The sequence below is a fragment of the Tauraco erythrolophus genome, chromosome 2 (genome assembly GCF_009769465.1).
Source record: "Tauraco erythrolophus isolate bTauEry1 chromosome 2, bTauEry1.pri, whole genome shotgun sequence".
Lineage (NCBI taxonomy): Eukaryota > Metazoa > Chordata > Aves > Musophagiformes > Musophagidae > Tauraco > Tauraco erythrolophus.
The window spans coordinates 81,534,746-81,823,103 of NC_141466.1; the positions used below are offsets into that span (position 1 = coordinate 81,534,746).

The 288,358-nt window shown below is 39.0% G+C and overlaps 1 protein-coding gene across 1 annotated transcript; it reads right to left on the reverse strand.

Annotated features, from left to right (window-relative positions):
- Nucleotides 1-3,074: 3,074 nt before the first annotated feature.
- PDE10A (phosphodiesterase 10A) lies at nucleotides 3,075-197,432 on the reverse strand. The gene is made up of 22 exons (XM_086626871.1): nucleotides 196,583-197,432; nucleotides 113,611-113,739; nucleotides 79,451-79,479; nucleotides 66,683-66,803; nucleotides 64,743-64,792; nucleotides 50,524-50,664; nucleotides 48,015-48,170; nucleotides 45,140-45,190; nucleotides 43,179-43,237; nucleotides 40,417-40,468; nucleotides 36,171-36,313; nucleotides 33,892-33,984; nucleotides 33,066-33,252; nucleotides 31,490-31,632; nucleotides 29,361-29,444; nucleotides 26,245-26,395; nucleotides 23,135-23,290; nucleotides 19,742-19,914; nucleotides 17,571-17,682; nucleotides 13,050-13,130; nucleotides 8,866-8,954; nucleotides 3,075-3,192 (listed from the first exon to the last, which is right to left on the reverse strand). The coding sequence occupies exons 1-22, from the start codon at nucleotides 197,430-197,432 to the stop codon at nucleotides 3,075-3,077; spliced, it is 3,168 nt and encodes a 1,055-aa protein (XP_086482997.1).
- Nucleotides 197,433-288,358: the final 90,926 nt, after the last annotated feature.

Consider the following 288,358-nt stretch of genomic DNA (forward strand, 5'->3'; position numbering starts at 1 on the left):
GAGTATAAAGTCTAGCGCTTTAGTAGAGAGATCTGTTAGTTTTTTTATACATTTCATTAACTTGGGCAAAATCAGTTTTAGCAGTATAAAAATGCAAGGAAGAATGGCTTTTGGCAGTTTCACTTAATGAGCCAGATGTCTCCGAGATTTAGACATCTTACTGCTCTATTTGTGAGTCCAAGTCCAGAATATTGAACAACTAAACCTCAACACGTACTTGAGCTATGAAATTCAAATGCAGCTTCAAAGTTTTAATTTTTGGTGGTTTTGACTTTGGAAGTGTGGGTGTAAGTTTGTTTCCACAAAAAATTTACACATCTGAATCTGAATGCCAAGACAGATTACATTATCTTAGAAAATACAGCCCATTGTGGCTATTTTTGTTGGTCTAAGTGCTGACAGAGAGTAAAATTTTGTCGTGACCTTTCTCCTTTTACTCACCAGGAAAACAAACAAAACCATAACTACCAGAACCAAAACTTTTAATTCTAATGGACATTATTCTATAGCAAATACATATTTTATGTGGTTTGGATAGTTCTATATTAGAAACAATACCTGATTGACTTGAGACATTAATAGAACAACTTATTGCCAATTTGGCATATTTGTTAGGGAAACATGTTTTGGATAAGTATTTATAAACTTGAAAACACAAAATATTATGTGATACTGCCAAATATTTTGAATGGTAAGTAACAGAACTAGTGAAGTTATCTTTACTGTCAATGATTAAAAGATGAATTAAAACCTCTCCATAACCCAGACAGAGTGTGATCAGAAATATTTTTGCAACGCTTGTAAGATCAGCATTCAAAAAGGGAAAACAAAAGCAAACATACTTAACCTATGAAGGTAAAACATTCCATCCAGTTGTTGGGGTATCTGAATTTCGGAGAGTATTACTCTAGTCACCACAAATTTGGATAATTTTTATGTAAATATCAGGAACCCTGGATTTTGTCTGAAGTACTTAGCGGATGAAAGGTTGCATCTACAAGATTTAGTTAGAACTGCTAAGTAGTAAAACAGAGAACACAGCATGAGATGCTATTCATTCTACTTTGCTGTAATTGTTTCCTGCCCTTTTTTTTTTAATTCCAAAATAGTTTTCTGTGGTTAACAATTAATTTCTGCACTTAGAATTGGCAAAGCAAACCGAAAAAAAATACCGTGCTGCTGCTAGGTAACCTGTACCATACAAATAAGATAACTTTATATTGAATTCTCAACCTCTGGGATATCTATGTATTGCAAAGGCTTAGGTGCATTTATATATTATGTGGTTATTTATCACATACTGTACACACGTACAGATACTGGTATGTGCTCGACCATAACAGAAGGCAAAACTCAAGAGTCCAAGTCATTTACATCAACCCACAACATGGCATGCTTATTAGAGCAATAGAGCTCAACAGACATGAGATGGAAAAAGAGAATCTGTGTTCTGTCTTTAAGTCACTACTATTACTTGTTGCAGTTACACAAATGGCCATGTTATCATGGAACCACTACAAGAGCGTGTTACCTGTGAAAATGTATATAATGCAGTATAGGCTGTATGTGAAAGGTATGCAAAGACTGTGTTTTCACCTACTGTGTGGATCAAGATGAAGATATTTTTTTCTTCATTATTTTTAAGAGAAAGATGAAGGCAAATTAAGTGTTGTTGAAACATACTCTGTGCAATTGCACTAAATTTAAGAGTGGCATTAAACGTAAGGTCTTAAAGTCTGTGCAGAAGTTTGCAAGGCTGAAGCCTAAGTCAGCACAGAACTGTAAACACAATATTTTAGAGTACTTTTCTTCAGTCAGCTATTCTTTCACTGAAAAAAAAAGCAGCTCTAAGCCTGGAAATTTTGCTGAACTAGGGGGAAAAAAGCTAACAGACAATAGGAGAAGTTTCCTAATTTCACTCATCTTGGGATGGGGGAAGACAGCAGTAGAAGACATGCAGTGTTACTGTGCAACACAAAAGCTGGTCAATACAAAAACATTTTTGATTTATTGTGATGGTACCACAATCCCTCTTACCAGACCTGACTTTTCTGACAAGGCTCCTGTTCCCAGCAGATAGCATATACTTCACGTATGTCTTTAATACCTTTTAAAGTACAACTCAGCAGGTAGAAATAAAAATGATGACTTAATTGTGTGCTAACCAAGGAAATCTTTGCTGTCACATTTAAATTTTAATCTGATACTTCTGTCACTATGGATACAAAAACTCCAACGTGAAACTGTCTCTTATATCGGAGATAAATATCCAGTACTTCCAGTGTTTTAAGGGAGGAGTTGTCTAGGTTTATAAATCATTCTGAAGAACAAAGCACCATCACTAGTTCTTTCAACGCTTGCCTTGTGAGTGACAGACAATTTGCATCATGATGCTTAACGAAGTACTTTAAACCTTTAACCTGAATGTTGGTTTTCCTTTAGTTTGCAGCAAAAGAATTCACTGTAACCTAAGCATGAATTATAGTCTCCAAGGATTCTGCTGGAGTTCAAACTGATTACAAGTAGATCACACATAAATCATTCACAATAGCAATGGGTATATTGTTCTATTTATAGCCAAGAACTCCCAAGTGACACTGGTGTTAAAGCCAGCCACAGTACGGTATAATAAAAGTACCATTGAAACCCTTACTAGAAAGATACAGTTTTGAAGTACCCCCTAAGATTCCCTCCCCCTCCCCCCCCGCCCCCCCCCCCCCCCCCGAAAGTTTTAAATTAAGGCCTCAGCAATGTAGCCCATGAGATAAGGCCAGTCTTTTGTATTCACAAGTCGTAAGTTCTCTTTTGATAGTTGATTCCAAAACATCTGGGTTGTCATTTTCCCTCTGTTCACATTGTGTCACTGGTGTAGGTCAGGAGATTGGCTGCCAGTCATTTAGCTGAGGTAACTCCATGGGTGTTACCTTCCTAAGCAGATCTGCTTCTTAGTTAGCATTTTGTAGCTTTTCTTTTTCCTTTTTTTTTTTTTTTTAAATAAAAATGAAACAAAACAAAAAAACACCCCCAAAACAAGAAGGGATGCTTTTCAGGTTAAAGCAATCTGTTGCTGCTGTTCAGTCATCAATCTTCACAGGAAGTGAATCTGAGGTCCCAGGAGCAAGGGACTGGGAAGGAATCCATATAGAGGCTTCCTCACCTCTTGTTACTTTTTCCCATTGGTTGAGATTGTCCCTGGAGATGTAAAAAAAGTGAAAGAGGTGAAGCACTGTTCATAAGTTTACTGGGATTTCTTCCTAACAATGCTGTCTGCTGTACTATACTTTGAAATCTAGCTTTATACTGTATATAAGCACTTGTATGTCATCAAGCTTTTATCATCTTTACATTATTTCATCCTTTACCTTCAGTAATTACCATTTTGTAATTCTGTGTGGTTCCTATATGTGTCGACTAGATATAAGCCTATGGCATACCTTCCCCAGACGAGTCCTGGAGCTAGAGGCTAGCACCTGCTTCCATTAATTTCTAGCCCTCATAGCTGCAGAGAAAACCCAGCTGCGACCCAACAGAGACATGTCTGCAGAGACTCTGAAACTGCAGTCTGGAGACAAATGGCCTTCGTCACTTCAGACTTCAGGGATTTTACCACAGCATACTTTGGCCGTTTTCAAAACCACCACAGAGATCAGGACTCTTGCCAGGAAACTTCCCTCTCTGGAAACCACAGAAGCACATGAAGCTTTCTGAAACTCCTGCACATGGGCTGCCTGACATTGTAGAAAACGTTGCATGCCAACATCATAGAACCAACTTTCAATTACTAATATGGTGATCATGTTATCAATCTACTACATTTAAAGAGTACTCTTTCCTCGAGACAGAATTTTTTTTTTTAATGTCTCACAGCCTGGCCAACCCTCAACTCCAAACTTTGGTTCACGAGCCATAAAATGAGGAGGAATTAAGCAAGCGGTAACGTTCTAATGATCTGAAGGGAGTACAGACCCATAATCTTATTTGCTGTACACTAGTACCACTCCAGTGACTTGAAAGTCTGTGTTGATGATATCTAATAGTGGACCATACTTGCAACCTATGGCCAAATCTAGCATTCAGTCTTCCAATAGAGAAAGAAAGAGATCAAGCTCAACTGTTTCAATTTCATACTCTCAGATACCCAGTTACTAAAACAACAGTTTAGATGTCTTCAGTAAACAAACAGGTTGGTAAAAGTACTAAGGTCTTACATGCTATGTGTCATATTATCGTATTACATTGGAATTTATGTGGCAGAGCTCTTCTGATTTTTATGTCACAGCTTTGCTGAAACAGTTGATCAAATAGCAAATAATGAGCTGAAAGCACAGAGAGCAGGTAAGAAGAGAAAATGCTACATTTTCTGGGGATGAGGGAAGGCAGGATCTGACGGAGTCTACCAAAGAAAGCTGGTGCTCTCCAGAGAACACCTACACCATGTTCTGCAGGCATATGGTAACCTGCTCTGCCAGTGCTCCAGGCCAACTGGAAGTCATGAAGCCAGCGTTAACATGGCACTGAATCCCAGCTAATACAATCATGGGCTAAGGATCAGAAAAACTGAACTGTCACTATTTCTAGGTTCCTTTCCTGAAAGTAGGAAAGTAATGAGGAGAATTGCAGCCAAAATTTTTTTTAAATTGTATCAGTTTCAGTAAGAATTGAGAGACCTGAAAACACATGGAAAATTGTTTAAAATTATTTGGTCTGAAACAAAGGAAAAAAATAAATCACCTCATCCTCAAAATAAATATACTATAATAGATTTGCCACTTCCATAGGCCTACTGAGTATGTTGGCTACAAAACACACTTAGGACTTATTCTGAACACTGTAACACAGGTGGCTGGTAGTTTTGATCCACACAGAACTACAAGAGAGTCTTTAAAAATGTGGAGTAAATTATTGGACACAAAAACCTTCCAGATTACCTGCTACCTTACCTCAAGGAAATTAGTGACTTACACCTTTTTCTTTTTTTTTTTTTCTTTAAAGATGTAGATAATGCAATTCATTTGCCTTTGTGCTCCCAATGAAGCCCTGGCTCCTAAGTGTCTGGAATAAATGTCCAGATGCTCTCAAAATAAAAACCTTGATGCTGACATGCTGCCTTGGCTGCTTCTGGTGCTATTAGTTGCAGCTGGTGCCTGCGTTCCAAACAACTCAAGGACGCAGCAGGTTAAACTCTGTGTTCCAAGAATGAGCACTGCTGGTGAAGGGGTGATATCGAAATCGGTTCAGTCAGCAGCTGAGGCAATACCAAACAGGAATGAGGCTGTATTCCTCTCATCACACAGAATAACAGGTACTCATTGAAAATAAAAGAAAAAAAGTGTAGTGCAAAATCAGCTATTTGAAACACTCTGGAATAACATAAACCCTGCAATAAAATACATTTTAGTAACTGAGGAGTTGAAGTTATATCTGTGTTCTTGGTTTCCTACTCTGCATCTCCCAGTCTGAACTCTCAACGCTTCTTCCTCAACCTCCTCAAACATAGCAGAGGGTAATTTCAAGGCTAAGCTAAAACTATCAAACTGCTCCTTAGAAGTTGTTATGACAGGGTGTGGATTTTCAGGAAGCTCTTTAGTCTTACAGAGATCCTAAACCCCATCCACACATCTATGCCTCAGTTCTGCATCAGTGCAATCTAAACTAAGGAATGCACAAGAGCAAGGTGGGAAGCTGTGTCTGTACAGAGCTGTGCCCAGACTGGAGACTGTGCCAGCGTAGCTTTCAGAAATGTCAGTATTATAAAAATAATTGGCATCCCAAACCAGACATAATTTCTGGAACAGAAAAAGTTCATATAATCTCTGTCAGCAGTCTGACTGCTTTTAGTTCAGACATCACACCTTTTGCAGAGAAACCCACGCTCGAAAAGATGTTCATGCTTGATCTTCAGAATAATAGAGAACCTTGATCTAGAACACATATGTATGTAGGTTCTTGATACTCTACAATTGAATTTTAAATCTCCTCAGCTGAGTACTGAAAGATGGACCATCAAGTATTACAAGTCACTTTTGCAAATAAGCCTTATTTGGATACCCACATGGCTAGAAATCAAAAGATATGGGTCTTCCCAGAGCTCTGCTCCTGAAAAAGATGCTACGCAGTCTTAAGCACTCAGCCTATCCTCTCTAGGGCTCAGTTCCCATTAAGTAAAACAACAACGCTAACTTCTTTCCAAAGGTACTGGCAGGCTTATGCAAATAGTTCTACAGAAAATACAATTCCATTTTTAAGACCTCCCATTTGATAGTGCTAGTAACAGAACTTTCCTGACATCCAGCACTGAGGTTATTTTATTAATCATAGAGACTCTGCAAAACATTTTCATGTTACAAGCATATAGACACTGATTTGGGGAGTACATCCAAATGTTTACAAATGAACAAAAATTTTCACATATATAAAGCAGTTTGACAGTATTTGTTAGCTTGAGTAGAAACAAGTAACTGGAAACACTTATGATAAGCATTACTGCATTTCTAATGGTGGATATGATAGTTGATGCTGTTTAGTCCACGTAAACAGTATAAAACTCTTTCTGACTGAAAACATGGTTAGGCAAAGCACAATCTGTGCTCCAGTTATATGGATCAAATAACCAACCAATTAGCTTTCAGTCATCGATACAGCAAAAGCAACATGCCTTCAAGCAAGGATTACAAAGAGAAAGAAGTTAGAAAACTTCCAGGATCTCAGACTACCTCTCAGTAAAGCAGTCGGATGACTCATGATCTTGTAAAGACTGAAAGGATTACAAGCAGTTCTGTAGTTTACTTCATGTTCTCTGATTTCACACTGAAAGCAACTCCTTTTTATTTGTCAGAGTACACATTATTCAACTATCTATAATCAAACTATCAACATGTATATATTAGGCCAACACAGCTCAGGGAGTACACATTCCTACCCCATACTGTAACTCTGAATTCCAAAACAGGATTTGGACTTTGATACCATTATGACAGTCACGCCATGGCATTTTGAAACTAGAGAAGAGTTTAATACTATATTGTAACTGATGGAACCACTAAAATAAGCGCTAATGAATACTTCCGCGTTACTCAATTTAGGATATCAAATTACTGCCTATTATTTACCAGGTGTTGTTACTTTCATAACTTCTAAGGACCAAAGACACTACTATAAAGATCACCTAGCCTGACGACCTGGAGAAGACAGGTCTTGGCAATTTCATCACAATAACTGTCGCTCAGACCTGTAACCCTTTTGCCTCTCTCTTTTAAAAAGTATTAACCTAGCTTTGGTTTAAGATCTCTAAATCTAAAAAACATGTTCACCGTATTCCTTGTTTGAACCTTTGGGCACATTCACGATATTTCTTGTTTGAATCTTTGGGCTTCAAGTAGTCTTTACCTGCTAAATTAATGAGCTTTGTCTAATCAGAAAACATACTATGGAGACAGTTACAGATTTTGATAAAGTCATTCTCTTAGATAAACTAATTTAATGTCAGATTTTTTAGTCTCTCACTACTAAGATCTCAAGATATTCTTTAAGCTCTTTCTTAATCTTCTCTTGTTTGCTAGTGCCTTTATCTACTCTTCTTAGAGCACAGACTCTAAACAGGATTCCAGCTGCAGTCTCATTAATGTAATAACTACTACTTAATATTCCTTCCATATCCATCTAAGAGTTGCACAGCCATGCCCAGCAGCAGGACCTGAGAGGCAGCTGACTACTAATCATAGCTCCTACATACTCACTGGTTTTTGTAAGATAGTCTGTTCCACTGGTACAGACCTACATATTCTTCTCATAGTTAAATGAAATAGTGTTTGGGAGCGAGTTAAATTATTTTGCTAACCCCTATGTTAAATTTCATGGTGTTTTGTATATGGTGGGCATCCTTTTGTTACTTCACACAGATCATTTAGTCCACAAGATCAGAAAAGTGACAGAGCAGGCAGATCTGTCATACAGGAAAAGAAAATGTTCAACGCAAGCTAGAATTTAAGAACCACAAGAGGAAAAAAAAAAAAAAAGATTATGAGATGTGCCAATAAAAGCATAGAAAAACAGGCCTCTTTTCCCTGGATGTAACCAAAGATTGCTGACATTTTATGAACCAACTCTTTTTCTTTAGAGAATATTTATTAACCTGAAACTGGAACATTTTCATGAAGCATACTGGTTCTGGCAGAACTTTTGTCAGGAAAGATTGCTAAGGCCCAGGATATAATTATTGGACAGAACTATCTACAAAGAGATCCATCATCATGCCAGGGTAGAAGCAGCCAATTGTTTAAGGAACCTTTTCTCTTGTCCAGAAGATCCCAAGCTACATTCCAACTGATTGATAGGACAAAGTTACATTTGCCTCTTCCACATCCCAATGGTACTACTACTTCCACTTCCCAGCATTGGTACTTATGCTCCCAATTGCTGAATGCTGAACATTCCAGGGATCTTTCTTTTCCTACTTTTTAATAAAAATGTTCTGACATGAAATAAAATCACATGTCAAACCTGCATTTTTTTAATGAAACAGAATTCTAGCCAATCTTAGTTGTGAGAACTGTGTTGAAGTAAAAAGGACACAGAGGGAAATTGCACTGAACCCACCTAGATAAGGATACATAAGCACTGAATTTGTTTCTCTCTAAATGCTTTTGGCATCAAACACATTTTAATCAGCTGTGTCTGTAGATCTGCATTGGATAGTCCCAGCCAGTAGTTATTGCCTCTAGGTTTCTGCATAGATTAATGCGAGATGCATATTCCTGTTTATTTGCATGTAGATTCTAAAATTAAAAGTCTGTATTTCCAGACAAACTTGCAAAGTGTTTCTTTAACCAAGCTACACACTATGCAGAAACTTGCACATTTACTCACCTGCATGCTCGGAGTAGTGGCCCAGTTGGAGGGAAGATCTGTGCAAGTGTGGTGTAACATGGGATGGCTACAGCATTGTAGAACCCAATCTGTAAAAAACAACAATGAAAAAAATAGTTAAATGTTGCCAAACCACAACACTGAAAGTTAACAGCCAACTAGCTCAAAGCTGTTGACTATTTCCTTAATTACTACTAATGTTAGTACTTCATACTTCTGCATCTCCTTTTAATACCTGAATACTTTAAAACGAAGCACTAACAGTGAAGTCTGGCAATTACAAATTGCTTACATGCCTCTCTTTTATGACTAATACAGCTGCTTCCGATAGGATTTTCTACAGGACCTTTTATTATTCATTTGATTCAATTGATTTGCTCAGGATCTGCCTGCCTTTTGGTGTCAGTAGTGTCAGGAAGTACGTGTAGATGGCAGAGCCGTTTCGGCAAAAATTATTCTTACGATGATTTTTTTTTTTTTTAAAAAAACAAGAAAGCTGTGCAGCATTGCCAAAATATGGTGAGATTCTAGATAGTTCCAATGTCCTCCAGAGTATGCATTCCATAGCTCAATTTACTTGAGATGTTAGGGGCTTTGCACCTTTGGAAAGTTCTAAAAGGTGTGCACTGTGATCAATAATTGGTTTGCAACTTCTTTTTCACGTATGCAGCTCAGTGATATATTTTTACCATTATCATATAAATGTGTTTAGAGAACATTAAATGAACACCTTTTTAATGGTATCTGATTTATACATAGGCTTAGAGGCCTATGACAGCTATCATGTCACAGCTGAATTGTCATGACATGCGGGAATTTTTAGAAAATGCTACTTACATATTAGCAAGGATGACAGGTAAATTCAGATCCATTATAACATCACTCATTTAGCCCAGGCTCTCATGATAGTTACAGTTGTGCACTATGATCCCTTTCTTTCGGCAGAGTTTTTAAATGCCTTTTAGTAAAATACTATGTATTGTACTGTGACCAAAGCATTTGATAATAAATCTATTTTTAACAGTCTAAATATTGGGCCTTATTCAGAAATCTAAGAGCAACTCCTGTCCTTGCCTCCATCAATATAGAGATTCTTCCCATTCTACTATGTAACCAAGTCCATTCTGTACTAGAAAAAGAACAAGATACATTTTCTGACCAGAAAACCCAATAGTCTGATTTGAAGTAAACATGATATAACCAATAGAAAGAAACTGCAGCTGGTGAGAAGGCAAGGCTGCACGCAGCCGTCATGTGTGCTCGTCAAGAAAAGTTTACTATTTTGCATAGTGCATTGTTTTCTTCTTGTGTGTTTTTTCTTGGGGTTTTTTTTTGTTTGTTTGTTTGTTTTTAAGGGACACTAATTTATTTCACTGGAAAATAGAAGATTACTCCATATCTATCAAAAAATTAACATGAGACCTTAGCTACAGTCACACTGTAGACCTTCTGGCTCAGTGAGAAGTGTGTTGCCATTGCAAAACATAAAAGATTGCAACGACACTAAGTTCAATTGCAATATATTCTGAACAACCTTCTCTTTGGAATCCCAGTATTTAGAATAAAATGTGTCCTTTAAAGTCCTGAAAGCTTTTAATGAAAATGCATATCAATCAAGGAGAAAAAACCCTAAAAGGCTAAATGGATTTAGATTTTCAGTAAAGCCAAGCTAATCAAAACCACTCCTTTGCAAGAGTTTTCATTTCTAACCAAACTCACACAAATCCCTTTTGTAAAAGGTTAAGATTATCTGAATAAATTATTCCAGATTGATTTCTACATTGCTGTGGCTAGACAGAAAGACTAGAGTTCACCCAGGTACGAGCAAACTACTGAAGTCACTGCAGGAAAGCCAATGTACGTACATTCTAAAGATGCACAAGCAAGAAGAACTAGAAAATATCTTTTGTTTCTGATAAATAGTTCCCATCTCTCCAACTGTGCATCTTAAATGTACTGCTAGCTTTAAGAGCTGGATTTTTAATGTTCTGACTGAAGTAAGTAAGAAATCACTCTTAACATTTTAATCCTTCCTGCATATGAGTAAACTTTTTATTTTCAACTTGAAAACTGTATTTCTGGGAAAAGCTTTGAATGGCTGAAGCACATGAACTGTTCCTTTTCTCTCCCTTCATTACTCAGGCTGGCTTGACTTGCTTATTCAAAGGGCTTTCTGGTCACTGCATAGGTTTGGCATTTCTATTTTCTTCACAGGTTCCAAAAGGAGAGGCAGAAAAGAAGTTGATGGGATCTTTTCTGAGTCAATAACAAATCCTCAGAGTAGGCTTCACAGTCGGAAGACACCAAACTCAAAGACTTTACATGAGTTGTGTTGCAAAGGGTGAAAAGCACGACAGAGACCAACTGATCCAGCCACCCAAGTGAGAGGAAGAGCTAAGTACAAGCTATTCTCAGCAAAGATGAATACTTGAGGCAAAAGTAGTTTTTTTTTTTTCAGAGATTACATCTTTATACAAATCTTCATTTCCTAAGCATCATTATCATTTAAACAAAGTATTAATGCTTTAATTAAAATCCACATAAAAATACTTATTAATGCTTTTTCTTAGAGCCCAAGGAAACAGATGTCAATGCGTTATTAAATTCTTCAGTCTCTACATAAATATAGGAGTGGTTACTTTCATAGAATTATATATATCCTAAATCACGCATTTTGCTGTAATATTGTTGTAAGATAGATACAGCAGCTACAACTGTACTACTGAAGTTCACTTTTAATGTCCTATTTTGCTTAATACTTTACTGTTATACTATTAAGAAGAATGAAACAGAGCACAAATTAAAAAAGAACCCGATGAAGACAGTACCTGGAACAATACTTACTGCATTTTAAAGAGGAAAAAAAAAATTGCTTATTTCTTGTACCTGCGCCTTCACCCCGTGAACAACTCTTTCACAAATGCCAAGATGACTACATACTATAATACTGTGTACTTTCAAGATGTTCAAAGATAACTAATATAGTGCATGGGAAAAACAAACTAAATGCAGAAAAATGTTTCTTCTCTTTTTAGGTTTATACTAACCACATAAATTTAGTAAATTAATTGCTAATTCCTTACTATAATTAGGGTAATAGTTTTTATGCTAAAATATGATAGAGCATATGGAGTAAAGTGTCAGAATATAAAAAATTCCATAGTCTTGCTTACCAATTAATTAATCTACAGTGATTTTGTGATACTTTTTCATTTCAAATTTATTTTAAATATTATTGTTCATTTCGGAGTTCATGAAATGCTTTGTGAGTGCTAACTACTAACAATTAGAGCGTCAGAGGCCACCGAAATAAAAAACCCCACCAATTTATACATATATATATATATATATGAATGGACAATGAACAGTGTAAATTTATTTTCCTTTGCTCAGATAATCAAAGGATAAGCTATCTTTTTCGTTTATCCAAAAAGTTAGTTCAAACACTTTTAATTTCCTCAAACTTATGTTTACAGAACACCAATTTTCCCTAAGAAAATAATAAAAAAATCCAGTCATTTCTGCAGAGAAAAATCAGTACACAAGGACTTTGAAAAATAGACAACTGAGACTCTTAGAAATACACCCTTTATTGCTTATCCTCAAGAAACTCTTCACGTTATTGTATTTCAGGTGGTGGTGGTTTGTTTGCTGCTTTTTTTTTTTTAGGAATGCCAAAAAGCAGTAGTTGTACTTAACCAAAAAACTAACAATGAAGTATTGTTCTAAATCACAAATATTTTGTAAACTCTTCTAAATTACAAATATTTTGTAATCTGAATCTGAATATTTTAACCAGGAACAAGTGATGGAGTTCATTTTGCATTCAGGATAAAACACAGAAACCTTTTAGCTAAGGGCTGAAGCAACCGTTTTCTAAGTTTAAAGAGTATTATTGACACTTCTCAAAATCGCAGGCGAATATGGTTTTAGCTAGAGTTATAAGTACAAAGAATGGAACAGGTGACAACAGCAAAGAGTATATTGTCATTTAAGCAAACATTTGAAAACAAGTTTTCCAATGCTACTTAAAAAAAATTAACCCTGTTTTGCATGCAGAACATAGAACTCAGCAGCCCACATACCCTAACGTCAAATGCAATATTCACTAATATATAAAGTGTTTTTTTCGTGCATGTTTTATTAACACTATAAACGTATCGTTTTACTGATAGAGTTCATACCTGACCCTGAGGGACTTCATCTTTCTTGTCTCTGTCCATCATAGGAATAGGTTGAATACCCGTTTTCTTCATTTCATCACCCTGGAGGAAAGCAAAGAGGAAGATTAGGAAAACAAAAATCAAAGCTATTGAGATCTGAATTAATTTCCATCTTCTATTATATGTCAATCTAAAAATTCAGAATTTAAAATAAGGGGTAGTACCACTTAAGGCAATCTCAGAAAATTGCCTAAGGATGGGCTCATTTTATACCTTCACCTAAATGATAATGTAAATAGCAGATCCTGAAAATGAAATTTTTTAGTCAACGTACACACATTTTGCTTGTTTCTAAGCACGTCTCCATAATATAAAGCAATTGGAAGAATAAAATTCTACTCTGTTCTACTCATAGTTAGTCTCATCTTTCAAAACATTACCTGTTTAAAGCACTATAATACAATGCCCAGTAGAACATAACTCACCCATCCAAGGAAAAGCTAAGTAAAATACATGAATTTACAATGTGCCCTCTTTGTCAACAATCCAATCTTTTTGATCATGTTGCTTTGAAGAAGCTGCCTGTCCAACAGCCTTCTTTTCTTTTCCCTCTACATTTGTAAGAGGAATACTGGGGAAGATGCAGTATATCCAAAGACCAGATACATGTAACATACAAGAGAAAACTGTCTCCTTATATTTCACTCATTACCAGTAGAGTAGCCAAAACACATTTCTGAGCACTATACTGGGTCTGAACACAATTACTCCTTAAAAATCCATAAGTAGATGTCTAGTTTCTGTAAAAAAACTGAAGTTTTCCAATAGTCTTATGCCTCGACTGCATTGTCAAAACATCATGGATGTTTAATTTTGAGGTTATAGAGGTATTTACAGCCGTAAATCCAAAGTCAATGTGATGATCTTCAAATATTTAACCTTATGTATTGGGTTTGCATGGCAAGGTTGTCATAGCCGAGGGACTACAGGGGTGACTTCTGTGAGAAGATGCCAGAAGCTTCCCTTATGACTGATAGAGCCAGTGCCAGCACTATGAGGGTGCAAACTACGGGGAAAGTTAACTCCATCCCAGCCAGACCCAATACACCTTAGTTAAGAAGAAAGTTTATGCAGGGTAATTGCTTATACAACATTTGCTTATCTGTGTCCTTTAATGTGAGATTCAGCTTACAGAGGTTTAGCTATCTGAAAGCTTGAGACATTCCCTAAATCTGTGTTCTATGTTTCTGCTACAGTTGGTGAAGACATCTCCACAAGACAACTTATTACACCTTTCTCATAAGATTTTATAAAGCTACATTTCAAGTGCCAATGTGCCCTTCCAAGGGAGGATTTTGGCACCTTTTCTCAAAACCAAGATTGCAGTACAATAAATTGATTCTGGTCTGAGCAGAGCATCTTTCTGACTGCCTTGCAACCACCTTGTATGTAGGAAAGATGGGGGCTTCTGGAAGTCAATTCCCTCTTGCATGTTTGGCCTCAATATTGTCTATTAACTATGATCCTGCTCAATTAACCAACAAGAGATGTAATCAGGAAGCTATTTTTGAATTGGTGTCCTTACTATTCTCTCATATCGCATATTTCTTGCTACAAGTAGTTAGAGAGGCTAGAATCATCAAAACTAGTCTCTGTTAGACATTTTACTGTTGAAAGGAAAAAGGAAAGACTTCCTTCCACAGCTGATAAAGATGCCTGTAACAATTCTGAGCACAGAAATTCAGTGGATTGTAATTTAGGAACTGTACGGAAAATTTGCTTTTATGTGCCTCCAGTAAATAATATTTAATTTTTTCCATTTGCTTGAAGTACTGCAATTGATTGATCCAGGACTGTCTGCAGCTACCACAGTCTCAGTGATAAGAACCTCAACACTAAACCATTTACCATCATATGATTTTAAGCTCTATGATTTACATAATATCAAGTGCCTGAGAAACACTTACAGTCAGAGCTTTGAGGAAGCTGTCCAGTCTCTGACTGATTATGTCAAAACTGAACAAAGCTCAGATTTATGTTCACCATGTCATCTTGAAAGAAAAAGGTATTACAGAAGCACAGAACGGTTTGGGTTGGAAGGGATGTCTTGGGATCATCCAATCCATCCCACACACCTATACCAGCAAGATCAGCTAGAGCAGGCAATCCAGGACTATGTCCAGTCAGGTTTTGAACACCTCCAATGGTGGAGACTTCACAACCCCTCTGGGTAACCTGTGCCACTGGTCAACCATCCTCACAGTAAAAAAGTATTACATTTAGATGTAATGCATGCACTAGAAATACAGGTGTTTTCTTGTGTTTAGTATGTGCAAAAACATATATGATACACTGTTGTAAAAAATATTGCTTTTATCCTGATAGTTATGATCATGATCAGAAAGCTAAAGTTGAAACTTTAAGCAAAGAAGTTTGCATCATACCTATAGTACGGCTATAAGTGGCTTATAAGTCTCTTAAAAAATACTGCAGAAAGGGTTTAACAACTGCCTAGTGTCTCATATCTCACAAAAAAAAAAGAAAATCACAACAGACATATCTTATACAAGCTTGTAATCCTTTATAACTGATCAGCAAATGAAGTATTTTGCCTGAGTTGTAGCACTGTGGGAAAGCTTCATGCTGAGCGATATCAAGGTAGATCTTAGCTGAAAACACCAGCCGTACTTGGCTTCATTCAATGAAAAAAGATCAGTGTGACATACCACAAAATTGCTGCAACCTCTTCTGCAGTTATTGTTTTAGTTAATGATTACACAAAGAAATATTATGAAAATGCTCTGCTTAAATCATTCAACATATTAAGATTATGGATTCAAGTAGTAATTAGAAGCAACATACTATCCTACTTTTAGAACTGTAACATAACTATTCAACCTAGTCAAATATACTTTTCTAGAGTTTATGTTTTCTCCCAATTAAGTAACAATTTCTGCAGTGAAACACAATCTAAACTTTCTATTGGTTTAGCTTTCCCAGGATTTTCTCTATATCTGTCTCCAGCTTTCCAATTTCCAGAAGCATTTAGACCTGTGGATGGATTTGTCAGCCACCCTGACTGGATCGCAACACATCCAACTTCAGCCATATATCAATTAACTTCTTCTTAAGAGGATTCAGTAAAACACCAATTAGAGAATTCAATTTCTGTCAATAACTTCTAATTTACATTTGCTCCATGAAGGAGCAATATAACAAGATCAACCTTTAATAACACATCCTTGGATTACAAAACAGTTTAAAGTCTGTGTAGGCTCAATTATGTCCATAATTCCATCTTTACTGTTGTTGAGTAGGAAAAATCAGTTTGATCCTTCCTTCTCCACTGAGTTCACAAGATTTGTTTTTAAACAGTCTTTTTATTTGTAAGCGAAAATGTTGAGTATGTAAATCAGTGAGACACATCAACGTTATATCTCCATTATATCGCTCGTAAGAACACTCACTTTCCAGTGCTGACATTTTACAAAGCGAGTACTGAACTAGGGCTTTGAGCTTATACAGTCTGCATTTTTCAAATATTTTATTGTAGTCTGAGCTGTTCATAATTAAGAGAATGAGAACATGTGAATAACACAATACACCCATAAGCCATGCATATCTTGAATTTCATAATGAACATGCAACAGTCAGGACAACACTACAGGCATGCTACATCAACTCTGTGGGCCTGATTTCCATTTTACACCTGTGTAAATCAAAAATAAGCCCACTGAATTCTGCAGACTTCCACAGGGCACATAACCAAAAAGAACAACATGTGCAATAGTAGTTCTGAAAATGCAGCCTATCTTCTAAAACTGCATAATTCAACTCAATGCAACACTCTCAGAATTTATTTCTTACCCCTAAAGTAGTCACTTCCAGTTTAAAAAGTAAATGATTGGAACATTGATTCCTCAGCTTAAGACTCGTGAGAGATTGCATCATTATTTCTGAACATGATTACATTAGCACACCTCAATACCTTGATTCAATTCTCAGTACATCTTATCTGTGGAGTAACTTTCAGTATATTAAAAACTCATCTCTCTCTGAGACCCAGGTGTTGAGCTGGTGCACAAAGAAGATTCAAATGATCGAATCAAAACAGTTTTAGGATTTGTCATATTTGCTTTAGCATTTACTGGACTCGTACTACAGCTTTATAAACGTGTTTCAAGGTAGCTGACCTGGAAGCTGGTTTCCTAGTTTGGATTTCTAGAATATAAATAGATCCTTCCCAAAAACACAGTTAGTGACTCAAAATACCTCACAGGTTTTCTTCTGTGTTGTGTTGCTTGATCACTTTATTTTAGGACATACTTTCTAAATTCATCTTCAACAGAAAGAACACTGTCTGAAAATTAGGAAGCTAACTCAGGTGTTCATACAGATTCAGAGTAAACAACAAAACACATACATGCACCAATGTCTTTAAAACAAGCATGCCAAGATATTGATTGAAAAATACTTATGGTTGTTTTTTTCTTCCTGGGTACTTCCATTTATAAAGAGACTAAACAAAAGAAACACACATACCTCAGCCCAGAACTCTGCATATATATCATTGGCCGTCAGTCTGGTAACGGGCCACAACTTTGTTACAGAACACAAATCACAAGCCGTCATCATCAGACCAATCACTCTATCTCTAAAATAAAATAGAATGAAATTGTGAAGTTAGTTAAAGAATTAATGATCACACTGCAAAGTTTCTACTTGCCCTTCCTCAGTCCAATTAGCAGTAAAGAATATATACTTCAAAACTTCTCCCACCTTGCTTGTTTCTCCCTCACCTATTTATGATCCATTGGTAAGGCATCAAACAAATCGTGTATTATATTCCCTGTAGAACTCCCTGAATTGTTTGCAACTAGAGTTCACTGACCACCCTCTGCACAATCACATTCATAGAAAACTACACAAGAATGTCTGCCTATTAAAACACTCACATGCCCCTCCCTAATTTTCTGAAAACACAGTACAAGACTATAAAAAGAAAGACGGCATATCCTGTTACTGCATTTCTCTCTGTTCTTTCAAGAGAGAGGAATATAAGATCCAAAAAGAGGAAAAACTAGTTCTGAGTCTATCTCAAAGTACACTGTCACTGCTTTGTTGAAATGAATTCCAACCCTGACAGAATAAGAATCCTACATGTAACTCTGTCCTATACACTGAAAAATCTGTTCACAGAATAACTGAACAGCATCTGTAAGGTTATAATCATTATTGGAATAAGGCACACACACAAAAAAAAAAAAATCTTATTTAAACAATTTTTTAGCACTCATCTACTACCCAAACCTATGGTTTATGAATTTAAGTTTTATAAAGAAAACTGGCAACTAATTAATGAATTTATAGGTTTTCCACCCAATGGAGAATTTAAGATGACACTTAAGGACACCTGCATCTTTGTTAATGATGCCTATGCCATAAAAAAAACCCACACAACTTGCTAACTTGTATGCCAAGTGATGGCAGTCATTAAAACTATACCAATAGACAAATACACCAGGGAAAATACATATATATACACACAATATAATCTATAGATAAATGACAAAGTGCAATTCCCCTGATTTAAGAAAGGGGATTCATCAGCCACGTAAGTGCCAAATTTAGTATTCCATTGCATGTACGGATACCAACTAGAAGTCTTGGATTCTCTAGCCACATTACAAACTGATGTCCTATCTTTAGGCAACGTGGCTTTGCACTGAAAATGCTCTGAAGGCAGGTAAGATAAAAAAAATAAATAAACAGAATAGAATATCAAATCACACACTAAATAGTTGTGTACTATTGAATATCCTATTTAAATTTTATAAACCCTAAATTCAAGATTTCAGGTAAATTTAATTCTGAGATTATCAGGACTATATTTTTGTCTTTTTAAGATGTCGAAGTTTATTCAGGTCTCCTAAGTTTCAGTTCCATACTGTGAAATAAGCTTCCTACAGTGTTGTAATAATTTATTCAAAACTACTGGCAAAAACCTGTAAAACTCCTCAGAAAGAAGACCCAAGTACCAAAGTTCCTTTGGAAAAGAAATCAGAATATGACTCAATGTTTTCCCATATTACATCTATAATTTTCCCCTGCATTAGATTAATGACAGGATCTACCTGTCATTAAAGAAGCTCTGAAGAGTTGCATAAGCACTTTAATAAAGCCTATTATGAGACACACCTCTCATCCAGGGTGTACTATCTTTTGCTCATATGGACAAAAAAAAGCCATATATTTATGAATATATGCACATGTTGTATATTTTTAAAACTTAGAGCTACCTTATTTCACAGCAGTTGAGATCTGACCAGAATTCTTTCCAAAAAAAAAAGGCATGTTGACAGAATAATAAAGCTATTGGCGTAAACATAAAACCAAGCAATTACTGCACTATACTTTTTCCCTCATCACCTAACTGCCTGTGCACTAACTTTGCTCTGCAGATCATCTGTCACTGAACTGTGCAGATGACGTCCAAAGGCAAAAACATGCAAATATAAACCCTTGGAAATTACTGTTATACACTTGGAATTTTACACAAAGCTGGTCGTAGAAATCTCATATGTAAGAAAATTTCTGTGTACACAGAAGAAATATTTTTTTTTAATTGGAATTCTTGGTTATCTTTTGCAAAAATACTGGTTTTCTTACTAGGACTAATGCCATAGTGAACTAATACTGTTTTGCTGCTTTACCTGTGTGCTTGGTTCTTAAGGTTTAATGCTCCTGTCTGATGCAGCTCTTCAAGCTGTTTTCTATTTCCAAAATACAGGGCTAGGTCTGTGGCAATGATGGCTTTCCGGATGATCTCAAGTACTTGTTCATATTCACTGGAGCTCAGATTGGAGAAGACATTGTGCCCTTCCAGCTATGAAAAAGTAAAAAACCAATAAAAAGCACAAGCTCTAATTCTGAGATAATTTCAGTCTTTACTTCACTAGACAGGTTACAACAATTTTACAGCCCAATGACAATTTTTGTCGCTAAGTCAAATGTTGACAGGCTGAAATTCCCATTTTTATATTTCCTTTGTGAAATCTATCATGAAACCTATGACTAAGCCACTGATTTGGTTTTGGGACTGCTCCTTCTGAAGCCTAAAGGTATTAATAGAGAAAAATGCTAACTTTTGTAGTGCTTATAAATCAGACCAGAAGACATAGCACTTCCAAACAGTATTAGCTTGGGAACTTGTGATTCAATCCTGGTCCAGAGTACTGCATTGTCAAGTTGGTAAACTGAGCGTTTGATTCAATCCAAAGTACAATTTTGATACTGCCTAACACATAATATGGATAAGGAAATATCCAAGGTTAAAGTACTAAAATAATTTTGCATTGTTCCAAATGAAATACACCTGAAATTGTTGCATTTACTGACACAATTTTCTCTATAAAGTTAATTACGGTATTTTAATGTATATGAAAACTTAGGGAAAAGCTCCTTTGTTCAACCTGAGTTTACTGACTCATAAAGACAATGGTTTCCACTATGGAGGCTCCGGCAACATGACACTGTCATCCCTTTTCAATTTGCTCTATGTATGATTGCGCATTTAACTGACAATATCCATGTACTGTGATCGCTCATGAAGCTATAGCACATTTTTGAAAAGCCAACACTATTCGCTGTCTCTAAGATTTGGAAACAACTTGTCAAAAGTCTTCCTACTGTTGAGAAGAAACAGAGAAAAATAAGAAAGAATGAGCCAGCCATGTCAAGGTGCGCACATTCACAAATAGAATATGTTATTAAAATATATCAAACGCAGATGTATTTTGACATTTAATTGGCATTTGGGCTGAAGCTCATAAAAAGTTTCCTTGACTTTTGTCAAGCATTTACATAATTTGTTCAAAATAAATCTTCTGTGGTACAAATAGCCTTGGTTTCTCTCACCATCTGGAACGTAAACATCATTTTCCAACATTTTCACTTGGACAAGTAGATTTATTGTGAATAATGAATAGAAAATACAACCTGTCTATGTCTCAATGCTCCTTTGACAGACTCCTCGGTCATAGAGCATGATATTTTTAAAAAGTTCAGAACATTTTAACTCATCATCAACACTTTGGGAGCACGAAATGACTACTACTTGTTCTCACAATTTAGGGGTTTGGGGAGCCTTTCCTCCCCAATCTTGCTGCCTAATCCACAAGAACAGGCTATTTGTCCTAATATTTAAATTATTCTAGATTCTATTCTTCAGACTTCAGAAGCTGCACTATCAGAAAAACCACTGTGACAGCTTCTGTTCATACTACTAGAAAAGAACTGATTCTGTTGAGTACTGACAGAAGTTGCCATTTCTGAACGCATCACTTAGGCTTTTGAGTAGTACATACAAAGTACAGCTCCTAAGATTTTATTCTTTCCCTGCTGAGCTAAAGGTAGTGAATAGAATCTTCTGTACTCCTGAGTATGGCATACACTAGAACTGCAGGTGGATGAGCAAAGCAGCTATAAAGTTTCAAACAGTGAAAAGTACTGCAGGATACTAACATAAAATTAAAACTCATTGAGATAAACCCTAAAGGGTTTGGTGGGTTGGCTGGCTTTTTTTTTTTGTAACAGTCCAGGAATTCAGTAAGGCTTTTTGACTCAAACAAAAACCAGCAAGTCCAAAAGGCTGCTCTAGTCTACCTTGGCTGCTAATCATCACCCACGGGCACTTGGGTAGCCAATGTCTGAATCTACTTCACAGCCCTGACCACCTATCTCCCTTTCCTCTCTCACACTGACGGCCAAGGCTGGAGGTAGCAGGGAAGCAATAAGGTTCCCTGCCTTCTTGGCAAATGGCACTTTGACCAGTTACAACATTTCTGCAGGAAAAATGCAAAATGTTTTTTGAAGAATGACTAATCTGCTTCACGTAGCCATAGTGGGACAGAGAAGTGTTAATCACTGAGGAACTTGCTCACTGTGCACAAACTCGCATGAAGAATGAATACTAAAAATCTAATGCCATACCACCACTGAAGGATTCAATTACACCCTCCTACATGGAGGATCATTCAGAGATAAAGCTTCCATTCTCTGATGAAATGTATATGATACCTAAAACCATTATCACAAGATGTGCTTCTGAACACAATACAGAATATGTATTTTTCCTAAAAGGTGATTAGGTATTTAAGAAAATAAATATCTTCCCCCTGAAAGACCAGAAAGAAAGAAAAGTTAACAACGAATTAGTGGCACAGTAGCATGGTAAGGCTGTGCATTGAGCGTGTGCATGGTAAACTAAAACCAGTGAGCACGAGTATGTTGTGGACTGGTAGTGGTTTCACAGGAGAGAGTTCTCACTCTTCTAATTGAGCATGAAAAAAATTGTCACTGATGAGAAAATGTTTGCATGCCAGTAGCGCACTTGAATTTCCCAAAATATGTCTGCATGCTTTCTTATAGTTTTCTATTCATTAAACATACAGACACATTACCTCATATTAGGAACTTTCTTTCATAGAATATTACCTTACTCAGGGTTTTTTATTTCAAAATGTTGAATAACGAAAAAGCACATGATAACATAATGAAACAAGTTTAAACTTTTCATGCATGCAAAATTAGCATTTCCTCCTTCATGCCACACATTTAATGTTCACACAATTTATTACAGCAGGTTTTCAAGCTTCTCATGAAAACTTTTGTCAGTACTTGAGTTTTTATTCACAATTTCAGGATGGTCGAAGACTTTGTTGAAGCACATTATGCCAGAAATATCTAAGTAAGTGAGAAACTGATTTTTCATTTTCAAAGTTCTATTCCATATGGTCATAGGAAAACCCTCATTGACCTAGAAGCTAAAAGCTTCAAAGGAAGGCCATAAGCAAAGACCTTCAAATACACAATATTTTTTATAACATCAAGATTTTGGGAAAGCTATGTTTTGCACTATTATTGAATGCTTGGGTTCCTAATCGTGGAAACCGGCTTGCTGTAATAAATCCTCCACTCTTCTAAATGAGCACTACAATCCAGAAATTGAAGTAAGCATGCTTCAGAAAATCTACTGGGTGATGATGTGACTCCTGTTTCCACCACTGGACTCTACTGCACAGAAGATACAATTTCAATAATCCTACCTGCAGGATAGACACAGTCTGCGAGAAGTGGTGCTGTTCCATTGTTGACGTGGAATAGAGTGCAGCTAAGGGGTGATCAAATTTCTGAAGATAGCTGTTGCTGTAACCTCTGTGATCCAGGTCATGACACAGGCATGCAACTAAAAGACCTTTTCGCTACCAAAAAAATGAGATAAATATGAAAAGTAAGATATATTTCCTGCCCCTAGATGTCACTCTCTTCCCAAAATACCGTAGAAGTTGAACTATGCTTACACTGTCTTCAAAAAGCACACTGAGAAACATTCTTAAAATTACGAGAAACACAAAAGTGAGGTCGTGCCAAATTAAAATTCTCAGTCCAGTTGTTATTCAAACCTTTTATATATTACGAATTTAAAAAACGTTGTTGCACAATCACCAACTACTGGAGGGATTCTGCTTCAGGAAGAAATTTGAGTTTTAAACAGATAGCCTGGTCATCCACTGAAACCTTACCATGTTTATTAAAAAAATAAAAAGTGTAGTTATTGAGGGAGAGGAAATATAGAAGATGCATGATCTCCTGGTTAAGGCAACACCAAAATCCAACGCTAAACCTGCCTCTGCAATACTCCTCAAAGATACTGACCAAGCTGCCTAAGTGAAACTTTTCCTAGGAAGTCACTATGTGAGCTACAAAAATGTTGGACAACAGCAATTGTGAATAATGTAATACGGTAACTGATTTTTTATTTAGTTAACTCATAATATTCTAAAGAAATTGAGTCTCTGAAATCTCTCTTTCAACACACAAAATACGTGAACACTTGCAAGAGTTGTTCACACAGCAGGTGTGTTTTGAAAATACAATCATAAATGTTTGTGAAACAGTCAGTGTCAGCATGGAGTATCACGAAAACGTCTTTATAGACTTAACAGCTCTGTCTTACAGTTGGTTTTGATGAGTGCACAGTAAACAAGGATATGGTTATAAAGTGAAGCAGAAAAAGAATACTGATTAACCACATATTAAGTTAGAAATATCCAACCTGTATAATGTACTGAGGCACATGATTCAGTGGAATAGTAGCAAATAATGATGTAACTAAAGATTTTATCACAAATATACCATATGCAGAACTAAGGTTGTAGCAACCCTAAATGTATTTCTGATTTTGAGACCTTCACGTATTTTAAATCCTTCACTTTTAATGATGTCTTTTCAATATTGCATCTGTGAAGTGCATTTTTAAAAAGCACATAATGAAACAGATGATGCAGCAGCACATGCCCACACAGATCCTCAGCAGAAGTGGAACCTTTAGGAATGAAATACACACCTATATTACTTGAAGTTGTGCAGTAACAGCTGTAGGAAGCTGGTATCCCCCTTTCACTACTATCAGGAGGGGCAAAACGTGTAACCAACAGACTTGAAAAACAGTCTCTGACAGCAAAAGAAAGATGAATCTCAGAATCCTTTGTGCTACACGTTAGATCTAGAGGGCATAAGCTTTTCTGTCCTTCCCCCACAAGTTTAATTCTCCTGTTGCATCCTTTACAACTTGTGGTTTTTCCAGTCTTACAATTCTCATCATTCTGTCCCTTGTACCTTTATCTAGCTTGTCCCAGTCTCCACATCCCAGGAAGATGTTCTTGTCTCAGTCCTTCAGGATTATGCAATGCCTAAACCCAGTGTTCTTGACCTTGTATCCACTGTCCCAAATTGGATCCCAACTCTTTGACCACAGTCGACTGCTGGATCTATTTGTCTCTAGATCAGAGTCCCCTTTACAGTATTTCATACTTCTCTTCTCACCTCTAAGTCTTTTGAGGTTCATGTCATCATCCCTCACCTGAGACCAGCCCATCCTAGTTCCCCAAACCTTCCTTTAGGAGTTTCACGGATTCTTGTTCAATTCATCTCCAGTCTCAAGAAAGAAGACTGCTAGAAATAGCTGGAACATAGACAGGGATAAGGCATTCAAACACATGAAGGCCGGCTGGAGTTTGGCAGGGAACAAAGACTGTTCCCATCTCTCAACAGCTGCCTCTTTTGCTCTCCTTATCTTTCTTACTCTGCATCTCCAAAAAGATAGAGCAAGAGAGTACTTGGTTAGTACTGAATGCTACCAGAGCTTTAAATATTCCCTGAGGCTGCAGTCAAGCCAGACAAATGCCACTTTCCTATTTCAGTGTCAATTTTCAAGTCCCTGCATTATAGCGGAATAAACTAGACCTTATAAAATGTAAGATCACCAAATTTTATTTTACTCTTATACACTGAACAAAAACTTGATTTCTCCTAGCGTGTTTCTTTAAAAAAGTCAAACAATTTTGGCTGAAATCTCCCCAAATGAATCAGCTTGAAGAAGTCATGGAGCTTGGAAAATTACAGCTCAAACAGCTAGTATTTGTTAATTCCCCCAGTCAGAAGTTTCAGGTACTCCCAGTTGCACCTACCATAATTCAGAAAAAAAAACAAGTGATGGTTCTTTGTAGAACCACCATCATCTTCGGTTCCTAACCATTCTAAGCCTTCCATTTTATTATTATAACTTTTCCAGTTAGTGATCTATTCAAAGTATTTTTTCCCTGATTTTTTTAAACATGATGCATTTATCTTTAAAATATGTACAAACATGCTAAGGAAAACTGTTGTATAATAAAAGTTAATCAGTGAATTAGCACATTTGAACAACTGTTTTCCTTCCATCCTTTCTACTCTTCTCATTTACTCATGTATGTCAACCATCTCTGCAACCCTTGTCCTCCTATTCAGGATCTCCCAGACCTCACAGGGTTCAAAATTCTGGGTGTTTCCCTCCTCTCAGCACAGATCCAGCAGTTAATTAAATAATTAAAGACTGTAGTTGTAAGTGGGCAGGGAGAACCTCAAAATGTGGACATGGACTTATACAAGTTTGCTACTGCTTCTTCAGTGGACAGACATGAAAATTGTGAAGGAAACCCTAGGATTAGGAACTCGGTTGATTCTCCTTCCTCAAACTTTCTACTCACACCCGTTTCTCTGCAGGGACCTTTATATACACTCTGCCCAAGCTGACAGCAAAACTCTAGCACAGAAAACATACTTGTACCATGGATGATACCTCTGAGGAGGTCTAGTTACTGACCATCTCGCCTACCTCTAGATCAGTAAAAAGCCCCTGGTTGTTCTGAAGTATGGCATACATGCAATGTGCAACGGTAACTGCATGCTTCCAGTTGTGGTAGGGCACACGGCGATAATTCTTCTTTACAGACATAGTAAATCGGCATAGCTTTTCAAGTTCAAAGCTAGAAAGAAAGAAATTTGGTCAGAGACAAGAAAGAAGAATGAGGGAAAAAAACAACAACAAAGGAGAAAAGATGCTCTTTGATTTACTCTTCTTGCTAGGATTGATTCTCACTGCGGATGACTCATTGATTATAAGAGTCATTCAAGTTTTGGCAAGGACAGAGGAGCATGGATACTTGATAATGCTCTTAGTTTAATCTGTAAAGTTCTGGAACATAAGTCAAGCTATCCAGCTCAGGCAACACAATTGCATAACCTTCCCTGCTCCCAGAAACTTGAAGTGTGGTCCAGAAACTTGAAGCGTGGTTTCTTTAAATCATTATCTGTGCAACCTGCCAGCTAGTGAAACTCTGCATCTAATGGACAATTTGAAAACATTGTTTGTGATCAAAACATAAAACGTCACAGAAGAAATAATCTTGTTTAAATTAAAATTTCGGTCAAATGCCAAATGCATAAGTTGTTTTGAATAAAAGAAGTTGAGGTGCCCTACATTGACATTGTGAAAAAAAGATTCTACTTTTTCCAAGATTAAGATTTTTTTCCAGTTTGGCCAAATGAAGATAAATTCCCATTTCACTGTTTCTGCATTTTTTACCAAACAATATTTTGTTAAGTAATTGCCAGTCAACCATGAAAATTCCCCAAATCTATAGCGTTTATGGGATTATTTTTTAAAGAATATTTTTATATATTTTTGCTATTAATACTATTAATATAGACAAGCAAAATGAATTTATGATCACGAGTATTTTCACTAAAGTAATAATAAAAAGCAGTAATAAAGTAATTGTTATGTTTGGCTTACATGCGCACCAAAAACACCTCTGAGAGACTTCATATTCTGTAGTACCAGAGCTCTGCACAATCTTTAATAGACTTTATCTGTCGATGTTCCTTTGAAAGGAAAGCTAAATACTTTTTGCTAACAGATGGGAAATTCAGGCACAGTCTAGGTATCAGGTAGAATTTTCTAAAGTACCTAATCCAAGCGGCCCGGGGTCAAAAGGGAATATTACACTTGAGCCCAGAACTGAACTGAAGATGCCAGAGTCCCAAGTTACTGACTTTTTCCCTCATAAACAGGTAAGCTTTTTTTTTTTTTTATTATTCTAATATTTTCCCTTGTTACTGTGGTTTGACCTTTAAGTTCCACGTTTTGATAATTTCTTCGGTATCTCAGGGAAGCGGTATTAATGTTCTAGTTTTGCAGTATATGTTGGCTGAGAAAACAAAGCTCAATGTCTCTGACCTATAAGTAAAAATGTAAATACATCTATTATATGGAGCCAATTAGATAGAAAAACATATTCCTATGGTTGTGTGCTAAGCAAGGTAGTAATTCTTCTTTGCCTTAGTCTGACATTAGTAAAAATGGAAGCATATTGCCTTTCAAAAAAAGTTTGGTTTTCTTTTTTATTTCCAGACAGTTAAGTCAGACAGCTCTAGAAAAATTGTTAGAACTACTGTTTAAAATAGTACGTAATAATTCAGAATATCACAATAGTCACTTCCATCTGCATCCAATATCAACTCAGTAGTTACTATGGGATCACAGAATCACAGAATGTTAGGGATTGGAAGGGACCCCAAAGGATCATCTAGTCCAATCCCCCTGCCTGAGGATACTACAGCTGTAGCCAAAGGGAAAATCATTATCAGTGATACCTCAATGTATTTTTTATATTTGATTAAAGCAGCAGAACATTTTTTCATGAGAGCAAAGAAAATGTAGTGAGTATCAGAGATTTTTCTTCAAAATCCTCCCTGGACAGAATAGTTATACAATATTTAAGTGTATACTTAAAGGCACAACCTTGCTCCTCAATATATTAAAAATAAAATCTTGGTCTTAAAATAGCTGTACTGTTTCAGTGGGTTTAGAAGTTTTGTTCTTTCAGAAATTAAATACAAGTCCAGTCTCAACAGCGCCCTTTTCAAATATTTTCCTCATTTTTTCTCATTTATTTAACTTTACACATGAAAGTTGAGACTCATTTGAAAAATGTCAAGTAGATATCAATTCTTTCTCATCAAAGTTACACCTTGAAAGAGACTGGGAGACAGTGAGGGAGAAGAAAAGAACTTAGCCGAAAATCTGAACCCCAGTCCTACATTCACAGCCATTCAGTCAGGAACAGAAACAAGTCAACCACTCTGAGCAGTAGAGAACTGTATTTAGACATAAGAAAGACCCTCAGGCTTGACTACGCTTTGAGGGCATGGAGATTCATCCAGTGACTAAGGAGAACTGGTGGTGTTTCACTAAGGTGAAACATTCATCAGCAAACATGTCCCAAATGTTGCTCATTTTTACAGGAAGATAGTTCCCCTTTCAATTGCCCATCTGTAGATTTTTTTTTTTCCATAATTTGGAGCAGCTCCTTTCTTTCAGCAATGGGACATATTAAGCCAAGAGACTACTGATCTTAGTAATAATAATGGACACTGAGAGAAAGGACAATAAATGAAATATTTCATTTGAAAATCATTCATTTGCATAATTAGTGCACAATGATGCCGATAACTGATTTGTTTAGCAATACAAGATCTAACCTTGGATTATTTTAATCATATACTGTATTAATTTCAGTAACTATATATTTGAAAAATCAGTATTCATGGACTTTCTCTCCTTTCGGACAAGAGTGCCTTTAATATCTTTACCATCTTCTACCTGAAAAACAGTCTCATCTCAGAACCAAACAATACTTCTATATATTGGAAGGACAGCTGTTTGGATGATATAACGAGTTCTTTTACCTGGCTGTTCCCAAATTTTATTAAGTGAAGACCAAGAAGCTGGGACAAGAAATCCAGCTTATTATAGCCCTGGACAGACCACATACAGTAAATAAACTCCAAAGAAAATAAGACGTTGAGTTAGGAAATAATGATCTCAAAAATTCCTACTAAATACACACATAAATAACAAATTAAATCAATAAATTATGTACTTCATACCAGGCTGTCCCACAGGACTGGTGAACCATGTAGACAAAAATGGCAGGCCAGACATCCTCATATGGACTGATATCAAAGTGGTATCTAAGAACAAAGTTCCAGCTTAGTAAGGACAAACATCTTTTCATTCTTACTAAAAGTAAGTGAAAATGACTAGGTAATGTATATCTGACAGCATGCACTTGTTTCTGAATATACACAGAAAACTGACTTTACAGGCTATATTTTCCAGCAATGTAAATTAGTATTTTTCTGCTAAGGTCAATGGAACTATGCTCATAGAACCATTTAGGTTAGAAAAGACTCTTAAGATCATTGAGTCCAACTGTTGGTCTTTGGTTGCCTTTGGCTTTGTTTAATTAATAGAAACATAAATCTTTATTTAAGAATCCATTGCTTAAGTAATGTACATAAATTTTATTTCTACAGGGATGATGAGAGCTTTACAGGCACTCCCAAAATATTTCAGACTTTCCTCCCAGGAACTGTAGACATGGTGTCTCTGATAATATATTTACTGTTTTTTTTTTTTTTCAATAATTCTGTCACGAATTCAGTGAGACTCTAATTTTGATAGAGAAAAAAAAAAAATCAGCTTTTACTGGCTAATAGAAACTAAGCCTGAACTTCAAAAAGCAAACATTTAATACTGCAGTTTTTATTTTTCATTAGCTGAGGACTTCTCCCCTCTCCTGATATCAACATTTAGACCTAATATAAGGGACCCGCTCAGCATAACTGTTTGTCCTTCGATTATTAACCCCTTTCCTTGTGCGTGCTGTGCTCCAAGTCTTCTACTTACTTTCCATTGAACCCAGCTAAATGTTTGCATGTACATGGCACACTGAACAGCGCAGCAGGCGCAAGAGAGCTGAAAGCAGCTGAATTGCTTGAAAAATGGTTAAATGTATTCAGATTGCTCAAACAAAAGCATGTTAATATAATTTAGAATGGAACGTGTCATCTTTGCAAGTAAAAGGCATTTTTTGCTGAGGAGGCGGGTTGTATAATATCATCTAACAAAGCACAAGAAATTGTATTGCAAAGAATAAGCTTTTATTAGGGTATAATCCTGAAAACTGCTAATACTCCGTCTTTCAAGCAAATCACTTCAGCACGTAATGAACTTTAACTATAAGCAGTCCCTGTTAAGTATATGCTTGCATGATTTGCTCGCTTACAGGTACAATGCTCACACACCTGACATAAGTGAGCAAGCTCTGGAGATTAGGTTTAAAAAGACAACTTAGATTTTGCGACTCAATATCATAGATTTTTGATTTTAGGCACCTAATCACTACAGTAGAAATTATTGTCCTAGACCAGAAGCAGTGACTAAAAAAGAGCAGGGACTGTCTGATAAAATACAGACAGAGGTATATCTTCAGCACACAGCAGACCCTTGAGAGCTGAAAGTAACTGAATTATGTCAAAGAAAGTCTAAGAGGCTAGATGGGTAGTCCTCTTCCAAATTTAGGGTGCAACTCTAAACTCTTGCACCTGGGATTCATAGCCCTGAATTATCTCCAGAAGTTTGGAGATCTGTACCCATTTTCCCCTCCTTCAAGAAACACGAGCATATGCACAAAACACACATACATCCCCCCCCAAAAAAAACACAAAAACCAAAGCCCACCCCGCTCTCAACTCAAAACCAAAACACACAGAACTCAAAAAATCCCAGGAACAAGCTGAATTTTTTATTCTAAAACATATACAGGGGAATAAGATCATGCATTTGGTCTTAACTACTGATGTTCCAGCTCAGCCTATTTTCTGGCTCTGAGTTGCTGGTGACTTGGGACTGTCAGAAAGAAAGTTCACCTCTACAATCCTTAGATATAAACCAATGCTTAATGTAACTCCTGTAGCTACACTCATGCTCGAGGAAAATGCTACCATTCTCAGTAGGTATCACTTTACATCTTTGATAGATAAATTTTGTTCACGGGTTAATAAGTATAATTAAGTATAAGAAAGCCAGAGACAAGCCCCTATGATTTTGGGATAGTTCAATAATAAAAGTGCTTCCTACAAAACTCTCCACTACACCTAGGGGAAAAAAAAAAAAAAATCTTTTTCACAGACTAATACAAGATGCAACTGTCTCTAATGAGAAAAATACTTACAGTTCAATTTCTTTATAAATATGTGGAGGCAGTGTACAGTGCATGAGGTTTTGCCACTCTTCTGCTGTACAAACACTGTGGTAGGAGAGCTTCTCCATCGTTACACGATAAATACACTCTGAATGGCGAATTCTGTGGTACATCTGAAAAAGGGAAGTCATTTGTTAGTTTGAAATTTTAATAAAGGAAAAAACATTTCTTTCCTGCATTCAAGCACTTATTCTTAAAATACACATCTGCAAAATTGTTAGTGCTTTTGTCTGCTCAAATTCACACATTAGAAAAGCAATAGATTATATGAAATCCATTATTTCTGGAAAACTGGGCCTTCTATCACATCACTCTGCATCTACTCAGTCAGGTAAACATCTAAGGCTCAGCTGATTTTTCACTGCGTCTGAACTCTCCCAAGAAAAAGAATCAAAGTCCAGGAGTTAGAAACAGAGTCCAGTCTCTTGCAATATGCTAATGGAAAGAAAACTGGTAACAGGGCATAACTCGTATTTTGTGCCACTGCGTGAATCCAGTTATTAATTGGTACAAATTACATGCAACCTATGCAAGTAAACAGTACATGAGATGTTTATCATATCTACATGACTATGCAGCAACTATGAAAAATAAGTACGGTTGAATATTGAGAGGTTCAGACAGCTATTGCAGACACGGCATGGCTCGTAAACAAGTGAGGACACAACAATTTTACTAGCAAAGAAAACCCTCTAGGGCAATATTTCCTGAATGGTAACATTCACCATCTAAAAAGACTGAACTCACACACAATTGAGTGATTGCATAGTCTCAAGTTTCATTTATACACAAGCCCTTCTGCTTGCCTTGAGTCATGTGGAAAAAGTTTAAGTAATTGTTAGTAAAATTTGCTGCCCCAGTATACTGACAGCATGATGCTGGTAGAAAGGCTTAATGTAAATCACCAGGCTTAACTGGCATTGCATTATATCTTACCTCCCATGAACATGACACATTTCTTCTGCATTGCATTTTTATTACGTTTATTGCATTTTTATACTTATTAGTAATGATCATTAGATTGATGACGCTTCCTACAGGAATAGTAATTTCTGTGATGATCAAGGGTTTGGAAACAAAAATAGCTATCCACTCTTATCTAGACACATGGGTAAATATGAGTATATAGCACAGCATATAAATGTATAAATTGATATCTTTGAATATTAAGCATGTGGAATCAAAAGAATACATAACATCTCCATTCCTCAATTAAATTTACAAAACATGCTATCTGAACTTATAGAAGTAAATAAGAATCATACTCTAACTGAAAAGAGAAGATAGATAGATATCATTTGCATTTCAGAGCTTTCTTTCAGTTTAGCTACTGAAATTGATGTAGCCAGAGAAAGCATCAAATGAATCCCTATTATGCTTTTAAAATAAAATTATTCAGCAAAGAATTAAATGATTCCTGTTTCCTGTTAATTCAATGAAACAGACTTATGAATCGCTTTAATAATCTGAAACATGAAAATTCTTAAACAGGATTCTAGTCTTCCCATTATAATCAACAGCTTACAAAACTTTAAATAAAACTTACATTAGCACAGTGTAAGGCTAAAGCACAAAAGACTGCAAACATTTTAAAGTTGTTCTCATCAGTTTTAGAGAAGGCACTTCCACTTATTTTGTTCACCATCTGCACAACACCTATTACACTTCCTCGGCTTACAATAGGCATGCACAGGATATTTCTGGTTGTGTAGCCTGTGTAGAGGTCTACTTCTCTGGAGAGTAAGTAAAGAGAAAGGAAAAAAGAAAAGAGTTAATGTTATTAATTAATATCTATTCCTTGATTCTCAGAAATGTTGATGTACAATATACTAAATAGTTTTAAAGTAAATGTAATTAGTACCTCCATGTAGTTCACCTCCAAAGCTCTCAAATATTTCCACCTACTGTGTTGTATTTAGAAAGAACATTTTAATCCTTTAATCTCCATTTCCAAGTTAAAGAATTAATACTTCTTCGAATATATAGTCAGCTTCTTCATAAAATTAAAGAATACATTCAAGTACTTAGGCATGCTATTTGCTAGTGAACTTTTTTTTGTCCCCTGAAACTAATCAGACTGCAGAGAGGCTAATAAAGAAAATCAGCAACAGTCTACCTAACTGGGCAAAGTTCCATAACAGGAAAAATAATTAAATTTTTCTCCATTATATTTATATTTGATAAAAATAATACTTTTTATTTACATCTTCAAAATATCTCCAATGGCTAAAGCATTTAAATAGATATCTATAGGCTGTCTCCTCATCAGAGGACCACAGCTCCATGAATGCATCCTAAAAGGGAATTTAATTTAGTAAATTTAAGTAAAAGATTTGGTGAGCGATCTTCCCCTCCCACGAATAACATCCTACCTGTTAAAGCGTGGATCTGCATAGGCATCAGGGATGTTAAGGACTTCTCCTGTTCTTGCCACTTGACCAGCTATTCCTTTTTCTATAGAAAATCTGCAGAAAAAATAGAAATAAAAAAATCTGTGTTAGCCACAATATGAGCTATCTGGAAAAACATTATTCCAGTGGAGTATGTCTTGGGCATGGTAATGGATATTTGTTCCCAACCAGCGTCATTTTGATGCTTTTAGGAGAAAAATCTTAAAGACAACAACTAGTAGTAAACAATGAAATAAAAACCCACATACTATTAGACACTTTCTGAAAATATTTTACATAACTACATAGCTTAATACAAAAGATGCCATAATATGACCGTTTTAGTGACAAAAATTAAAAGTCTTCAATAACCCTGGTGGTTATGTCTAACAAATATGACATTTGTATAGATCCTGAGGCTCGTGTTTACCTTTACAAGCTATTGATTTTATCATCACTTTTACATATTCATTGTTTTGTTAGACACATCATAGTCAATATGGAGCTTGTTTCTTCAGAGGAGGCAGGTGGATTTGGTAAAATAAACTTTGAAAAAAAAAGACCAGTGAAAATTTCAAAGCTAAACATTATATGCATTTTCCATGTACACTTCAGAATAAATAGCTTGTTTCATCTCATGACATGCAAACAATGTCATGGTATTAATTGCATCCCTTAATCACCACAAGAAAGTTAAACACAATGAATATATTCTAGAGTTGAATCAGAAAAATCTACAAGTCTGTCTTGCAATCAAATATTTTCAGTTCTTCAACATAAAACAGTTATGACACACAAGCACAAGAGAATTTGTGGAGAAAAATAAGTAGAAAGAATCACATGTGGAACACTTCCAAATCTAAATGGACTCCGGTAGTATCCTGTCCCAACCAAAGTCAGCGATAAAGCTCACAGGATTTCACCCTGCACACCTGACTTTAAGTTTCTTCTGCTGCTTCTTATCCGTACATCACACCAACTTAAGGCTCCTTCCTGACGACTGACTGACTCAGTGTCACTTTCTTACAGATATTTAAGCTGTGCTTCTCTTTCAGTATACAGCAGCTGTGAAATGGCTCACACCCTTCCACTCAGAGTCAACATTTCAATAATTTTCATACAGAAAAGACAGTAAGATATAAGGAAGAAAAACAATTATCAAGGAGTATGAAAGTGTATGCTAAAGCAGGACAACTTCTTTAATTTACACCACCTCCTTGCTTGTCAGTATGTAAATTGCACCAATTTTGACTTCTTCCATTCTCACTCACACAATGTAGAAAGTGGGAGTAAGTTTGTTTAAAGGAGTCTAAATGAACACATGAATCACATCTCATATTGGCCCAGAACTTTAAAAGTATAAGGAGAAAATGAAAAAAATTCTGAGAAAATCTATGCTGAGTATTTTGACAGAGTTTTAGTGCAGGATATTTAGTCATACATTTCTTTCTTTTTAAAAAGCTGCAGGTTTAAAACCTGAAAATCTCAATCTGTATCTACTAAGGATTAATAATTTTTGAAACAAAAAATTAAAATGTTATATATACTTTGTTGTTTTTCCTCTTACATTAATGTACAGATGTGTAAAAATAATGTACTTATGACATGAAGCAGAAATACACATCAATTTAAGGCAGAGAACCCTATGAATTCATTACAAGCCCATATACATTTTCAAATTTGCCACTTCAAGCATACTTCAGAATCACAATTATTTAAAAGTTTGAAAACACTCTAAATGCACATGAGAAAAAGTAAAACTAAATTACTGGACTTGAAATCTTCAAAACCAATGACCAGTCCATACTAGATTCTACATATGTCTAATCCATCCATTAAGGTACAAATCGTAACTTCCTTGCTTTGGATGTGCTTGAATTGCACAAATTTCAATTCCTCTTGGGAACCCTCTTGGGAAAAAAAGTCTCATACTGGCAGACTATGGATTAGGTGCACCTTTACCTGCACCTTTACCTACCTCAGAACACCTCTGTTTTTTTCCCAACATGATTTCCAAAAGGACCGCCTCCGGAAGACGGCATTTCCAGGAGTGACGTTATAGCTTCAGAGACGTTGTTTCGATGGCACTGCAATGTCATTCCCAGAAGTACTACCTTCTGGAGGCGGGTCCTGGTGGGAATGATATCACAGTATGACAAGTATTGTCAGGGTACCTGCAGATAGGCACAGAGACTGGGTAATAAAATGCCTGCACATCCGTAGTTATAATGAAACTGCATTCTTCTGCTAGCTATTCTTACCTTATTTCTTTGGTCTTCTTGAAGACAGGTTTCCCATCATTTTCTTCTCCGATATCAAAAAGGTCTGAATACAGCTCCTTATTTTTGTGGTCAACCTGGAAGAGTGCACACCTATCTGCATTCACCAGGTTTTTTGCATATATCTATAGACAAAAAAACAAAACCAGAGTTAACAGTCATGGTTTGACTATCTTCTGTCATTATCTGATAAAAACATAAGTCCCAAGAAGATAAAAGTTTTGAGAAATTATCCAGTACGGAAATCTGTTTGAAGGCGCATCCACCGTCATAGCAATCTTTTAGGATACAATTGAAAATGAAAGTGTGTCTTTCGCTCAATATTTTTTTTTGAATTAGAGTGTTCTTCACTTTGAGAAATGCAGGAATATCTTTAGAGTCTTGAATGTTTGCTAAAAGAAAAAAATGCTTTCCTATTACATTGTTTTTCAAGTACAAGGAATGCTTTTCAAAATGGTATCTTTCCTCCCTCTACGTTTAGATATTATTCACCTTTACTTGATTTTAAATAGAAAGGATATAGAGAGACTTAAGAACATTTTTGGCTTTTTGTCTTTATCTCCAATACAAATTGGTATTGAATATCCAGCAAAGACAGACATAACAGAGAGGCTAGTGTTTGCTTCTAAAAGAGTTAAATGTGCTTGTAATACATAACAATGAACAAATAGGGAAGATTAGAAGTGTCATTATGGATTGCCCTATGTAGTGGTATAGGAAATGGCTGTGCTCTCCTGATGCTAGGGACAGCTTTTGCACAAAAGCTGAGACTTAGTAGTTCTACATGAAGTAATCAAAGCCCACAAGGTACCACCCGTAGTCATGAAAGTAGCACAGTACAACAACAGACTTGCATGGTCTCTATCATATTTTGAACCAGCTAGTTTTCTCTTAGCAAAACTAACTATCAGCCAGCACTGATTGTCAGAACAGAATCTTGACCCAGGAACACAGCAGCTCTTTACTGAAATGTTTCTCAGACAATGGACTTTCTGCGGACAAGCAGAAAGAGTGAACCAGAGTCGAACAAGGATCACTGTGTTAACTTAAGATGCCACATAGTCAGGTTCAAGGAACTGCTCTAACCAAGTCAGAAGAAAGTATAGTAATTGCGTGGTAGAGCATGATCTGTGGTGGATCTCGCTCACCTTTAAAAATTTGTATACAATTGCTCTCTAGTCATTCAGCCACAGAAGGAGGCTGACTACATCTTGGTGTTCAATCCATGCAGGTGGCATGTCTTAAGAATTCTCAAGACTTCCATATGAATTAATTAATTTCCCTCCCCATTTCTCTCTCGTCTTTCAAAGAATGAAACCAAAAACCTAAAATATTTCATTCCATATTAGTGCAAATAGGCAAACGTTAGACCTTGGTAGAAAAAAACTATGAGATGATAAATCATTAGTTGGGAGACTAATTCTGTGTCATATGAGCTGTGTAATGAGAACTGTACAGAAATCATCTAGACCAACTCCACAAAACTTGGAGAGCCCTCCTGTACCAACAGAATCTGTGGCTGGAAAGATTCTATTGTTTTCTATATCATTTGCTCCAACAGAGCAGTAGAAAGTCAGGGAAGCTGCAAGCTAAGAGGTAACTTTTCTGAAATACTTCCCAATTAGAGCATTAAGATCTTGACCGCTCACACCATTCCTTTGCTCAAAACAGAGTGAATATAAAAAGGTGCCAAAAAGGACAGGGGGTCCAGTAAATGCTTCTCTACACCTACTCAGAAACTGCATCAGATTTCTTTACAAGATCTACAGCACAGCATTGATCTTATACAATTAAACTTTTGTGTTCTAATGCATATGACTCAAGAACTTACCTTGGTCACGACTCACGCTTTTCAAAAATAACTGCTTAAACACTACTAATTGAGAGAAATAGTTAATGTGATGAGAAAGTCTTACTTCTCTAAATCCCTAGCTCAAATCCAGACCAGTGGCTGAAGAGGAATTATCAGTACAAAAGGTATACTTTGCATTGTCAATAGAGAAGGCCAGGGACCACCTTTTGGGTACATTGCTTGTAAATGCTTAGGCATATTGGTAAGTAAATTTGCAAGGCAACTTGCATCTATATCCAAAAGAATCATTATACCACTAACACCACTGAAGGATTTTAATGAAAATAAAAATGAAAAGAATGTTAACATCTCTGTACTTTTTTCTTTATTATTACAGGAACAAATCAAACTTTAAGTGTAATCACGAAAGGGGAAGTAGCGAGGTGAAACTGAGTTCCACTCTTTTCTCACTGTGAGACACAAAATAAGCCACATAATGAAAAAATCACACTCCCGTAAAATGGCAATAAATGTGCAAACACGCAATTCAATTAATTGGCCCAAGAAACAGCCAACTGCTACAGCTTATAAAGGAAGCTGAGTATGGGAGACTAACATCTACACAGGTTAAAATGCAGACTCATGATGAAGTCAAGTGTTGGAAAAGAAGATGAAAGAGTAAGCGTATTTTACTGGCAGTTGTGTTTTCCACCAGATCTCTATTCATAGGGAAGAATATCAATATCTGTTCTCTGTGCCATATGTTATATTACACCAGTTCTTTTAAATGTTAAGCTATTTTTAAGCAGTTCATTTAAATTGGAAAAGTCAATGTTCAGAAATGTGTCCTATGTGCAGAATTCTTGACTGTGTACTAACTCAAACAAGACAAACACTGCAGAATATTTTCCATTACTAATTTGAGTTTCTAAATAAAACCACTCTAATATGGTTTTCATTCTAAGTTTGTTGTCTTTGAATAGTCTGGCTAAGAATATCACTTTGAAGACTGAAGCAAGTATTGTAGTACTGTTGGAGAGTAATTTTCTGAATACGCATATTGAAACAACAGTATCAAAGACTTGATTAAGATGTACATTCAGGAAAAATAACTGCAGTATGCAATGAATGCGTCTAAAGCAAAAAAGCATAATTCATACATGAAATACTCAAAATGTGCTATGAACAACCAGTCCATAGGTAGCTGTAAATACTATTCAGGAAACAATTCCCAATTCAAAAGTGATTCAGAAAATCATGATCTGTTTCTCAACTGTAGCTTAATTCATTGATTAGTTATTGAAATGGGCTTGGCTTTTGTTGGCTTGGTTTTTATAAAATAGTGACTGTCACCCTAGTTATGGGTGTAAATACTTTTGCAAAGCAAAAAGGATGTCATGTCTTGCACAGCTCGTTCAGCAACTGAAACAAATACTCTAGGAGTGATGCTTGACCTCTAGTCCTTCCTACATGCAATAACCTCTTCAAGAGTGTTTTGCAGCATGTAGCAAATCAAATTTAGGAAAAAGGAATCAATATAACAAGCTGAAATAAAAATAAAACCAGAAGCCTTTCTGTTACAATTTTCAAACCTTCTCTAAAACACAATAGTAACTATTTAGTTCAGAGACAGCCACGTTTCATTAGTTATGAAAGCTGTGAAACGACTTAGAATCATAGAATCATAGAATGGTTAGTGTTGGAAGGGACCTCAAAGATCCCCTAGTTCCAACCCCCCTGCCATGGGCAGGGAAACCCTCCACTACACCAGGCTGCCCAAAGCCTCATCCAACCTGGCCTTGAACACTGCCAGGGATGGGGCAGCCACAACTTCTCTGAGCAACCTGTTCCACTGCCTCACCACCCTCAATGTAAAAAATTTTTTCCTTAAATCTAATCTAAATCTCCCCTCCTTCAGTTTAAATCCATTGCCCCTTGTCCTATCACTACATGCCCTTGTAAAAAGTCCCTCTCCAGCTTTCCCGTAAGCCCCCTTTAGGTACTGGAAAGCTGCTATAAGATCACCCCGGAGCCTTCTCTTCTCCAGGCTGAACAGCCTCAACTCTCTCAGCCTGTCTCCATAGCAGAAGTGCTCCAGCCCTCGAATAATCTTCGTGGCCCTCCTCTGGACTCGTTCCAGTAGTTCCATGTCCTTCTTATGTTGGGTACTCCAGAGCTGAACACGGTATTCTAGGTGGGGTCTCACGAGAGCAGAGTAGAGGGGCAGAATCACTTCCCTCGACCTGCTGGCCACACTTCTTTCGATACAGCCTTGTTGCGACAATGAAAAATCAAGATGAACTTTCTTCCATATAGAGACGTTAATATTGTTCGTATTACATGCCATCATAAACAGCTCATATATTTCAATGAAAGGAGAATGAAGGACTTTAATAACTAGGGGTAATAAGCTCAGAAGTAAAAAAGACAACTTACCATTATGTGTTCAAGTAGAGAATCTATTGCAACTATATTATCAAAATACGTTCTGCAGAGAAAGAGAAGTCAGTAAATATTGGCATTTAGTCAAACACTTCTCAAATGGTTGTCATGAACTCGTTTCACTTCTGCTTAACAGTGGAGCTTGAATAGGTGAGGACAAACCTCTGCATCCTAAAAATCACTGACTGGCTTGCTATAGCACGAGGGAATTGAGAAATGGTCCTAGCTCTGTTCCTTTAAGTTACTATTCTACAATGACAGAATACTAGGATATTCTCTACAATATGTAGAATTTTCTCTGTAGGTACCAAACATTGCTTACCGTGGATTGAATAGGCCCCTGCTGAGCAACACCAAGAACATATCAAAATGCTTTGGCACCCTTTACACACTGAAAATTTTAAAAGGAGAAGTAAAAAGGAAAAGAAAAGAAAAGCAATCCAAAGGAATAAAAAAATAAAACAAATAAAATTATTCCACTACTGATAGATATTTTTTATATGCTTTCAAAATAGCTGTTTATGTTTATGCATAGAGGACTACGTACTGAGAACTAATGAAAACTATGTCTTATAGCTAAATTTGTGTCATATTATCCAACCCTTAACATTATTTAAAAGGCAACAATTTAAAACTCTTAATAAGACTTCTCTATGAACCCAGGTGTAGCATGTTGATGTTGCAGAAGACTGATCTTGTGACTTTAAAAAAAAAAAAGGTATCTCAGTTTCACAGTAAAGTGGTAACTGTCCAAGGACAGTCAAGAACATCGAAAGATAAAGGTCAAACTTATTAGTAAAAGAAGCCTAAATCTTCCACATGCCAGGTCTTAATAACCCTCGGATTACAATGTTCCCAGTAGACAGAAAGACATTGTCCCATGGCCTTGAACATATATACAGCTCAGTTCTGTCTGAGTCTAGTGGAAAGGAAATATATAATATGCTAGTCTTACATTGTCAGGGACATGAAGAGGTGAAGCACCGTATACTATGCCCTTTCTAAAATGTTACAGAACATGTCCCAGTGACATTGTATGCTAACAATTTCCTTACTGAATAGGAAACTCTCCTTCCATGTAAGAAAAGGTACAGACCATTTCTAAAAGGAAACTAATTATTTTCTTGCTAGTGCAAGTCTTTACCTACATGAAGTTCATAAAGTTGTTATTAAATGATATCCCAATTTTGCGGTGCAAAACATGGGGTTTCTTTTTTGTTAAAGCTGAACAATTCTAACAGTTGATAATGCTGGATGAGAGGTATTTTCTCATAGAAAATTTAATATATATTAAATATTTTCAGTTTTTATTGTAATTTTTATCCTAAAAATTTACAATAATTACAAAGTTCTTTAAAACAATTTCAGTACTATGTACCAAGAGTAAACTGTCAGTCTATGAATTTGAGTAGATTAATCCAGAGTTCTTTGGTAAACTGGCTCAGTACAGACGTTAGCAACACAAAAGTGCTCTGCAAAGGAACAATAATGGTGCAAGACACCGCAGCAAGCGGGTAGCTCTGGTAAGCAAGTGATGAGAGTGCTCTTTAGGAGACACAGTCTGAACCTAAGCTGAAATGAAAAGTCAAAAAAAAAAAAATCATCCCTTAGCGAAAAGGCTAGGAAAAACATCCGGATACAACCAACTTGCCCTCTTCGCAAGGGGTGGACTCCTCCCTGCGGTGTATCACTCCCCATTCCAGCCGGGTGGACATGGCTGCCTGCAAGCCTGAAGAATGGCAAAGGAATCTTGGGCGCCCTCTAATCTCATCAGTTCAAGAATTGTTCATCAAGACCCACAGAAGTGTTTGTAACAGCAAAAATCCAAGATATTTCATTTTTCCACAGCATCATCAGTCCTTTGTGATGCACTTGGAAATTCTTCAATCAACTAGTTTGATAAAACACTGTTAAGCACTCCAGACTGTGAATTACCAAAAGTATAATTCTGGTTTGTCCTTTAATTTATTGACTATCTCTACTATTTAAAGATGCTAATAGCAGAAACAAATAAAAAGGAATGAAGGAAGACCAGATCACCTGAGACACTAAATTGACATTGCAAGTCTAAGCCCAAGCTTTCATATCATACTGTTACTGTGTTTTAAATTTAATCTTGCATTTATCGCGACAAGAAATTAAAAGAAAACATACTATATGCACTTGCAGTCTTTGAAAATGAAAACAGAGCCTCCAGAAAATGCAGGGGAAGAACAATCATGTGGCAGCCCTAACTCTTCAAGGATATATTCTTGAAGTGCATTTACTTATGCATATAGTGGGGGGTATACCTACATGTCAAAAAAAACGGGGGAAAAGTTGAAGAAATGTAACTAATTTTTCATATAGTCCTTTCAACCCTTCTAAAATTGGCCATGAAAAGAGATGGCAAGCCTATTTGTCACTTCTCGAAAGAGGGCCACATTTAACTCTGACAGAAGAGGGGAAAAAATAAAAAAAAAAAAACAAAAAAAACCACACAAAAGACCAGAAGAGCAAACAAATTCTGTAAGGTATATTGGATTAATTGGATGTTACATTTTCTTCTGCACTATCCCCCCCCCCCCCAAAAAAAAAAGTTTAACGGGTATCCACATCATTTGTTCTTGTCCCTGTGTTGAAGTTTGCCCACCCTCCGAGGAGCGCCTTCGCACCTGCTTGTGAGCTACAGTGTAAAACACATGCAGATTGGAAAATCCATGTTAGAAAAGCTCATCAAAATAAATTGATGAGATTATAGTGCAAATTACACTTACTTCGATACATCAAGCAAGAAGTCATTCAGTTCAGTCTGCTTGGCGAGGCCCCGGCACACCTGGAAGCACAGATCACGTTATCACTTGCTCCAGAAGAACACTGAAGTCAGATGGAAACTGAAGTCATACAGTCTATCCATTTAATTTGTATGAAAAAAATACCACTACTAGTATATACACATGTTATAGCACTGTATATAACTAAGTTAGATTTGTGTGTAGGGCTTCAATCTTAGCTATTTAGCTGTTGAGTTTAAACTGTCAAATGCAAGTAACATCTTTCTTAAGACTCTGAAAAATGTTGGTTGTTACACTTGTTCGTGCTGCCTCAAAGGTTGCCACTGAAAATTGTTATGGAATCAATGACCATCTTATCCAGACTCTCAGGTCTTCTGAGAATATCAAATATTTTGTCTGCTTTCTTCCTTATCATACTTTTACCACCTTTTTCCAGATTGCAAAGCAACATGTAGACACAATTGAAGACTGCCATCAGGCAAGTTTAAATAAGCTAAGCAGCAGATGATATATGCTCAACTTTGGAAGAAATCAGTATGAATATGAACACAAAAATAGTATACATACTATATTGTAGAAGAAAAGTGTTTAGATGAAGCAAAGCTTTGAACTATATATATATTTGACCATTACATCACCTAATTGCATACTCTGTATCTAATGTACAATTGTACACCTGTGTATTACTAGAGTAAGTACTGAGGTCAAAATAAGAAAACAAGCCTCTACTGTTTGTACCCTTTACACAACGAAATATCACTCAGAACTAGTAACATCTTTCATCTGTGCAATGCGGATGTAAATAAATATGCAAAATATGACAAACTACATCCACAAGCCTTACTCCTGCATATAATTAGGTAACTAGGTACAACATCTCGATATACACTACTTCCTAAAGCCCAGCTATGAGTCTGATCGCCAGATCAAAACTCTCGCATTCTTCTCATGCAAAAACTTAGGAAGGGCAGGCCTTCTGCTTAGCGCAAGGGAGAGAAAAGAAAACTAACAATGAACAGACTTAAACTAAGCTTTCCATGTTTTGCTTTGTTAGGTGTAAAAGCCACTTCAGTTAAAGAGGGAGTCGTCCTTACAAAGTGAAGCTACAACTGCATGCAATTGCAATTCTACTAGCATACAATCGTCTACACCAGCTAATTCTCCCTAAACCTGCCAAGGTGAATGAACATCCAAAAGTCAACGACTTCTATCCCCAAGGTGGCAAATTAGATTCCAGAAAAGAGAAGCAGGAAGCTTTGTGCAAGTCTTCTGCCAAATGTATGAAAAACATCTTGAAATAAAGAAAGCCACAAACTTCCTCCTGCGAGTTGACAGAAGAAGCTGGTTTAGCATCTTCTGTGAGTTGACGCAATATGTCTAGTTTCAGTGCTACTATCTTCTATTAGCTGAAGTAACAAAACCTATTAGCAAAGCTGCTGGTGTTTGTTGGAGCAGCTTGCGCTGTGTGGAGCTTCATTAGGCACTTGACTAGGGACAGCATGAAGCATCCTTAGTGGGAGTAGTTACAGGACCATGAAGCATTTAGCAAGGATGGCTTAAAGTAAGCTCAGACACTTAATCTCAAACTGAACACCAAAGCAAGTGGAAAACAACCAGGTGGCCTAGCAGTTGCCTTCTTACAAGAAAAAAAATCTGCAAAGTTAATACAATTTTGCTTTAAAAATTATTTATCTACTTTGTTAAAGTTTCTGCTTCCTTTAGTAAAAATACTGTTTCTTATTTGGTCGACGATTGCAAGTGAGGAAAACTAGCTCAGTGAACACCAAAAATGTTAGCATACTTTTCCCAGGTTCAGGGAAGGGGCTTGAATCAATGTTTTAGGAGTGATCTCCACATAAATTTCATCATAATCCATGTTCCTACTAATCAAGCTCTGGCAGAAGAGTTACACAATGAAAAAATGAAACACCACCCACACTTACTTGTACTTGATGTATTGCTACCGAAGCCCATGCAAGATTCGCTGTGGCAACCTGAAACAAAAAAGAAGAAACTAACACTGGAGAAACTTTGAAAATTGCACATCAGTTAACATGCTTGTTTCCTCTATCTAGCAGCTAAGTAAATGGACTGAGCTGTTTTAGACAGGCAGTAACAATTTGTGGGAAGAGTTAGTTTGTGAAAATCTCAGTACACTTGTGAGTGTTTCAATTTCAGTAAGGTACACGCAGTCACAACAGAACAATCTTCATTTTGGGGATCAAAAAAATGCTTACCAATGCTCTTCAGAAGCAGTATTGGGAACCCATCAGCTCAGAAATACAACATCAAAACAAATATCCCATAAGCTGAGGGCTTTAAAAATTACACGATGTACACTCTTGAAAGGCATCTGCCATAGAAATAAAACATTTGTAACTCTTTCTGGGGCTGTGTCTCTTCAGCCACAGCTATTTCCAGCTGTAAACAGGCTGTTTCTTTTGCTACCAGTTTGGTGGCAGAATAACCAGACCTGATCCCTCAGCTCAAGACTAGTGTTTTAAGTACGACAGTTTCCAGGCAACATTTCAAACAAATGTAATGTAAACCGCAGTTAACTAAGATGTGCTACCATGCATAATCTCCTGTCCTTGAAACACAGGAGCTTTACAGGAACACAGAAGTACAAGAGGTCTGCTGCTGCATGCTCTCCTAAGGTACTTTTTTTATTTTTTATTTTTTATTTTTTTAAACAGAACACATTGTACACATTTTATGAAAACTGCTAATGATATCCAAAGGCTTTCTGAAACCTGAAACTGAAAAGAATGCTTTAGAACCCTCAGAAAGTGACCTTAAAATATTTTTAATTTACTTATAAAATACTTCTATTTAGCAGCCACTCTTTTCCAAGCAGAACATTCATGAACTTCAGCGCCAGTAGGTATTTCTCATAACATAACAGATTCATATTTGCACAGAACAATGCATGCCTGAGACCTATCTGAATTGTAGATTGATTAATGTAATAGGATAATTTTAAAAAACAAATACATTGTGTGTAAGCTGCAGAATTAATGAAGCCTGGTTTTGTATGAATGCCTGTTCTCTGTTCTGTGAGAGGGGACACTGGCATCACCATACTAATCCAGACCCCTACAATGACCTCTACTTACTGGTGAAAAACTACCAGGTGAGACACTGAGGCTGAAACAACATTGACTACCCAATTAGTATACATGCATGAGTATCACATGTATGCTAGGCTACTTAGTTTAATGTTTGATAAACAGAACATACAATTGACAAATATTGCTGGTTTTTTGCCTTCCTTGGGAGAGCTAGTTTTATTATCTCTTTTCTGCACATTTTCTATTCTTTTCATGAGAATAATTCCTGTTCAGCACAGCTAAACTGCTCCACGGTGCCTCTCATACCACTATATAATACAACAGACCTGTCTAGAACTGACCCTGTTTTGTCCTAACCTCTGTGTTCAGGTTCCCTTCCCTGGGGAAGGGCAGAAAGAAAGGAACAGTACATTCATCTTCATGTGAGAGCCGTCTTAATGTATAGATGGGACACAACAACAATCCTCACTCAGACAGGAGAAACTTCTAATGCCTTTAATACAGCAATAGACTTTGTGACATCTGCTTCATTTTCAAATTTGTTTGTACTTGGCTAACAACTCATAACTTTGTATTGACAAATGGACATGTATGGACAATGTAGCTACACAGGCCGTATATAAATACAGTAAATCATGCAGTGTAGAGAACAGTCATGGAAATGGGAGGATGGTTATGAACAGGAATATCTGGATAGGGAAGCATCAGAAGGAAAAAAAAGCAGAAGAGAGCTTTACAATTGGCACCTAAGTTAGCAGTTCATCCAGGTACCAGCATATCTACACGCAGTTTCTAAGGACGTCTAGGTCAGGAGACAAAGGACAATGAGCAAATCTTGATGACTCACAGAGATAAGTGAGGCTAGAGAGACAAAAGATGTCAGCTCCTAAAAGCTAAAGAAAGGCTGACCCAAAAAATCAGCACATGGTTGTCAACCTAGGACGAAACCAGGAGACATAAGGACTCAACAGCCGGTATCCCTTGTCCTCCCATTGCAAGGCATTCTGGAGAGACTACCTAGATATGCACATCTCTGTGCACGACTCTTGGAAATACCATCTGGACACACGCATCTTGGTGCTTGAGTGTGTGTGGATGTAAGAGTGTGAATGTAAATACATGAAATCTGTTGCTTCACTTTTGTTTTAAAATGAAATCACTTTTCCCTTGTGTGAGACCTCCCATTGAGACTTGCTATACTGTTGCTACAATGTTGCAATGTTATGTTTTACAATAAGGCTCATTCACTAGAGAAGCCACACCAAAAAAAGTCAATTAAAAAAAATAAAATTCTTTCCACACTGTAAAATAAAGCTTTACTGGAAAGTTAAAGTTGAGACTCACAATAACTCAGCAGCGTCCTTTTTATATGAAGTGATTTCTTTTTTTGATATTTGATTTCCACTTAAATTTTATTCGCTTGCTCTGCATTAACTTTTCCAACAACTCTGTGTTGAGTTTATAATCAGTAAAGAAATCTCAAACCTGTTTTTCCACAAAAGAACACAAGGTAAAATTCTTGATGTGTCTCTGTGCTTGCATATGGGAATTTTACCTCCTGTGACTGAAAATACAAATCACTACCTATGTCTTTCAATAAGTAACATTTGATGAAATGAACAAAACTCGAACCAAACTCAAGTACAAAAAAGGTAAAAAACATATAAGAGGAGTAAGATAAGAAAGTTGGGAGGGCTGAAGTGCTGACCATTGACAGAAAGTGGGAAAAGGCTGGGCAATAGCTCACCTCTTGGTGACTAAGGTGGAAGGCTTCTTTGCCCCAGTGACGGTAAAGCTCCAGGATACCAATCAGATCACCAATTGCAGTGACAATTGGCAAACACAGAACGGATTGGATACGAGTCCCTGATTCCAGTCCAGTACCTTTGGGAAATCGCTCATCCTAGAAAATGTAAACATAATCTGATAAAACGTAAACATCATAACATTAACATGAAAGATATAATGACATTTTCTTCCCTCATCCTGGCTGATCAAATCTGCAGGAAAACGATAACATTTAAAAACTCATATTTCTCAATATAATTTATACACAGTATTAAGACATCTACCAAAAAAAAAGCAATAAAAAAGTTTCAGCATTAATTTACATATACAGATAACCTTATTGAAGAAAAGTCAGAATTAGCTGTGATATTAGACTCAGCTTTGAGTTTCTTTTGTTTATAATACATTTTCTCTAATTTCACAGGTAGCAAAACCAGCACTTAATTGCGAAGGCCAGTCCAGATCAAGTAAAAACCCAAACAAACAACACTATCTCCTTCTCCGCCTCAAAAAAAAAAACCTGAAGCATTTGTAACCATGAAGTGGACTGCTCAGATTTCAGTGTTAACCAAGCAGACAGTGCTGTTTGCAAGTGAACAAAATTCAAAACCTGAGGCTAAGGCTTTAGGTTATACAGAGTTATAATCCTCAGTCAACTCCTAAGGAGGAAAATGTGTTTCTAAAACATTATCCATGAGAGTAAGAATCTTTCTCCCTCCCTTGCTTATGCAGCCTGAATAAATCAGAGTAAAAGTTACAGGATAACTTGTTATGTTAAAATAATAAATAAAATAATCCTACCAGCTGCTATAAAAGGCCCAACTTTATAACTTTTAATCTACATAGTTAATGTCCAAGGCTTTATAGCTTCAGTTCCCCATGTAGGAAAACTCACAAAGACCTGAGAAACCGCCTGGATGTTACAGTTAGTAAGGCAGAGACCCACTTCATTGCACATCAGTCCTTCAGTACTTGATTTGTACCAGATGTTCCCTGCAGGCTGTGCTTTGGCAAGACAGACACTCCTTCAAGGCTGATCAAAATCTCTCCTTTCTCAGAGAAAACAGCAAGTAATCTCTACCTTAATTACTAAGATGACAATCAATCTGAACACTGGGAACAAATGACAGACAAAAGAGAGTGGGAAGCACTTTGCAACACAAGTCTCCTGCTTTCACTTTTTAATTCTATCCTCCCTCAGAAAAGGGCTGGCAAGTCTATATGCAAGCGCTTCTCTTTCACTGTTGAGATGCTCCTAAACCCACAAGAAGGCAAACCATGCCACCAAAATGAATCTCTCTGTTCGAAACCAACAAAAAAGTTCAAAACTCATCCCCATCACCCACCCTCAATTTTATTATTAATGTAAAATCGAAACGTACAACCCTTGTATAGAAGATATCATGATCTTAATTGGAAACTACCAGTAACAATTTAAGCCCTATGTGTGATTGAAAAAAACTTAACAACATATAAAATCTTTACATTCCACGGTGTATAGAAAGCACTGACTGTTACTACAGGGAAGGCGGCTTCTGTCTTTTGTTTTTGTGGTTCTGTTTAAGTGTACTCACATTAGGCATTCAGTATGCTGTTTATAGTCTGGTTTGCCCAATAAAGGTCATACATTTTTTAACAAATGTTTTTTAAAATAGAGACAGCAATATCCAATTTTGGCCACAGTGTCCAAAGATTGTTAATATGGACAGAACTCAAAAGGACAGAAAACACTGAAGAGAGAAAAGAATTTCAACTTCCTTGGTGTTCTCATAACTAGCTGATCATAAAGTGTTCTCATAAAGTACAGTTCAAATACCAGTTTCATACAATTGCATAGATGCCACTAGAGGATGAAGTTTTTCAAAAAGTTAAAAAGGTCGGATATACAGAGTGCCAAGAATTATCAGCATATCATCTTTGGATTTTCTGAATCGTTTTACAAAGGCCTGAATTTTGATATCAGCTACATTAGTGTGACTTCCGTACAGGTCCACTGATATTATAAGTATTCTAGCTTTACATTTGTGTAAGCAGAAATCAAACTCCTGTCTAATAACCAGAATTCCGAATTACATTCTTGCCAGTGTGAACCCTGCATTATAAGTACACCAAACTGTGATTGACTATATAGAAATCTTTTTGTTTGGGATTAGCACACTAAGTATTTCAAGACCAGGAGGACAGGAGGATTTTTCTCTCCAAGTGACAATGGTATCATAACTTCCCTTATCTGACAACCAAATAAATGTTAAAAGACAAAAAAAGAAAAACAATATTTAAACTTAAAAATAAATGAGATATTCTGAAATTATTCTCTGAAGCTAATCCAAACTCAAATTTATTTTATTGGTAGCAAGACAGATGTAAATTCTATCATTATACATTCAGCTCAATAAACATTCCAGTATCAAAATATTAATTCAAAGCACATGCTGTAATCATCGCATTAAAAAGAGAAAGCTTTTTACCCCCAGAATATCTTCTACTAACAACGTTTTTCTGGATCTGGCTACATAAGCAGATACTGTAGTGCCGTGTGCAATGGGCCCTGCAGGAATGAGCCGTGGTTGTCCTTCTTTAGCTCCTGGTGGTGTAAATATACACAGACTCTAGTTAGAAGGAAAAAAAAAAAAAAAAGAAAAAAAAAGAATGCAATTAGAAAGCACGGTTACTTTTACAGGGTTACTGTGCTACCTATGCAGGATCGAATAAAGTAGACAATGTAGAGAAAAACAGCTTTTGACAATGAAAAGTAGTCGGATAAACTCTGCTTAACTATTTGGAAATCTTATGAAATCACCATCTAAAGTCACCATTCAGGCAGCAGATAACTCTTCTGCTGGTCAGTCATCGCTTATATCAGGGTTGGATTATGTTTACCTTGAACACACAATACACCCCAGAAAGACTCACAGCGGAAAACACTACCTTGTCAGAGAATGATTTTTTTTTCTTTCCCCCTAGGATGTGCTCATCTATTTCAATAGAAAATCTCAAAAAGTAGAGATAATCTTTAAATTTCTTGTTTATCTCATCCCAAGGAAAGGTAATTCCAAATTTATCCTAACACTTTATTTCCTGAAATCCAAGTGACTGCACTCATCCCCTGTACTAGAAGAAACACCCATCTTACTTGCTGTCTATCTAAAACTGCCTCATTTGTTGAAAAGTCATATATGACAATATTCACATCATGAAACTCATCCAGAAACACCTGATAATTGTTCTATAACAAAAATATTAAACAAGTTAACAAATTTGCAAACGGATTGCAAATACTAGTTCACAAAAGGAAAATTAAACACACATATAAAGGTTGAACCTGAAAACACTTCTATATGCCAAACACTCTTCAAATCTAAAATTTCATTCATTTTTGGATGAAAAATAAACTTTATGGAACAGTAGAGTGCTGGAAAACAATGTTCCTATCACAGCCTCTTTAAAATTTTCCTTTATTTTTCCCCTCAGGCAACCTGCAGAGAAGTAGTCTATTAGTGACAACTGATTTTAAAATAACAAAACAACCCTGTCTCCAATGCAATCAGCAGGAATAGTTTATTTTACATGCAAAAAGTTTCATCTTCTGTTTCATTTTTCTACCTTTGTCTCATTACATCCATCAATTTATATGTCTCCTAATGCTAAAGAATCCAAGAGACTAAAAATTTTAAAGCATTTATCACTGTCACACCCTATTCAGCATAACAGAGCTATTATCCTTTAAATGAATTTAGGCACATGAAGAACAAGTGACATGGTAAAGGTTACAAAAAGTGTTAGAACAGCAGGGATCAAATCTATATTTCTAAGACTTTAGCTTAATGTCCTAATCTCTTGAGCCATCCCTCCTTATACATTCTTAATATTAGTGCAACTAAAGCACCATCTCAGAGATCCACCTTCTGTCAGCAAATTGTGTTTTCTTATTTACTATAATCAATGATATAATTTATTTCACTGATAAATTTGTAAGACCAGGAGTAAATATAGAGAGCTCCTGTAGTAACTCTGCTGCTAAATAGCGATATGATTTTAAATTATTAAATTAAAGCATATGAACTAAGATGAAACATTTTAAGCAAAGATCCTTGCTAGTCAAATGGAGGTTTGTTAATTTACATCTATAATACCATAGACCGATCATAGTCTATCTCTCTGATAGATACACCACACAATGTATTATTTACATCCCTGGTAAGAATGGCCACATGTTGTGCTGCTCCTTTGTAGTGATTAGTTTTACTATCAGACTTCGCTTTCATTAGGACTGCTACGAGGGTCAACTACCCAAGATTCTACAGCATCAACGGTTATGATAAGTAATATTAATTACATCTAATCTGTCTCTACATTTATCCTTCCCAAAGGTTTCTGTAACAGCAGACAAAAGCAGGTGCACCGGTACTCCAGATTCCAGTAGCTCAGAATGCAGTGTTGCCTTGAAAGACTGAACAAAACTTAGTTTGTTCAAATAAGATTTCAGCTTAGGTTTAGCAGTAAGCATGGAGCTTCGCACTGGAATTGTTGTAGTAATAAATATAATTACTAGTACTTACATTATATTAATATTAATATAATAATATAAAGATCTTAAAATAATATGATATAATACATAACATATTATATATAATATAGTATATTAATATAATTTTGATGTAAATAATAAAAACTAATATATTAATATTACTACTAATTGTAGTAATAGCAAACAAAATATTATGCTGTTAAATGCATACTTAATTCTCCGCATAAAAAAAAAACACCATAAAATCTCAAAAAAATCTATTGTCCGGATTGATTAAAGAAATTAAGTGAAATCTAGGCACTATGAAATCAATGGCATTTCCCTTATTTTGCTCTCCTACACCTGTGAGGTCAGTATCACTATGGCACCTGAGTACCTCACAATCTCTAACTATGCATTATTACAACTCCCCTGTAAGTTGAGAGGTGACACTATCCTCATTTTACAGATGGAAACTATGATAAAAAATTTGTATTAATACTGTTATTTCAGCTGAGGCTCCAATTAGCATGGGAGTACGAACTTCATAGTTCACCATATAGCCTCCACAGAGTGCCTTGCACTATGGCTTAGAGCTAGAGCAAGCCAAATGGATCAAAAGACAAGGAAAAGTCAGGTGTGAAAGAAAGTAGATAGACTTCAGAGGTCGATAGTTACCAATTTAGGCCCTGTGAAACTGGGTAGATTACTAAACAGGGGCTGTCTTCTAGCACAGAATATTAAAGGTACAATCTGCATGTGAAAATTCAGCATCTACTGTCAGCTGTAGAAAATGATGACATGAGATGCATCCTCTCATAATTATCATTTCTTTTTTTCTGCAGACATGCAAGGCACATTACAAAACACAAAACAATTCCAAAAAGAACACACTGAAATATTCAGAAGCTAAGGAGATGCAATATAACGCACCATATGTAGGTAATCCTGCAGCAATGAAGGTACCTTAGCTGTAATGGATTAACAGCATTTTGGAAGGAGAAAGTTGGACTTTTTGCTAAGGAGAAGACAAATTGGCAAAGAAAAGCCCAGAACTCATAGCCAAAAGAAGAGTGAGGTCTGTCCAAGAAGAACCAGTAGTCCAACACTTAGAGCATTTAGTGAGTTCAAAACAAAAACACTCAAGATTTTGACAAAATGAATAACTATTTATCTTGCTCTTTAAGTAGAAAGTCAGGCAGTCTCAAAAAGTTCAGCAAGACAAGGAAGAGAGTTTTCCACCCAGTTATTTATTTGCTAATATTGTGATACAGATGAGAACAAAACTACCTTAAAAGAGAAAAGAACTGCCACATAGTGTTTCAGCTCTGACAAGTCATTTCGGCATATTTATTTCCTACATCTCATGCAGTTGGAAGGAAAGATATTTCTTCCATGGAGTAGCTCTACTGAACATGCACAGTATTTACTTCATTTTGATGTCTTGCATTATGGCAGAAGTGCACAAAATCTTGAAATTTTCTGCTTATTCTGATCTCAAACCTCAACCTTGTTCTTCAAACCCAGTTACTCTCAAAGCTTCTTTAAAGAACAGCCTTTAGCAGTGAAAGACATTGAAGAAGTCAGAACGTTTATTTTCCATATGAATTACAAGAATGTGCTACAAAAACCCAAACAAACCCAAACAACACACAACACAAAACCCAAACAACAAAAAACATTAAATCAGTTCATTGAATCTGCCAGAAGAAACTTGCTCTATTTACCAGAATAAAAAGCTCCACGTATTCTTAATTTCTTACAATCTAATAGATACAAATAATTCTTAAATAAAATCTTATTTTCTCTGTTGCTTGTCTTCATAAGCTTCAGTTTCATGTTTTTACATGCACTTAAATAGAACAAAAAATAATATTTTAAATAACAGATCCAAAAAAAAGTACTCTATGATCTGAAAAAGAAGTACATTATTTTAATCAGACTGAAGAAATCACAGTTCATGATTTATTTAAATTGGTCTTCTGATAGAATTTTTAAAAATAATAATCAAAAAAGCTAGGAAAAGATTTAGGATATAAAGGGTATAGAAATACTGAAATACATATCTTCACAAACGTTTGACCCGCTACACTATACGCTTATAGGAAAAAAAATTGCTACTTAAAAAGTACTTTTATAGCAGGAACAGTAACACTATAATGTGTTCAATACTGAAGGTGGTTGATATTGCAGAGTATTGCAAAACGTAGGAGATGAAAGACAATGTTTAAAGTCGGAATTACATAGTCTAAGTAGTGGAATCAGTCAACTTAAATTAACTGGACACTGGAGAGCAAAGCTGATCTCTCCAAAGATTAACACTTTCATTCACACCTTTCTTCTTACTTTTTCTTAAGACATATTTGGTTCTTTAGGCCAAGATAGCAATGCGTCATGCTTAGCAAAGTAACTGTGTGTGCTGGTTTTGGCTGGGATAGAGTTAATTTTCTTCACAGTAGCTGGAAACATTATTGATAACATAGGGATGTTTTTGTTATTGCTGAGCAGTGCTTACACAGAGTCAAGGGCTTTTCTGCTCCTCACCCCACCGCACCAGCGAGTAGGCTGGGGGTGCACAACAAGTTGGGAAGTGACACAGCTGGGACAGCTGACCACAGCTGACCAAAGGGATATTCCACACCATATGAAGTCATGCTCAGCAATAAAAAGCTGGGGCAAAAAGAAGGAAGGGGAGACATTCAGAATGATGGCATTTGTCTTCCCAAGCCATTGTTACACATGATGGAGCCCTGCTTTCCTGGAGATGGCTGAACACCTGTCTGCCCATGGGAACTAGTGAACAAATTCTTTTTTTTTGCTTTGCTTGCAGACATGGCTTTTACTTTACTTGTTAAACTCTCTGTATCTCAACCCATGAGTTTTCTTACTTCTACCTTGCCGATTGTCTCCCCCATCCCACTGGTCAGGAGTGAGCAAGTGGCTGTGTGGTGTTTAGTTGATGGCTGGGGTTAAACCACGACACTATGTTATTTAAATTACATGTACAAAACGTGCTTTTCCATGCTTGTCTCCTGCATAATGCCCATAACTAAATATAAAACAACACACAAATCTTTCCCTTCTCAGAAACAGCTTCTTAAAACAAAATACAAAAAAAAAAAAGACAAAATGAAATGGCCACTTTCACCAGAAAACAAGGAACTCACTTCTTCCACAGGCACATAATTTTCTCCAGAAAAGGTCTTCACTGGATCTTCAATGGCCAAAAGACTGTGTTGACACCATGAAGCGTTATTAGCAAAAGCTGCTTTCACCAGCACAGTCTTTCCTGTATCCTTGTACCAGTTTGGCTGCTAAACCCCTCTGTTGCTACCACCATGAAGTACTGCTGTGAATAGGCATCTCTATATTGGAAAAACCTTGTGGACATTATTTTACTTCCAGTGATAAAAAGAGTTTTGAAGAAGCAATCCCGTTCTGCTTCTTATGGGAAACTACAAACACCACTGCTGAAGGGGCGTGACAAAAAAAAACCTCTTTAAACTACCCAGAAGGTTCTAAATTTGTCACTGTTCCTCTTGACTCTGTACAGGCAGAAAAGTATGACTGCGCAAGGACAGACCTCCACCTAGACCTCAAAAAAACCCCTTTGATCTCCAAGACCGCAGAACAATTGATAATCTCATCCTGACCATGCAAGCCTATTAAAAAGAAAGGCAAATTTTCTCATAACCATATATAAGCTGTAATTATATCATAAGCTTCTACCATTACACATTGACTTTATAGATACACCAAATAAAGTTTCATGACTGTTGATAAACTCTACATATGATCGATTTAAATCTGAATTAGTTTAAAAATTTATTGCAAATTAAGGAAGGGGAAATTTCTCTAATTTTGTTAGGGTTTTGTTAACAAAGCTTTTGAATTCTAGAAGCCATCAATGGCAAGGTCAGCCAAACAAAATGCAGTAAGAACAGAAAATGCTGTGCTCTGCTCTACCATGGCATGTTACTGAAATAATCTCTGAGGCATCCCACAGACTCAGCTTTAAGGGAATCTCTTTAATTACCACTGTCCAAAACCACCAGGTTTTTCGCATCACCTATCCAGCTCACATTTCATGTTTTTCCTTTGCTTAATACTTATAAAATTAAAAGTACTGCAGTAATAATAAAATTTGGGGCTCACCTACTGTCTTCTAACCATGAATCACTCCAGCATTCCTTTAATTTGCAAATGCACATTCAAATCATCCTTCACCAGCTCAAAAGGTAATTAGAAAAGTTCCCATGCAGACATCAGAAATATTGTATACAGCTTCACGAGTAAACTAAGAAATGGATAGATTGGGCCCTTTCAAATTACTTGTATTTCTTTAGTGGGTTTGAATATTTTACTTCAAAAGCAGACTAACAGTTTGCACTTCTGATAACGACACTGAACAGTGATTAACAATCGAAATAAGGAATCAATAGATTTTCAACCACAGCTTAAACAACATACAGTCAATAAAAAAGGAAATATGAGAATATAAAGTCCCATAATTTCCCAAACACTACACTAACAACTCACAATGCAGAAAAAAGAAAAAGGTTGAGGAGACAGCAGGATGCCTGTGCACTGCTCACAGTAAGTTTTGCTGCTATAACCACTTGCAGTGAGAGAACGTAAGTCAGTATCAGAAACAGATAAACGTGAATAGCTCTTTACTGACATTGCGATGTCACCGTCTCTCTCCTGGCAAAAGTTAAGTAATGAAAGACATCTAGCGAAGACAGAGCATTAGATATCTCTACTGCCAATGAAGAAGAAGGTAATCAAGATGGGACAATCACTCTGGGTTTGATAAATGACCTAAAGAGCAAACATTGGCTTGGAGAGCAAATCCTTTGGAAGCTTCCAGGTTCATGCATTCTGGCATCCAGCAGCCCATGGGATCCTGCAATTCCCTATTTTGATCTGTTTTCCCTCCTTCCAGACACAGACAGAATCTCCTTACCAACATCAAATTCAACTACCCTATTGCCAATCTTTTTCCAACAGGTTCCATATGGTGATGGATTCTTTCTTTAAATGTAGTTAGGCAGGGAAACACTGAAGTCTGACACCAGAAACCTCCTATACCTTGTTGGAACCTCAGAGTACATGAGGTGCGTTCTTTCGTGTCTTCTGTGACACGAGAGGTTGTTCCAGCTCGGCCCAAAATCTTCAAAATGATTCCTTCCCTCCTAGTTTAATCTCTTAATTCACTTCGATAAAATCTCCAGCCAAAAAACTCCTATTAATTTTGACTGATGTTACAGCGTGGCTTGGAATTCACTAATGGCCTTATAATGACCACAGAGAGCAAGCAGTGCTTGAAAAAAACAAACTGAAACAAAACAGAGTCCGAAACAAACGACAACCATAACAAAGGTTCAACCACTGGTGAACACAGACAAACGTAACAAAATTCATCCCTTCATATTTCATGGGAGCTTTACGTATAGGCAACGTATTGTAATCTCTAATATCTTTTTAAAATACTAATATATTAACAAGTCTTCCAGTCTACAGGAATGCACAATGTTATACCCCATAATCAGTTCTTGAGGGATATCAACATGACAGCATTCTCAATTCACAGCTAAACACACCAAACCTGGCTTTCAGATACAAAGCAAAATTAGCATGTATCCAATAAGCCATAATACCATGGCTTTTGGTGCTCTTTTCTCGGTGTAATGTACACAGTCTGTTGAAACTATGAAGTAATTTATCCTGAACCTCTTTTACTGTGGCTGAAAAAAAAATCATTGCTCCTCTTTTGTAACAGCTAAGACATGCACATCTTGTCATGCTGTCATAACTTTGCCCCACGATTGGTTTTTCTAGTGAAAACCTAATGCTTGACAGGGGAAGCAGATGAAAATCCCAGTAAAAGACGAGGAGTAGCAGCTCAAGTCTCAACACAATACTATCAGCACCTTCTGACAGATATTCTTACAGGGATATGAAAGTACCTATAGTTTTCAGGTGCTTTCAGTCTTTGGCTCTTCTGATTAAGAGGTCAACTACGGCTGTAATTAATGCTATTTTTCTAGCAGCTGTTGGTGTGTAGCCCGTGGGAATCCAGCACAACACCAAATCCCAACCCATAAAGACTATAAAGCATTCAACTAACTATACAAAGTTTGTCAGGGCTGGATTTGAACTGCAAACATGTATTGCCTGCCATTTCACAAACTGCTCAGTTGTTTCTTCTTTTTTTATAATACTCTTTATAACTAAGGAAATACCAATCATAAACTGATTTTTCTAGAATTTCTTTGCAGAAAAGAGGTCTGGATAAGAATGAAATTTAGTGATTAGAATGAGAGTTAAAGTACACATGTGACAAGCATTCCATTAACAAACTGTTTTGATGGCAAGGGTGACTGGACCCTGATCTAGTTTCTTCCACAGCAAATTATGCTGAAAAAACTGGCCCTAAAAATGCTTAATAGGAAATCATTCAATGTTCAATAGACATTAAATTAAAGTCTTAATAATAAAGCATTGCTATATGACTTGATGCTTGGAAAAAAAAATAAAGAGAAATGGGAATTAAGCAAGTTGATATTAAGTGAGCTTAATGGGTTTTGCTGATCACATCCTTTTCTGCTCAATAACAGCAATAGATTTTTACTTTTGTTAAAGGACGTAACAACCTACATGTAAAACTACACAGTCTAATGATAAATTTGCAGATAGGTATAATGGCTGTGCCCTAAGATTAGTTTTTTTTCAGGAATAAAACTCATCATAATAAGCAATGATGACCAAAAACCCAAGTAAACAGAATTTATTTGGAAAGCATCCACAGGCAAAAACCTTGGATTTGTAAACTTGCTAAGTTGAAGTAGTAGCCCAATATTATCATGCTAAAATCTTAAAGAGCTATAGGCAATTATGTCCTGGGTTTAAACCTAAGTACAGCAACCCTACTATATGAAGCACACAGGGATAAATGAAGAAAAAACCCAGTAACTACTTCCATTGTTTATAAAAACTTATTTCTTTCTTGATAACTGACAGTGTACGTGACAGGAGATTTTATTTTTTAAACTACATAATATGTACAAATGTTGGATACTTGTGAAATGAAGACAATGTACTTCTGTGCTGTAAAAGAACTAGTAGTTGTGGGGTTTTTTTTAAAAATCTTTTCATCCTTCTGAACAGCGTCAATTTCTAACTGCACTTCATTCCTAGAAACTTTCCAGTTGATTTACACAACTGAAAAACACCACAAGAGGTACACCAGTTCATTGACACAGAAAACTAAGTTGACATACTCCTTTTCCATCCCTTCCATTTCAAGGCATGGCCAGCTAAGCATTTTTCTGAAAGATGTTTGTCCAGACAGTTCTCAAACATTTCCAGGGATGAGGATCCCTGAGCTTTCACAAGCAACACACTGTAGTGCCTCATTATAGCCACAACTGGGGAAGCTTTCCAGATGCCAATTCAAGCCCTACACACTGTAGGTATGGAGAAGCGATTACTCCCTTCCTCTCTGCCTTATCCAGACATATCTTCACCCCCCAACTTTCTTTCCTTTAGACAAAGCAATACCAGTTCTTTCGTTTCCTGACCATTCTCCCTGCTCTCTCCTGGAGTCACTTCAGCTCCTCCAATCTTTCTTAAAAATGTAGTGCTTAAACCAGACATATTATTCCACCTGAGACTTTAGTAGTGGACAGAGGAATGGGAAAATTACACAAAGGCTAGATTTCTGCTTCTGCTACATACAACAGTGTTGTTTTTTTTTTTTTCTACAGCAATGATATCGCTGACTCATGTTTACCTTCTAATACACTGCAAACCTCAGAATCTTTCTAAAAGTCATTGACTGCCCTACACAGAGAGCGGCAATCTATGGACAGCCCAGCACCTGTCCTCACTGAATCATTGTCCAGTTTCTGCAGACCATTTTCCCAAAATCATTTTGAATTCTAATCTGTCCCTACAAACACATCTGCAGTCCTTCCCAGTTTCATGTAATGTGCAAATTTAATAAGCCTATATTCTTTCTTCACCTATGCATTAATGAATATACTAAGTAAAATCAGATTCAGGATAAGTCCTTGAGGATTTGTGCAAAATACCCTCCCGTTCTGATAGTGAACCATATAGAACTAGTCTCTGTTTAGTTTTCTAACCAGTTCTAAATTCTACCTACAGTATATTCATCATAACGATATTCCACAAGTCCATTTACCTGACTATTAAATGAAACAGGACCAAATATTACTAAAATATATCTTGACATTTATTTACCTAATTTCTTTCAGTTTGATAATTTATTGACTCAAAGTTAAACTCAGACACTATAACTCATCAACAGCTTTCCCTCTCTGCTGAGTATCACTATTCACTGGCAAATAAGAAAGCAACAGATTTCTTCCACTTCATATATAAAAAGAATACATGATGTTAGAATTGATTCAAGAATAGAGACCAAAATTTCCTGAATTGACTTGCAACTAGAAGAGTTTCACCTGGAAACATGTTAAAAGACTCAAATGTCAGAGAAGATGTCTACACATTCAAAATAATGTACCTTAGCCTGGCACAAAAACCTGAGACAGTTAGCAAGCAGTAGATGTTTTTTCCTCAGTTCCTAGTAATTCAGATCACCCACTCCATAAATTCACTAGGTGGCACTGCAAGTCAAGCTGCAACAATTTCTGCACGACCAGAAATTCTAGAATAGCTTAGTAAGATACACCCTGAAGCACAGAGTTTGTGGCCGAACATAATTATTTCTTACAAGAAAGCTATTGGAAACTTCTATCTGAAGCAAGGATGATGTGTTTGTCAACACAATTTGCATTTTCAGAAACTAAGTAACACTCACAAGACCTAGTAAAAGCTACTTTAAAATAAAAGTGTATGCTTATTAAATTCGAAGTCATTCCATCTTTACGTAGGAATCATAATGTAATCATGAGGTGAATTACTCACACAAGTAAGGACTATAAACAAGAAGCATGTGAAGAACTAGATAATATAAGAACACATTCGAAAATTTGTAGCTGTTAAGTATTTTAGAAGTTTCGCCTTGTAAAGATGTGATTTTATGGGCTTAAATCCATGCCCAGCTAGCGTGGTACTTAGGCATGTTGATTTACACACACGCACACACCCCTAGTCCAATACGAGGATTTCAGTAAATCCTTTAATTGCATATAATCTTTAAACATGACTTAAAGTCATAACATGAGAAGTATGAACTACATATTCACCCTCATAAGGAACAAAACAGAAAACTGAAATAAAGTCCTTTGCTGGAGAGTTACATTCCTGTTTGATTTGGAAGTGTTTCTGGTCTCCAAAATATAGTATTTGCAAAATGGTTGTTATGTACCTTAAGAATAAATCACTTTATTTGCATAACTGCACTAACCTGAGGACAAAGATAATTTCTTAGACATGGAGAAAGTTCGAGAACCAGAGGCAGCATGGGTACAGGACTGTTCAGATCACTTGACCCTGATGAGGAAGCTATATTGCTTCTAGCACCTGAGTATTTTGCAATGCATTCTACCACGTGTATGGCACATGCGAAACCAGATTCTGATACACAGGGCAACTTTATGGGGAAGGAAGGAATTAGGCATGCAACTGACACATACCTGCTTGGGGGCAATCATTTGAAAAGCAGAATCATACTATTAGAAACCCCATAGCAAGGAGTGTGATGAGTGCTAGTGCCCCCAAACAATTTGAACAACTCAAAGGTCGCTAAAATAACCGAACTGGCCACACTCATTCTGGCACCAATTCTCAGTAGTGCTTGCATAAAGAAATGCACTGTAACCTGCAATTGGTGCAGCATTTTTCATTTCAAGCAAATTCATTCAAGTAAAGATCCTGAAGGCAGACCTGTCAGCCAGAAATTACCTTGTCCTTATGCTGTTATTCAACTCTAATACAAGTCAAGATATAGTTTTGTATACTTCAATAGAGAGAAAGAAAATAAGGCCATAAAAAAACTTTATATATGGACAGGTATTTTAACAAACTCACTTTTTTGCTGATAAAATCTAAAAGAATTTTCTCCTAAAACAAGGTCCTCCTTTAAAGGTCAGTGCATCTTCTATGTTTTGCAAAAAGAAAAAGACCAGGTAATCTGGAGCTTTCTTCACATTAAACAAATTTGTTTTCAGTTCTAATATAATTTTCATGTAAGAGATGTGCTGTCCGTATTAAAAATTGCACCAAAGATAGATGTACAATGAATTCTTGGTAACTCATGAAAAAAAAAAATTATAATTATAAGGCAATTCTCTCCATATTAAGAAATAACAGCAAAAAGTATGCAGCAATCATTTGCTGGTTTTCTTTTTATAAATATCTAGTTTCTGTAAAAGGAAGTTATCTTCCATCCTAATTGGAAACTTACTGTTTAATCTAGGCTAAAGGTAGTTAAGAAAATACCGTATTGCAAAACGTTTTTTAGCTGAGATTAACATGTGTCAAGATTCTCAAATTTAGATTTCTTTACACAAGTACAAGTACACCTATATATTTACAGCAGAAGCTGAAATGAAGCAGTGTTAATGCTTTTGCTTCACTTTTGATCCTAAATTCCCTTAGAGAATATAGTCAGAACACACATCACTAAACATTAAAAAACCATCTGGGAGAAAGTAGGTACCTACTCATTGGCAGGATTCCTCTGTTCTTACACAATCCCCTCCCAGTACCTAATTCTCAAAAAGACATATACACACTCCAGAACAGCTGTATTGAGGCACAAAATATTTCTTAGAAAGTGTGGTGGAAATAACTGTTACATCAGGTGTAGTTCTGAAACACAAGGCTGCTGACCAGATAAATACAAGCAGATTTATGTATATTTCTCAAGCTAACGAACAAGAAGCCAAATGCTAAAACAGAAAAAAAAAATAGTTTTGCTGAATTTGAGAAACTTAAGTCACAAACCAAGCATCAAAAAATTAAGCCACCAAAAAACAGAAGACATTCTTCAACCATTCTATGATTCTAAGCGGCCAAAGATATTCAGCAACTACTTCATCCAGGCTAATGATTGGGGGTTTTATCATTTTTGAAACTTAAGAATTTGCTCCTTTCTACCATTTATGCTATGCAGAATCTTTTTGTCTCCATTTAAAAAAGATATTTAATAAAAATAAATAAAAACACATTGCCAGTATTTGCTGGACAATAGTCTCACTTGGACACATCCTTCAAATGAAATATTCAAGAGACAAAGATATCCAAATTCACTTTCAATGACAATTTTCTACAAAAAGTAGGCTAATGCATTACCATTTAGTTACAAGACTACAAACATGAGTCTGGCCCAAAGCCCACTAATGTGAACGGAAAACCTCACACTAACTTCAAAGGACTTGGGATCAGTCCATATAATAACTACATGAAGAACATTCCATTTGGGGAGATGCAGCTACATAGCAGCGGTAAATAAAGTTAATGTCTGTTTTTAGTGGCTGGAACTTTTTTCAGGAAAGAGTTATACTAGGAAGCAAATAGATTCAATTGCCTAATAGGCTATTAAAAAAAAGAAAAGAAAAAAAAAAAAGAAAAAAGGAAAAACAGAAGTTCATAAAGTGCCCAGGCCCTCAAGGTATCAGAAGACTGGGAGGAACCTCATATTACTCCAGGGAACTACAGGCCAGTCAGTCTCACCTCGGTGCCTGGCAAGATCATGGAGAGATCCTCTTGGAAACTAAACAAAAATCTACATCTGAAATTTACATTATCTCACTATCAACTGGCAGCTGGCAGTTAAGAGAAGACCTGACAACATTTTTAAAAAAAATCAGAGAGATAACTAGATAAAAAGAATAGGCTATGCAGAGAGCAAATCCAAGCTAAGTTTTATTGTTTGTTAAAGACAATTAATAATGAGGCTAAATTGCAAATTAAATTGCTACAGTCAGAGAAACAACGGCATTACTGCCAAATCTTTAAATAAAATTAAAAGGCTAAGGATCTAAATGTAGGAAAGATTTTTTCATTACCACTATGTTCAATAAAATTATATTTTACAGAAATAAAGATAACATAAAGCTAATATTCAGCACTTAGGTAATATTTCCTGCTAAATGACATGCAAAATAAAATCAAAATATCATCATCAAATTGGAAAATGCACTTGTAACTGTACAGAAAAGCAGTGTCTTAATTCAGCATACTTACATTATTGCATTCTCCCAGGAAATATAGTGCAAATCCATCTGCTTTTGTAGCTGCCAAAGCAATAATAAAAGAAATAATTGTACTCGCAGGGGGAAATTGAACTTACACAAGATCTCTGAGGTGAAACCACAGATTCAATTCCACCTAGGACAAACATCTAAAATTCTAAAGAAGGTCTATTGCTGTGTCCCTTGAAACTTCCCAGACTCTACAAAGCTAGAAGTATGACATAATTCTAAAAGACAATTAGAAACAACCTATTTATACATCTTATTCTTATTGCAAGGCCTAATGTCTGTAAATTCAGATTAATTCATATGACAGCATAGAAGTAACGTAAGAACATGTATTTACAAGATAATCAGCCAGATAACATTATAATTTCCATGAGTATAATACATAACATTGATAAGCTGTATTTGTCCTTGCTTTAAGATAGAAAATTATGGGGAAATAAAACGTTGCAAACATTGCCACAAAAACGTGTTTCAAAACAAACTGTTTCTATTTGCTGCACCTGCCCCATATCAAAAACACTGACACACACCAGGAAGTTTATACTCGTCAGATTTCTGCCAGATTCAAATTGTTGTATGACAAAGGGTAAACTGAAGTTCCTTAAACTTTAAAAAGTTTCAAGTCAACCAACCCATCACAACTTACTGCTAAAATGAAAACTCCAAATCAGAGGAGGATATAGCAGTCAATGTTTTTTACTCCATTTTGTACAGACTTTGATACTTTGAGTGTAAGTCTGTCTGTCTTTCTAACTGTTAATAAACATTCTAACGAGTAAATGTACATATCTGATACCCATTTTTTATGAATGAACACAAGAATCCATTTAGTACATTTCAGGGGAGTGATTATACTTGTGTGTGATAAAATCAATTGGCTTTCTGCATTTCTTTGACAAAAAATCCCACTGTGTAGTTACTTGCTTATTGTCAACAGTGTAACACCAGTGAGAATTCAGGACATGGTAATTTGCATTCAGATTTTAAAGCCTTCAGCTGTAGTATGTAAGTGCATTAAGTTAGGAAGCAAATGAGCACTGTAAAGGAAATTTAAAAAAAAACAACAAGCTTATCTGCTTTGCAAAAGAAAAAAGATTGTAAAAGATAAGCAGACCCTATCTACTACAGCTTCTCACCTGCTGTGTATTAACAAAATCCAGTCTAATTTGCTGTGAGCCAGACATCAATAGCCAAATAATCACTTAAGCAAAATCAGTAAACAAGTGGTCCTTTTAAAACACCATGTATTTAAACCAGAACTATTACTCATCACTACAAAATGATAAAGTAGCAGGGACAGTAAAACCTTTTCTAAAGAGTTGACTGAAAGCTATACTGAACAAAGCTACTGATGCTTCCTGTTGAAGTTTGAGCAAATTCACTCTGGCTAAAAAGAAGCCAAATTACACTTATATTCTTACCGGGAATTTTTTTTGTTTTATTTTTTAACTTTTGATCATGGATAGTATTTTCTTACCACAAAAGCTATTTACATCAGATAGGGAAAAATGGCTAAACAACTGAATGTAATTTGAGATCACGCAAAAGATATGCCCTCTCTCAGTTAACACCTCAGTTGTGTTTTGAATGGAGTTCAAGTATGTATAGCTTGATAGCTTTTTTTTTTTTTTACTTTCAATATTGACATTGCAACACCATCGTAACTAGAACGGTCTATTCTTTGGTTCATTTAGCAGGGGACTCTAATTTTGCAATTGGATACACAACTGTCTCCAAAGATGAAATTCACTTAAGTGCAGTCAGGGACTCACTGAGGAACAAAAGGTGAAGTAAGTTCATACTGAGAAAACATCCAAATAAAACACTCTTACAATACCTGTCTTTATTAATTAAACCATGTAAGAAATATGCTGTGCACTGATGCAAAGTAACAGCTCAGAGACATCTGATTCTCCTTCTTACCTATTTTAATGATGCTGCTCAGTTCATACAGAAGTAGTTGGTTATCTCCTCCTGTATCCAGGCGCTGTTCTATGTAGCTGTTCAATTCGTACACTACACCTTGCATATTTGTATCCTGGTACTATGGAAGCAAAGACAAGAAGAACATTTTAGAATAATTCAGATGTATTTTGCAGGTTTTAAACATATAAATTCATTCACAGTAATACATTGAGATTTCAATGCCGAGTCAATCATGACTGTCCTAATCCAGCTGTCTGAAGAACTGGGTCGCTGCCAAGCAAGAGGCACAGGATACCACTCTATGCTCCATTAGATGTTTGTTCAAAGCATATCGAGTACACCACTGAGCAATTAGTAATCACCGAAACTTGGCCGTGGTCATATGACAATGTCTCCAGAAGAAACTGAGATGTGACAATTGCAAGGTGAGTAACCTTCCATTCCTTCCTTTTAAGCTCCTACTCCACCACGAAGGGAGGTAACTAGCTGCCTTTGCCAGCATCTTCCACTTAAATTCATGAACCAAATGACAGAGCCGTGCCAAGCACCAGAGGTTTGAGGTGGTAGCTCAAGGAGCTCAGCCTTTCAAATACAGCAGCAATTAACACCAACAGACTGAAGGACTGAAATCACAAGTCAAAACCATGCTAGCAACTGTGGCCTAATAGGCATTTGTTTCAACAGAAGACAGCAGACATAGCCAGAAAGAGATTACAAATCAGTTAGGATATTGAGATGGGAGTAATGGGGTCCTGGTTGCTGGTACGATGAGAGAGCATGACATGGCTAAAATCCCATAGGAAAGGAGATGCAGCCTCACTTCAGGGGCCCAGCTGCATTTGGTTATTCAATTCCCAAGTCCTGAAACCAAGTCCTGAAGAGCTGATAAAACTGGCAGTAAATGTACACGTGTAGCAGGACAGCATCACAAATAATAATTTCACAGAAAGCAATACTTGGCGGTAAGTAAAGATTCATTACCCTGCTTCAAAACTGGTATTGTGGTAACAAGTAATACGGTCAATTACTTATTTAACTCAGTGATGCAGTAAATTACGTTGCTTAAACTAAAAATGAAACTGGTGATATTTAGATGAATTAACGTTGCTTGAAAGACTAAGATTTATTCTCCTGCTCATTCATACTTTAGAGCCAAATGTAACATAGAACAGACTAATGTAAACAATACCATGGAAAATGTCACGAAAGTACAGAGTACCACTGTCTAGCCACCACTCCCATCCTTATGTGCACATACGTAACTCTGCTCCCCATCTCTCTAGATCTTCCCTGTCAGTAACTTTGGGTAAACATGTACATGTGACACTTACTGATAGATTAAGCACGTAACTTACCTAATATACTCCATTGTATAACTTTTATTCCCACTATTACTTTCATGCATTTCTGTGTACAACACACTATGTCATGAACACAGAGCATACGCACACATTTAGAATGCATTTGTCTTCTTCACCTCAAAAAAAACCCCACAAAACTCCAACAATAAAAAGTTAAGTGCTTGCTGGATAATAACAATTCCTGATTCCGTTAAATTAAGCAGATCTTAATCTTGACTTTAAAATGCCTTTAAAACATACAATCTTTGCCGTGACCCCTTCTTAACACATAGTATTGTACTAATCCATTGCTGCAGATGGACATATTAGAACACTGGAGACCTAGGGTGTCCAAAATGCTCTCCATGTATAGCAAACTTAACACTTAATAATTCTTTCTATAAATTTCATGTGATGATTATAAATTTTGACAGCGATGGAAGGTCACACTGCATACATGCATAAACTGCTGTAAGTCTTGAGTTTACAATACAGCATGCCATTATCATTATTAGCACCGTATGGCAGTTGGCAAGCTTCCACTGACTGTCCTCTGTTGTTTCCCACATTTACTACTATATGATTCTTCAAAGGGAGAAAATAGCAGCACAGTTTCATGTAAGTGGAATTTTTATACTTACAGTACAGCTATAAGTAGCCATATAACAGGAAAATGGTGAACAAGAGCGTGTATTAATCATTTGCGTTAACCCATATCTGAAAAGTATGCGCAGCCACGTATCCTGAAGTAGCAACAGCGAATCAAGTACACACACACAAAGCCTTTATCATGTGGAAAAATGCCTTCTCAGAACTTGGAAATGAGTACATATCTCTTCGCCTGTGATGCACAGTCAGGATTTAAATCAAATCTTCAAAGGTTAAAGCTAATACATTAAGAGAACACCATCATCAAAATGAGCCCACTGGCATAACAGTCATGGCAGAGTAACAGCTTTCCCCGTAATCAAGCAGCAGTTCTGCATGCATAGTAATTACATAATAAGCAATGTGCCCTTTATCCTCACCTCTGCAACATATGCTTGCAAACGTTTTGTAGGCAGGGCAAATCATTGCATGCATTCATGTTACTAAAAAGATGGTAGCTGCGTAATACGTACAGTTGTAATACAGTAGATTTCTACTACTGACAATCTGTGGATTGTCACAACTGGTCAGATGAATAGAATTTGTCCAAATTCACAACTAAGTAATTCTATGACTTAGATCAATCACCAGCAAAGAATTACTCTGTCATGCTGTAAAATGGTTTTATTTTTATTACAGTAGAGTGAAGGAGGTTTATTTATTTGGTTCTAGGCATTTTAGATTGGATAACCATAATTATGTTTGGTTGAAAAGCCACAGTATTCTTTATGAAAACATGTATTTAAACACTGAATAAGTCATCAGCAAACCTTGCACTATGCAATGCGAGTGCTACCACAGACCTGTGCATGTTTGCTGTAAATCCCACTTTAGGAATGTAATTCCTCAAAAAATTTCAATGCATTTGGTGGAAAAATAGTATTTATTTCTCATCAGATATAAAGCACTGTTTCTTAATTTGTTATGGTAGTTTAGTTTGCAATTTAAACATTGTTAATGCTCAACTCATTTTATTTAATTCATTCTTCCCATTGCTGATTTCCTTCTATTTAAGATTCAGTGTCTACAAGTATTTTGGCATATTGACTGTAAAATTCTGAGTTTCAGTGACATTACATTAAAATAATTCAAGTGGTCTAAAAACTGGTTTAGCACTATCATACCAGCATCATATTTCTAGTGGCTGCATACATTATAACTCTACAAAAAAGAACTAGCAATTAAGAAAGGAAATTCTGTTATAAATATTCATATTCAAATTAATAAATATGAAAGAAGGAATTTTTAAGGATTTATATAAAAATAGTTCTATGGTTATTTGTCTTAGGAATATTGTGGTGCAACAGAATACAGCAATCCATGACAAGTGATTTAAGAATAGTGCTGTGAATTAGATCTAAACAAAGAGACTGAAAATCACAAACATTTTATTCCATGAAAGGACATACTGAAATATCATAGAGTGAAATGAATTTTAAGTATTAATTCTGAACAATTAAGAGACAAAAAAAAATATAATTCAAGGACACAATTTAATATCTAAAGTAAACCTTATGTATGACAAACTGAAATTAAGATTAATTTCCATGTTTTCTTGCTTATAGGGTAGCTGTGCCAGGGTGGTTTATGGTGCTGCAGAAAAGAAAAAGCTCTTCTGCTGCAACAAAAAGCCTTCATTAATACAGGATGGGGTCAGTAAGTGCCAACATAATCCAGAAGTTGATCTGTTTTCTCTGTAACTTCTTAAAACGTCTTGTGAATAGCAATGAGAAGAGCAAGTTCCCACATAGTACTCCCTCACTACTACAAAGCTCTTTCTCCACAGCAACAATTGCCTGGTTCTACAACAGAAACATGTCCTTTTACAGACCTCATAATGTATGACATTATCACAGACGAGGAGGAGGAGTTAGAATAAGCAAACAGCCCGAATTCCACATAATGTGTGGAGAGACGGCCACACGTACTTCGGTGACGCAGAACTTCATTGGATGAGGACAGAAAAACAAACAAACAAACAAAAAAAAAAACAACCACCACCAAACTGTGAAAGCCACAAAACATGTGGGAAAGTGGCCACATCCAGAGAGATTCCTCTTGCTGTTGCTTATTTTTTATCTGTAATTTAGGCATCTGAGGTTGGTTTCAGAGCATGTCAGAGAGAACCACAAGACAGAGCTCTTTGCAGGCGGCCTCTAGCTGACCACAAGGCTCTGAGGGCCAGAGCAGGCTGGTCTTCTGGGAGGTGGCTCTAACGTCCTGCTTCCTTACAGGCTCAATGGGGAAGGGCAGCACAGGTGTTCTGCCCAGGAAACAGGAAAAGGTGGTGACCTGTCACATCAGTATGGCTTAAAAACTGACTTTTGGGAAAGCAGGGACCAATTCTCCTAGAAAGCATCAAGCATATTCTTAAAAATTTTCAAGGCTCCTTGCCCACCCTTTCAAGTATTATAAGACTGAAACGTAGAGAGGCCCTGGAAAAGCAGTATGGATCATCATGGGTGCCATCCCAGGCTTTGCCTAGTTTGTTTGCTATGCGAAAGGAGCTGGGAGGTGAGGGGCACTGCCTGCCTCTTACCATCGTACAGGCTGGCTGGACAGAGCATGTAGTGAGGACACCAGCAGTGCTGTGCGAGCTAATGGTATACAATTGTGTCCAGTGCCACCCTATCTATTTGCAAGGCACTCTAGAGGGGTCAGAGGGGCGAAAGCATGGGTAAGTGTAGGCTATTCTGTCCCAGGGCACTTGAAACTGAGGCCATAAATGTAATTTGAGACGTGTAATTGGGGAAAATAAAAAACACACACCAAAACCCAAAATCGACTGAACAAAAAAAACAGCCTCAAAAAGCTAAGGACAAAAATTATTTCTGAGATTAAAAAACAAACAAACAAAAAAAAAAAAAAAAAGAAAAAAGAAAAAAAGACAAAACCAGTTGTTCAGGTAAGAGGTAATTCCTCAACCAGGATTAGGATCTGTTGGGACAGAGGCTCTTGTAACGAGTCTTAGTCGTTGAAGGGTGCTAAATCACTAAGAATAAAGAATGTACATAGGCCAAGGAGATTGTATATAGGCACAGGATTTTAAAATAGCTATTCTCTCTTTGTATTCAGTATTTCAGATAATCACCTAATACTTCATCAACTCATCTAAATTAATCTGTCAATGACAGGATCAAGACTTGCAGACAGTGAATTCAAGAGATTCTGCACAGCACTTTATACAAAACAATGTCCTTCGGCAGGGACCGTATTTCACCACAAACACATAAATCATGAGAACTTAGACATGACAGCAACCTGTACTCAAACTTCTTCAGTCTTCTCTTTAGAATTGACAGCTACTCTCTTCTCTATGAAGCATACTACAGAACATAAGCAGCTACTAAACCCAAAGTGACCAACATCTCCTGATAAACTTCCAGCCAACACAAATTTTCTTTCCTATAGAACTACAGTCTTGGCAACAAGAGTCATCAGAGAATGAATTTAAAGATGAACTAAAAAAACCCTTTGAATAAAAAAAGTACAATTGTTTGCAGTCTTAACGGTTAGAACATCTGCTTGACACTTGATTGAGGTGCCAATCTAAACTATTTCATGCTAAGTATGCTCATACTGGACCAGAACTATTATAAGACTGGTTGTACATATTTAAGTTCTCAATGCCATCAATACTTGCTTTATAAAAAAGAATCCCCAACAGCAACACTTTTGTACTTCTTAAAAACAAGCATTTTAGTCACAAAAATAAACAAACAAACTAAATTGTTTGATGCCTTTTGTCAAAACTGATTAGCTTTCCTTCCTCTCAGGTAGCATTAAGAAAAAACCCAGATCAACAGTTACCACCCTGATTTAACAGACTTGCTCTACATAATTTTCTGATTTCTTCTATAACTTACCTTCTCAGAAGATCAATACTCAATTATTGTATTGTTTTTAAAGAAATACTATATTTCCTTTAAGAATTTTGCAACCATTACTTTATTTGCCCATGTAACAAGCAGATTTTTAAACTGAAGTATATTTTTGCCTCTTTTTTTTGTTTTGTTTTCTCCTCTCCTGAAGGAATGCCTAACTAGAGAAACATATCTGTGACCAAATCCAGGCCTTTGCAGGCAAAGGCAGACTTGAAAGAGACATCTTGTTTAAAAGTACCTAGAATATTCATCCCATGTGTCACTACACTTTACTGTAATGAGTATTCAGACATCTAATGCAGAAACAAAAAAGCCCAGACCTGTAAGTATCACAATAGTCACCTACTTTTTTAAATGCAAGAAATTATTGTATTTTAGTTATAGAAACATTACTGTGTTTCTGATGCCCAACGGGTATAAAGAAAGAAATGCTTGTTAAAAAAAAAAAAAAAAGCCGCCAAAATACTTAAGTAAACCAATCATCAAGTGGAAAAAGGACATATATTTTTATTCAGGTCACTTTTATGTGTATGTAAGGTTGTGTACGTTTGACACATATGCTTACGTGTATTGCTACCTTCTGCAGGCCACGTACTTTCACTGGCTGCAATGTTTCGCGTTGTTTAGCTGCACTGATGGCTAGTTCAAATCTTGCATAGAAATTGGTCTTTCTCATTTTTGGGCACAGACAACTAAGAGATAACTGTGTCCTAATAACAATGAAAACAAATCTAAACTGCACACGTGAAGAAACAAATATACGGATCTGGGCTTCATTCAGAAAAAAAAACCCACAACCAACAAACTCACAAAAAAAAACACTACAAAAGGGAGTAAAACTGCTTGCTTGCTTCAAGGTGGAAATGCTGAGCCAAAGAGCGTCAAATCCTCAGACTGAAAAATAAAAGTAGAGAGAATGTGGTAAGCAAGCTTACAGTGCATAGCTGGCTTTCAGAGCAGCAGTGAGCTTGGAGAGGAAGCTCAGAAAAATCTCTCTGCTCCAAAAAATCACAAGAGGTAACTGGGGTTGGCTGGAGTAACTAGTTTTGTTTAAAGTTGGACACTGGAAAGCAAGAAGCTATAAAGAGCAGGCTTAGCTGAAGTGATTAATTTTAATGCTTGTTCATAGCCTCAGAGAAAACTGCTTCTACACGCATTTGTCTGACGTCTATTCTTCTTGTTTTGACTGGAGAGGACATGGGTTAGAACTTGCTCAGTAAATAAAGTTTAACATTGCAGCACCATACACAGGTATTTATGAATTGTTTGTTCACACATCAAACACTGTTCATGACAAAGGCAAAGGAGGGAAAATATGAGATGACATTTGGCAGGACAGGCCTTATTACGTCAAAAGATGCAAACCAGCTCTCAACTCTGCACAGAAAGGGTTCACTAATTTTGAAGGCACACGTTTCCCAGCCTGTTTATGTAGCTGATTTTCAAGCCTTGCAGAGATGGTGAACACCTTCTCTAGGAGAAGCTTCTTGCAAAACAGCCCCGGCTCACTGGCATTCAATTCTAATATTTCCATCAGCTCCTCCCCTGTTATCAAACAGTAACACTGAAAAGTTGCTTCACTGGTAAGAGGAAAAATACATAACAAAAAGCAAAGGCTTGGCTTACCAAAAAAACCCACATTTTGATTATATGGCAGTAACCATATAAACTGTTATTAACTGCAAGGCTCATAAAACTGCACGAATATCTCAATTATATCACCTCTCCAGATTATATAATAAAACACCGTAATAAGGTTCATTTTAACTTGACAAGGCTGAATACTGCTCCTCTTTTTAAACAGCTTTTTATAAAATCACATTTCCTCCTAATACTTGACTTGCAAACACTCTAAAGACATCATGTACGAAATTAAAAATAAACTTCATCGTTTTCCTACCACTGTTGCTTATCACTACCACAGTACCCACAAGATTTTCTTTATAAAGAAATCAGCTTATACAAGCACCTTCTCGTGACAATGGGTGCAATGCCATTTGCATCACTTCTAAAGGCTGAATACATATGTTTGTTCTAGTTCCCCTAACTTTTTGATTAATTCACCACAGTCTTCAGTTCTAGGACTGTGTGAAAACATTTAAAGTCCATCTTTAATAAGGAAATACTGCAAAGAATGAGCTTGCTTTGCCAACGTGTCAAAAAAAGCCCAAATTTTTATTATCAGTTGCATGGTGAGGATTCATGCAATTACTGCAACTGTTTACTGAAAACACACTTGCTAATTCTGTAACTGTCAGTGACATACTGTGCTGGGTGCAAGCTGGTGCCAAGGCAGCTGCCAAAAGCTCTAAGTCCAAAAAGGGGAAAGGAGAGGATTAAAGTATTATTCCTGTTTCCAAGAATAAAGTACTGTAAATGAGCTAGTCACTTGCTAGATAATAATTTTCTGGTGTTTATATGGTAAACTTCTGCAAAGTGAATTGCTGTTGGCATCACTGGGGTTTACGAAGCAAAGGCACTTGCCAAAAGGCAGGTTCACTGGAAGTATTGTTTGAGTAAACATGGAATGGAAAGTCATTAGGCAAAACGAACAACAGCTAATTTCGCTGTGATCATATCAGGAACATTAAGTATTTCTGTTTAAACTTCAGAATCTGAGGTACAAAAGTGCACGCAGTGATCATGGGAAAGTTAGCGGCACGTAGAACAAAATCCTGGCTTTAGTTCCTGCAGGAATGGGGTTATTATTGCCAACTGAAAAGAATACATCTCTCCAATGCACATTGTTTTCACTAATACTGTCAAAGAAATATATCTTTAGTCTAGATATACATGAATACATAGGCACTTAGTGCTCACACTCACACTCCTCTATTTTCATTTCCTTTGTGGATAAAACAGTAAAAACAAAGTATAAAATTTAGCTTAAGTTTTCTTCATCAAAATAGTCCAATAGTTGGTTTTCTTTGTGAAATCCATCTGCCCAGAAAACCACTTCTGTAGCTAGGATAGATGGGATAAGCCAATACACATCTGCTCAATAAGTAAGCAGAAGAAACTTAGCATTTCCAAGGATGTTCCCAATACTACATCATGTCAAAAGAAGATTCTGTCCCCAGTTACATATATTTCATAAAGACTGGAATCTAGCATGCAGAAAAAAGTTCACAGGTTCACTGTTTGGTCACAGATGCTCATGAGATATTTTGTAACCAGAGTTGTTCTTATGCCAAAAGCAGTTTACAAGAATCAGGAAACCTTTTTTTTTTTTTTTTCCTTTCGTTTTCTTTTCTGTCTGCCCGTCGCTCCCGCCCCCCCCCACATCAGGCCAATCTAGGATATCTTCATACATCGCTTCTTAAACCAAAATAGTGATGAAATTGTCATTAGTACGCCAGAATTAAAGAGAATAAAGTTTGAAAAGCTTCTTTTCTATTCTACAAATCTCAAAATCTAAAGTATGTGGAAAATTTCTCCTACTCTCTCCTTGTTTCAAAAACATGCCATGTAAAGCTGATAGCCAAGATTGCTACTTTATTTTTTCTACTAAGCTGCTAAAAATGGCAAAATATTAAAAATGCAGTTCCTATACAACAGCATTTTTCAGAACTTCCTCAATTTTCAAAGTGTGAAACCACAATACAAACCCTTGAAAATACTGAAATTTCCTTCCAATAATTCAAGAAGTAAAAGATTTTTTTCAAAAATCTGGACACCATTCATCCCACTGCATTTTGCTGATAAAAAGAAAAAAAGGCAAACGAATGACAAGTTCAGTATTTAGAGCCCCTAGAACAATCCTATAACCTTGTATGATTCTAAAGAGAAAATGTAAGGCTTTTTGGGGGGAGAAGGGAGTTAAATAAATTTAACAAAAAATATCCTCCTCCAATTTAATTCTATTGTCCTGTGTAAGCACAACAGAAAAGGAGACTATTGAAGCAACTGATGTCACAGCATATAATTATGAATGTTTTAATGTTTTTAATCTGCCCAACATTAAAAGATAAAAAAAAAAAAAAAAAATCCAGTGAGGAAAGCCACATTTTTTCAGCATATATCTACCTTAGTTCCTAACTAATATAATATTTTAAATCAGTTGGTGATTTAATTCTACAATAAATTTCCTTTCACTAACCTTAATATTTGCTTCCCTACGATATAAGCTGCTTCTTGCAGACACTTTCAGGAATTAAAAATGTAACACTTAATGACTTTAAAACTCATAATTCTTTAGTCAGCATGAACATGTCTTTTTGTCTGAAAAACATTACTCACGTACAGATCTTTCCTAATTTAAATTCTAATTTATGTTCAGATTTTAATTAAACTGGCATCTGAGCTGCTGCTGAAGAAGGAGGATGTATTGTAATAGTCTACATTATTATTGTCCTGGTTTCGGCAGGGACAGAGTTAGTTGTTCTTTTTAGAAGCGAGAAGATTTAGTCTGGGATTTGTTATGAGAAGAATGTTGATAACACACTGATGTTTATAGTGGGTACTGAGATGTCAAGGACCTTTCAGGTTGCCGTGTTCTTGCCAGTGTGCAGGAGCACAACAGGCTGGGGGGGAGCATGGCTGGGGCAAAGGGTCCACAACTGCCCTTGTGATTTGTACTTAGACTTAGGATTGAGGGCCAAATTGGCCAATGGAGTATTCCATATCATGCAACGTCATGCCCAGAATATAGATGAGGGTAGATTGGGAAGTTTGGTATTCTCTCTTTCAGGGAATTATCTTCTGTGGGACTCTCTCAGTCTCTCTTGGTCTCTCGCTCATCCAGGATTGAGGTGTTGGGATTTAGCTGTTTCAGGAATTTTTTGCCAGGCCAGGCCAGGCATTTGTCACCGGGTGGTGAGCAATTACACTGTGCATCACTTGTTTTTATATATTAATATCATTATATATATTAACAGATTATTACTATTAATTTTATCACTATTACTTTTTTATTACTATTATTATTAAGTTGCTCTTATCTCAACCCATGAGTCCACTTCCCTTTTCCTCTTTAGTTCTCCCCTCGGGTGGGGGAGGGTGAGCGAGCGGCTGTGTGGTGTTTAGTTGCCAGCTGGGTTAAATCACATCAATTATATATGGTATTATTCAAAAATACTATTAACTAACAAACACATTAATTTGTAGTGTGGTGCACTACTGAGTGCCCTCAAGTATGTATGCTCAAAAAAAAAAAAAGTAGTATTATAAGACAATATGCACATCAAGTGATAGCTAGGAAAAATAAAAAAAAAGGAGAAAACGTTTACTTAAGATCCTTTGAAATATAATCTACACCTCACTGACTCCAGGACTTGAAGTGAGAGCCCACTCATCTTCAGGAAAAGAAGATCTTCTAAGTCATTGTATGACTTCAAGGGGCTGAGATGGCTGGGACCAGTTCGAGAGACAGACGGAGTGACTGACAGGGCAGACTTGGGGAGAGTGTTCAGGGTTCCAGAACTTGCTTTTTTTGCCTTAAATACCTCAAATGCGGTAACCTAGATATGTTTTGTAACTCCATTTTACAGAGTTTTAGGTCAAATCTCGATCTATTTACCAAATTAATGACAATTAAAAGGAACTTACTTTCTTCTACAGAAATAATTACAGCTTCTGGGATTCTTAGGCAGATCTTTGTTTATTTTGAAATCAAAACAATATATACAGATATACTAATAATAATCTTTGGTTGCACCGATAGCTATTTAGTCAACTGTCATAACTTTTGAATACTAAGAGGTGACCAAAAAACGTGTTATAAAAATAAATTACTAAAACATATTAATTTTCATCTAAATTCTCAACATCTTTATTCTTCCATAGCTCATCACATTTATGGAGAACTTTTGCTTGAATAAACTCATTTTAGACATCATTTAATTTCTTTTTCATAGTCTCATAAGAGGTGAACTTCAGTTCCCCCATATGCCAGCCCTCTGTTCTCAGGGTTACCAAACCAAGGTTTCCACTATCAGCCTGTTTCCACTCCTTCCATACCCTAGTATTTTCCAAAAGACTTCTACTGAAAGCAAGATCATTCGGTCAGCTTTTGCAGTTTTTCAGTCAGATTTATTTTTAATGTGTCTGACACTACTGTCATTCTCCTGGGAACATGAAATAGTTTATACAAGACACTCAAGAAGAGGAGCAAAACTGGACTATGATTCCACCTCAGAAGGCTCTAAGTGTCTCCCTCATCTTGTATGAAATAACATTTTGGGTGCTTCAGGCTGACAGGACACATCTGAGGGAAACAGATTGTTCTATACTGATTTCTCATCACTCCCAGCAAAGGCACTACTTTCTAACGGATCCTCCGAATCAGTCCTTAACCATGGACTGATATTCTGTCCGACACAGTGTCAATCGGATGTAAGGCTAGAGTCAGGAATTTATTACTGAGTGTGTTTTTTTAAGATTTTTACATTACATTTCATACAGTTCACTACAAAATATTTCAAATCAAATAATTTAGCTCATCTGTACTACAGCACATCTCAAAGAGAGTTATTGCATTAAGCATATTCCTTCTATTGTTTCCTCTTATTCTTGCCATCTCTCAAGGCAGTAACACTGATTAAATAGTCTGCTGGTATGCCTAAGCTCAAAGTCCCATGATTTTCCCGCTTTCTGTGAAGTATCTTTTTAAAACTGGATCATGAAAATAGCACTGTAGGAACTCTAAATTTGTTAATGCAAAATATCTTTTAATTTATTTACAGCAAATCAAGTTATCTTAATACTTATTTTCTTCATTAACTGTTCTCTAGTCAGTTAGTACAGCATAATTTTTTTTTTCCCTCTCTGGAGATCCACTATGTCCAGGGAACAGAGTCAAATCCTGATCAGAGACTGCACAAAAATAATCTCAAATGAACAGTGAGCCTCAGAGACTACACTTCATTTTAGAGGGTACAGAGAGTAGCACTTACCCTGCTGACTTCTTTAGGAGTCGGTTCATCTAAGAGGAAACAAAACAAACAATTAGGCACTCCAGGAAGTTTCTAGATTGAATGAAGTACAAGATACAGCACTTGGAACAATTTTTGCACCATTGTACGAAACTTCTACCACGGTTCAATAAAGTAATTGAAATATCCTGAGACTGGCATACATTTACAATCTTTTAAACTTCTAAATCTAAAAATGAATTAAAATCAGAATAAAATATTCAAGAATTCCGTGCTGACTTAATAAGAATACAAAATTTCCTGCATTTCATAAATCAATCCACAGGCCAGCAAAATCAGTAAGTCCTACATCATTCTCCTATGTTTATATTCCAATTCAGTAAGACAATTGTTAATATCGCACAATCTGAGAAGTTAATGTCCTTTTCTACCAAATATATGCCACCAACATCCTACATATACAAGAAAGTTAGTGAATAGACTTAGACTTTCTGTTCTGAAGATCAAATATACTATTCCTGTTGACTTCTTTGGATGTGAAAAAAAAACCCTTGTGACCATAAGACTACAACAATACCACTGATGTCATCTGGCATAACGCATTAAAAGCACATAGATTACAGGGTGGTTTTTATATATATATATGTATTTATATATCATAGAATCATAGAATGGTTAGGGTTGGAAGAGACCTTAAAGATCATCTAGTTCCAACCCCCCTGCCATGGGCAGGGAAATCCTCCACTACACCAGGTTGCCCAAAGCCTCGTTCAACCTGGTCTTGAACACTGCCAGGGATGGGACATCCACAACTTCTCTGGGCAACCTGTTCCAGTACCTCACCACTCTCAGAGTGAAAAATTTCTTTCTTATATCTAACCTAAATCTGCCCTCTTTCAGTTTAAATCCATTGCCCCTTATACATACACACACACATTATTATATAATATTATATTATATTAAGCAAAATACACACACATTATTATGTTTTGTCCTTTCAAATGCGAGCAGACTCTCATGCATTTTTTCATAATTTAAATACGTAAAAATAAACACAGTTACAATACCAGAGCACTAGCTACAACATTGAGTGGTATTTCTGAAAACAAAGGGAAAGCAGTTATACAGCAAGAACACATCTGCCACAGGAAATATTTCTAGCTTCCAGTTCAACCTCACCAAAAGCAGCTTAAATGCACCCTTATAAATCCCCAGTTGGCTAGCTGTTTCTGAAAACATGAAGGGAACTATTTGTAACCTTTTATTTGATACTAGGAATCAAATTAGTATGCTTTGGAAATTAGCTTTAAGTCAACAAATATATTTAATCTCACTTAAAAAGATGATATATTTCTTTTTGTCGCCCTTAGTTTACACATATTTTGATACATCTCTATCAAGTGGATTTTCAGATATCTCTGTCAGATACAGACATATTATCACCTAGGCTTTTAACAGCAAATACACTACATTTTCTCCAAAATCATCCTCAGCTGAAGGTGCCCTTAAGAAAGGAACATTTACAAATTCAATGTTATCACCGGCAAAGGCTCTTTATATCTTGCCATTTAAGATGAACTTTCAAACAATAAAACTAGGGGAAAAAAAATCAAGAAAATAGATTCAAGACCCAATTTCCAGTGAAAGAACTCAATAATCATACTGATTTCTCCTCAAAATTGAAATGATACCAAGCAAAATGATATATTTCATAATCATGAGTGAATATTAGTCTTCTCTTACCCTCAATTAAATGATATACCAGTAACATACACATGCAGAACATGGAGATAAACTTAGCTGAGCTATTTAAGGTAGCTCTGTTGTTTGCAATGCAATGCATGACATATACTCGGCAATTTTCAGTGATCATCGAATCTTCCTTGACTGGATGAATTCACATACCAGTCACAAGAATAGCCAAATTTACGACTCAAAATTCATCCCCTCTACTACCTATTTCTGACAGTGAGCAACAGAAGAAGTGAACGATAGAAAACCAAGTGATGACATGATGCCTTCCCTAGAGTACACACTCAGTTTTCAGAACCCAAGGAATCAGGTATTTCTTGAATCAGTGGTAATATTTTCCTGTTTAAAAGACTATGATGGGGTTTTCTTCCTCACACTTTTTTGGGGGTTAGGAGGGGTGTTAGATTTTGTTTGCATTTTAAAACCTGAGCCATCATTCTTCAGTATTCACAACATTCTCCGAGTTCCACGGTTCAAATATATGTTATGAGAAAAACTATCTCTATTTTATTTTGAATCTTGACATTATGAATTTCATTTGATGCCCTCTATTCACCTTATCTATGGAGCCTGTGATTCTACAGATCTCTCAAACTCCCTTCTCCACTTCACACCCCATCAAAACCTTTCCTCACTTGAGAGGCCTGGTCTGATCGACTGCTGGTGCCATGAAACCTCCCACTCATATATAATACCGTGCTTTAATATATATAACATGAGATTCACAAGTATCACTCCTGCCTTGTGGTTCATTGTTAATTCCTTTATTTATAATAAAGAAATAATTCTTTTATTAAGTAAGTCTATAAAGGTAACATATGAAGCCCCCATCCAGGTCTGGGTCTATTTTTCTGGTACACGACATGAAAATGGACAGATGGTCATTACATCAAAAAACTTTTGATTTCTTTCTGTGAGGAAATTAAGAGAAATACGCTAACAGATCAGGAAAAATAAAAAAAACACAACAAACAGCTATGGTATTCAATAAAGATAAGTTTTATGGAATAATTATTAGAGACCACTTTTTCAGAATTAAAAAAAAGATATAATGAATAGGCCATTTTTTCAGAAGAAAGATAAACAAAGTGTGAAGTTTGGTATAGAACGCCATACACAAGGTTTGCAATTCAGGGATTATAAACTGGTGGGGAAAAAAAGGAGGTATTTTCAGGGAAAGGAAGAAAGCGAAAGATGAGGGGAAGAAGGGAAAAAACAGCATCAAACATTCTGTTAATATATCTACATACAAGTTAAATTACTACATAATGAGCTAGAAAATAATTTTCCATATTAAAAGAAACAAAAGGCCTAAAAAGAGGCCTTTCCACTCCACCTCCTCCCCACCTCCATAGAGTAAGGGAAGAATGTGACCCCGTGAATCTGGACTGAATCAAATTCCTTTTCCGGAGGTGCAGTCTGTAAGGCCCAGGTACATGCCGAGTGATACGACTTCAGTGCTGGCACCGCTTTGCTGTAGTTTTATTCACAGCACAGAGTATATGAAAGTAACAGGGATCTGATGAAAAATACCCTCAATTTGCATACTCCTGTTTATTTAAACCCATGAATTCTGTTTGTTTAAAAGACAAACACACAGATCCCTTGTTTGTAAATCAAGTTCCATCACTGTAAAATACAAAGCTTTTAAAGAAACAGATTAACTATTAAAATAAAATCAGAGACATTAAGTATATCAATACACAGCAGCCTGCTATAGGGTTAAATCTCACAGAAAAATTTTGTGCTTGAATATAAAGGTCCCCATTTATTACGGCATATTGTGTGGGAAAACAGCCAGACAAGGGAAAATGCCTTATTAGTGTCCGCACCGAAGGAAATAAACACCCTGGGAGAAAGCAAGTGTTTGTGAAAGAGATCATACAAATGGTCCAGCCACTAGAAACTTTTCTGTCAGAGTTCACTTTTTCTTTAGACATCAAATCCAATCAACTATGACACATGAGTGTCACCCTCTCAATCCCGTTTGTTGGTAGTATTGCCGTTCACATCATTTAGGAGGATCATGTTAATTTTTTGTGATATGATGCCTGACATAATTATTAACAGAGTAGTACAAGGAACATGTATGATTTAGTTCTGGCACTCTGAACATGCCAATGTTTTTTTAACAGTTTTAAAAATAAAGTGATAAACTTCAGACAAGAAATTGCTATACATACACACACATAACACCGACTTGGCTGTACCACTCAGTCAAGGCTGTTGCAAGCTGTATTTTTAACACCCTGATTCTCAATGTCGCCTGATGCACAGTGGGGTCGGTAGTCAGCAGCAGTGCGATGGGAGCAGCTCAGAAGAGCACACAACCAGTGGAAGAGGTAATTTTGTCCTCTAGAAGCACCAGGCACACATCAGTAATCTAGCAGAACGCCCTGGTTTAGCTGATGCTGCAAGCACTGATACCACCACTGGAAAAACAGGAAAGTGTGGGGAATAGAACTAAATTCAAGGGCTTCCCCACCCCTATACAACAAATTTGCATACCAAAATCCTTGCACCAGCAATGATGTTCATCTCCCCGCAGTGAGCTGGCTCAGCCCCCTAAAGGCACAGAAAATGGTTCACTTTCTGAACTTTCAAAACCAGGTAACTATCCTAGACCACAAGAATAAAGTTACACTTGGTTTTATCTTGACAACTTTGCAAATGCTACTATTAAAAAAACTCTCTTCAGAGCTGGTGACCTGGAAGGAGGTATGGAAGAATGAGAAGAGTTCCATGATAAGACTTGGGTTTTAAGAACAAAATTACAACTTAACAGACTTTACTACCTCAGCTTTACTACTTCTACTATTCTAATGAACAACTGCACAGCACACTACAAATATGCATAATAATTGGTATGGTAATTAAAGACAACATCCATACTAAACCAAGAAAAGCAAGATAGGAAGAAGCAGAAAACAAGAAACCGAACAGACAGAAAACAAACTCCACAGAAGAATTGGCATTTGGCACAGTACAAATGAGGTCAGGTTTAGTTTGGTTTGGGATTCTCTTTTTTTGGAGGTGTGTGAAGGAGTGTTAAATTGTGTAATAGTTCATTTAACAGGAAAAATTCATATTTTATTTTGCACATCAAAAAAAATTCTGATTTCATACTTGTATTTCTATGCATGCTCTTTTTAAAAAAACAAAACAAACAACAAAAAAACAACAATGGTGACTGATCTTCGGACAATTCCAAGATGCTAAGCCAGAGTAATCACAAAGACAACTTTAATGCAAAACAAGATTTCAACATCTTGGATGTGATATTCTGATGCATATATCAAGGAAGCAATAATTCTAATACCTAGTTAGTTTTATCACAGGAGCTCGTTCGGAAAAACAATATTGCACTTTGTCCCTGGTCTCATAGTGTTCTTTGTTCTGTGTGGTTAAATACTACTGATGGTCCACCATTGTTGTTGATGACAGCAAACAAATGCTTAGGATTAATTCTGTTTATGAGATCCCAGATCACGGTACAGTCATATTTTCCCAAAGAATGTTTTCCCACACAGCAGATGTCAGATTAACCTAATAATTTTTCTTTTCAAAATCTGCTTTAGGCTCCTTTTGCTTCAGCTAATAAGACACAAGTTGTTTGGAATGCAATTAGACCACCATAAATAACTTTGCTCCTTTTTTTTCCCCTGAGAATTGTCATACACTCATATGTCAATAGAAATTCCACATCAATAAATGTAGATTGGTTAAAGACTAATCTCACCACCATGAAAGAAAGTTTACCAGGTTTAATTTATTTCTGTGGCAGAATGGCATCAGATTAGTTCGTCAGTCTACTTTAATTGCAATTTGCATCCTTACTTGAGAAACCTAAACGTTTGGAAGCTCATTGTTTTTTCCTATGGTCTTTGACCTCATGTAACTGACAATTTGGAGCAATTTTGCAAGACAACCTATTCCGGCCATAAAATTTCCAAAAGCAACCCTCTGAAAGTATCATTAGCCCTTGTGAGAACAGAAGGGCATATGAAGATCCAGATTTTGCTCTTGTTGCTGAAATTGCTTAGCAATACAAAACATACTGATAGAAGCTCCACACTTTCCCTACCAATGGACAAAAAATTCTCAACTGCATACTCGATGTGCCAATTTAAGCAGTGTATTTCCACAAAACCATGATCAAGAAAATTACTTTATAGCCAACATAGACTTACGTGCCCACTATTATTTAAATAGCAGGATGATGGATGTGCCTCTGAACTTGTGGAATGATATCTTGCCCACATCAGCTAAAAGTTTAACCAAATTCTGTAGAAGTCTCTCAACAAAACTCATGTTGGAACCTGGTCTCTGACCACCAGGAAGAAACTTAATAGGTTCCTGCAGTGAATGTACTTCACCAAGAAAGCCTACAATTGTGTTTTATGGTAATTAGCCTATGACTTCATATCCTATTCAATATTACTGCTGAAAGAAGAGAGTGTTAAACTGGTTAGCTCATCTATCTTATCAGTCAACGAGGTGCAATCATCATTGTTTATTACCGGAATACAGTCACTAGACAATGGGCTGAAGAGCATTTATAACAACTTAGAATTTTTTTAATACTTACCAGTTTACAGCTACACATTTTTGGCTATATCTACCACTTTTCTTGCCTGAACGTCAATTGTGTTTGGCATTCACTACATTAGCTGTTGTACGCAGCTTTCTTTAAAATTGCTTATAGGTCTTGCAAACACGTTTGGTGAAGGAAATCTCACATCCAGTAGTAATACAATTTCAGTGTCACTTACTGTTGTATCAAACTTGATTTTCTCCTGGTTTTTTTGGTCCTAGAATCCTGCTGGTTGCTGAGTATAAGGTATCCTCAAAGTTTACTGCAATTGATGTATTTCAGAAACAGAATTAACACTACTAAGCTGTTCTATCACTTCTGAAATAGAGCTGTTCTTTCACTTTTGAATGTGTTTCAAATACACTGCACAAAGGTTGAAGTTTTATTGTGTTCAGCAGGTGTTTTCAATGAGAAGGAAAAAATGACATTGCCATTGGCTCAAATACTACTCAGACATCTACCTTAAGCAATTCCATTGAAATCATTAGAACTGCTACAGCATGTGTTGGAAACCAGAAATGCTTTTATGTATTAAATGTCTCAGCATTCCCATTATGTATAGTGATCTAGGGCTGATGGAGAACATTAAAAGAGAACACTACTCAGAGCAGGTCCTGGAAAGCTCCAACAACCTCAGAAAGCCACACTGGATCTTGTCCATTGGAAGACATCTGAGTATTCTAAACTTGTATTATTATGCGCACTCTTTGGACCCTGCTGAGCCTCTTGGGTTTGGCTTGTTCGTTCTTAGTCCATGAATACTTGTTCCTGACTATTAAGCTGTCTGGAGGATTTTAAGGAAAGGTACTTCCTCCTCCTTCCCCAACACCTGTATACAGCTCTTCCTCCGCTTGTAGCCCTACAAGGCAAGGGAGAGGATCACAGAGCACACACAGCTCAGTGCCATGAAGTTCCCATCTCTGGCACAGAGAGAGGATTCAAAGATTTGTCAGCCCAAACAGGCCAAGAAATTTCAGCAGGTTTTCCACTTGTGGAGCAGGAAATACTTCATATGGCTCCATGACAGCAGAGAATATAATAATCTTACACTTGTTGGGAAAAATATAATTTTACACTTACGTTGCAGAAAAAAGCGTGTCAGATACCAACATTTTTACTACACTTTTTCCCTTTAATTCTTTCTATTTTGTTCTTATCCCTACACCTTCCACACACACCCCGCCCCCCCTCTATTTTCACCTCTTTTTGTTTAGAAACATACAAGATTTTCTTAGGGAAAAACTTGTCCATGTAATAGAAGTGTAAGCTAACACACTCTTATGAAGTTGTTTACAATTTTCAGAGTCCAGTGTCCATCTGCTATAGAGAATCTAAACATAGACCACGAAGCTTTGCAGCCCGCCTGATTTTCTTGTTGCTGTGGTCCCTGAACACATTGAAAACAAATGTCCTGTTACTGAACTTTGCAGTAAAATCCTTAACGTCTGCAGAAGAATCAAGACTGAGCAGTTTTCTTCTCTTTAGACCAGCTGACAAAAGAAACAAAAGAAAATGCCCCAGAGGAAAAGTTTGCTAACGTCAACAAGGGTGAGGGATCATTAGAGCTTGAGATGATAGGTTACCACATGGGAGGGTGTAGTGATCCAGTGTGAAACATATTTACGTCAGGGGAATCATTTCAATGCCTCTGAAGAAGCTCTACTGTAACTACAACATACGTACATTTGTATTAGAGATGTATTTTATTTATTTTACCCTGGAGAACGGAAACTGAGAAACTGACAAAATGTTCAAATTAATCTGGATAATACCGAAGAATAAAAAGTGACAGAATAAAATTTACAAATTAAGCCTTTTTGCTTTTAGGATATTCCAGCTGATTCGTTCGTAATCATAATCAAGCTCTCAGTGACTGTGTTGAGTGTTACAGAATAATGATGTGCAGATAATTCAGGATTTTGAAGTCTTTGAAAAATTATATGTTACACTAACATGATAAACAGGTTGAAACCAAGAGAAGATTAAACTATTTACTACTTATCAGTACCCCCACGAGTGAAACATAGAAAAAAAAAATAAATAACAAAAATAATTATTACTTCAGTGAGTGTAAAGGAACAGAATATGTACCTACAAAATTATAGATTGCTTTCTATGAAAGATAACGACAGCAACATCTGAATTTCTAAACTAGACAGTTTTACTATTAAAAGATTTATAATGACAGATACTTCTAATACACAGGAATTATACAAGGGAAAAAAAAAAAACACGACATCAACAAAATTTATCGTTTTCGCTGCAGTACAACCAATTAAAAAATCCAAGACATGTTGTGGAGTTCAGTATTCTTATACTGGCATTTCAACAAATGCAGAATTTTAATTCTCCCTAGTAGCAGGTACAGCATTAAAGATATTAGGTCAGAATTAGAAAAGTTTTCAGGCAGCAATACATGCATTAGGATTTCCAAAAATCTCTGAACAAGTCAGGTACCCTATTCCTTGAAACAAAAGGAAGTTAAATGCCCCAGCTATGAGCAGGCATGATGATTTACCGCAGCTCAAGTCAGAATGATAATTTACTAAGTTGTGGAGACTCAGCCACTTTTGACCCTATAGCATCATCTTAAGGCTCTGCGCTATGTAATGAATCTCTAATTTAATGCTTGAAATAATTGATGAAGGTTATTATATTGGAAAGTGAGCTTACTAAAAAGAAACATAGAAAATGTGACACATACCAGTTGTTCCTGGCTGAAAACAAGAATGTTTCAAATGAAACTCTGTTTATATACCTTCGATTGATCTTATGTAAACCTCGAGGACACTCTGTGACAGCCAACACCAAGACACTTCAGCACTGGAACACATGGCAAAGTCATGGCACCTAACAGTCCACACACATCAGGATTTATGGTCATTAAATACCTTGGCACATCAGCGTCCAGATTATGCAGTGCTTTTATGTACAGTGTTTCTCTAAGAGATTCTACAAAAATCAGCAGGCAGAACCCAGCTCCCAGTGGACTGATGATTTTCCCGTTTCTGAATGTACCTACCAGCACATCCCCGGGCTCCACTACACCAACTAATCTATTTCATACCAACTTTAAGTACAGAAACTCTGACACAGGCTTCAAACAGAGGACTGGCTGTACTATGAGGCACAAGCGGTTGCCACACCATAAGGATCTAGCTGACTGAAACATTCAACCATAGGCAAGGGAGGTAAATCACAGCACCTCTGCAGTTAGCAACACGAGAAAGACTTGGTGACAGAAAGCATCCAATTTTCAGAGGTTGCAAGGCAAACATGTCTCAGACACACATTCATACAGAGAACAAATTACACCGGCAGTTTCAGAAGGAATTCTCTGCTCTCAGCCCACCTGACAGACAGATATTGAGAAACAAGGGGAAAAAAAAAAAGTAGAAACATCCAAAAGAAAACTGCAACTACAGATGTATAAGATTAGACTGAATGAAGAACTGGGTACATTCATGCAAGACAAACTTACTTTCATGTGCTTTTTTTTATTTAACTCACAAAATCCAATGCAGATGGTAAATTAATTGAAATACTAATAAGAACTCAGGAAATACATAAAGAAATCAGCTGGGAAGCTAATAAACTATATCTAACACAGCAGTAACAGAGAGTGGAAGTATCACTTCTATCAGTGGAATAAAGGGAACCAGAGCCAACCATACCTCTTCACCATGGCTGAAGTTGCCACCTGCTGGGACAAGGAGCTATGTCTATCTCCCAAATTGTCAATCTAAGAGAACTACTAATGATCACACACTGAGAGCAGGCAACCAAGCGAGAAATCTATTCCTGCAAGTATGAAAAGGGTAATTCATAATCTAAGTCCCTTCTCCCCATGCCTTCAAAATAGTTTTGAAACAGTCATGATTGAGGAATCTCATATTTTGTCAGTTACAGCATCATTCTTCCCAACTTCCTTCATCAGGCCTGCCATATAGTTCTGTTGACTGTAACATGTGTTTCTTACATAAGCAAGCGCCACACAACTACCTGGAAGAGGAATTTGGGAAAAACCACCCCGTGACGCAACTGCTCCTTAGACGCCTTCTTTATATTCTGCATGTGCCCAGTTAAGGAATACTAGAACTGTGTCAGCTAATCCATTTTGGTCTCACATCCACATAGGCATACACATAAGGATATCTGATTTTTGCACAAGCAATAAATGGCCAGCGGCACTCGTTCAGTAGCTACTAGGGACTTGACCATTTCTAAACATTGGGCCACTTGTTTTGACATCTTATTGAAGGAGTGAGATTAAGTTACGAAACAGTACACCAAAGAGAACAGCCTAACAACTACATAATAAGCTGGTGGTTCACAAGACAAACATTAATGTAATTAAATAAAGCAAGACTGAAAGTGAAAAGAAAAGCCAAAGAAAAGAGCTTCAAAACAGAGTTTCAAAAGGCAGAGTTGCGAGGAGAGAGGAACAGAGATACCAGGATAAGCAAGAAGCATGGACAAAGATGTCAGATGCCACCAACTGTAATATACTGACCTCTCTAGGATTATTTTACTTTCTGTCATGTTATAAAACAAGCTCTACTAAAAAGAAAAGATAATACTGTTTATTACTGATCAAAACACCGAACTGCATCTAAAGAAAATCGTACATGTAATTCACAGAGCATGATTTGCACACAAACGTATCCTTTTGTTTGCAATATTGTTCACTGCCACTGTTAAAGAAAAAACTGGAAACTTAGGCTTTAAAAATACAGCCATCAACAAAAAAAAGCCATTGCTTCAATGTGCTTTGCCATTTTCCATCAAGTGAACAGATGGTATTATTAAAATTCTAGTAGAATGAAGTATTTATAAGTTCATTAGACTAACTATACAAAAAAAAAAAGACAGTAATATCACAAATAAACCTACAGGATTCAAAATAGCATAAAAGTACAAATAACGGTTCTAAACCCACATTTATGAGTTAGTATATAGAAACAATAATGCCAGATGAAACAAAAGCACACAAGAAATGCATGACAAGCTCTATAAAACAGTGATTTATTTTCCAGGGCCACTTCCAAGTTACTCCATGCATTCTGAGCCTGAATTCTATACAAGGGATTTCAAGTTAGTCTATAAGACAGCTGAGAGGGAAAAAGCCTGTTGGTTTTGCTACATTTACTTTTCTTTAAACTCACATGTAAAATTCATACTATGATACTATAAGTAACAATGAAATTACTCTGGAAATAATCCCCACAGACATTTCAATCTTACTTTCTGAGGTGATCCTAGAAAATAAACAAAATGTCAGCCAAATGTGTCTAGTGTACGTGTCAGTGCTTTTAAATGCGGTGCCAGATTGGCTTATTTGGTACCTGAGACGCTTTATCTGCTCTTCATTCACCATCTTGAATTATTAGCCTACATAGAATTCACTTAGGAATCGTATGATTTGTAATTGCTTGTCTTACTTCCTATTGTCTTTCTTCCAGCAACAGCAATGTCTCGACTCAGTAAAGTGGTGTCTGTTAGTATTCTAATTTACTTGAAAAGATGCAAATTCCTGTCACCTTCAAAATGTGACAAAATGGATTCACTATAATAAGAGAGAGCTAACACACTGAAAATTCAGCTTTCACTCCAAACTAATATATATCAGTTCCCATATGTGCTGATTTATTCAGATGACACCACCCTTCTCTGCAATTTTTATTAGTACAGTCTGTGTTTAGGTTAAACTCCCTTAAGCATCCTGTCCACTTTGAGCATATTTTATCCAGTCTAACACATCATTCCTTGCGAAGTCCTCACTTTGACACCTACATGGAAAAGGATTCAAAGAGGGACATATATTATTTCAAAATGTGTATTTTTTTCCAGATTTTAAAAAATTGCATGGCATTTCTTTTTTCTTTCGATGGATCTACTACCCAAACCTTGTCCAATATTTCGCTAATGTGCACCTATTACTTAGTGAACTACAACTGATGCAATCTCAGATTAGAACATTTGAAACTGTTTCTTCCGGAAGAGCCAAACCTATCTAAAGAGGAATTGCAAGGTGCAGGTCCACTCCAGCAGAAACAAATTTAAGCCTGAGCTGCCATTTGGGCACTCTCCCCACTGCCTTGGGGCAGTCTTCAGCTGCAGCAACTCAGTGAACAGCAGATATAATCTACAATTACATAAGCACAGTGACCAATGCAAGGGAAAGACTGGATATACACATCCAGGGATGGAAGCTGAGGGCAGGCAGTGTAGGCTTAGATCAACCACAGAGTTATTTCCTGAGAACCAAGAAGTTCTGGCTTGAGTGAATACTGCTCGAGCAGACAGGACTTATTGACATCTCAGTTTCTTAATGATTGGACTATTCAAGACTAGTTTGTGCTTACTAAAAGAGCCTCAGATTCTGAAGACTCTTGAGGAGGCACTGAAAGTTGTCTTTGCTAAGATGATTGTTAATTTGCTTTTGAGCATAACAAGTTCCTTCATACGTAATATTTTCATATTTAATTAAAAAAAGATGCAATTATGGCTACCTTCAGGCAGGAGACACAGATACATCCTCTAGTGAAACACTGCAGTTGCAGAGATGTCTAGATTTAATGGGTTCTTCCATTTAAAGAGTATGATGATGTACATCAAACATTGATTTCTATTTATTAGTTTCCTCTAGTACATTACTGGAAAGAATATGTTTTAGATATCTGTAGAGTATGCAGAGATAGGCTTCTGTAAGAATTCACACTATTATCTTCAAATCTCGAAGCAGTTTTAACATTCAAGACAAACACAGCTAAGTCATACCACTGTTGGTCCATCATACACCTGAATGATTTAGGACTGACTCTTTGGATGAGAAGATTCTAGGAACAGTCAAAGGAGGGAAAATATTAAGATTTAGAATTATTGTTAACTTCCTGGTTTTGAATTATTTAGTCAAATCTCAAGAAGAAAATAAGCATGGAGAGAAAATCACTTTGACAGCACAATGACAGATTCCCTGGCTTCGTTCTAAAAGATGCCCATGATTCCAGTTACCGATTTATGCTTCATTATTAGCTTTACCGCTTTTTTTTTTTCCCCATCACAACTCCAGGTATAGTAAAGGCATGCAAAACTACACTCTAATTTACTTTTGTTTGCTTGTCTATTGTAGTATGGCAACGGAATTAGATAAGGTATGCCTACAGTGTCAATGACAGAGTAAAAATGTGTCCATTTCCAAGAAAAATCTTAGCTAAAGACTACAATTTTTACAAAGACACTTTAGGAATGAAATGAGCCTATTATGTTTCAGTTTTGGCTTGGGAGAAACATGACCTACATGGCTAGAGAAAATTTATTCCTGTGAATATCTAATACAAAAGATTACAATAAAATAAAAAGCTATGGCTGAATGCTGTAAAGGGGTGGATGCACCCTACTGTGCAGTAGAAAATAATCACTGGCTTTCCCGTGGAAAGAGTTGGCAGTCAGCCATGTAGTGCAGACTGGGTTCTGTCCCCAAAGACACATTCACGTTGGCAACATATTGGAAGGTTGTTTAGAGTCTAAAGATTAAGAAGAATAATCTTTCTATTTAATCTATCACCTGGTCAATGCTAGTCATAACGATATAGTACATAATTTGATCCAAAGAAAACACAGCACAAGAAATACTCAAAATGAATGATTTTAATGACTGAATGCTGTGTTCTTCTACTAAACATCATTTTGTAATTATCAAAACAAGCAAAAAATGCTGATTAAATGCTTCAGTTCTGTTTTAAAATATTATCAGTCAGTAGACTTATTTTTCATTCTACATATCATTTAGCGATAGCGTCTCTTAATTTGACATATAAACGGATTTCCCACAACCTTAAGACAAGTATATAAATGCAGGCATTCTTTCAGAAACTCTAGGTTGTCTGTTTAAGTTAATAGCTAAGATTAATACAAATAGTACTTATTACTTGAATTACAACTTATTATATTCTAGAAATTATGTTTTCTTTAAGCCCAAAGAAACCCAGGCTCTGTAGCATCATACCTGATCCACCTACTAACAGCTAGAAATGAAAATCATCAAGAAAATGAACAAAAATAAATATTCCATATTTGTTGGAATGTATGAGGTGTTAATTAGTTGAAAGGGATGAGTCTCTCAACCTGCCATTATCAATATGTTATACAAGCTGCCACTCCTTTTTCTAGTCCAAGTCTATCTACTCCCCTTGTTTTGCTCCATTTCTTATCTATCCTATGCTACCTCAAAGGGCTCCTGTTTCAGTACATTAGAGAATCCTTCAAGAAATCACTAGATAAAACCGCATCATATTCCTATCTTTACTGGGAACACAGCCAAGGATGTTTACAAAAACTACAACTGGGGATAAGCAGGTAAACTGTTTTCTAAGCTTCTCCACTGACAGAGCAGTTCAGTTTGTCATGTATTATGACACAATGTCTTTGAAACACTAATCTTCAGAGCAGTAATTTTTCTAGTAATGCTAAACCTAGTAGTCAAAAATTTATAAGATTCCGAATCTGTACAAGGACTCAAAAAGGTGAGAATTTATAAACAAGCTAAGAGAGCTTTTCAGATACAAGTTAAAGGAGGAGTAAATGTTTAGGTACTGACAATTTCTTTAATACAACTACTCTTCACATACAATATCTCTGCAGCCGAAGTCACAGAGACTTCATCTTAAGATGTGTTTTAGGAGAAAAACAAGACGACCTTTATATCATCAACTCAAAGAAAAGCATCATTGTTTAGCATGTATTCTCCTGCAGCATTTCAGCTGGCCATAAGAAATTCTAGATATCTTTTCTCTGGAAAAAAAAGTACTTTCTGCTTTTGCACAAACCTAGGCTTTTCCAGTAGAATTCATGAAATGAACTGGAGCTATGTGATTTTTTTTTTTCCTGTCTACATGGATGCCACTATTTGGAACTCAATGTACACTTTGTGCAACCACTAAAAGGAAAATTTATGAAGATTAAAGATGTCAGATGGAAAAACATTTAATTAAATATGATCTCTCTTGCAACTAATCAGAGGTATTTTCGAAGCAGAGGTCAGACTGAGATAACAGGATTACTGGAAGGTCAGAACAGAAACCCAATACTGTTCTCCAGATTCTTAATCTGTCTCCTCGAAGAAACACAAGAGTTACCAAGCCAGTTTTCACCAATTCCTTCTTCAGGTTTGGATCCTGGACATGTTCTAAAAACATTTTCAAAAACCAAAGTGATATTCGATGCAAAAATCCCAGAAGAGGTCCTGGTAAGAATGAAGAAACATTTGCCCTTCCTTTACTGAAATCTCCTTGTAGAAATGTGAGCCCTTGTCACTTACCACAGCAATGGTTTTCCTTAACCTTTTGAGAAGTACAGATGAAGCCTCAAGGATATGAAAATAGTAATGACAGGAGTCCTTATTAAAGGTGTTTTTTTTTAAGAGGTGAAAGTAGAGTCAGTACTCACCAAAGCTTTATTAAATGAAGCTTGCTATCAGCCAGAAAGCCTCTGACTGCCGGGCTCTAAGACAAATCTCATCTATCTGCTGTACAAAAAAAGGCTTCAAACAAGCATCTCCATTTCTGTACTCTTTAAGAAAATTCATCTTCAGAAAGAGCACTGAAAGAAAGACAACCATGTCTGAGACATGGACATATCAAGAGAGGAAGAACCTTGAAACCAAGGGAAATCGGTCCATCACTATGACATATCAAAAGAAACAGACCTTGAAATGAAAGCCTACTAAAAAAAAATTTGTATCTCCCAATAATCTTAGAACTACAAAAATATATTAATATAGATATAAAAAAACCCACAAGCCTAGGGAGGTAGAGGAAATTATGGAACACCAGGCTTTAATCTGCCCATTTATCAAAAGGCAAATAAGGTACAAATACAAATAAGCTGATGCTGACCTAAGTAGGTGTTGATTTCAATGCCTAAAGAGATGGACTAAGTAGAGGAGAGCACTCTGAAAAAGCCAATCATTTCTTAACATTTTGTAGACAGAGAGCTTTCAAAAAACCAACTAAGAAATTCTGGAGCTGAGAAAACTTCCAGAGAAAATACTGTATTATTTGAAATTAGCTGTTACTGTATATTTTAAGATGCATCACAACAGTACAGAAAAACAAGTATAACAACTCAAGTACTAAGATACATTTATCCAGGATTTTATTCATGTTTGTTAAGAATGAAGAACAGCTGAATCAAATATCTTCTCTACCTTTAACTCCAAATTTACAAGAAGAAAAAAAGAAGAAAAAAGTTAAACTTCTAACCTGACATATATTCCTGAGGATTCTGTGTACATAACTTTGTTTTTTCCCTTGTTCCTATTTAAAAAAAAAACCAAACCTGCCTTTGTTAAAAATTGGAAAACTGCACAGTGAATTTGTTTCAGCGGACCCCAGAAGCAACTCTAGATTCCATCAGCAATTTTATAAACCTAGAAGTGCTCCAGAAGCATGTCCAGATAATTAGCTGATGGAGAGCTACGTAAACTAACAAATGACAAGTTCAGAATGATGACAAGTTCAGAATAACAAGTTATCCGCATCTGTGAACAGGAACATCATTGCCACTGTCACACTGCAAAGAAAACTTTCAAATCACCAACACCACCCAGAAAAAAAAGCACAGGTTTAGTGAGTTTCTTCCGAGCGTGTTTAAAAGCATCTTATTTATGTCCCTAAATCAAAGGGCCGATTTTGGCAATGCTTAAACAAAGCTGTCTGTGAGGAAACAGAGTGATGAGTAGTATGTACTCAAAAATTTGAGCTTATCCAGTCTCAAATCAAAAAGACTTATTCGTGAAATACAAAACTGCCATCATGGGCCAGTGGTCCATTCATCCGAAATCAGCTCTGAAGATGGTCAATAAAAGATGCTGGACTGGACCATGTCAGACAACAATTTTTCTGAGATTTCCTATGTTTTTCTGACTCTCTTACTCTCCAATACTGCTCTGCGCCACCTATTGTGAATGGAAACGACAAACATTTTGAAGAGTCTAAATTGTTTTCAGACCTGCTCGAACCATGTTGATTCATAATTTGATAATTATTATTAATCAGTGCAACCAAGAGTTTTTGATGGCAAAAATAAAGGAACTTGAGAAAAGACTTGTAATACCCTTTTCCTATATTATATGCTGCTAATTTCACTGTTCTTGGTGTATACAGTTGGCTGCTACAATAGGTACCTCAAACATTCAAATATATCAGAGATTTACTGTCACTGAGGACTACTAATAAGAAAAGCTTTTTGAGGAACACAAGCATGTTGGCAGAGGGGAGGATAGCAGTTATTGTTCTATAAAAATGTTCTTGGTCAGAGAACAGGTGGAAAAGGCAATCTGGTATTAGTGCATGCTTATAAAAACACTACCATCCGTAGAACTAAAATTTTGCTTAAGAAAAGTAACAAGTGCTAGTGAAAATTCAGATTTTTCTTAAAGCACATTTATATGATATGCCATAAAATATATACACGATGGGAAGCCAGCAGGTGTCACAATGACATGGCTTCCTAGATTATAAAATGCAAAAAGAGCACATTCCAGTAATTTAAAACTTCAAATGAAGTAATCTCCTCCTGTCCTAAAGAGGCATTCACTATGTGGGTCGTGACAACTCTGATTCAAAAAGATGGGTCGCTGTGTAGTTACTAGCTTTAAAAGTTGTTTTGATAAATCACAAGTGTTGTACAGTAAATCTAAAACTGCCCAGCAAGTCCGGAGGAATAAACATCTCTCTATCGCCATACAAATAACCTGATGCACTGCATGAAGATATTTCTGAGTGTTCACAATGAACCCACTTGAACTGAATTAGTATAATTGTAACAAGTATGTTGTCACTTCCCCACCCCAATCACCAAAACCTAATGCCAAGGTTCACCCAATTACTATAAATCCTTAAAAAAACCTCACACACATTCCTCCTCCCACATCTATTATTAAATTCTGTCTTAATAATTTCCTAACTCTCGTTCCTCATCAACACAATCATTTCTTTCCCTTTCAATTCCCATATCTATTTAATGACAAATGAAATTAAACTGTTGCGCTTTGAGGAGAAGACCAAGCACCCTGTAAAAGAGCTCCCCTTCTGTTAGCTAAGCTACCATGCTCACCACTCGCTCACTCCCGCTCTGTGGGGTGGAGAGGAGGAAAAACAAAATGTTACAAAAGGCTCGAGGGTCAAGACAGGAACAGAGAGGGATTACCCACCAACCGTGGCCCATGTAAAACAGACTCAGCTTGGGGACAAATCAATCTAATTCATTATCAGTTACTTCAGAGAGGATAACAGAAACAAAGCCACATCTTAAAAACCACCTTCCCCACCCCTCCCTTCACACTGGCTCTACCTCTTCCCCCAGTGGTGCAGGGGGGCGGGGAATGGGGGTTGCAGATGAGTTTGTCACAGGCTGTTTCAGCTGCTCTTTCCTCCTCAGGAGGAGGACTCCTTACACTCTTAACCTGCTCCAACATGGGGCCCCTCCTCACAGGAAAATAGTCTTCCAAGAACTTTTCCCATTTTTAAAAAGGAAAAAAAGAAGACCCAGGGAACTACAGGCCAGTCAGTCTCACCTCTGTGCCCTGCAAGATCATGGAGCAGATCCTCCTGGCGACTATGCTAAGGCACATAGAAAATAAGGAGGTGATTGGTGACAGCCAACATGGCTTCACTAAGGGCAAATCCTGCCTGACTAATCTGGTGGCCTTCTATGATGAGGTTACAGCATTGATGGATAGGGGAAGCGCCACTAACATCGTCTACCTGGACTTATCCAAGACATCTGATACTATCCCACACGACATCCTTGTCTCTAAACTGGAAAGACATGGTTTTGATGGACGGACCACGCGGTAGATAAGGAATTGGCTGAATGGTCGCACTCAAAGAGTTGTGGTCAATGGTTCAATGTCCAAGTGGAGGCCAGTGACAAGTGGTGTTCCTCAGGGGTCAGTACTGGAGCCAGTGCTATTTAACATCTTTGTTGGAGGCATGGACAGTGGGATCGAGTGCACCCTCAGCAAGTTTGCAGATAACACCAAACTGTGTGGTGTGGTTGACATGCTGGAGGGAAGGGATGTCATCCAGAGGGACTGTGACAGGCTGGAGAGGTGGGCCTGTGCGAACCTCATGAAGTTCAGTAAGGCCAACTGCAAGGTCCTGCACGTGGGTCGGAGCAATCCCAAGCATAAGTACTGGCTGGGCAGAGAATGGACTGAAAGCAGCCCTGAGGAGAAGGACTTGGGAGTGCTGGTGGATGAGAAGCTCAACATGAGCTGGCAATGTGTGCTGGCAGCCCAGAAAGCCAACCGTATCCTGGGCTGCACCAAAAGACAGTGGTCAGCAGGTTGAGGGAGGTGATTCTGCCCCTCTACTCTGCTCTCGTGAGACCCCACCTGGAATACTGCGTTCAGCTCTGGAGTCCCCAACATAAGAAGGACATGGAGCTGCTGGAGCGGGTCCAGAGGAGGGCCATGAAGATGGCTGCTATGAAGACAGGCTGAGAGAGTTGGGGTTGTTCAGCCTGGAGAAGAAAAGGCTCCGGGGTGATCTTGTTGCAGCCTTCCAGTACTTAAAGGGGGCCTACAGGAAAGCTGAAGAGGGACTTTTTACAAGGGCATTTAGTGATAGGAAAAGGGGAAATGGATTTAAACTGAAAGAGGGCAGATTTAGATTAGATATAAGGAAGAAATTTTTCACTCAGAAGGTGGTGAGGCGCTGGAACAGGTTGAGTTGCGCAGAGAAGTTGTAGCTGCCCCATCCCTGGAAGTGTTCAAGGCCAGGTTGGATGAGGCTTTGGGCAACCTGGTGTAGTGGAGGATTTCCCTGCCCATGGCAGGGGGGTTGGAACTAGATGATCTTTGAGGTCCCTTCCAACCTCAACCATTCTGTGATTCTCTGACATAAGTCCTTGCCGCAGGATGCAATCTTTACCCATCAGATTGCTCCAGTTTGGGCTTTTCCTGTGGAGTCACAGCTGCTTAGGGCACAGCCACTTGCTCCAGCATGGAGTCCCTTCCCATGGACTGCAGCTGCATCTCTACTCCACTGTCAGTCTCCAGCAGCGTGAGGTCCTTCCCCACGGAGACAATGCTCTATCAACTCCCTTGGGCGCAGGCATCTCTACTCCACTGTGGAGTCCTCTCCCAGGGGCTGTGGGTAGATCTCTGCTCCACCATTAACCTCCATGGGCTGCAGTGGGCCACTTGCCGTCTCACCACGGGCTGCAGGGGAATCTCAGCTCCGGCACACTTCCTCCTGCTCCATCTTCACTGACCTTGGTGTCTGCGTAGCCATTTCTCTCATATCTCAGTCGTCTCTCTGCTGCAGCCATGCTGGGCCAGATGAACCTTGGCAGTCCCAGCAGAAGGAACTCTGCTCAGCAGGCTCCCTGGGAACAGGACGCTTCGGAACTCTCGAAGCCATGCTGCCGTGGCAGTCTCCAGTCCAGTGGCAGTGGTCCAGTGCGGACAGCCACTCACCCAGGAGGCCAGGGTGGGGGAGGCCAGCTCCTCTCAGCCTCCCTCCTCTCTTCACTGCAGGTCCCACCTGGCTTAGGTTCCTTTTTCACCTTCTTAAGTATGGGATTCGCAGAGGCGCTGATTTGCTCAGCCCTGGCCAGAGGCACATCCAATCGGTTTTTGGAGCCAGTGAAGCTTCATGCATCTTCTTACAGGGGCTCTTCAGACCCTTCCCTACTACCAAAACCCCATCACATAAACCCAGCACATGCAGGACGGAAGAAATAACAAAATAATTTCACTCAGTACTGCAGCTAAGCAATATGAGTCTGGATAAGGTGCTGTCTCCAAAGGGTTTGAAAGACACCCTAGTGTTACAACTGAAAAGACCTCTTGCAGCTTATCAGAAAAGATCCATAAACAATGTGTTATAATATAAAAACATTAACAGATTTGAATACGCTGAAAAAGAAATTGTAAGACAACTTGACTCAACAATTCTAACAATGGATGGTATATAAATCCCAGAGAGGCAGCAGAAGTGTAATGATAGAGAAGAATGGCCTTACTCTGCTAAACTGGAAGTCCATCTACTCAAGTTCATTGTCTATGACAATAGCTAGTAACAGCTCATTATGGAAAAAATACGAAAAAACTATGCTATATGAAAAGGAGAGAGAGTACAGACTATGGATGCACAGAGTATACTTACTTCAGTATGTCCTCAGAGCAATCAGATGCTTATGAATTTTCTCAGCTGGAGGCTGCATCAGGATCATAGTATGTAACAGCTCTTGATGAAGTATTTCTTCCTTGGAATGTGTCTAATCACTTTTTGAACCCATTTACATTTTTAACAACTAAAATATCTTATGCTAATGAGTTCATAATTTAGGCATGGATTGTGTGAAAAGGGACGTCCTGTTGTTTCAAATCTGTAGCCAATTCATTTTGCAGGGTGCCCTTAAGTTCTTTTGTCATGAAAAAGGTATATCAGTCAACTGTCTTCACTGTGACGGTCATAATTACAAAACTTCTGCTACAGTTCAGGTATTTTGCAGAATGACAAATCCCCCTCTGGTAGCAGCATCATAAAAATAGTAACAACGTAAAGACAACAAGCAAGGCAGGCTTTATAAAGAGGTAATAGTATATCAGGAGTGGGGTTCTTTTTGTGGCTGAATTGAACTAGATGCACTAGCCAGTGCAAAAAATTCAGACCTTGCTAGCCTCACTCCACTACAACAACAAGCCTCCTAACAAAAGAGCACGATATCTATGGATACTGAATAAGCATCCTCAAATGTCACATATTTAGTTCAATAGACATAAATGTCTTCATGGAATTTATAAAGAACAGAAACTCAACATTACTGGTGAGAAAAGATTATTCTTTAAACAACTAATTCTTTTTTAGTTCTTTAGTCCTGATGCTTAAAGAAGACAAGTCCTTCAAATAAAATTTTTACCTGTTATTGATTCAACACTATTGACACTGGTTTTATAAACCATTATTATTTCCCCCCAAACCTTCTTACACTTGAGCTTTAAGTGTTCCACGGGGAAAAAAAAAAAAAGATTCACCCTTCTCAGACTCTGAGATTACAATCTAAAATCTCCTCCTGTTCCATAATCGATAGTCACTCATTTCACTCAAATTGTCTAACTGATTAAAATAATTAAGCATAATTAAACTCAGTGTGCTGTTATCCAAGTACATTCTCTATTGACAAAGTCAGGCTAAGTGTTTCCTCCAGTCCTCACATGCTGCTAGTCAAACAGTTCACTGCCTCCCTCGGCTGTGCTGATAGAACTGTTAGCTTGTCGCATATTGGAAAAACAAAAAGATCTATGTAAAAAAAATACTTCCTTTCTTGCTTGTTTTTCAGACTTTCAGAAATATAGATTATAGACTTCTACACATCTGGTCATCTTTGCTCTTCTGCATATCCTGAGAAGGTGACATCACCTGCACAGAGCATCCAAACTTCAATTGCGAATTTCCACAATGACTTAATGATGTTTCCCTGTTCGGTTGTATTTGGTCCAACTCTATCTGTTGCTAAGATCTAATGGCTGATTTTTCCACTATATTCCCAGCATTAGTCCTTGAGCTGCATTAGCTCATTCAGCCTAGGACTAAAGTAACAGAGGAAATATGGCTGAAGACTGGGCTTGAACATAACTAGCACCTAATTAACTGTTTACACCCACAGCATGGCTTGGACCTTGCCAGTTTGCACTTTGTCAAAACAACCTTTGGGCTCAGATGAGAGAACTAGCACCTGTCCAGGACCATTTCAGGAGGTAGTTTGGATGCAATGTCCTATTTGGGAGGGAGGGAAAAGTAGTTTAGCCTTATAGACATGACTTGTGTCATGCAACTTGGCCTCATAGGCAAAGATCAATCAAAACTGATTTTTATCTGATACTTTATTCTGCAATGACTAAGCTTTATGAGATTTTTTGAGCCTCTATACATCTGGTTTTAATTTTCAGTATGCCTGAAACTTTAACATCCTAGTATGTACCCATTTTTCCAGAGAGCTTATGAAAATAAAAATCCCTCTCAGACTACTGATGACCTCTGTAGTGAAAATTGTCTAGGTATTCCTATAGTTTACTTCCCAGCTTTTAGCAACTTAGTAATCTATAGAAGGATTTTTTCTCTAATACCTGTATCTTTGAATATCATTGAAGTAAGCTCATCCCAAAACTTTGTGGTTTTGGCTGGATTGTTTGGTTTTATTACCTGAAACTTGAATACAGGTTTTGAACGACATGATTTCCATCTATATGTTGAAAAACGTCTTCAAAATACTTGAGTAATATTTGTGACTTAAGTCTTCCTTCAACAAAACTCTATGGCAGCTAAACAGAGGCAGTAATGTTCATTTATATGCAATATACATCTCCCTCCTATAACATACTTAAACAAGTATCATTACCTGATGCAATAAATTAGGGAATGTACAGCAGTAAACCAATGAGAATGAATGCTTAGGCCTTCCTCTTGCTGAACGAAGTGGGAATGTAATTTAACATGAATTCATAAAACATGAAAAAAAAAAAAATAGTTCATTATAAGCCCAGTTGAAAGTTAATTGCCAGGATTTATTTCACTATGCATAGCACGAAGAAGTCATTTTTGGACAAAGCTACCTCTTCAAAGCACTTGACCTACCAATGACCACAAGAACAAATAAAGTTGAGTATCTATGACTCACTGTGAAATGCACGCTCTTTCAATCACCTACACTATCTCTGATAGACAAGCACATGACAACTAGTCTAAAACTCTATCTAATCATAGATACTTTGAAGGATAAAGGAAATGAATTACCATCATCATTAGCTAAATCACTATAGGATGTCACACTGAAAAATTGGTAGTGTTCATGAAGCCCATACTATGAATAGCCTGACGTCTGTACTTTACTTATCTGTCTTTACAATCTGAACTCAAAGTCTTAAGAAAACAAAGCTGTTTCAGAAGTAAACTTTCTGCTGAAAATCTTCACTAATAGCCAATATGAGGTTAAGACCCACAGAAACATAAAATCATCCATTTACAGAGTATGGCGTTATCGTTTATATCCAACTAGCCATCTCCACAGTAAAAGATGAATTCTCACTCATACTCAGGGCTTCCTGTGCTTCCTGGGAGATAAAAGAGATGGCTGAATTTTTACACGTATATTATAAATGGACAAGCTATCAAGATCTTTGCTGAATTGAGTTTTCACTACTGGCACACAGAACATCGATGAATAAATACGTTACTCATCGTTTGCGCGCATGTAGTGTAACAGACTATTAAACTGTATGATCACATACTGTCTTTTCACCAAAGATGCAAGTCTCATTATTTTATATTTTATCTTTTTATCTTTATTGGTCAAAGTTTGATTACAAGTGATGTCTAGCCAACATTTCCCAAGTTAATACCTTTATATTTGGGTTTAAAAGCTACTGTCCCATAAAAGTTAATGACTATTCCCTTGTTCTTATTTATTATTTTCTCAGTTTACATACCATGGGAATGTTCCTACTCCATTTTAATGCAGGTAACACAGGTTAGCTTACATTGTCATAAATAATCATTATTCAAAAGTGTTGGCTACTTGGGTATTCAGCCTCCATACATGTGATCAGAATGGAGCTTCTCCATCAATTAGCAAGAGGGTTTTTTGCTTTTAGTTGCTTGATTTTTACTCTAAAATGAAAGATGCTGTGTACAGGAGAGAAACAATCTGAAAACAAAGAGGAGCAGAGCAAGACATTAGGGAGTACTGTCTCGTGTAGGAGAGAAATGATTTTACATATAACACTAATGAACCCATTATTGCAATACCATCTCTCTTACACTGCCCACACTTTATAGAAGACATTGATAATCTGGAACGTTTCAGAATGTAAACTGATGAGAAACAATAAGAAAACTGTGAAACTTTTTTCTTAGTAAGATACTAAAAGAAGCTCCATGCCCTAATTTACTTGAAAGATTGAGAAATGACAAAAATCACAGTCTGCTTACTTTCTAACATAGCTAGAAGATACAGGCAGAAAATGATTCAGTGAAACAAGGCTCACAAAAAGGAGCAGCTGTATTTTTGAGTAGACAGAAAAAAAAATCTGTAAAAACTCTTAATTCAAGCCTAACAAAGATGCGATAATCATCAGTTTAAGTACATGTTGAGAATAATTGCTCTAGATATCATGTGATTAACATAATTAGTTCAAGAGGGAACTCGGACTAGGCAGTGATGTCTACTTCCTAAGGCAAAACATCTCATCATTAAAGGATTACTGTCTGCAAACCTCTGGCCAGCTAGATAATTCTAAATATGCAGGAAAGCTCCAGAAAAAAAAAAAAAAAAAAAGAAAAATCACCTCCTTCACCTGAATCACTCAAAAAGACATTTTTCAGACAATAAACTCTCACATACTTCAGCAAATTAGAAGAAAACAATCTAGAAACATATTCAACTAAGGTACTAGGATTAGTTTTGCAGTTATTTGGAGCTTGCTAGTGATAGTCATTCAAACCACAAGGAATAAAATCAGTAACTGATTGATAACTTCAACATCAAGACACATACTGAACAAACAACATCATCACCCCTCAAGAGCTCAGCATTGTCTACCAAGAGGCCACCACTAAATACTTCTGTACTATCATAGAATGGTTAGGGTTGGAAGGGACCTCAAAGATCATCTAGTTCCAACCCCCCTGCCATAGGCAGGGACACCTTCCACTACACCAGGTTGCCCAAAGCCTCATCCAACCTGGCCTTGAACACTTCCAGGGATGAGGCATCCACAACTTCTCTGGGCAACCTGTTCCAGTGCCTCACCACTCTCATGGTGAACAATTTCGTCCTTAGATGTAATTGAAATCTGCCCTCTTTCAGTTTAAAGCCATTGTCCCTTGTCTTATCACTATATACCCTTGTAAAAAGTCCCTTTCCAGCTTTCCTGTAGGCCCCCTTTAATACTGGAAAGCTGCAACAAGATCACTCCAGAGCCTTCTCTTCTTCAGGCTGAACAGCCCCAACTCTCTCAGTCTGTCTTCATAGCAGAGGTGCTCCAGCCCTCGGATCATCTTCGTGGCCCTCCTCTGGACCTGCTCCAGCAGCTCCATGTCCCTCTTATGTTGAGGGTCCCAGAGCTGAACGCAGTATTCCAGGTGGGGTCTCACGAGAGCAGAGTAGAGGGGCAGAATCACCTCCCTCAACCTGCTGGCCACGCTTCTTTTGATGCAGCCCAAGATACGGTTGGCTTTCTGGGCTGCCAGCACACATTGCCGGCTTATGTGGAGTTTCTCATCAACCAACACCCCCAAGTCCTTCTCCTCAGGGCTGCTCTCAGTCCATTCTCTGCCCAGCCAGTACTTATGCTTGGGATTGCCCCAACCGACATGCAAGAACCTTGCAGTTGGCCTTACTGAACTTCATGAGGTTTGCACAGGCCCACCTCTCCAGCCTGTCACAGTCCCTCTGGATGGCATCCCTTCCCTCCAGCACATCAACCACACCACACAGCTTGGTGTCGTCAGCAAGCTTGCTGTGGGTGCACTCGATCCCACTGTCCATGTTGCCTACAAAGATGTACATAAAACCAATTCCTGATCTATTTGACCCATATATCCTTTCCACTAACCATTTTTTCTGCCCAAAGGAACATCTTGACAACACAACAGATTGAAATTTTTCCACTAACTCCTCCTTAATATTTTCACAGCCTAAGTGAACCCACTTCCAAGCTGGCTCTCTTCTGATTAATTCAGGGAAAACAATAAAAAACACATTGAACTGGACACACAGGAAAGAAACAATTTCACCTTGGACAATTATACTGACTGTTTCAGGAAATTATGCAGTGAGAAAATAATTTTTAAAAGCAATGGCACAATACAACAATCTATCTCCCCAGAAATCAGCTCCAAAACTATTCTGTATCTGTGATGGATATATGTCATCTTCATCATCTGGACTAAAACGGCATTCCCATGAAGAGCTCTACCACAGCTCTGGGAAGTGCCATCACTTCACCTGTCTGCCTCTGATATACTGATACACTTACATAAACTTTCTAGACACATGAAAAATGGCAACCTGTAAACTACTCCATAAAAACGTCTAACGATCAGTTTTATCTCTGCGGAAGTACTAAACCAAATACATGCAGGAACAGGGTCTATGTCAAGTCAAGTCCCCACATATTATTGCCTCTTCTCTGAGAAAAACATTCATAGTGAAGACAACATTTATCAGCCTGGATATTATGCCAGAAAAGTAGCACCTGTCAGCATCGTAACAGTTACATAGGTTCAGACCAACAAGACTACCTAGTCCAACATCTTGTCTCCAACTGGCCATTAGCAGACACTAAGAGAAGAGTAAGAACAGGGCAAGTAACTATGCCGTTTGTACTGAGGAGAATGGGACTGAAGGATTTCAAGGCCAGGTTGGATGAGGCTTTGGGCAACCTGGTGTAGTGGAGGATTTCCCTGCCCATGGCAGGGGGGTTGGAACTAGATGATCTTTGAGGTCCCTTCCAACCCTAACCATTCTATGATTCTATGATTCATCTTTTCTGTCTCACTCCAAGAAAAAAATTCCAAGAAAGGTATCAAAACATGTAAATAGTGGGTTTGGTAATAAGAAGCACTAAGAGATGCAACTATGGTGTCAACAGTGAAAGTGAAGCATCACCTAAATCATTACCACATTCACTCCTGCTTTTTGGCAAGTACTTGTTGCCTCCTTGGATATCACAAATGCAAGCACAGCAGGGCTGCATCAGAATGATGTCTGCAGCATCAATGAAATATTAAGACAGCCTAATTATAAATCAAGAAGGTCGTTAACATGCTGCCATATCAGTTCCTCTTGCCTCGGTTGGGAACATGTCAGAATTGTAGCAAGCTGAGGAGTACCACAACTGCGATAGTCTCCAGTTTCTGAGTATCCTTCATCTACAGTACTACAATTACTACCCTACGCTATAGAACAGGTATTTCAGATTAGGTAGTGTGGAGATGGACAGTACTCAAAAATTAACAAATCAAGTATAGGCTGGTTTTGGTTTTGTTTTTGTTTTTAATTCTGGCAGCAAGCTGGCATAACTTTTGCATACAAACAGTCTTCCTGCTTACATTTGTCTTTCCATATATTCTATCTCTGCTTATGGAAATGCATGTCAGTCATCCTTTCACACATTTAACAACCTTAACCAAAATGCAAATAACATTCCTCTACACAGCATCATTTAAAACCAGGAATTAATTACCTATTTAAAAGAGCAAATAAAGGAAAAACTATGATCTATTGTAGAAATGTGTACTTCAATATTGCTTAACAATAAATACCCAACTACAGACTTGCTCCCTAAACAGAGCCAGGAACCAACATCTGTCCAAAACTCACTACCTTCTCTCTCACAGGACTGCAGCCAACTTTTAAGCACATGATGCTGATATTGTAGTATCTGAAACTGCAGCAGCAGAAGTAAACAATTTTCAGTCTATTTTAGATCACAGAACTGTTTTTTTCACATTTTAATGATGCAGCTTAGAACATTTTTTTCTTTTAATATTAGCCTTAAAGGACTAGTAAACAAATTCTCTCTCTAGATACAGTCTCAAATTCTGGGCATGATGAAGTCTTTTGCACAGATCCTATTTCTCCAATCTCTTCTCTAGGACAGAAAAAAAGAAGACTAAAAATTAAAAAAGACTTTTTATCTAAAGACCAGGCTTAAGCAAACTAGCTTAAGCACCATAACCATTTCAGTCACCAAAACCTTCAGCTCAGCATAGACTATAAAGTAGGAAAAATAAATGTGTTTAGGTAACCTTCACAGAACTCTATCCTTTCTATGTTCAATTAGCTCACTGAAAGCTATCATAGGTATTGCTAAAGCATATATATATACCCACACACAAACACACACAAAATCATATTGGGAAGATCTAAAAGAACATGTGGGTGAGGGATTTTATGCAGATGTCTTTCCTTGTGAAGTCTACTCAATTTCATGCCAAAAGGAAGCTACAGTGATTTTCCAAATGATTAGAATGAGTGTATCCAGAGATGACTGCTTCCAGTCCTCTGCCAAACAAAGCCATCCACTGCATCAAATATGATTTCCATCTTTGCCCACTTCTAGGGCATGTAGTAGGATGCAAGGTGAAAAGGGTGAAAAGCTAAATGGCTTAACTAAAAAAGGGACATAATCAAGGCTTAATTTGAATTCTGAACCCAGACACAGTTCTCATATTTGCTTCACAAGAAACAACAAAAGAATGAGACGCCATGAGAAAAATCATGCAATTAAATGACTAATGAAGAACTACATTTTATACTGCAGTCAGCCAGACTGCTTACAGTAATTACATAAAAGTAGCGATGAATACACTCTGATTTATTGTGTAATGGTAAATAAAAAAAGAAGAAAAAGTACTTTGAATGTTCACAAATGTCCTTCCACTCAAACAACCAAATACACTCATTTAATCATTTGCATCATATTAGCAACAGAGTATCAAATAGCACTTATTTAACACTGACAGGAAATTAATGGATACAGGAAAGCACAAGAAAAATCAACAGTCTATAAAAGAATACATGTAAAATTACTTAAAAAATAATTTCATGTTTCTGTTTAGACAATTCATGTAAGGAAATATCAGAAAATGTTAAATATTTTGGTCACATAAAATACATTCTCTTCTTGCTTGAATGTACAGCAGGTTACAGCACAGTATTACATTATAAAGTCTGTAAATTGAAATATTACTATTAGGATGGCAGTACCTTAGACTTACCCTAAGACAATCAATCCCAATGTTTTTCAAAGTCCAGGAAAAGTTATGTGATATCTTCTTGAGGATTATACATTCTAAATAAACCTTTCAGCAATATCACACTAACATTATATTAAGTAATGAATTTTCTAATTTCTTCACTTTGGGTTTGTTTTGTTTTTTTATTAAACAGGTCAATTATGAAATTTTGGATTCCTGTAAACACAGTAAGTCCACTGTACTTAACAGACAGTAACTTCTGACGGTGTATAATCACGGTCATATTGTGTACTGAATGTACTATTCTATATGCAATTTTCCATTTATTTTTTTATTGTATTTAGGAATTACTTAATAACAGCATCTATATGGTAGCAAAGCACCTTAAGTTCCCATTATATATAGCTTTACATGGTTTTGGCAAGTATTGCTGGAAGAAAATAATGTATAAAACTGTTGTTGATGTGTCCAGATTCAACAGCAATTAAGCATATGATCACGCACTTTGATGAACATGAGAGCCACCCCCTTAGGGAAGTGATAACTTTGCTCCCGCAGAGCAAGAGGTGATATAGACGGCTTTCCATATAGAAATTCTGTGTCAGTACAGTTTGTCCTTTCTTCTTATACATAAATGCCATTAAAAAATTAGGAAACACCTGTCAAATTCAGTATCAGCAGTGTAAAAGATAGGCATCAGGCTTATAATCAATGTGCTTTAGCCTATTATTGTTCTGGCACTGAAGCTTCAGATAATATAATTAAGGATGGAGTTTTAAATGTTTTTCTGAGAAATTTGTTGGGAGTTGAAGATCTATCCAGCAGAGCCTAAAACTTCCATAATCTTACAGCTCTTGCTGCAATCTGTTACTTTTACTTGAATGATATGGAAGATATCTTGTGAGTTCTGTGAGTATTATATCTAGAAAAGAAGAGATCTCCCTCAGGCAGATTAACTCTTAAAGTCCATCGAGAAAATCTCCTTCTATGAAGATGTAATTTTAATATACTGCGTTCAGCTCTGGGGTCCCCAACACAAGAAGGACATGGAGCTGCTGGAGTGGGTCCAGACGAGGGCCACGAAGATGATCCGAGGGCTGGAGCACCTCTCCTATGAAGACAGGCTGAGAGAGTTGGGGCTGTTCAGCCTGGAGAAGAGAAGGCTCCAGGGTGATCTTATTGCAGCCTTCCAGTACTTGAAGGGGGCCTACAGAAAAGCTGGAGAGGGACTTTTTACAAGGGTGTGTAGTGATAGGACAAGGGGCAATGGCTTGAAACTGAAAGAGGGCAGATTTAGATTAGATAGAAAGAAGAAATTTTTCACTCAGAGGGTGGTGAGGCACTGGAACAGGTTGAGTTGCACAGAGAAGTTGTAGATGCCCCATCCCTGGAAGTGTTCAAGGCCAGGTTGGATGACGCTTTGGGCAACCTGGTGTAGTGGAAGGTGTCCCTGCCCATGGCAGGGGGGTTGGAACTAGATGATCTTTGAGGTCCCTTCCAACCCTAACCATTCTATGATTCCAATGAATTTTTAAAGCAAGAACACGCATCTTATTGGTATAACTTAAACAGCACCTCAAGTAAGATTAAATATATGAGTAAAGGCACTTTTTACTGTGTCTACATGAAGATGTTTTTCTGATCTATAAACTTCATAAAACGTCCCATGAGGCTATAATGTATAAAGTACAGATCAGACCTCAGACTACAAGTAATAGGCTTAATCTGTAAACAAGTTTCTTCCATAGTTAATATGTAAACAACTTTGAAGAAGGGTTAAAATGAACTCCAGAATACCTATTCAGTTTCTTTATTAAAGACACTCTCTTCCTTGGTTAAATATTGCTTGCAAAAACCAATCAAAAATACTTTGCATGAGAAGCAGTCCAGTTTGCACTCCAGTTCATTCACAGTCCTGCCTAACTCAGCAATGATCTGGATATAAAAAAATTAAAACTCAAGTGTTAGCTTATTACAAATAGACTTGTTTAGAAATGCTGTGTGCAATAATACAAGGTCTGGGTGTGTTTTGAGCATGTATTTTATTGGTAGATAATAGTCAGGATACAAAAAGTTGCATTGAATACCCAAATATCACTGTGAACAGCATTCCCTCTCAGTGCTACCTCTGCAGGCTTTCTCCAATACACACACACAAAAAAATAAATAAAATTAAAATATTCTTATAATCCCAAGTAGATCACCATCAACCTGTCAAGAGCGACTTTCAATCTAACATTTACTGTGATAGACACAAGATCTATCCAGTACACACTGATGACACAACTCATGATATTTTAAGATGTAGTTATACCTTAAACACTTCAGTATTTACTGTTTATCTCCTCTTTTAATATTTTGTGTTTTAAAAACAATAAATCTAAAGCAACTAATTCAGTGAATCTCTGTCACAGATAAATTTTGGTTCATTTAAGTCCAAATCAGACATTTCAGTTTATGTTCATGCTAATGAAATTCAGACAAACTACCCTGGCTGCAGGCCCATTGACTTCTGGCTGAAGAGCACGCACAGCTGGATGCCTGTAGATCAGGCAGGACACAATTTCTGCATATAGGTTAATGACTGTTCTGCGTCACCAATGTATAAGAGTACAGACACTAAGCCAAAGGTCTCAAAACAGCATTTCGCCTGCCTGGCAACTTTCTAATAAAAACAAACCTTATTTTTCTGTCTGTATCACATTACATGATGTGAACATTCGTTATAGTAGACTACACTAAAGCAAGAGGGCCAGAGGAAAAATTATACCCCTATTGATGTAAGGTGACTACATATTCATTTTAAGTCACCACAGATCCATGCTGACAGCAAAAGAATCAGTTCCATCTTCTCCTCCTGTTTTCTCACTGCCCCCATTACTCGGGCAGTAGGATTTGTATGTACCTAAAGTGAACTAAGTAAATCATCTAGCAAGTTTCTTTCCTAAAAATGTTACATTCTGACAAATTAAGATATTTTGTTATCAGAGACATTTTATATGGCTAAAGCTTTTATCTTTCTAGAAGAAAATCACAGATAAAGCTAATCAGTTTCTGTTTCACTCAATAAACAAAATGCATTCAAATTATTCTTTTTGACTTGGCAAGTGTAGTTTTAAATCTGGTTCTGCTTATTCTCATTTAAAAATCCAACACTAATAAAGCCACATCTGCATAACTGCCTTTAGTGTAATAAATATGGACACCCTAAAGATCACTGTCTGTAAAAGGGAAGTAGCAGTGAAGGCAGAAAGACTCACTTGATGATAACAGCTGAATGCCAATGATAGCACAACTATTGTTTGACGTTTTTAATTCAAGAGTTTGAGGAGAGTTAGCCATAAAACAGAAGTTTTAAAGTTTAGGAAAACAATGGACAAATCACACTGTTGCAGCTATCCTGTTAAAACTTCACTAAGACAATGGTCAGCAGTTACTTTGCTTTTGTAGTTGGCTCAAAAAATTTTACGACGGCTTTCACAGAAATGTATTTTCAGGTCCCCTCCCAAAAAAAAGGGAAACTTTGAGCAACTGGTAATAAATTCCACTTAGCAATATAAGATTCTTGAAGCTGAAATGTTACCCTAAGCATTCATTCAATTTTAGCATCAACATCCTTGACTCAGACTATAAACTGTATTTCAAACAAGCAATGATTTCTTACAGTGATTTCAAGCACCTTAGAGAAAATTGTCCTTTTTGCAGGAACATAGTTATTTAAAATAACTAGTATTTGTTTATAGTAACATCAAAGTATTTTTTCCTCTTCTGTCTACATAAACCATTGTCGTGACTTATTCACTTAATTCATAACACTTTTTTTCTGATTGCACTTGTGGATTACAACAATAGCCATCCTGCAGTGCTGGCAGAAATGCCAAAAAGCTGAAAATATTAAAAAAAAAACCTGTTAACTTCTTTTGGCTTTCAAAAAATGGTGGAACTGAGACATAAAAATTACAACAGTCAAGTTTTGCCAAAGCTAGGTTTCCTTTTTAAATCTGAAAATAAGACCTGAGCTGTTCAAAGCTAAATATTAATCACAAGTAAAAAGGACTTACCTTCCTGTCTGTTATTTTTCCTTTTTAGCCATTTTTCCACAGTTTCCGCACTTACACTTTCTGACACAAACTCATCCAGTACCTGGGGGTGAAGAGAAAGATAGGCCTTCACTTTTTCATCTGTTAAACCTGAAAGAGAGAACATTAATTGATTACATTATTAGTATGAAATTCCTCATATGAAACAATACCTAGATGCCAGCAACAATCAATATTCTTTTAACACACTGAATGAATACATGCCTATTTAAATTGTCTCCTCCCACACAGAACAATATCCAGTCAAAAAAATGAGCTATCATATAGAAAACAGTAGAAGAAAAGCATATCCTTGCAAGATACTGTGTACTAGAAGTCCCTTACAGGAGTACACACAAACATTACCTGGGAGAAATGGCCAGGAAGAATTTATGACTATGATTATGACCCTAAAATTACTTATTTCCACGATATGCCAGATGATATATTGATAAAGAAACTAGGTGGAAGAAGACAGAAAAAAGTAAACTAGTATTTCTCATACAGCATCAAATTCAGCATTCTCACTGCAAGCAGCAGCAAAAGCAACAAAAACTATTATGCAATGCCAAAAATCAAGCACAATTTTTAAATACTGGAGTTACTTAAGTAACTTTAGAAATGTAAAGTGCTTTCACCTGCATGTTTCCAATGCCTTAGTAATTCATTTACCAAAACTAAAGCAATTGTAGATAAAAGTCCTTTACAATATCTGCAACAAATAGAAAACTCCAGTACACATTTCAGAAAAATAAGCAAAATTCAGAATCTCAGATGCCTGAAAAAATCATAAATAAATTTCAAATTCATAAAATTACAATCCGATCATACTCTTCACAAATCTCCCGAACAAAACCACTGGCCGCAGGGATGTGAATCCAAGTTAGCTGAGGCTTTCCAAGGTAGAGCAGGTAAGAAGCGCACCAGTCCCAAGGGACTGAACTCCAGGCAGCCACAAAGGGAGCATGCACCCCGAGTACAAAAGCCTTAATCAGATCTGAGGGGAAGAGGAGTAACAACTGCTACAATGGCTCTAAATAGGACTTCTCCTCTTGCGCTGTGTGTATTTAGAATGTAACTGCAAATTCTGCACAGAGAACAGCCTAGGTTCATAGAATCATAGAATGGTTAGAGTTGGAAGGGACCTCAAAGATCATCTAGTTCCAACCCCCCTGCCATGGGCAGGGAAATCCTCCACTACACCAGGTTGCCCAAAGCCTCATCCAACCTGGTCTTGAAAAGAAACTCCCCTTTGTACAACACTGACCTCTTTTGGAGAGTATTCGTGATACAAAATAAGATCCATTTTTCTATTTTATGCTTCATACTGCATCACAACACGCTGAAAAAAGCTATAGTGCAATTTAAATGCTATTTAATGACTGTAACCTTTAAGATGTCTTACAAAGGTATACTATGAAAGCCTTCAGGAATCAAAACCAGAACAAACCACACATGCCACTCTCCCCACACCAACTGCACCACATCAGCCCCCACCAGTCCAAACCTGGTTTAAAATACCCTTTCTCTTAATTCACATAGGCAGCAGTTCCTAGTGGACATCATAGCCTCAAATAACAACATTCCCACCTACAGACAAGAATCTCCAGATCTGGATAACTTGAATTAAGAGAGCTAAGTGAGCAATCTGATTTTCATTAGAAAAGAAGAAAAGGTTCTTCCTAAAGCAGTAAGAACAGGAGATGATCAGCAAGTGAGAGGAAAATAAAAAAACAAAACCCCACTACTTTAATTGTTTAACCTGAGGTGATAGTTTGTAAATTTAGATCATAAAGCATCTATGAAGAAGTAAATTTGCCACGCAAATAAAAAGATTTTTCAGTCAATACAGGTTTTGCCTCACATACTGAAAAAATTAAAATAATTAATATAATTTTGAAATTTGCTCAACTAAGAAAAACTTAATACCTTGAAAAAGCGTGTCTTTCTAATTTAATAGTAATAGAATTTGAAAAGAACACATGTGTTTGGAGAATAATTCATAAAGACTTCACCATTTTGAAGATTTACCAGAGTTAACCATAAGAAAATCATCAAAAGTTATCTGTCTTTTTAGTTCTAGATAAAAAATGGTCAATATAGGTTCATCACCTGCTACTTCCAGGTTGTCTTTAGACTGCAAACAAACACTTTTTCTTCTAACAATAAACTAGGAACTGAAAAGTTTGTAAAATTAGCAACTGAAATTTTGCAAGGGTTGATGCCTGTTTTCAGTGACAATAACCTTAACTTTCCTATGTGTGCAGTTTGAATTCCTTGACTTCAATGGAAATGCTTCCTTGACTCAAACCTTTATGGTTTCTTTTTTGTAATACACACATCAAAAATAGGTAAAACATTTCAAATAAGACTTCAGTCTACATGTCATGAGTTTAATATCTATTCCAGACATCCTGCAATTTCAGTAACCTGAGGGTGAAAACTCTGCTTTAACCTTATACGGAAAATTGATTCATGGAGCTGATATAAGAAATCCTACAACAGTCTTTAAATTACCCTCCTTTATTTCACTAAAGGCATCTGCACAGATGTGCTTTTTCAACGTCAGATTAGTGTATGGCAGCAAGCAGAACAGGATTTACAACTACATTTGGAGAGTTAAAAAGGAGTGACTTAAACCTATTTTCTACATAGATTAAAGCAGACTTCCTAATTGTTAGTCCACTGTGTCAAAAAATACATGCTACAGCCATACACCCAAAACCCACACTGAAAACCAGAAAGAGCATATTGTAACTTCAATATAACATTAAGAAAATGTAACATTAATAGAAAGTAGTAGCCTTTTAGAAGAAGCTTAAACGTTTTGTGGTTTATGTACATTAAGGCAAAAGAGTGTTATAAAGAAGTTTGAACATAAGAGCGTTTTACAGCTGCGCATAAACAATTATTTTATGGCATATATAAAGCCTTCGACATTGTGCAATGTACACAAGAATAAGATTTTTACATAAGAATATGCAGAGGTTCAATGATGGACACACTTGCTCCCTTGAACATTCACATGTTCTGGAATACTTCAAGTACATATATTTTTTATAAAATATAATCAATCTCTCTATTGAAGTGTTGTAATCTTTTAATTCTGAAATACGTAAAAAAAAATATTCAAGAATTCAGAGGTGTTGAATAATAACCATTGAATAAACAGGACAGAAATACTTACACATAAACTCAGGAACCAAAAGTTTATCACGTCAATCAGGTATCATTTACAGGATTAGAAACAAACAAAAAAAAAACTCAAGCCAATGTTGGTTATTAGTTTTTCTGTTAATAATGTATTGGTCTTAAGTATTTTGGGGAATAAGCTTTTCTACATCCATTCACATTAGAAATATTTCTCCACTACTTCTTTCTTCTCCCTTTACTACTATTGGACTCGTAGACTAGTAGAGAAAAGTAGCCTATGTCTACTACTTCCACAGGGCAATCTACACAACAGGGAGCTTCCCACCACCTCCTGATGTCAGGTCTTCTCTCATTCTTGCTCGTCAACACTTGTGTGGAACACAAGAGTGCCTAATAAAGGCAAAGGTAGTAGTGCACACATTCATAACTGTGTTGGTCTATACGCTTTCTCACAACTAGCCCAAACAAAAGCTCCCCTCACTTCTTTTCACGCATCCCCAGAAAGCACTGCCTCTTGTATCTGGAACTTATCTGTCCTTTGACAGAGCTGTGGCAGTTATGAAGAGGGACCATCACTCGGGAGGGTTGAACTCTGGCCAACAGCCCAGCATGCAGCTGGCCAGAAAGCGCAGAAAGACTGCAACAACCCTAATGCCTCTGGGAATTAAAGGAAGAATCTGGCATTTGGGTTGAATGTCCATTCATTCCATTTTGACATTGGAGTTTGCTTTCCTGATTCGTACATATATCCTGTTTAATTAAACACACACACCCCCCTCCCCAAACAATCTTTCTCTCTTGTATTCTTATTTTAAAATTATGAACCTGCATTTCAGTGCTGCTATCTTTCTGGCACAACTTGCTATTGCCATGTTTTATGTAGGCATTAACTATTTATTCTGGAATTGTAATTAAACAATGAAAATAGTAATAAAAAAGTCACGCAAAAGGACACACACATATCAGATAAGTGCTTCCTTTTTTTAATTTCCCTCTGAACAAACCGTAGGCAAAGAAACAGCTCAGGCTGCCCGCTGCTTGTGCTAGCTCAGCAGATCCTCACTTCCTGACCAGCACACCCATTTAGGTTCTCTTTGTAGATCTTGATTTGAAATGTCCTTTTGGCCATGCCATCTGCTTTCATAAGTTCATTCATACGCACGGAAAACATTAATCAAGGTTGGTTTGCTTTCATTTTTTCCATTCCTTGGCTACCCCTGTCTGAACAGTAAGTGGAAATACAACTTTTCAATAAACTCTAGGTTTTATGCAAGCATTTCACCTTCTTGTGCATCTCACTTATTGTAGCACAGGATGATATAAAACTGGCAAAGCTCCATAAAAAGCTGAGGGCAGAAGACAGCCTGTACCCCCAACACCACCTGAGAGGCAATTCCTTGATTGGCAAAAGGACTTTTTAATGCCAGAGGGAATGATCTTTCTGGCAGGACATTCATTCTGAGACGTTAGGAGTGGGAAGGATAAATCAAATGATAGAAAAGAAACAATTGTGCTTACTTATAGAATTTCTAGAAACTGATGCATTGGTGCACTCCATCTAATAAAAAATAGCTTTGTTTTTCCACTTTGCATATGCCTGAGGCTCGAGCTGTTCATCTAATTTGGCATAGCTCATGTCAGTCTATTAAAATTTTGGTTTTGTGGTTGGGGTTTGGTTTTTTTGGTGGTAGTGTTTGTGGCTTTTTTTTTCTCCCCCGCTTGGCTTTCAATGAAGTACATATAAGATTGTTTCGAAGTTGTTTTTTTCTTTCACAAACTATGAGAAATAGTTTCTTTTTCACTGAAATTAACAGCAGAAATATATATAGTTGAAGACAGAATTATGGGTGGATTTCTGACCTTTCTTATTTTAGTAAACAAACTATAGCAAATACGAATATTGCTACTAAGTATCACAGTCCAGTAAATTCAACATAAAGTAGAAAGTCAAACATTTATGATAGTCGGGTTCAACAAATAGTTATCTTTTCAGTGGTCCTATGATTAATATTTTTTAAAAAAGGGAAAAGAATTAAAATTCCACTAAGGAAAAAGAATAAAAAAAACCCAAAACTTTATCTGAAGATAAGTTAGAAAGCTTGGTAAGAAACCTAGTTAGTTAGAAAGAGGAATAGTTACATAGTTTCTTGTAGCAGTTCAGAATCTATGTTTCCTTTTTATTTAGTTCAACGGTGTCAGATCATTTGGGCTTCAAAAGCATAACTAGGACTTTTAGTATAAGTACTATCAAAATCAGCCAAAGCCAAACAAAAACAAAAACCTCAGCACCACCACCATCACCTTCCTATATACCTATATTTCTGTGTCTCATACAAAGCCAATGCGAGTATTGCAGGCTGCTTGATTTACTGATTGCTTGGCCTGCTCAAGCCTGGATTCCCCTTTTCATCTACCAGTAAAGCTTTAATTTCAACAACTCCAACATTTCATTAGTGATAACATCAGGTAGAACCCTAAAAGAGATCAACTGAATTCACAGAGCAATCTCACACTGTTCAGTTCAAGTAAACCAACAGCTTCATAGGTCAAAAAGAAAATCCATAGCACTAAAAAAAAATACTAATTAAGATAAGAGAAAATTAGGAAACACTCATTGCAGTTGGGCATGCTATGCAAGTAGATAATTTTACAGGTACTGGTACAAATCTTTTTCAAGAAGCCTCAAGTGGGTGAAAACAGATTCCAAATGAAACATGGATTTGAATGACAAATAAAGAATAAAGCATAAGGGCAGACACAGCCTATGGAATAGGAAGATTCATGAAATAAATGTGTTAACGTTCACTTTGTTGATTACTACAATCCTCATAATGTCTATGCTAGGGTTTAGGAGAGACAGAAAATGTAAACACTGTCACAGTCTTATATGCTGCTGTCTTCTTAAGATGTCAGCGAAATACTCTTTGGAAAGTAACTGGATAATAATACATTTTTTTTAGGGGGAAAAAAAAAAAGTTTAAGCCACTGTTACTACTATTTTAAGGGATAAACTGCTTTTTGACCAGATGTGACAAAGCATAACAAACTCAGCATCTTAGAAACTCACTTTACTGGTTTAAATTGTAATGGTACTGGCAGGGCAACATTGTAGGTTTGTCTGTACCAGTAAAATGAATACCTCTCGGGTTGTTCACTGACCTGAAACCAAGCGGCTTATAACTTCCTCCATCCTTACTATTAAGCTCTCCTGACCTCCGGTGATGAAGATGAGGGAAAACTGGAATGGGAATACATTGCCTCCTGGGAACTATCCCCAGTCTGACTCTCCTCCAGAGCAAAGCAGGGACCTGCCTGGGACATCATTAGCTGGCCTTGGCCAATGCACTGCCAAGAATCATTCTAACAATGTAACAGTATAGACAAAAGAAAAGCCAGTACATAAGAATGCTCCTTTGCACTGTTTGTCTACTATCCCAAATACAGCATAGCTGGATTCAAATATAAATTTAAAAATAAGACCTCCTTAAAACATCAATTATCAGTAATTACTTCTTGCCTTTGATCCAGTCTCAAACAGCCTTCCTTTTTTTTTTAAAAAAACCCACTATTAATAAAGCCAAAAATCACTTGAAAATTATTTTTCTGCTTTCAGCTTTTTATGCTGCCTGAAATATTTACAAGATTTCTTAGATATTAGATAACCTATGTAGTACTGAATCGATTAATGGCTTCACTCTCTGACTCTTAATCCATGTCATACTGCACTCTCCTCTGAGAGTAGCTTCACTGAGCTCAGTATAAAACAGAATTGACTGTGAATGAGCTGAAAGAATTGAAGCCTAGAGCTATGTTTAAAAATCTGCTCCATTTAGCAACATGAGTCAGTCACATCATTATCAATTCTTGCAATTTTTTCATTAGTGTTGTGGTATTTGGTGGGGTTTTTTTTCTAAAACCGCTAGCTTAATCAAATCTCATGATTAAGCAAGAATTTTAGTTTTCACCTAAAGTTTCTAGTTCCTAGGCTGGGGGGTGTGTGGGAAGGCAGGGGAGAACAGAGAAAAATTGATAAGCCAGCCTAACACTTATGGAGGCTCAGCATTTTATCCCAGAACAGCTACACTCTGAAAGACTGCAGTCATTGCTTCCCTCAAAACCCTTGCAACAATGTTTGATGCATATGACATAACTTTTGCCCAGCTGAACAGGGTCCAATGCTTTGAAAACACATTGTTAGAGTATACATTGGTCAATATAAGAAATGGATTTTGTGTATTGAGAGCTTTTATTAATAAAGATGAAAGGAAATAACTATAAATGTTCTAAATGTTGCATCTGCTAACGTTTAAAAGAATAATTTAAAATTTTTTTAAAGTAACAAAAAAAACCCACAAATTGGATTGTTTGGTTTAATAAACAGGTCTTCCCTGAAATTAGAAGGGCCATGGAGTCACAGCAATATGGCCAAAGTCACAATTTCTGCAGGTAAGTAACAATATATTGTGCCACATAAAAAAAAAACCTGCAAGCCAAGAATAAAAAAAAACCTAAAAATTCTTTTTTTAAAAAAAAAAACAAACACAAAAACAAACAAATCATGACAATAAACACTTTCCAGATAAGGTATTATCTGAAGCAGAAAACACCCTTATCTCAAATATGAGTGAAAAATGTATAATATTAAAATAAATCTTATCTGGAATATCAAAATGATGAAGAGACACATGCAACACTTCCTCAAAATCAGCACTTAAAAATAAATATCATACTTTTACAAAAAAAAAGAAGCCTTAAAAATATCTGAAAGTAATCCAGAAGAGCTAATTTGAACACAACTTTGTCTATGTTCTCTTTTATTTAAAGCACTCTTGCCCCATCTCTTTCTTACACAAAGATCACCTCTCTGTATCTTTCTACAGAACCTTATAAATGATATTTGCAGTTATTCTCAAAAGCATTCAAGGCATGTGTGTACATTGCTTCATTTGGATTAAGTATTAATCCCATTAAATCAATCCCTTCTTTGTTCAAAGCATCAGGATTCAAAACCACAGGCACAGTCAGTTTTGGAATATCCTTTTCAAGTCAGACTTTTTATCTTAATCCATTTAAGTATACAGGAATGTAACGAAACCAAGTGCCCCAACTCTGTGAGACCTGATGTTACTGGTCTGGCAGTAACTATTATCACTAACAAGAAGCAATCAGAACGGTCAAAGCCCTTATTCATTTCTCTTCTCTTGAAAAATTAATTCACAAACTCATCTGTGAGCTGCTTCATTCACCTTTTTTGCCCCTCCTCCTCCAACTCCCGCCTGCATTGCTAGAAGAAAAACAATACACAGCTCTGGCATTTGCAGTATTTGCAGCGAATAGCAAGAACGTGGTACACAAAAAGACTATGCTGTCACTTTCAGTACTTAAAAAGGGCATACCTTTGTTTCAGATATAATAAATTTTAACATTAAATATTTCACATCTTCATGTAAAGATGAATGCTTAATTACACCAGCCTCCAGTCACTGCCTAACACTGCAAGCTTTGTACACATTTAGATGACAGTTTCACCCACAGTCAAGTGCAGTCACTCGTGCAGCGGCTTCAGCAGCCAGCAGTACGTGACGCAACATTTCAGTCAGGACACCAGCAGCACTGCTTAAGTTTTAGAGAGAGAAAATGCAGATCAGCTTGGCCAAACAGAGCTGGAATGCATCATACAGAAAGAATATCACTAACCACTTCATCCTGTAATTCAAACCCCTAATTCCTGATGAAAAAGCCATGGAGGTACCTTTGCACTTGAACATGCCAGACAGTGAGCAACGTGCGGACATAAGCACCTTTAATTTCCACCAACTTCCACTGTGATTTTTCTGATATTATCATCATCTTGCAAGCTTTGAGTCCTAGACATCTACAGATGCTCAGCTGGCTACATCTCCCAAAATCTAGCTCTCAAGAACTGCACAGTACTGGCAGCTCTGAGCACTGCTTCAGCAATAAGTTAAAAAGCAAAAAGCCATGTAAGAGCATTGATGAAATCAGTATTCACTAGCTAGACTTAAAAGGCTTATGATCTTTCCATAGGAATTATACATATGCTTAACAGGGTGAATGTGTTCCTAATTTGAATAATAATTTTTCATACGGTATCAATACACACTTCAAATTGTCTGAATGACATAATCCTGCGCAGCACGTATAGCGTTACGCCGTAATACTGTCCATTATTTCATGTATGGGGCTTTTTAAAACTCTGTTACTTTCCTGGTTTGAGAGTAGCTTCTCTCCAGTTCTAATTAGCACATTGGAGTGACTCTGAGGGGTCTCTATCAAGCTTTATTGTCCTTCCAGGTGCATCATGGGAACAAATCTGGGAATTTAATTAACACTCTGCAAAAAGCTAACAAAAGGAAGACAAACATGCTTTAGGACTTGCAAATTGTAATCAAATTAATTTCAAGTCTTTGCTTGAGGAGAAAGCTATGTATTGTCTTAAGGGTACTGATAAAAATAATTATCTACATAAAAATAGCGCATCATATTGAAGTAAGTGAAAATATATTTGTAAACATACAAGGAACATTTCAGTATGACTTATAATTATTTGCTCTTTTTATTGTCTGATGCAACACACACAGCCAGGGTACCTTGTCTCCTGCCCAAAATATACTTGACCAGTAATACTCAACTTAATGGTGACAAGTACTAAAATACAGCTCATTCATAACTCATTACCAAAAAATGTCAAGTCACTCAGGACTTGCGCATACTTAATCTCTGGAAAGATTAAATGCAGCTGTAAGTTAAACAACTTAAAATCTAACAATTAAACAAGGTAATAATACCTTAACTCTTCCATTGAGTCCAGGTGTTGGGACCAAGTTCTTGATTTATGACTTCTCCAGTAATACCATCTGGCTGATGTAATGTCTTCCTCCCACCTGACACCTGATCCTGGAGTAGCTCCCTTTTTATGTAAACTTTCCTGGCTCAAAAGTAGCTCCATTGTCCTTATTCCCAAAGTTTTACTACTGATTTGTTTCTTCAAATGAACTCCCATGAATAAAAGTTCTCTAAATCCTTTACAATATACTTACAAATACAAACGTACAGTGCTGTTCACTAAAATGCTTCTTCACTTATTCCACAAACAAGATCCAGTATGATGAAACCTTCTTTGAAGGATACTACAAGGCCTGTGCCAAATCTCACTCTATTATTTCACTAAATGGGAAACAGAGAATGTTCTTCCTTCTGAAAGGAGCATCTCACTTCATTTTAACACTTACATTAGTAGATGTGTTAGGACAGTTTCCCAGGGCACAGGACTCTTCTTAAGTAACAAGTACACACAGTCAAATAACACGCTTCCTACCAACAGGACCAGACACCTGAGCATTCTCTGCTTTGGTAGTATCAGGACCATATCTGCAGCACCACAGGTCAGGATTTATCCCTCTTTTTTAATCTCCTCCAGTCTTAGGAGGCTTAAATTACAATCAACATCCTTTACAAAATGAGAGAGTACAAAACCCAGATAAATCTGTCACTAAAAAGCTCTATTAGGAAGAAACCTAGCAGGACTTCATCCAGAAAGGTTTAATCTGGTCCACAGGAAGCAAGCTCTTCAAAATTTTTCTAGACATCGTGGCTAAAATAAAACATATAGAAAAACTCGTGTCTATTTACGTCAGTTTAAATGACGTATTTCGCAGATTCTGTAGCTGTACTATGCAGAAGCCCGCTGAGCTGTTGAATGGAACACTTCAGAGAGGATGCAAGGAGCAGGGTGCTATTCTTACCTGATCTAAAACTCAGCCATGATATTTACAAGTTCATTTGTTTTAAGATAGACAGAAAGTACTGTCAAGATCCTGATCTATGGATTAACACAAAGAGAGTCATCTGCTAGCTGTACATTAAGCCTAATAAATTGAAGGCTTAACTGGTGGATATCTTTTTTTTAAAAAAAAAAAAAGACATCTGATTTTATATAAATGACTCCAGTTGTAGAAGAGTTTAGCACATTTTCCAGTTAATCTCTTCAGGTTACTAATGCATACTAAATTGGTGTACCTATTAAAAACAAACAAAAACAAACGTCAAAAAACCCCACACAACACAAACACAACCAAAACATACATTCTAATTCCAGCATCAACTTTTCATATTTCGGCTTCCAGCAATTACACTTTTTTAGTATTTTAACTATTAGCTTAAAAGAGTTTTCAGCATTAAAGATCATCTCTGTAAAGGTACCACTAGTCTGAATGAGTAACATCTATCCTCATTACAAAGTAGAATAGGCTCACTTTTCTAAGTTATAACACTGTATTCTTACAGCATTTCAACAGTTTCAAAGAGACTTAAATCGAACCATTCATATGCACTATCTTACAGCAGTTTCAGAAAAGTCTCTAACTCCAGAAGTCTCCAAAAAATCAGTTTGTGCAACAAGAGATTCTGGCTTTATCACTTGAACGTTAGAGCATACAACATAGGCTTCCCTCAACCCCACCAAAAGTGCTACAGCAGATGTTTTTAGCAATAAAGTTGAAAGACAAAAAGTTAGTACCACATAATTAGTCTTGGAAACTGGATTTTTATCTTGCCTTCATTATTACTATAAAATATAGATACAAGACACCTCTTTATACAAAATTAAACTTTGACTGACATTTAATATAAAAAAAAAAACCAAACTATTTAGTTCTTTTGTGGGGAAAGGAAAGCCTACCTTCAGAATAATTAAGCATTGAAAGTAAAGCACTGTCTCCATAAAACTGTCAGGAAAACGTTAGAAACTCCAATTTATATATAAAACACAACAAAGGAAGAAAATTCTTTTTCTGCCATCCCTTTTTTTCAGGTGTATAAATGAACAGAAAAAAAAAGATGATTTTTCAGAGGTGCTATCTCTGCTCCACTTTATGCTGATGGATGCAATGATATCTCAGTGTCAGTAAAACATGGCCTAGGAAAAGCAGTATAGTTTGAGATATTTAAATGAATACGCCGCTGAAAAGAGGTTTGAATTAATAATTAAATACTGTGTTACATACGCTTGTACATTACAGACAAGGACACATTGTGCAACCCTTACTTGTACTGGTGAACACTTATAGGAGTAGTCCTATTGACGTCAATGAGGCTACTTACGTGGGTAAGAGCTCACTAACATGTGAAGAATTGTGCAAGAAAGCCCCAAACACGTTTCGTTCCACACATTGTTTCAAGCTTTGTTCTTCAACCACAAGTTTTTCCCTAACAGTGTTATATTATTATTTCATTAATGTTACCATTCAGAAAAATATGTGAGAACACGTAACTTGTTCAGTGGTATCTGACATCGCCCAGTATTTCAACGAAATACCAAATCAGAGGCAAACAAGAATCACGGATTCACTGAGGCTGGCAGGCACCCCTAGGGATCGCCTAATGTACCCCCTGCTCAAGCAAGGTCAGCTACAGTGGGTTGCTCAGGGTCCTGTTCCATTGGCTTTCGAGTATTTCCACAGATGGAGAGTCCACACCCTCTCTGGGCAGCCTGTGCCAGTGTTCAATCACTCTCACAGTGGAAAAAGTGTTTTTTCTGTGTTCAGATGGAAATCCCATGTTTCATTTTGTGCCCATTGCCTTTGGACCTGTCGCCAGGCACTGCTGAGAAGAGCCCAGCTCCACCTATTTTATTTTCCCCTTCATCAGGTATTTATACACATGGATGAGATTCCCCCAAGTCGTATTTTCTCCAGGCTGAACAGTCCCAGTCTTAATCACTTTTAAGGCCCTTCGTTGGACTCACTCCAATATGTCCATGTGTCTCTTGTACCAAGGAGCCCAGAACTGGACCCAGAACCCCAGATGTGTCTCACCAGGGCTGGGTAGAGGGGCACGATCACCCCTCTTCACATGCTGGAAACTCTCTTCCTAATGCAGCCCAGGATGCTGCTGGTCGCCTTTGCTATGAGGGCACACTGCTTGTGCAGATTCAATAGAAAGGAATTACAGGGCCCAAAAATATAGGGATTTATACTTCCTAGCAGGTGAAATAAATGTAAATACCTTCTACTGACTTGGATGTTGGCACAACAGAATAAAACACAACATATGGAGTTGGCTGCTTTTCTACAAGCTTTCATTGGCGTGGCAACCATCTACTCACACAATCTCATCTGGCAAAACATCTTCCATCGATACTATTTTAGACAAGAATTCAAATAAGCTGTTTGTTACTATTTTAAAATTTTCTTTTTGGAAACTACAGTAAAACAAAGACGCAGTGTTTCAATCGGACCCTTAGTTTTTATTATAAAGCTTAAGCAAATGTCACAGAATTCAAGGCTAGTTGAAAAATTAAAAATGAGCAGCTGCGTCTTTTCCCTGTCCTCCTCCCCCTCATCATCTCCCCACCCTCTTTTGTTTGTTTTGGAGACAGTGTAGTTCACTAACACGTGTTCACCTCCAAAAAGCATCCTTAGAAGAAAAAGGGGGTGGGGAAAGAAGCAGCATTGGAAAGAGCAGAAGTGAAAAAGAAAACAGGAGAGATGGAAACTGAGAACTTGTGTTTGTACAGGACTTGGGAAACACCTTAAAAAAGACTTTTCAGTCTACATTGCCACATTCACAAATACATGTTCTGCATTGTGCCTTTGCATTTATATAAACTTTTTCACAGGCAAGGCTGATAAAGTACTCAATGAAAAAAAAAAAATCTGGTAGAATCCGTTCATCTTTCAGTGTAATTCAGCTTTGTAATAATTTGATTTTATCTAAAGCCTACTTGAACTTGGCAATTCGCTACTTTCAGAAAACACTTTAAAACTATTAAGAAGTCTATGTAAGACAGACACTCTAATACAGGAAATTAAGGGACATTTCCATAGGGCTGGTCATAAACTTTCACTTTAGTGTGTTACAGTCCTGAGAGCTGAGATTCTGATTTCTGTCCAGCATGCTGACCGACCAAAACTGTTCTCATGAGACTGTAATAGGTCCATCACAATACCATATAACAACAAAACAAAAATTCTAAAAACATACCTAAAAATCACATTGAGAGCACAAACAGACTGATATGCTGTCAAAACGAGCCAGTTAAAAGCTGTGTCATAAAATATCCAATAGGAGAAGTAAATAAAACAATTTCAAAAAAAAATCGGACAAAATAAAGAGACTTAACAAATACGTAGCTTTTGGCATTTTTAAACACTTTCAGATTCACTCCAGAAAAGCCTCCAAGACTGCAACTTCTGCAAGCTAGAGAATATAAATTTTAATACTATTCAATTTGACTGACAGTAACACGAAAGATCTAGAGAAAAACTCAGTGCACTAACTAAAAAGTGACTGTGTTGTACTGCAAGAAAAATGGCACCAGGAGGTCTCTCAAGGATATGGTATCAATGATAAAAAGCAGTCATAAATGACAGTGTATTACTGTTTCTCCTTTAGTACCACTGTCGCATTATTTTACAGAGTAATGGCTTAGTAATTTCATGAACAGCAGTTTTAGGGACTTCATAGTGCTGGTGCTTTGTTCACGTTATTTCATGAGCTAACAAACATACCTAACAATCAAACTCAGATGAATCCACTGGCATGTCTTTCCAGCAAACGAGTAATTCCGTAATGCTTATGTTCAAATGCCACTGACACACATACTGTAACTTCATCGCAAGATATCCAAGCATACTGAGGTCAGAAAACAAAATATTTTCATAAGTTGAGATACTTAGCATGATAGCAGCTGAGGAAATCTTAATCCGTATGCATTTTCAGTTGGGGGCTGGAGGGGAGCAGAGAGTAGTGAAAGGAATGAAGAAAGAGGTAAGCAAAGGGCTAATGAAAAATGCATCAACTCTAAGTTTTTAGGCACAGTTGCCTTCTCTTGTGATAGGCAGGCTCAAGAAATACCAGATACATTATCAGCAGGAAAGAGTTCCATCTGTGACCACTCTTTCATCACGGATAAATGGGCAGAATAAAGCTAGGAGAAAGCACAAAGAGAAGACAGAAGCAAACTTGAGGGGCACGAGGATGAACACAAGTCAGAAAGAGTACAAAGACTGTATTAAGTAGGTAAAGGAAGGAAGCTTCTCTGTGGGTAAGCACCACACAGAACTGGAATGAGGAATCAAACCAGTCCAAAATTCACCAGGGGGAGGAAAATAAACCAACGAAGTCAAAACCCAAAATGACGGCATTTGCCACAATCAAGTTTTCCTGTCTACCTGCATGAACCTTTATGCTGTAGCAAAGAGTGAGCAGTATGAGGGTGGGACTAAGCAGCCCAGGTGGAGGGAAAGCAGGATCTCTTCATACGCCAACATTGTTCATCTCCTTTGGTTTACAATGATTGTGAATTACAGCCTAAAATGTGGAAGAATGAAAGTATGACTACTAAGAGTCCACGTAGCTACACTTAACTTGCAAGTATATAACATACAGAAAAGATCAGCTAACGTGCTTTTTAGATACAATAAAAAAGTAACTCACACCACAACTCGTGTGATAGAGCATGAATCTATTGTTTAAAGACATTACAAAAAAATGCCAAAGATGACTAGATCTCTCCTATACACAGACTTGAGCTGTTCAGCCATTCTGGACAACAAAAACAAGCAGATGCAGTATAAAAAGGGTTTTCTGGTAACTTGTTCATTGTACAACACTGTCTTATCTATTGCACATTGTTTCCATATCAACATCTATAACAGCAAGCTATTTTATTCTATGTAGACTACTCTGTGAAGCTCCTCTGAACAATTGGTTTTTTGACAAAACTCCTTTTTCAAGGTCCCCTAACCTTGAAAGTCTGGTTTGAAGATACAATGTACGATCCCTCTTTTATAAACGTAAAAAATAAAAGTTTTTAAAAAACTGATGGAAACTGTGCAAGGAATTGCCTTAACAGCCTTGGAAACAAAACCTCTCCAGACACCTGCAACACAAGAACAAGATAATAAAAGAATCTCTACAATCACTTGATTTAAAAGGGTCATTTACAAGTGTGAGAGCATGGCTTGCAACTCCTGGTCGATGATTAGTATCTTTAAGCTCTTTTCAAAACTGCTGTTTTACCAAGGACAATCTAGACAGCCTAAGATTTGAATTGATGAAAGCTATTGTCCCTCTACCTCCCTATCTGCTTCCCTGGAAAGACAACTCCGTTAGTATGTTCTTTGTGAAATCTTAGGGCAGGGAGAGGTTGAATTTTATTTTCCAGAAGGTCTGCAGGCAAAGAGAAGCTTCTCTTTGATATAAATTTCTGAACTCTTCTGCTCATAGCTTTTCCTGTGATCACTTAAAACTCATCTAACAGCAGATTATCACGAAAAGGGATAGTGCTGCTTCATCTTCCACTCCCAACTGCATATACCTGATGCCTTTTTTGTACCTTTGCAAGTTTTTGAGCAATTGTGAAGTGAACTGCGTGGAAAATCCATCCTTCTGAAAACTGATGCAGATCTCTTCCCTGGGAGTGATGAGAGTAGTGAGGACATCCCACCTGATGGCATCCTATCTTTACATTACCTTAAATCAAACTTCACTTAGGGAAAAAAAAAAAAAGCTTTAAAGTGGTGTGATTCTCAGCAGGTTTCTGATGACCATAAGAGTTCTGACAGATAGCAAGATAATTCAATATAGATTTCTTATTTTATTTTGAAACTGCACAATAAAATTGTGTCTTCAGAGGTACTGAATCTGAATTTTTAGTACTGGACTCAGTGCCTCCTAATAGCTAAAGTTCCCATCTCCTCTCTGTCAAGGAAGGTATTGGTACTAGTATTTTCAGGATATAAAAAGTACTTATTAAAAATAACCAAGTGTAATCAATTAGTTTCTTAGAGGTAGTTGGAAAGTAGAATTTCCCAAGAAAGGTAAATATTCCAACATCCTGAAATCTGTTTTCATTTGTAATCAGTATTAAAAAAACAACTTTTAGCCATTTACAGAAGAATGAAAATCGGAGGCTTTTTTGTTTTATACAACAAAACAAACTGCTCCAGTCACATTGAAATCATATACTACTTAATACTTACATTATTTTATTTAGAATTCTGAAAAATGTAAACTGAATTATTAGCTCACAATGTTTCTAATAGAATAACATGCTTGTATTTTTATTTCAACAAAGCTGCATTTTCCAGAGCCTACAAGTGAGTGGTGAGAGCCTGTATCTCCATGCCACTCAAAATCCCTCTACTATGCCATAGGCAGACATGTGCTTGTTTCTTTAACTTCTCCTTACTAGAAGCACAGGAATGAGCTGAAGCTTACTAATTAATTAACTTAGAATCATAGAATGGTTAGGGTTGGAAGGGACCTCAAAGATCCCCTAGTTCCAACCCCGCTGCCATGGGCAGGGACACCCTCCACTACACCAGATTGCCCAAAACCTCATCGAACCTGGCCTTGAACACTTCCAGGGATGGGGCAGCCACAACTTCTCTAGGCAAACTGTTCCAGTGCCTCACCATCCTCAGAGTGAAGAATTTCTTTCTTACATCTAATCTAAATCTGCCCTCTTTCAGTTTAAAGCCATTACCCCTTGTCTTATCACTACATGCCCTTGAAAAAAGTCCCCAAAAAGCCAAAATCAAGCAGCGCTTTTCAATATACACAGGCTACCTAGTCAAGCTGAAGATGCCATCCAAGAGACACAGACACAATGGAGCCAAAACTGCCATTCAAGAACTGTTTTGTGCATAACCATCCCTTGCTGAGCACTGATGTATTATAAGCATGAACTTTTAAAATTTTAGTCCATCTCTTAGTAAAAACCATCATTTAAATATAAAAAGATTAAAACCCAGTTCATGTTTCCCTGTCCACTGAATGGTTTACTAGCAGAGTTATGTGTGGATTAGCATTTGCAACTTTTTTTCAGGAAAAGAATAGTGTAATGTCAAAAAAACTGCTGCCTATAAGAAGCACTCTTGCTGAAAATTAAGTCTCAAATATTAACCATGTGACACAGGAATAATGAGTAGTTTTACTGATGTAAAGAATAATTATCATGAATATCCAATTTAAAGAAAAATGTCGTTTTCCATATAGTCCAGTAGCTGCTAGGTAAAATTAGTTCTTCAATTTTGAAACTGAGTATAGAAATGGAAAAAACACAGCATAATTTTTTGTAACAGTTTTTTACTTTAAGAAAATTTGTAAATTTTATTTGCTGGAGCTCTCCAGTTAATGTCAAATCCATTTGCATTTTGATAAAGAGTATCAAACTTTATCAACCATAAAACATATAGCGGATACTTCCCAAACTTACAATTACCATGAAAAGAGAACGAAATGTCTGGGTTTTGGGGGGTTTAGGGAGGTGGTGAGGGTGTTTGGTTTTATTGGGTTTTTAGATGATAATACAAATTAAAATGCATTCTTTGGAAATCTATTGTATTCATCATCGTTTGCTTTATCCCAAATGTTCCTAAAACGTACATGTGGCACAAACTTTTACGGAGGTGGGGGGAGGAGGGACTTAGTTGAAATTATAAGCAATCCCCATAAGAAAATACCAAGTTTTAATTAAGCAAAGCTGTAAACTTCAGCCGTCAATGGGATATCCAGCTTCCCTCTCATGTGCTGTGGCATGTCTTAGAATTTAAAATATAAATTGTTTGACTAACAGCCAATATTACATTATTTCAAGTTATTATTTCAAGTATGACACAGCAACTTACTGAGTTTCTGTTTTGTGGTCATCTTCAGGGTTTTTTTTTAAAAAAAAAAAACATTAAAATCCTTGGCAAGAGATCGACTGCTAAGAGATTCCTTGAGATGTATCTAGAAATACATGTAAACAGGACAGGCATTTCTCCTGTTACCCGAACTGAGAAAACAATTTTCTTCTATAGTATTGAGAAAAAAACATGTTTGAGCTTTGCTTTCCTTCATGCCCAGGGCACGCACATATATTACATCTTCTGACCTATCTTAGTTTCCTCTAAATCAGAGAAAAACAACATGAAAAATCTCAGGGGACACTGTCTCCTACTCTTCTGCTTCTGTGACCAGAGGTTTGCAAAGGGATGCTTAAACATCTACGAGAGTGTGAAACTACGGATATGGTCAGCATATTGCTAACATAGGCCAACAGCAGCAATCAAAACTACCTCTTTATGGAACAGCCGAGTAGCAGGAACATGTGCAGAGAAGGTAAAACATGTAGTATTTTTACCCTCCATAGCCGAATCTATTCGAATCAACAACTCTCAAACCCCTGCAGCCTGCCTTAATCAGCATGCAGTGAGGAGCTCTAGTTGGAAGCAGGTGAAAGAGGGAGGTAAGCTTCTGAAACAGGTCACAGTCCTTCCAGATGCTGAGAAGTCACAGAGCCAGAAGCAGAGGAAGCAACAGTATTCCAGCACAGGGACCGCAGCACTCAGCTGGCAGCAGAAGGTACCCCTGGTCCTGGCTTGTTCTCCTAAAACTATTTCTGGTTCCCATAGAGTGACTTTTTACTGTACAGTACACGTAAAAGGTAACAATGTAGGGGTTTTTTGCTTTAAGTCTCCTAGAACAACTCACATCCATGCTGCACTTGCACACTTTTTTTTTTTTAATCGGGCCTCTATTTTAACGTGAAGCAGGAAACGCTACTAAACTGCCGTATCAGTTAAGAACCACACTTTCCACTTCCCTAAAAGAAATGCAATGCCCATGCTGGAAAGATGTTCTGCAGTTAGTCATAAACACTGCAAATCCCAAGATAAAATATTACTACTTTGTTCTCAGGACCTAGTGCTCCCCTCCACCATTCTCCCCACACACCCACTAAAAAGAGAAACTCAAACTTTTCACCGTAGGAGGCCACTATTTCAGAAAGTTACTGTACAAACACCTAGTATGTAACCATTCCACATACAAGCTTAGTACAACCATTCCCTTGATGAAGCTTTAATGAAATTGATAGAAATCTACCAAATCATTAACTTCCCCCTATTACTAAGGATACGTAGTTACGCTTGCCAAACTAACATAGCATTTAATAGTTTTATATATTTATCTGCTTATTCTATTATAAAAAATGCATAAAGCTTATTTCATTTGCACTACTAAGCAAAAATAGAATGGAATGTCGTAATGGAAACATTACAACTACGGTTATAATGTAGTACATATGCATGACATGTACCTGTTCGGTCATTAAAAAAAAAAAAGCCATAGAAATGGAAATATTGTGAGCTGATGTGTGATGATTGAATCATGGCAAGTGAAAGAACAAACAGAAATATGTTCACTCACATTAGCATAACAGAAGCTGTTATGGCAGATCGCAGCAACAAGTTAGTAGCTGTAGAGAGTCCCCATTTCAGAGAACTTTTGATTTGAGATGAGGTAGTAGGCACACACACAGCTCTTTGGGGATCATCAGGAAGCAACTAAACAGTTGAATTCAGTATACTAAAATCTGGCTCTGACTGTTCTGAATACAGAGAAACCTCAGCAAAATAGTGGCACTTTCATTGGAACATGAAAAGCAAAATTCTTCTTTCTGTCTAATCAGATAGAACAGCAAAGAAAAAGCATCAAAGATACACACTACTCTTATGTCGACTACAGCACTAATTCCACCCTGCTATTACATGTCTCATTTTCTTTTAAACAGCACCATGGAAAAAATGTGTTACTTAATGATAATTAAAATTACAGCGGCACCACATGCAGTCACGAAAATAAAAACCACGCATCAAGGCACCATGACATTGGCTGAAAGTTGTTTTCTACGTCAGAACAATGACACTGAAATTAAGAGAAGCGTCTTCTCTGTTTAATGACTGCCTTATTAGAAGCAGCATCTTCAAAATCTCCTCAGCTTTTCTTTGCAAAAAGTAGATTGCCTCTGAAGACAGAAAAAATGATGTTGCAGAGGTTTGTATACTCTTTAAAGTCACTCCTTTTTAAACATGAATCTTGTCATAAGCAATACAGTCTTTAATGCTTTGTTCCTCTGCATTTCCTACAATTTTATGTATCAAATGTAAAAAACACTGGGTAAATTTTGATTTTTTAGGGCCTACAGTCAATATCATCTTATTTCAAAATAAAGCATAGACCTCTCTTAAAAGAACTGAACTACAGCTTTTTTATATTTGCCTTTAAAAGTTTCTTTTCATTTAAATATCAATTCGATGTACTATAAACATTAATTAATTAAACCCGCAGACATTCAAGAATATAAATTTTATGATCATATAAAAGAAATGGAGAGGTTAAATTATTCCTGCACTTTGTTTTCCTGTAAGTTTGCAGGAGTTCAAATTACTCCGGCATGGGTGCAGGCACTATTTCATTATATGAAGTATACAGCTTTAAAAGCTTATAATTTTCCTGACATTTACAGATGAACTCAGGACAGTATTTTAGTCTTAATGTTATAGCTACACACTCATATCAAGTCAGCAATATTTCAACATCAGTATCTCTTACCAGAAATCTTATATATTATTCACAGCTCCTAAGACAACAATCTAACAGTATTTATACTCGTGTACACAATGACTTTGCTCTACATACCCTACATCAACATTTTCAAATGCAATTTGTGTCAGGTCCTTTTAATCATCTGAAGTACTGTCTGTCTTCCATATTCCCAAACAAACAGTTAGTACAGCTAAAATATTGGCTGCTTATAAGCACTCATCTCCATTAATTTAACAATATGCTGTTACTGACAACGGAAGGAAGAAATGTTTTTGCACGCAGTGACCAGATGGATTATAAAGTTTCAGAGTAGTCTGCCTCTAGCCAGAAAGAGCAGGTGCTGACTTTGTGTAGAAAAAGCCTCAACAAAATTCACTCCTTCAGTTCCAAGTGAAAAACACCTGTAATGGCGCTCAACACAGCAGACAGGAATTTTTATTCGTTGTTCTTACGTTGCTTTGCTGTCAAGTATACTAGTGGGATTGAGTTTAGGCTTCGACGACTCACTTATTCCAGTTAAGTCACTTAAAAAAAAAAATCGTATAAGACAACCATGTCTTTTGGTCATCTTCTTCTACCTTCCACATTGTTATACACACAGTAATCTATCCTGAGGGCTTAACACCAGTCAAACTATCAGCGTGGACATCAGTTCTCAGTAATAAACTGAGTTGCATGAAAATATGTATCTTACACATTAGAGGAATGTAGTTTTTTTAAATAGTGTGTAAGGGGCTTAATGTTTATGATCCTAGTATTTTCAGATCTTCATCTAAGTAACCTTATTTTTGGAAGTGCAAAGCCTTCCCATTAACTTTCACTTAAGTCAATAAGAGTTAACCATAATGTTGCCATGTCCTGAATGTGCAGTCCACTTTTCACTGTTACTCATCCAAAACCAATGTAATTGAAATATTCAGAGCCTAGTGATTTTCCAGATCACCTATAAACTCTGAGAGCAGTGACAACTTTTCACACTTTCCAGTTCACTCCAAAAAGTAGACATGTATTTAGCAAAATCAATGCAGTCTGAAATACAGCAGTGATTCTACGAATGCTTTTAAAATCATATTGTATTAGAGATACAGAACGAAACTTCTTTGTGTCTAAATTTTTGAATTAACTTATAAATAATATTGAATTTTATACCTGCAGAAGGTTATACATTCTCAACAAAAGATCCTTTTGGATGAGATAAAGGAATACAAATCAAAAACTTGACACTAAAGGGAAATCTTACTGTTTCCAGAAAGACCAAATTGTTCCCACAGATGTCACATCCACAGGAAAGTGTCCCGACACTTTCAGCAAACATAGCATAGTATGACAGTAACAGGGATTTAATTTGGAACTTGAAAGCAGTAAAGGTCAACAAGCCAAATTTGCAGATATTATAGCATCACATAAAGATGGCAGATGCTTTACCAAGCTTTTTAAACGAAGTATAGCCCTGTAGAAGCCTTGTCATTGTAGATGACAATCCTCCGACCTGCTTCGGTTCTTTTGCAAACCCTACTGCTTAGTGGAAAGAAAAACTGTACATACTTGGATAATTCAGACCAAGTTATAATAAAGTAGTGTAACAATATTCTGGCCTTCAAGTGATACAAGAAAAACTGTCAGTTTAAATTAATTTAAATCATGGGTGTCCAAAACTTTTCTTTTTGATGTGCAGGCAGTGCAAAACAACAGGTAAAGAGGCTCAAGGCAACAACTGTCCCATCACTGCTTCTCTCTAATGCACACATTGTATTCCTCCAGTCCATGAAGTCTGAGCAAAAAAACCAAGAGATTTCTAAAATCTCATAAGTCTTGCATTTTCCTATTCGCTGTCAAGATTCAGGGGAGAGTCTGAAAGGCTAAAATACAAGTCAGCTACCAATTATAGTCTTTGTTGTTTTTTTTTAAATTAGTGAAAACATAAAGCCAAAATCTTCATTTTCACTATTATGAAGTTTCTGGATTTAATTCCTTATGTTTATAGATTCAAAATTACAAAATAGAGATGATCAAAATACAAAAAAGGACTCAATTACGCATTAAACAGCACAGAAACATAAACTATGAGAGAAGTCAGATTCATCTGGGGCCCAACTTAAATGCCTTTATGCCAATGCGCGCAGCATGGGGAATAAGCAAGAGGAGTTAGAAGTGTATGCACACCTGTTGGAATATGATCTTACTGGCATCACGAAGACGTGGTGGGATGAATCCTATGACTGGAGCGTCAGAACAGAAGGGTACAGGCTCTTTAGGAAGGATAGGCAGGGGAGAAGAGGAGGAGGGGTTGCTCTCTATGTCAAGGACCAGCTGGAGTGCATGGAGCTGCACCTGGGGACGGATGAGGTCCCAACTGAGAGCTTATGGGTTAGGATTAAAGGGAGAGCAGGGACAGGGCACATAGTAGTTGGGGTCTGCTACAGACCACCTGACCAGGAGGATCGGGTGAATGAGGCCCTCTAAAGACAGATAGGAGCTGCCTCATGTTCACGAGCCCTGGTCCTCATGGGGGACTTCAACCACACCGATATCTGTTGGAAGGACAACACAGCAGGGCATAGGCAATCAAGGAGGTTCCTGGAATGCATGGATGATAACTTCCTTCTCCAAGTGGTAGAGGAACCAACGAGGAGAGGTGCTTTGCTGGACCTTGTTCTCACTAACAGTGAAGGGCTGGTGGGGAACGTGACGCTCAAGGACAGCCTTGGCTGAAATGATCATGAAATGGTGGAATTTAAGATTCTTAGGGAAGCAAGGAGGGTGCACAGCAAGCTCATTACCTTGGATTTCAGGAGAGCAGACTTCAGCCTCTTCAGGGATCTCCTCGCTAGAGTACAATGGGATGAAACCCTGGAGGGAAGAGGGGCCCAAGAAAGCTGGTTAATATTCAAGGATCACCACCTCCAAGCTCAGGAGCGGTGCATCCCAACAATGAGAAAGTCAGGTAGGAACACCAGGAGGTCTGCATGGATGAACAAGGAGCTCCTGGACCAACTCGGACACAAAAAGAAGGCCTATAGGGGCGGAAGCAAGGACAGGTAGCCTGGAAAGAATACAGAGCAATTGTCCGAGCAACCAGAGATCAGATTAGGAAAGCTAAAGCACTGATAGAGTTAAATCTGGCCAGAGATATCAAAGACAACAAGAAAAACTTCTATAGATATGTCAGTGACAAAAAGAGATCTAGGGAAAATGTAGGCCCTCTCCAGAAGGAAACGGGGGACCAGGCTACCCAGGATACGGAGAAAGCTGAGGTTCTCAACAACTTCTTTGCCTCAGTCTTCACTGGCAAGAGCTCCAGCTGCACTGCCCAAGTCACAGAAGGCAAAGGCAGGGACTGTGAGAATGAAGAACCACCCACTGTAGGAGAAGATCAGGTTTGAGACCATCTAAAGAACCTGAAGGTGGACAAGTCCATGGGACCTGATGAGGTGCATCCGCGGGTCCTGAGGGAGCTGGCAGATGAAGTTGCTAAGCCACTATCCATCATATTTCAGAAGTCGTGGCAATCTGGTGAAGTTCCCACTGACTGGAAAAGGGGAAACATAGCCCCCATCTTTAAAAAGGGGAAGAAAGAAGATCCAGGGAACTACAGGCCAGTCAGTCTCACCTCTGTGCCCTGCAAGATCATGGAGCAGATCCTCCTGGCGACTATGCTAAGGCACATAGAAAACAAGGAGGTGATTGGTGACAGCCAACATGGCTTCACTAAGGGCAAATCCTGCCTGACTAATCTGGTGGCCTTCTATGATGAGGTTACAGCATTGATGGACAAGGGAAGAGCAACTGACAACGTCTACCTGGACTTATCCAAAGCATTTGATACTGTCCCACACGACATCCTTGTCTCTAAACTGGAAAGACATGGTTTTGATGGATGGACCACTCGGTGGATAAGGAATTGGCTGGAGGGTCGCACTCAAAGAGTTGTGGTCAACGGTTCGATGTCCAAGTGGAGGCCAGTGACAAGTGGTGTTCCTCAGGGGTCAGTACTGGGGCCGGTGCTATTTAACATCTTTGTTGGAGACATGGACAGTGGGATTGAGTGCACCCTCAGCAAGTTTGCAGATGACACCAAGTTGTGTGGTGTTGTGGACACACTGGAGGGAAGGGATGCCATCCAGAGGGACCTTGACAGGCTGGAGAGGTGGGCCTGTGAGAACCTCATGAAGTTCAACAAGGCCAAGTGCAAGGTCCTGCATGTGGGTCGGGGCAATCCCAAGCACAAGTACAGGCTGGGCGGAGAATGGATCGAGAGCAGCCCTGAGGAAAAGGACTTGGGAGTGCTGGTGGATGAGAAGCTCAACATGAGCCGGCAATGTGCGCTGGCAGCCCAGAAAGCCAACCACATCCAGCGCTGCATCAAACGAAGCGTGGCCAGCAGGTCGAGGGAGGTGATTCTGCCCCTCTACTCTGCTCTCGTGAGACCCCACCTGGAACAATGCATTCAGCTCTGGAGTCCCCAACATAAGAAGGACATGGAGCTGCTGGAGCGGGTCCAGACGAGGGCCATGAAAATGATCTGAGGGCTGGAACACCTCTGCTATGAAGACAGGCTGAGAGTTGGGGCTGTTCAGCCTGGAGAAGAGAAGGCTCCGGGGTGATCTTGTTGCAGCTTTCCAGTACTTAAAGGGGGCCTACAGGAAAGCTGGAGAGGGACTTTTTACAAGGGCATGTAGTGATAGGACAAGGGGCAATGGATTTAAACTGAAAGAGGGTAGATTTAGATTAGATCTAAGGAAGAAATTTTTCACTATCCCCACTGCAGTACTTCTACCAGGCAATTTCTGATTTTACATATGTTGTATTTAGCATTTTTATCATACTCTATTTTGTTCATTGCAGATCACTACTCGTGTTAATCAGGATTTTTGAATGACAAACCTTCTTTGCAACTTCCCCCTTGTTTGGTGGCATCCACTGACTTTTGTATATGTACCCTTGTGCTTTGTACTCTCTTCCATGATAAATACGTAGCCCAAGAAAAAGTTTGCATGTACTGTCAAGTTCAAGAGCAAATCACTAATAATTATTCTTTGAGTAATGTTGTTCACTTGGTAAAGTAATTCCATTATAATAACATAAGTGAGAGTTCCCCATTTTACTTGTGATAACGCACAGAACAGCATTAAAGTTGAGACAAAATTCTGTAGGTTACCATAGTAGCAGCTGTCAAACTAGAAAGCAGAAAAGTCTGAAATGGTATGGGAGGAGAGAGGGAAGAGAAGAGAAGGGCACAAGAAGTGTTCAGTTTATCATGGGACCTCTGAGACAAAGAGGTCGAGAAGAATTTAATCAACTCCTACTGCTTAGGCTGCACCTGCTTCCAGAAATGTTCTTTGCCTGCTATGTTCCTACTGTGCAGTGTTAATACAGCTGTATAAAATGTTTGGTCATAACCTTTCTATAGTCATTACTTCAGCCTTAAGTGCTCACTTCATTTTTAACTTCCCTCCAGCTCTAATGGCTAAGCTTTTTCTAAGGCAGATCTTAGGGTTTGGTTCACATGAGCTATAACTCATTTTACATCTCATAATTTGTGATTTTTTAAGTAGTACATTTTTCCAGTTACTGTGCATAACGTAACTTTCATCCTCCTTCTTTCCTGTCATGCTGTATGTAATATATTAATATTGTAAAACATTTAGAGTACATTTCAAATATATTACTAAACCACCCAGCCACACAAACTTAAACTATTTTTTAAATAATTGAGTTATTCTAGAAGGAGTTTGATCAGTGAGATTCAGTATCTGGTTTAAAGTTGCTTTTACTCAGAAGAAAATTGTTCCATGAATTTTAAGTAACATAAGCGATACAAAAATCATTATAGCAAAAGCAAAAGTAGAGTACAGAGCCTAGTGCTTGCCTTAAAGACAATGAGATCACGCTGCTGACTATAAAGAAATCCATTTCAGCCTCCAAATTGCTAAAGGACCAAAATTATATAATTACTCACATTAAAACACAATTATCTTTTCACGTTATTACTAAAATGATGCTAACTGATAAAACAAGAATTTCAGTTATTTTGTATTTTATAAACATTAGTACTTCATGAGTATGAAGTATTTAGAGTCACATCACATCGGAAATTAATACTATGTATGATAGCTTCCCACTGAGGACTTGTGAGATGTTTTTGACTTCAAAATAATAACCTTAATTCTTTCCAAAATTATCTGGGGATAATCATTCTTGAATCCCTAGGGTGAAACATCATCCTGCCAAGTTGGTTGGTGAAATTTGCCCTCTGTTAATTAGAGAATCTATCTGTAATTCCTCTTGTAAAGTTTACGCAGAAGAAAAGATTTGCCAGAGAAAGGCTCTCTCTAAATGTTATAATTATGAAAAATATACAGGTATATGTAAAGTATTTAGATATCTTTTTACGTTATTTTTATTGTCCATACTTAACTCAATACTAGCCTTTTAAGTCACACTTCGTAATATATTCTTTTTAATAGGATTCTACAGTCAATACAGTTTCTAGAAACCAGAAGCAGCAGAGGACTAAGGGAAAGCCTCTCCCTTCTTTTCTATAAAGAGGATCCACAAGAAACTTTCCATAGACGACTTTGTCTTGAGAAATAAGTATACAACGACCAGATTGAGAAGGGGAAGACAGCCAAGAGAAAGTCTCCCATACAATCAGGAAATAATGCCCACTATTATGTGGGAGAGAGGAGAGGATATGGGAGAAAAATCACTGCATATTGATGAAATTTACTGCATAATTTACTTCTAAGTAACTAAAGAGAAGTTAGATTTTGAGGTACCAAAATTCGTGGTGGGATGGTGATTTCCATTCCAACAATCCAAATAAGGAACACTGAGTTTAGCACAGCTCTGCAATTGTGAAAGGCTGTTTTGCATCAGACCTCCACATATGGCATTTTAAACATACAGACACCCGCCCATCCCCTCCACTTCTCAGGTAATTTTTGATATATGGATTAAGTTCTACAGATGGATGACAAATAGAATATATAGCTTTATACACAAGGTAACCCAAAACTAGTCTATGTATTTTAGTGACTTCTGTGTAACACCTGTAAGATGACACATACACCATATACACTGCTGTTCTCTATCATCACTTAAAACGAGATGTTAAAGTGAGCATCAACCTCACACTTCACAACACACAGACATACCGTCTTTGGTTAAGATTTCACTAAAAGTAGAGCCCCAGCAGTTATTTGCAGCATTCCCTTAGACAGTGAAGCTTCCCAGAAAGCTTTGGATAAGGACTTGAATTTTTAGCCCATGCTAACCATGTTAGTGCCACTCTGCCACTGTTTCACTACGTGTGGCAACAGCACTTCAAGGCTACCTCTAGCAGCCTTAGAGGGGCTTCAACAACAGTAGCCACTGCAGTGGCTACCCAAGCCTTTGAGAGCTCTGATTGATTGGGTCATCTTGGAATGTTTGATTTAGATTTGGCTTCACAGCAGTGTAAAATAAATTGTTACTGTATATTCCCATGAATACATCTGCAAGTACATTGAAGTGTAAAAAAAATAAACATATGCATAAACCCCACAAATTACTTAATGTAGATTTTGAAACATTTATAGATAGATGAATGTATCTTTTTCAAACAAAGGGCTTATACAAATATACAAAAATAAGCATGTGATTAAGAAACATGTTCAGTTTCCTATCTGAAATACACTACAACACTTCAAGCTTTGAAAGCATGTAAGCCATCTTACTTCTAAAGGTTTTAATGTTCTGCAATATTCAGAAAAAAAGTTCTTTTGTTAGGAAAAAGTTAACAGAAAATACAATACTTTCAAAGCATGCACATTCTCAAAATCTGAAGTACTAAAACCTACAATTTAATACAGAAGGTCATACAATAAGAACTGTAAAGATGAAGAGAAACAATAAAAAAGGTGAAGGATCTCAGAAAGTACTGTTATTCAGTGTTTATTATGAAATCATTTTAACAGCTAACTCATTTTTTATCATAAATTTAGTCTTCAATTTGTGGGGTTTTTTTTTCTGCTCCGTGGCAAGATAGGTTCTTGAAAAGCATGTGTCATACAGCCTTAAACAGCATTGTAACTCGGGCTCGGCTATCGCGCTTTACAAACACGACACGCTGTATTGAGCGTCTGATGCTTCAAGTACAGTCAAATATACATCACGCATGATGAATTAAACACACTTTTTTGAGCGGACATCTATTCTTGCCAAACAATTCAGAAATAATACTAAATAGTTTAAACAGACAGAACTCTGGCGTGAATTCAACAAAAGCAGCAAGATGTTAAAAAAATATCTCAACAGAGCTGCCTTTTCCAGACAAAGAGTCTTTTTTTCCCCTCTTGGCACAGAGGTTTGGGACCACAGCCAAGGTGCTACTTATCAGCTGTTTGACATCAGGGGAGGACTGCGTGCGTCAGTGGACCCAGTAGGGACCCCTGGCTTATGGCAACGCACCATGTGGTTCTTATCTTATCAGTCTGCAGGGTCTGGCACTTCAACCGCCGCAGTGTGAAAAGAAAAGGAAAAAAAGAGGAAGGAAGGAAGGTGTGTATAACTGGGAGGGAAGAGGTCAAAGGAGGCTTGTGAGCCAGGCTGGACTGCAGAACAGACCCCAGATTATACTTTGGCCTACTGCACTGCGTACAGTTGCAGAAAATCCTAACGAAGATTTCTCCTGCTTTCCCCGTAAGCTCGTAGGAGAGAGAAACTACTTCTTCTCATTTAGTTTCAGAGAAGGCAGAACACAATGCACGTGTCGGGGTACAATGCTCCCTTTCACCTACGGCTGATAGAGAGGGCTGCCAAAGAAATGAGGAATGTGAGACACTCATGAAAAAGCTTATCAAGGTAAGCATGTCCTCCGGGAAGTCTCTGAACCGGTGCAGTTTCTTATTGCAAACAAGATTTAAACCGCCTGAATTATTTCTTCAAATGCGCAGCTTCAAGTAAGACTTATTACAGCAAATTATTCTCTGGGACAAACACGACTTATGATACAGTACAATTCCAAGCTTAAAATTTCATTGCACAAATGAACTTTTGTATATAGTACGTAGAAAAACATTCACCCAGGAAGGTAATCATCAAGTAAAACATCTGCTTTCCAAGGTTTATTCCAACTGAAAAATTTATATAATTACTCAGAAAAATACGATTTGTCTTACCCTACCCTTCCTACACAATGTGCATGAATCAGACAGTAAAAGTCACCTCCTTCAGATTAATTTCCTTAAATTAAGCACTATTCTACCTCTAAAGCTGCATCACAAGTTATAAATCACAAGAAAAGAAAAAAGTGAAGCTGTTAAAGTATCTGTAGAAATTAGTGGGTTTGTACCCCCGACCAATCTCTATAATTATTTCCAGGTATTTCCCTACAAAAACTTTTCATCCTACACTGCAGTGAGCCAGACTAACATTAGTGCAGAACAAAAGAGAACTGTTCAATGCTTGCACAGAGAGCTCCAAGAACGCCTCCTTGCTGAAGGGCTGGGACTGGGCAGCCTGTCATGGACCTCTGTTCACTCTAATGAAGGTTCTAGTTTTGTTACTTCAAAACACTGTTTTCGTAAACTGTATCATCAAAAATAGGGTTTGCTGCATACAACCATCCTGTGCTTCAAGTTTCATTTCTCGTGTTACATCAACTTTCTGAACCACGATAATGCTGTGTGGTCTGTGGGACAATCATTCATCTGAAGAGGCAAAACGCACTAATAGAAGTGAAGAATTAAATGAAAAAACATCCTAAGTCTTTGCCAACATTGCCAGTAGGAGAATAAAATCTGCACCGTGATTTTAGCGTATTTTGGGAAGTTTTCCAGTACAAGTACAAATTTCCTCTCCAAATATGACCTGACTATTTATTAAGTAAATACCAATAATGTATTCTTACATAAAAGAGAAAACAAAAATTTATGATCAAAGATCCTTACATTAAAACACTGTCTATGGAGTGAAATACTACATATGCACTGGTTTGCTATGAAAATCTACAAAATACAACATGATTTTTTTTTCTGATTCTGATTTTTATAATTCTTATTTATTTTTCTGTTTTCTCATTTGTTACATTTTTTTCTTGGTCAAAGATTTTGTTACTCTATCAAGTTTAGGAGACAGAGAAAAATAGAATCAGAAGCCTGAAGAGGAACATCACACTTAGACACTAATCTGCAGTAGACCTTTAACAATGGATTTCTGCACTTGGATGAAGTCACCACTGCGCTCATCTCCAAGGTCTGTGCATAGAGACTGGGATACAGAATCAGTGGCTTGCAGAGCATGCTGTCTCCCCTTGAGTTAAATGACAAACTTAGATGTTCTTGGCAGTGATCAAAGATCACTTCATGTGGGATCATGCGTCTTTGTGTCTCACATGACTTACAGAAGAAGGAACGTTTCTTATATCGTGTGATTTTTCAAGAAACAGTACTCTTGCTACTTCAATTAGAAAATATAATTCACAAATGAATTGTAAGTGTACTTACAGATCTATGACACACATACATAGACACTGGATGTGAGGCTTCATTAGTCAATAAAAAGACACACATGAAAAAATAATGTGCATCATCTTTGAAGAACGTATCTGTCGCATTATGTGGCTGCTTCAGTATGAAAAAGGGCCTACCTTGTCTCTGCATTTTGCAACTCCCCCTTTTCTGCCTCTTTTTTTTTTTTTTGAGCAAGGCAATCATCAAGATTCCAGTGCAAGTATGCAATACCACGTAATTTTATAAATCGATTTAAGTCCTAAACTTAAGTCATATACCAATGCTTTGTCAGCTGTTGTCAACACAAATAAAAAACTGAACAAGAATATGCAAAGAGTGTTATTTAAACTGTATTTAAATTCTTATTAATGAAAATGTTATCATGTCTACCAAAGATTTGATATCACAACTGGCACATTCTCACTCATCAAGCTTCCGTTGTTTGTAATGTGATAACTTACAGAGAAGGATGACCTCAGTTTCACTTCAGCTTCAGATTTTAACGTGCTATCAGAAACGAAGAAGTTGATTTAGGAATTCTGCTGTTCTTGTTTTGAAGTTTATTTTAAGTTTGTGTTAGATTTTTAGGGGATATGTTGGCTTTTGTTTTTTGCAGGGAGAAAGAAGAGAAAAGAAAATAAGGGGAGACTGGAAAGAAGAAGAAAAGGATAATAAAAAAACTGGAAATCAAGTTATTTACAGGGAAGAGGTTACAGTTCATGCTGTTCACATGACTAATCAAGTAGTTCCCCTCACTTCTATCCCATAATATGAAACAAGAACAGGTATGATGTTTTTTCCAGAGAGCCTAGTTTGGGACTGGAACTGTGGATCCACATTCTGAATCCACTGTGGAGGCAGTGCAGTCCTGCGGAGGAGGGCACCTTGGAAGTTCATTACTGTAGATAGATTGCTTTACAACTGAAGAAATGTACTTCTGCCAATCATAACTCCACCTTAGAGGAAGAAATTCTGCTGAGACATTGGTCTAAACACCAGAAAGAATAAAAAAAACTGGCCTTCTGTTTGAGAGTTTGACCTGCCAGAATCACACGGATTAGATTAGATTACTGGAGAGACACAGTACAGCTAGCAAGCCTGTTCAAACATGGTTAATTTTTCAACAGAACTACTTGTAACTGCAATCCTTGAAGAAGGATTACCAAACTTCACAAGGAGGTGGCAAGTCTGGATTAAAACCATTGATTTTTAAATTAAATAATTTCAAAATACTTGTCAAAAAGTAGCACCCAAGCTGGTGGAGAACGAACACTTACTTATTTTAAGGTACAAAACATTGTTTCATTTCTGATTTTAATATAGAAGGGTAAAAGACTTTACATTAATTTCTCTAAAATTTTAAACAGCCCAAAAATTAACAAGCATTATTTTATATTCTCCATTACTGAAACAGAACAAAAAATTATAGATGAGTAGCTCGGGCGTTCATTATTCCATTTATGTGACAAGCTACATAAGGAGGGCGGGAGTGGAGAGTATGTTATTTACTCAACTAGTGAATGTGTTATGCAACAAAGTCAAACTTCAAGCAGAAACAGAGGAACAGTTCTTTGGCAATCTAAGAATCTGAGAATCCGAGAATAAAAAAAAAATTAATTTCTTAATTCTTGCTTCTGACCATGAAACACTGCTTCACTCTATACACCTTATTTTTGTATCTGTAAAATGGATATAATTCTTTTCATTCAAACTTCACCTGTTCTCTTAGAGTAATATCCCAACACTTACATGCTATTTCTACTCATGTATTTAGCATACAATAGGATCTCTCACAGGCTTAAAGATAATCACATTTGTGGCCAGCAAAAAAAAAAAAAAGGACATCTGTTTGTACTCCACACAGGTTGAACATCCTGTCAAGCACAGCATGGCCTTGATCTTGACCATGTCTGCTAAAAATACTCTAATAAAAAACAAAACAAAACGAAAAAAATACAACACCACAACAAGCAACTTGTCATTGATCATTCTTTTATAAGCACTTGTATTGATTCCTTTACTTTCCATAACTGTTTTCTCCAGTTTTCAAACTGCTATGCAAACAGTGGATGGAATTAAGGCTCCCAACACCCATGTGAGATGGATCAAACGATCCCCAAACTTTCCTATCTCATTAAAAACCTCCATAAAACCTTAAAGCAACACTGCTTTTTTGACATTCTGATGTAATTCAGTTCAACAGTTTCATATATGTAAATAGGAAAGCATTAGGAAACCAAAATTACACAAAGAATGTAAGCCAGAAGGAAAAGAATTATGTGAGCTAAAATGGCCAAAACAAAAGATTAACACACCTCAGCTAATGAAGTACCATAAGAAAGTTAACAACCCCATACAGTACAAATCGTTATCTCATCCAAAGATAAGAAATGTCCACAGCTAGAAGAATGATTCAGCAAGGACTAAAGGAAAAAATTGCTTCCTTAACCATATCAAGTTTCTTAACATACTCCTTAGCATGAGGTCCCTCAAAAGATCATAGCATGAAAGATATGTATTTAAGCAAACACTATCTCAAAAACTCCTAGAATGTATCATAATATATTGAGAACAACGTAAGAAAACAAAGAAGAAACATGTGCTCTCTTTAAAAACTAATGTAGGTTTGGGGTTTTTTTTCTGGTTTTAACTCTTAAATTTTTACCCACGTATATCTTAGTCGGCTTTGGCAAGACAAACAGCTGTAGTGATATACAAAAAAAAATGAGAAAAGTCTTTGTGTATAGAAGGAATTTTGAGTCCATTACGATCAAGTTGTACTTGGTTTTAAACATCAATTATGTAAAAACATCTAAGAGATGGAATTACTGAATATTTCGCTCTTCTTGCATTCCAGCATGGAAAATACTACTGTGCTATTATTTTAACAAGTCTGACAGCATGAATGTCTGCAGAAAAATAAACTTTAAATAAAGCAACAAAAAATAAAGCCTTTTATGGTAACTCAGCAGTATCTATATAATCTTCATTGAACTAGAAAGACTGTCCCACAAGATATTAGTATGAGAAATTAAGCATATTATAAGGTACATATGAATGCAGTGAATCCTCTGTCTATCGCTATTTAGGCAAATGTTTATTCCTCCACAAAATTCAGTAAAAATACCTGGACAGGTTAGTTCAAGAAAACGCCATAGACATGTTCACAATTATGATCATTGTTTTCAGTTCTAACTAACACGAAATTACAGATTGTCTTAACACCCATTCCTGTTTTCTCACAGAGAAACACAGTTTATAAGGTTAAAAGCCCAAACTAAACATCTTGCTTCAAGACAATTTTAAAAAGACTGAAAGAGCACTCATACCAAAAAGGTTAGCTGTTAAGGCTTCTGGTAACTCATTTTTTCCGTCTTAACAAAATCTCTTCTAAAACAAACAATGCTGTCTTTACTTCACCACTGTCAAGTAACAGATAAAAGTGCCAGAACTACACATTGTATTACCTGATTTTATATTGCATATTCGAATCATACTTTTCTGGAAATTTAGACCCTGTGCACCTTAGAAAGTTTGGAAAAAAAATCAACTAGAATCTTGCTAGCAACTCAAGTGCTCCAGTAGAATATTTTCAGTTGTTTGTAGGCGCTCGCTCATACCATACGCTGCCAGCTAACATTCCCCTTCAGGGAAAACCTTCCCAGGACAAACAAAGCTGACACAGCACACTGTAGAACATGCTTACATCCTCTCAGGGAGTTACAGCAATTTGTAGTCGAACTCCACAAAGCTCTATTTCAACCTGTTAACTTTTCAATCTCATTTTTCCTTCATACGGAAAACACAATGACATACAGAAAACCATGAACTCTCAAAGAACAGTTTCTAGACATAAACATTCTCTATGCAGAGGGAGAATAACAAATACTTTGGCATTAGTAAATCAACCCTATTGATGGCATCAAGTAAGTCCCATTCTGCAGTACTATGGCTCTATCTGATTCTTAATAGTTTGCAATAGTTGGCTGATCTGGTACAGTTTGCATGCAATTTTTGTTTACAGGCTTTTGCCCAGAAGCCCCAGACTAACTACAGTGCATCAGCCAGAATCCTACTGGATGCCCACAGTGATAATACCATCATAATTTAAGATGACACTGAGCTGCTCACTTCGGGGCAAAGTGCAAAGTTAAAGTGTACTCCTTTACCTTTTTGAAACACACAGCAATTGTACCGTTCACAGTGATCTCTGGATTGCGGAGTTTAAGATTTATCCAGACCACTCATTTCTGCAAGGAGACTGCCTTGCCTCTTCATCACAGATACATGAATAAGCTCAGTGCTAGTACACTAGAGAGGGGTTTGGTTGGCTCATAAACCTGTCAGCAGACTTGCCAGTAAAATCTAACAGTTCTTTTCAGACTCCAACTTTTGACTGGGGAGGCACATGAGATGATGCTTACAGCATAAAATTTTTGCTCAGAAAACATTTTCTGTGCTGAAACCTAGCATTCAAAACCTGCAAACATGTCAGCATGTGTCCAATTTTAAGTATTACTGACTTCAGTAGGCATATTCACATATTTAAGAAATTTTAAGTGACTCCTACACACAAATGTCTACAGCAGCACTGAAATTGTGAAAGGGATCAAAATTGTTGTACAAAGATGATTTTTCAAGTTTTAAAATAAGAAATCTCACAAGCTTTCAAAAGTATTTTTAAAGTCCAAAACGCAAGAACTTCACCAAGTGAAATCTAACCACAGAACTATAATGTTGTAGTAATACTAGAGGTTGTTTGTTTTTAAAGTAGCCTTGCTCTTAGAGGAGAGCACCACTCGGGATTCCACCTGGCTTTGTTTTTTATAAGGCTGGCCCTTACTTCCAAATCAGCAAGGACAGATAATCCAAAGCGAGGCCAAGGGATGGCCATAGAGATTTTTCTTTGAAAGGCATGTGTCCCCTTGCACTGCAGTACTACCTCTCCGCTTCTCCAGTTAGACAATAAGGCCTTGTCTGCAAGAGGCTTTGAAAGGTGTCAGCCTTCTAGCCTCAGAAAAACAAACTAACCCTTCGCCTTTCAGACCTTAAAGTTCTGGTGGTTTCTCTTTGATTTGTGGGTTGTTTTTTTAAGCTGAGTGACAATTAGGTAGAAGTAATCAACACATTTGTCATGCATGTTTCAAGTAGCTACCCCAGGCTCAAGTGTCTGTGGTTTATCCAAAAGGATTCCAAGGCAAGCCACAAGTGTTTGTAGCTGGGAACAAACATTTGAAGAGAGTCCAGATGATCCTTTCAAATGTGTTGACAACCTTGAGAAAGTAGCATGTAATGAATCAAGTTGCAGGTCTGGTGAGGACAAACACAGAGAACCGTTCTCGGAGACAGACGCCAGTAATTGCTTGGGCCTCTCTGTAAGAACGGGCGAGACCCAAAGAGCCCCCAAAGGTTCACGTAGCCTTTTAATGGGTGCTTCCAGCAGGTCTCACCCTTGATTTCACATTTCACTTCAAAGCCACAGCGCTTTACACAGCAGAAAACATACTTGCTAAGAAATCCTAAACTGATCTAGGTGGGGGAAAAAAAAAAAAAGTTAGTCTTGCATCTACCAAAGGATTTTTTAACATGAAAGCTATTGATATTTTCATTTGAACAATGAGGAGGCAGTCGAGTTGAATTCAGGCCAAGTACTGCAACAGAAACGTTCAGTAATTCCATATAAATCAGTAGAAAGTACATGTACAAAATGACAACAGGTTTCAACTTCAAACACCCAGGATTTTACACAGGAGACAAACTGTAATTTTTAGGTTATTCCTTTTTGAATGGAACACAAAGAATAAAAATATTACTCAGATTGTGAAAATTATAGGACCTATATTTGATTCAAGTTAACATGTCTATGAAAGAGAGTAAAGCAAATCCATAAACTGATAAATGGTCTGCCATAAATCAGATGGATTTTTAACTCTTCAGACACTCAAACCCTAGCTAACTGCACACTTGGTACCATTTTGTCCTTTAGACGTTACGCCCGCTGCTTACTCTTGAACTAGATTCCATGTTTTCTCTTTCCTTCGCTGTACGTATTTTTTTTGTTCCCCCCATTTTCCCCTCCATCCTTAACAGATAGACCTCTATTATTACATATTATACGGGGCAAACCGAGCTTGAATACTTGGGAAACATGAAAAATTCTGACAACAGAGGAACCTGGTAAGGGGGGCGAAGGAAACATACAACTGAGTAGCTCCAGGTGAGGGTAGCCACCGTCTGGAGCGGACTCCAACATCACTATGAAGAGACAGACAATATTTCTGCAGTAACCGCTCATGTACATAGTATTGGTGCCTCATTGGGCTAAAGGGGCATCAAATGAAACACTCTAAAGATAACTGTTCATAAATACAGCTCAACCATGTATTATACAGGGTATTTTCTGTGCAATTCTAAAAACTCCAAAGATGACATATGACCCACTTGTTTCAGATTTATCTTTGCTGATCATCCTCATTACAACATGATTTAAGAAGCCACAAGAAAGCCATCTTTGAACCCTGCCTTGACTATTACATCAATACAACAGAGAACACACCAAATACAAGAACTTTCAGAGGCAAGTAGAATTAACTGATGTAGTACAAGCAAAGGCCAGGTTCTTAGAAGCAGCAAAAAAAGTGATGTACAGCTAACTTTTCACTTTAGACGAGCTGCACGCTCCTTGCTTTCCCAAGCCCAAAATGTTAACACAACTCATGTACTGCAAACACTGTCCTTTATTCAAAATAGCTCACTTTGAGCTTATGTAATGTAAGTAATAACTTTCAATTCCAAGTCTAGGCTGACCCCAGCCTCAGGCAAGGAATGAAAAACTGCTTGTTAAACATACATGTTTATTAAGTATTAAGCATAGTGCTTAACTACAGTCAAGATGCTTTTAGGCTCCTTTTTATCAACCTTCTCCTACACAAAAGTTGCCACTTGCAGACAAAAACAATATCACCTACAGCACATTAAAAGACAAAAATTATTCCTAAATAAATCTGTGTTTGATTTTATGTATTTTAATAATTAAGAGGAGACTCTTTTAGCATTAAAAATGTACATAAAGTTATACTTGGACCTAGTCTATGCTAGACACCAATTCCACTTCAGCTTGCATTCATAAAGTCTTATATTAATTAGTCCCATGAAACATTACTGATAATCCTTGAACAAAAATAATAAAAACAGTTTTTTGAAAATTAAAACTATCATTAGCATAAAACGGTAAATAAATATAATATCTAACTTACCATTTTGCGGATGTGCACTTCAGGAGTTATGTCTTTAGCAGGATAATTAAACAGCTTTAACAAATAAAAAGTTGGAGCCCACCTTGACAGCAGTGCTATTCAAGTGTCTGAAAAAAAATTACAGTGCTGCAAGATGACCACAGAAGCCACATTCTTAATATAGTCATGATTTCTTTCCCTCATTTTTTAATATAATACTTACAACCTCTAACTCCCATGTTCTCAATTTAGTGATACAGATTCATAGAATGGTTAGGGTTGGAAGGGACCTCAAAGATCATCCAGTTCCAACTCCCCTGTCACGGGCAGGGACATCCTCCACTACACCAGGTTGCTCAAAGCCTCATCCAACCCAGCCTTGAACACTGCCAGGGATGGGGCAGCCACAACTCCTCTGGGCAACCTGTTCCACTGCCTCACCACCCTCTGAGTGAAAAATTTCTTCTTTATATCTAGTGGACATCTGCCCTCTTTCAGGTTAAATCCATTGGCCCTTGTCTTATCACTATATATCCTTGTAAAAAGTCCCTCTCGAGCTTTCCTGTAGGCCCCCTTCAAGTACTGGAAGGCTGCAATAAGATCACCCCGGAGCCTTCTCTTCTCCAGACTGAACAGCCCCAACTCTCTCAGCCTGTCTTAATAGCAGAGGTGTTCCAGCCCTCAGATCATTTTCATGGCCCTCCTCTGGACTCACTCCAACAGCTCCATGTCCTTCTTGTGTTGGGGACTCCAGATCTGAATGCAGTATTCCAGGTGGGCTCTCATGAGAGCAGAGTAGAGGGGCAGAATCACCTCCCTCGACCTGCAGGTACATTTTTACCTTGACTACGATGTTCAGTCCCCAAATCCAGCAACAACTGTACTGCAGCTGAAAGGCATGAATACTGTATAGTCTTATAGAAATAACCAACACTAACTGCTTATCAAATTTCTCGCACAAAAATGACATTACAGTAGCATTCTTTTTTTAATACAGTATTAAAGTTCCTATTTTTTACAGAAAAGAAAAATTAAGATTAATAATACTTAGAATTTTAAAGTTCATGCAATTTTACAAAGAATGTACAGCGTGCATATAGAGCATAGCATGCATGTGCTGTATGGCACTATGGATTAGAAGGAAAGTGTTCTTTTGGAAAATACTGGCAATTTCTCTACAGAAAGCATTAGTACTCTTCAGCTGATGATCCTAAGCCTCCACACGTACATCAGTAGTACATAACAACTGCAGAGACAATCTGGGAAACTATACATTTTAAATCCTAAATACATTTTCTGCCCTGATCCATAGATCTAAATTGTTATGATTAAACACACAGTCCCATACAGAAACACAACTAGTCCACACTGCTTGGAAAGAATTGCTGACAGATTGCAAGAAATTGAGCATGAATCCTCTTTAAATAATGGTTTAAAAGATAAAACGAGATCTCAATTGAAGTTTCTGTTTATTAACGCAAAAAGAGAAATTATATTATAAAGAAACACATTAAAAACATTAAAATAACTTGTGCCATTATATATTGTCAATATTTGCATTCAGGTCTCTGGGTTCCAGTGTTTCCTCTGCTGTAACTGGCAGCATCAGTAGAACTTAAATCAGCAGAAGGAATGCAATTCCCCACAATTGAGGTGTGAGTGATGTCAGCAGTTGTTTAAAAAAAAAAAGTAACCCTTTGGGCTTTGCTCATGTAAGGAAAAAGCCTTTCAATTAACATTTAAAATTAAAAGCTGCAGCATTATTTAATTAAAATAATGTGGCTATTTGGCTCCACTCCTGCTATAGTTTGTTGTAAGTTCTCTCCTTCAAGTAGTCAGCGGCCTTATCCTTCTCATAGCATAAGGAAAAGGCACAAGCATTTAAAACACAATGAGATATAAACCTCACAATCAGCAGGAAGATCCCGTATTTTCAAAGTCATTTGGGAGGGCTGAAATTATTTTCAACTCATTAACTTGAAAGTAGATCCCAAATTGACAACTCTTAAGATTACTTGTGTCAGAAAAAGTCTTTTTCAGTTAGTCATAATTTTCACTGTTTCAGACAAGTTTATCTAAACATTTGCAGCCAGTGAAAGTATACTTGCCTTTTTTTTTTTTTTTGCGGGGAGAGGGAGGAGGAGGGAGACATAACGCAAACACACACACAAAAAAACCCAAACCAAAACAAAAAACCAATCAAACAAAAAACAACAAACTACCAATATTGCCAAACTTAACAGTCCCTCCAAGTACTCAAATAAACGATTAACAAATTTAATTTTAGTTTCAAGGCAGACCTGCATTCCTGAAAATCTGTTTGGCATTTCATCAAGTTGGAAGATTATTTAAAAAAAAAAAAAAAAAAAATCAGAATATGTTCATCTACTCTATTTTTTCCATAAGTAAGTCCTTAACTAATTTGTCAAATACGTGATAAAATTTTAGACCACGCTAGCGTAATGTTATCCTTTTTCAATGCCTGATCTTGAGATGTGAAACATGAAAACACTTATTTGTAAAACACAAGGTTATTGAAACATGTAAGCAGCAGACCCCCTAGCTACTCACTTTATACATTTAATAGTGCTTCAAAGTGAATCCTGCACATACATTAGCTTTCAAAGTTTGTATAGTAGTCAAATCAAAACCTGAAACACTTCAGCAGGTTATTTCCTTAGCAAGTAAAAGCTTCAACATTTGACTCAAAGTTTTGTTTTATAAAAAAAAAATAATAATTTTGAAAGTCAACATCATCATTCCTTGTCTCTCCTGTCCCTCAGAACATTGTATTAATGCAACTTCCCAAAATAACCATTCTCAGCTAGAAGAAAAGCCTGGGAATTGCTACCTTAAGAGCATGAAGTTTGAGAGGGCAACGAGCATTTAAACCAGGAACTTTGAGTGGAAACCATGATGAAGTCTTAATTATAACATTTTTGTTAATAAAAATAGATTTGCTCTAGAGAACATAATTCTGTTTCCACTTCTGACATCATTTTCCCATGAGATCTTGAGGAAGTTCTAAAGGCCAAACCACTCAGTAGGAACCAGCAATTCCAGATGTCATGTTCTGGTACCTACCGGAGACTTCTTCAGCCTGATTGTCAGAAGGGCTAGTTTATGTTCTACTTAGGTTCACTCTATGTTATGAAAGTGATTAAAAAATGCCCAGAATTTTCAGGAGAGACATTCTAGTACAGAAAAATGTAAAATTTGTGGCTATATTTCAGAATACGGGTCTAAATATCTCAATTTCCCACTTGTAAAATGTCCTTTGTGCTAAAAGACTACAGTAATGAGCTTGACCAGAAAAAATATGTGTATAACAAATCAAGAGACAGTTATGATCCTTACTGTCATTCACTTATTTTTAGAATTTTTTCTTGGAACTCTTTCACATGGAGGAGTGGCAGTTGAATACCGTGATTAATCTGTGGTGAATAATTCCATTAGTCAATCAACCAAGTAAGAATATAAAAGCAAAGCAGACTGAGTCTTGTTTTTGCAGTCAGAATGATCAAATAAGCTGTTACTGAGTCAGGATGCAAAAATCCCTATGATACTTAGAAGGTTAAAGTTTTAGAGTTAGCTGAATTATTTTATTGCCAGGAACTTGCTGCTTCTGTCTTTTTTTTTTTTTTAAAAAAAATCATTAGCCTTTTAAATCTAGAATATTTTGATAAGTAAGCAATGAGCAACTGCCACTATGTTACAGCAGATTACTTCTGTCAAAAAAGCTGCATGCTTGATTCAGAGTCCCTAGACACTACATAAAAACTTTTAAAATACATATTATTACCTTATTTAAGGTTATCTTCTCATATACTTTTTAAAAACTAACTAGACCCAAACGTTTGATAGATACGAATAACAATAATGAAAGACAGGAATTGGAACTGCCCAAATTCCTCAAACGTTAGGTTATTTAAGAACACTTAATATAAAAACGTTACTTTGCTTTTTTTTTTTTTTTTTTGCTTTTTTTAAACACATGAATACCAAAACCTGTTACTAATCTGCTAGTTTGCACACTTGGTAACTGAAAAGAAGCAACGTTTGTCTAATATGACACGTCTGTTATAAAGTCTTGAGATGAACATTTAACTGTTAAGTGATAATCAACTGGATTTATATTTTACTTAAATTTCTTTGGTCTAACCAATATTCCTCCAACGACAGGAGTTTCTATTTTCTTTAGTATTAACCTTAGCAGTACATATTGCTAATGGTTGCTACATACGTACCATAAAAGAGTAATATGAAAGCATCTATACCTATGTCAGCTTCAGTATGTAAACAATATTCCTTGTTCTTTCCCTACCCTTTGCTCAAATGCTGTAAGTAAATTGACAGTGTCACATCGTCACAATTTACAAGTGATCTTGCAATGAGCTGCCAATGAATGATCCAAGCATGGATTCGGAGTTAATTTTGGTGCTCTGGAGATGCAGGGTCTGCCTCTGTGGGGCTGCTATTAGATTATGGACTATTTTGGACAGTATTTTTGCCTGTGGTCATCTGTAATTAATTTCATGTTGCAATGCTGGGGGCGTGAATTGTGGCAGCAGTCCCTCAATGAACTGTTTGCATGGAAGTTTCACTGAACAGAGGCTGAAAATATGAAGGAAAATTAAATACCATAATACACAGTCACACGGGTGTTACTGTGCAATTATCAGCACCCACAGAAAGTGTCATGGGATCTCTGAAGCCCGTTTCAAGACAGTTTGTCAGTGTGCTCCAGAATTAAGTTGAGAATCCTCAGAAACGCGAGACAAGCTCTAGCTAGAAAGAAGCTCTAGTAAATCAGTCTTCCTCTCTAACAAGTACTGAATTAAGTATGCCAATTTAGTTTTCCCAGACATACATATCACTTAAGCTTTAAAGCAGTTATCTGTGGAAAGTCATTAAGATTCCCTCCAAAATATCACCAAAAGACTGAATCACAAAAAAAATCCAACAGGGAAAAGAAAACAAGGAAGTATTTTCATATGTACATCTAGTGCAGTGACGCCAGATAACCAAAGGAGCCTAATTACTTATAGTTATTCCTCTCAAATTGTAGATTCAACAGCACTAAATGCACTCCAAGTAAAACATAAGCTTACAAAGACCATGTACGAATACTCCTGTTAGTAAAGCTTAGGAAAACACTGTCTGACATTCTGTTTCTATGTAATAGCACTACTGTTTTTTTGTTACAAACTGCAGAATATGTAATGCTAAAATTCAAGAACTTGTACAGATGTGTCTGTTAGTGAAGAAAGCACCTCTAACCTTGCATGAGATTAGATATGCAGTAGTGCCCCTGGCAGTGGCAAACCGCCACTGAGCAAGAAATTTGATGTGTAATCTTAGTGGCAACGTCTAGAAGCATTTATACAGTTATCGCAGTATAACCAGAAAAACTAAAAACATATATGAAGGGCATCTGTTTTCTACATCCCCATCTATCCTCTATCTTTTACTTGGAAGTGATACAGGCCATTCTCTTCTTGTTGCTGGTTTGCCAATGCACGCTAGCTCATTTTTTCCTGTCACAGCTACATGATGCCCACTATCCTTTTAGGAGCCGTTAGGATATCTGTTGCTGTAGCAGTAGTAGTAGAACCATTACATTGATCATAGCAGTCAGATCACTTCTGATAGCTCAATAAAAAGGAATATGACCAGGGCTGAAAAAATAACATGAAACATAGAAGATAAACAGAATATTGCCCAAAAGCAGAAGGCTTAAAGATTAGACAAATTCTCCTGCTCAGCTTTCCAGCTCAACGGTATCCACAGTTCTTAACAGTAGGTGAAGCACACAGATGGGATATCTAGTCTCAAAGTTGTGTGCAGTCCTTGCAGTAGCGACTGGAATTATAGCTATACTGCAGGCAGGAATTAAATTATATTTTTTAGTATATTCTTCTAAAAAAAATTATTTTCTTGCTTGAAAATGTTCCCTCAAAAAAAAAAAAAATCAAACGACTTTAAGTAAACTTTCCCTTCTGCTTTTCCATGTGTACATGAAGGTGAGTAAATGAAAATATTACAAAACCTCAGGCATAACATTCGAAAGTATTGACATTTATTTTTCACCTGGCCTGTGAAATACCACCTTGTCTACACACTTTCCTACATCCATGTCATTTGCTTTCTCGTATATTTGATACTGTTGCTAGAAGTTTATGAAATATAGTATTAAAAATTAAAAACACCAGCAGCATTCATTTTTAACCAGAACACTATGTGCAACCAATAAATTGGTGAAAAAGAATGCTACGTGATCCCCTCAATTATCAGAGGGATTGGATTAGATCAGTTTTAAAATAGCAAGCTATGGGACTTATTTTCACAGCTGGGTTTGCCTTATATTCTATCATCTACCTCGAGAGTGCAGTAGAGTCCCCCAAGAGGCATCTCTATAAAGCATATAACGTTACTCTGGGAGCAAGACTTTCAAAAGGAAGGAAACTCCATGGATTGGACAAACTTGTGAGGAGGGGGGAGAAAATAAAATTAAAAAAAAAAAAAAAAAAAGAGGTTGCTTCCTTGCTTTAATACAAAAAGTACCAATTAATTCTACTATTCTACTCCTGAACAGCACACAATGAACAGTGAATTGTATTCAGAGGATTTATTTTACTGACAATTTTTTCTGCCTTTAGCCAAGAAGCAAAACTGGAATAAGGAATTTAAAATTTCTTAGTCAATATTTAAAGTTGTTGCCATTGTCAAGCTGATAATGCTAATTTGTTTTATTATTACTAACCTGCCAGACCCCAGCTGCTGTCTTAGTCAAAACCTGAGTTTTCCAATAACTAGGAACTGCAGCTGCTCAGAATGGGTCGCCAGGGATTTGAACCACCACAAACATTACTCATCTGGTCCTGCCCTGATCAGACTTCTTTGGCCAAAAGGCAGGGTCAGGCCTGCCTGAGATTTGAGACACAAAAATTAAAAGCTGCTTTTTTTTTTTTCCCCTAATCTTCAGAAAAATAATATTTCTCCATTCAGACTTTGAAAAATTATGCGTGATTCTCACCTAACGTGCATCCAATCTGGCAAGGTCTACTTTTTGTGGATACTCTACACTAATTAACTTATGAAAAAAAGATCATGAATTATGACTTAAGATATCCACTAAGTTACTACTCTCATCTATCATTGTCAGTGCCAAAAACTCAAGACCAAGAACGTGTTACGTATTTCAAATACCTTTACTTAAAACAATTGAGACCCATAAGTTTCCACGCTATGCATTTGCCAGCTGCATGTAACAGGTATAACCATAAACATTAGAAAATGCTGCATTTTGATGGGCAAACAGCCAAAGCGCTGCCTGATTTAAACATCCCAAGCTGAAATTGTTTTTGCTTAACAAATGCTGTCACATGAAGTACCTTAAACAGAGCCCCAGAACTTATGGGAAATTATTATTTCATGTTTAATGTTTCACTGATATTTATTGTTGGTTTTACTCTCATCTATTGGTTTCAGATGAGAATCCTCACAAAAAAAAAAAAAAAACCCACACAAATTTTCATTCCTCCAACTCTTATTAACTGTTTCCATTTGGATTATTGACATCACACATCCTAATTTCTTCCTCGCCTTTCAACAAGTTTCTCTCCAGAAACATAATCAAGCTGTCCTGCTCCCTGAGCCCTGTGGCCCTCTACTGCTTGACCTTCCTCCTCCACATTTTCTTTCCTGTTATTCTGGCTTCAACTCCAGAACACCACTCTTCTTGCATCTTTCCACCGTTTCTGCATTGTGCAGCATAGTAAACTCTCCTGCAAAGTAGAAACAATTGCTAATGAGCAACTACGAAATTCATTGAAAGGTTTTGGTTGCAAAGGACCTTAAAGATCATCTAGTTCCAACCCTCCCTGTTGTGGGCAGGAACACCTTGCACTACATCAGGTTAGTCAAAGCCTCATCCAACCTGGCCTTGAACATTTCCAGGGATGGGGCATCTACAGCTTCTCTGGGCAACCTGTTCCAGTGTTTCATTACTCTCATTGTAAAAAATTTCTTCCTTATATCTAATCGAAATCTCCCCTTTTCCAGTTTAAAGTTGTTGCCCCTTGTCCTATCACTACACATCCTTGTAAAAAGCCCCTCACCAGCTTTCTTGTAGGTCCCCTTTAGGTACTGGAAGGCTGCAATAAGATCATCCCGGAGCCTTCTCTTCTCCAGGCTGAACAGCCCCAATTCTCTCAGCCTGGCTTCATAGGAGAGGTGCTCCAGCCCTCAGATCATCTTCATGGCCCTCCTCTGGACTTGCTGAGTCAGCGTAGCTTGTTCAAACTCACTGAACACAGAAGCATTTTAACCACTGAGCCAGTATAAGTAGGCATTTTCCCTGTGGCTCTTGAGATACATGTACATGCACTCCAGTAGGGGCTGGAGATCACCCAACACTCAGAGCTCGTTTCCGGAGCAGGGAAGGGCTCCTCCCACAGACCAAGCACACTGAGCTGAGTTTTGCAGAGCACGAGCCGATTGTTCAAAAAATAAAGACACTTACATGCCAAGTCACACGAATGTTTCTTAACGAACGGACTAGGCCCTCAGTTCTCAGCAATTTCAACATTCAACAGCGCACTACTCTTTAATATTACTCTAAGCTCCTGCTCCCTTAGAGACCCAGGATAAAGTGAGCCACGCGCTGGGCAAAACAGTTCCAACCAGATCAGTCGGAGCCCTTTCCTCTTCAGCATTACCAGGCTTTTCACATTCAAAAGCTGCATGACTACAAGCTGATACTGTCCTTTGCATCTCCAAGATTTTCAGGTTTGACAGAAGAAATAACAAATTATGCATTAATCTCCACACAAAAGTAGACAATTGTCAGTGATGGAAGTGACAGGTCAGTCGAGTGAGTAGGCAAGCCACATCTTGTCCAGAGGCAGGGGAAAGAAAAGGGCGCAGGCACAGAAATCTCTTTTGGAGTGAAAAAGTTTGAAGGCTTCCCCTTTTGCTAAGTTTATTTGCCACACACATCTTTTTAAAGTTGAAGTGGAAAAATATGAACAAGTAAACCTTGAACAGCAAATTTTAAAGTACACCTTTCACTGACCTTGTAGAAATTGAAAGAGAAAAAAAATTATAAATTCCAAAGTCATTGAGTTGCCTCCTGCAAACAAGAACTGAATCCTCTTCAGGTAAAAAAAATAAAAAATAAAAAAAAATCTGTCAGTCACAAATGAATCAGTGAGGCATGTTTATTAGCAAAGGTTTCTCACTTTAAGTCCCACAGTCTCTACAAGCACTGCCAAAATTCTTAATCCTAGAAAAGCGGATAATTCATCTCATTCAGCTGACCAGCGCTACCTTTCTCCCCCAAAGGAGCTAACACCTTCCCTCTCCCCATAAAGCTAGCTAACCTCTCAAGGAGAGGCTGAGGCCATGAATGGAGTTACTCAGTAATAGCTCTTTTCTCCTCTCACACAAGACCGACCTTTCCATCCATCCAGATTTGGCTGGCTCTATGTTTTTTTTTCTTTTCCCTTTCACTAGCTTTCTTTCCATCACACTTCACTTGGCCCTGCTTTGTCTTTGTATCTTCCGGTGGTCTGCAAGTACCTGCCGAAACCTGTCATTGGTTGCAGTGCTTATAGTTTGAGATGTGTCCATCGACTGCTGCTAAAAGTTAACCACAACTGATGCTAATCTTTGGCTTCCTCATAGCTACCAAACTTTGGAACTTTTTAAAAAAATATTACTTTAAATGAAACAAGTTGCCCAGAGAGGTGGTAGATTCCCCATCTGTGGAAACGTTCAAGGTCAGATTGGAAGGGGCTGTCAGCAACCTGATGTAGCTGAAGCTGTCTCTGCTTATTGCAAGGGAGGTTGGACTAGATGACCTTTAAAGGTCCATTCCAACCTAAACTATTCTATCATTCTATGATCCTAAGTGAAACTATTTTTTTTAAATTCATAGAAGTAACTTCTGACCTAGAGAATAAATAATTTTAATAATTTAGAAAATTTTAATTATTTAATAATAATAATTTAAATAATTTAGAGAATTTTAAATTCATAGAAGTAACTTTTGACCTAGAGAAAGGCTTCTGGAAAGAAAATGCAGACAGCCAGCATACATTTATTTCAGCTAATAGGCTTTTGTCACCTCTTCTCATCAGTGGCAGGCAGATGCGTTAATTTTAAAGCCAACAAACCAACCAACCAAACTGCTGAAAGAATTTCAGATACAGCTATGCTTGCCGACTCAGGCAACAAATGCGTATAAAGCAAAAAAACAGTACTGAATTTAGACACATGAAATTTCCCCCCCCACCACCCATATTCCATCAATTTTCCCCTCAATAGGCCAGCCTTGCCCATTCGGTGCTGATCACAAGCCCCAGTTCCCAAGCATTTTTTCCTCATCCATTTCTTCTTCCTTTTCCTCTTTTTGTCATCCTGCCCATGGGTCCGGGTGTCACTTTTTGGTCGACTCTGACACATCGCTTTACATCACCCTGGTAGATCAGGGGTTGAGGACTTAAATCCTGCATGCCCTATCAGGGCTGGTGCCACACTCGAGTCACTTAGCTGGCAGCAAGGACAAAGGATGGGGTGGAGCAGCGAGCGCCCTGCCCCTCGCCTGTTGACAGGCAACACTGGCACATCGCACCACTGGCCTCCAACCCACCATCACTCTCTGGAAGATTTCGCTGTGGGTCTTAGCAAAGTGTCTGCAGCCTAAGTCTCACCCACACAGGACAGCCGAGCACCACCACCATCCCCGCAGTCCACCACAGATACTGGAAGGAGGAAAACCTGAAGCAAAGCACCACTAGCAGATTCCAGGGATATCCAAAGTGCTCTTTAAGCATGTCAACAGCCACTGCCAGAGGCACCCTGTGGGGTGCATATCCATGCTGCATCATGCCAGCACACTCTCCATACACCACAGGCTCAGAAGTTTGCTTCTGAAGTGAATGTCTCCATTTCCTCCACTCACTGCACCTTGGTTCCCATGACAGAGCGGTCTCAGAGCACATGCATGGAGGCTCCCCTGTGGCTGAGCTACACGGGAAGATGCACTCCAGAAACTCCAAGGGTATTATAACACACAGAACTGATGTAGAGCAAGGCTGAAGTAAACCGCACTAAAACACGTAGGATCAATGTTGAATCCTTAGCACAAACTGTTTTCCCCTATAAATCTACTTCTCATCACAGTACTTGCTCTCTTTTCCACAACTCCTTCCCTGCAACACACACCCCCTTCACTGCCCCATTTCTGCAGTTATCACTACGTACCATCCTGGAAAGGGTTTGATGCCCAGGCACTTTGTTGCATTACTTCTGAGCACTGTGATTCTCCTCCTTCACCAATATATTGGGAAACACTGCACATCACCAATAGGCTTTGCCTGAAAGAGTACTTTGTCTCTAACACAAAAAAGCACTGAAATAGTGTGGACAGCGAATTAAAATAAGACAGCAAAAGGACTTACCTCTCAAGTTAACAGAATTCCAATTCATTTGTTCACATGTTACACAAGTCCTCAGAGAGTCACATGCTAGGCACTCCTCTTGGTACACTGGGTCACACACCAGGGGAGGATAAGTGCATTTTTAACTAGTTACACCACAACACACTTGCATCTATGCCGCATCACAGCAATAGTCAGTCTGTTGCCCTGCAGAGCTTAGCACATCGCCTTTTCAGGCAGGAAGGCAGTGACGACATGTTGCCCTGCAACTTGAGATCAGGGATACAAATGCTACAACACTGGAGCGTAAAGCAGAGGCAAGAAGAAAGAATGAACTCCTCATTCGCCCCATTAGACTTATGCAAGTCTGGAAACATCCTATGCAAGTCAGAGCTGCTGCAGGAGCCTAGAGGAGAAAACACCCAGGCTCCACAGCATTCACACCTTCAGCCCAGTTCCTGTCTGACTGGCCAGATCAGCAGCCTCTCTGCTTTCGTCCCTTAGTAACTCCTGGGCTTATGAGCCAATTTCAACTATAACCAACACAGGACAACAGTTATCCAAGGATAACTACATTCCTGAAAGATTTATGGCAACTGGATAAACTGCCGTGCCCACGGTTAAAAAAAGCTTCAGATTTTCTCTTGTCTGGCCAGGGTTTAGTCAATCAGCACGCTGGCAGGCAGTCAACCCACACCATCAGTCATGTCACATGCTACATCATCTCCACGTGGCCATTAGGGAACATGGGAGGAAGAGGCCAAAAGCATTACATTGGGAAGAGATACCTCTAGAGATGTTAAGTTCAGAACCTCTAATTCAGCTCCATGTGAAACAACTTTAGTTCTGCATGATTTCCAAAAGGAATGAGCAAATTAGATAATCAACATATGTACAAACATGCACATGTACGTGAGAAAATATTAAGTTCTGTTCATTTGCAACTAAAAATATTCAGCTCTTTCAGGGATTTAATCTGTTTGAGATCACCATAAAATATCTGTATTAATGATCAGCCTGATAGAAAAAAGGATGTATCTGTGTCTCCACTAAGGAGAAAGGCTGCAGCATCGGCTAAATCCTTACAACATGCAAGAGTACCTACAGAGAGGGAGCAGTCACCAGACAAAACCAGAGGAAAAAAAAGCTTTATTAGTCCCACTGTTGAGTTGTATGGGACTACTTAATCACTTGTTCTTTCACTCAGGAGCTGACCAACCCTAACTTCACCTAGCCTGAGGCTAGCTTGACATGTTATGGCATATCACGATCTGGCATATGTCAGCATCTCTAGAGCACCCCTTCCTCTTCTCTCACTATTCGCTCTTCTCCCCACAAAGTCTTCTCTGTTGTTCTTAGGCACATCAACACACTCTCTCCTTGAGGAAATGTTTTGCCTTGCCCTCCCTTGAGCTGGCAAGCAGATCTCAGAAACGCCAGCAACAACTCTTTTAGCAGTAGTGTTGGCATATGCTGGCCTGAAGAATTTGTCAGACTGCCCTAAAATATCAAAGCACAAGGTCTCAGTGGTCCAACTGCTGTCTAGCTTTTTTTCTTTTCCTATTGATATTTGTCTTCACAAGGCTTAATGAACACAAGCAGGCATCATACCTAATTATTATTACTATAATTACTGCTAAATCATTAGGCAATTTATCAAAGTAAGAATAAAATCTAAAAGTTACTAAATTTTCCAAAATGGATGACTGGGATAACAGTGGCTGTCTTTATAGTTAAGACTGCCCAACACGGTTCTTTAAAATCATCACTTCATAAATCACAGATTTTAAATAAAAGTTTTCTGTGACTGGTTTTAATTCAGAGGAACTTCACACTGAACACAAAACCAGCAAAGAATTATTTCAGAAAATATTGATAGAAAATGTACAGTTTTGCCCTTATTCTGTAAACTCTACTCATTTGCACGTTTGCCTAATTCTAATGTCTCATGGGGTTAAAAATAGGAACAAGGATCACAACAAAAGTCAGAGTGATACATAGCTATGGATAAAGACTTCACCAAATACAGTTAAACAGTAACCAACAGATACTCTTAATTGACTATGCTCAGAACTTCAACACTTGTCCCAGAAACTTCTTGAAGTTCCAGCTGCATTAAGTATGTTCCCAAATTGTGGTTAGTCTCAGGAAAAACCTCCAGCTTCACAGAAATCACACTGAAATTGGTAGCTCTGCATTTTATAAGCATGTTATTTAGCCTCACAGCGTGGTAGAACATGATCTCTTTGAAACCCTCACTTTATAATGTTCTGCTTAGCTTCCCCTCACACTTGTTTAGGTTGAGGCTTCAATTCATGACCTTCATTAACAAACAATCCACATGTTGCTAGTTTAAGAAGCCCCATTTTGCAAGTCAGATATCTGAGTATTTGTTACAATAAAAATATAATTAAATTTTGCTGATTCTTCAGGTTTGTTTTGTTTGTTTAAAAAAGGGAAATTTAAGACATAACCACTATTTTGTGTCATCATTTCTCACTTGTGCAATGCCAGAATTCAGAAGTTAGAAAACACCAACTTTAGGCTCATCATTCAAACCTAACCCCGTTTTCCTGTGCCTATGTGGTTTTATCAGCATCATTAATTACAAGAGCATATACTGTGTTATCCTAAGGACTGCCTTAGTAGGCACACAAAGCATACATTTCTTGTGGAAAGAGGTGACTGTGCACACCTATTAATCTCTATGAAAGAGCAATCTCAACACCCACCATGCAACAGTTAAACAATGCAAGGCATGTCGAATTATTACTTCCTCTTGATTTATTTTAAGCTACGTTTAAAGAAAGAAAAATTAAGATTTCAACATAAGTGCAAATCAATCAGATATGTGCCACAAACGGTTCCTATATATTCCACTGACTTTTTTCATTACATGTAGCATTGGTGTTATATACAGCACTGTTAAATACGGCAGACCTCCCTTTGTCTGAAAGGTTTATAGCTGCATGCTTCCAAATTTCTACTGAAGGAAACACGATCCAAAAGTAAGCATCCCACCCAAGATGGAGCTTTCAGATCATCTTAGAAGGGTGTGCACCTGAGCTTTATACCCTTTCAGAAATAGGAAATACAAAAAGGATATAAATCACTAAAATATATAAATCAACAAGACTACATTACAAGTTAAATATCATTATACTCTAATGATTTATGTGTGTATTTATTACAGCATCATTTCTGCAAACTCCTTACAATAGTCAATCAAAATCAGCGTGTAAAAAACAGACAAGACCTGAAGCCAGACTAAATTAAGTATCTATCATTTTCAGGTAACCTAACCTCCCTCCTGACCCCTTCCCAAACCCCCAGCCCCTCAATTAAAAACAGTCTCATGGTGTGAAGAGGCTTAGATAATAACCTAACATTTCAGTGACTATTCCTTCTGTAACAGCTTACAGAGAAAGAACATCATTTATTTTGTGCATACATTTATTTTCATTAAAATGGTCAAGCGCAGCCTAGCAGTTCTATCTTCTGCAGTTGACAGCAAGAACTGCTTTGCCTTGAGAACCACTTAAGAATATTAAAAAAAAAAAAAAGAGCTCTAGAGAAACAGACATTAAATAAGATCAAACACACATACTTTATATGCTGGTGTGTACAAAATATAACACTGAAAAACCTGGATGAGAAAATTAAAGAACTCATGTCCAGCCAATCATTTCAACATAGTTAAAATCCTATTTGAGTTCTACCATAACTCTACAGAAATAAAAAAAAAGGCAATTCACAATAATTACAGCAATTATTACAACTGGGAAAACCATTCTCAGAAACAGATTCTTAAAGTGCTGTTTTTTTTCCAAAACACAAAATCCACATCTGTGAGGTAGGATTCAATGTATGTCTATAGTGCACAAATCTTACGAGTGACTGTAAAGTTAACAGAAACAGGTGGGTTGATGGTTCAGCTCGTCTCAAGAGGGCATGTAAAGTCAGTCACAAACTCTGTGTGCTTTATATCTGTTATGTGCACAAGTATGTTCACTCACAGTGTTGCGTCACATTCGTTGCTTCACACAAGTACACTCATGAACTCCACTCGGCGGTTTTCCAGCCACCAGCCTAGAACCTTGTGCAACAAACCACATCTGTGACAAATGCCATAACTGTATTTTTTAACATGCTCTCAATGTATGTAAGCAGCAGACAGAACTATAATAAAAACTATCAATGTGAGTAACATTACACAAAATAGCAATTAATAAAATCACCTTATTTACGGTTAAAGCATTGCTGCCAGCGTCCTCTGTATGAGCTACGTGACACTACTAAAACTAAAAGATGTCTAGCCCATTAGCTTATATTGTTGGATAACTTAGCTGAGACTGGTACAGGTGCAGTATTTATCACACAAGCGTTTGTACCATTTACTTCCTAAAGTGACTTCACATCAGAATCTCTAGATATCAAAAACAACTAATAAACCACTAATGTTGCCACAGCAGAACTGACTGCTTGGCTTAAAAGAATGAAAGAAAACAACAAAAACCCCAACACACACACTCACTCCCTAATGTTACGAGCATCAAACACTGAATAGAAATGCGATACTTCCCGAATGCTCTACTGAATTACTCCAAGAAAAAGTGAGATAACACCAAACTTTAGTATGTTTCTGTCAGTGCAGTGTTTGCACTAGAGATTATTATAGTGTTAGTAACAAAACCGAAAAATTGCAAGATGATGTGTTATCAGTCAATAAAATCCTTGCAAATAACTGTGACCATGGTTACAGAAAACATCAGCATTAGGAGAAGATGCTGCACCTGCTGAAGGTAAAACCAGTGATTTACTGAGAACAGAAAAAAGAGAAAAACAGTATTTAGGAGTAGAATCAACTACAACACATGCATGATTTTATTTTCTCTTATTTGGCATTCCAGCAAATGTAACAAAAAGGATTCTTATCAAAACATAAATCATTAAATCTTAGCAAGGTAGCTAGCACCATCCTATGAAGATCCCCTCATGTCAAGCAGAGAGAGGTAAGAACAGTCCCAGCACATCTGATCTGGAAGTAGCCATCAAGGAATTCATCCCAGCTCCTGGGAGTCAGGGAAAGCTTCACTATGAACTTCAGCAAGCATAAGGTACAGCTCATGCTCGTTATAATATTGGTTCTGTGCTTCATTGCTGAAACATGCACTTTCTTGACAGCAAATATAAATTCATGTTAGACTTACAAAGTTACACTAATCAATGGCATAAGATATCAAATCTGACTAGTCCTAACACAAATAGGAATCTAATTAAAATGGTATCAGCATAGCCCCCAGCAGAGCATGTGGTGTTCAGTTTTACTTATTTTTGCAAGCACGGATGTTCCTATGGCCTGTCAGTGACACTGTGCATTGCCAAATGGAGAGTCAAGTCTGAAGCTCGAAACTGGCCTTCTCCCTTTCTGCTTGGGAATACGAAAGCAGTAGCTCCTGGTACATGATCCAGCTACGTACCACTTCAACCACCACACTTGCTCTCCCAAAGGCTGCTTTAAGAACCAGACAAGCTTTGAAAGATTCTCATTTAGCTTACCTACCCAGAGACAACACTAAAACAAATGTGAGCAAATGCAATGTGAACCTTATTTATACAGGCAAAGGACAGTCTGAAGATTAACAGAAAAAATCTATTCAAAACCAAATCACACCACCGGAAACAGAGAAAAAGTCCACTGGAATTATTCTGTAAATGAGAAGCAGCAGCTAAGAGTCGGGATCGCACAGTTCATGAACACGTGTGTTCTTCAGACTTTTCTGATTAAGGTTATTTTATTTCTAAATAGGTTAGATAGCCAGAAAAGGGGGCACAAGTTTGTCCATTAGCCATCATAAGGCTAGGAAAAAATGCACTTGGCTAGATACAGGAGAACAAGAAAAAAAAAGAAAAAACAAGAAAACACCAACATTCACAAATTTTGTCAAGAAAACTCTCATTATATGGTTTAAATTTGGACTCTTCTATCAGATTCAATATTGATATAAATACGAAAAGAACACGCAACAAAGGATTAGTAGTTCACTCTACAAAATCAGTTATAAACCAGAAAGAACATTGAGTAGCACATCATTATTTAAGTGTGGGGAAGAATGTAATATTCCTCTCAACATTTCTGTTTTGAAAGTATATTGTTGGGGTTTTTTTTTACTTCCTGTTTCAGAGTCATGGCATTTCATAACCACACTTATTCGAACTTTCCACAACTATATCCAACACAGTGCATAACGCTGTTCTCTATGAAAGAAAAATCCTGATTTTCTTTGCAAGTAGGCTCCGTTCAGCAGGATCAAATTTATAACATTAATAAATCACAAAAACCCAAGATAGCATCTCAAAACAGTGTAATATATAAGCCTTAGATATGTTTTACAAACATATTAATCATGAACAGATTGAATAGGCCCATGGTAAAATGATCCTTCATCTACATCCATCTGATTTCTTTTCAATGGTTGATGAAATATTCTTAAAGCAATACTCTACAACGTTTCCACCATGCTTTGCCAAAGCTCTTCAGAAGTCATTTTTTAGACACTTAGATGCAAGCAAAACATCAGTCAATGCATAAGATACACCTTTGGTCCTCCCTTCTGCCACCACCATAAAAGATTCCTGTGGCACTGCTGAATTTTCAAAGCAGAGCTAGCTGCAGATCAGATCTGTACCTATATTAGCACATAGCACAGCCTGCCAGGAGTGGATTTCCAGACCAAAGGAGGTGATTACGACCCAGCATTCATACTTGTAATGGTTTGGTAAGTTTGACTTCAGACCAGATCTAATATGGTCTTATGCACCAAACCCACTTCATTAGGTAGAATGCTGTAGCTCACATCCCAGTTTTGTTTTGTCTGGAAAAAAACTAGTTAATGGATAGATGCTCTGTGGGACTGTTTTCTGATGTGAACCAGGAAACGATGAGAACAACTAGAACAGTCATCTCAAAAGCACACTTCTGACCTGAATGTACTAATGTAGACATGCTCCCAGTCACACTTTTCTCCGCTTACTGTTAAATCTTGATGTCAGCCAAGGAAGAACAGTCCAGCAGATGGAGGCTTCAGCAATGGGCAATCTAGTACGCTGCCACAATAAACCAGGCAGAACTGAGCCTCTAATAGAAGACTGTCAGGCATTCTTCATTACTTGACCATATACATCTGCCCCAAATCCCTGCCCTTCTCTCTGCTTGATCATACCCTTCCATAGGTCTAGTCTGAAAGTGCTTCCTCCATGGCCCAATCCTTACCCTTTCTCACTCAGCCCGCTGCCTGAAGCACTGTTCCTCAGCAACCTCCCGTTGACTCAGTTCTTTTTCTCCTTAAACTAGCTGTAAGAGACATTCAGGGTGACCTTTCCTCTAGGCTTCCTACCAATCTGCACAGTCATCTAAGTCTCACCCTTTCAAACCAAAACTGAAGCTCCAGAGGACCTGCGCACACAGCCCTGAACACAGCAATGAAAGAACAGCTGAAATAACAGATGAGGAAAAGAAGACAGCCTGTGGCAGCCTGGGAAGGAAACAAGTCTCAAGCTATCTGGACAATGAAAATCTTGCCTGAGTTTGACAGTCAGGGAATGGTATTACACTCGAGTCAGGAGACTGTCAGAAGGAAGACACTCAAAAAGTGATCTAACAAGTTACAAGGGGAGAGGGAAACTAACTCCAGAGCGTAAAGTTGCCTGGGACAGAATGAAAACAGATCTTGAAAAGTACTATGCACAATTGCACAATGCAGAAACATAGAAAAAGTGAGAAAATATATATAGGACAGATGCAGATAATTCATACGGCTAATTTTTTCATTAGAAAAAAATCTAAAATACAATTTTGCTATTCTTTAACAAAATGCTTCTGACTAACATGTCATAAAATCTTCAATTTAATGCTAAATAAACTTATTGCAGAGCTTGGGCTGGACGTTGAATGCAGCCAAGCCATTGCTTGGTAATAGGTAATATGCCATTTAATTGATCTACTTAATGCAAACTAACTATTAGTGCAATGTATGAAGAAAAGCATAATGTATGCATTTAAAAAAAAAACAGTGGAATGTAAAAATAAAATTAAGATACACTTTTTTTAATTCGAACATATACCTTATTTTTTTCATGTATGTTTTCATATTCATTCTTCTTGAAAAATGGAACTATTACTGTAAACTTCACTTCCAACAAACGGATTCGTGTAAAGAAGGAGGAAAGAAAAATATTTAATTTTATACAGCTGTTGGTTTTTGTTAGCTGAACCTACTAACCCCAACTTTTCACCTAGTGAAAGTGGCCTAATGTTTGCTATGGAACTATGAGCAGATACAGGTTTTCTTTTCAGGAGACCATTAGGTACTTCTGAAAGCAGGCAGTAGCAATTAGAAACTATTTTGCAGCACTAATTGTCTTTTGTTGTCGACAAAAACTGTAATAGTAAGAAACAGGAAAAGGCTTGAACTAGCTCAATTTAATAAGAAATACAAGAAAATGCAATAATAGTTTTCACAGCTGAAGATCTGTGTGAGGGTTCTAAGTCAGCTCTGTAAGAGCAAAGCACTGTAAGATGACCAGGAAACCAAAACATTCAGTGTTAAGTTTGAAAGGCAAAACAGAAAAAAACCACTTCTTTTTCCAATTAAAAAAAAAAAACATAAAAATCACAAAACACAAATCAAAAGTCATTGCTGCTCAAAATACACATATAAAATCCTTAAAGAAGTGAAGCACTTTCCCCACAGCATGGAAAGACCTCAAGGTTAAAAATTTAGGCTAGAAATTATGAGTTTGACCCACATCAATCTCCAGAGAGTTAAGCTTACAGAATCCCACACATCTACAAGACAGACCATGGCAACTGCGTTATGTGATTGACTGCCTGGTCACACAGTCAATCTGAGCACTGCTGCTTTATAACACTTAAGCACCCTGGTCTCAAAGACAGGATGCACATGTTGCTCTCTTCCCCTGTTTTCATTCCTTCCTCTCTCTCTTGAAACTTCAATACTTTCAGTAGCCAAAGATATTTTTATAACCTTTTTTGGCCCAATCTCTAAGACAAAAAATATTTAAGGGGATTTCCCTACTTTTGGGAAGACTCCTACCTACAATCAAAAAGAGAGATCACTCAGTTTCAAGCATCTGTTAAATCTAAGCAATCTGCTGTACAATATTTTATTTCTGCGTAAGAAATTCAGCTGGAATTTTCAGTGAAGCAAATCAGCTGCTCTGTCCCCACTACCCTTTTAAAAAAAATCTTGCCTACTTTCTCTTATATACCGTCGCCTTCTAAGTACAACAGGTAGGAGAAAAAGAAATAAAATAAAGCTGCTCCGGGCTGTAACGTGCCAAAAACATCATCATCTTCAAGACTGTCAACACAACAACTTTAAGTGAACCTCCAGAGCAATATAATAGTTTTAAGGAAGATTTTGCTATTCAGCATACTGCATGATCTTCCCTAAATCAGAAGTAAACCAATGTCCTAACCAGGGTGCCTGTGGGCTTGACAACACAGGCATTGGGAGTCCTACTCACAGTTCCTTATCAGAAATCAATGACACTTTCTACAGTCCCTATTTAGCGGAAATCAAGGTCTCTTCTACTACACCTGGAACAAAGATATAAAACATAAAATATACTAGTTAGTTGAAACTATATTAGTAGATACAACATAATCCTACAACCATGAGTTTGATTTATTGCCCCGCCCCTTGCTTCCTGTCCTCAAGACTGTCATCTGATGAAACGCAGAGATAATGGCATTCCAACAGCTAAAAGCTCATTTCGTGGTGTTTTAGGATCCATCTGAGAGAAAACCGTTCTGGTTTACTGCTTCCTCACACGTTTACTCTGTTTCATATTTTCCTTGAGTAAAAATGGGGGGACCTCATATAAACCCCAAACTTTTTGAAGGGCTAGAAAATAACATCACAATTCTGCAGTCAACTCAAGATTTGTCCAGCTGTTCTTGGATCTCCTATGTGACAATGCTCAGCTTGATCCTCCAAATCATCAAGGAATATTATTAAAGGTCTTCATACAATGATAAACAAGCATACTACTGAGCCACAGATGGTCAAAGACTGAAATAATCTTTCTAGTATTTAACTTCACCTTAAATGTCTTCTTACTCTTTAATCCAAAACTAAATAAAAAGGCAGTGAAAGCCTACAGGTCTAGTCTGCACCAGCACTGGTCCTTCTCAAAACAAAGGCTGCCAAACAACTAGGGTAAACGTAAACACACTTACACACTTAATGTCTATGGCTGCAATTCCCTAACACACTTCCAGGATACAAACCTAAGCCTGTGCTGTTCAGAAGTGCATTGAAGCGAACAACCATCCATTATTTTAAGCTAGACCTCTGCTTATAAAACCTTCACTTTCCAAAATCCTGTAACATTCTATTCTTCCCTGAAAGATGACTGTTTTTACTCAGCCCGGCAAAAGATTTGTCCATATATGGACAACCCTGAAGACAACAAGTGGCTCCTTTCCCAGTCTATTATCAAGCCAGGAAATTAGACTGCCCGAGGTACTGTGCCTTCCTTACTCGGTTCAGAGCGGAGAGGAAACATTCGTGAGTTCGTCAATCATTCAGTTTCACACGAAGGTGAACGGATGCTTTTCCTTTACAGCTTTAGCAGCAATCACCACCACCAATTATATAGAAGATTACAGTCCTCACCCGGCCCTGTGAGATAACGGAGTGCTAATGATGACAGTCGAAGTTACAGGGCAGACCAGCTGTGTTCCCTAGGGCTTGGCGGAGGGGAGGGCGGAAAAAAAAAAAAAAAAAAAAAAAAATCACACCTCGATAAATTCAGCAACACAAACAGTGGAAAAACAAAGAAAGCAAAATCCCTCGTCTGTATTTTAGTAAAGTCTCAGACATTTCCTTGACATTGCTAATATTGAAATCCAACTCTATATAAATCTTAAGAACCCTATTGTTATGAAACACTTTGCCTCCTGATAGCCAGGTGTCTGTAAAGCTCTTTTCCCTTTCCACGCTCAACTTGCAGTTGCAATCATTTTCCTTAGTAAGAAAATATGAAGAATTTATACTCTGCATGGCTCTGAAAAACAGATTCAGGGTCCAAAGAGGTTAAGGCTTCTTAAATGGCCACTAAATACCATCCTCCTTTCACACTATAAAAAACCCTGTAAAGAAACCCCTCTCAGAGTCGGCTCAGCTGCCTAGAAACTTAGTAGCAGGTCAGTCTTTGCCTTTTTAAGCTGCAACAAAGGAAATTATTAAGGAAGCATTAAAACCTAAGTGCACCATAAAAGGCATCTACCAGAAAACTGGCTTCTATTTGCAATAAAGAACATGCCTTATTTACACAATTAAAAAAAAAAAAAAAAAAAAAAAAAAAACCACCACAGTCCCTATAACCTCCTAACATATAGAGAAAAGGAACCTATCACAAGAAATATAACCAAAGGTTGAGATTTCAGCTCCTCAGACTGGCAGAATTCCTTTCAGAAACTTGAGTAGGTGGGACTGTACCTCCTCAATGGAAAAATATGAACTGATGTGTCATAATCTATTTTTGTTTTGTTGGGATTTTTTAAATCTTCCTCTTCTGCCAGAAAATTCTTATTGCCCCTTTCATTTCTTGATGTCCCAATTGTCTTTCCAGCTATGTTTATTTTCTGATTGGCAAGGAAACTATGAAATTCTATCTTGTTTCTTTTATATGCTTTCTTGCTCTCTTCCGTTTTCCTCCTATTAACACATCCTGCGCATGTTAATCTTTCAAAGTACACTTCGCAGTATAATCAAGCAGCCCTTTATGCTGCCAGCGTTAGTCAAGACAATAAATAGTTGTAAGACAGCTTCTTAAAACAGTTACAGAATTGTAACTACTAGATATCCATTCCTGGTATTTCTCAAAAATATTATGGGTATCTATAAAACCATCAGTCTCATTCATTTGACAACAGCCCTCCCCTGGTAAAGCTGTCAACACACAGGCAGAGTTTGGTCTTTCGGAGAAGAGTTTCTTCTGAAATGGACTTGTGATGGTATAAGAAACAAGCCAAAAAAAAAAAAAACAAACCCTCTTCCTAAAGATATACTGCAACTACTAAGAAGCTGTGGTAGCAATCAATTAACAAAACATACAAGGAGTTTTGGAAGGAGGAAAGGCCACTGAGAGCTCTCTCACCCTTTGAGCAGAGAGCCCTAATAGGAGAGGCAAAGCTATCATCTTGTCCCACCAGGAATCTCACCTCTGTATTTCAGGAGGATATGAACTGATCAGTTTATGTTTTCAAACATACTGTTACCAGCACTTGGTAGTACTCTTATTTTCTTCCCTAGCTTCCACCAGCTGCCCACCTTCTACATGAATAATACATGGAAATTTGACAAGGGTACAATACATTAGTAAAGAAAAAAATATTTACCATAAATCTAAATCTAAACCATGCATAACTTCAAATCAGCAAGGGGAGGAGCAGGTGACTAAGTGAAACTACAACAGCTCTAGCAGTTCAGTTTAACAACAGCATTTAAAAGCAGTATTTCCCTTCCTCCTTTTGACCATTAAATGGTAAACTAATTTACAGTCATATTTTGGACTCCAGTCTCTCAATCATAACCAACAGGACTGTTTCCTCACCACAGCCTCAGAAACAGTAGCTACCATTTCTTTTCACAAAGCCTGCCGGCTTTCAAAGATGTCACAAGCCCATCTGTTGAGTCAAAGAAGGAAAGTCTCTGTAACTCTTCAAAAAGAGTCAGGAAAATTAAGCTGAATTCAAATCAAATGTAGCAAGTGCCTGAGTATGAACTACTGCTGTGAGCTGACCTGGAAGGGTAAGGGGTCTTAAACATGCTGTAAATCAGACACAAATTTCCTGAAATACACCAGCTTCTTTCCACTTTCAAGAGAGAAAAACTTGGTTAAATATAATGAACTAAAACATACTGAGATGTCAAATATTCTGGTTTGGGCAGTTCCACTGTGCTTCCTTCAGAACCTGAAATTAACTTACTTAAATGAATTATCCTTATCCAAATCATTATCCTAGCAGCTTTTTAGTGTGTTTGTTAGGGAGCTTTGATAGTCTGCTTCCATTAAGTGTCCCAAAAAAAAAAAAAAAAAATGTTGACACTCTTTCAGCACTAAACATTGCACAACTTGCTGAAGGACAAGCAGGGAGTTGCCTGTCTGCAGCATCCCATCAGAAGAACCATCTCTATGTTCTAATATTCCAACTGCTACAGGATCGGCATTGTCCTTAGCTCATTTTTTATGCTTGCCACAAACACTGGGGGAATAAAATGTCTGTTTCAAGCCCAAAATGCAACTTATGATTCAGAAATACACCTCTAGTGTATTTTATGACTGGTGCCCCTTTGTTCAACAGCTATGTAATGTTTTGTTTTCTTAAAACTTCCATAAAAACATCACAATCCTTTCATAAGTAAAACATGAGTCGACATCCTCATACCCGCCAAGCTGCAGGCCAGCAGAGAAAAAGGCCCTATTTTTTATCATGAGGGAGGAGGTGACGGAAAGGTGTTTTCCATTTTCTGTCAGACATGCACATAAAGGAGAAATCAACAGCAGAGCTGTGTAGAAGTTTCATTAGAAAAACCCATCACCACTTGCAATTCCCTCCTTTCCCTTGATGTCCATTTTCTTTATAAACACAAAAAGCAGTTCATGCCCTTGAGCTTGTGCCAATGTATGATTTTACAGAAAGGCAATGTGAAAAACTCAGTGGTTCAATATGATTTAAATGACAAGAAAAAAAAAAAAGAGGATGATAGTTGTTTCAGCTGAGATTGCTGTGAAGTAGCAACTGAGTGCACCAACATTTGAAGAAAGACAACTTTCACGAGTTTAACATACCTTACTCATTAGTTCAGACCACCTGATAGCATCCTTTCCAGTCCATTTTCCTGAAATCTGAAGCTAAACCACTCTTCACTTAATTCACAAATGTGTTTAGAGACACATCACCTTATACCTTATGGGTATAAGCTTAGTCAGGTGAGATTCAGGTTGGATGTTAGGAAGTATTTCTTCTCTGAAAGGGTTGTCAGCCACTGGAATAGGCTGCCCAGGGAGATGGTTGAGTCCCCATCCCTGGATGTGTTTAAGAATAGGGTGGATGATCTACTTGGGGATATGGTTTAATGGGGATTAGGGATGGTTGGACTCGATGATCTCTAAGGTCTTTTCCAACCTAGAAATCTATGAATCTATGAACCTCACTTAAAAGAAAAAGTCTATTTGAAAAAAATCTATGTACCATTCTCTTCTGTGAATCCAACTCTTGTTTAGAGAGTTTTATTGGGATTTGAGTTGCAAATACATCTTTGGCCCGGAAAAATGAACAGCCACGACACTATCATAAACAGAAAAAATATCTTCAAGACAGACTTGTTTCATTTTACAAAATCATTTTTGCCTACTGTTTTTAAACCACTTGTAGAAGTCTTCTTCAGCAAGATTTATGCAGAGTTAGGCATATATAAGCATACCCGACCATTGAGTCTTCTGCCCTAGAACATAAAGAAAGAACAACTCTCTGTCTAGGTACCATTCCCTTCCTATCAGGGCTGCCACAAGGTTTAGCCAGTGGCTTACCAACTTCCTTGAGATCACGAGCTATAAAACAGTACAAGGAATTACCTATAACACAAATAATTACCATTATTTTTAAAAATACAGAGCCATCAGAGCACTGCTATGATCAAGAGAGAGGGGAACCTTTGCACATAGTCATTTTTGCTCCCATACCTGCATACATAAGTAATTGAAAGTACCTAAAAAGTTCTACAGAACAATATCACAACATCATCACGCAGGTCTGGCTGAATTCTGAAAACATCTCTGTGATAAAAGCGTCTGTACACAAGAGGGACTTTTTTGCTTTACACCTTTTTTTATTGGCTATATGCTTTCCTGCCCCCATACTACCATTGCCTTAAATACAGCAAAAATCAGCTAAAGTTACTAAGCACCAAACCTGTCCTCTGCTCCACTGCTATGATCCCCACTGAAATTAAGGATAAACAAGAATAACTAAAGGAAGACTCTTTCCTTTGGAGCATTCTTGAAGATCTTCTGGTCACAAATTCATCACATATAATTATTCATACTACATATTATCACTAAGGTAAAATTCTGTGTGTAATATTCTAACAACTGTAACCAGATAAAAACATTTGGACACGGCAAGCATTCAGACCAACCACTTGTATAACATGGAGCTCATGTTCTTCCATATAGTGCCATAATTGATATGGGCCAGCAGTGTGCCCAGGTGGCCAAAAAGGCCAATGGGATACTGGCGTGTATCAAGAATAGTGTAACCAGCAGGAATAGGGAAGTGATCCTGCCCCTGTACACGGCACTGGTGAGGCCGCACCTGGAATATTGTGTCCAGTTTTGGGCCCCTCGCTTTAAGAGAGATATTGAGCTCCTGGAGCGAGTCCAAAGAAGGGCGACTAAACTGGTCAAGGGGCTGGAAAATAAAACTTATGGGGAGTGGCTGAGGGAGTTGGGGCTGTTTAGCCTGGAGAAGAGGAGGCTGAGGGGAGACCTGATTACAGCCTACAAATACTTGAAAAGGGATGGTGGGGAGGTAGGGGAAGGGCTCTTTACATTAGTGATGGGTGATAGAACAAGAGGAAATGGGTATAAGCTTAGGGGAGGTTCAGGCTGGATGTTAGAAAGAATTTCTTCTCTGAAAGGGTTGTCAGCCACTGGAATAGGCTGCCCAGGGAGGTGGTTGAGTCCCCATCCCTGGATGTGTTTAAGAAAAGGGTGGATGAACTACTTAAGGATATGGTTTAATGGGAAATTAGGGACGGTTGGACTGGATGATCTCTAAGGTCTTTTCCAACCTAGAAATCTATGAAATCTATGAAATAACTTACTTGTTCTGAAGTCAACACAGACGAAGCCACGTCAAAAAATTAGCAAGACAGTCATCATTTTCCAGATGCCTAAACATAATATTCAAAAGTAGTCATTGAATACTTGAAATCTTTGAAAAAAATGCACAGCATTTGTGCAAGTGATGAAATGCAATGTGTTTCTACTTCAGATTAAATGAGGTCTTAGACAAAATAGTTAAAATAGTCTGTAATACAGCAAAGTGATTTGGTTACACATATACTGTTGCAGCAGCCAGGATCAAGGTGATACTGTTTTAATTTAATGCATTTTAGTTTCCATGACAGACAGAGAGGAAACAATGCATCTTCATCAGCAAATATATTCCTGACAGGAGTAATACACGTTAGATAAATATTTAATCTATTTGAAGAATTTATCTATCAAGTCCATCTAGCGTTACACATCTAGCCCCTCCTGCTGTATCAGTCATGTCAATTCCCTGTTTTAGCATAGTCTGCGGAGGAAAAGACTAGAAGTTTAGTTGAAATCAAGATTTGGCTGCGCCGTATTTCAAAATATTCTGTAAAATACTCTGAATAAAAACTTGCAACTCTGCTTTGAGAGACTGACGTCAGAAATCAGATTCATAAAGCATGAGCAACCCGTTACAACAAAAAGATGAAATGATAGGAGTAAACATCATGGTAACCAAAATCAATGACAAATCTTGCATTAAATGGAGCGAACTGCAATTTTGTTATGTTTCCAGGAAACGCAAATGCATTACATCAGTTGAGATGCACTTCCCATCACGATGACTCGATTGCAGAGTCCCTTGGTAAATTACACTTGAGAAGGAAGAAGCTACTGAAAATATAATTGACCTCTCCCCTAGAAGCTATGTATCTCTGCCTTGTGCATATAGCATTAGAAATTCCAGGAATCCAAAGAAATTTGAGCCATCATTAATAGAACCTTAGCACTAGTGAAAGAACTAACAAAGATGCTACAACAACAACAGACTGTCCCACATGACATCCTTGTCTCTAAATCAGAGAGACATAGATTTGACAGATGGACCACTCGGTGGATAGGAATTGGCTGGATGATCACGCTCAAAGAGTTGTGGTCAATGGCTCGATGTCCAAGTGGAGACCAGTGACGAGTGGTGATCCTCAGGGGTTAGTATTGGGGCCAGCAGTATTTAATATCTTTTTCAGCAACATGGACAGTGGGATTGAGTGCACCCTCAGCAGTTTTGCTGATGACATCAAGCTGTGTGGTGTAGTCAACACACTGGAGGGAAGGGATGCCATCCAGAGGGACGTTGACAGGCTGGAGAGGTGGGCCTGTGAGAACCTCAAGAAGTTCAACAAGGCCAAGTGTGAGGTCCTGCACGTGGGTCGGGGCAATCTCAAGCACAAGCACAGGCTGAGTGGAGGATGGACTGAGAGCAGCCCTGAGGTGGAGGACTTGGAGGTGTTGGTTGATGAAAAGCTCAACAAGAGTCAGCAATGTGCACTTGCAGCCCAGAAAGCCAATTGTATCCTGGGCTGTATCAAAAGAAACGTGGCCAGCAGGTCAAGGGAGGTGATTCTGCCCCTTTGCTCTTGCGAGACCCCACCTAGAGTACTGTGTCCAGCTCTGGGGCCCCTAACACAAAAAGGACATGGACCTGTTTGAGTGGGTCCAGAGGAGGGCCACAAAGATGATCCGAAGGCTGGGGCACCTCTCCTATGAAGACAGTCTGAGGGAGTTGGGGTTGTTCAGTCTAGATGCAAGAAGGGTCCGAGGAGACCTCCTAGCAGCTTTCCAGTACCTAAAGGGGGCCTACAAGAAAGAAGAGGGACCTTTTACAAGGGCGTGTAGTGATAGGACATGGCACAATAGATTTCAACTGAAAGAGGGGAGATTTCAATTAGATCTAAGGAAGAAATTCTTCCCTCTGAGGGTGGTGAGGCACTGGAACATGTTGCCCAGAGAAGCTGTGGAGGCCTCATCCCTGGAAACGTTCAAGGCCAGGTTAGAAGAGGCTTTGAGCAACCAGATTTAGTGGAAGGTGTCCCTGCCTGTGCCAAGGGGATTGTCTGGAACTAAACGATCTTTAAGGTTCCTTCCAACCCAGACCATTCTACGATTCTATGAAAAACCTAACAAATCTTTAGTAAGTCAAAAGAAACAAAGACATGCAATTGTCTTACTGGCTTTTCAGCTACAAAATTTGCCCTTACAAATACATTTTGACCTTATGACTAGTTGTAATCAAATTCAACCAAACAATACATGTATCAGACTAGCTCATGAAAACCAGCAACTAGAAAGACCAGAGACACGAACAAGTGGCTGCTAAAAGAGAACCAAAGTTCTGCTCACCTGATGAGATAGCAGAGGTTCCAGGGAGCACAAAGACTAGACAGAAAGAAATGGGAGGAGGAAGCAAAGAGAGAAGAAAAATCAGCAGGAACATCCAGACTCCAGATCTAATGCCCACTGAATTGCTTGGGGTTTAGAGGTTATTGGTCTTTGTCTTACTTAATTTCAATTGCACTCTCACAGCTGCAGAGTTGAGCAGATTCCCAGTGCTTCAGTGGAAAAACTACGCAAGCAAAGTAGCTGAAAATACAAAGACATATCAAATAGGAGAGCAGCACTTTGGGTGGTACCCAAATTATGCATTGCTCCAAAAAAAGAAAGCATTACGGCAGTAAGACAACAGTATTTATATAACAGTATTTTACCAAAGTAATTCATAAATACATAGCCGATTTTTTTTTTCAGGACGGCATTATTACCATACAGGTGTGAGATAGAAATAAACTGCTAAAACTAACTAAATAAATCCCCAGCCTGAATTCAAAAGGTTCGCTGATCTGTGCCTTAGCTGATAAGACTGAAGGACTAAACCTTCACATGTAGATTTTGACAGCCAAACGATATAAAAGGCATCAGTAAGAAAAAGACCACATATAACCTCCAGCAGTACAAGATAGGAAGTCACTGTTATCCATCCTTCTGCATTTAAATGACTGTGTGCGCTGAATAGCAACATAGGAAGGCATCAGTATTGATCAGCTAGACTGAAGATACATTACTTCACAGTCACTGTAGAGTTTTAAACGTGCTTATGCTCTCGTGAGACCCCACCTGGAATACTGCATTCAGATCTGGAGTCTCCAACACAAGAAGGACATGGAGCTGCTGGAGTGGGTCCAGACGAGGGCCACGAAGATGATCAGAGGGCTGGAGCACCTCTGCTATGATGACAGGCTGAGAGAGTTGGGACTGTTCAGTCTGGAGAAGAGAAGGCTCCGGGGTGATCTTATTGCAGCCTTCCAGTACTTGAAGGGGGCCTACAGGAAAGCTCGAGAGGGACTTTTTCCAAGGGCGTGTAGTGATAGGACAAGGGGCAATGGCTTCGAATTGAAAGAGGGCAGATTTAGATTAGATCTAAGGAAGAAATTTTTCACTCAGAGGGTGGTGAGGCACTGGAACAGGTTGCCCAGAGGAGTTGTGGCTGCCCCATCCCTGGCAGTGTTCAAGGCCAGGTTGGATGAGGCTTTGGGCAACCTGGTGTAGCGGAGGGTTTCCCTGCCCATGGCAGGGGAGTTGGAACTAGATGATCTTTGAGATCCCTTCCAACCCTAACCATTCTATGATTCTATTCTATGATTCTATCTATTTCTCCTTATTTTCACCCTTTACTGATACTCCTTCCAAAAAAGAGAGTAATTATTCTGAAGTTCAAGAGTTCTTAAGCAGTTTCACAAAGATTTCCCAACTGAAGCAGAGTTTGAGCTATGAAAACATCTACAAAAAACATCACATTACCAAATGGCCAGACCATACCTGTAAATACACTGAAGGAAGAAAATATGTTCTGAAATTCAGAGTATATGACAGCGTTGCTACAGTAGCTGAGTTCATATTAAAAGGTGAAGTAAAACAGCTGCAAACTCTAATGCTCAATATTGATAAATGAGGCAGAAAATATAAGTGCCCAGAAAACCATGAAATGCAAATACAGTCTAGAAGCATCTAAAGGATATCTTCTCTTCTGTCTTCTCTTTCATCTTTTCTCCCTCCAGTCTTACTGACGCTGGCGAGAAGTAATGTTGTCTGGCAGACGGATCCCCAGATTGGTGGCCAGGTCATGAAGTCTCATTGTGGCTCTGCCATTTTCCACTTAGTAGCCACTCATCTAATTCGAAATGGTTTCCCCAGCTGCTTGGAAAGATGAGAGAGATGCTCATGTTGTCTAAGTTTTAGACAACCTTTTGGTTTAGAAAATTTCCAGGTTTATTGTGAGAACTAGTCTGTGCTCACCCAGCACTTGGAGGGGGTCAGGGTGGTGGATATCATTATTTCAGGTTACCTCTAATCACCGACATACACTAAACTAGGGAATATTCTTGTACTTCTGCCTAATCCCTTTTGCATTCTTCAGTAATACACAAGTGACAAGAGTCTATTACTGCCCCATAGCACACACAAAAAAAATATTTCATGCAAGACCCATCAGTAGAAAAACCCATAAGACAACTAGCAATTCCATGCTCTGTGGAAGGTCTTGACTATAAAATTAGAAGGATTCAGGGTTTGCTAAGGAAAAAAAGAAGATACCAAATAACACTTCCTATCATCAACATTATGCACATTCTGGGCTGGGTAGAGTACTGGGCAAGCAAAGCAAAAGCCCTGTGGGGAAAAAAAAAAAAAAAAAAACAACAAACCAAAAAAGCATGCAAGTAGAGACTTTCATAAAGCTGACTTCCAAGATGGTAAAATCTATGTTACATAAATCATGCTATTTCTCCATCTCCAAAGGACACTTCCACCTTAAATAACAGGTTTTAAACATGAACTTCCAATTTATTTTCAGAAGTTTATCAACCTTTTAAGGCATGCATCTTGTCCCTTTTTAATCCTAATCTGTTTTAATTAAGAGCAGCTCCTCAGTCTAGATCACCATGGAGCCACACAAATGTGCTTGCACAAGGGAGGAGTACCCATGTATAGCAAAGAGTAGCCTTAAGGAGGAAGAATTAGGCCATTTCTCTGAACAGAAGGGTTAGTTTATCTGAACTTCAAGTGACCATGAAACTTCAGTGTAACTGTATCAAACACAGCCAAGCTGATCTAAAATGAGCTGTTGAAGAAAAGCATTATCCCCTCATCAGCTCCCAGCAACACGCTGACATGGCTTGTTTTCCCAACAGCACAGGTGATCCTCTGACTTCCACACTGAACTTATTTAGGAAGTTAACAAGCTGAAAACTTACCCTACACCAGAGAGAGTCAACAGAAACCTACCATCTCTGCTCCCTGAAACAGCTTGCTTTGAGGTCAGATGTGTTCCAGCATTAACAGACAGAAGGGGGGAGGAAGCAAGTAGGAGTAGCAGTTTATGCCCCCATTGCTCCTAACGGCCTCTTGCAACCTGCTTCCAGAGGTAACTAGCATATAAGTAGGACCCAAGATCACTTTTGCAGTTTATTCATCAATCACAGCAGCCTACAGCTCAATATATTAGCAGAAATTAACCTTTGCATGCACCATAGGCTAGGAACCGGACAATGTGCTTGTGCCTTTCTTCTGCTACCTCTGATGAGCTGGTAGTGACTTCAAGCAGAGAAGCATAGGTTAGGTATCTCAGCTGCCACTGGTAGACCTGCTAGCACTCACCTCCAAGAGGTCTAAACCTACCAAAATAGAATTAGTTTAAGCCAGTATAAAAGTCTTTATACAGACTTTCAAATTAGTTTGACAACTTGGTTTTAAGTTCCAAACTGGAGTTCAGCACAGGACATTTCTATATTTAAACAAAGCTTAAGTCACTTTCCACTTACCAACTTATCTTTTAGCAAAAGGATTACAATATTCCAATATTGCTTAATCAAACTGCATAACTGTTCTCCTGCTCTCTTTTCAATTTTGATATATATATAGCAGATTTCAACTTCCTTACCATTCCCCCCCTTCAGCTCCATAAACACCAAAAGAATTGTTGTCAAACAAGAAAAACAAAAACCTCCTTCTACAAGTGCTCGGAAAAAAGTGTTTCTTGGCACAGCAGAATGGCTAGTTGCTTTGATTCAAACTGAAGTTGTTAAAACAAGATGTTGCTAAGTGCTAAGAGAGTAGTTCAATGTATTCTTTTAAAAAGGTACACACAGCTGAATGAACAAAAACAAATAAAAAATTAGCCTTTCAGCCAAATCAGAAGGCAACAACTGCAACATCACCTTGTAAACAAGAATCAAGGCTTGTCATGGACAAAGAAGAGGTCACCATCAGCAAAGTGACCAGACATAGTGACGTTAGCCATACTCACAACATATCCATAGCTAGAGCCATCCAAGACGATTCATATTAAGAGACATAGAGAAGGGGCATGCTTCTACATCTAGCCAGATTTATGCTTTAATAAACTATCAGGAAAAACAGGAACAAGGTGGATATGTTATTGAATTACAAATAAAGCTTTTAAAAAAAAAAAAAAAAAACACAAAGAAAAAACACACAGGAAGAAACAGTAAAACTTTCAGAGTGACCGTAAAAGACCATTAAGACCAAAAGCTGGCATACACAAGAGAGTGTCAAATAGCAGTTGGCGGATCGGTGAAAATAACATTAAGCTACAAAAAGTGAAGAAATAACCTTTTAATTTATCTGTAAGTACTTTCATAAAGTACGTAAGATTCACCAGGCACTGTTTACGTTGTTACTACAAAGAAAAAAAAATTACAGTTAAGCAGAAAGAAAGCATTTGTGACATTAAAAAGAAAAATACCCCTCACGCTTAAAAAAAACCCATAATCTTACACTTCATTGAAATCTTACACTTCAGTGAGTAGATTTCTTCAAAATTTGATGATGTGCTGAGGGATATTTATATATCAAGTCTTTCATCTACCCTAAAAGAAACCTCTCAGAGTTTATAAATAGCTTTCCCTATAAGGATGAACATTTTCTTCTGCTGTAATTGCATTCCTTTGAGCAATAAAAATGTTAAACTTCTCTTACCATTCCAATCTTCTCCTTTTTCTATTTCTGATTTCTACCCCTTCAATATTACTGCCATAGATGGGTAAGCCTCATCATTGTTCGTTAACATGAGACGTGTGGTATCACCGCACACACTTCATTCATCCTTGTCAACTGCCAAACTTCCTATCTCCTCATTCCTACATGAACATTCATTTACGAATTTTAGCCACAACTTTTAAGAAGCCTTCCAAAGCAGCAAGTTGAGAAAATAAAGACAGGCAGGGTACGTGGCTGCAGAGTCAGGCAGCAAGCCATGTCCTCCAGCAATGGTCCCTTATTCACCGGATGCATCTTTCATTCAAAACCGTAGAACTTGTGGTTCATTCACTAGGAGAACTTGGCCTGTAGAAACAATGCCTGCCCTACTGCCACAAATGGCATAAAGATTCTCCTGCTGTTCATATGGCTTTGTCCCTATACAAGTAAATAAAGCAGCCCAGAGCCTGTTCTCTAGCCACAAAGTAAAGCAGCATGACACAGCTTTTGGAAACAGTTCCCCTTTGCCATCTCCCAATGCACAGGCAGGCAGTTCGGCATTGGTCTGAACTGGACCAAGGAGCACACTAAGGATTAAGCAGAACGCACAGCGCTAGAGCTTGAGCTCACATCCTCTGTGTGCTTAATTCAAAAGTATAAGCATTGCATATAGCTCTAACAAAGTCCAAAAAAGGCTTGAAAGAAACAGGCAATCTACAAGCACATTCCTACTCACAAACAGCCTGTGAAAATTCCTACAACACGCCAGATGATCCTGTTCTCTCTACCACCACAAGAGCCAAGTCAGAAGTTGTAAGGTGAATGCACTGTTCTATAAACACTGGAGACTGCAAGTCACCCATACTCCCTGACCTCTTGAAAGCACTTCTCAAAAGGACACCTCTAATCCCAAGATCCTCTTGTATTCATAATCAAGAACTGAGGGCCACAGAATTACATTTAAGACTCAAGATTCATGAAAAAGCAGCTTCTCGAGAGTAGTTGTCTCAGGAGTCTTTACTGGTGAAAACTGAATTCAGAAGAAACGGGACCAGTGAGACACATCCACACAAAAGTGATTTGCTCACAAGCATGAGACACAGGAGCCTGGCACAAGGAAACTCGAGCACACTGGCTGAGGCAGTGCCTGTTTTGAGAACAGATTAGTTCAGTTTCCTGTTACATCAAACAGTAACTTTCATCAGCCCTACGTCTGCTTAAAAAAAAAAAGAGCGAGAAAAAAATCTCTACTGACATCACACTTAGGGCTGGGCAGACAGTGGCAGATTAGGAAATACAATGACTCACTGCAAACAGAACACATAGCAAGAGTTTTCAAACTGCCATGCAAAATTTAGTCTTACCAAGAACTACATCAGAGGAAGAGTAACAGCAGCGTAGCGCCTTCACACAACCAAAGCAGTTGGGGAAAATAAGAACATTGCGAAAAGGACAAGTTAAGACACAGAGCCACTGCAAGAAGAAACAAAACCAACACAATTCAGCAATCAAGAAGGAAACATCAGCTAAAATAAGCTGATAGGTGGACAAGGAGGAAATGTTAAGCCGAAAATACAGATACAACTGAAAGAAAAAGAAAGCCACGCGAAGAAAGCACAGCCAATAGAGCTATGTTCCAAGAAAGAATTCACTCTGGAGAGGTTGTCAAGGTATCTGTATATGCATGAAAGAAAATCAAAACATAAACACAAAAAAAACAGTCTAAGTAAAAGAATGAGTTATCATAAACTTAACTGCTATGTGTTAGGGAAAAAAACCTTAGCACAATACTAAGGCATGTAACTTTTTTTAATAAGTCAAAGACTATTAGAAGACAGGATAGTAGCTTTACTCAGTTTAGAAGTAAATAAAATAAAACACTATGGAAGAAATACAATGGGGAAATAAAAATTAGGCAGTGAGGAAACCTACGAAAGAATAAACAGGATGCACACTTAGCCACCGTAATTCAGGCTGAACATCTTATTCTCTGAACCAGCAGAACACCCCAATACTGCAGAAATGCTACTAAAATATCTAGGGCAAAGAAAACAGCATCTTTCCTGCCAATTAGGAAATCTCCCCACAGGGCGAAGCAGAGTAAACAGTATTATTTAGGTGAACGTAGCAATGCTTGTCCACAGCTAGGAATATCTGCTATTTTGGGTATGTATGGATCAGAAGGAATAGAGAAGCGAAGTTTCTGTTCAAAGTTGTTAGAACTTCAGATGGAAAAATTTTCTTTCCTTTTAGTAATTATTTGTGGCTTGACATTAGGGGATTTCTTTTTGATGCAAGTGGAAGGATAAGAGGAAGGAAGAATGTTGGAATTATAAACAGTTGAATAAACTTTGTTAAGAGAAGTACAGCTCAGCTGCGCAAGAGTTGGTTGATAATACAGAAACAAGGAATCAGATCAATAAGTGCTAATGAAAGTATTAAGTCTTCACAGTTTCCAGATGGAAGCTGGATTAACTGGTCTCAGATGCTAACAATCTCTACTTTGGGTCCCAACATCAAAGAAGGTGAGATTACTACTGCTGCTTATACATTGAGGTTTTTTATTATTATTTTAATTAGGAACTAAAATGAGTATGAGTTCTCTAAACGCAGTGAGTAACATCCCAAAGCCTTCTCTTTTGGTATTCTTGAGCCAGAAGTACTTTAGGAAGCCTTCAAGAGATTCAGAGACCCCAATTCTAGTCCTATTGAGCCACAAGATTTGGCAACTCTTAATGATATGATACTTTATTGTTAAAAGTCTCACTCACCCAGACTAAAACTTGTTATCAATGTATTTTTCAAAATAATATGAAATTTAGAAACACAATATTATTTCTTCTTAATGCCACCTATGAGAAGGAGCTTAGGAGCTGGGAATTAAGAAAGCTTCCTGTGGTGATAAATCGCTGGGAAGAAAATATATCAAAAGAACTCAGAAATAAAGGAGTTCCTTGTAAATAAGTAAATGATACACTTTTTTTTTTTAACTAATTCATACTCTTGCCAAGTTTTTTTTCCCTAAAAAAGTAATTAGCATACTTCTAAGTTGAAATAAAGCATTCTCAGTGTGTACTAACAGTAAAGATGAATTCATCAATTTACCATAACAACTTAGAACTTGTTAACCAGATTGTCCTTCTCTTCCACAAAAACAAACACATTAGGAGCATTTTGGAATGTCCATTTGTTAATAAAGTCACAATTGTGAGTCTGTTACCTGTCTTTTGAACCATCTCATTCGAGTGTGCAACACACAAATACTTTGTCTGGCACAGCAGAAGCCAAAGTCCTCTACGAACATCGGGCAGGCTGGTTCCTCCCACACTAATTAAGACAGCTTGACAAGAAGTGATGGTGAAACCACAGAAACACACCACTTCCTCACAAGCTTTTAAAAAGTGGGCAAGCGGGGCGGAGGGGGGAAGCCCACCTCCCAGAATGGAAATTCTGTTTCCTCACCTTGAAACAAATCAGAAAGAAAAAATAGCATCACTTAATAGACGAGATCAAAGCCGAGGCTTGATTCAATTCAGTTGCCACGTTCAACCACACCAACTTGTCACATCCCACAAGCCAAGAGAGGCTGAGCTGTGAGAGAGAGCCTTCAGATGGCAAAGGGACGAAGTCCTGCGAGGAGCTGCCCATCAGTAGGTGGCACTCTTCAAACTCTGACAGCGGGAAGTGAAGTAGCAGCACCAGCGAGGGCACGTTACATAGAAAAGTCTGGATCTTTAGCAGAAATAGCAACAAGAAATATCGAACAATTTTAGTCATAACTGACACCCATGGGGAACGCAATGGCTTCATTTCAATAGTACACACAGCAATCTTGTATGTAATCTCAGAAATTCCTAAGAATTATAATTTTTGAGTGCTATGAATATTTTGGATGAACACTACTGTATACTAAAACCAGTATCTTAAGAAATTATCCATTATATATGCAGAATACTTTGAATGCAGCCTTGTAGCTAATTACATAGATGTAAGTCAAACTCACAAATGATGATTTTTTTATATTTTTGTTAACACAACATAGCATAAATATTTAGGTTTTGACACAGCTGTTCTTCAAAGCTGGATAGTAAATTTGTTACAATAAATTTTGGAATAATATACAAATTGTTATTTCTGTGATATTTACTGCTGGAGATGTGGCCCACGCATCAAAAGATTCAATTGTTTTTAGAGTTCAAATCAATACAAGGTATAACAAAAATGAAAACATTGCTCCATTAAACAGGTGTCAAATTTCTTCCTTCCTGTAAAGTGTTTATTCATTTAACAATAAAACAGGGTTTTTTGTATTTTATAAACAGAATGAAATCAACACACCTTACTGCTCATTTCATAAAACAGTAACGAAAGAGCAGATTTAGTAACAAAGTTCGAGTACAGGTACCTGCAATTGAAACAGCCAGCAGAGGGAGTATAAAAAAAAAACTCAAACAGTCCTTTTTATATTTTTTTTTACTTACTTATGATCTTAGCTTTCTTTTAAAATAAGAGAAGTGCCAAAAGTGCAAAAACTAGAATGTTGTAAAAAACACTGAATTTTAAAGTATTAAACAGAATGACTTGAAACTTTAAGTAGCATTAAAAAATTTATTTCGTATGAGCCTCACCAAACTGACATAGAATTTTAATCACCGACAAGGTTAAAATCGACCAACAAGCTGCATAAGCCATTTCCAAGTTATAAACACACACACACAGACTCTCATTCTTATTTTCTGAATCTAAAACTAAGTTCATGATTTGAGAATACTAAGAGAACGATAGGTATAATCTACTTGTATTATAATATTGCACAAAATCTTAAAACTGAAATAAAGGTACTGTTGTACTGATCTGTACAACAGAAGATTTAAAAGCAAGTAAGCAAGTATATGCCCTAGATCATTAGTGGATATGAGTGTTTATATGACTGTTGCAAAATCAAGTCACTAAATCACATATATGCTGAAATAACCAAAAGGAAAAAGGACACGAACAGGGTGACTGAAGCCGCCAGCCTTCTGTTAGAACCTTAAATGAGCTGCCACTCTCCTCACAGAAGTGACAAAAAAAGACCATCTCCCAACTCACCTACACTATCCTACCATGGATAACTATGCCTTTCCCAGTCCATCTTACATGATGAGCAAGCTTAAGTTGCTTACAAGTTCACAGTGAAGACATTACCTCCTTTCTCAAGGCCTAGGAGTGGTAGGTACCCCCAAGCTTTAGGCAAAAATAGGCAGCAGAGCTGAGGAGTCAAAGGGATAGAGGATTAGTTATTTCAAATGTAAACTGCATGCTTTGTAGACAACCATGTGTAAAAATACTTGATTCCAACAAACAAGCCCACCATCATTGTTACCCGCACGGTTTCCATTCCTTTTCCGTGCCATTCCTTGCTGTCTGCCCTACATATTTGTCTGTTGTCCCTCTAAATAGAATGGCAGTGCTTCAGACGAGGATAAGTGGTGTTCCTATACATTAATGCAAAACGTGGTATCATGAAACACCAGTCCTGATGGAAGCTGCTGAATGACATCACTTATCATCATAACTACGCAATGCTTTAGTGACAATTTTGCTTTTGATTAATGTGGAATCAGAATCCCTGGGGTGAAAACCAGAGACAATTCCGTTTTCTACATCAGCATCTAAATTTTAAGGATGATTTAATTGCAAAACCAAACCCTGTCCACTTTTACACATGGGATTCATTGCTGAAGATCAGCATTTGGCTTACAAAACCCTGATTGCAACAAATGAATACACAGACAAGAGAAAAAAAAAAAAAAAGAGTCAAGCCAAGATTAACTTTCCCATTAGCATAGGTAACAGGAATACTTTTAACTTTATTTAAATTCTAATTACTATTTTCTTCCACAACTACAGATCTTACTATATCTACTCTTTCTCAGAGTACTACTCAGTCGGAAAGTCTTAGCATTTGTCACATGAAGGTGCAGGATAAACTTGCTGCATCAGAAAGAAAAAAAAAACAAAAAAACAAACAGATAAAAGGTAACTATATAAAACATCAATACACTGATAATACTCTGACAAGCAGAAAGCCCCCATACTGTAAAATACTCATACCTGTGAGCACACTCAAGGGACACAGATGAAATATGCTACACATGTGCAGCTTGAGAGACCTTGTGTGTAGAAGGAACATGGGATATTTCCCTGAAGGTAAGACATTTCACAGAAACCTGAAATACCTGGCAGCTTGCAGTATCCAAATATGGTAGAAGTCCACTGGAGAATTGATCCAGGATGTTAGACACTAAAAGTTTCTCAAAACACTATGTTAGGCACCAAATTACACATTTTGAGCAGTTAAGAAAAACACCACACACCTCACGAAGTTCATATAAGCTTCTGCAGTCAAGTCCTTTACTAGGAATCTTAAAACCAAAAATAGCCAGATATGGCACAAACTGAGTATGGCAGAACCTAAAATTTTAATATCAAGAATCTTCTAACAAAACTCTGACTGGAGAGCATGCAAGTCAAAAGAGCTCAAAGGAGAAAGAAGAATACATCTCTAGCGATTTCATTGTTTTCCAGTCTTGAGGATTCTGTTAGGTCACTTTTAAATCTCCCTTTCAAAGAGTTCATCTCAGTTCTCATACCTATGTAACTCCTCAGTTTACCTGTAAAAATATTTAACTGGTTTATCTTTGAAATCAACAGTGTATTTATGTCTGTATGTATGTGTGTATATATACATATGACTTAGAATCTAAAATACAACTCAGGAAACAAAAGCTATGAGATGTAGCACATTATCTTCATTATTCTACATGACCTCATCCTCTTCAAAACAATAATAGCCTTCCGGCTGCACTGTAACCAGGACTGTGCACAGTACTCCAAACAGTTGGACAAGTGCTCTTTGCAGTAGCTGCACTGGAACTGAACAGTATCTTGTTTGACTTTCCTCCACTCCTTTTTCAGCCTGGTTTCCTAAGGAAATCGGACTTATACAATCACTCGGGGCGGGAGGGAAGTGTACACCTACGTATATACGCACGCACATGGATGTCTGTCCGTCTGACCTCACTAATACCTTTTGAGCCCATTGGCCAGTTTCAATCACATTCAAAGGAGGAGTAGAGATATCAGACATTTACGTTCTCGGAAGTTTCATGAGCGCAGGCTGCAGAGCATGGAAAAGTGTCTCCACAGAGAGAGAGGCTGCAAGTCGTCTTAGACGTCAGTAAACTCACAGGGGAAAGAACAGTTCTGCTCCTTTCCTGCCCGCGGGAAAATCTTCAGTCAGAGGTCACAATCAGTCAAAGACGACCGAGTTTCTTGTGTTCAAGTGTTCATAAAATAGCTTAAGTTGAACTCACTACTCCTTTTAAAATGGTGTTTTGAACAGAGCTGATGTTTTCCGTGTCATCTTTTTCTTGGTCTAGCATAGAAGAGAACTGCCCTACATGACACACATTCCCTGACTCAGTCCCCCGCTCCCAAGGCCACTTACTTTAAAATATCAGAATTGTATCACACGCATGACAGCATTCTACCTCTCTCAAACACAGAGAAAATAAAAACTGGAAGAGCTTAGGATTCCCTTCAGGCCTCAAAACTAAACAAGTATGTGTGTCTGTAACATAACCAACTATTAAATAAAGTTTCAAAAAGACAACACAGCAAATACATAGTTATCTTTATTCGCCTCTACCGTACAACAGAAAAAGTACTACCACACTTGCAGGCTATTGCACTGAAGACAGCTGACATTTGCAATAAGACAAATGAGGCTTCAGGTGACATCTCTATAGCTCTTCTCACATCCCCCCAAAATACATACATGCATGAACTATATACTATTCATCTGTATCCTAAAAGTCACCTAATAAAACTATACTAACAGAAGAAAATGCAAGTTTAGAGACACTTTAAGGCAGAAATTGATGATCTAAGAAATTACCACCAAAAAAAACCAACCCCAAAAAAAAAAAAAAAAAAAAACCACACCAACAAATAACCGGAGCTGATCGAAGTCACCTTAACCATCAAAACATTAGGCCAGCAAAAAAAAAGTTTCCCCCCCAGAAAAATAAATATATTTCAGCCCTGATACACGCTCCACTTGGAAATTCATTAAACCCATGACCAAACTGACCCGCAGCACGTTTCCCGGCGGGGCGCTGGAGCTGAGGGCTGGCGGGCGGGAGCGGGCAGCCCGACCCCGGGAGGTTTCAGCCCGCAGCCCCGGCCGCTCCGGGGACGCGCCGGCCCCGGCGGCGCCCACCCTGCGGGGCGCGGCGCGTCAGTGAAACGCCTCGGAGCGGGGAAGGCGGCGGCGGCGGCGGGCTCGGGGCGAGACAGGCGAGGGTGAGCTGGGCCGCGTCCCTGTGAACGGGGACGTTCTGCCATGCGAGACCCTCCTTCCCCCTCTCGCAACCCGCCCGAGCGGGCCCCGCTGCCGCCGGGCTCCCCCGCCCGGCGCGGGGAGGACGCTCGCCGAGCCCCGCACCGAGAGGCCGAGCGGCTGCTCCCGCCCCGCTCCCGACACGGGGCGAGCGCGGCCCCACGCCCTTCCCCCGCGCTGGGGCTCGGTGGGAGCCGGTGAGGGTTTCGCCGGCAGCGGAAGAGGCTCGCTGCGGAGCGCCTCAATGCCCCCTTTATTCCGCCCTCCCCGCCAGCCGGTCCCTATCCCCGCTACAGCTACAGCGCCAGCGCCCCCCGGCAAGGAGCACATGTTTCCTCTCCGGCTTCTCACCCGCCTTGCAACGAGCCAGGGGCAGGAGGCACCCCGTAGCACAGCCCGATCAAAGCCAGGGAATTTGCAGGCGTGTGGCAGATCTGACAGGGGACGCAGAAGCGACACATTTCGCCCTTTTCGGTCCTCCGCCGCCGCCGCTTTTCTGTCAACTGCCGGTACCGTAACGCTCCCTTATTGCTACTCCAGGTGAGTGGAAAGGAAAGTCTCCATTCCCCTGCGTATCGTTCCCGAGCAAATTAAGCATGCACCAAGCAAAAGGCTGACACACAGATAGGCTGACACAACTCTACGTTGCCTGACCCCGAAACGATGCCGAAATCCTCGAGGCGTTAGCAGCCAGCTGCCACAAAGAGCACTCAGTTACATCGAGCATCCCCTTTGTCCGTGCATCCTCCATACGCACCCGGCCGCTCCTCCATGCGTCCACGCACGCCCCACGTATACGGCCCCTTTGTGTCTTTGCCTCCCCCCCACTCACAAAGAAATGCCCTTCCGTCAAGGCATGCACCCAGCCTCGGGCACAGCCCTTCGCCTCCCCCCGAGACAGGCGCGATCCGGCGCCGGGCACAGCGCTCCGGTACCTACTTGTGCTCAAGAAACAGTCCGTAAACCTCCTAAAGCAGCTTGCAGAATTAGATCCATCTTCCATGTCTGGCCCTAGGAGCAGGGGAGACGAGAAGGAGAAGAAGGCGCCTCTCTGCCGCTGCTGCCGCCTAGGAGTCCTGCTCCCGCCGGGGCCGTCGCCTCCTCGGATCCCGTCGCCGCGGGCTGCTGCTGCTGCTGCTGCAGCACCGAGGGAATTGCAGGACCACGGGAGAGAGGCGGCTGGGGAGAGGAGGAGCCGGGAGCGGTGCTGCCGGGGGCCGCCGGCTGCGGAACGGAGCAGCAAGCTCTGGATGGAGGAAGAACAGAAGAGTCTCCTCCTGCCGCTGCCGCCTGGATGGGCGATCAAGTGAGCTGCTGCTGCTCCGCCAACATCTCTTCCTCCTCCTCCTCCTGCCGCTCTTGCTGCCTCTCCTCCTCCTTCCCTCCCTTGGAGACTTGTGAGGTTAAAGGAAGACGAGGAGGGGAAACGAGGAGGCGGCGGCAAGAAGTAAAAAGAAGATGGAGAAGCAGAGGAAAAGGAGGGGATTGGAGCGAGGAAAGGAGCCGCTGCCGCTCTGGGGACGATGCTGGCGGAGGCGGCGGAGGAGGCTGTCCCTGCAGCGCGGCTCCTGCTGCTGCTGGTGGTTGTTAGGAGGAGAGAGAGGGAGCCGCAGGCAGCCGAGCCGCCTCCAGGAGCAGGGGGAGGAGGAGGAGACCCGCCGCTGCCTCCACCTCCGCCGCTCTGGCCATGGGAGTGGAGCGGGCGGCTGCCGGAGCCGGGCTTTTCCCCGGGTGCTGCAGCCAGGGGGGCCGAGGGGCGGGATAAGATCCGCTTCTCCGGGTTGGACATGCTTCCGCTCTTCCCTCCCTTTCGCGGTAGTTTAAGGCAGGACGTCGAAAAGAGATACCGGAGTAAAGCGAAAGGGGAAGCAGAGAAAGGACGGAGCCAAACGAGGGGCAATCGCGGTTCGATCCTTCGTTCTCTCCAGCAACCCCCGGGCAGTATTTACTCTGCACCCCAGCTCCCCGCCCTCATAAAATCCTCACATTTCCGTTCCCCCTTTAGCCGGAGGGGGACAGGGCGCTACCGACCGCCAAGCGGTTCCGATCCCCTTTTAAAGTCCGCTTTTCCTCATGCTCCCACCTCGCATTCAAAGCAAGAAACCGGCAACAATCTTCGAGAAAGGCAAATATTGCCTCGTATGTGCGTGCGCGTCTGCAAAGAGGCAGATAAAATCACTGCAGTGCCGCTTCCAGTCCCAGCCCCGGCCGCCAGAAACCGCCCACTGGCGGAGCCAGCGCTTCCCAGGCTGCCTCCCTTCCTCTCATTACCGGGCGCGCACGCAGGAGCTACAGCACAGCGGTTACCTACGGGGAGCGCAGGGAGAGGCGCGAGAAAAAGATCCTCCCTATGCGGCCTCATTATTTTAAACAGATATTTCCAGCCACCGAGATCAAAAGGCAGACACCCCGCGGCGCCTGGGATGAAGATGCCAGAGAGCCGCCGCTCTGTTTCAGTCCGGGCATCAGACCCCCGTTCCTATACGGAGAAGCGCAGTCCCTCCCGATGCCCCGCATCACACGTGTTTGCTTCAGCCCCTCTACCCCCCCTAGCCCCCCGCCCCCGCAGTCTCTACTTGGCACACTTGCAGCCACCTGCCCCTCAGCCCCAGTCCTCCAAGGCGTCCGGCTCCCCGAGGGGCTACCTCAGCCCCTGGCCTCAGGTGCGGCGTGGCGCCGGGGCCACCACCGGCCTTGCTCCACACTCATACCACCAGCACCAGCGGAGCCCGGCGCGCCGCCACCCCGACTCCGCGGCGGGGTCCCCGGGCGGGCGCGGTCCGGTCCCGCCCCGCAGCCCGCCTCAGGCTGCCGCGCTCCCCTCGAAGGAGCGTACCGCCAGCGCCGCTCGGCCCACGCCTCGCCACCCCCGCCCCGCCAGCCTGGCCGCAGCCCGCCCGTCTCGGCGGCACGGCGCCTCGGCGGGCCGCGCTACGGCGTCCCTCGGCGAGGCGGCCGCCGGGGAAACGCCCGGCCAAGGGAAACCCGAGGGCGGGCTCGGAACGGAGCGGGGCTGAGGGCTGCGCTGGAAGCCCCCGTCCCACGTATTTCGTTTTCGCCCCGAACTCTCTCCGCCCCGGGCGCCAGCTGCCGCCGAGAGGCGGGCGGGGAGGTCGGAGTGTACCGGAGAGTACCTTGGGGACGGGTGGCCGGCATCTCCAGGTGCTCCACGCTTCCTTCGGGCCGGCCCGAGCGGGACGCAGCAGCTGGGGAGCCGTTGCCCCGCGCCGCCTGTCAGCTCAAGGGAACCCCCGGGCAGCGGGCAGCCCGCCGCCTCCCCCGCTCCCGGGACAGCCTCGCCCCTCGCCCCGCAGCGCTGTCAGCGCCGTTAACCGGCGAGGATCGTTCGCGACCCGGGCGGCTCGCGGAGCCTGCGGCGCCGCCGCCCTCGCCCCCGAGGCGGCGGCGCGCACCGGGGCGGCGGCCGCCCTGCTCTGCCCTGCCCTCCCCTCCCCTCCGCTCGCCCGGCGGGCGGCTGCCAGGCAGCGGGGCTCTCCTCGCCCTCGGAGGGGGCGCCGAAGCGCAGAGCCCGTTGCCCCAGCGCCGGGCCGGCAGCACCCGACTCCCTCCGGGACAGCCTCGGCGCCAACCGGCGGCGCGGGGGGCACGTCCCGGGGCTGCGCTGCGGGGCTGGTCCGGCCCCCGTCGCAGTGCCACCCCGCCTCGGCAGGACGTCCCGGCTGAGGCTGCCTCTTCTCGAATACCTGGACGGGGCGGAGGGAACCGCGCTCCTCACGCGGGCGGCCGGTTCCCCCGGCACTCCCGCCCGCCAGCGGGCGGACAAGCGGCCGCCGCGGCGGTGCCTGCCCGGCCGGGGCTGCCGCCGTACCTCTGGCGGCAGATTTTGTTGCGCTGCGGCGGGGACCGGCTCCGCGGCGGCGGGGACGAGCCGCACGGCAGCCCGGGCGCTGCCCTGCTCGGGGCGGGGGGCTGGGAGCAGGCACCGCGGAAACCGTTGCGGATATTGTCGGGAAAGACGTTTCTTTTGCTGTTGCCGGCGAGGCACCCGAAACGCGGGCGATTCGGTTCTCCTCCTCCTCCATCTTCCGGGAGACCAAACCTCCGCGTCGTCCGGTGTGGCTCCAGGTGCGGCGTTAGCGGGTCTGCCAGCGCAGGTGTCTGCGGGAATCCTCATCCAACTATCGCAATCTTCCTATTTCCGTTCGAAGTTAGGCTCTTTTCTTTCGAATTTCGACTCCTGCTTTGAAAATAATATAAACCTACGCTTTTGTTTTTTGTTTTAAATCGTTCGAGTGTTTTACATACATCACTTCAGGACTTCTTTGAATGCCGGAATAGACACTAGTCAAAGTCAGAGTCTTCATATATCGCCGTGAATCTGGAAGGCTGCAAAATAAGACGTTCCTCTAAAAATTTTAACCGTTTCAAATTAAAATGTGTTTTCAGCTAGTCGAGTGTTCTGTAACAGCGAGAAACAATCCACAGAGTTTGCAAAAGGTTTAAAATGCCAAAACAGATTAAAGACTCTTATTAAACAAACAAAAAACACGTAAAACAAAACAAATACTCAGAAAGGGCAGGTTTTACTAAACTGTTCTTATCTGCATGATTCTTAAAACCTGCTGTTGCTTAAAAATCCTGAACTAAAATACAGAAATCTGCATCTGCTTCTGTGATCCATTTTTTTTAGCCTATTTAACTCTATCAAAACAGTTTAATAACTCCTATTTCGTATATTTATTTGTGCGAGGTGCTTTTATTTCCTGAAGTCCAACCACTATTTACCTGCTTTACACAGAGAGCTTTTGTGTCATAACTGCTGCAGGATGACTAGAGATCCAGCAAATATTTAAATTCTCAGAGAAAAAGCTTAGCTAATAGAAACAAAACTTTAGCGAATTGTGTTTTGTTGTTGCAGCCTATTTGCTTAGCAATTAAGAACTTATTATTAGAAAACCTCTTTTACTAAAATGTTTAAATTGAAAGAGACAATCAAACTGAAATGACTGACAAAAAGCAAGAGCTATTCAACTGATAAAATGAAAGGTGTTCCTTTAGACAGATTAGTCCCAAATTGTTCTGTCAATATCAAGAGTAAATTACTGAAACTTTATATCGTCGATTTATAATTGTAGAAATCTTGTTTGACTATGCTAATCTATGCTAAATTCCTCAATTGTTGTTCATTCAAACTACAGTTGTTCAAATATCACTGCCTGAAACTGGATATCTGTGTATTTACACAAGGAATGTGAATCGTACATGTATAAATATGTATGTTACATTCAACAAACCGGGCAAAGTACATTTTGATTCCTGAGAAATCATCAGATACTCTAGACAAGCAGCTTTCAGGTTAAGGGTTATTTACAAGCTGTTAATTTGATTATTATTCATTATCCATTGACAATTCATACCTGATTGGTCACCTGCTTCTTGGCTGGGCAAGCAAAAGCAATTACAGAAGAAAAGTTAGATGACAGTGAAAATTAATTTTCAAGCTCTGTAACTATATATTTGTAAAATATACAGATTTGCAGACAAGGCAAATATGCTTGGTGGCCATTTCAATACCTGGGGACAAATCAGTGATGAGTCGCATTTGCTCCTTCCCCAATCTATCTGTCAACGTGGGCTTTCACTGCTCACTCAGCTCATGACAGCTTCCATTGCCACAGAGCAATGATGTCACCGATGCAACCATGGTACTAACCGTACACTCATCATTTACCAGAGAAGTCTCACCCACTCCAGTAGGAACTTTTGGTGTGAAACAGTGAGGTTTGCTACCTCATCCCAAAAAGGGCTTTAAAAAACTCCAAAACACAAAGAAATGCAAATTAAAATACTCTTAATGCATCCACTTGCATCAGGTGCAAGGGTTGTGGTATGCATGTGCTGTGTCAGTGCAATGATGGGCAAAAGTCTTTGGTTGTATTTGCACAGGTAAATGCAATTTCACAAGAGTTCAGGAGTCAGAGTGCCCACTGAAGCTATGAGGAGGTCCAGCATGCATCGTACTTACAGGAACAGGCCTGATTGAAAGCAGCTAATAAGCCTGTTTGGCAACAATCTGGCAATACTAATCAAAATACTTGAAGGAAAACATTGTGAGGAAAAAGTAAAATCAAGTTATAATAACAGTTGTTTGGCATTAAATATAGTTTAAAACCAAACACCTGTTCTTTCCCAATTCTGTCTGCTACATTTTAAGAAAGGCAGTGACTCATCTTTTATCTGGTCCCGCTCTTTTGCCTGGTAAGTCCTCTTATCTCACTCATCATCCTTATATCCTAAGAGTCCCCTTTGTGATGTACAATCAATTCCTTGGGAAAGAAAACAAAAAAAAAGAATAAGACAGGTTATGGGGAAAAGCAGTTCAGAAAAATGTAGGATGACAGAAGTAGAGGAGCTGACTAAACCAACCACCTGAATGCGGGTGAGGCAGGAGTAGCCACAATGAAATACAGGGAAGGCAACCTGCTGGAGTGGTGGGGCAGGGGAAGCAAGAAGATAAATGCAGCTAAAGCCCAAACTCTAGAGCTGAGTAAATATAGCCCCAAATTAAATCTCTTATGGAAAAGTCCTGTGCAAGTTAATAAAAATAATTACATTTTTTTCTAGTGATTTTCTGCTAAATGATCTTATAGAATATAGTAACTATTACCCAGCTACTGAACTGCTATCACAAATTAGAAACATATAGGAAAAGACACGGTTTTCTAAAGCTTTATTCTATAAACCTTTAGAGTGATTTATAGAAAACTCTTATTTCGTAAGAGATTGTTTTTACAAAGGATTATTCTCAAACACTGTACACATGCAAGGAGTAAATTTGTTTAAAGGGTTTGTCAGCCGTTTTCTTTAATTCCCAGTAACACTCATATGAGCCACCTCTTTTCCACAAGAATATTAACTGTGAGTATTGATAACATGCAAACGTGTGCTGGCAGCCATTTTGAAAGTGTTTTGGGGAATTACCTAGTCCAGATGCAGAAGAAATACTAAGAGATACAAAATGAACTGCAATTTGTTCAGTAAATCAAAACAACATGTTTTTTAAGAAATCCAGGTCTGTTCAGAGATAACTGATGGGCGGGGTGGGGAAGTAAATAAATATATTGTTTGCTTTCAGTGGTTTGTTCATCTCTGCTTATGTCACTTCACTTTCTGCTCTTCAAGGTGACAGCTGAGAGGTTATGTGGCTGGAACTATAAATAATAAAAGTTTCTCTAGAAGTGTATATTAAGTGATGTATAACAGCTGGTACATTAGTAAAGCTGCAAAGATCATGTCTTTTCCTGGTAAATTTTTCTTTTTAGAAATACATGAAACTATGCAAAATTATTATTTTTCAGAGGAAAACTGTAATTCTTTATGGAAAGAAGATACCTCATGTGCAAAAGTGAGACATTTTAATCTGTAAATTTTCAGGTAGACATAACGCTACAAATTACCTTGTAAGAAAAAGCAAAATAGTTTTAATTTTAAAAGGAAATGCCCGTGCACAAAGGGAACTATTTACATTTCACTTTCCTACCAATGTGCATGGGTTTGTTTCCTATAAAAGACTATGCGAGTAGCTAAAGGAAACCTCATGATGCCATCTACCATCTTGTGCTGTCTTGTGCAGCACTAAGATCAGATTTTTTTATTTATTTTTCTTTTATTTAAAGGGTGGTCAGAAAAGAAAACAGTTGTTTGGGCTTAAGTTACTTTTGCGAAAACAAAGAACCTGCCCCAGAAAAGACTGCCCTCTAAAGAAATTAAAACTCCATCAGTAGCTGTCTTTGCTGAGATGCTATATTATAAACCAAACGCACCATAAACACAGTAAGCTCTCTGATACAAAGACCATCTTTTGAATCATGTTCAGCACAACATGATCCTGGCTTGGGACCAGGGCCTCTTAGGTAGTAATGAAACACAAACAGCAAACGACGTAACAGTTGGCATGGCAGGCAACAGCACTGTTGTTACCTAATACTATCGGAATAGCCATTTTACTGCAGAAAAATAAATAGGGTTATGAGGATTTTTGTAATTTTATCTTTCTGTTTTCGCAATGAAATCTAGAGTTAATTTATGACAGGAACATTGTTATAATTTGCTATCTGGTAGAGACAAATATTTAACATGTTATTTCAATTCTGTGTTCAATTGGAACACGGAAATTCTAACATTTACATGAATTAAAGTTGCTTTATATGTAACAGATTTAAGAAAAATCCAAAAGAAAAAGTTAATACTGACTTATCTTTTGCTCTTTCACCATGAGTTGTGCACCTTGCTAGCATGTAGCACAGCCCATATAGTGCTACTGTCACAACAGGGATGCCAGCTTTCACACCATAACTCTCTTGCAACCCTCTTCTTCACTTTCCCAAATTTCCCAACCACTAAAAACAAGCAGACTTTTCCCTAACATAGTTTGCATAGTTCATGAGAAATCCTACTGCCCCATCACTGGCAAATTCTTTGATGGAACTAGTAATCTCAGCTCTGCATTTAAGTGTAAGGCTTTGTTCTAGCCTAAGCCTACAGCTGATTCTGCTTTGATATTAACCGCTGGTGCAAAAAGCAAATGAAAAGATTGACTCCAACCTTTAGAATTACCTATAAAGAAACCAAATTTATGTTGAATTCAAGCACTTCGTTTTGACTTCTAAGCATCCCTCAGAGGAAAACAAGTTTCTTTTTAGAACAATGCATCCTCCTTTTCACTTTAATTCCTCCTTTGTTTTACACTTTCTGACAAATCCCATTTCTCTCAGTTGCAGTAACTACTAAGTTACTTCCTGGGAAGAACAGGACTTTTACACCCATCTCATCTGTTAAAAAAAGTCAATCCTGAAACTGTGACGTTGATAGTGAAATGCAGTCATCAGCCTTCAGAATTAACACCCTGAGGACACAAAAAGAGCAAAGACATGTATACCTCTAGCAATCATGGGCTATATAACACGTTTTCTAAAACACTTGGTTTCAATCCATGCCCTGTTTCTATGTGGAAATATATCTTTGCAATCCCCAAATTTACAACATTTGACATTGAAATGAAAGCTTAAACTCTTCAAGTTTGTCATGCAGCCCACAGCTCTCCTGTGTGGACTCTCAGACTGATGCCACTGTAACATGCATTCATTCAATACCACAGACAACCTGGTAAAATTGAGAAAAGTTTATTATCCAAGTAACTTTTCTCTATCCCATCCTTACTTCAGACATCAACAAATTCAACCTAACTTATCTCCCTACAGCAGCACACATGCACACATGTACCTGATGTCTTTATATCCCACCCTAGGACATACTTGCTATCTTTTTCTTGCCTGTTTTTCACACTTCTCCCTCTCTTTTTTTATCTTTTTTTTCTTTCTATCCCTCTCTCTCTCACACTTACAGAGCCAGTATTTCTCTAGCTGCAAAATCAACATAATGGTACAGATTTTCTTTGAAAAATATAATATCGACATGTGAAATACACCATGGAGTATTAATACCATCATCCCTGAAGAAATACATCCCTGAAGAAATACTATCTGACACACAATCCTAGACCATTGCAGACAAGCTTATTTGATTCAATACAATTCTTTTCCTTCAGAAATAAGACACCACTGTCATGTACTTTTATTCATTCTCTTTTATCTGCCTGTCTACTTATTCTGCATTATCTCCCTTTGTCATCATCCAGCAGTCTCTGCTACTCCGACAGCTTTCTCTCCCTCGTGCATGATCCATCCATCCATCCATCCATCCATCCATCCATCCATCCATCCATCCTTCTCCCCAGTTCACCATTTCTCCCCACACTACTACATCTGCCACCTCCCAGCAAACATACTTCAAGCTGGCAGCATCTGCGCTGTCTCAGCTGCAACCAGCTCTTCACCTGCTTTCACTTCGGGGCTTCCAAGTCTTTCCCCAGAAGAAGCACCTCCTCTTGCCCCTCTGCTGGCTGGGTCCCATGGACAGGCCTGACCCTCACTGGGCGAGGGGGATTATTCTCGAGTCTTGGGTCTAAATAAAGGGCAGCTAGTAAAGCAGAGGAAGGGGAAGGACAGAGACTGCCTGTGCTGTAGCAGAAGTCTGGGGCTGCGTATGGAGGCTTGAGGACGGTAGAAGTGAAGCAGCATCAGCCTGGCTACAGAGACAGGGAGTCGCTCGTCTCTCCTGCTTGACATGGGCTCCCTGAATAAACAAGTAAAAGACTGAGTGCAGACCAAGGAGCTCAAGCAGAGCAAACAGGACACATCCTACCCCCAAGATAGTACAGAATCAGCAGCTACTCCAAAATAGCCCAGAAATAAAAGAAGCACAAATAATTTCTTTATGAGCTTTCCTCAGAAAGAAAGTTACATTACATTCTGTAGATATAACTGACAGGAGTCCTGTTCAGGCTAGCAAGCTTTGCATTCATGCTAGCCAGACAGGATGGGAATTTTAAAAGTATTGATTGCTTTATTATACAGAAAATAAATACAAAGCAGTATACTGCAAAATACTGCAATCACATTTGGAAAGAACAGATCTATCTAGCAGATGTTTGCAAACGGTTTATTTGAACTGATAGTTTCTTTTCTTTTTTTTCCTGTGATCTCCTGCACCTTTAGGGCAAAAGCAGAAGAGAAAGCACAGTGTAACCCACCTGAAGCAATCTCTATAGTGTCTTCAGCTCAGCTTTCTCTTGTTGGATACAGTCTGCAGAGCTGTAAACACTGCACCTGTGGGTCTGACTATTTTCAAGACAAGCAGCAAAGTGGCTCCCACTGAAACCCATAACTCAGAATCCCTACTTGGAGAAAGCTTCTGGCAAGCCTTCCAGTTTATAGATTCTACGCGCGGAAAAAGTACATCACACAGTAATCGCAACGCCCGAGTTACATCAGACTATCTCTACATCTGATCTGGCTCATACACACTCAGATATAATTATCTATCATTACTTTTTTTTTTTTTTTAAAGTACAGATTGACATCCAGACTAAACAAGCCATTAATGCAGGAGTAACTCTGGGTTTATTTCTGGAGAAAGGGTTCTTTTGTGAGACCGCAAACCTCCCATTTAACCTAAAGCTTTATGTGGGGTTTTTCACCCGTGGTTACGCTACCCTAAGTTGTGGTTTGACTGGATGTGGCTTCACTACATAAAATCTAAAGGATTTTATTAGAAAAGCAGAATTTTTTCTGCCAATAGCTTTTGTTGCCTGTCAGCCCTTGTCCTGCACACGGCTTATCACAATACAAACTCAAAATTTGAGACTGTTTTTCTCACCTACAACACTATCAGAGTTGAATTTCTAATTATTTCAGCCCTTGGAGCTCCAAAATTATAGGCTACCGCTAACACAGCTTTAATTGACCCATGGGACAAAGCCTTAAATGAGTGGGGAAAGGGAGCCACAGGAACCTTTGAAGGGGGAAGAAAACAAAACCGAGACAACTGGGCAGAATCTTGGCATGAGGGGAAGCCAGGCTCTGGCTGCAGGCACTGCCACATGGACCCCGTCACTCTCTTCCAGGTCAGTGGAGCTCTGAACCAGAGGCCTGCGAGGGATCCCCTGATCCATGACGTCAGTCCCTACTGTCGTAGACTGGTCACACATCCAAAAATCAGTTACACAGCTTCCAGTGCCCCAGTAAAAAGGTCATTCAGGATCTCACTCTTCCTCCTCCTAAACTGCAGCCAAAATAAATGTATGGCCATTTCTTTTGGACTAGGTCTTTCTTCTAGCTTTAAATATCTCCTCTGCCTTCTTGACCTTTGGTATTTAAAAGGAGTAGTAACATCTTCCTCAGACTTTGTTTTCCTTGACTAATCGAGGCACAATCTTTTAGTTCTTTCATGTAACAGTAACTCTGGTTTCCTGAGGGATGACCTTACAAGCCTCTTCCACTTGGAATTCTTCTTTCCTCAGTACAGGTGACTACAGTTGCAGACACTCTCTCACTAAAGTTTATTAGATGGCTTAAACACTTACCCATTCTTTCAAAGAAATTTTGCCTGATATACCACGGTTGCAATACTAGGGGGTGGTCACTGTCACCCACATCATTTTGTGATGAACACAGCCATGAGGACTTTCTTTCCTCTCGGTTGTGTCCAACTGTTGAGCTCAAAGAAATTCGTATTCGTCCCTAGGTGAATGATTTTGCACTTTGATGAAACACATTGCTACGTTTCATCTCTCTTCCAGTAATACAGAGTTCAGAGCTCTCTGAATCATCCCAAAATATGCTCCAGTTCCCCTCCGTGCAGACAATGGCCTTGCAAATTTTATAAACTCTGCTAACGCACCCTTGCTTGCACTCAGGGAAGAAAACAGGAAATCAGTTCAGTCCCCAAACAAATTTTTGCTACATTGAACTCTTAACTTTCCTTTTGCCAGGGGGATGATTGTCCTCCTTTTAGCTATAAGCACTTCACTTCAGTCACAGGTAGTCTACAGCACGTAGTGTTTTTGCAGACTCACAAATACTCAAATATTGCCTGACAGCTCTGCAAAACAGGGAAGTATTATTCATGAATGCTGCCTTACAGAGGAAGAAAGACAGAAGCTTAAACATTTTTCCCTAAATTTATGTAGAAAGTTTAAAACAGAGTTGTAAAAGAGTGCTGAAAGAATGACAGAAAAGTATCCTAGTCTCCCCTATATCCCTCTGTCCTGCCTGCAACATCACCTCCTGTTTTCTCATCCATTGCACATATGAGGAAGGATTCCAGGCTGGGGCTGGCTTCACGCAGAAGCAAAGTAAGCAGATCCCGAAAGCTGCATACTGCCAGAGGGCACCTGGCTGCCTGCTCTGCCCTTCCAGGAAGGCAAGCAGACAAGCTCTTTCAGCAGGGTAGCCACCCAAAGAGCACAGCTCCAGCCCTGCCTAAAAAGCCTCCTGCTGTCTCAGCCACCGAGGGTATGATCACACTGCATGGCTTGTCCTTAGTGCCTGCTGTCCCGCTTTTTTAAGGAAAACAAATTTGTTTTCTCCTTTGTTTTCCCTCTTCCCATAGCCATTCTTCTTTGTTATACGTGACACTAAACAGTTTTTAAAACAAACCCTCGCATTCAACAGAAGTGTAATTTTTCAAAACCGCACTCATTGCTGAGATCAAACTATCCCTCCTCGGCTGTGAACTATCAGCCCTCTATGCAAGCCCACTCTAGCAAACATGAAATTACAATGTACATAAATTACTTAATTTAATCTGAAAAGAAATTTAGCAGCAGTAATTGATCTGTTATTTGACAAAAAAAAAAAAAAGCAAACAAACCCTCTTGGTTTGCTTGTTTGTTTGCTCATAGTGAGATATTGAAAAGCCCCCACCTCCCCAGTTATACATACCTTCTTGTCAGTGAAAACTTGTTCTCTGTAATCAGATATCTGGCCTGGCCTAGGTGTAGAGTGAAGATTTTCACCTAGAGATTAGTGCATTGTCAATATTAACAGCTTTCTTGAGATTGCTGCATTACACTGCTAGGTGAAAATATTTGATCCATGTGACCCGTGTTGAAGCCTGGCACACAGTTTGAGATGCTTCTCAAGTTTTTCTTAGATATTTCCAATAGTTGGGTTTCAGGCAGCAATATGAACATAACTGACACAGTAGCAGCTGCTGCAGTTGCTCTGATCTGTACTCCTTTTTGGGACACGAATGACCTGACCACAGCAGGATTTATTACGGCTGCCACTTCTGTGTGCACTGTGTGTCAGATTAGGTTTTTCAAAAGACATTTTGAAATGGCTCTTGTTTTGAGTAACTACAACAAGTTAATTCACACCACTACTCTTCCATGAAAATCGGCATAGCTGTGTTTCAGGGAAGATATTTCTTTAAAGAAAAAGAGATCTCAGTGTAAGGCCCACATTACTTTCCTAACTCTCTATAGCACTTTAAGGATGTGCAAGGATAAACGTAGGAAGGAATGGAGAAGATCTAGAAATCTGATGTATGAAAGTACACAAAAGAGAAAGGAAAAACAGCTGTGTTATCAGATGGCAGATTAAAATTCAGAAGGGAGGGAAATGTAGAGAAAGGTAATGGAAAAGTAAGTAGAGCCAAGTGGAGTCACCATTTTGGACCTCTGGGGGAGCCCTGGGAAAAGATGCATCACCTTTATTTAAAAAAACAAAAAACAAAAACAAAAAACTTTCTTTTTTTGGCTGTTTAGTTAGCAGTTATTGTAAATCCTACCACATCCTTGCAGTAGATTCAGGCAATCAGAAATATGCTTGTCTAATGGACCCTCCATGTTCTTACTCTCTCACCCATAAAACAGTCTTCTTGATGAGAAGTTCAAGCTGAACAATGATAATTCGCTCATTTACCCACAAGAAATATTGTGTCCTCACTATGCCTGAAACGCTGTGCCCAATTCTTTTCTGCTTTGTGCCAGCATCAAGCTATGACCTTCAACGGACTGAGTTCTTTCTACCGCAATCAAAGAGAAGAGCCAGACCACATGTTCTTGGCCTTTCCTTCCAGCCCTTCCCTTGCCTGCCTGCCTTTGTCACTCTTTGTAATACTACTTCATTTCAAAACCTCCCCAGCTGTGGCTACCAGGGATGTGGCTGAGATGAAGTTCTCTCTCTTTTTAGGGCACAAAATGCTAGAAGTTCTCTAAGCTTTATGCTGTGGGTGAGTACTTGCTGCAGTTACCTGGGACAAGGAGTAGATCTGTTTCTCAATGAGCACCGGAAGTGGAGGGAAGTTTAGGAATCCCCATGCAGGTAACATCGTTCAAATTGTGTGAAATGAGCAGCAGCGAACAACTTCAAGCCCACCGCTCCAATTAGATGCATCTACCAGATGGAAAATCACTTAAAAAGCTAACAAAACTGTCATGTTTTGCTGATTCATCAGCATGTGCCTTCAAAGCATGTTTGAAAACAAAACAAAACACAACAAAGTCCTCAAAAAGCCAGGGAAAGCAGAATTACAACTGGGCTTTTCACACATGAGACCAAAACAAACTGCCCACATTTGTAGACTCAGTCTTCACTGGCTCTTTAGATGTAGGGTAAATTCTTCAAGCCCTGCATTAACTGCTGAATGAAAGGGATTTCTTCATTGTTCTTTACAATAAGTATATTTTAAAAGAAAATCAGGTAGGACAAAAGGAATAGATGCTATATGAAAGCCTGTTTGTACTTAATACACCAAAGAAATTGTTTAAGGTTCAATACTCCCTGTCTCCCTGTCTGATTAGGTAATTCACCATAAGCTACAACAGAGATAATTCTGACTTTGCAGATATCTTCAAAACTATTATATCCTGCTGTTTTGGAAATGCTTTGTTTACTTGAAAAAAAAAAAACAAACCAAAAACCCAAAGATTTTCTGAATTTCTTTAATTTTGGCATGATTTCTTGAATTGTACTTTCTATAAGAGCACAGTGGAATGGACTTTTTGACTCTATTGATACACATTATGATCATGGTTTTGTCAGAGGTTTGTATATTCAGGCACAAACATTGACCATCCTCAGCTGACAGGTCATTTCAGCCCACGTTTAATCCTTGGAACATTTTGTTCTGGTGTGTTTAAGGACTCTGTGAACACTGTGTTTGTACAAATGGCTATGCACACAGAACTAACTAAATAATTAATGTTAATACTGAGCTATACCTAAGCACTTGTGCATGGTGATGGTACCTGGTTGTTTTCAGGAACTTGAGGAGTCAGGGTAGTGCAGTGTAGTTAATAACTAAAAGGTTTTCCTTCTTTTCCAGAAATACTAAAACTATATAATGGTTTTAAAATATTTAGAATACGCAACATGTAACCATGCTGTTGGAATCATTGATAATTTAAAAATCAGGTGTTTATAGACAGCTAACAAGGTTAAGCTTGAAATTAGAAAAGAAGTTCATCTAAGTTTCAGAATTTAGGCTGGCAATTCAATGAATGAGGCTAGGAAAAATCGTCTCCTACAAGCAGTTCATTCCACAGGTGCCTTCACTGAGATTTCTTGCAGATTCTTCCAAAGTTTTGAAGAGCGGACACTCTCAAAGCAGGGCAGGACCACTAGACAGGCTTATCTCTGATGGCTTCTCCTATGCTTCTAGTAAACCTAACTTTAGTGGAAAAAAAGGAATAAAAAAAAATACTCTGAGGGAAGGAGGACACATGGTTTAACCAGAGCCATGAAGAACTTCACATGAAAAAGAAATCTGGCAGAACATAAGATGAATTAGGACTTCAGAATATAGCCCAACGAACAGACTGCATTCCCAAACAGTACCTGGCTGGAACAGTTGGTTTAACTTGTTCTGTGTGATATAACAGTACCTAAGAGTAGGAAGTGATCTAAAAATATTAGTGTTCATATGTTAGCAATAGTGTTTTTGCAAAACATTAAAATATTGTCAGAAAGTAGAGATTGAAGCATGCAGCATAAAAGTAGTGGTTGCCAAATGTCTCTGTCCCACATTGTTAGAAACTTTGAAACGTGCTTGTTCACAAATGCCTTCTGGACATCGATTTTCTGCCTCGCTGTCTCTCTCCTTCCCCCACTCCCAGTCATCAGTTTTCCTTTGCAGCTCCGTGAATCACAAAACTGAACGCACTCTGAATCACCCCAACACTCATCCAAAAGGTAATTCCCCAAGCAACAATTTGCTTGATGTGGTGATTGCAAACAACATGTACATGGCTGAGGCGCGAGGAGCTGCGTGTTACCACCAGGCAGTTTTGGCCACCAAGGCCAGCTGAGCTCAGCTGCGAAAAATACTCCACCTTTTAGAAAGTTCAGCTATTCCCTCCCACTCGATATTTTATCCCCTAAAACGAATCTATTAACAAAAAAAAAAAAGAGTAGAAGAAGAAGAAAGTTATTTTAAAGCTATCTAGAATAATAACATGTAAACGAGAGACTGATAGGGACACGTGGACATGCACACACAAAGATCCCCAAAATCTCTTGAAATTTTAGCTTTTTATGATCCCGTCTTCACATCCAAGAACCTGCACTTCATAGTCATGCTGGAAGACAGCGCTGTCTTCCTTGTTCATTCTCCCAGAGAGCATCCTGTCAGTACCCTGCTCTCTCCTCCTGTTCTCTGCTGATAGGATGACTGTTAAATTTTAGCTAGTCATCCAAACTGTCAACAGTTCCCACTGCTCCGCCATTTAACAAGGGGTTGCAATGATGAGGCAACAGTGACGACCGCAGTTGTGATGCTGTTTTCAATTTGTGCTGCCTACCCCTGATTCTTAATGCAGCCAGGCAGACATCACCTCTGCCAGGACGCAAGAGTTATTCCACAGCAACAGGTGGTGGAAGTTCCTCACATCTTACTTTTTATGTTGGAAATCTTTTAGGCATGTCTGCTCTCCGTTTCTGTAGGTGTGCGCATTACTGAGCTCATTTCTATCTCCTTGTCTTTCACGTCTTTGTACACGGAGCTTTATCGTCTCTTTTTTTCTGAGTTGTCCCCTTAACACGGGACATGTTTTTCATGTTTGAGTTCCTAGGAGCTGGTGCCTTGTTTCATTTTAACATCTTTCTGACTGTGCTTGAATCATGGCTGCAACACTAAGAAGCACAATGAAAGACTCTCCAGAAAGGGCTCGGATAAAATCCCACTCCCTGTACATCTAAACATTTTCATCCTATCTCTCCATGCACCCACTGCAACTCTGGAGCGAGACCATGGTCTTCAGGGGTGCCAAGTGGGCTCTGGCCCCAGAAGGAGTACCCAAACTCGCTTTGAGTGACAAGCTCTGCACCATCACCTGCGTTCAGCACCCAGGGGCTCCCTGTGCTCTCCCTTCCCCCACTTCCTAGCCTATGCCAAACTCCTTGCTTTCACTTTCCAGGGTCTCTTTACAAGCAAATCCCCTTCCCTGTCCTCTCCATTCTCCTCCTCTTACTGCCTCCATCTGCTCAGCCCATCCCTCCCCCATCTGCATTCACTGCCTCCCTCCAGCCCCTTTGTGTTCCCCCTACATGCCTGCTTACAAGCTCTTTTCATGCTGTCTCTGTGGCTGCATTTCTCTTCTTAAACCCCATCTGGCATGCATTCTCTCTCTCTTCCTCCCACCTTATATCCCTTCACAAAATTAAACAAGACTTAAACAGTGGCCTCTACCACATTCAAAAAAAAGAGCCTTTAAACTTATTCATGTAAATCTGGAAAACTCATTGGCATCAGTCATATGAATTAGTTTCTCCAATAATCAGGCCGGTCTCGCCTTCATTCGCTTTCTTCCTTCTTCCCTCTCACCGCCCTCCCTGTTGCCCTTCCCTCCTGTTTGTTCTCCTTTTAACTTGGGCTGGAAGCTTTTCAGGGTGTCTTTATCTTGATTGGAAAGTGCCATGCATGTTGATGAAAGAGAGGATTGAGCTGAACGGAACCAGAACACCCTGCTAATTCCAGACACTGCTGGAGATGCTACATCTGAGGTCTCTTAATAAACACCAACCAGAGAGGATGAGTTGAGAAATTGTAATCAGAGATTTGGCTTGTACCAAGGAGTTAATTCCTCAGGCGAAGTCTTTGATACAAGGAGTGTTTTGCCCTCTCAACTGAAGGCGACAGAATCCACCAAGAACTTCTCACTGTGTCACAGCACAGAGGAGCAACACACAGCATAACCCAGGCTCCCCAGTATCTCCAGACCTGCAGTGAGTTACTCTTTTTAAAACTCAGAATGATTGTATTTAAATGCTCTCCACATCATCGTCCCAGATCTGGCATTCCTCTCCCACAGACACCAGCCACTGAATTTCACTGCTAACTCAGAAGCAACAAGCATTCTGTTGCTCAAGTTTTGCAAGCAGGTAACCACATCTGTTTTCTCCATCTTTGAACTGGAGATAATGTGTATATACTCAAAAATGAGCTGTGAAAACTATTTTTTTTCCCTCCTAACATACAGGAGAGAGTAAAGATGAGATCACTTCATTATTTGTATAATGGTAGCACTCAAAAGGGCCTGTGGGGACCCAGGCTTTGTACAACCCCTACTCTGGTGAGTCTGTCACCCAAACCTTCCAAGGGTGTTCCCAATGAGGGCAATTAACGCTGCTGGGAAAAGTATTCTGGGCAAGCAGAGAGGGAAGGCGCAGAGGCCAGGGACAAGAACGAGAGGCAAGGATGGCTCCTGACCTGCTGTGAAGGAGGAAGGAACCAAGAGTCCTGTGACAGAGGCACAACTGATTCTCCTGCCTATTGCTTGAGCAGTTTCCGATGGTCACTTGAAACTACACAATTAATGCATAATGGGTTGCATCAACATAGTAGTCTAGCATCAAACACAAAAAGCAGCACGTGTTTGCATGTTGGCAGTGCCTTACTGAATTAGCATCTCCAGTAACAACAAAGGAAGAGCAAAGAGATACCAAAACAACTTCCTTTGCAGGATAGAGCATCAAAATCAGTGCAATGGTACAAAATGAGAGCGGAATGGTTATTTCAGGAGGCTTGTAATAGCAACAGCATTTCACCTTGAGGCTGACCAGACTAATAATTGAGTTATTAATGTCCTAAGACTCAATACAGCATTCCCTACCCCTTAACAAAAGGGGTGCCATTTCATTCTCAGCGAGATATTTCTGTCAAGAATAGCACAAACCTTTCTCTGTGCTCTGATGACTTTCTAGTTGCCTGTAGGGCATTAATGGTTGCAAATCATTTCCCCTCCCATAAAAGGAAGGGCAACCACACTTCACAAATACATCACCAGCATGAAAAATTATTAGCAAGCCTTATCAGTAGTGTCAGTAGAAGAAACTCAGGGCTGAACTGGCTTGCACACTTAACTCCGTTCATTTCTGAGAGTCTTTCCAGCCAGAGTGGAAGAAAAAAGGGCCATGACACTGCTTCTGTGCCTAAATGTCAGTCCAGGCCTGCCAGTCCCAAAGCTATCAGTGAGGAGCAGCTGGGTTTCCACAGCTGGGATGACTTCAGCATCTTGGTGGCATTCTTACAGGCCATAATTTCTATTACAAAGAGAAATCGCAACCTCCCATCTGAAAAGTAACTTTAACTTTTGAGAGATTGTTTATCACTAATCATTATCCTGAGACGAATCTCAAGACTCCTCCTTCCGGTCTACTAACTGGTTGTCAAGAAGAACTGACTTTTTTTGCATGGGAAAGTTTTATAAGAGGTTGTAACAAATCAAAGCATAGAATCATAGAATGGTTAGGGCTGGAAGGGACCTTCAAAGGTCATCTAGTCCAACCCCCCTGCAAGGAACAGGGATATCTCCAACTAGATCAGGTTGCTCAGGGCCTCGTCCAACCTGGCCTTGAACGTCTCCAGGGATGGCGCATCCACCACCTCTCTGGGCAACCTGTTCCAGTGTTCTACAACTCTCATGGTAAAAAATTTTTTCCTAATATCCAATCTGAATCTACCTCCCTCTACTTTAAAACCATTACCCCTTGTCCTATCACAACAGGCCCTCCTGAACAGCCTCTCCCCATCTTTCTTGTAGGCCCCCTTGAGGTACTGCAAGACCGCTATAAGGTCACCCCGGAGCCTCCTCTTCTCCAGGCTGAACAGCCCCAACTCTTTCAGCCTGTCCTCATAGGAAAGGTGCTCCAGCCCTCTTATCATCTTCGTGGCCCTCCTCTGGACCCTCTCCAACTGGTCCATGTCCTTCTTATGTTGGGGGCTCCAGAACTGGACGCAGTACTCCAGGTGAGGTCTCACGAGGGCAGAGTAGAGGGGAAGAATCTCCTCTCTCAACCTGCATCTCATTGCAGTTTAGCGCTAACATCCACGAAAGCTAATTTTCAAGGACTTGTAAAGTCTCATGCACCTTTTTAATAGTACTACAGAAATCTATAGTAGGAGCCAAACATTTCACCCCAAGTTTTTATCTCTGCTAGGCTAGCAGAACTCCAAGGACAGTCCTGACGTTTGACAGAGTAACGAGAATAGACTGCTCAGCGGTCACCATAAATTTCCTTAAAAAGTCACCAGAATTTGACTGCCTTTTTTTTCCCTTTTCACTAAGAGCAGCGTTGAGTTGTGTGGCTATGAAGTTGCAGTTGCCTGAATCTAGCTTTATATGGTTTTTTAGACTTCATTTAGACTATGTATTTACCAGTTTGCTTGTCAGGGCTTTGAAGCAGGGACAGCCTACTGTTCTGCGTTCAAGCAGTACGACAAACTAGCAGGACAGTTCTGAGTTACTCCAAGGCAACTCTGGAAAAAAAATAGCAAGTGATCAGTACATAGAGTAAGGACCTTAGAAGCACCATTTTTCAATTGACCTTTCTTCACTGCAGTTTAGGAGCAACCTCTATCCCTGAGATGCAAACAGCAGCATAGTGGTCTCCTCCCAGCATCTACAGTGCCATAGTCACAAGACCTTGGCACAAGCAATTTTCTGCCAAGGGAATGCTGAGGTAGAGAAAGACTTTGCTGAGCCTCCATGCACGTATACATAGTGTGCATGAATATCGGGGAGCAGGAGAGATTAATGAAAACCTGATTTAAAACACCTTATTGCTTCACAGTAACAGTCCAAAATGCTGCAGCCATAACACAATTTAAAGATGTGGTGGGTTTAGCCACTGCTGTGAAAGACTAAGTTTTATTTTGGTGCGTTTTAATAAGAGAGAAGGAAATGCCTCACATTGCTCAGCAATGATTCCTTTGGGCAATTAGGAACGACATCAACAGGCTAGAGGGAGGTTTGCCCAGAAAGTGAAGGGCGCGGGCCAGAAAGCAGCAACAGCAGACCCTTGGAGGTTTGAAAGCAACGTGAAGGATACCCAGAGGCAAGACCGGGAACATCTTAAATCAGGGAAAACAGCAGTAGCTGCATAAAGCCCATGCTGTTTTCTGTTTTCAGGTTTACAAAAGCTTCTGCAAATGAGTAAGCCATGTGAAAACGTTAAAAGGTTACAGATAAGACATGGAGTAAACTCAGCTGTATCTGTGTCACAACCAGCAATATGCTGCATTCCTAACTAGAAGATCCTGGATACGTTTTGGAAGGGACTCAAGCTGCCAGGCTCAGAGCCAACACAATCTGTGGGTGGGTGCTGGATGGTTGCCTTAAAAGCCTCTCCTTGCCAGCTAACCTATGGAGTAATAATGGCATCAGTTTTGGAGGGAGATTTCATAGTATTTAAAGGTAGAAAGAAGAGACCACAAGTTGATCTGTGACCTTCTGCTTATCACGGGCTGTTAAATTTCACTACTGCCTTTTCTATTGACAATAACAATTTTGGTTATAACAAAGCGATTCATTCATCGGTCAACCAAGGTATCTGCATGCCACAAGACTACAAGCAGAAAGGGAAGAAGGAGCTCAAATGCTTCCAACCACAGGTGTGGTACGACCACACATTCCTTGTAGGTGATCCACATACCTACCCTGAGAGAAAAATCAAGATGCTTCCCAGGTCTCAGCTGAGTGACCAGGAGAATAATTTTTTCCCCTGTCTGATCCAAATCTGATCAGCAGTTTCACATGAGGTATAAGACTATGAGACACTAGACAGGTATCCTAAAATGAGAACTCCCTCTACTATCTGCTCTGTTTGGTCTCTCATCTACAACTGTGACCTGTCTTTGAGTAGTCAAAAGAAGGTTAAAAACACCCCCCAGAATGCATTTTGCAAACTGTGCATTAGAGGGAAATATCCTTCCTAACTCCTGTGGGCAGCCAGCTGAAGCCCTGGAGCATGAGACTTTATTTTAACACCAGGATATCTTCCAGAAAGGAAATGGGGGAGGACAACAGGATGGAAAGATGAAATACAAAAATACAGAACTGTCTCAATTCCAAGTAAATCTGCCACCTTCCAACTCCAGTACCACACATGTGAAACTTACAGAATGGGCATTTTCAAAGCTCACACTCAGAGGTAAAATCATATTATACACTCACAATCTCTTCTTCTAGCCCTATCTAACCTTCTAAAAGCAGTAGCAGAAGGAATTTCAAAGAAAGAAGTTAAAAAAAGGTAGATTAAGCCCACTGAGATGATACTCGTACAAGAAACAAACATAAAAAAATCCTGAAAAATGAGAGCGCAAACTAGGCTTGTTCAGAGATAAAAAAGCAAGCTTTAATTTGAAAGTGTGGAAGGTTGAACCAGTTTATTCTGCTTGCGAGGAAATAAATATTAACAATGCTAACAGCATCTTCAAGTGAACTAAGGAGCGCAAGGAGCAGAAAAGTGGTCATGAACGAGGGGTAAGCAAGCACATTTTAGGGATAGAGAGAGATGAAGCACTATGTCTGCATGAGTTACCTAGAGATTAAAGATGAAAAACATGACTCATTCACTATTTGTAGAAGTATTTTCCAAGTATTTGGAAACAGACACCTTAGTTCCAGCATTTAGCAAATAAAGATTCTAGAAGATAGGCTGACATTATCTTCCTAAAAGACTAACACCTACGGGTTTTTTAAACCCTCTGAGATATTTATGAGTAGCCAGGGGGTGCACTTGGAATTGTGAAATTTAATTAGTGAGTCATTACAGAAGCGTAAATCAGGTCAAATTCATTTTTATGTATTAACTGTTGGTCTTGATTCAGGCGAGGAACCAACAGATCCGACCTAACAGATCTTCAGGGATATTTGCTTTTTAATCAGGTTCTGCGTGGACCAGATTGCCAAATAATCCACTTCATTCATTAACAGCAATTTTAAGAAAGGAGCCTGATTCTGTAGCTGGCATGTTAAAAAGTCCATTGACTATCACCATTGGGAAAACTTTCTATTTAGAGAACAGAAGCAAGGAGGCAGAGATCTAAATCTGGAGGGTTTGTACCCTGCCCTGGAGCTGGTGAGGAGCAGAGCCCAGACAGGGCTCTGTTCTCATCGTTCATTGACCATTTACATCAAATACAAGAACTTCACTGTCTCTTGCACGCTACTGTCCAGGCAAAACTCTCCTGGCACTTTCCAAAGGCGGCTGTTACACACAGACAACCGGAGCTGGGAAAGACTCAGCAATTTATCTCAAGTCACACAACAAGTGTCTGGATTTATGCAGGGGAAGCAGTCATGGTTTGGCCGCCGGGAATGATAAGAACAAACCATCAGTGGATTTCAAAGATGTGCTCACTTCTATCAAGGTCAAGCTGAGTACTGTCGCTAGCATCATTCCTACTACTGCAGTGACATAATTTCTTCCTCAAATCCCTCCTCTGTTTCTAGTTCCTTTTTATTGTGAAAAAAAAATCATGTGGTCTTGTTCTCAACATCAGAAATACTCACCTCTGTGCCCATATTCCCCATGCTTATCATTTTTTTTAGTTCCCTCTGCCAGTCAATCCCTGATCTGATGATTCTGGCAGGTTCTGCCTGCCGTTCTCTATTTAGAGCAGAACAGCATTAAAGAAGGCTAGCAGCTACTTGTTTGCAACAAGGAGAGCATGCTTTATAAACCCAAGTACTTACAAGAGTAAAATGGAAGTAGCATCCAATCACTTTGGGCTGTGGTTGTCTGGTGTCAAAAATGGAGAAAAAAGCAAGGGTTATTTCAGCTTTTCACATGTGTCTACTTGAAGCTTTTGCACTGAGTACAGCAACTCAGAATGAAATAACCGCTCTAAAAAAAAATCATTAATTGTTCAGTTTCTTCATTTAATGCAGCTAACAGTAGTAGCTATATGCTTATGCATTCTTCTTTTTTCTTTTTTACCATAAACAGAGACAGTAAAATTCCTCTTTGAATGTTTTATTGTTTTAAAGTCATGGTAATAATGCTTGAGCCACAGTCTAAAAACTAATCAATCAAGTTTTAAAGTCATGTTAAACTTGGTGAGCCAAAGGAAGCTGTCCAGAGCATAAGGCAGAGATACTGGGATATAAACTGAATGAAATTCTACAAAAAAAAAAAACAAAACCCCACCAACAAATCCTAGAAAACACTACTATTTTACACCAAGCTGTGAATAATTGAAGTTGACATCCTTAGCTGAACGGCAGCGAGTTTTTATGCAAAACCTGGAGGACAATATGGTGTGCACCAAGAAGATACCTGCTGGAAGCACAAAGGGAAAAAGCCTTCCTTGTGGCTTTACTGACTTTTGTCCAGTTCTCCCATGGAGCCTGGCCTATCCTGGTCTCTGGGATATTTCACGTGGCAGAGTTTCTGTGATCTTTCTTCCAGAGATGCTCTAGAAAATTTTACTTTCTGTTGATGGCTCATTTTACTCTCTGACTAGAAGACTGTGTTTGGCTTAGCAAGATTAAAAGGAAACGTTTGTAAGTTTTTAAACCTACTTTCAAGCCCTTCCCCTATTCCCTGAAAAATGAAGACTTGAAAATAGTTTGCTTCAGACTAGTTTTGTAAACCAAAGTTCTAAATTCAACTCAACAACTAAATGCTAAGCCCCAACTAAGCTGGCACTGTCTTTCCTTAAGTCTTTGTAATCACTGCTCTCAAAAGAATGAGAAAGTTATAAGCAATATTCTCAAGCTAGAAGATAGTTAAACACCCACACATTACTAAATCAACACCATTTAAAAGCAACTTCCGCAAAGAATCCCTAAGGTATTTGCATGTGCAATCAGTAGAAGATACCAGAATTATCTCAAAACTATTAAACAAATTACAACAAATCACTTGAGACCCCTGTGTTTAATAAAGAGCTGTGGGGAGACTGTGTTCTATGTTTTCAGTTCCTCTGAATATTTTTGTTGCAGTGAAATGAATTAAAGGATGCACATTTCAGCCTGTAGCAGACAATCACATTCAAAGATGATATTCCCAGTGAGACATGTAAAAGGTTCTTTAGGTTCCCTGAACTCTTCTTACGACTCATCCATACTGTCCTGTTACAGTGGTGGGGGAAGATATTACCCACTGGTTGACCCAGAGCTACCAAACACGCACTCGCAGGTGAAAGAGAAGTAGTAGTTTCAGTAAAGGCAATATATTTTGAGTTTGTAAAGCACAAAGGGTTATCTTGTCTCCATCAGCACATAGTAACTAAACAGTGAGCCAGAGCCCATAGTAACAACTTCCTATACTCCAGCAACACAGGCATGGACAGTAATGAGAACAGCCTTACATTGCAGACTTCTGTGCTTTCTAGGAGCTCTGAAGCCCAGATATGGTGGAGACAGGAGCAGCACATACGTAGCACCTTCTTCTGATTGCCAGCTCTAAGCTTAGGGGAGGAAGAATGTCTTCCAGTTTTATTCCCACATGTATTTATTTAGTTAGTACTTCAGTTTCCCCTGCATCATCATTAGGTGATTTCACCAACTTCATCAGGTAGAGAGATCATGTAGTTAAAAAGCGGCAAGTGGTTAAGTTTTTCAGAAGCAGTCCAGGTTAAAGTGGCTTAAAAGGCAGAGTACTGAGGAGAAGGTAGGTTTGACACCTGAGGCCTCAAACTGGATCCGGTCAATAGCTCTGCAAGAGACTTCCAGTATGATTTAATCCCTCTTTTGACACCCTTTACAACCAGGCTGATGGTACTTCTCAACCTTGTGAGGATGATGTCAGGACTAAGCCTCTAGTGCTAGAGATACTGAGATTTGGTGATGACGGGGAGCTTCAGCAACTTCCATAATGAGTAACAAGTGGCAGTACAGCACATGCACCTATTTCTTTACAGGTATGATAAAAAAAGCAAAACAAAACCCACAATTCCTTTGCATCAGCTCTGAATCTTAAATTATTGATTCTGGATTCCCACACTTTCAATATACAGAGTCTAAATAGGTTTCATTCAGTTTAGTGGTAATAAAAGTATAATCATTAAACACCAGCGGCAAATACTGTATCAGGGAATGAAAAAAATAAAATACCTCAGGAATCTCAGCTTGCTCATAACAATGCAAAAATACCCTTCTAGTCTGGAAACTTCTGGACTTTGTTTTCCCTCTCCATAATGAAATAAATTGCAAGTAACCTATTTTCTGCACTCTTAACCTTTAATGTTAGTTCCCCTTGGCTGCCAATACTTGGATTGCGGTCCTAGCAGTGTACCCCATTAAACCAGACAAATGATGATTTCACATCTCCTGCATTGAGAGGATCGTGAAGGCTGTGGGGTAACAGGGCAGTGCACCCCAGTGCTCATCACCTCCCTGCTTCCCAGCACATGACAGATGCAGCTGGCAGAGTGCCATCTCCCAGGTCCCTGTGGCGCTGGCCCATTCCGCCCCACTCCCCAAGACACCAGCGGCTCGCAAGGAGCCAGTACACGCTTAGTTCATCTCAGCTAGCTCTTCCACCCAGTGAGTCTCCTTTCACAGGCAACTTTTGCTTATTGTCTCGCTCAGCAGAATAGCTAGTTTGGGGAGGCTGGTTGGTATTGTTTCTTGAGACAAGTATTTCAGGTAATGCACTGCCACAGTTTCCAAACAGCTCAATAAAAGTGAGAATTTTTTATATAGGATGACTCGTTACCTCACAGGGCCACTCTATGGAGAAAAAGAAAAAGACAACACTGAACTTTGAAAGAGTTTTGAGTCCCAGACTTCCAGTTCAACAAGAAGAAAGTTAAATAGTGGCTGGTCCAATGTGTTTATTTAACTCGTAGTTACTGAATGTGCAGAAACATTTTAATGCTCCTGCCTTTCCAAATCCTCAACAAAACATCAGAACGTGCTTTAAAAACAGTCATTTTCTTCCACTTAAGAAAAACTCCAAACCAAAACCCCAAAGACAACAAACAAAACTGAACAGAACGCGGCTTGTGATGGCCCTCACTATCCAACGCCTGACACTCAGCGGAGAGGAGAGAGTCTCCACACTACAGCCCAGGGACCTCCATCCAAACTCCACTGCTGCCCAGCACCAACTGTTGAGAGAGCGCCCAGGGGGTACGGTACCGCACAGCCCATGTCAGGAAAAACAACACCACAGCTCTGGTAGTACAGTATTGTCACCGAGAGTTTTAGCCAGCATGGAGAAAAGCAGTATTGATCCTGCAGCTGTATCCAAAATACAGATACTCAAGAACTACGAAAAAAATTAACTGTATCCCAGCCAAAACCAGTTCAACACCCTAGGAGGCAGGGAGTGAAACACTGTCTTTATTTCAAGATGGAGGAAGCAAGCAAATCCCATGAACAAATTTTTATACGTCTTCCCTACCTACTGCTTCCCACCAACTATCAGGATGCCCAGCTGACTCTAGATGACAATGTATATTATAAACAAGAATCTTTGTGTAGCTCCTGATATTTGGGTAGGAGCTTCCTATACACATCCACAAACATCAATGGATGCCAGTCCTTCAGATAAAGCACCCTGGCACTAGAAATCAAATCCAGCACCTAATCAAGGGTTGGATTGGTCAAATACAGCATCAGTTGGTATCAAGCCATCACTATGGGAACAGGGCTGCATGGAGGAGTATGAAAACTCTCTCACTTTCTGTTCAGTGAAGATCATATTAAACTCACTTGCTACTTTTTATTTTATTTTTCCAGAAGGCTTTTCACTGCTTCTGCTCCAAACAACATTGAGTCTGCAGTTCAGGAAGGACAGGTAATTTCTTTACAACAGGACACAAAACTTAAGTACCAAGAAGCTATGTCATTTAAGAAATTAAAAGAGTGAGATGAAACTGAATTTCCTTTAGTGCTTGTCCATTACCATACTCAAGTCTACTTCATACTTATTTACGACCTAGTATGAGAATTACTGGTGAGCTATAGTTAATAATTCTGCCAACGAGTTAGCCTACCACGGAGGCAGCATGCTAATAGGTTTCACACCCTCATAAACCAGAATAATTTCCCAGCAAAATTGTTCAGAACAAAACCAATGACAAGCCTTGCTCACAAAATATTAATCTGTTTGCATATTGAGTTACTTTCCCAATATTACTTAAAATTCAGACAAAAAACTTAGAAACAAAAGAATTATGTGAGAAAGGAGACTATTATTTATAGTTTATTTACAGTTAAACGTGCAATTACTTTTTCCCCACTGATGGAACAAAATACAAATCAGCCGCAGGATCACCAGACCATCACATGGGTGAGCAGAGCTCACTGACAGAGGCTGCAGTAGTGTCAGACCAGAGGGAAACAGGCAAACTCAAGCCTATTCAATTCAGTAGGAAAGAAAGCAGATCGTAACCTGCGCAAGAGAGATTCCTGAATCATTAAACTGTGGTTCAAATAGGAAAAACACCCATGGCAACAGTAAACAGGAGTTTACAATTAAAAAGACCAATTGCTCACTGTGCAGGAACTGCTTTTTCATAAGAAAATACACAGAAATACAATGCCAATGATCTGCAGCTGCATGCAGTTCTGCAGACACTGCATATACAGCCATGTTACTCAGTCCTTCCTCCACAGACAGAACCAAAACATTTCACTTACGCTGTAGACCTTTGCTGCAGTTTTAGAGTCTAAAGGCTATATCATGGTTCGAAAACGTGCTTCAGTCTGCCCTGTAGGAAGTCAAGTTAGACAAGCACAGAAGCCTTTTGGCCTTCATCAGCTATGAATCACCTATATGTGATAGGAAGTTACTGTATTGTAGCCACAGGGAAGCATGACATGCACTTCGTACAACAAACTGGACTAATGGCCCACAAAGCGGTTGAAGTCATGTTCACCCTATATGCATACAGGGACCCATAAAGTCAACAGGAGTGATACATGCACTGAAAAGTGGACTTTTGCCTGAGAGCCACGCTGAATTAAGGCCTGGAGCCATAATATTGTAAAGAGCTTTTACATAGCCAACTTCCATGCATCATACAACAGCCAAAATGCACGTGCTTTCCACACACGGATTCGGCACATGTAGTTTATATTAAGACATGAATAGACTGCTGAATTTAGCAATTCCCTTTGTTCTCTTCTCTTCATATTTTTTCATATGACACCTTCCCATTTGGTCTCTAGATGCTAATCTTCCTTCGGAAACCTACACTTTGTTGCTCATTAGCCTTCTCCCCTCAACAATAAAAAGTAAGAGAAAAACTATAGTTTGTCTTCCATCCTGCTCTAGGAAGAACCTCACAGAAACTTCATAGATTCTGACAGAGTAGATCTTCTACAAGGGCTTCTAAAGAAAGTCAGAATTACAGGCAATCTTTAATTATAATTCACATACGTTCTTTTTTCGGGGTCCAATTTTATCTTCTAATAAAGGAAGACTCATGGAAAGCTGCATTTTCATTAGTAAATCTACTTTACCCCCCTCCTTGACCTGACCCAGGACTGATCCTGCACAACCTTAGCAGAGACAGGGTGGGAAAGGAAGGAACTGACTGTGCCATTTAGCATTGTATCATGTCAAGGTCTCCCTCCAAGGGCCCGTTCTAGTCAGGGAGGTTAAACTCTTCTCCCATCTCTGCTCCCACTAGTGGAAAATCTTTGCCTGATGGAACCCTCCTCGATGACCTGCCTTTCAATAAAACCAGGAAATTATCATGCATTGTGAAACAACAATCACCGTGCCTTCAGCATTGCTAACATAACCACCTAAACAATACACACTTGCTAATCCTCCACCTACAAGAGCATAATTTACTATGAACACAAGCATCATGAATCACAGACCAGGAATCCTAGTCTCAATTCTGCCCCACAGCAGCATCAGCCTTCCCCCACTCCCATTACCTTTTGCTCCTGCACACCATCATCCTTTTCTGCTACAACTAAACGCTGTAGCCAATATCTGCCACTGCCTGCGTTTTGTGTGGGGAAGGAGAAGGAGCTGGCGAAGGGAGTGCAGAAGGGCAAGCCTTCTCTCCGCTAATTAAGTGTGCAAAGTTTGCAGTAACGGTAAGGGATGGACATGTGGGTGGAAGGTATGCGCTGCCTTCGTTTTCCAGATTCTTCCTTTTCTTTGGTTTTGTGTCAGCAATGCTGCATGTACACCAGCTTTTGATTTTTGTGCTTTTGTGGCTTAGGGCCATCAGGGTTGCTATATACACACAAACATACAACATAGCTGTTTCACAACAAAGATTTTTGTGCATTAATGCTGCAGAGGGTTTGTCATCAAAAAGTGCTACTGAAGAGAAGAACACCAGTTCTAGCAACAGATTGATATAAAGAAGTGTTATGTAAAACACAAAGAAAAGAAAGAAAGAGAACATGAGGAGAAAGGGAATACCAAATTCTTTTGCAGATATTTATTAAACAAAAGGACTGCTCAGATGTACTTGTCCAAATTATTTTCTGATGTCATTTCATAGGCTTCAGAGGAAGAATGAGAATGAAAGTATCTGCTCTTGAAACGTACCATCTGTTCACCATACTCGTGTAGGTGGGCAGGTTACCTTTAAAACTATAGATTAGAAATTATAAAAAAAGATAAATCATTGGATGCAGTTTGCTCAAGATCAGCTTGTCTACATTAATCTCATCGTCTTATAAATGAGTCAATAGAAACAGGAAGGCTAATTTCTTGGAATTCCAAAAAATTCAGGCCTGATTCTAAAAAACTAAAAAGTTTAATTTAAATAATTCAGACTTCTGCCTGCAAAACCGGGCTGATCATCCAGATGAGTTAACTTTCTTGGGATGTCATTTATCGTAGTAGACAGAAGTGACCAGAACCACATGGGGGGGAAGTGAACTCAGTCTCAGATGCACCACCATAGATGTTACCTCTTCTTGTTTGCAGCTTCATGAGAAAAGGAACACTGGCCACATTTGATTCTGCTCATTTTTTCTTTCACCCAGTTTCCCTAGTCCTGAGAAACCTGATTGAGGCTCACTGAGGAGTATTCAGACAAACAGAAAGACATTTTAAGGACTGTCATTACAAATTTGTATTTGTTCAAGAGGGCTGTCTTCTAGACAGAAGACCACAGCAAACTTAACAACTAGGGCTACATAGTCTGAGATTTGGATCGCTTTTTATTTCGTTTCCACATTGCATGTGACAATGAAAGGTTGTGACATTCTAAGTGGTTCCAGACTCCGTCAGGCTGTCCACAATGAATTAAAAAACAATAAAATCCAGATGCTTTCTCAAGTAAACACTTCCTTTCTCAGCAAAGTGAACCAAATGCAAAGGATACTGCTGAAAGTCTTCTTCTAGGATGTTTATTTTATATAAAGGTATCCTATACTTCACTGGCACTTAAGTGTTCTCCTTCCAGCACAGCAAAGCCCCTGGCACTCTTTTCCTGTATTTCTGGTGTTGAAAGCCAAATTCTTGTGAAAATATCTCACTTACATGAATTATTTTAATTTGCTTGTAGATGTTTAATGAAGTCTACATGTAAAATAACACTGACAAGTTAAATTGGCTCCTGGAACACAGTTTGCAATGAGCCAGAGTAAAATAAAAATATTAGTTCTTTAAAAAAAAGGTAAATTCAACTTTCAAAGCACAGAATTTGTGTCTCAAAGAAGGAACATGAAATTGCTTACCAGTAAAATAAAAAAGTATCTACTTTTTATTAGCAAACTGAGAAGTGAAATAGCAAAAATTAATAAACCCACAGAAATTACAAAGTAAATTCATTGTGTTAAACTATTTGTTGTAATCTTCTAAAACACTTTTCATAACACAGGTAAGGACTTTAAAATTAAGTATAAATATTACCTCTAAGTGGAACTGTGTTATCAAGAAACACTTCAAAAATGAGATTCTGATTGCAATGCATTGCAATTTCCTTAGTAAAAATAAATCAAAACCAAAAGAGACACCTCTAGATCCTGGCCCGCAAAGGACAACAGTTTATCAAACCTGGGCATACCTGAAGAAGAATATAAGTACCTCAGAGCTGATGCCCTCAATATCTAGAACTATTCAAAGAAAGGTATCCCTATAGAAGCTACTTTTAGTCCTCTTTCCTTTCTGTCGTGAGGGAACTTCCATTTTCACCGCCCTTTCAGTGCTCCTGGGCTATAATGAAAAAAAAATAAATGATGCTCACTGTTAGCACGGCCAGTCTCTTTCCATTAAAGCCCAGCAGCATAGCAAACAGACACATCTAGCCTTTAGTAGCAACAACAGGGATCTGTTTGTCAGACGATAGTGGCTTCATTCCTCTTCACCGTACATATGGCTTTCTATAGATCCACTCCCGGCCCCCACTGAGCTTCAGCAGTGGCTTGGTGAAAGGCAAAAGCACTACAGCAAATTTATTCTAAAATACAGTTTTTGTGAGGACTCTACAAGGCATCGTTTGATCCAGAAGCAGCTCTGGGAGATTAAACAATTCAATACCTACTCATTCTCCAATATAAGGATGTATTTTCAAGCTTAAAGGATTGCCAGGAAGTTTTTTTGCTTTTTGAAATAGAATTTTCAGCTAATATATATCAATGTGCCTAAGGGGAAACCCCCATCACCACCACCACATCTTATCCCTAATCTTGTCATCTTGAAAACCAATGAGAGATTTCAATATAAAGTGACAAAAAGGATCCAACTGTATTTAATATAGAGCATGTACTCCAGTAACACTCAGGGTGCTCCTGGAAATGAAGCAGAGCTTTCCTTTTTATGGGACTTTTTTTCTCCCTTTGAAGAAAAAAAAAAAAAAAAAAGAAAAAGAACCCAAAAGTTTAAAGAAATACAGGAAAACATGAAAACCAGCAATAACAAACAAGTGAAACAAGGTAATCCTTGGCAATGACGGGAATTGTAGCCATTGCTCAATGCTTTAAGACATTAAAAGAGCTGAAAATATTTTTGTGTGCTAAAACCTGACATCGTAGCCTCACATTTTTTTCTGACACGGTTGCCCATTGCTCCCACTAATAGCTGACTGCTTCCTCATGCTCATCTCACTTCCTCTAGCTTTGGGTAGCACTGAGACAGGTTCTCTCCTCCCTTTCCTCTCTACAAGTCCACAGTAACTCCATGGAAACCTGTGAAAGGGTGCTGGACGTTTACTTCTCATGGAGGAAACAAGCTTCAGTCCCACCATGACTTGAGAGCAATGAGATTTTTGAAGTACTTCATTTTAGCTGTTAGATGCTCTCAGTTCTGAGAAAAGGGTTTTTCAGTCTTGCAAACTGTTGAAAACACAGCCTTTTAACTTATCACGTTATGATAAAGTGATTTGGAAAGCCTTAAAAAAAAATCCTTGAAAGGAAAAAGAGGGTGAAACATTCTTTAAAGACAGCTTAGATAGAAAGAATATAAATTTCTTCTGACCAGGCCACATCACAGAGGTTTACTTGATAAAAGCAACATGTTGATTTATTCCATTCCTTTCCCCTGCTGCCCAAGCTGTGAAATACAGGCAGATGATGCAATCCCTCTGAGAGAAGAGGAAAGGGGAGGGGGGGGGAGAAAGAAGAAAAAAGAAAAAAAAAAAAAAAAAAGCCAGCAAGCAGGCAAGAGACTATTTCACAGCGTGGCATATTGCTGCCATGTCCAAAGTTACGTAAGCTGTTCCTGAAGTGACTGCAGGCGCTCCCGAGTTCACCACACTGCAGGCAGGACTGGAAACAGGGTGTTCCAGACCCCTCTGGCCCTGGGGAGCTCAGAGCCCACCCCGGCAACGCTCCCCCCAGCCTTCAGCCCAAGTAGGAAAAGCATCCGAAACAGACAGACAATCTTAAAACCCAAACAAAGCTGTCATCACCATTTGTGTTTATTAAAAACAGAATCAAAACCAACACTAGTGATTTCTCCTAACTAAAGATTAGCAGAAAGCCTTTTGTTCTGATGTCTGAACTCATCAAACATGCTTACCCTTTCAAAACAAAAAGCAACAAAACAAAGGCAGAGGGAGGAATTATAGTCTCTTCTGAAATTCTTTATGCTCCTTACCAATTTCTGCATAATATGTTCTCAAGACTAAATCACTAAAATGTACATGAACTCTAGATAATTTTTTCTATTTATAAGTGAGATATTAATTAGACAGTGTTAATTTGCACATGAAATAACATAAAATCAGATTAACATAAAGTTAAAGCATTAGATGATTTGATAACAGGAGGGGTTCATTTTTTTCAGTGTAAGAATTTATTTTAATATAATTTACATATCTGTTATCTGCACATAGGTCAGATCAAATCCCCTGGAAAGGCTTGCTTTATTTCAATGTGACTTCGCATTAAACAATATCTAGAGTATTGCTAAATTCCCCCACTTCTCCCATTCTCATTTTTTTTCCACTTGAGTCTCATGATATTTAGCCTTTTAGACAAATTCACTAGGTTCCAGTTTGAAAGAAACAGCTTAGGACACTCATTTTTCATTTATATAAATTTAAATAAAAGTTACATTAGTTTTTTGATGATCAGGGATTTACTTAAAATATATAATAGTTGAACCCTCAGTTTCAAAGACCAGAAGATAAATCGAAAAAGAAAAATCAACCTCCATTTAAAAAAATCTCATTAAGTTCTCTATAGTATGAGAATAATCATGATCCAGATCATTCAGTTATTTCCAATTTCAGGATAAGTATATTAATTTTTAAACTACAGCATCTTCCTAGATTTCACCTTGCCGGTCACAGCCAACTAGTCAAGGGCAATTATACACAAGGGCAGTGCATGATGAAAAATCAAGCAGTGGTTATAACGGTATATACGCAGAAGAACAGTAATATCTAGATATCAATTATGCCTTCTCTCAGCTTTGTACACTCAGGGATCATCCCACTCGGTGGATATCTGATCTGCATTGAGCAATGGCTAGAGGCACAACACAGCAGCCTGCAGCAGGAAGCGAAGACGACCTTGGTCAGCTGAAATGGCAAAGGAAAACACGGTAGAGGGAGTGTAGTGCTCAGTGACATTCTTGCCTTAGAACTTCAGGCCAAAAGATCATGACAAAGCACATAGGTATGTCCTAGGTTGTCTGAAAATACAGTATAATGCCAGCCATGGACAAACACTTCTTTTTAGCATGCATCTTCTGGCAAAAAAGTCAGCCCAGATCTCTCAAAGGTCAAACCAGCAGAGGAGGTGACTCAGGAGGGCAATGATACGGATATTCAATTGTTCATTCAGTAACCACCGCCTGCTTCAGTCCATCCTGAGCTTCCCCATTGTAACCGCTTCTTCAAAATCTTTATAATGCATGGCAAGAAGCTTGCACAGATGAAACATCAGCTGAAGTAATCAGATATTTTTTTTCTAAATTTTTTAATTTTGCTGAACATCATACAAACACAGTGGGCTTCGGGTCTGCTCTCTGAACAGAGCTAATGGTGAACACCCATGCAGTCTGACCGGTAGGTCAGCCCAAATAAACCTATCTTGACGAACATTGTGTTATACTCTTTTCAAGTGGAATCAAATCAACAAACAAAGTAAATAATGGTTCCTCAAGAGAAAGCAAGGTAGTGACTGGACAAAGGGATTGTGAATGCTCTACCCATACTTGATTTGGGCTCTGTTCTCCATCCATAGTGCTGTTCAGACATGTCTAAACCTTTTTGGAAATAGTACAACCAGAATAACTAGATGAAACATAAAAGGGAGACCTGAAAGACTATGCCTACACTTCTGAAATACTTCTCAGATCTGGAAAGACCAGCCCTGCCAAATCCATCTCCAGACACTGGATAAACACTGTTAAGTCACTTGCCACCACCCTGTGATAGAAGCATTCATCATATCATCACTGCAGCAATTCCAAAAGTCTTTGGCACTGAAATGGCAGACAGAACCTTAACTGACCCTAGCCTGACCTCTGCTACCTCTGACAGCACTAGGAATGAATTGGCTTTTGGTTGGTGCACTGTCTGACTTGTGAGCTTGAAGGAGGAGTTTTGTTCCTCTGCAAAATCACAGGGCAGAGGGTACCGCACACCCAGCCCCAGCCCTCTGGCAGTAAGGAAGCTGGTAACACCAGCAAGGATGTCTGAAGATGAGACGATGGCTGCACTCTTGCTTACTTTCTTACTGGAGCATAACTAACCCCCTCCTTGTTACCTACACGTTTAAGCTAATTGGATCACAAAACAGTGAGCAAACGTCTCTGGGATGGGCCATATCTCGTCATTTGGAATGAACACTGTTACAAGCCTGAGAATTCCAGGGCCTCCCAACAGTCATGCCAAAGCCTATTTAAATATGTTGCACAAATCAAAACCTCGTGTTGTTCCCTGCCTTGGATACAGACCTTTCCATCTTGTCCATCCCATTAAGACCAATTCTGATTTAAGTGTCTCCGAAGACCAACTGCAACCCAGACACCAGAGGGTAGCTTCAGGTCAGAACACATTGCAGTCTCAGGGCAGTATCTGGGATCTCTACATCTTATCGGCTGATGTTCACTGCTGCCCTCAGGGACCTCTGTGTGTTCAGCAGGACTAGGTTTCTGGCTCTGGGATTGTTTAGAGACCTTTAAATAAGTTTATCAAGTTATTTAAATCATGTGTATGACATTTACATACAGACAAAAGCAGCCAAGAGGGCAGAACAGGCATTGAAGCTTTCTTGCAGAACCTCTCCTGCCCTTTATCTCCAGAAGACCAGCAGTATCGCAAATAAAGCTACCACCGATTGCACTGCTGCCACCAAGGTGCTGCTGATGAGCAAACAGAAACTTGGTCCCGAATGTCCTTCCTGTCCCCATCCCCTTACACCTCTCTAAAGTAGGAGATGTAGGATAGTTCCCACCTATTACAGGATACTGGCTGAGGCTGATAGGAAATGTTATTAAAAATAATAGCAATAGGAGGAAAAAAAAAAAGGAAATAAAAATCTAAGTCATCAAAACAAAAGAATTGCTGGATATTGTATGCCAAGCCATAGGAGAGAGACTTAAAGAACTTCAAGTCAGAATCACTTCTGCTGTCCATTTTCAGACCTACCACTCTCAAAAGGATACAACAGCACCGCAGAATATTTAAACTGAAATAAAAAGCATTAGAGGCCTGCAGAATATGGCCCATGCGTTTCTTCCTGTTTTATAGACACACAGTTTGAGATTCAACCTCAAGTCTTACTTAAATAAACAAATCAAAAAATATTTAACATTTTTATTTTGCAACAATAGCCTTAGAAAAATAAATAGATCAGTGGTGGTGAACACTGTGGCAATGAGATCCAGTCTCTCAACGTCTTCGAGACTGGAACACCCTTGGATAGACGGCGTTAGATGTGGACAAAGTCCCATTACTGCCATGATAGTCGCTGCTAGCAAAGTCCAAACCAACATGTCTCCATAGCTGAGAAAAATAGCTCAATGCCAAGGATTTACGTAACAGGTGTAAACACCAGAGAAAATACTCTGGCAAACGCACACACTCAGTCCAAAACCCATCACCAAGACAATAAAAACAAAGAAAAGAAATGGGGGGGGAATCCAGTAATTCTACAAACACGCTGACTACAGTGTTAAACAAATACGCCAAATTACTTTGCGAATTGCCAAGTGCTGTACTACTAGGTTTCCTCCTGCACAGTGTCAGTACAGCGACCACAGGTCTGGTTAGGATCACCACCGTGAAAAATAAAACTCGTGAGAAAGGCCACACCATTTCTTTGAACAATAAATTATCTTTAGCCTGGTTTGAACAGCATTAAAGTGTATACAGAACTCAACAGGGAAATTTCAGCCTCTCTCAAAAGTCAACGACAAAAATCTCATTTGTGTCAGCACGATCAGGTTTCAACCCCGACCTTATGTTGTGCTTGTTACAATGTTAAAAATAGTGATCTCGGATAAAGCAAGCAAAATGGCAACACTTGCATCAACAACACCAGAAACATCCTCAGCTTGGGAAAACTGTCCTTTAGAAACTGTAATATTTGTAAGGTCAAACCATGTTGTGCTCTTGTTCCCAACACTGATTTTGGACCCATCATTGCAGTTTTCTATGTTTCAGTGAACACAGCTGCAATAGGGGGACAAAACCACCCCCCCAAGCAACCTTTTTTTAAAGCTCATCTAAACAGAGTGGAGGGGAAAAGTTATATCCAGAGCTACAGTACGGTATCATGAAGTGTTGACATTGAGTTTAATATGACCAGCAAAACTTTTCCACTTCCACTGAATTCTTTTTCTTTCCTTTTGTTTTACAGCCTGCTGAAACAGTGATAGTCCACATCTGGTTAGTGTCTGGTTCAAGACAGACACCAAATAGAAAAGCCTGTGTTGGGATTAAAGAGGCAAGCATTCCCTGCACAGGGCAGAAGAGCCATTTAACGCTTTTCTGCACAGCAGCAGGGGCGGGGAAAAAGCGTGCTGTCATTTTGGGGACCTTTTCTTCTGCTTTCCGAACCCCAAACACTTAGTTCTAAATTTAGTTTTCTTGATCCTTCTTTTCTCTGAACAGAGTCTGTGTCTAATAAAAACAATTAAATACACAATAAAGATTCAGCTATTTCAAATGTTTCCAACAGCAACCGCATAACATGTATACAGGGAAATCATGAAACGAATTCTTCAGTGATAGCCTGATCGTACATAACAGCCCAAAAGACCTCTCGGTGTTCCTAACTAGACATGGTAAATCAAGCAGTAATGTGTACAGAGGGCACTGGCAAACAATGGAAATAACCATCATATAGGCATACTATTACGGAGAGACATCCAGCAAGGAAGTGATGAATACATTAATGGAAAAATAAGCAGAGATCAATGGAGGCTACAAATGAGGACGGAAACTACACTACCCACTAAAAATAGTGAGAAAAGCAGCATAAAGTTGTGTTTCTGAAATTTCCATATCTCCTACTTTATCAACAAATGCTTTTTAAGCATCGCTATGATCAGTTTACTTATTGCAACAATAGATGAGTAATTACTTAATGCTGTAATGGATTGCATTAAATCTCTTTGAAATGCGATGAGTCTAACAGCAATCCGGCATGTAGAAAAAGCATTAAAACTACAACATAATTAGTCTCGTTCTGGAAGAAGGTATCAGAAACAAAAGCAGCCTCCACCTTAAACATGGGCACAGATCACTCCATGAACACAGGCACATGCTATACACATGAAGGTAAAAAGATCTTTCAGTGACTATTGCTGTAAGAGGAGGATGCATGACCAAAAAGAACTGAGAGAAAAAAAAAACCAACCAACCAAACAAGCCAGAGTGAACCCCCACGGAGGCAGACAAGCAGAGGGAGCACAGCATGACTAAGCACTGGGCTCATGGACCCCACCCCCTCAAGAAGCATTTTGTTTTCCAAGTAAATAGCATCTATTTGGGGTTCTGTCCTTGTCTCTCTACCTCCCTTCACTATCCCCCCACTCCCAAACATAAACCGCCCACCCCCCAGGGCAGCAATTCCAGATTTTGCATATTCTTTGCTGACATGCAGGGCAGTGGCACAGATACACAACTCACACCATCATTTGCTTGTCCTTATTAGTACAGCTTGCCTTGCTATGAAATGTTGCTCAACTGTTTGAGTCAAATTATACTCTTTGGTAACTGCAGAAAAGATGCTCAGCAATGTGAAAATGACAATAAACTGAAAATGTCTCACAGCCATTATCTTAGTGATTTGTTAATGTCAGGGAGCAACCTTGGATGTCTGAAATGTAGGTCTCACATTAAAAAAAATAAAATGCAACTACATAATTCCTAATGTGCTTAGAAACAGAACTCATTATTTTGACACATCTGCTAAAACCATTTTCCTCTAGGATGTGATTACAGGTACTTGAGGAACAAACATGTGGCCTTAAGACAGAACACCTCTGAAACCTGCCTGCTGCTTCACAATGAACCGCATCGCACCGCATTCACAATTCTCCATTGTACCTGCTGACTGTGATCCTGTTAACGTCACCCTGCTCACAAAGAACTTAACAGACAATAAAATGAATTGCAAGAGCAAAAAATCCCATGATAAAGGAAGTGCATCTGTAAGAATATTAAATATTCTGCCCATGCGGATAAGAACTGGGTCAGAGTTTCTCCCAGAGATATACCTGTCAAAGCTACATTACAAATACACAGCTATAAAATGAATTAAGCAATCAAAAGAGACAAGATCTAAACTTTGTTATCCTTGTTTCATTCTACAATAGAGAGAAGAACGAAGGAAGAGATTGATGCTACTGAATAAGAGACACGTCATCTTCTCCCACATTATTCTTCATTATGACATACCACGAGCAGAGATTAAATAGAAGCCTAGATAAATTCAAATGATACAGCTATCAAATTTAGGTGTTGTTTCTAATAGGCTGTTCACAACAGTGTCTGGACTATTAAAAAGAGGTAACACAAAGACTGTAAAACAGATGAGAGAAGAGAGTCAAAGAAAATGAACTACTCTGAATCGCTTAACAGGATAACCACAGGGAAATGGGGATAGGAAGGAAGAGGCAACGCTAACATTGTGTTTGATTTTGTCTCCTCCCAGTTAGCAAAGCACATAGGGACCGACTCATCTCTCCTTTATATCAGCATAAATGACAAGGGACTCCACAGAAGACGAAGAAGTTACACCAATATAAGTGAAAGAATTTAAAGCAGCCTTAGATTACTCCAGATCATCCAAATTACGTTCATGCTGAAATGAAAGGGGCTTTTCTCCACAGAGGTGGAGAAAACTTAGCTTTATTGACACCCCATTCCAGCCATGATCCAGGAGGCCTCTGCACAATGAAGCAGGAGGAAAGCTGGGCTACCACCCTAGTGCCTTCCTTGAGAGCAAACCTACCCTCCAAGTACAAACTTTATCAGACATCTGGGAACCCATCAAAATACAGACCATGCCCGACCTTCCCCAAAGACACAAATCCACAGGGAAGCAGCCTTCATTATTGCCAGGGCTGCTGCCTCTGGATCCATGTGTCTTTTTAAAGGGGATGGTGTAGGAGCCTGTTCAGAGACACTGTTCTTCCTGTTGCAGTCACTCTTCACTATTGCTCCCAGTCACAGGCAGTAAAATAAGGGGATGCCTCTGAGATCCTGGATGCCAGCAAAAAATTAGCAACAGCCTCGTGTTTAACAGCAACCCTGCTTGTAACTACAGCATATGGCTCTTTCTCTGTGAAATGGGATCTCTTTAGGATAGGGATTATAAAGCATTGTGTTTGTTAAAGAACCACCACAGTAATAAAAATAATACCGTAATACAATCAAGTAGTAAAGCTAATAGTGCCTTCCATTCACAAATCTGAAGTTTAATGACTCAAACCTGGCAGCACCCTGGGAGACTTGAAAAAAGAGAGATTTTCCTAGCTTTTAGAAAAGGGCAAATGAACACACAGAGGCAGATTAAATAATGATCCCTTCAAAAGCAGGAGAAGAATCTGTGGCTGAGGTGGGGAAACTCCCAAATTTCAGGCCAATGGTAACATGTTTCTCTTCTCAATACTATCATTTTATCAAGGAGACTGTATTACTGGGCATCTCCACCTGTGCCACCCAGAAAAGTTATAGCAGCATAAAACACGAGACCTGAGTTGGGCAGGGATATTCCTTCACACATGCCAGTGTGACTCCTGGAGTAAAAAGACACTTCTTAATTTACTTTTGTCATTTGAAGACATATAATCTCTGTCAACGAGTCACTATTACACTGGAATAAAAGCATCTGTGCAAGGAATGATATTTCTAACCATCCTGATAAAATTATGCAAGTACGATTGACAAAATTTTCCTATGTGAACAAGCTCCTACCACCTCTGGTAATAAATCTAAGAAATTTACTAAACAGGAATTAAGTTTGTTTCCAGGAAAATTAACTTTTTTGCAGAACGGCCCGAGTGTCATATGTTTGTCATTGCTGTATTGCACTTCCCTGAAAAGTACATATTATATATACAGTGCTAAGAGCCACTGGCACAACAAAGTTTCACCTGCACTTGCTGTGAGCTGAAGGAAGTTAAAGTCATGGGGTATCTCGTTTGTCCTTGAGCTCCAATAACACTGCTGTCATGGAGCTGAGCTACTCCAGAGCAAAATGACGGGAACTCATTTCCAATACATTGTAGACACATACCCTGTCTACAATGCCAAGCTTCCGCTGTGGCTCCATTTAAACTCTCCTATTTATATGTATCGCACTATAACTTGAGGTGCTGTGAGTCCATCGCGAGTGGGGCCAACTGATGGGGAGCTTTTGTGCTTTCTGCATGGAGGAGGAAGACATGTTACGCACTGGGAGGACGTGCAACTACAGTCTCAATATGTGTCACTATGATGAGCCAAACTCAACAAAGACAAAGAAAAAAAGACTCTTCTGGAGATATTTCCAGCTGATGCATTTAGAGTTTCCCACGGCAGATCAAAAGCTCTGCATTTTACAGCATGAGAAGAGAAACAGCCAGGGGAGTTTCTGGGCTACCCTATGCCAGCCATGGGAGGTGGGGGGGACATTGGGGAGCTGGATTAGATGCCTCCTCCTTCTTGCCCAAATCCACGGCAGCCTCATTGGCAGTGAAGAAGGCCAGGAAGGATCTGCAGCTCCCTGCCGTCACAGGAGGCACACCACACCGCACTATGCCACACCACCACCGTCACCCCAAGACTCACCCCAAACGGCCCCGTGGCAGCTGCAGAGAAGCGCAACAGAACCACCCTCTCAGGGTGAAACCAACCCACAGTGCACAAAGATAACAGCAGCATAGGGTGCCCGTTTTGATCCTACTTGTTCATGTCCTGCAACTTCCCCACCAAATCTGGCCAGAGCCAGACACTATGGGGGAAGAGAGGAAGGCAAAAGTTCACAGCATTTGCAGCTCCTTTTTGCTTGTAAGTATCCTTTATGCATACTGGTAATATCAAATGTAGAGAACTGCACATGGACCCAACTATTACATTCACCTGAGCCATGGATTTGTAGGTTCGAGTCTCCTGCTGCTGGGCTAGAAACCACTTAAATCCCCCAATACCAAGAGACTCACTGATGATTTACAGTGAAAAGTAAAATCAGATCTGAGAGAAGAATCAATGTGAAGCATTGTAAGTACAAGAAATATATCTCAGCAGACGTGTGAAGCAGCCTGTTGTGCTTCATTACCAAGCGAGAAGAGGTTTGGTGGGGTCCCACAAGCAGGGGTCAGCTCACACACAGCTCAGCACAGCACCACACCTTCGTACTGTGCCTTGGGCCACCAAAGCATTTTACTCGCGGTCTTGGTGTTTCCCAGTCAGCAGGGAGGAAGCATGTGCTGCAGGGAAAGTGGAGTTACATCTTGCTTCCTTAGACCTGGAAGGCATAATGTGTGGGTCAATATGGGGCACAATGGGTTCTATTTCCCTGAAGCACCAGTGAAAGTACTGCATCTGTGAATAAATACCCTGTAGCAGTATTACCCCTTCTGCAGATACAGCCCTAAGGGAAGATGGCTAAGAGTCAGTCTTACCCCAAAAAATCAGATGGCTTCAGAGTTAGACAGCTGCCAAAGCCAGAGGGCCAGACCCAGTCTGCCTGCTCCTGCCCCATTGCACCTTCAGTCACCCTTACTCAGAGACAGCTCAGGAGCCACCAGCTGCCCCCTTGGTGACAGAGGAATTGATCTCAAGGGGCTGGAGCCTGTGCACAGTCGTGCACAAATCCCAGCACAGCCCACTGCATGGAAGGGGAATGCACAAAAGATCGGGAATTTGAGCTGCACAGGTTACCTGGCAGCTTGGTCTTCAGCAACTAGACCTGCCGTCCATTCCGGAAAACATGGAATGCTCAGGCAAGGACTAGGATTTCAGGACCCCTGGGACCAACAGTATCCCAAGGCAAGTGTCTCACCATTGCCTTCACCACCAAAGCTCAGTGAGTCAACACAGTGGGAGAACAATCAGGGGGAAGACAGAGCAAAGCTCACATCCAAATAGCTGTAACCATGGACTTTGAAACAAGAAGACCCTGATATATTAAAATGACTAAGAAAACACACCTGTGACCTCTAGCCTTCATGAAAGCAGAGATAAGTCATCACAGACTGTGCCGTTGACTACTAGTTACAGAGCTATGGCAGAAACTCATTAATGCAGCTAGAAATTTCTATTCTTAGTCTGAATTTGGATGCTCTTGTGCATATAGACCGTGGTTGAGAAAGTTAAATAAAATCCATTTCCTTATATAGTAAAAAGCTTTTAGGCTATAAGCATCCCATACTAGAAGGATTTTCAGCCTAAAAATTACATTATGATGACAATTCAGACATTAATTCTTTGTTTAAGCCCTGTGGATTACACAGTTCTTAAAACACAATTCTTTTAATAAAAATAATAATGAAAAATAAATCCATGTATATATGGAAAAGGATTATAGAAAAGTCTCTCTTTAGGATGCAGAAAAATAGTTGAACAGACTAGACTGAGAACTTACAGTATTTTATAGTTCGTGATGCATGTTTCCTTTACTTTTCTTTAAGATTGTCCTACAGAATATTGGGGACTTTGTCCCCTACTACTGTGCATGGCGTGGAAAAATCCACAGCCATAATTCTGTGTAAAGGTTCACCTTCCACAAAAAACTATTTTTTAAAAAACACAGCTACAATTAAAAACCAAAACCCGTCAACTTTCTAGAGATGCAGCTGAATGTGGAAGGTCATACTTTCTAAAACATCAGGAAACGCAGTTTCAGTAAGGCTCTTCTACAGGATGCACCTACTTAAGTTCAAGTGTCAGTAAACAAAGGGAACAAACATCCTAATTTATCTGCAGGCCGAAACCCCCACCATTACCCACAGACTAGTTAGTTAGGGCTCTTTTTCTCTTAACATTGATATAATTGACAAAGAGCATCTGTCTGACTGAGCAAAGGCTGACCTGGCAGGAATCTGAAGAAGTGCTCTTTCCTTCTATAACACCTTTATCCAAAGAGCAAAAGATCCTTCCAGAACTAAATTCCACAATCCCTGTTTTAAAGATGAAGAATTATAAAGACACTGAAAGGTTAAATAATTTGCTCACGTTTTTACACTGAATGAGGAGCAACCTGATTTGTTGGTCTCTCTTCTACCCAACCAGACTTGTAGGTTTATTCAGTAAGCAGGCAGGCTCTCACAGGTATTTATTCACTTGTGAGTGTACATCATAGAATCATAGAATCATAGAATGTTTAGGGCTGGAAGGGACCTTCAAAGGTCATCTAGTCCAAGCCCCCTGCAAGGAACAGGGATATCTCCAACTAGATCAGGTTGCTCAGGGCCTCATCCAACCTGGCCTTGAACGTCTCCAGGGATGGAGCATCCACCACCTCTCTGGGCAACCTCAATAATAGCTCAACAGCTCACACACACAAAAAAAATCAAACCACAAACGAGCACAGGACCAGCATCTCCATGCAGACAAATGCATCTTGCATTTAACTCTGAGCACAGGGAGGTCATTTTTAAACAGTTCTGCTACAGAGGCCCAATCCATACATACAGTTCCCAAGATAATCACGACCCAATGCATTCACAAACCTCGACAGCTCCACGCAGCCACCAACAGCACCTCTGATGCTAAACCACAGGGCCAGTTCTGTCGATGTCTTTGATGGCAAGAAAAAAAAGCTATGAAAATGGGACCTTTATATATCGTAGGGTAGCAACACGGGAAAGAACACTGGGATAATGTCTTCACACACCGGTACAGAAGGTAAGAGACAGTTTGCTTGATGAAGCCATGCTGGAGTGTGTGGAATTTACCTTTGCGTATGCACTTTTATACTGGGAGGCCACGGTCCACAACAGACACAGGGCACAGCCTTGTGTCCTGTTACAGACTAAGGTATTCTCTCCTAGCAATTCCATCACAGCAGTCACAAAAGATACAGGAGAATCCCTTGTTTGTGGGCTAGCCTAACCACCTTTGGATGGGAGGGAGCAATAACATGGCACCACACTCCATGATGACGTTTCCCAGTTGCCCCAGTTTATGCTGGTTTCCCTACATCAGGTATTCTTTGTGCCCAAGCGCAAGGGCGGAGAAGGCAATAAAGAGAAGTCATCGTGCACGCTTTACATCAGAGGAGACATAAAGTGGTATTCGGGCACTTCAGCCTAAAAACTCTTCCTAAAAGTTTTAAGAAGCTGTGAATTTGTAGAAGGAGAGAAAGAGCCCTGGAGGACAAAGCAGATGAGAGCACTGGAGGTGAAAGCACTGTTACATGCTAGTGCCTGCACACACGAGGGTGGGGAGAAATGGCCGGCAGGCACTGCAACAAACCCTCCACCTCTCCTTGGCAATAACACAGGCATCGTGTTTTATCACCGAATATAAAAGTAGCATGGAAGGCCCAGAAGTAATCCACAGAGCATTAAACCAACACTGGTCAGCAACACAAGATGCTGGACAATCCTGGGTTAGCTCACTCCTTCCTCATCAAGATGCGCAAAGGAGGCCTCGTTTTACTAGATATTTTATATTAAATCAAGAGAACAAAATTATTTCAGTATGAACATATAGAACAAAGGCAGAAGGTAAAGGATACATCCTCTTAAGATGGCCTGCACTTCTTAGAGGATGTCTACCAGTTGAAGAAAAGAAACTGGGAAGACCTGGATCTACCAGTCCTCTTGATGCACAAAGAATCAGAGAAAATCACATTAAAATTTCGTATGGATTCCTACAGACAAATTTCCTTAATAAATGCAAGTCATTCAGTCTGAGATTAAGAGAGACACAGACTAAGGAACCAGGACAAATTTTTTGGCAAAGGGATGTTGCTGGTGTACTCAGCTAAAATCAAGATCATCTTAAAAGGATGACAAGCACTCATTTATTTTGGTGTGGCAATCACCCAGGAACTCAGACCAGAGTAAAGGCAAACAGAATTCAGCCTCACAACCTTATGTAATGGTTGAGGAAGGCATGCGAGAACTTCAAAGGTAATGAGTTTTTTTAAAAAAGTATTTTTAATAATTTTAATTAAAAGAAATGAGTTAAAAATTAGGTGAGAGTTCGAATCCAACACTGCAGTCTTATCACAGCATATGTTAAATATATGATTAAAAAAAAATCCAGCTAGTCCACTATGTCTAATAGCAAGTGAAATTTTTAAACCGTCATTTCTGTAGACATCTGAATTGGTCACCGGAGGTGGTAAATAAGATGATTCGCCACAGATGCGAGGAACAGAATCCCGGAGCTGTGCAGAGAACAAACGAGAGCTCTGTTCGAGCCACAGCAGAGCCTTCTCTCCTCCCCATTCGAGGCCAAACGCACCCACAAACAGCTGCAATAAAGCCATCACATCAGTTACGGCCCTACCGCTGCTGGGGAACTGCACAAAGTTGCATTTACTTGTTAAAAATGATTGATTTTAGCTCCCCTCCATATCCACGCTCCGTGCAATTCCCCGGCACGCTGTACCACCTGCTGTAATTCTCCCAGGTTGGCTTTGGCATACCGTGACATACAAAAATCAATCAAAATTGCTCCACACGTCAGCACCCAAGGAAGAAGGGCCACATGTGCAACCTCACCATTTGTTCCGTACTTTTGCTGCCGGCCCAGCTAGCGTGGAGACAGTACGTTTCTCCCCTTTCCAACAATGTGATCTTATCGCAGGCAGCTGGCCCGCGCTCTGCACTTTCATTTTTATTGTGTGGGTTCTCTAACTCTGATGCAAATAGTCTGCTGAACATCCTCCCTCCACGGCATGTGGCTTTTTTTTTTTTTTCCCTCTTCAACGTCCTTCCACGCGGCGCGCTCCAGCGTCAGGCTGGCTCCGGCCAGCTCCTATTGTTCACATTGTTATTTTCATGTCAAGGGCGTGAGAGGAATATTATACTTTTTTTTTTTTTTTTTAACCAGAACAGCAATGTAAAGCCTAAGCCTTGAAAATACACTTGCCGTTTGCAGGAAAACAGCTACTGGGCTCACCACAAGGCCGAAGATGAGGGACAAGACCCATGTGGTTCAAAAAGGCGGATGCTCATATAAACTGAAGCAAGACCAAAGAAAGATGCCATTCGCAGAAGAGGATGAAGACACCAAAACTTTAATTTGCTCTGCGGTGGCCTACATAGAAGAGGAACTGCCACAGCAGATTAGATGAGCAGCCCACTGGGGCTGCCATGCCTATCTCTCTAAAAGCGCAAGAGAAACCATGCGTGTGACCAGGAGTGACAAACGGGAAGAGGAAAGCAGCTAACTAATTGTGCAGGGCTACACGTGAGTTGTACCACTACCTGCTGGTGGGCAATACCATCACTTATTTCTTCAGGTGCTACAACACAAACGTTGCGTTCTGCCGCGAAATCGCCAGTCTTTCAACGGTAAATCCAATCCACAGCGTTTATTTCACTTGCCTCCACCTCTTGCAACTGCAGGCTGCAGCAGGTGACGAGGTGTTGGGAAAGGAATTATATATCCTTTGATTAGTTCTGCATTTACTACACCAACTTCACAGTACAGAGTGTATCAACTTTTTCTTTTTTTGTCTTCATTCAACAGGAAAAACAGGAGGAAATGAACATGTTTCACTATTCCTTCATAGGTGGTTGGTTTTTTTTAAATATTTTTAGATACTGGTCTCCCTCACAGTTCAGAAAGCCTCAGGCTTATCTCCTGTAATCCTTCTTTAAAATCTCTTATACACTGATCCTGCTCCTCCTGTGACCGCTTTTATCACATCTTTTCCAATTGCTCCCACTGAAGGAGATGGCAACATTTCATATGGTATTCCAGCCTGCCCTCAATTCTATGTCACATAAGTTTATACCTTCTCATTGAATTTTAATCCCCTCTTTAATACAACTGAGTGTCCTAGCAACCCCAGTGGTTATTGGGGTTTCCCCAAGCACCCCCTCACCAGGTTAGCCACAAGAAGCCTGGAGCATTTGGAAGGAGAAAGTCCATGAGAATCCATGGGAACCTCTGAACCTTTGTGGGGTTTTCAGCTAATACGAAATCTCTCCTACTTCTCCCTGTACCTTTAGTGTCCTTCACCCTCCTCCTCCTCTCCCCATTTGCACTGATGTTTGCAACCCTTCAGGTGCTCTTCATCCTTTACACTCATGTTTTGACCTGAAGCCCAAGGGAAGTCTTCCCACTGATTTCAGAGGGCCTCAGGACAGTTCCCAATGTACCTTCCACTCCCTCCTCTAAATCCTTCAAATCCCTACAATGGTCTTGGTTCAAGTAAGAACTTCTAAACACAAGTCTCCTCTTAACTCTGCTCTGCTCTGAGTTGTTGCCAGTCATCATTTGTTTATTCTGTAGCTTCAAAGCATGCCCCTTGTTTGTCATAGTAGATACCTATACTTCTAAATCTTACCTCATCGGTTCAGCATAAATGCTCCTTGCCTCTGAATTTGCTTTCAAAATTTCTTACAAAGGACTACACCAAAAAGATCTTAAAAAATTGAGGCACTTGGCCAGAAATTTGTTCTCCAGGACCTTACACTGGCCTTTTTTCTCTCAGTTATGCTTTGAAGTGCCTCGGCAAGCAGTTGATAACAGGCACTACAACAACAACTTCCTCTTGCCACAAACAGCTAGTCACAACTTGGTAAAATACTAAAGTTATTCATAAAGCTGCCTAGTTCTTTACAGAAACCAACAACTCTACTTATTACATACACACTTGGGATGTTGTCCTCCATCTGAAGAAGCATGCTGAGACTCCTCTGGGCTTCACCAGGATTGGGGTGAAGTCCAAACCTCATTATTTTTGTGATTCCACACTATTTATTCCAAAAGCCTTAGATGTATACCGGTAATTTATTAAACTTCATGTTCTCAAGAGGCTTTACATCTTTCTCCTTAGATACTTAAGTCTCTGTTAAAGAGACACAGATAGGTTAAATTTGTATTTACAAAAGTTGGCTTTCCTCTCTCTGTACCAAGCAGCTACTGATACAGTACTTAGAGCTTTGACTCATATTGAGCAACCCCAGGTTTTGATCATGCTCTTCTGAAAAGAATTCCTAGTAAGATTCCAGCATGTCACTACTGATGGTCATAGGAGGCCGTACTACTGACCTTAACGTTTCTCAGCTGTGTTGGCAACACATGGAGTTGTCTAGTTAGACTAGGCAACACATAGAGTAGTCTAGTTAGACTACTCATCCCCTTCTAAAAGAGACACCTGTTGCATGTTCTTCCCCAAACACGTCTAGCAAACCTTCCTCTTCCACTCATGTTGTGTATATCCCCACACAGGTTCTCCTAGATGGCAGCCTACAGGACTACAGCAATGGTACGGGGGCTGGCGTGAGGCAATAGAAGCTCTGACAGGGTACAGTGGGTGGATGGGTTCCAGCTCTGCTCATGGTGGCCACCTGAGACAGAGAAATGATCAGCGTTTGTCTCATGCAGTTGTTCAGTCCCTCCAGGTGAGAGGGAAGGGAATGGTGGGTACCCCCTCACTAGCACAGGGTAGGGAAGGTAGGTTTGCCATAGCTGTGGGGTGTCAGATGTGAAGACAAGGACTGCTCCTTCCTCAGAGGAGTTACCCACCATCAGCGTGCATCCACTGCCATTACTACAGTCATGTCTCACAGGGAAGTGTCCCTGCACACCCTGTCCTCTCAGCCTGCATAGAGCATGTGGAAACGATGCCATTTGCCCCCAGAAGCGCACGGGAGACAACACATGTGCAGAGGTGCATACAGGAGTACAACATAGAGCTACCAATGTTCTCTCCTAAAACCTTCCCTTGTGCTGGGGAGAGAGTGACCCAGAGACTGACTGTAGGAGAGGAGCAGCAGGTCTTGCCAAAGTGCTTTGCTACTGGCCTGCTATTCTTACTAAAAATAACACCAGAAACATTATGAGGGAAAATGAATTCCCCCAGAACTTGAAGAATTTATCTGATGTGAGAAGAGATCAGGTCATCCACCTCAAGTTAGTGTGTGCTACACGGCCTTTGAGTGAGATGTACTGAGACAGCTAAGGAAGCACCTCACTTTAAACGAAGGCTATAACCACATACAGTTTGCTCTGCTTATAGTCATCAGTCCTCCAAATGCTAGTACCTTTGTCTTGGGCTTTGATTAATAAATCACTGCTTTATTTTATGGGCTTTGATTAATAAACCATTGCTTTATTTTACTGCTAGGTCTGCCTGACACTGTGGAACAAGATGAATTAAGACAGAAAAATTATAAGGGAAGAGGACAGCTATGACGCAGAAATGATGCGCACACCAGAAATATGCTGAAGACCTGCAAGGCAGGAAGATGAAAGGGAAGGGGGAGCAGGATGCCTGCCCATTGTTGTAATAACACAAATCTCATATAGCTTGTCCCTCCTCTCCACTCTTCCAAAGCAGCTGCTAGGGTGAGGGCACAGAGCTCTCAAGGAACATCTCCACACTCCTTCCTTCATCTCACTTGCCACAGCACTGGCAGAGGCAGGCCAGGACATCAGTTCACTTCCAAACCTCAAAGAGAGGTAGACATATTTTGGTAGGCATTAAAACCAGCTGTCCTTCATGCATCTGGTCTAGGTGACACATTTCTCCAATGTAAGGATGTCAGGGACACCAGCTCTGTCCCATACCCTGAGCCTGGCACACATGCACAGAGAAGGTGCAGGACTCTACTCCATTCTAGTAAACTTTGCTGTTCCTTTCAGCCTTATTCTCTGTTGTGCTCACAAAATTCAGTTATAGCCAGTATCAAAGTGTTAGTAATTATTTAATAGTAATTAACCAGGCTAGCAATGGGTACAGGTCCTCAAAGGCCTCTTTTTGGACATTGACATCACTGATGAAGAGTTATTTCTCAATAAAGCTGGAGCTAATCTTTCCCACAGTTTAAGTCATCCCTCCGAGTTTTGATCATGCAATTGATCCAACTGAGGAAAAAAGGATAACAAAACAGGAAAAGGTCTGAAAGGAATTAAAAAAAAAAAAAAGCAGAGCACTGTATTCCATTTTCAAAAGTGTTATTAAACACACTTTGGATTTGTCAGCTCTCTGAAATAGCTTGGTCTAAAAATTTCACATTCTTTTTATTCCTGCTGAGGAATGGTGCCCTTGACTAGTCTCTTGTGTATTTCTTTTTTTTTGGTGAAGATTACATGAAGAATTAGAAAAATTTATGAACTACTCAAAGAACACAATCATTTACTCACAAGCAGTACAAATGACACATGCAATCAACCCAATACATTCACTACAGACTTACCCCCGTCTAGCTGATTTCTAGGAGGCCTAACTGGCAAGGGCTCTCTAAAGAGCTAAAAAGAGAGAAGACTAAGGATGGAGCGGGGAGCACCGTCACATGCTTTGGAGGCAATCACACTATTTCCTAGCAGGGCTGGGTTTCTGAACCCTAAAACAGACATAAGAGGTGAGAATGTCAAGGAAAATGAGTAAGTGTGGACCTGATCTGGTAGATAAGGAAGATCCCATAGGAAGCCAACAAGGTCCGTGCTGGGGATCTGTAATTTCTCTCTGTCCCCCCAGGTAACTCAATGCTACTAGAGGCATGGTCATGCCTCTCCTTAATTTTCTCCTTCTTTGATGCAGAAGATGACATTTCTTAGACTTACTTTCTTGACCTCTGCATTTCATTAGCTGCAAGACTTCAAAGCAGCTTTTCTGCCAAATATAGACTTGATTTGGAAGGGTTAAGTTCTCCTGTAACAGATGCTGATATAATTCTTTAAAATCTTATTCAATCCTTAACTGCTGGCAACAAAGACTATTTGCAGCACACAGGGATGCCGGGAATACCCTTCTGCCTCAGTGTTGCCAGCAAGGAAAAACACTGGTCAGCAATAATCATTTTTCTGTGGCACACTTTCCACACACTGCTTTGGCTAACGCCACCAGGCACAGTAACACTGACGAGAGGGGTACACAGAGTGCCTGTCAGAAAGCTACCTCTCCCTAAGCTAACTATAAAAATAGCAAAGCTGTGGCCAGAATAAACAACTCCAGACACTCCAGCCCCATAAAGCTGAGGGCTCAAGAAGGCATCTAAGCAAATTGCTTAGTCTCACCTTTCACAAACCAGCTGCTAAGAGGGAGATGTGGGAGTGGAGGAAGGAGGGCGAAGAAACGAGAGGAGGTATAACTAGGTATGCAGACCACATGGTCAGGGCTATCCAGGAGTACCTGTTGGGCAGCCCTGCCCAACACACCAGACCTGTTGCTCAGATCATACCAGGCTCAGCAAGCCTGCTTGTGCCATCAGGAGAAGCAAGGGGATCCCAGCTGCCATCCCCAGCTAGCAGGGGAACATCCAGGACAGACAGAGCAAGCGTACCACAGCACCAGTGCCCATCCAAGGCAGCTTCCCGGCAAACATCCCCGTCTTCAGTGCCCCTATTACTCACAAGGGCAACTGACCACTAAAGACTGTACCATTCTCATCTTCCTGCACATTTTTTTAGCTGAAATAAGACATCTTGCTCAACTAGCATCAGAAGATGTAGGATGTGGTGAATATGACCATATAGCCTCAACACAGCATGAAGCAGTAGGTGAAATAGAAACAAAAAATAACACTTTACAAAAACCATTTTCTGGCAGCATTCATCCCCTACAAAATTTATCTCATTTCCTGAGAGACTTGGGCATAAACAGGAGCCACCTCCTTTCTGTCATCACCATTATCCTTCAGTCCCTATGCCATGTTCCCCCTCACTCCCTTTCAGAGCGAACTAATGTCTTGCCCCCAGGAGGGATACTCCGTATACTTGGAGCCTTTGGAAAATCTCATTAATCACCTTCCTTTCCCCAGCACCATTCTTTGTCCTCTTACATGCTTTTTCTTGCCTCCTTCCTTGATTATAATCCTCATGGCCTTCACATTCCCCTTCTACAGCTCACCAAAGAGCGCTCTTGCTCTGTGTGAAGGCCTCCTGTATCCCATTACCGACCACAGGAACCTCCTAATCCCTTGTACTCAGTTTTGAGATCATACAGGTGAAATGCAGATTGAAGCCTCCCAAGGCATCAGACTAAACGTATCCTCTGACTTTCAGATAACCTTCCACTGAGCAGCACTGTAAGTGCAGAAGCACTTTTTCATAGTAATAAAAATAATGTTCTTTTCATTGCGCTGAAAACATGGAAGATTTCCAGAAGCAAGTCAGGCAGTCAGCCTCCCCTCTACGCCCACTCCCGCAGGCGTGCGTAGGGAAGAAGTTCACTTTCTGACATGGAAGCCTGTCATTCCTCCAACCCCTCTCTCTTCTCTGATGCCCACATAGATGCTTTTATACTTTTTTTTCTGGATACGTTGCCTCCTTTGAAGCTTGACTGAACCTCCCATCCTGATCACAGGCCTCTATATTCAAGCCATAACCCAAGAAGTAAAAAGAGCATCTTTTTATAAGGCCACGGTAAAGTACTAGGCTCTGCCTCAGTGAAAGAACAGACTGGTCAGCCTCTCCACAGCATCATAAATTCATTTTAGGTGATAAAATTATTCATTCAGTCTTTACTACCTCCTCTGACGAAGACTGTGTTGGCCAATTATTTCAAGGAATGCCACATTACAAATGGGAATTCATTCACTGAATTGTTTTATAGGCCAGCGTACATCAATTTTGCATAGGCTATTTTGGTTTTAGAGCTAATTTCTAATCCTAACTCACATCACAGATACATATCTCTGCTTGGATTAATTAAGATCTTGGAGAAAACCTTCTGCTCCATTACCCTCTGTTACTGATTTATAAAAGAGGCCATGAAGCAATGCTCTTAATGATAATGAGGGGGATATTTTATTCCTTAATGCCATTCCTGGTTCCTATGCCTAAAACACAGAGAGAAGAAATGTGGACATTTCAGGGGATGAAAAGAATATCTTTGCTAGCCACGTGGCGTTCTTCAGTTGCAGATGCAACCCTTCAGCAGATGACCTATTTTTCTCTCCGTAATGAGCATTTTGGTCAGTGATTCCTCAGTCTTTAAAACAGTAACTGAAATGAGAAGAGACCACTGTCACTCAACACTAAGGGGACAGACCACCAGAGCAGGAACTCATTTATACTGCTAATGACATGATACAGCTCTACAGGACCAGTAGCAGTAAGGGTCAAAGGAAGACGAAGTTTTCTTTGAGCAAAATGAAGGCGTGCACTACCAGATGGAGCCAGGAAGACTGTGCAAGCCCTGTGGGTAAGGACAAGAGGCGTGTGGGAAAGCACCAGGGAAAGACTCCAGGCCAAGTGAGTCCTCCTGCAGGGACTAACCAGGCTGCTCAGCTTCCTCGGCTGAGAGAAATCATTCAGGCTGATTTTACACAACTAAAGTAAAAACGCCCACATCAGCTGAGACTCCCTGACCAGAAAAATTCAACAAGGTGGGTAGTGTAACATTCAGGATTTCCCCCTACAAAGCCTCTCCACTGTTTTACAGGACAGAAATCCAGCTCCTGGCAGGAGAATACACCAGAGGAAAGGCGGAAAAGCTGAGTTACAGCATCAGGACTGGATTGTTGAAGCAGCCAAAACAGCCAAGGTCCTGGCTCTCAGGACTTTTCCTTCAACTTTATTTGAACTGTAACCCCAAACAATCCCATTCCCACTGCAAATTCCACATAAACAGGAAGCAGCAGCAAAACTGATAAAAAATGACAGCTTCACAGTGCCATGGAGGGGAATCCCAGGATGTTCCTCTCACAGGCGGTCACAGCTCTGCAAACGCCGGAGAGCAGCAGACCTTGGGAGAACAGCCCATATTTCCAGGGGATGAGTCCTTGGTAAACAGAGACACCTTTTCCCCCAGTGTGCCCTTCATTGCCTGCTTCGCTGCACCTCCCAGCATCTGCCCACAGCTATTTTCACTTAGAAAATTAGGCTATCAAAAAAGGTTATCTTCATTTTTAAATGGTTTACTTAATCTTATCCAACCTCAATTTAAACTATGTTATTTTTGCAAAGTTGAGCCACACTGGCAAACCAAAAGTGTTTGTCTTTTATTTATCTACAACATCACCACACACAAAATACACTGTCAAGAGCAGACCTGCTGCTTTCCAAAAGCACCAGGGAGTCAGTCGGGTAGCCCACAGAACCCCCTGGAGGATTTACCCAAGGCTAGCGTCTGTAGCATGCAGGCTTATCTGTCTCTGTGTTTTATACTAATAGGGCAGAAATATAAACCAGAAGTTAAGTTACTTCCCTTATGTCACACACACAAAAAAATAAGAGAACAGAGAAGCCCTGACTCCTTCAGAACCTGTGACACCAAAGAGGTGAAAGGGCCGTGTAGATGGGTGTCTGCAACGCTAGACGTATAGGAACCATATCCCACTTGCCAGTTTATACAAGTCCGCCTAAAAAGGATGTGTATCTCAGATTGCAAACTGATATTTGCCATTTCTGAGAGATTTTTAACAGGAGATAATGTACCATGACTCAGTTAGTGCCTTTGTTTTCAGATCCAGGAATAAGAGTTTTAGATTTTTGGATTAAATACTTTTGGGATACGGTGAAAATTATTCTGCTCTACAACATTTTTTCCCTACTTTTTATTTCTTTATATTAGCTTAGTTTTGGTAAAACATACCAAGAGAGACACAAGCTGAAGCACGCAACATTTACATTAGTAACTATAGAATCAAATAATCATAGAATCATCGAACAGTTAGGGTTGGAAGGGACCTCAAAGATCATCTAGTTCCAACCCCCCTGCCATGGACAGGGAAACCCTCCACTACACCAGGGTGCTCAAAGACTCATCTAACCTGGCTTGAACACTTCCAGGGATGGGGCAGCCACCACATCTCTGGGCAACCTGTTCCAGTGCTTCACCACCCTCAATGCAAAGAATCTCCTCCTTAGATCTAATAGAAATCCACCTTCTTTCAATTTAAAGCCACTGCCCCTTGTAAAAGTCCCTCTCCAGCTTTCCTGTAGGCTCCCTTTAAGTACTGGAAGGCTTATAAGATCACCCCGGAGAGCCTTCTCTTCTCCAGGCTGAACAGCCTCAACTCTCTCAGCCTGTCTTCACAGCAGAGGTGCTCCAGCCCTCAGATCATCTTTGTGGCCCTCCTCTGGACTCGCTCCAGCAGTTCCATGTCCTTCTTGTGTCGGGAATTCCAGAGCTGAATGCAGTATTCCAGGTGGGGTCTCATAAGAGCAGAGTAGAAGGGCAGAATCACCTCCCTCGACCTGCTGGCCACACTTCTTTTGATGCAGCCCAGGATGCAGTTGGCTTTCTGGGCTGCAAGCGCACATTGCCGGCTCATGTTGAGCTTCTCATCAACCAACACTCCCCAAGTCCTTTTCCTCAGGGCTGCCCTCACTCCATTCTCTGCCCAGCCTCTATAGAACTATAGAACAAGAGAGCTAGAATCCATGCTTTCTAGCACTTCTCCATCAAAAACTCCTTGAGCCATTGACGTGAAGGGGAATTTTACTCTTGCTGAAGCCCTAAACTATCTGAATTCCTCAAAGGACAGGGAGAGTCGCTCTGTCTCATAGCATGAGGAAGATGTATATATTAACCAGTAATTTAATAAGCAAATTATTTTGCAATTAAGATGGATTTTGCAGGTACAAGTAGAATCAGATAAATTTGGTCTGATTGGGTCAAAACATATTTTACGGAGTACTACCGAGAGGCCAGATTTCCTTCCCAGCAGTGCCGAGATGCAGCACCCTGCTGATTCAGTAGATGTTCAGAGGCGGACGGGACTTTCCGCTGCTCCCTGAGGCATGGCTAATGAGAACACCACTGTGCTACAGAGCTGCCGAAAGATGATGGCCTTTACTCTATCGGACTGTTTCATTGATGCTGATGGCTGTGACTTCTGCAGTTGAGTAAAGACAATGAAGATGGACTCTGTATTTGTACAACACTGCTGGCATTCATTTGCCCCACACGCACTGTTATTTCTTACCTACCCCACATCCCTGCATTTTAGCCAGAACCTCTCAGTTCCCAATAGCCATGTCTTTCCATCTGATCCTAGGAGCAGTCACTTGTAAGAGAGCTGTCAGGTAACCAGGAATCTCACAGCAACAAGTACTTCCAGGAACTACCTGCAAATAAAAATGCATGCACACGCAAACAGATAGATGGTGGTTCACTTCACACCCCTGGGACTCTATACAGTCCATATGAAGCACCACGTAGCAAACACAGAACTACTTGTTCTGTGCATTGAAATCCTCTCCAAGCTCATGGGGGATACCTGGGCAATGTGAGGCGAGAGTAGAGCTGGTTCTGCGTCAGTGCCTCAAGCCCTTCCAGGACCAGAAAGGCAAGGGCAGAATAACACATTGGAGAAACCACTGCAAGCGATCAGTCAGAGCAGCTCAGTGACAAATCTCCTATGAACCAAAAGCCAAATTAGCCCCCACCCTGGCTACAGATTTACAGAGACCTAAGGACTGCCCAGCTCCTTGGGCGTGTGAAACCCAGCGAACCTAAAGAACCACATCCACCTCTTCCAGATTCACTATAATGATGATAATTTCTCACATATACTCTGACAAGATGGCTCAAAAAGCCATGCAGCAGAACAACCAGAGCTGAAAACACTCTTCCTGAGATTATTACCATATTGCAGGCAATCAGCTTTGCTTCCATTATATTCCTGCACAGACACTCTGAAATTTTTTTGTTTTGTTATTTTAATAGAAGTGTAAGTGCTCTATTTTCCATTAATTTCTTTACAGACGTATTTTCCAGCTGCTTCTGATTATCACCTCCTCATTCAGATCTTTCTTCCCAAAGACAAGATTATAACAAAAATGTCATTTACTGTCCCCATGTTTACAGCATTTCTAAAGCTGACAGTTTGTTCTTCAGGATTGATGGGGGGTTGAGGGGGGTAGGGAAGTTATTTGTTCCTTTTAAAATGAAAACAGGCAGGCTTGAGGAATCGAGAGAATGAAATCTCATAGGGCACAAGCACTCTTTAAAAAAATTCCACAGAAGCAGTTTAATAACACTAAAGGTTGATTCACATAAGAAATGATGCATCAAATGCATATAATTTTTACTTTTACATCAAGAGCTCAGTCTACATGCATGTCCTCATGCACAGTCAAAGCCTGCAATGCAAATAAGGCTGAGTCAGACTGCAAAAAGGCTGTTTCATTCCCTAACTTGAAACATATGTTAAGAGCGTGCTCTCTCCACAAATTTAAGCAAAAAATTATGAGTACCTTGATTTAGATACCAACGTTTATTCTGACAACAAATTCCTTGAAGAAGATACCTCCATTTGTATCTTTCCAGCCTGTGCTCTAAGAGGCTGCATCCCGATAAAGAGAAAATGCATAGTCTAAATTCTGAGGCCAAAAGTTTCACAGTATTTAGTAATTATAGATGCCCCCTCTGAGATGCTTTGCATATGCTAAAGTTATAGAAGATGAGAGCTCAGCATTTTCTAAACGTCAAGCTCTCTCCAAATTCAGATGTAATAGCTTAGGCACCTAGTTCTATATTTGGGCACGTTCAAGTTTAAATACTGACAGTTCCAGCATATAGCAATAATTCTTACTCTTTCCCGAGATGCAGATTCCTATAGTCAATATACTTAGTCACTTAAATGTAAGCAGCTTGATTTCTTAGGTATTTATTGGCTTCTCTTTCAGTTGCATTTGCTCACCACCTCTGAAAACCATACTATTTTTACTTAGGAGTTCTAACACAGAATTAAGTGTAGCTTGATATTTAACAATCCTAACAGCTGCTACTAGCCAAAGGTCTCAATACTTTGCAGCAGTAATGAAGTACCACAATCCTTTCATAGATGAGAAAACTTAAGTGAGAGAGACATCTTATTCCAGTGAAGACGGTCTGAAAAAAACAAACAAACAAACAAAAATAGTACAGCTTTAAGTGGGAAATGTGCAAAGACTGCAGTATTAAAAGCTTCTACAAAGGCAACACATCAGAGATCCTTCAATAGCCAAACATGTCACTGAAGTCAGGCAAGAAACTAGTCAGATACTTAACAGATGCAAGGCTTGCTTAGAAGACTAAAGCAAGTTACAATTTCATAGCATGAGATCTGATCATTGTCATCTAAAAGCAAAATAGCAAACATTAAACAATTAACCTTCTGACAAACAGTCCAAACGGAATTTCCTCAATAGCAAACTTGTGGACCAAGAAGTGGTGCCACAAGTGGACTTGTGGACCACTTAGGCGGCTCGTTCGAGAAATTTAATCCTTTGACACTACTGATAATACCCATCCCCTAAGTGGCTGAACGTTAGCAAGTCCTATGTACCACCAAGGACTCTGATTTAAGAATCTAAGGATAAATGTGGGACTGGGAATTCCCTCAAGTGGGCATCTTCCACCTTCAAACAAGAACCCCTGAGGTAGCCATGATTCAGAGAACAATTTTCCCTTGCTGCATATAAAATAGCAGTCAAAGCAATATCTGCCTCAGATCTCAGTTAAAGCTATACTGAAACAGCTAAACACCAGTTCATTTAGGTAGATTGCTGATATGCCTTCTGGTTTCTACACTTCGAGTTGAATGTGAAGATGCACTTTTCCCAATTTCTCTCCTGTTTCATCTTGTGCATAAAGGCATTGCTGGGCATCACGCCACAGCAGTTGTACCTTCCTTCTTTTCACGCACGAAGGTTCTGTTTACAAATGTTGATAAAAATGTTTTTGACAAGAAGTATAAACTGCAATATCAAATGAACAGGAGTCTGTCATCCTGATGAAAATGCCACCCTGATGAAAATTTACAAACCATAAAAGTAACTAACAGAACTTGGCCAGAGAGTCAAGACTTCAAAACATGGCTTCAATAACAGCTCCATAAGAAGTTGTTTGCTTTGGTTGGGGTCTTTAGAAAAGAAAATGATTAATTTGAAAGCAGCATGTTTTATGTAGTTGTCTACAGTTTTCTGCTGCTTTTTGTTCTGTTGCTGGTTTGTATTATAAAAATGATTAGTCAGAAAAAAGCTGTACTTTCAAGGCAAAAGAAGATGCCAAGTGCCTGTGGACTACATAGGATGGGGAAATACTGTTTTACTCATAACTCTACGCAGTGAGAGATTAACAGAAGGTTCTTGTTTCTGCTAACCTTATTTCCTGCAGCATCACCATGCCAATGCAGGGAGCCCTCCATCTTCATGGGCTCCACATGGCTCAGAACAGGAGTAATTTTCTGCAGTAGTGGGGCCACCTCCCCACATACAACAACAAATTCCATTGTTAATGGGCCTATTTAAATCTAGACTAACTCTAGGGACCTCAGCAGACTTACTCAAGATTTGTGTTAACAAATAGGAAAACGGGATCTCTTACTCTACACAGGTAAACAATTTATTAGAGAGAATGCATCACATCAGACACAATCCTTTAATTGCATTTTTTCCACACAGGTCTCCACCCGTCACCGTAAATCTAGCCTTGACATCTAACTGAATATTTCTGCCCAGGAACCCAGGTAGGCAGGTTGGTTGCTCGTTGGCTGGCAACCCCACTGCTGTGTTTAAAGGTCTTTATAAATTAACGTCAATGCTTCACGTAATTGTTTTTTCAACCTGGTCAGGTTTCTGTGCACTCTAATTGTTCTATAGCAATGTGGTAAACACTTCCTGCAGACAATTTGTTAGGAAGTTTGGATTTTATATAACCCAGGAAATGAAGTCACCAGACCTGTGGGCTGCTTGTAATGATTCAGTCCCCTGGTTCCTGCAACAAGCAGGCACTTCAGACACAAAAATCCAGAGGCAATGATAAACTAGTGGAAAGAAAAACGGTGTGTTTTCCCCATTCACTCTATTCGTATTCAGAAATTCTGACAGTTGCAAAGAACCTCCACAGACTTCCAGCCATTTATTTTTATACTTGGTGCCAAAATTATAAACTAATTCTGATCCCTCTCCTCCTCTTGTCTTCATTGCTTTGGAGAACAGAACAGGACACAACGCACAAGAGGAGACTGAAGTTTCTGTCTGTACCTTTTCACTAAAGCAGCACCTCTTTTTGTCTTTACTTCACATTTGTATTTGTTACAAAATACACGTGTCCACTTCTATTAACTTCCCTGCTTTTGCATCACCAATCACTTCATCAATGCTCTGGAAAAATGCTATATGGCTATGGCGAGTGCAACATTCCTCGAAACGGCCTAAGGGCTCTGAAAAGTTCATAGCTTTCTAGTTAAAAATTGACTTGGATTTAAGTATCTTTGGAGCTTTCTGCAGGTTTTATTTGTCCCAGAAAGACTTTGAGGAAATTCAGGGAAGCGTAAGATGCTCTCTGACTTAGAACATTATTTGCATTTTACCTGAATAACTGTTTCTTGGGAAAAGGGATAATAAGATCAAATTAAAGTGCACTGATACTACTGGAACTTGAAGAAAGTGGTGGACTGCTGGGATACTGCAAAGAAGTGCTTTCTTAATGCACACCAAAATAATTCCACATGATTTGCCAAGCACTGTCACATTTTGACCCTCAGTTACGGCACTGTCCCTGTACAAGTGCTCACAACTGGATTTATACTTTTGTGCCTATTCCATGCCTTCTACTTCATCTAACATTAAAATTACCCTTTTATAAGTTTGTTTCATATAGCAGAAATATTAGTTCTTGAGGTAATCCTCTTTCTTGAAAGATTTTTTCGCCTGTCTTTATGAACTGTAGAAAGTTGTTTCCTTTGCTGTGAGTCGATCTCCTGAGCCATGCTATTCTGTGGCCATGGGAGCTCGTCTAGCCTTCGCCACCATGCAGCTGTGGTGCGTGACCTCCACACAGTCTTTCCCCAAAGTCCTCTAACTACGTAAGAGGAACCAAAATATTAGTAAGCAGAACAACGTTTCCTCCCAATGGTCACAACAAATGCCATTGCAATGAAGAAGGAAAAGGAGAGACAAAAGATGAAATGTAAAAACATTAAAGGAATTCCACATTGCAAACAAAGGAATAATCCTCGACTGCCTAATATCCTGGAAAATATTCCCCATTTAATAAAATAAAAGTTTGAATCAGGAAACCTGTTTAATCCATATATGTTCAAGTGGTAAAATCAAACCACAACATCGTTTGCTTCTAAATCAACTGGCTTTAGGGACAGTTACTGGAACCTGAGGACTTCCGCACGTCTCAGCTTTCTACAAATGGAGTAGCGATTGCTCTGCAAACCACTGTTGGTTCTTTAGCAAAGCAATTTAAACACTGTATGACCTTCATTGCTGATGCCAGTGGGCACGCTTAGGTATCTCCTCCCTGATCCATCCGACACATAGGCAGAGGATTGAAGTGGTACAGTTCCTACCATCCTATTACTGTAGTAACGCCCTTCTCCCAGAAATATACCACAACTGCAAATCCAGGTCTGCTGCTGGCATGCACAGTTTAACAGAGTGCTACGTTATCCTCACACTGCTGCAAACACCATCAGGGCTTAGCGCAAGCCAACGTTTGCCTGTGAACTCTGACTCTGAATTCAGCAAAATGTAGCCTGTCCCATATCTGGCAGGTTTCTTTTCTGGCAGAAAAATCTGAGTTGGAGAGGAGAAGGAGGAGAAATCTGAATGATCACACCAGGGCTAAACAACCAGAACGGTAGCAAGCAGCTGAGAAGAGATAAAGGAAGGTCTGAGTCACCCTTGGTGCACTGGAATCCTGACCGGTCAGATCACGCTTTACGCTCAACCCATTTCAACATTGTATATGATGGGAACGGGTAGAAGACAATTAATTTTTTGAGTTCCTTGGAAAATGTCAGTAAAAGCAAAGAGCAGAAAAAACAGGTGGGCATAGCATGTGTGGAGATAGAAAACAGGTAGTGAGAGATACAACACCAAGTCTCGGGAGAATAAGGAAAACAAGAGAATTTTGGCTCCCCCATTACAGAACATAATCGTCCACCATTAGATGCCATTTAGATGTGCTTACTCTTCTTTGATTAAATGCACATAGCCTCTTTTATTGTCTTTGATGTTTCAAAGCTATTAGCCATACTGCAGAATTTACTTTATTTCGTTCAGTTTGCTTTCACTGAGGTTCTGTGCTTCAGAGGTCACTTGATCCTGAAGCCAATAATAAAATTCCTCTTCAAAAGAGGAGTGGAAACAAAATTAGAAATAAAAAAATTCATAAAAATCCTTCTGGAGAGCATCCTGCTGACAGCCTGTCCCACTGAATTTGATAGGAACACCCCTGGAAATTAAGCAAGCCTGGTTCATCCTTCCGTTACCCTCAATGCTGACATTTATTAATTCCCAAGCATAACAACAATTCTGTTGCATGTTTTTACATATTATGCATGCACTCACGCTGCTAAGTTCTTCACAGTTGGAAAATAGATTCAGAGCTTCAAACGGGTAAGAGAGGCAACAGTCGTAAGTAAATCCCAAGGGAGAAATAAAAGGACTTAATAGCAGGCTATTATTAAACTCTATTTGATATATTAAAAAATCACAAGGAAGCCTGTCAAAAAAATTACCATGATCAAATAAATTACAAGGCAAAGCTGCCAGTCATGTCTTGCGAACTGGTACGGCAGAGACACGACGGGAAATAAAATACCCAGAGCCCAGCACAAAATCAGGCTTGCACTGTCAAACACACGCCTTCCCTGCTCATGGCCCCCCTGCCTCCGCCCAGCCTGCACCGACCGGACCTCGGCACCTTGTCCTGCACTCCCAGCCGGCCACGCAGAGGCTGAGGGTGCTGCACAGGCTCAGCATTGGGGCTGGGAGCCCCACTCCCACCTCATTCCACCTCCTCCCCAGCGAAACCGCTCTTCTCCTCAGCTCCTCGTTATCTCCTGCCTACGCACCCGCTGTACTCACATGTACTTTGCCACTTTGCAAAGTGCTCCTGGGATTACTTAGGTACCGCACCAACCCGAAGTTGCTCCGTGTTACAGCGTCAAAATCCTGGCTTCGTAAAACTCAACCTCAGCAGAGAACTGCCAGAGAGATTAACTTCAAAATGTTCCCTTTCAAGTGCACAGTGCCAAAACTCTGCACAGTATATCACAACCAGTGCTTCTTCGACGAAAAAGCCATCCCTCCTTCAAGAAGTTTGCCCATTGAAGCACCTAAGGGGCAGGCAGGGAGGAAGCCAAGGCTGGACATGCAGCCTCTTCTCTCCTTGTGCCCAGTCGTGACAGTACCACCCAGGTGTGGCTGTATAACCCAAGGTTCTCTTTCTGCCATCCTCCATATGTGCATTTCCCAGGGAGAAGTGACTCCGAGTTTAAAGCAGTAGCAGTATTATAGCCTAATGATATAACAGTATAGCAGGGCAAGGCTTGGAGGAAGAACCAATACTTTTGGTTTCCAGGTCAACTGACAAAGCTGGAGAAAAGAGAAAAGCATCTGGACATTTGAGGCCTTTTCCGGATTTTAGGAAGTTAAAGTGGAATTTGACAGTTAAGATAGATTATTTTTTAGCTCCAGTTTGTAATATCAGTGTAATCTCAGGTAATTTTTTCCCCTTCATTACATTTACTAGACCTTTTGTTTGCTTGATCATTTCCCAAGTTGCAAGTAGCAAGCTGAGCATCTGAAACCCTGAAAAATCCTAGTCAAGAAAAAGCAGCCAGAAGTCTGGGTGGCTCCAGGGTCCATGTGTGCTTCCCCACCTTGGTGTCCAGGCACACTTCTTAACTTACTCCATTTAAATAAAAGTTTAGAAAGCAAAAACATTTCTCTGCTTACATTTGCAGATGCTTCTTGCTGTCCCCCAAAAAAGCACTGCTTCAATTTAAGGGACATCAAGAGCTTCTGTTTGAGGAAGAAAAAAAGAGACAACCAAACTGTTTAAAATCTTGATAACCTCTAACCTAGCTGTCAAATCTAGTATGCTTTAGAGAGAAAGCCCACTGACGTCAACAGAACTACTCACATGAATAATTACAGCTTGATTTGGCCTTAAGGCTTTAGATGTATTTAAGCCATTTAGATCAATTCTAGGATTGCTTTTGAAGTTTCAATCATTTAAAACAAGAAGCAGACCAGAGGTGGCCACAGAGGGAGCATGGAGGAGACAGCAGAATTGCCACCACTTTGTTCACTGTGGAACGCAGTTCGTGGCAGTCCAGGTGCACTGACACCAGCTAAGGCTTTCTGAACACACCCCAAAAAGCCCTTGTCCCAAGGCAAAAAGTCAGACAAATCAAACTCTACCCCACGTCTTTGGTCCACGCTCATTCTGCAAACGCCCCTAACCATTTATTTCAAAGCAAACAGAAAGTGTTTGGCCACCAAGCATAATTCAGAAGGCTCTCAGAAGCACCAGCTCTAGGTAGGCTGCTGGCAGAAACCCTGTGGCAGTAAGAAGTTGTGCTATCAGGGCTGCAAGGCATGAAGGCCCTCGCTGCTGCAGATACAGTAACTTCCCACTGTGACGACAGCTTCTACAGAAAGCAGTCATCTTCCCCCAAGGAAATTAAAGAGATTTAAAATAATAATAATAAAATAAGACACCCTTGCCCCTGATGGCTGGTGACCTGATTTTTGGGAGAAAGATGGCGTAATACATCCAGTATGTGAATCACAATCCTGCACAAATCGGGTGCTCAATTTCAGCAGTCCCACCGGCATCAATATACTTAAGAAATTGATCAAATCCAGGCCAAACTGTTAGATGAGGTTCAACTTCTAGCTTGCACTATACATAAAAGGGAACATTTGCACCTTGAGCTTTAACAGCAGAGGGGTTGAACACAGATCTGTTTTGAAGAGCAGGTTTTGTTACCCTCACTGCATTCATTTGTATGAGCTGTCACCAACATTTATTCTTGCTTGTCACCTACAATCCTCAGGACAACTACTGTAATCCTTTAAACAACTAGCTCACTGCCAGTGAGCTACACTGCCAATATTACACAGAGAACCTGTCAGACTACTCATCCTTGCAAGTCCCTCCCCAAAAAAAAAGAGCCCAGGACCCTAAAAGAAGAGAGTGTGTTTGTTGGTAGAAAGGTTGTTTGGCCCCAGGGTTCTTCCTCCTTCCATCTCTCTTTGCCTCCGAGTTCAGCTACAGCACCTGTAGCACAGAGATTCACTAGTCACTAAGCAACTTTGGCTGTCACCTGATACTTGAAGGCAAAAAGGTAAAGCAGAATGGAAGAGTTACTGATATGTATATGGTATACACTCATCTGCAAGGAATATATGTATTTTTTAAAAGTCAACAAAAAACCCACACCACAACCCTAGGTCACTCCGCAGTCAGCACAAATACCGTATTTGGGAACATGCAGACTGCATCTCTACCATCCACTTCAACGAACCTCACTCCTGCAGTACTCCTCTATAACCCTGAAGCTATGTCCACAGCTATCTCCAGCTCTCTGTCTCAGCTGACACTCATATGCTGACACTCTATGTCCTTTCCCATCCCTTACACATCCTCACACATTCACTCTCCTCCATGTCTCTAACCTGTCCCTGGCTCACTGACCAGACACGAGGCAGTACATGTCACGACAGGTTCAGAGGCAAATACACAACAATCTCCTGGTTCTCAAACACACTTCTGGTCAGTCCTGCCTGGCTGGCAGGGAAGCGCCAGCAGAAATAAGGGCTGAGCCCTCCCTGCATCCCACACAGCTGGGTATTATGCGGTCACTACCTGCTGCTGAGTCCTGCAGAGCCTTCAGGAAGATCTTGCTGCTGAATTGCTTGAATATGGCTCCTGGATTGAAAAGCAATGAGGAAACTTACATAGTGAGAGATAATCTGACTCTGAAAGCCTTTTTTCCTTAGGCGTTCTCCTTGAAATTACAGGGAGATTGTAAATTATCCCCAAACCACATACTGCAAAGCCTAGAAATTCTCAGCTAATACGCTGTACATTGAAGTACAATTATGTTAATGTATTTGACAAATATCTAGTCATAAAAGTGCAACTATAGTATCCAGACTGCCCAAAGTAGACCCTGGAGTGGTGCTAGGCAATAATTCTAGGACAATGATGTGGACATCCTTGTGTCAGTTTAGGCCAGGCAACAGAAGGGATTACTGTGACTACCTCAAAGAAAGTACAACAGCATTGCTTCAGTGTAATCTCTGCCTGGACCTATCTATCATCACAGAAGCTGGGCCATGAAGCTCTATTTTAATACGGTCTCACTGAAAGGCATTCTTCTATCCACTTCCTCTTGTTTATTATTCTTTTAAATATCTGATAAGATACTTTTCAACTGTGGCTATTCACTTTCTGTTTGCGTAGGTCTTGGGTTCATCACAAGCTACAAGGTCAGCATTAATCTAAACAATGGTTGGTTGTGGGCGATTTTGCCAAGTGGAAAACACTCTAAAGGCTAGATTGTTATCATCAATAGGGCAACGAGCAGGCAGGAGAAACAAGCCCTACGTACACGCGTACAGATGAAGCAGAGCTACTCAGATGCCAGGTCATGGGTGTAGCACATGCACTAAAAGCCATGGCTCCTGCCCAGGGAAGGAAAAGTAGGGAGAGGAGAAGGAGGAGCCTCCCTTCTGCCATAACACGTCAGCATGGCCAGTTGGCCAGGCACCTGTGAAGAGGATGGAGGAGCCATCCAAAATGCTGTCTGCCTTCTGCCTACAGAGCATATTTAAGGCAATGAAATAGCTTGCAAAGCATGACTTTTCCAGTGTGCCTCACACTGCCATCCAGCCCACAACAAGATCTTTTACGGTCAATGTACTGACAAAGTGCCCTGAAGAAAATTCAAAACTAAAACTCAGTAAAACACGCAAAATAATAAGTCCGCATGAAACTTTTAAAAGTAATTTCTTTGAGGATCGATGACTGATAGCAGACACAAAAGAGTAAAGCTCCATTGGTTTGTAATATCAAAATATTATAACTGTATTTAAAGTCTGTCATTTGTAGAGTCAAAACTTTCCAAAATGTACTCTCTGAACCTGGAAAGCATGCAGCTTCTCTCTCGGTCTTTATGTTCCCTTCTTCAGAACACACCCCTTCCTGCGATCTCAGCAGCAGTGACTCACATCAACTTAATGAAAAAATTAAAATCCCAACAGTAAAAAAAAAAAAAAAGACAGCTACTAGCAAGCCTTGTTTATGCAAGCAATTTCATAACCCTGTTTAACACAAATCTGTTTTCTGCAGGTCATCTGTCCATGAGATAGATATGCTGCGTTTCTCCTCACCTACATGTATGATGTATGTTTCTCAGGTTGCGACTAAGCATGATGAAGACTGTAGCGCTAATACCCCTCTATTGCCATTAATGGAACACACTGCAAGTGATATTTGTTCTCCCGGTTTTGTTTGACCTCCAGATTGGCAGATCAACCTTTCCGGAAACTAAAGCTCTTTGCAAAGGGAAGGTAGACACAAGCACTGGCAGTACAGGCAGCCCAGCCAGAGAGTGTTAACCCTGACTCAGAAAAACAGCAGCTCAAGAGGATAAATCTCTATAGCAATGTAATTGCTCGTCTCTCTAAGATGACTAGTAACTAGCACTTCTCTGTGATTTTTGCAATGAGAGCTAGAAATCAACTACATAATTTCTTTCCTCTGCTCAATATTCATAGTTTGCAGGAGCTGCTACCTTAAGAGAGATCTGATCTAGAGGCCTTCAAGGGAACCATTCCTAATTCTCTCATTAAACACCTCTGAGATATCCTGTTCTCTGTATTACTTTTATAAACACCTGAAGTAAAAATATTTACATTACGAGTTAACTATTCACTCTGATTGTGCAGTAACCTTGGGCTGACAATCCATATTGTGTGTTTTTTAAGTCTCATTTTGTTCAGCAATTGTTTGACACACAATGGTCCGATGGCCCAGCTGCAGCCAAGAAGCACACCGCGAAGCTGAGGAAAAGCACAGGCACCCAAAACTGATTCTCTGGCTATCGTCATGCCACCATCCAGCTAGCAAAGCCAGTTATCTAGTCCCTCTCAGCCATATCAGCCACCAACAGCTCCAAAATTCAAAAGACCTGCTGGGGATGGCCAAGCTGAGGGGAAGTCATCATGACTTCAGCCATCATGAGGGCTGGCAGCAAAGCAGCTGCTGATTTAAAGCTTTACAACCATGGATGATTTTCATACGTTGAAGTAAGCTTCCAAAGCAGCCCAGGATTAGGACTCACCTCTCGCAACACCAAAGCTGTTGTATTTGGGGTGATTACTTTGAAATGGTGAACTCTGAAGAGACAAAGGTGAAGGGCTAATTCAGTCTGAATTACAAGTAGTTTGCTACTCTTCACTTCTGCAGTTATACACATCTTCACATACTTCTAGCATACTCACTAAAGCAAATTTCCTACAAGGATATTTAATCCTGTTCATCCAGAACAAGGCCAATGAGGGAAGCGAGATTAGATATTTCAAAAGACATGTGACAGTTCCCTTCTGTTGCCATAACAAAGAAAGGTACTTTAAATCAACACTGCTAAACTGAATTCAGATCTAAGCAGCCTTCCCTGCAGAAGAATCTCCCCCCTCAACACCTCTCTCTTGTTACGAGACGGGCTGCTGCAGTCAGGGTTACATCACAACTATATATGGCCTTCCCTTAGCAACCAGCTTAACTTTATTGATTCGATAGTTGATTATTATGGCAACAAGCTCAATGCTTACTGTTTATAAACTTTTTAAAAGGTCATCAAGAAAACAGAAATAAAAGCTCGTTTTCTTGACTATTTTCATGGCATGCAAAACCCATGAAGGTATTGGGAGAAAAACAACAAAAATGCAACAGAAAGGGAAGTCAAAATGCAAAAATCCAGAACTAACAGAGAGAGGATGTGCCTATGGCTGTGGCGGGGATACCTGTATTCTCTTCTCAGCTCTGCCATAAGCTTCCTCGGTGACTTTGGATGGAAACTGGGTCTCCCACTATCATTTGTGCTTTGGAAGGTCTCTCTCCCTCCAGCTCTGTGGACCTTACCTTAAAATTTTTATTTTAGAGGCTGTTTTGTTGTTATGGAAGTCATGGATAACTTCTTAAAAAAAGACTTCAGAAAAAAAAAAGAGTTTAATATTTTTAAAAAGTACAGGATTTGCAGGGAGATGGTTGCAGGATTTCATCATCACCTGGCAGAGAAACCTCTCCCTCAGCTGTGCAGACACCTGAGTTAAAAGTGCATGCCCAGTCTGCAGTACCCCGAAAAGCAATGTTCTGGCTTTCTTCAAATCTGTTCCATAGCTCTGACCTTAAGCCCAACACAAATTATATCAGAGAACTACAAGATCACACATAATATTCCTGTTCCAATCACTCAAAACTGATATTCCTTTGACAGCACTGCCGAAGTATACTGATTCCACCTGCACAAAGTCCTTCTTAACACCACAAGAAACACAACAGCAAGTTTGTAAAGTAAGCAAAGAGCAGACTATACGGTGGCCAATTTCTTGTTCAGAGGTTTGTCTGGGAGGAATTCCAGATCATGTGATGTGTAAGACCCCATCTTATCGTTAAAAGGAAATATCACTGAACAATATTTTAAATTTCAAGACAAGTAATAGCTAACTAAATATCAACATTTTAAAATAAAAGAACAGCATTTCCTCTGCTTCACCTGAGTTACTCATAGGTAGGTTATATCACTTGTGCTTTCATATAGAGTTCTCAGAAAATGATTCGATGCTATTGTAGAAATTAAAATAATGGCTAGCTTTACACCATCATTTGAATTAGATCTATGTGAGCAAATCACTGCATTTCCAGAACAGCACGAATATTATCCTTATGAATGAATCAACTATTTCCAAATACGGATTGGAAAAATATTCAGCTACCAGATATTTGGAAAAGTAAGCACCAAAACAGGCTCAGAAGTCTGATACAGATGTCTAGGACTCAAGAAAGCATTCCATCCAAACAGTCACTGGATTTGGAGTCGGTCATCTCTCTGAGTCACCCATTTCATTGCTATTCTTCACTTATTTTGGGTGCGGACTGAAACAGTTGCTCTTAGTTCCTGAAAACTCTATGTTGTGAAATTCTGACACCCCAAAGCAAAAGAAATAGAGAAAAAGGATCACAGTTTCCTTCTGCAATGAGCATGCTTCCTTTATGCAGCAGCTTCTTTACCACTTCCCCTTTTGCTGCTGATGTACACAGCAAATGCCCACTGCCAACCAGTATTGCCCATTTTCTAAGCTTTCCAAGTTCCTACTTCTCTGCTCAGCAAGAATTATTTATTGCAGTGTTTTGTACTGGTGCCCATGACCGTAGACTTTGAGGTCTTGCATCTGTTAACCATGTTCTCTCATTAAGGTTCCCACAACAAACAAAAGCCTCAAAAGTCTCCTTTCTTCCTGCTCTTTTCATAATGATGCCCTTCATTCTCTGTCCATCATAGCTCATACTTTGTCCATCTTATTTCCATTATAAGTTCAAAATCTCAGCATTCCAAAACATCATCCAAACAAAAGGCTCTCCAGATATGAATGCCATCTCAAATCAATTACCAGGGTATTCATCCTTCACAATAATATCTCTATTATATTCTCTTCCTATTGAATTCAAAGATTACACTGCTGACATGCTTTCAGGGTTTACGGTGGTGGTGCTGGGGAGCCAAAAAATAACACTCTCACAGCTAGTCAAGAGAACAGTGTTTTTCAAGTTCCTTGAAACTTAAATCCTAAGCAAGAGGAACAAGGAGCATCTTTTTTGTTACATGTGTACACTGTACATAACACAGAAGCGCCTGACACACCCGCAAGGTGCTGCCAGAATGCAGTCATCATCAGACAAAATCAAATTCAGTGTGAGGAGGATGACATTTCCATGGGAGAAAAACTGTACCTGCATTTAGCCCTCTCTGAATCGCATTACTCCAAAACAAATGGAGACCACAGAGAACACTTGCCTCTTAAGAAAAGCAGCAAGTCCAACAAACCATCAGCAACCAAGCATTAGTTATGGCAATTAGCAACTTTAAGATGCCGAGGGTTTTTAATTAAGGGATGGATAGTTTGGGTTATAGCAAACTAACAAGAAGATTCAATAAAAGAGTCTAGTAAGTGTTTGTGTCATGAATCTCCTTTTAAGTATCTTGTAACACTTTGATTGTGCTTGAAAATTTGATATACACAATAAATGTTTAAAGCGGTTGAGTGCAAGGAGGAAAACATTTTTGTACTATATTTAAAATAACCAATCCCCTGCCATAACATGCCAAACACAAGCAAGATTATAGAGTAACTCATCAATACAGGTAACACTGTGCTGACAACTAAACTCAACTTGCCCTTTTCTAAATACCTTCAAAAATCTTTAACATATTCCAGACTGTACAGTCATGCATGTCAACTAGGACTGGGTACACTAAAACCATAAAAAAATACATGCAGCCTCCAAAACTCACAGCATGCTTTGTGATACATTCTCCCTTATCAAACCTCCTTTTCGTTTCTTGCCTCTTACTAATATTTGCATCTTAAGTTAAAGCCCTTCACAGCCAGGATTCTCCCTTTACTTGTTTTGCACTCCTACTTCTAATAAAGCCCTTTGGCACCATATCAACATCAACAACACAAAAAACAAATAAAAGAAAGCGTTGATTATAGGCATGTTTATCAGACCTCTGAGTCCAATATCCATTAACCACAGTCTTCTATGACACTGCCAATATCCCTTCAGAGGTGGCCAAAATGATATCACAGGGATGCTGCAAAGATCACGTCATGAATCACTTTGCTAGGTCACACAGCTGATGTATTTGGGAACCCAGAAGTCAAGTGAAAACTCCAGCACTGAACCAGCTGACACATGGCTCAAGAAGCTAGCCTGTGTTAGACAGGCCTTGTGGTTAGCACCCAGCCGTTAAGCATTGATTTATTCTGGTTTTCTTTCGGTCTGTGCTCCAGATAAAAGTAAGCCTTGAAAGAAAGGATTATGGAGAGTTTTCTGGACAGGACTTGTCGTTTCCCTCCCTAGCGGAGGAGCAGCACAGCTCATACTGAGGGTGGGTGCGTTGCTCCAAAATGTGCCAGCAAAAACACACTTACTTGTTTATATACTGCATTATTGTCCTTACACGAAAAAAATGCTGAAGCAGCATGAAGTATCCAAAATCTCCTTCTGAAATTCTTTCAGGTGAACTATGAAGCAAATTAACTGGGCCAGATGGTATGTCCTATGTATTTCAAGTATTCAAACTGGAGACATGTTCTGGATTACAAGAAAACTTATTAGTTAACGCTGCTCTCTTCCCTACCATAGTTTAACGTACAATTTTAACATATTAGCCGTGTTTTTATATTTTAATGTGCTCTTTAATCCACATTTCCAGTACCAGCTAATAAGATTTAGCTTCTTTATGCAAGTTACATTTTCAGTCTTGCCAAATTATGTTATTGAAGGATTTTACTCAAAAATTCCAAAAGAAAACAACATCTTTCTGTGAGAAAGTCAGAAAGAACTTTTAATTCAAAAAGAAGGTTGTAAAAAATGACAGCCCATGGGCTATGATATCAACTGTTTTACAACTTTTCATATGGTATTGTGAATGCTTTTAATATGGTATGGTGGGTGCTATTGCCTACTACAACCACTATACTGTACGTTTACCAGAAACTCTTCAGAAATTAAGTCAGAACTTGATCCAATTCCTGCTGAAGTAAACACAGATTATTTCTGAAGACAAGACAGCTTTCTACACACTTGAAAAGAGTTTTCCATGTTATCAAAGAGCAGGCTAAGCAGTAACAAGCTTAAATTTTAGCAAAAAAGATTTGATCTTCAAATTAGGAAAAACTCCAAAGCTGAGGATCGTGAAACACCAGAGTAGATTACCTGTAGAGGTCATTGGATATTTGTCACAGGAGGCACTGAAGACAAACCTCCATCAGGACTCATTGTTCTTGGTGATCTCCTGCCTTTCAAAGAGATGGACCTGATGGTCTCCAGAAGCTCCTACCCAATCTTTCTATGAAACTATGACCCCGAGAATCAGTTTTAAAAATAGAATTAATGCAGCATATTTCCTACAGATTTCTGTCTTACATTTCCTAATGCTTCCTTGCTCAGTCAACTCTTTCCTGTGTGCCAAGTGGCTTTCCTTCTCCACGTTTCCCCCTCGACTCCATGCTGGGATAGCCAAGTGCCAGTACATGCTTTGACCAGTCTGGAGGTACCTGTGCGCAACATCGCTGACCAGAAGACAACTACATCTGAGAAGACAGTGCACAGGATTATACCTTCTTTGCAATGGAGGCGTTCTTTTCACTCTCTTTTCTATACCTAGCCATAATTATTTTTTTTCAGAAAATTATCATCTCTATTTCTGCTAGCCATCCAAAAACATACGTGGAAAATGGGTTAAAACAAACAGAAAAGTTATCTGAAGATGAGTGGAGGAACTGAAAGACAGATATAAACAGTGTGGTAACATTAGTCTTGTTAAAAATGGGACTTTGGATTAATCTCCAATGGGGTGAGAGTTTGTTAAAAGATTTGAATCTTTTTCAGACTAAAAATTAAAAAAAAAAAAAGAAAGCAAGGAAATTTTATGACACTAAATGTCTTTAGCAAAGTTTCTGTAAAACACAAAGAGCCTGAAGTCATCACATGAATCACTGACAATTTAATCAGCTTTTGGGAGTTTGTCATCCTCATCAAGCATTGAATTTAAGACCTTCAAAACGTTCTTTCACTCCATTTATGAACCGCTGCACCTACTGATTCAGCCACCCACACCACACTTTAGACTACCAGAGATTCAGCCAAGAATCCAGAAAGCTAATGCTCATCTTCGAGGCTAAATGAGCTCCTACCAATGCAAGCCCTAGGTTCCAAAAAGCAGCAGCAGCAGCACATTTCCTTCAGATGGAAGAGCTTTAGGAAATTATGAATACAGAGCATCATCAGGTGAGAGCTCCTTTCACCAAATGCAGCAATCTTCACAGACATTGTTGAAAACCTTCAAGTGAACAGCAGTGGGAGACTCCATACACTGCAAGAGGCAGAGCAGGTGCAAAAACCATATCCAGATTAATCTCATCTACCCTAGGGCTCTCCTGGAAGAGAACTTTAGACTGCTAACACACTTAGACCAGTAGTTATTCTTTAAAATAAAATTACTTAGCATGAACACGTGGCACATAATGGGGGCAGCTTTTTAAAACTAAAGCTCTGTAGGTCACTATCTGTTCTTTTGCCAAATTAAATGAATACTGCCATCAATTACAACAAAGCCCACATGTCACAGTTCTTGGGATGAGAGATCTTCAAACCCTAATACATTAACATCTCAGATCCTCAAAAGCATGAGCAGTGCACTTCCTGGTTCTTCTTCAGAGTGAAATTGTAGTATCAACAGTGTAGATGTCCTGGTTTTAACCTTCTATATTAGTTACGTAATTTATGATTTATCTGATGTCTTTGCAGAAAAGCCAGTGTTGAGATTTCTTAGCATCTCTGGGCAAAGAATCTTGTTGAAGTACAAACAAGTGCAACAATAAACACCAGGTTAGCTGTTTCTTCTGGCTTCTTTGGAAGGAGTCTTCTATTTTAACTTTAAACAAATGGTGACCCTTTAAGGTGAAGAACACCACAGTTGCAAACTTTTGTGGTTCAATGTTGGCTACAGTTTGAAAAAAACCTTGATACTTTTTCTAAAAAAAGGGTTTGTCTGTCATTGAAAAGACAAGGGCAAAGTGTTCAGTACTCCATAATTTGAGTACCTGGTACAATGTCATTCAGCTGCCTGCAGATTTGTGGATAACCTATGATTGACATTTCTGTAAATGAGATCAACATATTTGCAATACTTAATTTTGTTTTCTGTTTCTTGACTTTTACTGACATCCAGTGGAGACACACTCAAACCTCTTTCAAGTGCTAATACCAACTCCTTTCTTGCAAAGCATCTCTAAGTTATCAATGGGATGGAAAGCCCACCGTGAAAGTATCCAGTTTTCAGAAGGTTCTTCCTTGTTTAGTCTGTTCACAATACATATTCCTTTACAAATTCAAACCTTAAAACTGTTTCATTATTTTCAAACAACACTTATTCCCAGTTCTGATAAAACCGTTCTCATGGTTTAGTTTCTGTTGCACTGGTACAATCTCATATTCTCCTCCTCCTTCTTCTTATCAACCTACAAATACAGGAAAACAGATTAAAAATGTCTGCTTCAAAGGCTGTGTCCTCATCACTGTCAAATGAAGCCATCTTTGTGTTCTCATCATAATTTGAAAGAAGACCAGTTTATTATTTTTATATGTGTGAACTCTGCTTACTGACTGGAGGAAGACTGTGAATACCATAATTAAACCCTCACATAAGTACACATAAAACACAGATCCCAACAAGGGAGCATGTAAGATCCATTAACCAGAATCATCTTAAGAATAAATGGAAATTAAACAGTCTTACCTGAGCTTTTTTTCTTATTCTTCTCAACTAATAATAGCTTCTAGAATCCATACTTACTACTGACAGTTTAAACCCAAGCAATCCAATGAAGTTCAGTGCAGTGGATTTGGTCAGGCTGAGCTGCTCAGCAGCACAAAGCAAACCTAAAGCCCACATTTCAACATCTTATCCACACTACTGGCTGCTGCTCAATAGCATACTCAGAAAAGCAGAGGTGCTCTGAGATTTACATCATTCAAAACATCTACAACCCTTTCGAGAGACAGAAAAGAGAAATATCTCTAGATTTGAGAATATGCAATTGAAGCAAACTGAAATATCCATATCTCAAGCTGTAATTTGTTCTTCCTTGAATACTTGCATGCGAATTCCATTTAGACTAAAAGGGAGCTCTGGACAATGAAGGGAGTAGCTAACACAGCCTCATATGAAAAGTCTGTGCTCGACCATCAAATAGGAAAAAGCATGACAGAACTCATTACCCATGGTGAGTCATTTTTTATCAGGGAAAGGTGTTCTTTGCCTAGGCAATTGTTAATTAACGGCAGGAGTGGGAGACTTAAATTTTCTTTTGAAAAACTTTTCTTTTTTTCTCTAACTACATAAAATGTCTTTGTATATTGGAAAGGGAGGTTCAGCTTTCAGTATCTCAGGTAAGTTGATTTGACCTGGATACTTAGGTTTCAAAGCATTCATGTAGCTTACAGCACTATGTGAACCATCCAAAATCTGGATCAAATGGCGAGCAACAACAGGCAAGACAGCTCCCACAATGATGCCTTCAGAACAGGAGAGACAGGAGCTCACACTGTGTGAGACACAGGTCTGGTAAGTGAACAGTAACAGGAAAACTGCAATTGTCTTTACAGTGAAGTTATTGTAAGACAAACCGACACAATGGGTCCCTGATTCTCTCTCTTTTTATCTTAAAAATAATAATTGTAATAACAATAGCAACATCAAAGATGGGTTGAACTAGTTCAATATTATTGATAAATCTCCTCAAATTCAGGCAAAACTCATTTAAGGCCATGTGTCCAAACTGTGTGGTTCAGTTGCCTTTGAAGAAAAAATAATTCTACTAGATTCCCCTCATCTCAGTTCCAGTAAGGCAAAACAAATGGGCAGTATAATCATTCTTGTGTGTCTCTGTGAACACAAGAGCAGGAACACGTTTTCTGAAATACGTAATCACTCCCAAGACAGTGTCCTGGCATGTCTCAGATAATCCATATGACCTTCTGGCCTGTACCTCAAACAGGAACGCCTTCTTCATTTGTTGTCTTTGGCATGGATCTCTCTCTTACTTCACCTCCAGTTTAAGCTTCCTGCTTTCAGAAACTATTTCCCTAACAGACAAATGGTTCTATTTAGCAAGTTTGGGTGAGAAATTTCTCCATGGGCACAAAATAATACTTTCGGTAAAGCTTGGGGTTGCTAAACGAGGTATCTCTACCCATCGTCTTCTTCATCAGAGAGAACTCCTCTCAAAAACAGCTTCACTGCTTGTCAAGTATCATAGGTATCCTGATCTGTAGAAGTGCCATCTCATACCTATTAACGTCCAAACGACATCAGGATGTGACCCTGACCAGGATCGGTCATCTCATTAGTAGTCACTGATCAGTCAGATCATTAGTACTCTGTGCACACAGTCCTGTTAGCCTCCCTGGGGTGCTGCAGCTTGCATTCCTCAAAGGAAGGACTAATAGGAAGCAGACCACTGGGATAAAATCCTGATGCAATCACAATGACATCCAAGTTTGACTTTCTGTGGAACTGAGGAATGAGAAGCAAACAGGCGACAATTTCTTGCTGTACTGGGAGGCATTCACGCTACCTTTTCACAGACATTTCACCCAAGTGCGTAATTAGGAGACCCAGGTTTAGAATCTGCATCTAGTAATGCTGCTCCTCTACTGCCCCACATCTCAGCTACAAACCCAGCCATGATCATCTCTTCAGTAAGAAACTAGGTGGCCACCATCTGCTTGTGATTTGGGCTGGGACATGATTTTACCATCATGAGGCTGCCACCTCACCATCAGAGCAGCTTAAATGATGTTTCAGCTAACAACAGGCAAGGGTGCGATACTGAATGGAAACCCCAAGGAAAACTATACAAGACTTTTGCCCGAAGCTTGCAGATTAGAACCGAAGACCTATTGAAAGACAACAGATTTGATTCTGAGTACCTGCACCACTGACTGGTGGTGCAGGCACTCAAAATAGATATATCCTGTAATGCACTAACTGTGTTAAAATCTTGAATAACTTTTGGAAGGAGAAACAACATCAGAAAGCAGTAGCATTCCTCTAGTTAAAATGCACAGAAGTGACAACATTTGGGTTCCAACTACAGGACTCCATTTTCCCACATTGTGTGCAACTGACTCGAAAAGTCAACTCCACACTCCCAATCCCTAACGCGGACATACAGGTAAGGTAGTCAAGTTTTCTTTATAACAGAAAAGTAAAAGCTTCTAATACGCAAGCCAGCAGACTACTACAGAGAGAGAATTACATTGCTCTGTTATGTTTGTTTGGATACTAATCACATAGTACTGAAAATAGAGGACATTTGTCCTTACTTGCTTTCAGCTGCCAACGATTAGGAGAGAAGGTGGAGAAGTTTTAAAAAAATGAAACAAAACAAAAAACCCACAAAACCAAAACAAAACAGGCAAGCCCTTAAGACTATCTTTCAGAAAGGACAAACCCAAATATTTATTAAAATATTCATTTTACACATAAACTGCCTCGATGTATACCACACTTCTCACTGTTTCAACTCATCTGAAATGCTAATTATAAGCAGTACATTAAAGACATTGACAAGCTGTCTCATTTCATTTTACATGCAGCTCTTTGTCTTTTGTAAATACTCTCTCTAAGACTCTTTGCAGTTTTATCAGTGAGTTATCTTAAACATGCCTACCCTTGATGGAAAAGTTTTAAAGTGGCACAGCCTACATCCATGATTTTGTTCCAAATGATTGCTTAATAACATCTCTCTTTACATGCAGGCCACCATCACAACGGAGTTAAGCGCAAATTGTTTGTAAGTGCCTCAACGTGCACTCTTTGAAATACAAACTGACATTTGGATTACATTCTGTGCAATTCATAGCACGAAAGGACTCAAACCTTGTACTGGCGTTTAGATACCAGAACATCACATGCATGTAGTACTTTGATAGTAATTGTTCTGCATCCTCAGATTTGAGGTCCCAGTTTATGATCCACATCTTAGAACAAAATCTGCCTACCTACCTGAAAACTTCAGCTTGCCTGAGCACTACGATCTTAAATATTAGGTATGCCAAATTAGTGCAAACACTTCAGTAAACACAAACTCGGATGACCTGGACAACAATGAGCAAGTTAGACATTGACAGAAGGAATTCTGAACTCTGTTCCTGTCTGAGAAAGTTCTGCCGCTTAAATAAAAGCCACAGACTGATCAGGGATTTGACGATACCTTATGCTCCTACACTGGAACAGTGTATGTCAGGTGCAGCATTACAGCTTCACGAGAATTATGAACATCAAGATTTAAGACCAGATCTTTTCTCTTGTGGAGAAATCCTCTTTCCTACACATCCTTCATAATCATTATTTAAAGCATATAACAACTAGTCCTTAGTTCCTAGAACATGCAAACTGTAGTGGGATGCACGATGGAGTAAAAAGGAACTCGCTGTTGTTCCCCATCCTTGGCAGGTTAGCTGCAGGAGAAATTAAACCAGCAAGGGATGACTAAAACATCTGCTCCTAGGATGTAATCTCTACTCGGGGCAGCCAGAAGCACCACTTCACCACAAGCCTGTTCTGGCTCCTACTAATGAGGACAAAAGCTGAAGAAGAAACAAGTTGTCTTAGGAGACAACCACACTACTTTCCAGAGGCTTATATCCCCAAAGACTCCTGCAGGCAACTTCTCCCACTGAATGACATTCTTCTGACCTCTCTCACTTGACACTGCCTCAGACTGGGCTCAGGAATACCTTGGCTTGGGAGGCACAGCGATGCTATTTTTTTATATAGACAGCCGAGGTCTCATGAGGTACAACTACTACAAGGCTACTGACAACTACGGGCACAAGCAGCTGCACCACAAAGCTCTGCTTCATGACTATCTATACCTCTGCTAAGCACTTGCAGTGCCACGGCTCACATATAACTGAGAACCATGAAAAACGTCTGACCCATGCATGAATAGCACAAATGATGTTAAGCAATACATCTCACGATCAAGTTTTCTTAAAAGAAACTAATTATATGATAAGGATATAAATGCAGTAATACCTTAACGCAATAGCAAAGTGTCACAGATGACTTATCCAGCGCTCAGAGTGTCTGTTTTACTTCAGTTGTACATTATGAACCACATGTGCCATTAGGTGTTACCAAGAACATGCAGTTTTACCCTCTCTTACAATGAAAGTATAGCCAAGTGCAGATTTCCCAGAAGGTTTAAGCAAATTAATGCTACCACTAGCAGCAGCGTGTGTGGAGTCCATACCTCACATTACCTGATGTAGATGCAGGTGTGCCTCCCTTCAACATAGATCAGAGGTGACTCTGTCCATGACAGATTAATATCCTCAACTTGAAAATAAATTATTAGGCTATAAGAGAACTTTTTAATACAAAACTACATTGTTGTAATTCGAGATTCAAAAGTCCTTCACACTTTTTTAAGTGTGATTTTAAAGAATATTCTGATACAGAATATGTGAAAGCAGACCAACTGATGCAGGAAATGCCTTCCTGACACCTAAAATATTTAGAAAATACAGGACTGCAATCAATAACAAACAGAATGATGCAAATATAAAACGTAAAGTCTTCGTGCGCATCAGGAAAGCAAACAAAGAATGAATCTTCGGATGAGTCAGTACAGACATCAACTGCAAGATATTATACATGCAGTACAGGTCAGCTAAGGCCATGCCATACAGGTTTTGTAACATACACAAGCAATACCATTAAGACACATTTGGGTCAGATTCATATTACACCAAGCATATACAAGAAACACTTCACAGTAAAACCAGAAAAATTGTTTCCCCTTACCCATCTTGCTAGAAATAAAAAGGCAAATGTTGCTTTTAATTATCACAGATTAAAGAAAAGCCTATTAAAGTATTTTTTTCCATAATAAAAGCATTCAAAGCTAGGTCACAGCTGGTCTTTGCACAAATATACAGCAGATAGGAAACAAAAAAACACGGGCCCTTCTCCTAACCTACTGTAAGGAACATGCTATTTTAGATCCTGCTTTAAAGGACAGCAACAATTGCTCTATCCCAAGGCACACACAGGCATAAACACACCCAACCAAGAGTTTTGCACGTATTCAAGAGCAGCAGATGTTCCACCAGAATCACTGAGATGTTTCATAATGCTATGAGTTAAAGCAGGACAGCTCAGGCAGCAGAGAACCAGCCCCGAGCCTGAAAGCTGAAGCCAGATGCAAGTTGAAAATAGGGTGCAAACTCTAAACAGAGAAGATGATTAATCACTGGAAGGAGCTACCAAGAGACACAGCAGACTCTCCACCCCTTGAGATCCTTGAATCACGTCTAAGCGCTTCTCTTGAAGATCTGCTTAGCCAAACAAATGTTTCTCGGTACAAGACAGTTGAGATGGGTAATGTGAAACTGCCTGTATTACAAAACAAATCCCATGAGGCGATCTAATGTCCCTTCTGGCCTTACGTCCTGGACGATTCTGTGAATCACACAAAAGTTATCTCCACAGGGTCAAGATCTTGGACTTCAAGCTACTCGTGAAAAAAAGAAATGCCTTCATACTTATTTGTAAAACACTTCATGCATAAACATATAAAAACCATAATTTCTGCAGCCATTATGAATGAACATGGCTAATCTGCTAAGGTTTTCTCTAAGCTGACTTTTAAGAAGCATACTGGAAAGAAACACGGTTTTAGTTAACTTTAGGGAAAATTAGTTCCTGATTCTACAATTTCACTTAAAATTAATGATCTGTATTTACATACAACACTATTTTAAAAGTTCAGTTTATTACAAAACTTTAAATGACTTCACATGTTAAAAGCTACATGGATATTTCCATACCCATACTTTTGTAGTGATTTTACAAAATTTCAAGCCTGCTATGCAAAACCTGACATAACTAAATTCTTGGCAAACCTATCTTCCACCGTTTACCTTAGAAATAGGTACATCACATTGCGATTTTCAGTACATAAGAATTCCCCTGCTTGCCCACCAAAAGGCTCCTTTCTCAAAATCTTTAGATGCTCTCTTGGAATAGCAATCTTTGCTTTCTTCCTGTAGCTTAGGTCAACAGTCATCTCCAGTCATTTTACTTGGCTAGTTGGGCTTTCCTCATGATGTTACAATTAAGAACGTAATACTGGGGAAAAAATCCTGTGCTCATTATATTAAATAAATGATGAGTAAAGTTGTGTGAGGTTTGTGGGTTTTTTCCTCCGTTCAGTTGTTGAATAATAATTAAAACTTTGGTGCTTGGATTAAACCAACTTTGAAATTTATTTATTTTTGTAAAGAGAGAGAGGTGAGGGAAGACAAGGAAGTTTCCAGTAAAATAAACCTTCCTTCGCATTTCCAGTCTTTCTTCCTTGTATTGAACAAAGAATACACTGCTTACGCTTACACACAACATAATTGGTTTTGAACAATTACAAGAGTGAAGGGAGACAAGCAAGGGCTGGACTCACAACTTGTGAGAAGTCGTCATCCATCTCTTCACCCAGTATCGAACTGGTCAGGCCACTCACACATACACATTGCAGTTCAATCTCAGTATCCAGTTTAAATTCTCTTTACTGCCCAAGGTGATCTGAATACATTAATTTTCTCTTTAAGAAAAATGTTCAAGCCTCCAGGCATGGAATATCCGTTAAAATCTCTACAGTGTCTCCTGCTAGAGGTGTTCTAAAAAAAATAAATATACCTGAGAAAATGACCATATTACAGCACTCACATCTGGGAGCTGGCATCTACACATTTCAGGCCTCCTCTGTCAAACTAGGACAGCTTCTGCAGAGGAGAGTGCATACACTCCCAGAACATCCTCCAGTAATTTGCTTATAGTACTCTTGGTAAAGAGAAAATAAAAAACTTTTAAATTCTTTGCTGTGAAAGTTTGAGTCTCCTAATAGACTTACGAGATAGAAAGGAAATCTGATCATTTTACCTAATCTCCTTCTCCTCCTCGCTTCCATGAGATAAGCATTTGACCCCAATTTCCAAGTTGTCTCAAGAGAAGAACTTTCTGCTTTAAAACAGAATTGTTGACAATTTTGACATTTTCAAATACATACACAACTGGAACCTGCAAGGTTCTGATTTTCCTCTTGCTATCACCCATCTTCCTAATTTTGTTCTCAAGATGCAGCTTGGACATCTTAATCCAACGTCCACATTTCAATAACACTTAAACTCACACAATTTGGGGCACAGGTTTTCAAACCCATTGTTCAAATCGAGGGATTAAATTCTTTGAACTCTGGCTTAGCTGTACTGAAGCAGAAGTAGAAGTAAAGCTTCCTAACAAGCCTTTTACATAAACAGTCAGCTTTACAGTTTCAGTCCACAGACTGAAGGATGGATGGAGAAAAAGCATCAGGGTTGTGAATGACAAACCCAAAAACCTTTAAACTGAAGTTTATATTCTTATATTAGACTTTTGGCAAAGTCAAGATTCAGGAAGAGGATAAAATAGACCTCAGGAAAGGTGCGTAAACTGTACTGGAACATGACAGGAAAGTCACTTGTCTCCATCAATATTTTTCTTTTGCACATATAGATCAGGCTAGATCTTTTAAGATACTACAAAGTCAAAGTAATTGCATACACCAACAATCTACAAATACTTTGAAAGCCAGAGGAAGTTTTGCTACCAATATCCATGGCCAGACACAACCATGCTTGGAAAGTATAATAATTTATGTAACTCTCATTTTAAGGAGTACTTTTATCTGAAATTCTCTCTTTTCTTCCATGGTAAAGCATTGTAGAGAACAAAAGCAAGAGAATTAAAAAGCCTTCTTGATTTTATTACAATAAATTCTGGAGAATGGAATGTATCTCTACATCATATAGCACAAAACGTGGACCAGTTAGGTAAACATCTGTCTTTAAACAGGACAAAGAATTTAAAACAGAGTAGTAATGATCCACAACAGTTGTGCAGTGTATTACAAATATTTTTTTAATACTTCAAGATTTTGTAAAAGAAGATCCACAAAAAAATCTATGTTCTTTTTTTTTAAAGACTTGTTTCTAAATTGTTTCAAGAAGTTCAAATAATTTTATGGTGCACCACTGCAAACTGAAATCAGTATTATGAGTGTTGCTAGATTTGTAATAGTAGAAAAAAATACAAAAATACCTATTTCCTTTCTCTAAAATCCAAAAGGAAAGGAAAATTTTAAAATCTCATTTACAAGTTTTCAAAAAGGCTTACTGCCATGGCAAGTCCTGCATGTTGTTGCCTTGTGGATTCAGGTTCATTTCCTGTTACCTAACTACAAAATATTCTAAATAGAACCATTTTTTTATTTTACAGAAATATGTATAGCATCCTTGATTTTGATGAAAGTATTCTAATTTACAACAGAAGATACAGCTTTCACTGCGGGCCAGTGAAAAGAAGGATAAAAGTCAAAAGAGATCAAAAGGAGATAAAGATCTAAAAGCCCTACAACTGGAATGTCATTTTCCCTTGCTGAGGACAATAACCTGTAAGTCTGCCTTTAATTTCTCATTAGAAGTAAGTTTTAAATAACCTGCTTTAATATCCTTCTCTCAACCTACGGGCACACAGTACTGCATTTTTTTCATAGCTGTTAGAACAACTTTAAATTTATCTTCAAGCCTCAGCTCTGAGAGTCAGGTGAGTCAGGTGATTGTATAAGGATCTGAACAGTCATTTCAGAAAATAGTAATTTTTAGTTCTGATAGTTGTACAGAAAAAAAAAACATCTGAAAATCTGGTTCAGTTATGACCTAATGACTCAAAATTCTAAACTATGTTATCATACACACTGTGTTACTCTTAGATGATTTTGAAGATCCCTCTTCTTAGTTACAAGTGCTTGGACAAAGGCAAACAGGTATGTGGCTTTCAGCCTACTTCCCAAGTGAATCCCCAAACAACAGGAGATTATTTTCAACACACGAATGAAATTTCTGCACAGGAGAGAAATATTTATCACTAGACAGACAGCACAGAAGTAAATCCTATCATTTCTCAAGCTATTTATACAAAGGTGCAGGAAAAAAAAAAAGGAAATAAGGGTCCTTGTACTTGTAGCAAGTCAAACAGTAGTCTCCTTGCAGAAGTAATCCTCCTGAGAAATTTCCATATCGAAATGCTTTCAAAATTTAGCGTATTCATTTTGCCTACTTCCTTGAAATCCCGACAGAACTACTTTAGGTACTAGCTTCTCACCCATAGAGCAGATGTTTCTTCCCTTCTTTAGGGATTTGAAGTCCAACAAGATTGGTATTAGACTCAAATGTGGTCATTGCATATTTTAAAAATGACTTAATTGAACAGTAACTGCATTAGGCAGAAAGAAAGGGACGGTAAAGCATGTTTCAGTCCCTAAGTGTTAAATAAAGCTGGTTTGGGCTGCAGTTTTCAGTGTGCATTACAGAGGTTTTTAGGTATTGTTGAAAAATTACCACAGAAACTGAGTCATAAACCTCATTTACCTGAGGGGAATCAGTATCAAAGAAAGGCCTTTATAGATATTCCAGGGGGTCCCATGCAAGTCGAGAACTCAGCAAGAACAGTTGCATCCAAATATAATTTACGTGCGTTCTTGGCTCTAATGCTGATCTTGCAAGTGAGAATGGCACTCACCAATGGCCACATAGTACACATTAATGTGGAACTTGCCGGGTCTCAGTCCCGAACAGTCACAGAAAAAGAAGCACATTAAATTTAAAAAAAGCTAACTTGCAAAAGGCAGCTCACTGAAAGTAGTAATTCCTTCATTATAATAGAGCTATATATATTTATTATCACAGAGGGTCTTAACAGCTGTGATGAAAGTTAAAATTATGCAACAAAAGGGAAAACTTTGCAGAGCACAGCTAAGTTGATTATTGTAATTCATATCTGGAAGTGAAAACACACATCCTGAAAAACCCTCCATCTGGCATAAGAGGTGACAGCCTGTTCAGCAATACAGATAACACTGAACGCATCATCTTTATGCTCTCATTGAATACTTAATCCCATCAAAGTCAGAGTGGTGACATTCAAAGACCTTCATAGAATCCAGCCAAAGAAATCACCATTTGGATCCAGACCCATGTCCGTGAGTTACACATCACTGGAAATATATAATGCTTGACCAATAAGGAAAGACAAAAGAATCACCAGAAAAAGGCCTGAACACAATTCACTCTTAGGAGGCAAATGAACAAGCAACAATTCTTGCTGCTTTCCAAATACATGGGAGTCAGATTTCTTTCTGCAAAGTTTCCATTTCCTCACCTATAAATACATCAAAGTAATCACACATGAATATTTAAGTGCACAACAGTGAACTAGTGGCAACACCTGAATATGCTCATAGGCAAAAGGTAAGTAACACTATGAAGACTCCATCAATTTTTCACCAGTATCAATTCAACAAACAGAAAATTTCACAATTACTACCAGACTTCATGGGAAATATTACATGAGGTTTAATATAGATTTGCTCTCATCATCAGTCAGGATGATAATAATAATTTTTAATGCAATAAATTCCTTCTATAGGGATTCCCTCTAAAATTCCCTCTATAGAAAGAGATAATACTACGTCACTGGGGAACAAGCAGCATTGCATATGCATTTAAAAAAAGATGTGAGTGAGATTGCTGCAAATTAAACTTAAGGCCTGAGATTATAATAGCTTGTTCCTAGTAGTATAAAAATCTTTAAAACCAACATAAAATACAATTAAAGACATAGATGAAAAGGGTATTTCATAACATTACCATTTATCAAAGGCAGGCAACATCAGAACAGCCTATTCTTTCAGAGGATAGCTGATTTTCTGAAGAAATAAAACAGAGTAGATCTTATCTATTCAGATTTTAATAAAGCATTTGGTAAGATGCCACGAGGATAAGTTGTTAAAATGGAGACTGATACAGATATATTATGTTAAGGAAGATGGCTAAAGAGGATACTATGAAAGTATCTACTACTTCCAAGCTGCAGAAGGTCTAAGAGTTCCTCCAGACTTAATCTTGACATTAACATTTTTTCATGACAAGTTTGGCACAAAAAATAGGCACAAGAGGATGAAATCTGCTGAAAAGACCAAGCCCTGATTCTCACCAATACCAATGTAACTGAAGTACCATTCAGGAAAAACTAGAGTGTTCAGAAACAGGCTGAAGTGCAGTAACACAAGCATAAAGAGATAAAATTCAGAAACCAAAAGCAGAAGTTTATTATTTGGAACCAACACAGGAGAAGAACAGGTGTGATCCCAGGAAACAGTCAAACAGGAGAACAATCCTATGAAAAACAGAAGAACAGGAAAGCTTACCTTGCAAGAGGAGGCTAAAGAGAGTTTGGCTTATTTAGCTCTTTTAGCAGAAAAAAAAACCGAGAGGGAATGGTTAGTCCCTGACTATATTTTTTAGGCAGCAAGTTGGAGGGGGAAGAATAGTCTTCAAGCTAAAGCAGAGGACATGTGAAGCAGAGTCCAAGCTGATTCTGCTTAGTCCCTAGCTGGCAAAGAAAACCCCCTAATCTATCATGTTTAACGCAAACAAAACTCATTTTGGAAATCACCACAAGAGAGTGAAGGAGCACTGGCCCTGTTTCAGGCCAGTGAGTTGAACTCTAGACAATCCTTTGGGCATATCTTCAACTGGTTTTTAGCATTATAACCTCCTTCAGAGCAGACACACCGCTGCAGTTCAGCCTCTGTGTTTCTACAGAAACTGCTGAATCAAGGAAGTAGCCTCAGTGGCGACTGCTGGACAAGTGACTGTTGTGAAGTCCGAAAGAACGCACCTAGATAATTTAAATTTACCTCAGGAGAACAGAGTATTCAAACATCGCATGAGGAGCGCTTCTTCAAGACCTGCAGAAGCTTTGCTTTCACAGCAGTCTGAGCTACAGACAACAGAAAGCAAAAGAGAGTTTTAAAAATATTTCACACAGCAGAGATGAACTGAGAGTTAGGGACTGCTTGAACATCAGAATTTACCATCTAATACAGTTCTTGGAGGGCGTTCAGCTAGAAATATAAATAAAATAAACTGTGTAATTTGAGAATTACGAGTGAAAAACTGGCAAAGCTTATTAGTGATATGCTGATAAATTGTTAAAAATTGGCTAAACTTTAGAGACGTGATGAAGGTGGCTCAGGGGGAGTGCGTATCATTATGCAAACTTAAGCACAGAATTTAAAAAACAAAAAGTGTGAGTGACAAGTTGGTTAAGTTAATTGCAAGTAAAAACGGAGCTTTAAAAATTACAGGGAGCATAAAACCACAGCGTTGTTACTTCTAAAAAGAAAAATCAAAGAAATGTAACAATGGTACATGAAGCACATAAAGGAATAATGAAGCACAAATAGCTAGGAGTATTAAGACCAACAATAACGGGTTTTTAAAATATATTGGAGGTTTGAAAAATGCTAGAGAACAACTAGTTCCATAAATAAGGTTACGGAGTAAGGCAAAGTTTGCTGTTGGGGAAAAAAAAAAAAGAGAATAATTCATTCCTTTTCTGTATTTGCATTTCACAAGCAGAATATTATTAAATATAAGACCTTAGAGAGCATCCTGTGGTCACAAGAAGTTCTGAAGGCTGAGATTAACTTAATACTCTTGTTTATTGTTAATGAGCATCTGAGATCTCACTTGAACCAAAACATTGAATCTTGAGATTGCCTTGCATTTTTCATTATTTTAAAAAGGTGAAACTGCTTTTCGGAGAAAATCTCTATCACAGCTTGCAACAGAAATGTGAATCTAGCAAGGAGCTCCTGCTAGGTCCACAGTCACTTGCTGTCACTATGAACATTCATTCAGAAAGGATCGTATTAGGAGCAGTAGTAAATCACCATCTGTTGACCGCATTAAGCTCAGTGAAGCTTGTGAGAGTCCAAGATCTCTAGACATTCCCTCTGACTAAGCATGTTTCTCTGCGTCATTCCCAAACAGTAACAGGGAAAAAAGTAAGGACTGTATTCTTCCCCAAATTATAATTATTTCAGTTTTCCTTGGCAGAGTTAAGGACAAAAAAAAAAATTAAAATAATCAAAATCAAAAAACAAAAACTCTCAGAAACAAAGCTTTCCCACTGTCTAAAACGCAACTTCTTCCTGCTATTCAACTTTTTTCACAGCCGGTGTCTGCCTGCTCTCAACCATTAGCTCCAGGGGATGGCTGCACACCAGCATCGAGGCGGCAGGGCCGGCCAGCAGGCTCCCATGCAGGACAGCACACACCAGGGATGGAACAAGGAATCCCCTGCAACCAGGGGGAAGGAAAACAGCATGTGTGCTCATCCACGTGAAGGTTACGGTCAAGCACACGGACACAGAGGCAGAATTAAAGTTGCAAGGGGTATTCTTTCCTAAGTTTTCAGATACAAACAATGCCTTTACCATAAAGGGCTTGGTGTTTTGGGGGATTTTGGGTTTTCTTCCCTTTGCTTTCTCGTGTTTAACAATAAGATATGAACAAGTGGAAGGGATACAGTGCAGCGCCAGGGAGCTACCTGGAAGACAGCAGAATGAAAACCTTCCTGATCACAGGGCTGAGCTGAACAAGACAGACACTAGTTAATCTAGGGGAAAATTCATTAAAAAAATTGACTAATGCACAAGTATTGAACAAGGACAAAGCTATTTTCAAATAAAACTTTATTTCTTGCTAATCAGAAAAAGTACTCAAAGAGGTGGATTCAGCATTTCGGTTTTGTTTCGATTTGGGTTTTTCCTAGCATAAATAATTAATGAAATAAACCAACAAACTCTAAAAAATGTAGAGTAGAAAAAAAAACACACCAAAAAACCAAAATCATAAAAAAAATAAAAAATAAAAAAAAAGGTGTGAGGTGAATACTATTTGCAGTTGTTCCACAGATGGAAGGCCCTTGGCTTATTTCTCTTCCTACACAACACTGGGGCTCATGGTAGTAAAAAGGCTGCTGCCTGAACCATTAACAGCCAAAACAAACACAAAGATAGCAAAAAAAGGAGGAAATGGAGACACTGAGCCATAAACCCTCATGTTTTAAGACAGTGATTCAAGCAGTTCAGTGTGAGTGATTCTCCACATGCCAAGATACAGAAAAAGCGCAGGATAGTTCAGAAACCTACACGGATATGGTCCTTAGTGCTTTCCAACTGATCTCAATAACCTTCTAGCGTATCTGAGAGTATGTTGTCAAACCTCATGATAAAATTAGTCTAGTGACTGAATCACTCGGTCATCTTCTCCCTGTTAGCTCAGCTAGCGTGTTAATGTGCTGCAGAACAAACACAATGTACTACGCGCTGGTTGCCTCCTCCTCCAGCTTTTACTTCAGCTATCTGCCCTAACGCAGAATGGATAAACAATTTTCTTGCCAAATAGTAGTGGATTAGCCACAGCAGCGGTGACGACAGCACAGCGTGTGGAAGGATAAGAGTTACAATAGATATTCCCAAAGCAGTAACGTGAGCTGGGATAAGGCGGGAATGAAATGTCATCATCCAGATGAACATTTACACACTATGGAAATGATGACTAGTATTTGGATTGAGCAGAAGGGCGAGTTCGACGTCACAGCAACTCCCAACTAAGTTTATCAG

Excerpts from the sequence above, each read along its gene's own strand:
- PDE10A (XM_086626871.1), bottom strand. The coding sequence starts at position 197,432 with ATGTCCAACCCGGAGAAGCGGATCTTATCCCGCCCCTCGGCCCCCCTG. Across the intron at positions 36,314-40,416 it reads CTCTACTTGAACACATAATG|ATATATGCAAAAAACCTGGT; the intron begins GTAAGTTGTCTT and ends TTTTGTCTATAG. Across the intron at positions 13,131-17,570 it reads ATGCAGAGTTCTGGGCTGAG|GGTGATGAAATGAAGAAAAC; the intron begins GTATGTGTGTTT and ends GCTTTCCTCCAG.